The 288358-nt window shown below is 34.1% G+C and overlaps 14 protein-coding genes across 20 annotated transcripts; 6 read left to right on the plus strand and 8 right to left on the minus strand.

The window, feature by feature from the left end:
• Nucleotides 1–9379: 9379 nt before the first annotated feature.
• Nucleotides 9380–35047, minus strand: LOC129804863 (ribosomal protein S6 kinase alpha-5-like). The gene is made up of 6 exons (XM_055852530.1): nt 34105–35047; nt 22582–22650; nt 22315–22448; nt 22155–22239; nt 17309–17424; nt 9380–13412 (listed from the first exon to the last, which is right to left on the minus strand). Exons 1-6 carry the CDS (start codon nt 34745–34747, stop codon nt 10854–10856), a joined length of 3606 nt encoding a protein of 1201 aa, XP_055708505.1. The 5' UTR covers nt 34748–35047; the 3' UTR covers nt 9380–10853.
• A 5097-nt stretch (nt 35048–40144) lies between these two features.
• Nucleotides 40145–70145, minus strand: LOC129804862 (JNK-interacting protein 3). Of its 6 annotated transcripts, XR_008752027.1 has the most exons (11): nt 69589–70145; nt 69305–69417; nt 63681–64231; nt 59880–60226; nt 59610–59645; nt 55493–55510; nt 54540–55357; nt 50329–51736; nt 46823–47143; nt 46187–46376; nt 41289–41351 (listed from the first exon to the last, which is right to left on the minus strand). XR_008752027.1 is itself a non-coding variant. In XM_055852525.1 (10 exons), exons 1-10 carry the CDS (start codon nt 69599–69601, stop codon nt 41248–41250), a joined length of 3729 nt encoding a protein of 1242 aa, XP_055708500.1. In that variant the 5' UTR covers nt 69602–70145; the 3' UTR covers nt 40145–41247. The 6 variants fall into 6 exon arrangements, 4 of the variants coding, with proteins under 4 accessions (XP_055708500.1, XP_055708503.1, XP_055708501.1 ...); XM_055852525.1 differs by lacking the exon at nt 46187–46376 and having other exon boundaries at nt 40145–41351; XM_055852528.1 differs by lacking the exons at nt 46187–46376; nt 59610–59645 and having other exon boundaries at nt 40145–41351.
• A 267-nt stretch (nt 70146–70412) lies between these two features.
• LOC129804875 (signal recognition particle 9 kDa protein) lies at nt 70413–70889 on the minus strand. Its single transcript, XM_055852544.1, has 2 exons — nt 70680–70889; nt 70413–70601 (listed from the first exon to the last, which is right to left on the minus strand). Exons 1-2 carry the CDS (start codon nt 70818–70820, stop codon nt 70509–70511), a joined length of 234 nt encoding a protein of 77 aa, XP_055708519.1. The 5' UTR covers nt 70821–70889; the 3' UTR covers nt 70413–70508.
• A 6698-nt stretch (nt 70890–77587) lies between these two features.
• On the minus strand, nt 77588–117126 carry LOC129804870 (uncharacterized). Its single transcript, XM_055852538.1, has 5 exons — nt 116245–117126; nt 115946–116168; nt 115770–115866; nt 85345–85505; nt 77588–81443 (listed from the first exon to the last, which is right to left on the minus strand). Exons 1-5 carry the CDS (start codon nt 116679–116681, stop codon nt 80967–80969), a joined length of 1395 nt encoding a protein of 464 aa, XP_055708513.1. The 5' UTR covers nt 116682–117126; the 3' UTR covers nt 77588–80966.
• A 28423-nt stretch (nt 117127–145549) lies between these two features.
• LOC129804867 (UBX domain-containing protein 4) lies at nt 145550–147709 on the minus strand. The gene is made up of 4 exons (XM_055852535.1): nt 147461–147709; nt 147182–147316; nt 145999–147118; nt 145550–145936 (listed from the first exon to the last, which is right to left on the minus strand). The coding sequence occupies exons 1-4, from the start codon at nt 147540–147542 to the stop codon at nt 145753–145755; spliced, it is 1521 nt and encodes a 506-aa protein (XP_055708510.1). The 5' UTR covers nt 147543–147709; the 3' UTR covers nt 145550–145752.
• A 3649-nt stretch (nt 147710–151358) lies between these two features.
• LOC129804864 (erythroid differentiation-related factor 1) lies at nt 151359–158566 on the plus strand. The gene is made up of 3 exons (XM_055852531.1): nt 151359–151570; nt 151638–154101; nt 157182–158566. The coding sequence occupies exons 1-3, from the start codon at nt 151529–151531 to the stop codon at nt 158246–158248; spliced, it is 3573 nt and encodes a 1190-aa protein (XP_055708506.1). The 5' UTR covers nt 151359–151528; the 3' UTR covers nt 158249–158566.
• Nucleotides 158567–167332: 8766 nt separating this feature from the next.
• On the minus strand, nt 167333–168839 carry LOC129804872 (cingulin-like protein 1). Its single transcript, XM_055852540.1, has 4 exons — nt 168574–168839; nt 168210–168512; nt 167571–168142; nt 167333–167510 (listed from the first exon to the last, which is right to left on the minus strand). The coding sequence occupies exons 1-4, from the start codon at nt 168721–168723 to the stop codon at nt 167372–167374; spliced, it is 1164 nt and encodes a 387-aa protein (XP_055708515.1). The 5' UTR covers nt 168724–168839; the 3' UTR covers nt 167333–167371.
• A 3125-nt stretch (nt 168840–171964) lies between these two features.
• Nucleotides 171965–174731, plus strand: LOC129804869 (protein brambleberry-like). The gene is made up of 6 exons (XM_055852537.1): nt 171965–172155; nt 172210–172319; nt 172382–172804; nt 173018–173147; nt 173237–173313; nt 173380–174731. Exons 1-6 carry the CDS (start codon nt 172151–172153, stop codon nt 174096–174098), a joined length of 1464 nt encoding a protein of 487 aa, XP_055708512.1. The 5' UTR covers nt 171965–172150; the 3' UTR covers nt 174099–174731.
• Nucleotides 174732–178471: 3740 nt separating this feature from the next.
• On the plus strand, nt 178472–189852 carry LOC129804868 (uncharacterized). The gene is made up of 3 exons (XM_055852536.1): nt 178472–179310; nt 183501–184096; nt 189511–189852. The coding sequence occupies exons 1-3, from the start codon at nt 178667–178669 to the stop codon at nt 189765–189767; spliced, it is 1497 nt and encodes a 498-aa protein (XP_055708511.1). The 5' UTR covers nt 178472–178666; the 3' UTR covers nt 189768–189852.
• On the minus strand, nt 189817–190440 carry LOC129804874 (zinc finger matrin-type protein 5). Its single transcript, XM_055852543.1, has 2 exons — nt 190293–190440; nt 189817–190230 (listed from the first exon to the last, which is right to left on the minus strand). The coding sequence occupies exons 1-2, from the start codon at nt 190420–190422 to the stop codon at nt 189866–189868; spliced, it is 495 nt and encodes a 164-aa protein (XP_055708518.1). The 5' UTR covers nt 190423–190440; the 3' UTR covers nt 189817–189865.
• Nucleotides 190441–198802: 8362 nt separating this feature from the next.
• LOC129804871 (zinc finger protein 846-like) lies at nt 198803–200419 on the plus strand. The gene has a single exon (XM_055852539.1). It carries the CDS (start codon nt 198923–198925, stop codon nt 200201–200203), a length of 1281 nt encoding a protein of 426 aa, XP_055708514.1. The 5' UTR covers nt 198803–198922; the 3' UTR covers nt 200204–200419.
• A 4525-nt stretch (nt 200420–204944) lies between these two features.
• On the minus strand, nt 204945–211769 carry LOC129804865 (solute carrier family 12 member 9). 2 transcript variants are annotated; one of them, XR_008752029.1, is made up of 4 exons: nt 211584–211769; nt 211184–211484; nt 205308–208066; nt 204945–205242 (listed from the first exon to the last, which is right to left on the minus strand). XR_008752029.1 is itself a non-coding variant. In XM_055852532.1 (3 exons), exons 2-3 carry the CDS (start codon nt 211452–211454, stop codon nt 205476–205478), a joined length of 2862 nt encoding a protein of 953 aa, XP_055708507.1. In that variant the 5' UTR covers nt 211455–211484; nt 211584–211769; the 3' UTR covers nt 204945–205475. The 2 variants fall into 2 exon arrangements, 1 of the variants encoding a protein (XP_055708507.1); XM_055852532.1 differs by having other exon boundaries at nt 204945–208066.
• A 4-nt stretch (nt 211770–211773) lies between these two features.
• LOC129804866 (probable ATP-dependent RNA helicase DDX23) lies at nt 211774–218190 on the plus strand. The gene is made up of 2 exons (XM_055852533.1): nt 211774–212906; nt 216425–218190. Exons 1-2 carry the CDS (start codon nt 212032–212034, stop codon nt 218073–218075), a joined length of 2526 nt encoding a protein of 841 aa, XP_055708508.1. The 5' UTR covers nt 211774–212031; the 3' UTR covers nt 218076–218190.
• An 8903-nt stretch (nt 218191–227093) lies between these two features.
• Nucleotides 227094–228225, plus strand: LOC129804873 (transcription factor Atoh1). The gene has a single exon (XM_055852541.1). It carries the CDS (start codon nt 227540–227542, stop codon nt 228104–228106), a length of 567 nt encoding a protein of 188 aa, XP_055708516.1. The 5' UTR covers nt 227094–227539; the 3' UTR covers nt 228107–228225.
• Nucleotides 228226–288358: the final 60133 nt, after the last annotated feature.

Genomic DNA, 288358 nt, shown 5'->3' on the forward strand with positions numbered 1-288358 from the left:
AAAATTCAATAGAGTTATTCTTGGTGATATCACAGTGTTTATATAAAATAAAGAACTCTGCGACGCCATGTTATAAAGAGAATAGTTAAGTGAAAACTTTAAACAGAGTGTCGACCTAAATTTCGTGATTTTGTATCATTTCATGGGCGATTTTTAAGAAATTAGTATTTTTGTCTTGAATCTTTTTACTCGTCTAAAATGTTTAATCGGTAATGCTTGTTAAGCAGAGCATACCATTTTCTTTGTAACTTCTACAGTTCCTTGATAAATCAACAATAGTTTTGTTGAGACAATGGAGACTATGCAGATTTCTTATGCAGAAATTCTGCCGAGAATTTGTAGATTTTCGGAAGAATTTCTGCCGAAAATCTACAGAATTTCTCTAAATGTACTAGAATATACCGTTATAATTCAAAAAACCTCCGAGTAAAATCGGGAGGTAGAGCCGGTAGAGCATTGACGGGAAAGCATCGTCTAGTTTTCGAAATATTCGAAAATCGATTTTTTTGTTTATCGGGCCTTCGAATAAATCGGATGAAGTTGGGGTACTATAAGAGTTGTACGACTCCACGACAGTTTTCCAAAACACTAAAATTTTTCGAGATCTTATTAGAACCGGAAATATGGTCATTTGAAAATTAAATTTTTTACTTCTTATAGCTGGGGTCAAAGGGGTCGTGGGAAGCTTCAACATTCTTTTGATCGAAAGCTCTTAAGCCTAGCTATAATATACTAGAATTTGTGATCGATCGATGCCAGGGGCTAAATTATTGAGAAAACAAATTTGGCGGTAATTCAAAATGGTTGAAGCCATCTATCGACATTTAATCTTTGCCGAAAACCGCTTGTCTATATCTCCCCGTCAAATCATTGCTCTACCTGCCGATTTTACTCGGAGGTTTTTTTGAATTTTAACGGTATATTCTAGTACATTCAGAGAAAATCTGCAGATTCTCGGCAGAATTTCTCCCTAGAAAATATGCATAACCTCCATTACTTCACAAAAATATTGTTGATTTATGAAGAAACTGTAGAAGTTATAAAGAAAATTGTATGCTCTGCTTAACAAGCATTACCGAGTACACATTTTAGATAAGTAAAAAAACTGCGAGCAAAAACTAATTTCTTAAAAATCGCCAATCGAATGATACAAAAACACGAAATTTTGGTCGACACTCTGTTTAAAGTTTTCACTTCACTTTTCTCTACTTGTAACACGGCGTCGCAGAATTCTTTATTTTATATAAACACCGTGATATCACTAAGAATAACTCTATAGAATTTTGCAAACTTCAGTGAAAAATTTTTCCATCTCTTCTGACACATCTTGTCTGGAAAGTATGGAATGTAGAAAAAATCTACAGAATATCTACAGAAATTCGTTTAGAGATTCGTCAGAAAATCTGCCGAAATATTCTGACGAATTTTGTCCCAAGCCCAAATAAAATTCGTAAGAATATCTACAAAATTTATCTGCAGATATTCTGTAGAGGTGTAGATTTTCTCTACAGAAATCTTAAAGATATCTGCAGATATTATTTGACGGGTCTTTCCATTTTTTATCCAGAAGCGTTTGTACTCCGGGCGGGACGAACGTCTCGAACGAAAAAAAAACGGGACGGTCGTCCATGAAAATTGATTTTCGGCACATATGATTTTCGTCATATATGAGTGCCAAAACGTCCAAATCCAAAAATTTGGACCCGATCTAATAAAGTCGGATTATACTTCGGACCATAAAAACTGAGTGGTGCTAATTGAATTAATATTTGAAAGGCAGTCAGATGTAGTTCAAATTTAGTTGGAATTCATTGGAAGTTTGTAGAAGTCTATTGGAAATAAGGGAATTCTTGGAAAGGGCTATTTAAGATATAGAAAAAAGGCGTACGCCATTTTGTGTCCAAAATTTGATGGTGAAAGAAAGAAAGATTTTGTAAGTAGAAAAAGGATTTATTTTAATACTGCAATTAATAATATAGTAATTTGATATAGGGATACTAAAAAGAAGGACAAGGATAGTAAAAGGATAGGATTTGTGTAGGAGGAGCAGATTGCTTTAAAATGTGAGATTGCGTTAATTTAGTTTTTTCTTCCTTTAACACTGACGCCATTTTTTGCTAATTTTTATTCTAGCCGAAACAAAGATAAGAAACGCTGTGAAATTCTGTTGGGAAAATAAAATTTGTTTAGAAAAAATTACAACACTGAGATTGTAAAGAATCTCAGCTAAAATGGGGATCTCAGTGGCGCAATAGGCAAGACCATTGGTCTTAGGCGGGTGAGGTCTCTGACTCGAGTCTCACATTTATGAGTTCGAGTCCCGCCCCGTGCAAACAACTAGCCGAGATTGTAAAGAATCTCAGCTAAAAGCACTATCGATATTCCTAACAATATTGTCACTTGAATGTGCGATTTGTAAAATAGATTTTTTTTTCAGGATGTTTGCATTAATTTTGGCTCAATTACAAAAATTGCACAAAAAGTTCGGTTAAAGCCTTTTGATTTAGATTTAAGTGACATATATTAAGCATTAGTGGGCTTCAATGTATCAAGTGAAACAATATTTGGTATCTCCAGTTTGAAATTTTATCTGGAAAACTGATGACAATTAGGGTAAGTGTGCCAAATTTCGGCATAGTTGCATGCAAGCGCCAAAGTCTCAAGTTTGAAATGCAATATCTTTAATAGAAATTGATTTTTTTATTCCTTCTTTAAGGAGTGTTGCTTTGAACCTTGTAGACAGTTTATCGGCTTTATTTACTCCAAAATCATTCTTAATACATTTTAAAATGAATAAAAATGTAGACATAGCTTTGGTGCCCTATTTCGGCCACCTTCATTCTCATAGTTCTTTGACTTTCAGGAATTCTTCCAATATCTTTTTCACGTCATCTCGTTTGTCGAAGCTACATTTTTTGTTATTCTTTTACATTGTATAATCTCTAGAATATGTAAAAACTAAAAATTCATGGAAATTCCAGGAATAAAAAAGGTGGCCGAAATTGCAAGCTGGTCGGAATTTAGCACACACTTACCCTAGTATCCCAAAAATGGCTATATCTACTCTGGTCGGGCCACTTGTATCCAATGCGTCATACTTTTTTCACTATCCTCTCTAGAAAAAAATCAGGAATTTTAGAGCTTTGAAGTATACACTATTTCATACAGCCAATATCCTAATGCTACTTATGAAACATAAAAACATTAGACAAACCTTATATTTTTTCACAAATAATGCGCGAAAGAAAAGCTTCATTTACTGGCTGAATCTACCCCGATCTCCCTTATAGCATATTTTTCAAGTTTTTACTGCTCGAACTCAAAGAGAGAGCAGTTATATAATCGTCTTTTTTTTCAACTTGTCACTGTTCTGGAGCTTAAACGGTAAGAGATATCGACTTCCAGTCTTCGATGACCCCCAATAAAAAAAAAACAATATCTCTTGACGTTTCTTTCCATCCCCCCCCTCTATCCCCACAAAACCATGTTTTTTTTTGGTTTTTCTCAAAATTGCCCCAAGCTTTTTCAATGATTTTTGGATATGTTTTAGAGCTAGTCCAGGCGAACATTTCACCCAAACAGACCTATGACCGGAAAATTCGCTATTTTGAATTATTGAAGGTCTAAGGTCAACCACTTTGGAAGGCTCATTTTTCAACCGATTTAGTTGAATTTGGATTTTTTGGAAAGGTATTGAAATTCCGAATCCGGCTATATCGGTCTTCATCGGTTAAGTACCGATTTTTTGATTTTTAAATGCTTTTGTGATTCATGAATCAATTTGATCTCTAGTAGATCAGTAATACCAAAAGATCATGCAAAAAAACTAATTCACGGTGAGCTCTATCTTGTGAGTTCGAGCATTCCGCAAAGCTAGGACGCTTTGCCATCTCTTTTTTATTGATCTACTAAATTACCTCTAATATATGGACTTTAAATGATCGAAATTGCATAAACAAATTTCAAGTTTCAATTGATAGAAACGTGTATTTATTCATCTTTTCAAAAAACTCTACAAAAATATCTAAAAATGATCAAAAATGCAAAGTAGGATTTCGAGATTATCTTTGAGAAACTGTGTTTTTAAACATTTTTGTAAATATCTCAGAACGAAAATTTCCAAAAAGATCACCGCTCATTTTTGGTATCAGGGATGCTACAAATATCTGCCTTGTTAATATTAGATTGATCGGAGAAGTCGACAAAAGTGGCGATTACATTGTTGTGATTATGTCGACCGTTCAGAATAAGAAACGAACAATTGATTTGATGCTGAGATTTTACATGCAGAGTACAGAATTTTTGATATTTAAAATCTCTATAACTTAGAAAATAATTAACTTCAAAGTATAATACTGACAGGGAAGGTAGAGGGTATAAAGAAGTATCCAAAAAGCTAAAAAAATGATTTTTGTAAAAAATCGAGTTGCTCCACTTATATTCTGAGTGATCGATGTTAGAATCACACTAAACTAGTGTTGTGCCATGACATTTGGGACGTAGGAAACTTTTGCGTGGTCTGAATTAGCAGTAAAGAAACATTTTTTTTTTCTACTTCATCATCATAGTCACTAATCCCGATGTCTTCAATCCCGGGACAGGCTGTACAGTAAATGTCAAACAGTTTAAGCTGCCTTTTCAAGAGCGGTTTCTAGCGTAAAGATAAATGCACACCATGATGCAACCATCTTAATGATCTACAACGATACAAAAAACTTCTAGTTTTCTATTCATTTTATTAATTGCGATACAATTTAAGAGGTAATACCTTTATGAATGTGTAGAAATTAACATCATACATCCCTGCAGCTTTCAATCCATATTCTCTTTGAGTCATTCTCAAGACGAATAGGAAGAACTTCTGATCCTTCAAACCCAAATCATACCAATTGGTTAAATACAAAGTTATCGATAGTCTTTCCATTTTGATTTTGATGAACTCCCCAAAGAGACAAGGTATCAACAATTGAAAAAGAATAGCTAAAGTCGTCGTGTATCCAACGGGATTTCTTGGGTATAAACGAACAAAAGAGAAGATGGAAAAGCTCAGAAAAGCACTTGTTGTAAATTGAATAAGGCATGGAAGGGAGATGATGTTGTTAAATCGTTTGATATTATCCATAACCTCACAATATCTTATCGTGATGATTTTGAGTAAATCTGGATCTTCCTGAATCCGATCTCTGTTTGCCGAAATGTAATCGTAGAGAATGTCTGCAGCTGCCATAATTTCAAACCCGAAGAAAGCTACACTTATTTCTGAATAGAATACATATGCACAAGCAAATGGAGCATAAAGAATTTGTACGAATAGCATAATTTGTGTATAATAAGGAAAGTCACTCGGAATTAACGGAATTTCAACTATCACTCCAGATTTTCCGTTGATAGTGTTTGCAATTGAAAAGCTATACCCGGTTACATATACTAATGCTCTTCCTAACCTGAAAACAAAAATATGCTCAATTTTGAAAATCAAGAGAAAAATCATAAATAAACCTGAATCCTACTCACTTAAAGCAAGTTTCCCAAATATTACTAAATTTTGTTAGAGTTTTCTCTGCAATACAATTTATGTCCTTATTCTCGAAATTGCTGTGAAGTGATTGTGCTTTTTCCAGTAGTTCTAGCACATTCTTTCGATGGTACCGCAATAAAACAATTTTACAAAGGATTTGGATACATGTAATGCAAAACAGAACTGACACTGCTAGGTTCCCGGTAAATTGCCCATGAAATGTATTAACAATATGCAATGCTGAAGACAGAAAACATAACACGCTTGAGAAGAAGATAATTTTAATGAATATGCGTTGCCTAATTTGTTCAGATGTAACGTAAAAAGTCGCAATCGAGATTCCTAACTCAAGCTTAGGCTTGAGTTTGTTAAATATTTCCAAGTTTCGTGGCACAGGCATTTTTGATACACTGAAACTTTGTGAAGGATCTTCGAAAGACTGAAGAACGAAGTCCAATTGATGAAATATTCGTTCGTTGTTTCTCTGTAGGCGTCAACACAAAATGCTTTTACGGCTTTTACCCTTTAATTATCGGTCCGTGCAAAATGCATAACAAGAAACATGTGTCTTCATTTGATACATTGCAATATGAAGGTAACATCAAAGAATGTATTTTTTCAAAAAATATTGTGTCCAATTGCATAGTACGACTTTATACAAGAATGTAATAAAGAATTTATAAATAACGTCCGAGTAACGTTACGTACAGATGCACATCACATATTGCATCAGCTTAACCCATTCCTTACCATGGTATTATACATCATACGCAAATTGAGTGATTTTAGATGATTTATTCCAGGGCAATTTTTATCCGAATTGCTATCGGGAATGGATTTTTAATAACTATAGTTCTTCAATTACTTGGGAAAAATAGTCCGACAGAGAAGAAAATACATTTTGTTATTGTTTTTTTGCTTCGCGGAAGGTCATGCAAAATTTTTGCTCAAAATGGCGGACAGAAAATTCTACATCCCGTCGAATTTGTTAAAATTGTCCTTCATCCTCTTTTCTGATTTGAATTCTGATTGCAAATTTATGTTCTTCGATAGTTACTCTATCTAAATCAATAGAGTTTGTAATGAATTACTGTAAAGAATTTAAATTCAGTGACCGTTAAGGCGTGTGTTTGACAGCGGCTCCCCGCGCCCCCATAATAGATAAAAAAATTTCTATTTAAAAAATTCATCTATTAATCTGTAAGAAACTTATCCCAAAATATGAACATTCTATATCAAGTATTTCATCATTGCATCAAGTATTTCTGGTACATTGACTGAATGGGTTAAAGGAGCCCAAGGTCGCAAGGATATCCAATTAAGGAATGTATAGGGAGGGGTAAAGTGGGTAAAGTAGGGAAAAAGGTATCAGAAATCACCGGTTTTTCTTGGACTGTCATGTCACCCTCGCATTGTTACCCCAAAATAAAATGATTTTTTAAAAATTACTCGCTATTGCGAGAATGAATTGCGTTGATTCGCTTAATCTAGTACTAGTCTATCAACTGATCCATTGAGCCTTCGGGACTCGGAACCCAGAGTAAAGTCGATAACGCAGAAGCACATGAGAACAGTACAGTGTCATGTATACTAAAAAAAATATTTAGGAAAAAGATTTCTTCTCTTCATTTTTTATCGCCTGGAGTTTCTGGCCTTTCTGTGCGAAAGGACCAGCGTCCCTATAGCCAGGGGGGCCCATCAAGCCTAATAAAAAGTGAAGCAATTTTTCACTTTTCCTTGTAAAAATTTTGCAGACACTGCACCGCGACTTTAACAAATTTGTACGTAGTTCTTATAAGGAAAAATCTTTTGATCAGTAAAAAAATCATGTTGGTCAGTAAAAAATAAAATATTAGTCAGTAAAAAATCAAATTCGGTCAGTAAAAAATCAAATTTGGCCAGTAAAAAAATTAAATATGGTCAGTAACTTTAAAAAATCGGTAAAAAATTAAATTTGGTCGGTAAAAAGTCAAATTTGGTCAGTAAAAAATAAAATTTAGTCGTTGAAAAGTCAAATTTGATCAGTAAAAAATCAAATTTGGTTAGTAAAAAATAAAATCTGGTTAGTAAAAAATTAAATTTGGTCCGTAAAAAGTCAATTTTAGTCAGTAAAAAACAAAATTTAGTCGTTGAAAAGTCAAATTTGATCAGTAAAAAATCAAATTTGGTTAGTAAAAAAAAATCTGGTCAGCAAAAAATTAAATTTGGTCAGTAAAAAAATCAAATTTGGTCAGTTAAAAATAAAATTCGATCAGTAAAAAAGTAAACTTAGGTCGGTGAAAAATCAAATTTGGTCGGTAAAAAGTCAAAATTGATCAGTGAATTTTTTTAAATCAAAAAAATGTGAAATTTAATCAGTGGAAAATTATATAATCAGTAAATAATAAAATTTAGTCAATAAAAAACTAAAAGGAAATCAATACAGTAGAATCTCTCTCAATTGGGCATTTGTTGCAAAATGTCATCCGGTTTATCGATAGATTTGGGCATCAAAGCCTTTGTAAATTCCACAAAAAGTGCTCAATTATAAAGAATCACGATAAAATAGGAAGACCTACAGCGAATTTGAGCCAATTAGCTTCATAATTAAACGTGAAAATTGTCAACAAAATTTTTCGCCCGATTGAGTGAGAGTCTACTGTAAAAGTTAAAACTTTGTATATCCGGATAAAAAGGTATACTTCCTATTCTTCTCATGTATTGTTGGCCGTAGGCAGCACTACATGACGTGCAAACCTTGATTTTTTATTGACCAAATTTGACTTTTTACCAACCAAATTTGACTTTTCTCCGACCGAATTTGATTTTTTACTGATCAAATTTCATTTTATACTGACCAAATTTGATTTTTTACTGACCAAATTTAACTTTTTACCGACCAAATTTAATTTTTTACCGATTTTTTAGGGTACCTTCGAAAAAAATGCCGCTACATTTTCATTTTCCTGCAGAGGAAAATCCAAGGACTTCCAGGAATTTTGTGAGGCAGAATTATGAATCCAATAAGTAAGAGATTTTTTTTGATATAGTGATATAATTGATTCGGTGTGTGTAGCATTCAGTAAAAAATCTTAAATCTTGGACTCCTTTTTTAATACGAACCTTCAAAACCTTCCTCTATTAGTAAAATTGTCCGTTTATAAGTACCTTGAGAAATGAGCAGAGCAATTGACCGGTTAATTGCTTTTTGCTCTTGATTCGAGGTGTTTAAATTTGGTAAATTTTACTAATAAATCATTTTCTTTTTAAAGAATATTGTTTCAAAGAACGGAAAAAACATCAAATTGAGTGCAAAAATTGGTTTGGTGCTGCAATTTTTTGAATAGTTTTTCCATGTGTAAAAAAGCAATGAAGGTGTAAAAAAGCAATGACCATGTAGAAAAGTTCAGTCTGTTCGCTGTGTATGTCACTAATCCTATAGTCCTTAATCCGGGGACAGGTCGTACAGCAAAGGTGTGCAAGAAACCGTTGAAACCGAATTAACGTTAAATGAAACATGTACGTCAATGGTCAAAACGCTACTACAACAAACTTATTTTGACGTTAATTCGGTTTCAACGGTTTCTTGCACACCTCTGTCGTACAGTAACGCAATCCCCTTCAGGGTGGTCGACTTCATTTGCTTAGAAACCTCCCCTTAGTAAAAAAAAAAATATTCAAGATAAAAAGTTCCTCTCTGTTCGTTTTTTATCGCCTGGAGTTTCTGGCCTTTCTGACGAAAGAACCAGCGCCCCTATAGCTTTGTTCAATCGATCTTCTTCGATTTAGTTCCTTCCGGGATGATTTACTAAAATGTCAAATTACAAAGTCCAACGTCATGGGAAAGATACGCAGAATATGCAAAAACAAACCACAAAAAAATGCTGTCAAGTCATATTCTTTTTATTTTCTTTACTTCAATATTATAAATAAAACATAACGTATGAAACTAACAAAAACCCCAGAAAAAATGATAATCTTTTTATTTTGCATTTCCTGCATTTCTTATAAAAATATTTTCGGTGTATCTAAAATCTAATGAATTGTTTAATTTTTTTATTTAATTGGAGCAATTCCTAAAAACAATGTTACGTTTTTTTCGCAATTTCTGTAACATGTATTTTTTTTATCATTCTGAACTATGAATAACCTTTTTTTGTGTTTGTGGAAAATACGCATTTATTAGTTGAGAAAAAAATAAAATAAAGTAACACTTGTGGTAGATTTTTTTTCTCTTTCTTTCATTCTACGTGCATCGCATTTTGGTCCATATATATAATTCAATTCTGTTAACATTTGCCCTATTTCATTACTATTTCTCTTTCTTTTTAGTTTAAGTCGGCTAAAAAAGGGTGTTTTTTAATGGGAATTTGCAAGCTAGAAACTCAATATCAAATCTTGCTCCATCCAAATTTTTTTTTTCAACATAAAATAATATTTTTAGGGAAATAATTGATGAAATAAAAGTAAATTTTAGTTGAAATGTCGATTGTTAACTTAAACAAATAATAAAAAACCGACTAAAAGACACTTCTACGTAACTTCATTTGTTTGATTCTTCCAAGTTCTCTCGTTCTGGCTTCCTCTTGCCAGTTTTTTCTTTTTAATGATATTATAAATTAATATTTTAATATTGTTTATTAAAAGATTTCCTATATTTTGAGATTTTTTTTTCTTTTATCTAAAGTTTGTTTCTCACGGGGGGAAGGAGAACTTGTTTATCTCTTTTTTTTTATTAAAATTTTATTTAAGTGCACTTCTGTGTTAGAGCAAAAATTCCGTAGTTTTTTTTTAAATTTCTCATTTCTTCCTCACAAGTATTTGTGGCCTTAAATAATTAATTATTTTTTGTTTTTCTCATTCTCCTTAATACATTTTTTTTTATCAATTTTTATTTATTTTCTAAATATATATTTATAAACTGAATATATCTCTCATTTAACTTTTTTTTCAGGCTGAATTCTATGTACAATATGGGGTTAGGAAAGGATATAATTCACTTTTTTTAATAATTTATCCTCTATTGCCCTTTTCGTTCTTTGTCTTTCGTACAAAGTGCCATCATTATCAATCACTTCGCGCGTTTCTCTTAAAAAAAAAGAATTTTCTAACCTTACAAAAAAAAAACAACTATTTATACTTTAAAAAAAAGTTACAGTTTATTAATTTTGCTCCGAAAAAAAAAATAGTTTTTCAACTTTTTTTTTTAATTAATTTCAGATTTTTAAAGAAAAATAATAAAAACAATTTGAGAAAATAAGAGAAAGGGGAAATAAAGGTTCCGTACCTTTTAACGTGGGGATGATACGGACAACAATTCCGGAAGTCTTTACCTAGTCTCTTCTTGTCTCTTGGTCTAATTCAGCTGAATGTAGGAGAAGGCAATGTAATCTTTGAAGAGATCATCTCTTCCACAAATCTCTTCCCTCCTCATATGCCTTGTGGTCATCCTATGACCAACTCTGGCAGGTTTTGCCGCCATTGCTGGAGGTATAACCTCCAACAATTTTGGTATTTTCCCATTTGAATGGGTATCATCGGGAATTTCTGTTTTAATCTTTCGTTTTCGCCCCCTTAACTTTGGCTGGGATTTCCTACTATTGAGAATACTTGCGCAAATTTCACCATTTCTCATTGAGCTCTTGTACCCTTCCCTGATATCTTCAACTGAAAATCCAGCAAATACATCATCTAAATGGGATTCTTCTTCACCATTCTCTTTGAATCCATGATGCATATTTGCCAAATGATGCGATAAAATTCGCTTAGATTCCTTTACTGGACTCTCCTCAACCTTCTTACTGGTCTCTACCTTAGCATCAACTTTGACAATAACCTCCTGCTCTTCCTTCTTCTCTACAACTTCTTCCATTGTACTATGTTCTCTTACTTCTTCAGTCTCTTCCTTTGTCTCTGTGATCTCTACATTATTGCTCCCTACTTCAACTTCTGCCCCATTGGCATCACAATTCACCTCATTCACTGTGATCTCTTCCTTTGTAGCCTCCTCATTGTTATTGAGCGTTATTCCAGCACTATCACCAGCCGTACCACTGGGATAGCCGATTTGGAACTCACCTACAATCTCAATATCTGAGCTCTCTACACTCAATGAACGATTATTGAGATCTGACGTTACTACGCCACTCGAGCTCTTGCTCCTACCCAAATCACTCTCACTACTGTGACTTGAATTCTTATGCCGCCTCCTCTGGCTCAGTTTGGCATTTTCCACCTCAAACATCGTAAAGCCCTTGCTCTGCGCATGTTTGTAGGCATCAAATATCGCCTTAACTGTTAAATCTAGCGATGCTAGATCCTGAGCCAGAGTCAGTGGTGTCAATTGAGATTTACGTAGGGTTGTCCCCTGGAGCCATGAATGATTAACCAATTCATTCATCTCCATTCGCCTCTCTGAATCAACATTCAGCAGACGCGTCACCAAATCTCTCGCACCTGGACTGACACATCTCCACGCAGGAGTCTTTGTATCAAAATCCCCATGCCTTATCTTCTCCACCAATCCACAAATACTCTCCTCCGAATCACTTGGTGACCGGAATGGACTCTGACCACATAGCATTGTATACAGGATCACACCAAGTGACCACAAATCACATGCTTCCATGTGTGCCTTATCCCCAATGGCAGTTTTACTCAGCACCTCAGGAGCTGCATATTCCAATGTAAAAGCCGACGATGGTACACTTGTGTGTGCCGGATCTTGCCTAACAGCAAATCCAAAATCCACCACTTTAACCAAATTTGACTTTTTGCTGGCAAAAATCACATTTTCCGGCTTGAGATCTCGATGGGCAATATTTTTTGAATGCATAAATTGCACAGCTTTGACAATTTGTGTAAATATACCCGATGCTTCAATCTCAGTAAATCGCCTGGATTGCTGTATTCTCTTAAATAATTCACCACCATCGAGATACTCAAGGACAATATAGGTAAAAGCCTGATCTCGTATAACTTCAACAAATCTCACAATTTGCGGATGACCCTGACATGCAATTAAATTGTCAATTTCACTCTGTGCATCATGTGATGCCTTCAACACCTTCACCGCATACACATCACGCGTTGTACGCCTTATACACTTGAGACAGATACTAAATGATCCATCACCAATCACCTCACTAAAATCCATTTGGTATTTCTGGAAAAAAGGCAACTCACTCCTAGCCAACTTCATCAAATCCCTCACTTTGGGCTTCACACTTGACGGACTGTACAACACTTGCCCACTAAAGGCCTCCCTCAACCTCAACAAATGTGGTGACACAAATGAATAACCCCTGAACAATCTTTCATGATTCGGCGGTGCCGGACATGGAGACTCAGCAATTGGTAACCTCGTAAATTCTTCACTGAAATTGCTCGTATCTGTCTCATAGTCTTTCGGCGGTCTAAATGGTGCCGGTATCTCCTTCCTCACCAACTTCTCCCAGTCAATTCGTCGGAAAAACGGATGACTCTTAATATCCGTTGCATCCACCTTACTTCCACCCAATCGTTTCTTCGGATCCTTTATCAACAACTTCGATATAAAATCCCTCACTTCCACGCTCAATTTGTCAGGAAGTGGTGGTGGACCCTTTTGAATACGCAATGAAATATCATGTTGCGTATTCTTCTCACCCTCATGCGTGAATGGCGATGAACCCGTAAGCAATTCATACGCCAAAACACCGACTGACCACCAATCAGCAGCAAAATCATGCCCCATATTGCCCTGCTGCTTCACCACTTCCGGTGCCATGTACTCAATTGTGCCGCAAAAACTATAAGCACGACCATTCTTCTCCGCCGTCAACTCCTTCGACAGCCCAAAGTCCGTGATTACAATGTGCCCATCGGCATCCAGAAGAATATTTTCCAGCTTTATGTCACGATAGATGATCCCTAGCTGCAAGGGCAAAATAAATAATATAATCTGAATTAATATCGCAGTCATTCAACCAGCTACACAGTGTCACATGTAGCTAATCTGCTTATCGAGAGACGCGTGCGCTAGATGCTATCGCGTTATTCATCAAAAAGATTTTAGCAGCAGTTTAATGCAAAATGTAAACAAAAACACTGAGAAAAATTGCTTTTCCCTAAGTTCAAAGCACAGACTGTATTAATAAAATAGACAGAAAAACCATTTCTAAGAAAAAATTGACATTTTCTAATAAATTCTAATGCCCTCTACATTACTGGATTATAATACAAGGTGCATCAATTGAAGTGTAACTTTACAAAACACTTAATTTTCTATGTAACCAACTTTGACACGGATTTAATTGAATTTTGTCATCCCTGTTTTTTGAGTCATCTCCCATGCGGCTACCGCTGTCTTATTAGCGTCGGCACCAACCTCCGCGATCACAACAATGGAAAATCATTACCAATAGTATAAAAAAAGTATCTGACACTTTCGTATCTATCCTTAACAATCTATCATCTAAATTATCTCATTTTCTTGTAATATTTGATAAAGAGGATATATTGCTCTTTTCTTTCTAATTTTTCAGTTCTTATTTCTTAAAGAAAGTAAAAAAAAATCACAAAAATAATATATTTCTGTTTCTTTGCCACAGAAAACCATAAAATCAGGTAAGATTGAATGTCAAATGTTACTTTAAATTTATTTTCGCCCACTCAGAATTTTTTTGCACCAATTGTTCTCTGTAGAAGTGTAAACAATATTTTACCAAAGGATTTAGGTTCTCACTTGTAGAAAGGATAAGGGGGCGTCCAGATTTACTTTTAACCAGGCTTTATTTTGATACTTTCAAAGGATCTTTTAAGATAATCTTCGAAATTTGTCATCAAGTTAAGCTTAGATAATATCACTTATCTAATCAATATCATAATCGCAGAAAGTTACTTCGCATTGAATCTTCGGATTCACAGCTGAAGTTTGATTTCGCAACAATGTCCTGGATAAAAGATATATAAAACTCTATTTGCACAGTCATTGAAATTCGAAAAAGTCGAATTCAGTTTCGAATTTTTAAAACTCAACTTTCGTACAAGGTAGTGAAAATTTATTAATGGTACATAATCCTAACCGGCTTATGTAGGTGAGATTCTCAATGTGAGCTAACTCGAAATGTACGCAAATTCGATTTAGAGCTCAAGTTGGGGGACGCCATTCAGTTATATTAAATCAAATTCGTGAAATTATACAAATTTTGTATTTAAACCAAAATATCAAGGATTTGAATGGACTGGCATAAAAGTGATAATGGCTGAAATGTAGACCAGAATGTTCTCTATAATTTTGCCGTAGAACTAGATCACATTGATTACTCAGAAGTTGAGATAATCGACATTGTTTGTTTCTGAACTCGTTTTTTCGCCCAGAGAATATATCGCACATTGAATATTACAACAGCGGATCTTGGTTTTTGTCAATTTTGAGATATTGCTGTTTTCTGATAGGAAATTTATTAAATATTCATTATATTTAATAATCTCAACAACTTTGTTAGAAATATTTTTCATAATTTTGAGTATTTGTCAAGCTTGCAGAATAAAAATAGCATAAAAGTGGCGTATAATTATTTCCCTGAGTGTTTTTAGTGTTACAGTGGCGTTATCTGAGGAATCATACGTCACTATTCCACTGACCATGAATCCTACGCCACTGTATCACTAAACGGTAATTATTTTTTGACATTTCGAGGAATAAAGTGACAACATAACCTAGTTCGCTCGTGCAGTACAGTGGATTTGTTTTGTAGAGAGAAATTGCAAGATGGAAAAGGTTTACAATGGACCACTGCCTCTAAAAGACACAAAGAAACGTGATCTTATTTCTTTGTGTGAGAAATCTTATTCCAAAAACGCACTACACATTTTATCAAAATCTTGACTAAATTGTAAACATTCGAATCTTGACTTCTTTTTTTAATTAAAAAATGTCAATTGTATATAGAGTACAAAGAGATCTGAAGAATGAAATGGATTCATGGACAAATAAAATGAAATATAAACAAAATACACAACTTTTCATTATTTATTTTTAATTTCAATGGGTCTATGATTTTCAAAATTATTTTATGGTCGAGCAACAAAAGAAATATTGTTGAAATCCAATAAAAAATAATTCTATTAAAATTTAAATTAGGGTAAATTAAGCTAATTCAAAACCTGTTCCAAATGAAAATTTTTCGCTACTCCAAATGGAAACGTCATTGTTTTCATGATAAATAAAGTACAAAATTACTATATTTATATATTTTCTATACCACAGTTTCATTATTTAGTTAATTTTGCTCCAAATAAAGCGAAAATCCATTCATATTTACAAATTTTAATTGTTAGTTTCTCAGAAAAATTAAAAGTGTACCATTTCACAGTCGAATTTTTCATCGATCGACCATGTTTTCCAATGAAAAACAAAATAAATTGACAGTTGTTTATTCGTTTTGTTTAACATTTATGTCATATTTCTGGCTAATTTTAGTTAAATTAAGTGCTAATCTTTATTGCTAACGGTACGAGAAGTTTTCAAATGAAATAATTACCTATTTCGTGAACAAAAAGGGGTTTTCTGAAGTGTCTGCAAATGCTTCAATAGGAAACCCCGGAAATATGATTTTTTTGGAGAGATTTTCTTTTTGTTTTAGATGAGAAAGGAGAAAAGACCAGGAAGAAGAACAAATTCTGCACTCAAGAGCAACTCAACAAGGTTTCGGAAACCTTTCGTCGCGGTTTCAGTTACATTCTTTGTCTCCAATTAGAAACTCTCCCTTGTCTCCATTTGAATTAATATGTTTCCAATAGAAGCATTTTACACTCGCGTATTTTTCTTGTATTTCAGAAGTTTTCAAATTATATCTAAAGAATTTTCACTAAACAGTAACATTCTAGAAGAGTCAAGGAGCAAATTTATGTAATTCTCTTCAGAAAAAATATGAACTTAATGTGTTGAATCTTTTGTCAAAGTTAAAGCGTCTGGAAATGGTTTTGAATTAGGACATTTATCCTACTAAACAAGAGGCGTATCTTAAATATTTTTGGGTAATAAAAGTCCAACATTTCGAGTTCCACATATGTGCTCTATCCAGTGGAATCATATACAATCTTTAAAATTTGTAAATGAAAATAAGAAAATATTATGAAATTTAGTTTTTGAGGCCGTCTCCTGAAAACTGCTGAAATCTGGCATCCGCCATTGTAATATTCAATGTACGATATATTTTCCACATTCCTTTAATGAATCTGCCTTAATTTTTTTCAGGAAATATGTGACTTAACACTTATTATTAAAATTATATTTAAGTGCGCGAATCCTTAAAGCCTTCCCCTATTTACGAAAATTTCATTTATTCACCTTATTGACTGAAAATTCCTGAATTATAATTAACTACTGCTCACAATTACTTTTTCAAGCATTCTGATTTTTAAATAAAAAACTAAATAAAATTTAAAAATAATAATCATGCAATATGGACTTAATATTTTTTTTTCAGTGAAATTCCTCATCCCAAAAATTTCCGCAGTGCAGTGTCTCATTTTTTTGTTGGAAATTTACAAAATTGACAATTAATTTTCAAACAATAACCCCTGCATTTCTATTTATAGCACAATACTGTGGCAATATAATAATGAAAATATAAAACAGGAACGACCACATTTCTCAGCAAAAATAGGAAAAGCGCTTTTTTTTCTTTCTTTCTCAGAAACAAAATAAAACAATATGCTTAAAGATAATTGTCTATTTTTGGGTGCTTCTCTCGAACGACCAGCGACCATTCAGCAGAAAATAAATTAACAAAAAAAATAGTAATCAAAGAAAAAATACTATACCTTGTGAAGCTGTTCCAGGGCCACGACAATCTCAGCAATGTAGATCCGTACTTCATTTTCAGTAAAATTCTCTCGTGTGTACAGGTGTGTAAATAATTCACCCCCGCTGACATAATCTGTTTTGATGAGAAAAAGAAAAAAAGCCCAGTTTGATTATTATTATTTTCTTCACTATTTTTGTTGTTGTTGTTGTTTCTTTGAGAGTGAAAAGAAAATTTCCCATTGAATGAAAATAAATAATACACAGATATTGCGCTCAAATTATTTCTTTACTACTGCAAAGTGCGCTCTTCTTGTCTTTGAAAACTCAATACACTCTGCTGACGTGTACAAATCACAGGAAGACTTTATTTATGTGTCTCTACGACCAAGAAAAAAAAAATACAATATTCAACTGGAATGATCAGCATATTTTTCGTATCTTGTTTGCCATCGGAAATACACAAAGTGTAATATTTAGTCGTCTTCATAACTTCTCAAAATTCAACTTGAAAACAATTTTTATCGACATGGCAATTTTTCTCACTGTTTAATCTGAATTTAATAGACTGTTTTTTTCCTCATTTGATAGCAACTGATGATAAAAGTTCTTTATCAATGATTTAAAAAAAAAAATCTCAGATCTTCCCTTTTTATCTCTATAATAAAATAACTAAGATGCTCTCAATTATGCTTAATCAACAGTTTAAGAGAATTTTTAGTTGAATCACAAATCAAAGAGAATCAATTTGTAAAATTCACAACACTGAGCAGAAATTCTAGACTAAGCGGAGATTAAACTGATAACTTGATGCGGTTTTTACCAGTAAAATATCTTCTTCAGATTATCCTCTATGCATTGAACAAATTTGAAGAAGGTATTTAAGTGAACCTGAATGGAGTTCAAGAGATTTTGGAGTAGGGCTTACAAGATCTGGAAATTTAAATTTTCTACAAAAAAAGGGTGGCAAAGAGTCTTAGGGTTTGCAAAGTGCTCAAACTCGTGACTTAGATGCTACACCTTAGAAGTACTTTACATAACCGATTAAAAATCAATTCACAATTCACTCAAAAGATACCCTAAAAATAGTTTTAAGAGTAATAAAATTGATTTTCGGACGAAAATTACTTATCGGATCATAACCGGTTCATTACCGATTCAGAACCGATTTGAATCGATTTATCATTATCTGAGTGATTTATTAATCACTCAAAACATTGCCCAAAATATACATTAGGAGTAAAATGAATGAATTTCGAACAAAAATCAGTTATCGGTTTTGAAGCGGTTGATTACCGGTTCAGAACCAATACCAGGAAGGGAATTCTGTAACGCTCTGGCAATGCCATATGTCAAATTGGGTTCGAATCTTAGGAAAGCTTTTTCGAAAATGAGATTCTATAGCCGTGAAATTGACATTTCAGCTCACGTGGCATTGTCAGAGATTTCTGGCAATACAAATGACAATGAATTTTGTTAAACAAATAAACCAAGACGTATACTGTATCTTCATAAAATCATCAAGTAAAGGGATTTAATTAAAAAATCAGTGCGAATTGCATTTTCGAACTCATATGACATGAGAAAAAAGCTCGATTGGCATTGTCAGGTTTCGAACTCACGCATGACAATGCCACGAAAATTACAGAATTCCCCTACAGATTATCGGTTCTGTAGAAGCGGTTCAGGTTTATCAGAAATTTCCAGGTCTTTCTAACGAGCCCAAACGTGGTACTATTTAGTTGAGAATACGCTCTATAGAGACATTTTAAAAACCTTCGATCGGTATTTTCGTATAACGAAGAAATGTACGTATATGCAATCTCTAAAACATATCCAAAAATTAAAAAAAAAATCGATTCAAGTTTAGCCGATTGGCCGTTACCGTTCGGCCTTTAGAGCTGGCAACAGCCGGACGGACAGACTGACATAATAAAATAAGTTTTCGAACTAAAATTACTTAACGGGTCATAACCGGTTTGGAACCGATTCAGTTTCATAAAAAATCGCAAGACCTTTCCAACGAGCCCAGACATAATTAAATTCCGTTGAGAAATACTCTCTCGAGAGCTTGTTTAGCTTCTCATCTTGAAAAAACCGTTATTAGGAATGATTCAACGGTATTTTTGTGTAGGGAAGAAAAATCCACCTATACAACCTTCAAAACATATCCAAAATCATGGTTTTGGAGGGGAAGGGACAGGGGGCCTTCAAATCCCCATGTTTGCGCCATAATTCTCCCGCCTCCTGCTTCTTGCCTACTTTTCGGAAATTTAAGACAACCTGACAAATGCAGTCGAATACTGATTTCTCTGTGGGGTTCAGCAAAAAGTAAAATTACCAAAAAAAAAAATTAAAAATAAATAAATTTGGTCCCGGTCAAAATCCCAAATTCTTAAGCAAATAATTCTTTTCAAGAGTGGAAGAAACGTACAGGAAACCAATTACTACTATCCTTTATATATTATTAACATACTACCGTACTATAGATTATACTTAAAATAATATTGCACTTCAGGTTCCCTTCTAATTTTAGGAAATATTTTACAGTGTAAGGGAAGAGCACCAGCAATCGGCAGTGTTCCTCGGATCGTCAAGTTATTGTCATATTATTGCACCAATTAAAATGAACTTTTAAAAATTATTAGCTACTTTTTACCATTTAATTCTCACAAGAATACAGTGCATTAGTGGAAATTTAATTTATAGAACCAATTTTCCGTGAGACACCTGATTAAATTCGTGACGATTCGAGGTACAGAATACACAGTAGCAATTACATCTATTTTTTATTATTTTATGGTTAAATTTTAAAGTTCAAACGCACAGATATAGTTAAATGGATCACTAATATACCGATTAGCATACACAAAAATACCAAATAGTATTTTGAGGCTCATATTTTCAACTTAATATCGAGTATGTCTCTTAACATTCCGATCCGGGGTACTCTTCCCTTATCATGATTTTCAAGAAATAAACTTAAGCTCAAGAAAAATTTCAAAATTTTTGTAAAGACGCGGTTTTAAACCGGTTTCATCTCTAAAAACCGGTTTTAAAACCGGTTTTTCGAAACCGGTTAACCGTTGTTGGAATCCCTAATTGTAGCTACTCTCACGATTGCATTTGCGCTTTCTGGAGATAAGCAAAGGATTATTACCCTCTGCATAATTTCACTTCTTTCAGGATTTTGACTATTCGCGATTTTGGCTTTTTGGGATGTTGACCGGCAAAAATAATTTGCTAAAATTTGGAGTGGTTCATCTCTCCCCAAATAACTACACAGAGAAAAAAAGAGGGTGCGACTAACTTTTTTTCCTCATAACTATTTTTTAATGTTAATTTTACACCTTTTTAAGGGTAAAATTTAAATGAAAAATGGTTTATTTTAACCCCTAATACACCTAACAAGGGTAATATTTACACCAATTTCGGATCAATAATGCAGGGTAAAATTACCATTTACGGAATGTTATTTTATCTTTTTCGGATTTCTCTCAGTGTATATACGCAAGTATCGTTGGATCATTCCTAATCAATTTTTTAAGGTCAAAGTTAAAATGGCTCTAGGGAGTTTATTTTTCAGGCGATTTAGATAAATTTGGTGCCGCTGTAAAGGCCTTAGAATCCTTGACAAGTTTGAATCGATGTCAATTGGTTATGAACCGGTAAGATTAACCAATACCGAATAGAAATGGCTTTACGAAAAACTCAAAATCGTGAATACTATTTTGTCCCTGTGAACTTAACCTTTACTGGCTCCGGCATACCTTTTAGATCAGGAAGATTTCATGAAATCAAAATTCACTTCTCTTTCTTTGGTACACGTTTTGCATATGTCTATCTCACTCTTACGCACTCCAAATTCGATTGAGCTAAATTAAATTTGTTGTGATGTTTAAAAGAAGAAGAAGAGTGCGAAAGAATGATTCAAATCGGAATTCAAATGGGATTCGAATTTTGATTTGATGAAATTTTCCTGATTCAAAAATTGCACTGGAGCCACAAAGAATTTTGTTAATAACTTTTCCAAAACTGCAGCACTTAAATTGGATTACTAATGGCTCCCTAACGGCACACCTTTTAGTTCGATAAAATTTCATAAAATCAAAATTCGCGTTTCATTTTCTCTCAAAAGATTTGCATAAGTCTGTCCCAATCTTTCAGTCTCAAAATTGGACTCAACTAAATTTAAACTGGTGTGATGTTTTTTTTTTTAAGAAGAAGAGTGCGAAGGAGTAGGATCGACACATGCAAAGCTAAATTAAAGAAAGAAAGGGATGTGAATTTCAATTTCATGAATTTTTACCGATCTAAAAGGTAGGGGAAAGTTCCCATACTTTACACGGTCCCAAGCTTTAGAATGACTAAATTTTTCGTAGGTTTTTCAATAAATGTGACTCATCTCATTCATATTTTAAAATCTAGGGGAAAATGTCTTGTTTTTAAAATATATTGCGGAGCCGCATTTATTCAGAAACATAGGAAAAATTTAGTCATTATAAAGCTTGGGACCGTTCAAAGCATGGACACTTTCCCCTATGCCAGAGCCATAAAAAATAAATACCCTGAAATTTCCCACTTCTCCCCTATTCACTGATCAAAATAAATTTTGCGAGTACATTCAAGATAAAGTCTACCAGAAATTCTAGCAGTGGAAATTTTCCAAGAATATATTCTCAGTTTTCTTCGTGATTTCTTTTACTGATCCAGATTCATGTTAGTGTTTTTCAAATTCTTTAGAATGTTTACAATTCTGTTTTTCAAATGAAAATTCTAAGAAATTAGTAGAATGCTAAACAACTTTCCTTCTTTTTTTTTCACAAGAAATTAATATCAAAATAATGATAATATTATCTTACTTACCAATAATTAAATACAGTCGTGATTCTGTCTGGAAAGCATAGTGAAAGTCAATGAGGAAAGGGCTGTCTTTGATAGCTTCAAGGACCTAAAATATTTTAAAAAGAAAAGAAAAACAATTGCAGAAAATTTTCCATTAAAATTTTGCAAATTTTCTGCTAACCTGTCGTTCAGTTCTTGTATGCTCGGCAGTTTTCTTCTTCTGAATAAGATTTGACTTTTTCAACACCTTCATTGCATAAAGCTTATTGTGATCAACTCCTCCATTCTTTCTCACTAAATAAACTTTTCCATAAGCTATGTAATGATGGAGAGAAAATAAAATCGGCGGGAGAGAGAGAGAGAGAAAGAATTAAAATCAGCATTTCACTGAGAGAGATTCACGTGCCAGTGGAGGCTACATTAAAAAAAAAAAAAAACAAGTACTAACCTCCAGTCCCCAACACTTTGAGTGTATCAAAATGTGTTATGTCAACCTTGTCTTCTGGCTGAAGTACCACTGAAAAGATATCAAGTGAGAGAGAGAGAAAATGTGATAAAAATTGCATTGATAGTGTCTTTAGTGCAAAATCACAATTGCAACATTCTGTTTTTTTTCTTTCTTTCTTGTAAAGTTTATATGGTATATTTTCAATAATATCGACAACTTCCTCAAAATCGCATCTCTCTCTCGTCTCTGTTGCACACAACCTTAGTTATTTTCATAATAAATATCAATCATGTAATCATATTGGTTTAACTAACACCAACAAAATACCTTACACTTTTTATAGCCGAAAAGTGGGTTACCAGTCCACGAAGAAAATCATCGCTTATACACTTCTCGGGTGTATTATGTTATTTATTTTTTTTGCTTATTCTCTTACATACTTTCTCAAAAAAAAAGCACCAACGAAAAATACAGTAAAAGAATTTGGTAAACGGTGAAAATTTCTGATATAAAAGACTCTGCCATCGTCATACCGGAATAGACGAAATTTTTGAGATTGTTGAATGGAAAATTGGTGTCATTCTTTGCGCCATTATTCATCACTCAACTATGCAATACACTTCTTTTTTTTACTGATTGTTATATAGTTATTTGGCAAAAGAAAAATTAATGGGGACAACTTGTAGTTAAAGTAAAAAAAAAGCATCCTTCTAGGTCAGGGTTCTCTTACTCTCCCCCAAGTCACAAAAAAATTAATATTCATATTTCAATCAACAAATAACCTAACTTCAATTCTTTTACACAGAATTTCTTCTTCTAACCTTCATTTATTTTTAAAAAAATATCAAACATTATTCTAACGAAAACAAAACATTTTTGAGTAAATATTATTGAAGATATACACACCTTTTGTTGAGAAAATTGCATAGATCTATTAATAGCAAATTGATGACAAACAATTCTAAAAATTACTTTAAAATATTCACTTTGAAGAAATCTCTCCCACAATTTAACTTTTTCTCGGAATTTCCGTTTGAGGTATACAAATTCATTGTAACAATATAGGAAAACAAATTGTCATCTTTTATTGCCCCAGCTTAAAGAGCAATAACAGACATCAAAACCATCAAGCCAGTAATTTAAAGTTATGTAGTCGTCAGATTAGAGATTTAGCCGTAACTTGAATAATTTCATAGCAAACCAAGTTCTCAAAGAAATCTTAAAAATTGAAGATTTATGGGCTAGGGTAAAGTGAGGTAATTTGGAACCATTTACAATTTGGGACATTTGAGATTTTCTCACTGTTTCAGATGAGCAAAGAGAAAACAAAGACCGCGAAATAGAGGAAAAAGACGATTAAGAAGAAAAGGAACAGCTTTTCTTCCTTTTGAATCTCTAAAATAGTGAAAAAATATCAAATGTCCCAAATTGTAAATGGTTCCAAATTACCTCATTTTACCCTATTTCCATTGAGAAAATTTTCAGATTTTTGTAATGTGCCATTTCCATTGAGAATTTTTTTCAAAAAATTTGTTAGAAAATTTTCAACTCCATATGAAAAAAGGGTGCTTTTATGACAAAAAATTCAATTTGGTTTGAACTTTTTATTATAAGCTTAAAAATAAAAATTGTAAACAGTTTTCCAGACTGTTCCTATGGGGAACAGCGTTCTATTGAGATTTCTTCTGGTACTTGCATGCCAATGAGATGGTACAATTTCAAAAATTTCACAACTGTCGCCACCTACTTTAGACGGAAATTCATGAAATTTCTTGAAATATACCAAGTCTACCAATGAGCTGTCAGCTGAGCAAATTTCCACAACAAAAACTTATTTTCGTTTAACAGTGAAGGTGCTTTTAACTGAAATTCAAGTTAATTGTGGGTTCTTTGCAGTTGAAAAAAGTGCGTACAGTGAGAAAATGTGCCTGTATGGGGAAACGAACGGTATGCCCAGAATTCTGATTTATGGTAAAGGCGGGCAAAGTGTTAGAAATGCGTCAGAAAACAGTAACGTTGCTGTTTTAAGGTGGTAATGGTTTCAATTTAGCCCTCATTTATCTCCTTCCCTGTTTCAATTTGCGTACCAAAGGATTAAAGATATTCTTCATTTCATTAAGGTTTGGGTTGTTTTTATGTATTTTTATCCAGAAATTAAATCAAAACAAACAAATGTCAACGAGATGTTCGTAATCAAAACTGGGCTTTTTTGCGAGCTTTCATGTTATTTGAGAATTTGAGAAAATTTTCAGATTTTTGTAATTCTCAATTCAACTTAAGGAGACAGGCAGCTTAAGTCAGTCTCTTAATTTTCAAAAGGCTGACTTTTGAAATTTTTTAAATAAAAATTTCAGAAAAGGGACAGATAATCCTAACCGGCTTATGTAGGTGAGATTCTTAACGTGAGCTAACTCGGAGTGCATGCAAATTCGATTTGATGCTGAAGTAGGGAGACGCCATTCAGTTATCTTGAATCAAATTCGTGAAATTATACAAGTTTTGTATTTGAACCAAAATGCCAAGGATTTGGATGAACTGACAGAAAAGTGTTATATGGGTGAAATGTAGACCAGAATGTTCTCTATAATTTTGCCGTAGAACTTGAACTCATCGATTACTCAGAAGCCAAGATAAGCGAGGTTTTTTGTTTCTTAACTCGTTTTTTCATCCAGAGTGCCCCAAGTAGTCATTTGTTGAACTTCAACTAAATCAAAGAATTGTTGTATTTTGCGGGACTTTCCATTTAAACCCCTATTTTAAGTGTCTTGGTGGAGTAGAGGCAGACAAATTGGCATCTGAGTGATTTCAAAGCGTTATTATGGGAAAAATCAATTTTTTCACGCTTAAACGGCAAAATCGGAGTGATAGCGTAGTCTGAGCGGAAAATGATGTATGGACGAAATGTAGAGACAAATGTGCTCTACAATTATGTTGAAGTAATCATCAAAATCGGTTCAGCGACAGTCGAGATAATTGAGGTTATGTGATATTGAAATTGGTTTTTCGACTGTGGCGCCCCTGGTGTTGGTCCCACGAAGTTCAAACATTCTAGAAAGTTGTAGCATTTGGTGAGATCTTTCGTTTAAGCCCTCATTCATCAAAATCGGTCACATAGAACCGGAGATATGATTTTTTGAATTTTGTGAACTTTGACCCCTCATATCTCCGGTTCTATTGAAACCACAGCGCGCATACGCACCATTTTGGAAACGTCTTAGACTGGACTATAACATACTAAAATTTCATTAACTTGCACAATGCCGTTTTTGAGAAAAGTGACTTTGAATTTCGATGAATTTTGACGCTATCACAGCGCCACCTGTGGTGACTTTTTGAACTTCCATCTGAAAGTGCTCATCGAGACGAAACCAAAAAGGTAAAATTTAGGTCGCTATGTTAATTAGAACCGGAGATACAGGCCGGTCAATGTTCGAACTTTGACCCCTTATAGCTCGGGTCAGGGGTTATGGATCGACTTAAGGTTTTTTTTGTTTGATAGGTATAATCAACGGCTACAATATACTAAATTTTCAGCCCGATGCACAATGGAATTTTTGAGTTATTTAACTTTTAAGATTTAAAAATTTTCTTTTTAAAAAAAGCGCCCCTAGCGGTGGTTTTATGAACTTGCGATGTTAGAAGGGGAAGTGGCATTTCACGAGAGCTTTCCAAAAAGCCCTCACTTTTTAAATTCTGACGATTAGAACCGGAGTTATGGCCATTTTAAGAAATTTTTTTTGGACCCTTATAGCTCGGGTCAGGGGGGTCGGGGGACCTTAAGTTTGGTATTTATGGAAAGCTCTAAGGCCCAGCTATAACATACTAAAATTTGAGCCCGCTGAATGCCATAGGGGCGGAGCTATTGAGAAAACAAAAAAAGGGGGGTCTTCAAAATGGCGGAAGGAGGGGTGGGGGGTGGGGGGTCTATGCACCAAGTTGCAATTTTCACCCGATATATAACCTTTGCCGAAAACCGCAAGTCGATATCTTTTTTAGTTTAGGAGCTATTAAGCTCCAAAGAGCGGCCGGCCGGCCGGCCGGGAACGTAAATTAGCCACATATATATTCGTGATCAGGAAGTGCTGAAACACATTTTGGCCAAATTTGAGGTCGATCGGACGACATGAAATTTTGTTAGGATTATAGTAGGTGAGATTGTTAAGAATCTCACCTAATATAGTCTAAAGGGACAGATAATCCTAACCGGCTTATGTAGGTGAGATTCTTAACGTGAGCTAACTCGGAGTGCATGCAAATTCGATTTAGAGCTGAAGTTGGGAGACGCCATTCAGTTATCTTGAATCAAATTCGTGAAATTATGCAAATTTTGTATTTAAACCAAAATGTCAAGGATTTGGATGAACTGACAGAAAAGTGTTATATGGGTGAAATGTAGACCAGAATGTTCTCTATAATTTTGCCGTAGAACTTGAACTCATCGATTACTCAGAAGCCAAGATAAGCGAGGTTTTTTGTTTCTTAACTCGTTTTTTCATCCAGAGTGCCCCAAATGTTCATTTGTTGAACTTCAACTATATCAAAGAATTGTTGTATTTTGTGGGACTTTCCATTTAAAACCCTATTTTAAGTGTCTTGGTGGAGTAGAGGCAGTCAAATTGGCATCTGAGTGATTTCAAAGCGTTATTATGGGAAAAATCATTTTTTTCACACTTAAACGGCAAAATCGAAGTGATAGCGTAGTCTGAGCGGAAAATGATGTATGGACGAAATGTCGAGACAAATGTGTTCTACAATTGTGTCGAAGTAATCATCAAAATCGGTTCAGCGACAGTCGAGATAATTGAGGTTATGTGATATTGAAATTGGTTTTTCGACTGTGGCGCCCCTGGTGTTGGTCCCACGAAGTTCAAATGTTCTAGAAAGTTGTAGCATTTGGTAAGATCTTTCGTTTAAGCCCTCATTCATCAAAATCGGTCACATAGAACCGGAGATATGATTTTTTGAATTTCGTGAACTTTGACCCCTCATATCTCCGGTTCTATTGAAACCACAGCGCACATACGCACCATTTTGGAAACGTCCTAGACTGGACTACAACATACTAAAATTTCATTAACTTGCACAATGCCGTTTTTGAGAAAAGTGACTTTGAATTTCGATGAATTTTGACGCTATCACAGCGCCACCTATGGTGACTTTTTGAACTTCCATCTGAAAGTGCTCATCGATACGAAACCAAAAAGGTAAAATTTAGGTCGCTATGTTAGTTAGAACCGGAGATAGAGGCCGGTCAATGTTCGAACTTTGACCCCTTATAGCTCGGGTCAGGGGTTTTAGATCGACTTAAGGTTTTTTTTGTTTGATAGGTATAATCAACGGCTACAACATACTAAAATTTCAGCCCGATTGCATAAGGAATTTTTGAGTTATTTAACTTATAAGATTTAAAAATTTTCTTTTCAATAATAGCGCCCCTAGCGGTGGTTTTATGAACTTGCGATGTTAGAATGGGAAGTGGCATTTCACGAGAGCTTTCCAAAAAGCCCTCACTTTTTAAATTCTGACGATTAGAACCGGAGTTATGGCCATTTTAAGAAATTTTTTTTGGACCCTTATAGCTCGGGTCAGGGGGGTCGGGGGACCTTAAGTTTGGTATTTATGGAAAGCTCTAAGGCCCAGCTATAACATACTAAAATTTGAGCCCGCTCGATGCCATAGGGGCGGAGCTATTGAGAAAACAAAAAAAGGGGGTCTTCAAAATGGCGGAAGGAGGGGTGGGGGGTGGGGGGTCAATGCACCAAGTTGCAATTTTCATCCGATATATAACCTTTGCCGAAAACCGCAAGTCGATATCTTTTTTAGTTTAAGAGCTATTAAGCTCCAAAGAGCGGCCGGCCGGCCGGCCGGCCGGCCGGGAACGTAAAATAGCCACATATATATTCGTGATCAGGAAGTGGCGAAACACATTTTGGCCAAGTTTGAGGTCGATCGGACGACATGAAATTTTGTTAGGATTATAGTAGGTGAGATTGTTAAGAATCTCACCTAATATTGCAATTTTATATGCCTAAGATCTTAAACTAAATAAATTTTTTGTATTATGTTGAAAAAAATAGAGGAAATATTTTGTTTTTTTTTTATTTTTAGTCTTCTTGACCCGCATGTCTGAATGATTCCCGCAAAATTTTGTAAATTCAAGCCAATTTCAATTTTGCACTAGATTTGAGCCTTTTCAAGTATTTTGCAAAAAAAATATCTTGACATTTTTCAGCTGGAAATTTTCAAAATAAAAAAAAATCACGAGACAATCGGATTAAACTATCTTGTCCTATTTTTTATAATCATTTTATTCGTCTCAGAACCTGAGAAAGACTATGAATTCTTTAATGTGTTTATTAAAGTGTTTATTGCGTTTGATATGTTTTATATTCAGATATTAACATGTTTCCATGTTTGCCTTAACCATACCACACGTGATGATTGCTACATAAAACCTAATAGAATTGTAATTTCTTTCTTAACTCTTTAAGGATCAGTGTTCCACCGGTGAAAACTGATCTCTTTTTTTCTGCCGAACGTTTTTTAGCCTTAAAGGAATAAAGATACATAGGGGTTATGCAACTTTGCATACCACTAGGGACTGATTTGTGACATCTTTTTTTTCAAAAAACCACTAGGGTAAATGTCCTAATTCAAAATCATTTTCATATGCTTTAACTTTGACAGAAGATTCAACACATTATGTTCATTTTTTTTTTTGAAGAGAATTACATAAATTTGCTCATTGACTCTTCTAGAATGTTACTGTTCAGTGAAAATTCTTTAGATATAATTTGAAAACTTCTTAAATACAACAAAAATACGCGAGCGTAAAATGCTTTTATTGGAAACAAATTAATCCAAATGGAGACAAGGGAAAGTTTCAAATTGAAGACAAAACGCGTATGTGAAACCGCGACTTGAGTTGCTCCTGAGTGCAGGATTTGTTCTTAATCCTAGTCTTTTCTCCTTTCCCATTTAAACAATAAGAAAATTTCTCCAAAAAAATCATATTTCCAGGGTTTCCTATTGAAGCATTTGCAGACACTTCAGAAAAACCCTTTTTGTTCACGAAATAGGTAATTATTTCATTTGAAAACTTTACGTACCGTTAACAATAAAGATTAGTACTTAATTTAACTAAAATTAGCCAGAAATATGACATAAAAGTTAAACAAAACGAATAAAGAACAGTCACTTCGTTGTGTTTTTCATTGGAAAACATGGTCGATCGATGAAAAATTCGATGGTGAAAAGGTACACTTTTAATTTTTCTGAGAAATTAACAAATTAAAATTTGTGAATATGAATGGATTTTCGCTTTATTTGAAGCAAAATTAGCTAAATAATGAAACTGAGGTATAGAAAATATATAAATATAGTATTTTAGTACTATATTTTTTATGAAAACAGTGACGTTTCCATTTGGAGTAGAGAAATATTTTCATTTGGAGCAGTTTTGAATTAGCTTAATTTACCCTAAATGTGTTCAATTTTTTGATTCAGTAAATTTGAAATGCGTAACTTATGAACGGTTGACGATGGAAATAGCACGAGAAATTGGCTGTGAGCAAATCTCCTGCTGATATGCAAATTTTCTGTATACATAATGCCATTTCGCGTGGTTTTTCTTCGTCCCGAAAAACATGCATAATCCGGGACACACTGTACGTGATATAGGTGAGTAGTATAGGTTATATAGATGAGTAGACTCTCGCTCAATCGGCTCTTTTTCAATCGGGCGAAAAAATTTTGTTGACAATTTTCACGTTTGATTATAAAGCTAATTCGCTCAAATTCGTTGTAGTTCTTCCTATTTTATCGTGATTCTTTATAATTGAGCACTTTTTGTGGAATTTACAATGATTTTGATGCCCAAATCTATCGATAAACCGGATGACATTTTGCCCCAAATACCCAATTGAGAGAGAGTCTACTGTAAGTAGTAAGTTGGCGGCAGCCGCAACCAAGTTTACATAAGGACAAATAAATAGATATACCATCTTGGCAATAATTTCACTTTTAAATTAATTTGTAGTAACTCTTGAAAGCAAAATTACCTTAAAATTCTCCTCGACATTATGGTAGGGTCGAATGAACACCTCTTCGACAGGGAACCCCTATTGACACTTTTGTCAAAACGTTGAAATTTATTTGAACCTCTAGTCTGAAGACCGTATTAGCCCTTGAACTAATTTTGTTGTGACTCCGGCACATCTTTTAGATAAGGAACATATCATGAAATCAAAATCCCTTTTTTTAATACTTTTTCTTATACTTTTATTTTTTTATTTACTTTTTTGCTTAAGTTACTTCTTTTCTCATGCATGTCTCTCACACTCTTTCGCATTCTCCTTCTTCTTCCTTTAGACATCACATGAAATTCAATTTACACCAAAGTGTATTGAAGAATGGGATAGAAATATGCAAAAAGTTTGAAAAAGGGATATGAATTTTGATTTCATGAAATTTTTCTGATTTTAAGAAGAACCTAAGAGGTATTAAGATTTTTTCGTATTCAAACGTCACGTTGTTCATAAATCTTTTAAATTCAGTAAATTTCAATTTCAATTCAGTGAAATTCGTTTTGTCTGTAGATATCAATTTCAATCTGTCAAACTCCTGCGTCCAGAAATCCAATTATATCCAGACTAAATATAAATTTTTCATTTCTAAATTGTCGTTTAGTATATATTTTTCTAAGTATATATTTTTTAATTTGGTTTGGTTTCAGAGATGTCAAAGTACAAATCGTAGATTAGGGTTACCATATCTGCAGGCCTTTTTCAAATTTCGATTATATCACAAGAAAAATCAATTTAGATTTGGCACAAAAGAGACAAATATAGTTTTTGGCAACAGAGCAAAAATCACAATTAGGGCTAATTATGATAAGGAAGAACAGAAATATTTATCGCATTTTAATATTCTCTTCAATTCTGTTCTCGCGAGAAATAAAAAAAAAACAAAGGATACTGAGGTAGAATCATTTAGCAACTGAAATTTTTCTTTGCGCATTTTTTTTTGTGGAAAAATGCTTGAATCAGGCTGATAAATGTTTGAATGAATACAATGGAAACTGCCCGGCTAACGCAAGGTAAGCTGTTACTTAGCACAATGCTTGAAAGCATTGTCCATACTCTTAAAGAAAAACTTTGTCCAAGTGCATAAAATAAGTTCTTAATAAGTACTTATTAGGGATTTACTTGAGCAATTTTTTGACAGACAGTTGTGAGTGATATCTAGTGACAAAGAGTAAAAACTGGAATAGAGAATGCGATGGACACATTTTGACTATCGATATTTTTTTGGTGCCCCCTCGATTTTTGTTCCAGATGGATCTGAAACTGAAACGCTTCTTCTGAGAGATTTGAGGAGAACAACAGTTCCGTTCGATCCAGCTAACGAAAAGTATGGAGCCGGAAAAGAGATGGCAGTAACGTATACAAAGGCAAAAGTGTTTTTTTTTTTATTTGATAAATAAAAAAATGAGGTAAATGTGTGTATTATTAGCATAAGGTTAACTACTTAAAAAGTCATTTGACGAAAGTCCTTAATTATAAGTATACTTAGTTAGTGTTAAGGCTGTGTCATGTCAAAATACTTTCGCTATCCGCCGTAAAGTTCTCACTTTTATTTCATTTTCATATGTTTTTTTTTGGTTGAATGTTCTACAACTCCTTAAAATTAAGTAAGCTAAAAACTTATTAAATACTTAATAAGTATTTAATGTGTTAGCCGGGTGTTTACTCTTAGTGATTAGCCCATTGTCGTTTCTAAGGCAAACTTATAATATTTCACTGTATAATTCTAATTTGGCTAAATCTGCCCCAGTTTCCTCTATATTCAAACTTAATTAAATTCAGATGGCTTCACTTCCTTGCGAGAATTAGAAAAATTGTTAATGTACAAAAATCAATATTTGCGCTTTTAAGCGATCTCGTACTCTCCCAAAATGGGTTTCGGACCTAATGTCGGCTTCAGACTGGAGATTCAGCTCAGTTCCCGAAGGTCACAAAAATCTAAATAACAAACCATTTTATTGTTGTTTTAAAATCTAATTACAGTAGAGTCTCGCTATAGTCCATATTTGGTTTCAAATTTGACACTTGGGTCGCACTATAGTCCATGTAATTTTTTAAAATTATCAACGATTTTTAGTATTGAAATTGCTCGACGGCTTCCACTTTCTTTGCGATTGTGGTACTTGTCCTCGCTCTCTTCATTGTGGATCACAATTATCACAACTACTTAATAAAGTTTGCCAAAAATATTAAAATAATTATGCATGTCGCATACTAAAAAACATAACCTAACTTAAAATCAGTGTTTTGAAATCAACGGTCGATAAATTGTGGACTATAGAGCGATGGCCTATAGCGAGACTCTACTGTAGAACCTTTTGCCATTAATATCCAACCCTCAACAATAATTTTAAAAAATCGTGCCTGATAAGGAAGTAGAGCCTAAGCCTTCGGACTTCAGACCTAAGGCTTAGTCATATGGCTTAACTACTCTAATTTCTTGTCAATCACGATTTTTTGGAAAAATTTAACTTAGAATTAGATTAATAAAGATAAATGGCCTATAAAGTTCTAAAAAAGTAATATAATTGTTCGCTATTTACTATTTTGACACCTTCGGAAAGTGGGCTAAACCTCTAGTCTGAAGACTGCTTTAAGTCTGAATCCCGTATAAGGTCTATGGCTTTGACAAACTTGAGGATTAGTCGACTATTCCACTAAGCCGTCTCTTGACTTAAACCGTAAGTCTGTCTATGGCATTAGTGATGTAAGGGAAGCCTTTCAGGCTTCGCACACATCCTGGATTTGAACATTTCATATTTTTCCCATTTCCTTCAATGAATCTGACCTCATTTTTTCAAGAAATGTGTGACTCAATTAAAGGAATATGGGAAAAATATAGTGTTCGAAGCCTCAAAGCCTTCCTCTAATTAGCTAATGCCTTTAAAATAATAAACCTTCCTCAGTCCATTTTGCTTGGAATCTCTAAGCCAAGAAACATTGAAATTTGTCCAACCTCGGTCACTTGAGATTAAAACAATTCCATTATCGTGTCTTAGTGATTCACTGAAGGCTTTAGGTGACCATTTTGGCCAGCATTGCAAGATTTGCAGAGTTTAGAAGAAGTCACTCGCTAATTTGAGTTTATTTGTTCAAGGAAAAGCATGACATTTTTGAATTCGGTTTCAAGATATGGCTCAAAAGAATAATATTTTCCATTGGGAACATCCTAAAGTTATTGACCACAAAACCCAATGGAGATAAGGCGAGAGAAAGACCAAGAGAGAGAAAAAAGTCATTTACTTTTGAGGGCTTTTAAAGTCGTTGTCGAAGTAATTTGTACGATTTTGCAGAATCTCAAATGAATTAATGCAATTGTGGATGTTTTTTTTTCTTAAGGAGAGAGACAAATTCTCAACAGAGAGCACTTATCGGTGTGTGCAGAGAAAATATATATAAAAAAAAGGTATATAATAGAACGGAAAGTGTGTCAACTAACCATTGTTCCTGATTCTTGATGTCTGTTCCAGGTCAAAGTCACTCTTGCTGTAGCTTCCCACGCACACAACAGAATCACTTCGGTGATCATTGAGGGGCAAGGGTTTGGGTCTCCTGGCAGCTTCTGGATCAACTGGTGGACTACCCTGATCGCCATCCTCGTCATCTGTCTCAATCACCACAAAATCCCCATCGACACCATTTTCACTGTCGGAAAAGGTATTGGACAGCCTATGGGGTTCACGGTAGGCATGCCTGGAGGATGACGAGGTGATATCTGTGTCCCCATCTTGGGCATTCTTCAAGTAACTTGTCAAATTCCGGGGCATCTGTGGTGAGGATTTCTTCAAGATGCCAACCAATGGCGTATGCACGGGCTGTGTCACCATTTTCTTGCCCCTTCGACCTTTGCTGGCATTCTCATGGAAATGCTTCAGTTGCTGCTGAACTGGCGGAGACTGACTGCCCTGACTCCGTTGCATCTCCTTCCGAGCATCACTGAACTTGGACGCTACTCCATGGGCAGTTTTCTTTGGCCTCATAGCTACACCCGATTTTGTATAATCGACAAAATTGTTCTCTTCAAAAAACCCACTTTCGTGATATTTACTCTTGGACATGTCGCCCTTCTTGCTCCTTTTCATTATTCCCCCAAAAAAGAATTAAAAATTGTTCCTTTTTTTTCCACCACTCACAAATTCACTGACATTGAATGTCAGTCTCTCCCAACCACTCACAATTGCAACTGCAAATTTCTCACTTTTTCACCATTTCAGTCCATATTTTTCATCATTTTCCACTTTATGTGTGTCCTATCACCCTTTTCACTTCAATTGATTTGGTCAAAAAATGTTTTTAAGCACTCTTTCTGGGAAAATTGGAAAACACTGTGAACACTCCATTAAAAATTTCCACAAATGGCAGCCATTTTGAAGACAATTAGAAAGCGAGCATTCGCCGCAATGTCGCCGCCTACTTGACAGTCAACGGCTGCGTATATTTCTCGAAGGCCATTTTAAAATATTAGCCGTTATATCTTTATTTTTTCATAAATTGAAAAAAAATGTATTTGAAAAATAAAATAATTTTGGAAATATAATTTCTGTACCAAAAAAAAATCACATCTCAATCGGATGAAGAAATGAAACAAATCAGCATTAAAATGTAACACAGGAAAGAAAAAAAAACAAAACATACTTATTCCAACAATAATTCATGCAATGTTTAGCGAAAAAAATAAATTTGGTCATAAATAATGCAAAGTTTAATAATAAACAACTTTGTCTTATGATACTGCTACTTCAATGGAAAATTAATATGATTTTTAACACTTTTGTTCTCAAGTGCTTCTGTATTATCGACTCTTTCTTTATTTATATTGGTTCCTGTCACGACTGTTTGGTGGTTTTTAGAACATAGCGAGACCTGGGGAAAACAGTCGAGACAGACAATAGCCCCTATAAGGAAAGCCTCCCAAGGTTCTCAAGAGAAATTTCCCTAGTGATTCTTTAGGAAAATTTTACCATGTAATCCTGTAAATTTTCACCAGAAGATCTCGAACACTCCCCAGGTTGGGAATTTAAGCCAAATATCTTAAGAAGGATCTATCAGGATCTATCAAGGAGATCACAAGAAATTCTTTATGAATTTTCAACCTTGGAAAATTCTTTAGTCGTCTCGTTAGCGCGGTAAATTTTTCCCCAAATATCTCCAAAATTTGAGAGGCGAATAACTGAGAAAATTACCCTTCTGAGACGTGGAAATTTCCCAAGGAGATCACGGTAGTTAATTGGAATTTTCATAATTTATTAGAATTCCCAAAGAATTGCTGAAGAATTTTCCATTAATTGTGTCCTCTGACATTCCTTAGGATTTTCTGCAGAAATTTCGATATTCATCTCCTATAAATCCCCGAAGATTTCACCAATGATAATAATAATAATCCAAAGGTAATTTTCAGCTTCGGAAAAGTCGGTAACTACCTAGAGAAATTTCGATAATTTCTTTTGGAAATTTCCTCAGGTAAATTTCCTAAAGAATTGTCTGGGCCTTCTTACAGAACCTTCTATGTTGATGTCAAAAAATTTTTCTTAATACCATAGAAATTTAAGTGGAATCATAAATGGAATTTCTTAAGAAGGTCCCTAAACATTTGCATAGGCAATATTCCCTCCATTTTTCCGGATTTATAATAATAATAATAAATTTATTCAAGCTCTACATTTCCCCCCTTACCATGCGTCTGCCGCCGTCTTAGCGTTGTTGACCAGCCTCCGAAGCCAAACGACAGAAATGCTTCTTCATTGGCTGTGTAATCTTTGAAAAAAAAATACTTTTACAAAGTTGACATGGCAAGTTTACAATTTTATGGCAGAAACCTAGCGCAAAGGCACAGGGATGTAGAGTGCGATTTTATTATAGAGTAGCGCATAGCCAAAAGGCTGTTCGCGCTCTCTAAGTGGAGATGAAGCTCCAGAAAATTAAAAATTAAGTTAAAATTACTTAAATTAAATTAAATTAAATTGAAATTTAAAAAAAGGTTTAAAAAGGAAATTTTAAAAAGGTTAATTAAATTTTATATAAGAGTAGGACCATATATTCCCCGTTATAAACTGTAAACCGAATGGATCCGCACGGAAACCCGACAGACAGACCCCCAAACAAGCAACGGCAGGGGACTCCAAACCAAATGAGACACGATGCCCCCCGGCCATCCCCACCCCACATTCAAAAGACATCTTGGGGAAATCTTTGGGAAATTTCCCTACAGAGGAGGTATGTATAAAATTCACTAGCCTGTCTCCGGGAAATTTATTTCCACTTTACATAATTCAGTTGAGATGAATTTAATAAAGAACAGTTATATAGCGAAAAGAGGAAAAAAATTTTTTTAACGATTTTATGGAAAAATTCATGGGAATTAATTTTACACTTAAGAATATACTTCGGTCGAAATGTTTTCATTACAAAGAAAAACTAATATAAAATATCTAATAAAATACTCACATAAAAGTAGTAAAATGTTGTAGAGAAAAAGTTAGGAAGATTTATAGAAAATTTCCAACAGAGACATGGGTAATTCAATAGGTTTTCTTTGAGAAATCCATATGAAATAAATTTTTATTTAATGCTTCATTAGAGATGCTTTTTTGAAAGTTTATATGGAACATCGAAGAATTAAATCCTTGATACACTTAGGACTTAAACCGAGGGACGACTTAGTGGAAAATGATAGAATTGTGGTTTAACCATTATTTTGAAAATGATTGCGCTAAGCCATCTCTCGGCTTAATTCTCAGGTCTGTCAAAACTCAAACTGGGAAAATTAAATAAGAAAAAAGATAAAAGATAAAAAATACAAAAAAGACAGCTAAATATAAGAGAAATGCAAGAAAATAAAAAAAAGAAAAATAAAATAAGGAAAAAACAAACGAAAAACGATAATAAAAAATAGAATAAATATATCCTTGGAATTCCCAGAGAAGTCTAATGCCCTAGACACACTTACGACTTAAGCCGAGAGACGGTTTTGTGGAAAATGATAGAAATGCACTTTACTCATTATTTCTAATATAATTACGCTAAGCCGTCTCTCGGCTTATCCTCAGGTCTGTCAAGACTCTAAGGGGGTCCCGGTCAAAATCCCGAATTCTTAAAAGTGTCATAGCTATTCCCACGATTACACCTGCGCTACCTGCGCTTGCTGGAGGCAAAGGGAAATCTTCTGTGTCTTGGGAAATTATTCTATACATTTTCCTCCATATAATTTCATCCCTTTCACGATTTTGAACATTCGGGATTTTGGCTTTTTCGGGATTTTGGCGTTCGGGATTTTGGCTTTCGGGATTTTGGCTGCTACCGATATAAACTGCTTTTTTCAATCTCCGTATTTCCATTGTCTGTGATTTATTTATTTCTTTTCTTTTGTAATCGTATATATGACTGAATATCCTTCCATAATCCTTGTTCCCATGCCAAATTTCAGCTTTCTACCTTTCCTCAGAGAGGAGTTGTAGTTGAAAAAGTCCTCATTTTGTATGGGGACTGTTGGAAGGAATGAGGGAGGGAAACGTATCTATACATGGTCAAAAAGCCGTCCATTATCCTTGATCCTATCCCAAGTTTCTGATTTCTATTTTCACAAAGGAGTTATAGTGGAAAAAGTCATTATTTTGTACCGAGGCTACAAGAAGTAGTGAAGGAGGGAAGAGCCTATATACATCGTTAAAGAGCCTTTCATTATCCTTGATCGAATGTTAAGTTTCAGCTTTCTACTTCTTCTCAGATTAAAGTTATAATGAAAAAAGTCCACAATTTGTATGGGGGCTACTGGAAGGATGAGTGGGGGAAGGGGGTAGTATCCATGAATAAATAGCTTAGGTCATACACCGACTCCATACCGAATTTCTTGACAATCGGTTCAGCCGATCCTGAGTAATTTGATGTCAAAATAGTATTTTTTTTTTTAAGGATAATGGCGTTTTTAGAAGGACTCCCAGCGAATATCGTGAGTCTCTGCAGTTATTCTTCCTTTATCTCCCTTATTATTACTTAAAATACCTCTAGTCCCATCTGTGGACGCCACACAGAATAACTCCCATACATTTTAACCCATTGCCCTTTGCGAATTCACTTGGATTTTTCGTCAAGTGTAAATTTTTAATGAGTAATTTAGCTTGAAAGAAAAAAAACATGACTGGCACGATCCTTAGCGTTCTTAACCCTTTAAGGACGATTGGAACACCGGTGTCTCATAAAGAAAATTATTTTTCCTGACTACCTAAAATTATTTGTTCCTTATATTTGTACGTAATTGCAAAGTAGAAGGTTGAAGGAACCTAGGATATTTTTTGCAAGTCTCTAGCTATTTGCTATACAGTAAATTTTTAAGCTAAAATATGACGAATTCTTAAATTCACATCTTGAAAATTAATTTTAATTATGTTTTATACTTCCAATTTTTTTTAAGCAAAACCATTTTGGACAAAGAAACCACAATACTCAAACATAATATTTTCATTAAAGTGAAAATTATCATTTATTGTTATTGTGAGAGAAATTACTTAAATTTTTAGGCTATTTTTGTCCCCATCGCTCATAGAGGTAAAAAATACACCGAATTGGACTCTGTTGGATTATCTAAGGCTAGATGTAAGACTTTTTACTGATTTTGTCTATCGGTTTCATTTTTATTGCGTATTTTCGATCCGCGAAAACTGTCTCGTCGTTAAAGGGTTAATGAACTGATTGCTTTTTCTTTAAAATCTTCAAAATACTATTAAAATCGTATTTAGACTTACTCTTTTCGGAATTCCCCTTAGTAATGAGATTTTCGAGGTTAGATTGATTCAATTTGAGGGTATGTAAGCGGCGTCCATCCGTGTGCCCATCCTTTAGCCTCTTCGTGCGTCCTGTCCCCATGCGCTGCATCCAGGTCTCCATTTGGGCCTCTTATGGTTATCCTCGGACTACGGGTTTTGAGTATTGAGACAACTAGGCTTTCAAATAAATTCCATTAGACAGACCGGCTTCAATTTTAGTTACAGTAGACTCTCTCTCAATCGGGCGCAAAATGTTGTTGACAATTTTCACGTTTGATTTTAAAGTAAATTTGTTCAAATTCGCTGTAGTTCCTCTTCTTTTATCGTGATTCTTTATATTTGAGCGCTTTTTGTGGAATTTACAATGATTTTGATGCCCAAATCTCTCGATAATTTGGATGACATTTTGCCCCATATGCGCGATTGAGAGAGAGTCTACTGTAGTCATTTCAGTCCAGCATCACTTTTCCAAGTAATGCTCCTCTGGTGTAGTAAAGGCTGGGATAGTCGCATAATTAATGTAGGACCGTTTTCTCCGCGTGTATGAAATTTTTGAGGTTAAGCCAAATATAACCTCAAATTTCAAAATAACGTCTTTACCAAACAAAAGGGTTAAACAGATCCGTACTTAGGCTCTTGCACTTCTAAAATAAACAATAAATAACTTTTCCACGGATAAATCATCCTGCAATTTGTCAAAATTGCCATCAATAAATTGCATTGAAAACGAAATTAATTTATTTCCAAATATTTACAGATACATTTAAATTAAAAATAACATAATTGTTTTTATCACTGTACTTTTTTTGGGATTAAATATTTAAAGTAAAAAAAATTACACAACTTTTTAAGCTTTTCTCACACTAATTTGTCTTTAATTTATTTATTTTTTTGCTTATTGCATGAATTATCTTCTTAATGCATTCTTCTATAGTTCAAGTATTATCCATTCTTGCAAGAATATTTCCTTTTTTTCGTGTTATTTATTTTTGAAAAATTATTTAAACAGAAAATTTAAAAAATATCCTGAAATTTACTGGTAATCTTCTTGGTATAAAAACTAATATAGAACCACTTTTATTTATTAAAAATATAAACTATCACAGGTAATTTATTGATGGTAAGATGGCTCATAGCAACAGCCTTTAAATTTCTATTTAGTTTTATTTTTTTTTCCAAAATTTTATTAAAGAAAATTATTTATTGAAAAAATCTTCTCGCAAGACGGAAACCCAAAAGCTCTCGTTAAACTTTCTTCTCTATTTTTGTATTGAAAAGCTCGGAAAAATTATTTTTTCAATCATTACAAGTTGTGCTTTTGTGAAATTGTCTCAAAAAAAAATAAAATTCGGTATTGCACAATTTAAAAAAAAATTGAAAGGGCCATTTTAGCTATACAAATTGTCTCAGAAATATACAAACACATTAATTCTTATGCAATGAGCAAAAAATCTATTCGTTTATACTATTCATAATTTACTTTTTTTAATGGATGTTTCACTTTCTTTTTTTAATGCTAAATAGTAGTATTTTATATTCCAAAGTATGCATCTTATCGGCTAATCTCAAAAAGAAATTTTATAACTTTCAAATTCTCTCTCAATCTACTTGATAAAGCTTTGCTTGAACACTTTACAAATAGTTTGAAGATTAATATTCTTGTTCTTCTATCATAATTTAAGTGTTTTTTTTTCTAATCATTTTTTTGGGATTTATCTTTACAACGTCTCACTTTTTCCTTTCTTTTAAAATTGCCACAAGGCTAAAATTCAAATAAACTACACTCCTACCTTGTCTAAAAAAAAAACAAACAAACAATCATCTTAATTCTGTGTAACGTGCCACACAATTAGGTAACTTTTGTCACCGCGATTCTCAATGGTTTGGTTCGGCTCCAATATTATGCTGTTCTCCATGTCGCCATCACCTGTAATTCAAACCGAAAAAAGACCTTGTTGCACAATCATTTGCGAAATTCTCTTCTAAAGCAAGAATATGTGCAATGATATTATTGGAATATTTGTGGTATTTACATTAAAATTATTTATTCTTCATTTTTGTACTTCAGAATAAAAATTTAAACCAAATTAGTTTTGATTAAAGTGCAAAAAGAAATTAGATAAATTAATTTATTACAGCATTGATCTCAAAGGGTCCATGGAATAGGAATTGGAATGGGAAATTATTAAGATTAAAATACCACAATTTTTTTTTCAACAAAAAATATGGAAATTAACCTCTAAAATTAATAAAAGGCATGGAAATATTTTATAAAAGACGCACAGAATATCAACAGAAGCTTGAAGCATTAGCAACGTTCATCACAACATTTTAACTAAACAGAAAATGATTGAAAATAAATTATTATTTTTCTTAGCGAAATTTCTCGCCAAATGAGATCAGTTCAAAGTTTAAGAACTATCAAATTCCTTCTACAGGAAGTCCCGGGATTATGCACATTTTCGCGACTGAAAAAAACACGCGAAATACGAAGTTATCACACTATGAAGATGCACATAAAAAATCTTATGAAAAGTTGCTCATTAAGACTTCTAGAACGACTAGAATTTGGTCATTTAATCAGGAGGGGAATTCTGTAACGCTCTGGCAATGCCATATGACAAATTGGGTTCGAATCTTAGGAGACCTTTTTCGAAAATGCGATCTGTAGCCGTGACATTGCCATTTCAGCTCACGTGGCATTGTTAGAAGTCACATATTTGAGATTTAAACAAATCAATCAAGACGTACTGTGTTTTCATAAAATCATCAAGTAAAGGGATGTCATTAAAAATTCAATGAATTGCATTTTCGAACTCATATGACATGAGAAGAAAAGCTCGAATGGCATTGGGCTCAAACAGAAGTAGATTTTGATTCTCAAATAGTGTCTTAAATAAAAAGTAAATTGAACTCTATTTGCACAAAAAGTCGTTGATGTTCGACGAATTAAAATTCAATTTCGAATTTTCATACTAAATTTTCGAACAAGGTGGGGAAAATTTATCAAATATCACACTAAAAAGCTGGCAAAAGAGTTACTCAGTGATTATGGAGTGATTAAATAATAGGACTAGAACAGTAAGCGTCGTTGTTCTGTTTTTTCCTCACAACAATGTGAAGACCGTCACATTTTGACACTTGAGCACTTCGAAATTCGAACAGGATGTAACTTCCCCCACCTTGCGAAAGTATAAGAAGTAGGAATGTCTCTTTTTTGGATCTTCAAATAGATTTTTGAATTTTTCAAGATCTACTTCTGTACGGAAAGATTGTCAGGTTTCGAACTCACGCGTGACAATGCCACGAAAATTACAGAATTCCCCTACAGGACACATCTGCTAGAATTGCTTAATATCACGATCTCAAGCGTAATTTTAAAGCAGAAGTGAAAGTTCTTCCTTCTATGTTATATATGTGTCGTGTAAAAGGACCTCCCCAGGCCAAAAGGCAGAGGTGATTGCACGAGAGATTGGCTCCTAATACGACATTCTTATAGATATCACCAGAGTTACCCATATATTTACGGAGTTACCACACTATAAATTTTTACATTCAATCAAAAGTCTCGCGGAACTATTTAAAATTGAGTAAATTTCTTATAAAATGTGTCCTGTCTGTGAGAATTTTCAAGTAAATTCTAGAAATCTTATATTGCTCAATTGGCTCAATTGAATTTAAAATTAAATTGTGAAAATTCTAGTGTGATAGCACCGTTAGGTTGGGAAATTTTCATGCGATTGAAATTTCCATGCGATTGAAATTTCCATTCCTTTTTTTCTAAAACGTCTTGCATGTGAGATTCTTAACAATCTCACCTACTGTAATCCTACCAAAATGTCATGTTCTCCGATTTCATGGCTCAAACTTAGCTAAAATATGTTTCGCCACTTCCTGGTCACGAATATATGGGTGACTAAGTAACGTTCCCGGGTACTCAATATGTCAAGTGGTAGAGTACTCGCTCTATGATGCAAGTGTCCCGGGTTCGAATCCCCTTTAGGTCACCAGGAATTTTTCTGGCGTTAAGGGTGTTCAAATTGCATCAAGTGAGCTTCACTGCACTTGATTCAATTCCCTTCAATGAGGAAGGTCTTGTTCCTTCATGGAATGTTGTGCCAGCATTATTATTATTAACTAACGTCCCCGGCTGGTCGCTCTTTGAAGCTTAGTAGCCACCGAACTAAGAAAGATATTGATTTGCGCGGTTTGCGGTAAAGGTTATCGGATGAAAATTGCAACTTGATGCATTGACCACCCATCCCCCACCCCTCCTTCCGCCATTTTGAATACCCCCCTTTTTTGTTTCCTCAATAGCTCCGCCCCTAAGGCATCGATCGGGCTCAAATTTTAGTATTTTATAGCTGGGTCTTAGAGCTTTCGATCAGTACCAAACTTAAAGTCTCCTGCTGATCCCCCTGACCCGAGCTATAAAGGTCTAAAAAAATTTCTAAAAATGGCCATAACTTGTCAAGGAAGCTTCTAAAACCAGCGCTAGGGACGTTATTATTAAACAGAAAAATATCAATTTTCTAAGTCAAATAACTCAAAAACTGTATTGTGCATTAGGCTCAAATTTTAGTATGTTGTAGCTGCATATTATACCTATCAAACAAAAAAATACTTAAGCCGATCCATAACCCCTGCTGACCCGAGCTATAAGGGGTCAAAGTTCGAAAATTGACCGGCCTATATCTCCGGTTATAATTAACATTTTGAGATAAATTTTGGGTTTTTGGTTTCGTGTCAATGAGCGCTTTCAGATGAAAGTCCAAAAATTTACCACAGATGGCGCTGCGATAGCATCAAAGTTTAAACTCATTTTTATCAAAAATGCCATCGCGCATTTTGATCAAATTTTAAAGTGTTGTAACGTAGGCTATGAAGTTTCCAAAAAGTGGTATAGGTTCGCTGTGGTTACAATAGAACCGTAGATATCAGGGGCCAATTGTTTACGGAATTCAAAACCTCATATCTCCGATTCTATTTTACCGATTTTGACGAGTGAGTGTGCAAATTAAAGATCTCTCAAAGCGCTACAACTTTACAAAACATTTGAACTTCGTAGAACCAACGCTAGGAACGCCACAGTCGAAAAACCAATTTTCATAACACAGTCGCTCAATCAATTTTGACGATTACTTCGGCGTGAATATAGAGGACATTTATATCTGTATTTCGTCCAAATATCATTTTTTGCTCAAATTATGCCGTCTGTCCGATTTTGTCGTTTTAGTGTAGAAAATGTTTTTTTTTTCACAATAACGCTGCATTTAATGCTACACCTCAAAAGAACTTTCGCATCATTTCTCAGTCCATTTCAACAGATTCAATAGAATAGAATAAAATAGTTTTGAAGTAACAAAATTGTTTTCGGTTCAATACCGTTTGATAACGGATTGGAATCGGTTCAGGTTAAAGATTATGTGAACGGTCACTGAGTCGTCTTTTGAGAGGGTCCCTCGAAGATCAATAGTCTCTATCTCTAACCGTGTGGCCGCTAGAACTGGCAACAACCGACCGGACGGACAAACAGTATGATGTAAAAAAAACCGGAAACATAAGATTTCCAAAATTGTATCAAAATTTAAGTTGCGAGTTTGAGGATTTTGCAAAGGATTCTGTTATGTAGGCTTCAGACCTAAGGCTTAGCCATATGGCTTAACTGCTCTCATTTTTTTATCAATCAATTTTGAGAACTTCGGGAACTGGGCTAAACCTCCAGTCTGAAGATTGCTTTACATCCGGACGTTATGTTTTCAAGGTCAAAGGTTAAAAAAGCTCTAGAGAGTATATTTCTCAACTGAATGGACTGTGTTTGGGTTCGTTGGAAAGGTCTTGAAATTCTTCACAAACCTTAACCGATTCCAAACGGTTATGAACCGGTAAAGAACCGATTCATAATAATAAGTAATTTTTATCCGAAAATCAATTGTATTACCCCTAAGCTATTTTAGAAAGATCTTTTGATGATTCAAATGGTTCAGTAAAATGGTTGTGAACCAGTAGATGAATTCGAGCACTTTGAAAAATCTTGGACACTTTGCCACTACTTTTTAAAATTGTTTTAAAGGTTTTTGGGAATTGGAGAAAGAGGAACATCTTATTTTAGATTAAAAATAAACAGAAGTAAATCAAATTCAAGCACAGAAGACAAATGCAGATAATCTGAAGTAATTTTACAGTGCCAAATGAGAGAAATTTCTGTGAATCCTTTCACGGAATCACTATAAATTTATTTTTTTTAAAGCAATTTCGTGCTGATATTAGTGCTTTTTGTGAGGATGTAATTTTTGTCTATCAGTCTTCATGACAAAAGGCTTAAATTGAATAAAATCATGAAGACTGATATCGAACTAATTTAATCCCGAGCTCCCAATACTTTTCATATTTTTTTACAGCTTAATATTTGGAATTTTTTCCAATAAAGAGGAATCAATATTTTTGCAAGTTCTTCTTCAGCATTATTATTATTGAAAAAAAAGATGTTTCAAAGTTGAACTTTGAGCCGTGCTATAAACTTTCAATTGTTTCGTCTATAAATAGAAATGAGAGACAAAGTTGAAGAAGAACAAACAAAAGTCTCCAAACTACTTTAGCAAATAAATAAATATTAGTTTCGACCATCAAAAAAAGCATGCAATATAGCTGAATATATTCAGTTTTATATATTTTTTTTAAACAAATCAATCTCAAAATAGTGTTTCCAATTCCAAAAAAATACAGAAAACAAAATAGAAATTGTAATAAAAATATTATTACCTATTTTATTACTGATTATTTTTGCTTTAAAACTGCAAAAACTTTGTATTTTTTTATTATTAAAGAAGGTGATTTTTTTTTTGGTTTTGATGCCAAAAAACACGAATCGCAAAATATTACGTAGGTGTAAATTTCACTTTCCAAACGAACAAATGTGCAGCTATGTCGCACGCATCATCTGCATGCTCTTCTGTACCACAAAAATACAAAATAAAATTAATAACTAAAAGAAGATGCAAAAAAAGAAATTATATAGAGAAGAAAAATTATTATTTTTTTAATTTTTTTTTAAAAAATAAAGCTAATCTAGCGTTATATCAAATACTAAAAAGAATACACGCATAAATTGTGTGACATGGAAGAAGATATTTTGTATAAAAAACAAGTTAATAAATAAAATTAGTAATATTAAAATGATCTACATTTTGTGATATTTGCAAGTTAATTATTGATGAATTCTATTAGAAAGTTCCTCTTCTAAATTTCTTCCATATCACTTTAGAGGTTTTTTTTTTCAAAATTTACTATTTTTTAATAAAAAAAAATTAAGAACACATTCAATTCAGTGAAAAAAGGAGAAACAAAAATCAACAGCAAAAGATGGAAAAAAAATCTAAAAGAAAGTTGTAGACTTACCTAAACGAAAGTCAATGTATCCCTCTCCGCCAGATAGGACCAGCATATCGGGAGATTTATCAAAGTGAATAGGATTTTCAGCCGGTGTCGGCATTGGCACTGATACGAAAAATTTCACAGAATCCCTGTGTCCGTGAAAAGACAACTGAGCATTTGCCATGAAACATCGTGGAATGAAATTCGTTTTGCTCAATGAACTCGCACTACTCCCTGCACTGCTGCTGATTGACGATCCTCCTGTACTTGAGTTGACTTTTTGTGATCCAACTGTACCATTTGTTTCTGTCAATGGCACTGATATAATCACTCCATTTCCAGTTCCTGCAAATTGAAACATTCACCCTTCTCAACTTCTCAATATTCATTCTTGAGAAAATAAAATTGAAAATAACAAGTTTTATAGTTTTGAAGTTGTCCTATAAAATTTTCCTCTAAAATTCCTTCCAGTAAATAACGTTTAAAGGTTTAGAAATCTAATAAACTTTACAATTGTATTCCCTCATTAAATTATTGAACATTGAAAACTTAAAAAAAACCTGTCAAATTTTATAGGAAAGTTTTATGGCACACTACCAAGAAGAAAATTCCAAAAGTAATAATTCAAGTCGTTGCACCAAATTTAATTAAAACCAAGTCAGAAATGCGAAAAACTACTCCTTTCAATTTTTTAAATGTTCGTTAAGATACAAGAAGTTTTGGATTATAGCAACGCATTTTATAGGACAGTTTTTGAAAACAAATGCCTAAAATTATCCTTTATTGAAGGCTTCTTAAGCTCGCGAAATCGTAATTCTTTCTTTTTTATATTATTCAAACTGTTCATTATGATACAAAAAACTTTGGATTATAGCAAAACATTTTATAGGACTTTTTTCTAAACAAATTGCTATAATTATTCTTTATTGAAGACTTCAGAAGCTTGCAAAACGCTAGTTCTTGTTTTTTTGTTTTTGTTTTTTAATTTCCATTATGATACAAAAAGCTTTTGATTATAGCAACACATTTTATAGGACATATTCGTTTTGAAAACAAATTGCTATATTTGTTCTCTATTGAAAGTTTCGTAAGCTTACGAAACTGTAATTCTTTTTTTCTATTTATCCCTGTTAATTATGCAAAACGTTTTATTATAGCAACGCATTTTAAAGGACATTTTTTGAAAAAAATTGCTATAATTATTCTTTTATGGCTCCTAAGCTTCAGAAACGCTAATTCATTTTTTTCTATTTTTATCTGTTCATTATGACGCAAGAAGCTTTTGATTATAGCAACGTATTTTATAGGACATTTTTTGAAAACAAATTGCCATAATTATTCTTTTATGGTTTCCTAAGCTTGCGGAATGCTATTTTTCTATTTTTTTTACCTTTTCATTAAAATGCAAGAAGCTTTTGATTAAATATAGTAACGCATTTATAGGAAAGTTTTTTCTGAAAGCTATAATTTTTGATTGAAAGACTTCCGAAAGCTTGCGGAACACTAATCCTTTTTTCAATTTTTTTTACGTGATCGTTGTGATGCTAGAAGCATTTAATTATAGCAACGCATTTTATAGGACATATTCGTTTTGAAAACAAATTGCTATAATTGTTCTTTATTGAATGTTTCCTAACCTTCGAAACTATTTTTTTCTATTTATCCCTGTTATTATGCAAAACGTTTTGATTATAGCAATGCGTTTTATAGGACATTTTTTGAAAACAAATTTGCTTTAATTATTCTTTTATGGTTTCCTAAGCTTGCGAAACACTAATTTATTTTTTCTATTTTATCTGTTCATTATGACACAAGAATCATTTGATTATAACAACGCATTTTATAGGACATTCGTTTTGAAAACAAGTTGCTATAATTATCCTTTATTGAAGACTTCCTAAGCTTACGAAAAAGCATGTAAGAGAATAAAAAAGAATCAATAGAAAAATTATTCCAAATGTTTTCCATAGTTTTCCAATAAATGCGTTACTGCTTCAAGAGCATGAAATAGAATAACTTTAAAAACATTAATTCACAATAAGGCATTAGGAAGGCTTTCCTATATATTTTTTCTTTTGTGCTATAAAAATCGTGTGATAAAAAAAAATCAATAGTTTGCATATGAGAAAATACTGTTTATATTTCTCTCGATTTTTTTTGCCATTAAAATTAATTCATTAATAGAAGAAAATGAATATATTTTTTTAATTGTTTTGTAAAATTATCCGACAACATATTCCTATAAAATTGGTTCGCTGTATCAATAGTTTAAATTTTTTTATAACTTAGTATAATATAGTAAACTAATCGAAAGTGAAACTTTAAAGAAAAAATAAAACGTGCTATAAAATAACAAAATTATTTTGATATAATTGTCATTATTTCCCAATATGATGATAATTTCTTTTACATTTCACATGTTGTAAAAAAAAATCTGGTACTTTTTCGCTATAAAAGAGATCAATTTAATGCCATAAAAGCTTTTTTTTACATAATTAAACGAAATTTTCCAAGATTTAGTAACGTAATTTTAACAATTTAAATGAAATTGAACTCTTACGTAAAGAAATGATGGGCGAAATTAAATTGAATTAAAATTTACCTATAAAAATTGAAAAACAAAAATGTTTTTCATTAGAGCAAAATTACTTTCCAAACAAGAATTTAATGATTGAGTAACTATTTTATGGCATAAAAATCTGGACATCATATTTCATAGCGTTAACTTAATGTAAATTTTTCTCAGTAACAAAAAAAAAGAAAAAAAATTCTTACAAATTAAGAATAATTGCAATAAAATGTTATTTTTAATTTTATAGCATAAAAAATTTTAGAAAAAAATACCATAACCAAGGTAGCAGAAATTTTTATACCCCATCAAGTGTTGAAATATTTTTTGTAGCAGTAATTATAACAATGAAAAATTGGGAAAAAGAATATTTTTATAGGACAAACGAAATTTATAGGAAAAAAGTATTTTGAAATACTTAATAAGAATGACTAGAAATTTAGAGATAATTGGATTATTCAATTATATTCATGATATTTTTCCTCAATTATGCTTAGCTGCGGCTGTCGATCGATTTCATTAGCAAAATATCATTATTTTTATAGCACAAAAAATATGATAGAAAATAATACATAATGAAAAAATGTCTAAACAAGTTTTATAGCACAACAAATGTTGAAATATTTTTTATAGCAACAAATATTCCATTGAAAAATTTTGAATACGATTTTTATAGGACGAACGAATTTTATAGGAAATTTCTGGATCATTTATTATAGCACAAAAAAATTTAGAAAATAATGCATCATGAAAAAATGTCGAAGTAACTTTTACAGCAAAACAAATGTTGAAATATTTTTTATAGCAACAAATATTCCATTGAAAAATTTTGAATACGATTTTTATAGGACGAACGATTTTTATAGGAAATCTGAGGAACATTATAGCACAAACACCGAAATATTTTTATAGTAAAATAAAAAAGTTTTATAGCAAAATCAGACAGATTTTTGAAACTTACCGATCCACAATCGGTTGCAGGACACATGAAGGGCGGTGATGCGAACAAAGGAGAATCCTAATTTTCCAGTTCCCAGCATTTTCGAGACATACGGCTCAATGTCCACATCATCGAGATGCTCGTAAGTGTGAGCATGGTAGAGCCTCAGAGTCGAATCTAGCCGAATTGATACCCAGACTCCAAGTCCAGTTGCAGCCATTTGTCTCACCTGGCTCTCCTTTCGCGGATGAGCCTCCAGGATGTGCACAATGCTGAGCGTAATGGGATCGACAATGTAGATTTTATTTCGATGGGCAGCCCAGATTTTGTCCCCAATCACGGCAAGACATCGTACAGACTGCTTCGGGCAGCCGAGTGTGACAAGATGGTAACTCCTGAGATCCCATTGACCATCGAGAGCACGCCTAAAAATGGCAATTTTCCCATTGGCCAGAGCTGCAACGACTCTGCATTCGACATGCACAATGGCCAGGACAGCATCTGGCAGACAGATTTTGTGCAGACAATCCCGCCACCTGGCAACGGAACTGTGAACATAGAGCATGCCATTTTGAGCACCTAGCCACATTGTAGGGCCCACGGAGGACATAGGTGGCTCCTCGAGGGGATTCGGCGAACCGAGAATGGGATTGACGGGTTTGGGAAAGGTGAGATCATCGAGATTATTATTGATCACTGTAACCTTGGAGCCACATTTCTCAAAGTGCATCGGCGAAATTGGTGGAACATCAATTTTCTCTACAACTGCATTGCATCCATCCAAATTTGGTGCAGCATCTTCAGCATTAACTTCCTGAGCCACTTCTGTTGTATTATTATTCTCACTGTACCCATCTCTAGTTGTACTCTTCTCCTGAACATTCTCCTCTGGAACACGCACAAATTCCACCCGACCCAAATCATCCGGACCCTCTCCCGGTTTCTCCAACGTCTCACCAGCCTTTGTCACCTCACTATTCTCCAGCATGGCATAATCCTTCTCCAGGGCTCCCATCACAGTGCATATACACAGCAAATGTGTCTGACAGACAGGAAATGAATCTAGCACCACGCTAGCATCATTAGCATCAATCACCGTCACTGTACTGGCCGTATGGGTACTTGTACAGATCCAAACGTATGAACTTAGTGCCAAATTCGGATCACTCGTCTCCATTGCCAGAGTTATTTGCTTATCCAGTGACTCCAAGTCTCCACCAATTCCACTTCCATTCCCATTGCCACTTCCCTTGTCCGCAGACGAGGTAATTTCTGTGATTTTTGGTGTGCTCTTCTGCGAATAGAAGATACTGGCACCAATGAGACAACCACCATCACGATTGAAACCACCCTGAAGATTAACGCCACTTGCACAGAAGACTTTCATATGAGGATTCGCCTCGGCAATTGGCTGACAGTATATGGGAACCTGTCCGGAATTGATCACATAATAATGATTTTCTTAATTATTTATTATTTGTTTCATTGGGCATTGAATTCATTTTTGGAATTTTTTCCACTTAAAGAGGCGGCTCGAAACAGAATCGAACCAAGGGCATCTGCATCACAAACCCAGTGCTTTTTACTAAAAGTGAGAGAGACAAAGAGACAGAGAAAAGAGAGAGAGAGAAGACGCAGAGACAGGGGGAAATAGAGAAAGAGACAGAAGCAGGTGGAAAAAGAGAGAGACAGAGAGAGAGAAAGAGAGAGAAAGAAAGAAAGAGAGAGAGAAAGAAAGAGAGAGAAAGAAAGAGAGAGAAAGAAAGAGAGAGAAAGAGAGAAAGAGAGAGAAAGAGAGAGAGAGAGAGAGAGAGAGAGAAAAGGAGAGAGAGAGAGAGAGAAGGAGAGAAAGAGAGAGAGAGAGAAAGAGTAAGAGAGAGTAAGAGAGAGAGAGACACACAGAGACAGGGGAAATAGAGAGTCAGAAGCAGGTGGAAATAGAGAGAGACAGACAAAGACAGGGCAAGAGAGAGAGAGACAGAAAGAGAGAGAGAGAGAGAGGCATGGGCAAATAGAGAGAGAAAGGGACAGAGAAAGAGAGAGACAGGGACACAGAGACAGGGGAAATAGAGAAAGAGACAGAAGCAGGTGAAAATAGAGAGAGACATACATAGATAGGGAAAGAGAGAGAGTTAGAGGCAGGAAGGGAGAGAAAGAGATATCGAAAAAAGAGAGAGAGAAAGACACAGAGGCAAGGGCAAATAGCGAGAAAGAGAGACAGACAGGGAGAAATAGAGAAAGACAGAAGCAGGTGGAAATAGAGACAGACAGAGACAGGGCAAGAGAGAGACAGAGACAGGGAGAGAGAGAAAGAGACAAAGACACAGAGGCAAGCGCAAATAGCGAGACAGAAAAAGAGAGAGACAGAGACAGGGGTAATAGAGAAAGCGATAAAAGCTGGTGCAAATAAAGTGAGACAGACAGAGACAGGTAAAGAGAGAGAGAGATAGAGGCAGGAAGAGAGAGAAAAAGATATCGAAAAGAGAGAAAGACACAGAGGCAAGTGAAAACAGCGAGAGACAGAGAAAGAGAGAGACAGAGAGACAGGGGGAAATAGAGAAAGACAGAAGCAGGTGGAAATAGAGAGGGCAAGAGAGAGAGAGAGAGAGAGACAGGGAGAGATAGAAAGAGAGAAAGACACAGAGGCAAGGGCAAATAGCGAGAGACAGAGAAAGAGAGATACAGAGACACAGAGACAGGGGGAAATAGAGAGACAGAAGTAGGTGGAAATAGAGAGACAGGGAAAGAGAGACAGAGACAGGGAGAGAGAAAGAGAGATCGAAAAAATAGAGAGAAAGACACAGAGGCAACGGCAAATAGTAAGAAAATACAAGGGGGAAATAAAGAGAGAGAGCGACAGAGCGAGAGAGAGAGATACAGAGACAGGGAGACAAACAGAGACTGAGAGGGAAAAAAAAACCAAACGATAAGAGATATTAATGTGCAGTTTCCGTTGACCCCTCTTGCAGATAATTTTAAACACTTTTTGATTCTCCGAAAACCAACCTCTAGTCCAAATTTGTTTTTTTTTGGGGGTAATCCAAGTGAACGTCCATAGATGTTTCTGATCGAAAAATTCGTAATTTTCAATTTTTCAAAACCAACTTTGAAGCGCATTTATTAAGCAAATGGGGTAATGTTTGGGGTAGTTGGAAAGGTCTTGGAATTTCACATAAATAAAACTGAACAGGTTCCAATCGGTTTTGAATCGGTAATGAACCGGTTCATAACCGATAAAAAAAATTTTATTTGAAAATCAATCCTATTACTTTTAAAACAATTTTGGGGGATCTTTTGAGAGATTTATGAATCGGTTCAAATCGGTTGAGAACCGGTAAACGGTTGCGAAAGTACTTTTGCGGTATAGCATCTAAGTCACGAGTTCGAGCATTTCGCAAAGCCTGGGACGCCTTGCCACCCCTTTTATTAAACTTTCGCGCAGAAACTTACGTTTAATTACGTACGATCCTGGAAAAAGTCCCATTTATTATTGATTTTTCACTTTTTTGATATATGAGGAACATAACCTCAATTCCTTTCGAAATTACAAAGGAAATAAGGGAGAAAACTGCTTGAGACTGATCAAAAAATTCTTTCTACTGTATTTTGTTTCTAAATTGCCAAATATACCAGAAACAGCGGGATTTCCCTTTCTAAAATTTGCTTTTGATATTTTTGAGGTTATGTCAAACATAACCTAATTCTAATATTTCAATATAATGGAACCTAAGCTCAAGGGAAGAATCCGATTTTGTTTAGAAGACCTTTATTTGGTTGAATTTGGTAAAGGACTGACTTTGTGATGCTGATGTTCTCTGGATGCGATTCATACAAGAATCTGCAGGGGCAAAATGTAATATTCCAAAAGGCAAATTTACAATCCCAAAAGAAGTTTTTAGATATCCTGAAACAAAAAAACCTGGGGAAAACTCCACGGAACATGGAAAAATTGTCCAAAAAACTGCCAAATCTTTCCAAATACGGGAAAGTGCCCATGCTTCGTACGATCCTAAGCTTCGTAATTACCAAATTTTTCCTAAGGAAAAGTGACCAGTTTTTAAAATATATTGCGGAGTCACATTTACTGAGAAACATAGGAAAAATGTTGTCATTACGAAGCTTGGAAGGGATAGTACGAAGCTTCAGAGGGATAGTACGAAGCTTCAGAGGGATATAGTACGAAGCTTGGGCACTTTACACTGCAATAGAAGAAAAAAACTAAATTCACTTACCGGTACTTTGAAGTTGCTATTTGTGCAAGAATTGGTAATTGCTGGTTGCTTCATAGATTTCCCTGGACTAGCTTTGGAGCCGGGTAAACTCCATCCATAGGCATGAAGTCTCCCATCTTCCTTCTGGACATGAGCCCGAACCTGGCGGTACTGTTCGTTCTTGCGCATTTGGGCTCGTTCATTGCTCGGAACGTCCGACGTGAAAGTAAGCGCTCGTGACGTTCCATGACCAGTTGCTCCCGGTGGCAGTGCCAGGCGTCCCTCATTGGTAACCGCCGGCGCCACATGATGATCAGCCGCATTGTACCTCAAATGTAAACCCGGTTGTTCGGGCTGCGGACGTTCTGACGAGCTGAAGAGATTACTAAAAAATTTCCAAAACTTATGCTTTGATTTTTTATCCAGTGACTCCACCGTTCGACTAGCTCTGATCATTTCTGTCCAACGAACAGCTTCCTGCAACTCCATAAATCGCTCCTTGTACTGATTCCGTTCCATCAGCACCCTGGCCATTTCCACACGTGTAAATCTCTTTCTCTGTGCCATACTTATTTCACCCTCATCCTCCTGCTCGGACGAATTCTGCTGCTTCAGTTGCTCTTTGGTCTTCTTCAGTTCCTCCTCCAACTCCGAAATTCGCATTGTAAGCTTCTGTCGTGTTATGAAAGCCGATCGTAGATCTTCACGCATTATCTCATTCTCACCCGTCAACTCATCAACTTTCACAATTAAATCATCCTTCACGATATTCAGAGCATTCTTCGTGGCCAGGAGTTCATTGTTCTCCAAAATGAGATTTTCCACTTCCTTGCCCATTCCTATACCATTTACACACAAAAAAAACCACTTTGTAAAGACCATTCTTTCCAAACAAAAATCTTGATAACTAAATTTTACGTTAATTGCATTTTTATTTTAATTATGAATGATGCAGAAAATTTTAGTATACTCACCGAAGAAGTTATCATTAACTGAGTCGTTAGTTTTTTTTTTTGGTCAGCAAAATATCAAAGATTGGATGCAAAATGGCATAAAAAGAAAAAGATTTTTTTCATCAAAATACTTGTTAGTTTTTTCTCACATAAAATGAATAAAATAAAGCAGACACAAAAAATGCAGTTAGAACAATTTATATAATTTTATATGGAATCATAATTGCCAATCAATCCTGAACTTCAAGAATATTCTCTACGGGAAGGTTTTGAAGCTTCGAACGACGACGGAATCTTCTTAGGGGAAAATACTCTCCCTTCGAACGTTCATGCCTTCGAATAACGTGAATTTTCTTTTATTTTTCCTAAGAGACTTACACATTTCTATTAACTATTAGTCAGCTTGTCATCAATTATTGATAATTATGTGACAATCATGTGGAAATCTCTTAGGAAACGTAACAGAAATTCACATTATACGAAGGCATGAACGTTCGAAGGGAGAGTGCTTTCCCCTACTAGGGGGAAGTGCCCATGCTTCGAACGATCTCAAGCTTCGTAATGACTAAATTTCTTCTATGTTCCTAAAAAAATGTGAATGCAATATATTTTAAAAACTGGGCACTTCTCTCTAGTTTTTAAAATACGTGTGCGATGAGTCACATATATTGAGAAACATAGGAAAAAATTAGTCATTATGAAGCTTGGAATCGTGCAAACCATGGGCACTTTCCCCTATTTAAAAAATGTCAAATATAATCAAGGATAGAATCCAATCGGGTGCTTCATGCCAGATATACGTTAGATCTCAATTAATATATCTTTTCTGTCTGCAGGTAAAGCATTTCAAAACATAAAGCTGGTCCTTCGAGCCGGATGTGTTCTCTAAAAGACTTACGTCTCTTAATAAATTTGACTTATCTGAAGCTTCAAAGCCTTCTGTTACCCATGGATTTGTCAAACGGATAAACTAATTAATTTATAAAAGAATGCGAAAACAGACTTTTCCGGGACAATAAATTTTTATAATGTATTTCAAGAGTCTTTAACTAATCTTGTTTCTTAATAAAAAAAATCATTGAAAATAATGAAATCAAACATCAATTATTTCATCAAATTAGATGTCAAATAACTTTTTGACAATTATGTTTGACAATTACTGTCAAAATTGTCAAAATTACAAACAATTGTTGTTTTGATGTTTTATAAAATATCCCTACAAACTTTAATAGAGAAGAAAACTTGTTAAAAGGTGAGACCAAGGCTACATTGGACTAATTATCCTTCCTTTTTGTTGCATAACCCTGTAATTTAACAGCTGTACATCTTAGTTTAAGATGTAAGGTTATGTTTAACCTAACCTTATAAAAAAGTTAGATTCAATGAATTATTCAGAGTGTGAATAAATTTCCGCGATTCTTGTCATATTCACGAGAAACAGATTGGGCATTTTGCTCTAGTATTGTTTTTCGAAGATTCAATGGAAAAGTCAATATGACGCCTTCATTGCTTTCGAATCCATCACTCACTGAGAACAGCGCCATCTAGTGTAAGTAAATGTCAAGAGGCAAGAAATATTTTCAGGTCTTCAAAAGTAATGTAGTTCACATTATTCAGATGTATTTTATACTAAACTTCAATTTCACTGATGCCTTGACTCATTTTAAATATATTTCAAAAGTTTTCACAAGAGTTTTATGAGTAAAAATTTCCTTTGTTTTGATTTTTCCTGGCATCAGCTGATTTCGATGGTGGTCGATGAAATTTCGAACTTTATTCGAACACTGAATTTAAAGAGAATGTTAACGGACTATCTGATATGGAACTGTCAAGAAAAGAACAATTGACCGGGCAATTGCTTTTTGCTTTTTATTAAAGGTATTTATATTTGGCCAATTTTAGTAAAATATCATTTTCATCTTAAAGAATATTGTCTCAAAGAACGTAAAAAGCATTAAATTTTTCCACGCGTAGAAAAGCAATGAAGGCGTAAAACAGCAATGACCATGTAGAAAAGCCCAGTCAGTTCGCTGTGATTCTGTCCATTATGGGGCAATGCATGATTTAAATTGATTAATTAAATTAAATTAAATTAATTGATTCAATAGCTCCTAGATGCACGATTTTCTCCTAGTCCTACCAAATATTAAGCCTTCCTAATGTCGTTAAGGTCGTTAATAATCAAAGATTCATACTCAATTTCGAATTTTCGAACTAAACTAAACTGTTAAAAGAATTACTCAGAGGATCATGTGCGTCATTGCATTATTTTTCATCACAGCAAAGGTAAGGGCTCCGTTTCAGTAATAACTTTCGGAAGAGACAAAGCCACTCCAAAGCGAAGTCCAACAGATTCGAAAATCTACCGAAAGCCTAAATGTACAAGTCGAATTTCGAATTTCGATATTCTTGACACTTCAATCGTCAACAATGTCAGCAACAGTGTGTAAACGTTTGCTGCAATGAATTTTTGTGTAGTGCAATGGAATTTTAGGACGACAGAACGTTTGTATTGCAATTTAATTAAAATAAATGTTCTTTTCTTGAACTTACTCAATTTTGTGAAACTCGCCGGTTTAAACGTTCGAACTTCCAACAGATTTTTAGGTAAGTTCTCACTGATAAACCTTCGAATCGGTAGAGAAAAAACTGCAACCGGGAAGAGCTATTAAATCGAGAAGGTTATTACTGAACAAGAGGATTGATACTTGAAATTCAAACAGGAATTACTTCGGCCACCATGCTGAAGATATGAGAAGTAAAAGATGGCAAAGCGTTCCAGCTTTACTGAGTGCTCGAACTCACGAGAAAGAGCTCTCCATGTATAATGTTTTCGCATATTTTTGGGTGCATACCGGCTTACAACCGATTAAATTGAATTATAAATTTCAAAAACCATTTCGAAATAAATAATTACTTAAGAAAAGCAGATTATAGAATATTTTAGCATAAGTAACAAAGTAAATTCAAAATAGGTAAATCATTTATGGGTACTATATCCACTTAAGACCGATAGTGACCGATGTTGTCGGGTTAGAAATTTAAAGATCTTTCAAAATATCCAAATTTAAGCAAATCGGTTGAACAATATGCCCACCAAAGCGGTTAAACTTTGATCTTCGAAAATTCGATATCGAAATGGTTTTCGAACATAGGTGTCCAAGGACGAAATATGCACCTTGACTAACTGTTTTTCCCGCCGAGTTTTTTCGGCATTTCTCAAAAACGCATCCTGCGATTTTTTTTTCATTTTAGGATATGTTTTAGAGATTGTCCAGGCGGGCATTTCGTCCATGGAAATACCATTGAATCATTCCTAATTACGTTTTTTCAAGGTCAAAGGTTAAAAAAGCTCTAGAGAGCGTATTTCTCAGCCGAATGGATCGTGTTTGGGTTCGTTGGAAAGGTCTTGGAATTTCTAATGAGACTGAACCAGTCCCAATCGGTTCTGAACCGGTAATAAATCAGTTATGAACCGATAAGTAATTTTTGCCGGAAAATCAATTCTATTACTCCTAAGCTACTAAAGGAAATGTTTTTGGTGACTTATAAAACAGTTTAAATTGGCTGTAAACCATTAAACGGTAACATGGACGTAGTTTCGATATTATTAATCGTATCGGGATATTCATATTACAATGTAATCATCGTTATTCATAATTGTTGCGTAATTTCTGCGTAGAGGCAGTGTATTTTTATTACGATTTATCATATGTGAAAATGTCTTTTCCTGAAATTCAGTTGTGTTGCACCGGGCGGGATTCGAACTCACGTGAGAATCGAGTAAGAAATCTCATCATATTCAACACTTTCTGATAATTTTTTTACTAATTGAATGAAACCAATGAAACTGAATCTGTTAAGTCCAATGTAAACCTTATCTCCCTGAAACCCTCAAAATCCTTATAATAAAATAATTTCTCCATGATTTCACCAAATTTACATGAAATTAGTTGCGATAAAATGAAATTTAATTTGTTATTTAAAATGCAAACATTTTTTTTCAATCAACAAACCGCAAAATGTCGAGCATCTATGAGAACATTCCTCATGAAAATGTGTCTTTTTTCCAAAAAAAATTATATTATTTTTAATGCCAAATAAAATGCAAATGATGTAAAATTAAAAATAAACTCACCTGACGATGCATAATCGCCAGGATGTACCCAACTTCCTGCATTTGTTTAATTTGATGCGAATTTGATTAGAGAGGGAGAAAAAAGAAAAAAAACGCACATAAAATACATTAAATCGTTCACATGATTATGATGAATGGCAATCTATCTTGGAGCAAAAATTGTCAATCAAAAAAATTGTAAACCAATAAAAGAGAAACTTTTTATGCAAAACACACAAAAGCTAGTTTTTCTTTCATTTCTTTCATCAAGGTTAAAAAGCCAAAACTTACCTGTAACTTCATTCTCTTCACTTTCTTCATTGTCTTGGAAGGAGAGCTCTTGGTAGAGAGTATTGCCCGATCGTTGTTCCTTCTTTGTCATTGAACGACCCATTGATGAAGAAGGTGCCGGATGGACAGGACTCGGTTCACTTTGAGGTGATGTTGCTTGATTCATCTGCTGCAGCGAATCTGTTTCAGCTGCCTTTTCCAATGTCTGAATATTATCCAGTTCATTTTGGAAGGACAATGGACCAGAATCTGATCCTGAACTTCCATTTGGACTGCAAATTGTTTCTGTATCGAGCATCGTTGAGTTCTCCAAGGAGGCGAAACCATAAGAAACTGGCCCAGAAGATCTAGACCCAGTAAACAAAATACTTTATTTTCACAATTTAAAAGCTATAAAAAATTTCTGCTTTAAGATAGTAAATTTATCAAAAAATTCCTATTGCACTTTAGCATTATCAATTTTCGGATGAAATAGAATATTTTTTGATGCTTATTATAATTGTCAGGAAAGTAAAACTCTTTGAATAAGTCTCGGAATATGAGAGGAGTATGAATTAAGTCCCCTTAGCCAAATTATTAAAGTTATAATTTAGTTAAGAAAGTTTTTTTTGTAGAATTTGAGGTTATGTACGATATAACCTCAAAGAAACTTTCTCACAATGTAAAATGCGATTAATTTCAATAATATCAAAATTTACAATATGTTTATCTTACAATATTAAAATATCAATAATACGCTCCAAAATTAATCAATAAAAAAAACAAGAATATTTGAAGTTTTTGAGGTTACATATTCATTTAAATTTAAAAGAAGATCACTTAGTAATTTTGTTATTATTTATAATAACTGGGTTTCTTTCAAAATCCCAAAAGCCAAAATCCCCGAGATCTCGGTGTAGAAATCTCAAAACTAAGATCCTGTAACCCAAAATATCAAAAGCCAAAATTCCTAACAGCCGAAATATCGTAAGGCAAAATCCCGACAGCTAAAATCCCGAATAGCCAAAATCTCGAAAGCCAAATTCCCAAAAATCGAAAATTTCGCAAAGCCAAAATCTCTAAAAGCCAAAATCTCGAAAAGGCAAAATCTAGAGAGCTAAAATTCAGAAAGCTAAAAGCCAGAAAACTAAAATCCTGTAAAGCCAAAATCCCGAAAGCCAAATTCCAAAAAATCGAAAATTTCGCAAAGCCAAAATCCCGAAAAGCCCAAATCCCGAAAGCGAACATTCCGAAAGCTAAAAATTCGAAAAACCAAAATTTCGAAAGCCAAATTCCCGAAAATCCAAAATCCAGAAAAGCCAAAATTTCGGAAAGCCAATATCCCGAAAAGCCGAAATCCCGAAAGTAAAAATCCCGAAAGCGAAAGTCCCAAAAATCCAAAATCCAGAAAAGCCAAAATTTCTGAAAGCCCAAATCCCGAAAGCTAAAAACCCGAAAAGTCAAAATTTCGAAATTCAAATTCCCGAAAATCCAAAATCCAGAAAAGCCAAAATTTCGGAAAGCCAAATCCCGAAAAGCCCAAATCCCAAAAGCGGAAATCCCGAAAACTAAAATCCCGGGAGCTAAAAATCCGAAAAACCAAAGTCCCGAAAACCCGAAATCTCGAAAAGCAAAAATCTCAAAAAGCTAAAATCCCGAAAATCCAAAATCAAGGAAAGCCCAAATCCCGAAAGCAAAGTTCCGAAAGCTAAAATCCCGAGAGCTAAAAATCCGAAAAGCCAAAGTCCCGAAAACCCGAAATCTCACAAAGAAAAATCTCGAAAAGTCAAAACCCCGAAAGCCAAAATACCGAAAGCTAAAATCCTGAAAACTAAAAATCCGAAAATCCAAAGTCCCGAAACCCCAAAATCCCGAAAAGCAAGAATCTCAAAAGGTTAAAATCCCGAAAATCCAAAACCTAGAAAAGCTAAAATCTCAGAAAGCCAAAGTCTCGAAAACCCGAAATCCCAAAAACCCAAAGTCCATAAAAACCCGATATCCTAAAAAGCCTAAATCTAAAAAATGCCGAATTCCCGTAAAGCTACGTTTTTCATTTACAAAAATCCAATTTCACAAAACATAACCTCAAATATTCTGATCCTGGTTGGTTAAAGAAGTTATAATGATCTCAATGCTAAAAAAATCAAAAATGATTTTTTTTTGATAATTCGTTTTTTTTTAGGAACAAATAAAGCAATTTGGTTTACTTTTTTTTAGGGATTTCTAAAGTCTCTTCGGAAAGATAAACCGCATAACCTCAAAAATGTATAGAGAGTTCACAATTTTCAAATTTCTAAGAGGAATTGAAATAAAAATCACAAAGAAGCGCTCAAGTTTCTATTTAAATTGTCAAAAGAAAATTTTAAAACAATCAGAATCTTCATTTTTTTTTTAAAAATATTGTATAGTTTTTGAGGTTAGAAAACAAATCACTTTTAATCTGCAATTTGTAATAGTCAAAAGTGGGTTAAATAATTCAAAAGTTACAGAATCTCTTTTTTCTGTGTGTTTAAAATTAACCCAAATGATCAAATTTTCCTTAAAAAGGGTTAATTAAAAAATGTTTTCCACATGAAATGTAATCGCAATCCAGAATTTTTAAGGTTAGAATCGACATGACTTAAAGTTTGCCTAAATTATTGACTAGATCATTATTTAGACGTGGTTAAATTCCTGTTTAAAAATGCCTTTAAAAGCAGGTTACAACATTTTACTTAAAATATGTCTAGATTTTATAAGCTCAGACCTAACATAGGGTAAAGTGGTACAAGTTGGACAGTAGTGGTGCAAGTTGGACAATGGTACAATTTGGACAGGGCTTTTTGTCTTGATAAATTTAGTGGTTCATTTTTATTTGTATATTTTTAATGCTTTAGTTTTATAATTTGGTTCCTTGTGCTTAAAAGAAATTTTGTACTGTATTTATCAAGAAAAAAGCCATGTCTAACTTGTACCAGCGAATTGTCTAACTTGTAACACTAATTCCAAATTATATAACTTTACCCTAACCTAACCTATTTTTCTTTTTAAATTAATTAGCTAAATATTTTTTTTAATCAATTGTCTAAATATTTTTTGTCTTGGTTTTTTTACTGTTCAAAAATTCTTTGAAAAAACACATTAGAAGCTTCTACCGCATAAAATATAATCTTAAATTTTTGAGGTTAGCCACAACATAACCTATTTTTTTTTCATTTTAATTGTCTAATTTCTAAAATAATTTTTACCTTGGTCGAAGTCTTTTTAAAAAAAATCCTTTAACAAGGCAGATTAGAAGCTTATTGCCTCACAAAAATATGAGGATTTTTTGAGGTTATGTCCAATATAACCTAAAATTTTATCTCATTAATGTTCCTTGAATGCTTTTAAATCTTCAAATTTACGCATTTCTAGTTAGCCCACGTAAAAAAATCCCAGATTACCATAAGCTAAAACAAGTTTATCATTGATTTTTTTTTGCTTTGTATGCCTTGCTAATGAACTAGATGAGCGACATGCTGTCTCCCATTTTGATATCATTTGGACAAGAGCAACAAGGTTGTTTTATTTTTCACACTTCATTCAAGCGCTAAACACAAATAAAACGAGTATTTTTCAAGATCTTACAATAATTTTTCTGAGCTATTTGTAAATTTTTGTCGCAATCACAAGAAACAACATAAAAAGTAAATATTATTTCCTCTGTACGCGTTTTTTTTCTTGCCTCGACATTCAAGTAAATTATCGTTTTTTTTTCTTTAATTGCACTTTGCCATTTGAAAATGTTTTAATTATTATTTTGACGAATAAAAGTGACGAAAATAATTAATTATTATTACTTACCTACTCATGGGATGAAGTCTTGCTCTATTGACATCGAGTCTATCAGAAGTGGAGCTCATTTGGGAATGAGTGGAGCCCATGAGGAGCTTCGTGCGCTCCATGTAGTCCACGTGAGTTTTGAACAATTCCGTGTAGCGTTCATGGAGTTTGCTGTATTCACGTTTCAGCTCAGACTCACGTTCCTCCAGCCTCGAAGCATGCTCCAGACTATTCTTATGCTTCAGCTCTAGCATCCTCACAATGCTCTCCAGAGACTCAAGACGCGATGCTAGATCTTTATTCTCTGCTTCAGCAAGATCTTCAGTCTCCAGAAGCTTCTGTTCTGCCTGCTTTCGAGCACTCTTTTCACGCTCATATTGCGTCACCAGTTGCTCATTGTCCTCCCGCAGGAGTTCAAGCTCAACATCTTGTTCTTGATTCGACTGATATGCCGCATCCAGACACTCAAGAACATTCACCAGAAGTGGCATCAGCGTCTTAACCACATCTTCATCGTAGCGCTGAATCATGCGCTCGAACTCCTGGTAAATGCTCCCAGCGAGCGACTGAACCTACACGATGGACAAAAAGGCATTTCAGACAATCCATCGTGTCGATTCCCAACCCAAAATCTTTATCTCTTATGCGAATCACGGCCACTGATAAGAATTTTGCTCTACTGACATTTCGGAAATGAATTAATCACAATGTTATTCAAGGTATTTGACTAAATCATCAGGCTTAAAAACTTATCTTATCTTAATAAATAAGTCAAAATTCCTGATTGAATTCATTAAATAATTTTTGAGTGATTATTTTTCGTTGAATTTCTAACTAAAGGGATATTTGAAACCTTAAAAATTCTTATACAAAAAAAACATGAGTAATTGACAACCCTTCTTCGTAAGATGATATCCCTCCCTTTTATTCATCAACGGGGTATTTTCTTAGAACTGTTTTGCAATATTTATGGAGAAAGAAACCGACAGAGTAGAAGTTAACACAAGCATTCTCCAGCTTTCGAAAAAAATAAAAGTTGTTCTCTTTAAAGGGATATACACACTAAAAAATTTATGTCCATATTTGACAATATTGAAAAACAAATTTGACAGTTTTCTATATTAAATTTTTTCATTTAACGGTTAAAATTTAATAATTTAATTTATTTAAAAGTGTTCTTTAATTTATTTTCACTTCCCACAATTATCATAAAGTAAAAGAAAAGATTTGGAAAACTAGTAACATAGGTGGTCCGTATTGAGGAACATTGTCAGGACCGAAATAAGCCCGCAAACCCCCTCCAGTGACGCAAAAAATTGCATACGTGCAGGAGATACTTTCAGACAAATTTACAGAAACATCGTGATGTATGCAGAACATTTTTATTGGTAATCTTTTAACCTATATTCGAAATCCACTATTGCACTTCATTGTCACTCAATCGATATCAATTCAAATACCAACAGGGGGTTTAACCGTTGGGGAGGTTGGGGATATGCTAGTGCGAACAATTTTTGGATATGTTATAGAAATTACCTAGTAGAGCATTTCATCCTTATACAAAAATACCATTGAATTATTCCTAATAACGGTTTTTCAAGGTCAAAGTTTAAAAGGCTCTAGAGTAGAGAGTTTGTTTCTCGACCAAATGGTATTATATCTGGTCTAGTTGGAAAAGTCTTGAAATTTCCGATAACACTGCATCAGTTCTAATTGGTTTTGAACCGTGAATGAACAAATTATGAATCGTTAACTAATGTTTATCCGAAAAGCAATTCTATTACTCTAAAAACTATGTTGTGGGATCTCTTGAGTGATTTATGCGATTTATGTAACGATTTAAATCGATTGAGAAACGATAAACGGTAAATGATGGGTAAGTACTTTTGAAGGTCTTTTTAATTCATTTTCTACAGTAAATGTTTATTTTAGGTAAGTCAATTGAATATTCAAAAGGGTTGACAAAGGGACGTGAATTTTGACTTCTTGAAATTTTCCTGATCTAAAAGGTGTGCTCAAGTCAAAAAGAACCAATGTCATAAAGATCCAGACGGACATTTCGTTCTTATACGAAAATACTGTTGAGCATTTTCTAAAAACTGTTTTTCAAGGTCAAAGGTTTAAAGGGCTCCATAGAGAACGTACTTCTCAAATCATAAAACTATTTAGTGAGATTTTAAATCGGTTAAAAATTTTAAATTAAAATTTAAATCGGTTAAAGCTGGCAACAACGGTAAATGATGCGATAAACCATCTATGTAAGTCATGAGTTCCAGCCCTTCGTAAAGCCTGGGACGCTTCCCCACTACTTTTTTTAGTATCATCTATATTTGTGGAGCTCAGAGGCAAAATGACACATATCCTATGGTTAAAGCATAGGATATGTGTCATTTTGCCTCTGAGCTCCACATTTCATTTCTTTTTGTTTTGTTTTTTTAGAGATAAAGCTAAGCCCATTTTGTAGGTATTGATATATGATTTAAAAATTACGAAAACCCGAGCCAAAAAGAACTTCCAGTCATTGAGAAATTAGCAATATCCTTCTGAAAATTCACAATAAGTATGATATTTTATTTCTTGAAAACGACTTAACCGATCTTAATGAATTTTTTGCTCAAAGTCGACGTATGACTTCAGCTTTAAATAAATATTTTCAAATTCTACCTCTGACTGCCGTCTGGTAGCTCCTTATACAAACTTATTGTGTTTTAAAGACATCGAACAAGTGCAATAAAATGAAAACTTTTCGTATGATGGGAAACCATTGGAAGTCTAGTGTCTTTTGAACATACCAAAAAACCTATAACACCATCACGTCAAGTTTCTGAGATATCTTAAAGTGAGGATTCTTAAGAAATGGGTAGAATTATTTTATGAAAAATGCCTTTTTTCTCAATAAAGGCCTCTACACATAAGGAATAGTTTTTTATCAAAAATTGAATTTGTGAAAGAATAACGTTTCCATCTACAAAATTTCATGCAATTTGAAAACTGCAATTTTCGTCAAAAAATGCTTCCAATGTGTAGAGAACGTAGAGACCATAACTGTGTATCGTAAGCTGTTGGTGATAAAGAACGATTTCTAAAGGAGAACTTTAAGAACATTTTGAGAAAAAAACAGGGGTGCGATTAACTTTTTTCCGTCATAACTTGAACACTTTTTGGGTGTAAAAATATATCAACATTTTTTAATGTTAATTTTACACCTTTTTAAGGGTAAAATTAACATGAAAAAGGGTAACTTTAACCCCTAATACATCTAAAAATCATAATATTTACACCAATTTCGGATCAATACTGCAGGGTAAAATAAACATTTTCGGAATGTTATTTTAACTTTTTCGGATTTCTCTCAGTGTAGACACAAAAACTTACGAGTTAAGCCGAGAGACGACTTAATGTAATTATATTCAAAATAATGATTTGACAAAATTCCCATCAGTTTCCCCTTAACTAAGCCGTTACTCGGCTTAAACCGAAAGTCGATTAATCAAAAACTGATGGTTATGTAGTCCGATCATTATTTTGATTATAATTACGTTAATACATCTCTCGGCATAAGTCGTATGTGTGTCTAGGGCATAAGACAAATGGTTTTTGTAAAAAAAAAATGAGTTTAATAAAACTCAATCCATTTCTTAAGGTTTCATGTTCTATGCTCTTCCTAAATATTTTTGGGATCCCGAAACAAAAGTTTTGACCTTTACCAATGCCTATTCGATGGTATAAGGTCTCATTCGTGGTAAAAGGTGAGACCGTTTTACCCACTGTCTTTATGCCCTAGACACACTTACGACTTAAGCCGAGAGACGACTAAGCTCGCTCATAGCCAAGTCAGTTCCTGACACACTACAAACGAGGCTTAACATTCACTGCGACTCACAGTGCATTTTAGTAGAAATATTTGCATAAAAAACCCACGAAAGTTATTTTTTGTGGATACCAGTGAATGCTAAGCCTCATTTGTAGTGTGTTAGGAACTGACTTGGCTATGAACTAGCTTAGTCGTTTCTAGACTTTAGTCGTAAGTATGTCTAGGGCATAAGTCGATAGATAAACCTTAGAGGAATATGTCAAAAAAATCAGAAATCAATTCACATTTATTTCCGAAGAAACAGAGATGAAAGCGAAGGAGCGTAGAGCAGATTTGTATGTATGTACTCCTGAGAACATCCAAAATTTTGAAGCACGTTTTCCCAACTTCTCATTTTCACAATTTCATCGAATTCTCGGGAAATACAGAAAATAATAATTGGCCGAATGAAATGAACAAGGCTTATTCTGTTCTGAATTAAATTCTCTTCTATTTGAACCTAAAAAAAATCAAGGGGTAATACATTTCGGGCAACTCGGGCCAATGTGGCCAACGAACCCACGGGGAACCCGGGGAACTCATATATTCTGCAGGGAACTCTAGGAGAACCGGGAGAGCCTTTACTTGGAGACCGGGGAATCCATACATTTTTCAGAGATACTCATAGGGAATCCGGGAAACTCATACATTTCCAGGGGACTCATAGAGAACACATATATTTTTCTGGGAAACCGGGGTACTCACGGGAAACCCGTGGAACTCACAATGAGCTCGGAGAATTCACCGGTTATCCATATATTTTTTCGGAGAACCAGGAACTGGAGCTACTCTAATTGCTTATGAATAACGCTTTGAAAAAAATCGTTTAATTTAAAAAAATATTTTTAAAGCAGTCAACATTTTTTTTATACCAAAAATAGGTGTGATTAGAAGGAATCACACCTAAAATCTTTTTTTTTTAAGCCAAAAAATTTAAAATTTCAAGATTAGTCGCTTTCTTCTCTTAAAAAAAATAAGGGCTGGAATGATAACTTTTCGACACTATCGAATCGATAGTATCGATAAATCTATATTTGTTAGATTAAGTGAATGTGAACTTTTTACGCATTATTGAGCCATTCATTGAGATATTCTTAAAAGAATCTGACTGTTGATAAACTCTATATTATTTACAGAAAGTTCTGCTATCGTTTAAATTTTTCAGAATCCATATTCGATAGTACGGAAAATAAGTTATCATGTCACCCCAGATCATTCTTGCCTTCTTAATCCAGGTCCCCCCCTCAAATCCTTTACATTTACAGTCGGAGAAATTTCATCAAAAATTGCTTTTTTGAACAAAATCGGCTGCACGTTAAAGTCAAACTTCTGTCAAAAATTTAATATTTTGACAAAAATTGCTTTTTTTTAAAGAAAATTGGATTTACAGCACTGTCTGCAGGCGGAAACGTTAAATTTCTAACAAAAAAAAAAATGACAAACATTGCTCCCATGTGTAGAGGCCTCTAAGCCAAATAAAAATTCAACCAAAAATTTCGCTCAAAAATTGCTGTCTGGCAAAGTTTTGGGCGGTGTGGAAGGTGCCTGATTGGAAGTTGTTGAACAACAATTTGAATACAGAAACAACAACTTGTACCGAAGTTGTTGAGTCTGCCTGAGCGTGACGGATGAAAAGTGAAACGAACAAGAGGAAGCAAGTCCCCAAATTCCAGCACCAGCCATGTCTCCCCAAATGGGGCTCTGTCTTTGCGCTGGGTGGGGATTTGACTCAAATGCCACTCGGCAGGCCGTGATTTGCATCAGCTGGACAAACAAAAGCTGGCACTCTTACCTTCTCTGACATCACCATTGTGTTATCTTCGTGGGTTCCGTACACTGTTTCTGCTCCTGTCTGATTGAGGCTGCTGTGTCCTTCATGATCCATCGCTCCTCCGTCTGCACAATCTGCTTGCCCACCAGTCACGAGAAAGAGAGTTTATCAGGAATAAAAGGCGGAAAAGCACGCAATTTTCTTTTTAGTCTCGGATGGCGTTAAGCTAATTTATTTATTTTTTTTTTTTGTGTTATTTTGCACAAGAGCAGGGTTAAGCATCCAAAATTTATCGTATTACGCACATTTTGACCACATCTATCTGCACTTTCTGTGCCCTAATTCGTTGCTTTTGAGGGGACTAGAATGGGGATTTTCCGGAGAGGATTTGCACACAATTTCTTTGCACTTTTTCACTTTTAACAAACTATATACATATAAATGGGGAGTCTCCGTGCGATTGTCAGTCTGATTTCTGCACAATGGTCACTTTGGGGAAGTCGCACAGAATATCCATCGTAACTGGGGTGTTCTGGGAGGGCAGGATATCACATATCACGATAAAATGGTATCAGGAAAGGAGAGAAAATAAATTAAATTAATCCAATAAGAGTCAGCCAGACAGAATGCTGCGATATATCCCCCTTTTTTTCATTTGCACTTTTCACACACTTCCCACATGCGCACCCCCTCAATTTCTGTGTTACACTGAAGTAGACACCTTCGTCTTCCCTTTTTGCACAAAAACCATCCACTTTTTGATCTGCAATTGGTTGATTTTTGCAAATAAATATGAGAACTTTTTTCCTACTTGATTTTTTTTCACTGAGGATGACACAGAATTGGTCACATCGTCAGCTGTTCTAACTGCAGGTGGCGCTATTTGCAATACAGCACAACCGAGCAAAGGCTGCGTATACCAAAACAAGAAATGTCAGCAAAAAATGCAGGAAATAAAAATAAATCCTTTTTTATTGAAAATATAAACAATTCCAACTAAACAAGCTGGCTGATTTTCCTCGGAAAACAATCCATACATATCAAGTTACCATAGAACTCCTAAATCTTTAACAAATGTTCGAAATGTAAAATTCCAGGACTTCCAAGACAAAAAATTATCCTATTCAAATCTTTTAGAACAAATTTATTATAATAAACTTAAATCACCATCTGGAGAATGCAGTTCAGCAGGAAACAAGTGAGTAATTGTACAAAACAATTTCCTTCATTCATTTGATGCCATGTGGCCCATGATGTTCCCAGTGAATTTCTCTATTTTCCTCAAATCCGGCATAACTTCCGTTTTGTACTGAACACACTGCAATAGTACAACAATTTCCAAAAAGATAAAATCAGTAAATATTACTAAATCCTCTGTATATTGAGGAAAATCTACCTTTATGTCGTCGGTCAATTTTAGCAGCAATTGTCCCTTGTGATGGATGTATTTCATAGAAAATCGACTTCGGAGGGGATTCCTCATGTACATATTCTCAGCAGCTATCTCAAAATCATCCCAATTTTTCACATAAACCATTTTATTAGCAAAAAACTAGAAACTACGTGGATAAATTTAGAAGAAAACACTGCGTATATTTTGACAGTTCTCAGGGAGAGAGTGAAAGTATGCGGCGAAAATGGTCTCCCCGCGCGGCGATTTCACCTGGCGGCGAAAGTTTTGAATTTGAAATGTTAACGGAAAATTTAATTGAAAAATTCTCAAGGGGCAAATCATTGCAGAAAAACGAAACATTCGATCAAGAAGTTTTTAGAAACGAGAGACCAAATTCTCGAACGTAAGCAGTCACAACTAGTTACTGATTACTGCCTATTTCGTTTGTCGATTGCCTGATTAATTGGAAATTTAGCGATGGGCAAAACCAATTATCTCGTACAACAATCCATTTTGTTTAATCCGAGACACTTTCCCTTCTCTTAACTCTCTCGTCTCCTTTGGGACACTGGGTACCCATGGAAACAACAATTGTTTTAGACTATTTAGAATCGATAAAATTCCGATTCTTCTGGATGATTACAAACTATAAGAATTCCAAATCTAGGATATTTAGGGGAAATGCTTCTAATTTTGTCCAGTTTCTTATTTTGGACACTTTGAGGATAACATTGGACACTAAAAATAAATTGATTAAAATGATGGATTTTTATTCCAATATTTGATGAATAATGAATTCTATCTAAATATTTGTTCTTTTTGGAAGATTTTAACACTAAATACGTTAAAATTTGAATATGATTTGAGTTGAAATTGCTTTGTTGAAAATTCAGTGTGAGCAATTGCTTACGAGAAATATGACAGAACTTCGTGGCTTACTTCAGTCTTATTTAGTTTTGGTGAAGTACTAACAAAGTTTGTTCGCTGTTTTTGAGTGATATTATTGAATATTCATTGAATATTGTGTTGATTCACGTTAATGATGATTTGTACATTTGACCTGAAGTGAGATTTGCCTTGTGAATTATATTTTTCGTGTGAAAAATGGGAAATTTTTTAAGACATTCACCAGTGAGGTGATGATTCTTATTTTGGACAGGTGTTTTTCTCACGAAATTTCGTGAAGTTTTAGCTTTTGTGATGGCTAGGTTGGACAAATGCCTGGAGAAATGAAGGAGCATCATCTCTACGAAAGAGATGCAGTGAGAAATGTCTTGAAAGGCTCCCGGAAAGGTCAGGGAATGAGCGAATCCGCACGTACTTGGAGTACCGAAGTCAACTCACTTTAATGAATGATATGGAAAGTTTCTGGGCTTCTTGTGACATTCCACGTTTCCCTTACATGACCAGGAGGAGGACTTGGTAAGATTGGTTCATAAAATGAAGAACAATGGGCATCTTGTTGAGGCGGATTATCTGTCCAAATTTACAGACAAGTTGTAAAAATTAATAACCAAGTTGTCCAAAATAAGAGTCAAATTCACCTCTACATATCGATTCATTTTTAAACGTATTAAAACTAATTTTAGTAAAAATGAGATGATAAATAGCTTGCCAAGTTTCTAAACAATCCTTCTGAAAAGAGAGTAACAAGAAAAGTCAATTAGTATTGAAAATATGGCACTTCAAACTTAGGATATCGATGCTTATATGCAGACTGTCCAAAATTATAAGCACTTCCCCTATTGCAGGATCCCAATTAACTCCTGAGCTAAGATTTTTTTTGGTCAAAAATCGTGAATTTTCGATTTTCTGCTTACTTTCAGATATTGTGACTTTTTGATATTTCTAGACCAGAATAAGGAAAAACCTCTCGGGGTCAATAAGTATGATAACTAACAATTACAGATTGTTTAAATTCGAAAAACATTTTTTTCTTAAATTTTCAAAAAAACTTGTTCAAACTTTATGGGTAATCTCGTCCACAAAAATCTAGAGGTCAAATGTAAGGTTATCCCGCCAATGCCCGCCATTTGCTTTTTGACACCAATTTTGTAAGAAAATTCCAAGTGGAAGCGACATTTTTGCCAATATGGCCGATAATTTTGACATTTGGCAGCGCGGAAGATTGCTTTCGGGGAAGTTTTTCCTGTTTTTCCTGATTTTAATGAATTGTGATTGTGGATGAAGTGTTTTTTTTGGCTCTTGAGAAAGCTTAATGTGTCTGCAATGACATCCTGTTGAGATGTGTTTTAAAGTGTTATTGTGTGAAATATTTTGAGGAATCTGTTGGCAAGCAGGAATTTGGTGTCTTCTTGACCACTTCCTGGACAACCCACAAGATACTGGTCAATAATTCTTCTTGTTTTAGTGACCAACATTGTAAAGGAGTCATTTGACACGCAAAAATTAATCACAAAATTGATATTATTGACTTTTGGAAAATTAAAATTTGTCTCCTTTTCGTTCTTTTGGGGACGAGAGTACTCATGAGTTTTCCAATTTTCCAGAGGTGAAAAAAATTCTTTCTCTACAAAAGTATCTTATTTGACCACTAAGACTTACAATACAGTGAGTTTTGCTGAAATTCGTTCGCTGGATATGTTGTGGTCCGGAAAGAGTTAACCCTCTAACAGTGTTTTCTTTAATATGCAAAAAAAAGTAGTAAAATACTTTTATCTAGAGCAATTAATTGTCCAATAAACTCAAAAAAAAACCGTCCGTTCTTCATTATCACTTTTCGTTTGGGCGGCAGGTGAGAAAAGGTAAAGACCGCCTGGAGACGATAATTTCTGTTTAAGGCATCAAAAGACTGAAATAGTTTTTATGAAAAAATGAACAAATTAGCAAAATAAACACATTTTGAACGTTTTTTTTAATAGACGAATGTTCTATAATTATCTAAAAAATGATATTTTTTATGAAAAAAGCGTTTAGAATTTTTAAAATTAGACGTTAATGAAGCTGAAAGTGCGTCAATGAGACTGATTTTTAATGAATAGGTCATGGGTCAGGTATGAAAACGTCTCTTTCTGGCCTTTCTGGCCTTATTTCACGATCTGGGGCATTAAAGGTCGAAATTAGGGAATTTATCATCACTATTGAAGTCTGCTTTTTTAATCAATTTCGGTAAATTCGCATAAATTGAGAGTTTTACTAATTCTGGGTAGTCTTCGTGTCATTTCAATTGTTTTTCATGATTAATATGTTGCAAAACAATAACATATTTTACCAGAACAACCAAAACACCAGTCTGACCAGGTAAGCGTGGATTATACCCTCAAATGTAGTAGTAAGGTATGAAATATAGGGGTTTACTAGAAATTTTCACTTTAAGAATATAATTCATGAGAGCTACACCGAAGTCCTGCTATAAAGATTCAGTTGAATTATTTTATTTCTATTCATCAGTGGGGTTTAGTTTAACTAAAACTTACTATTAAGATGAATGATTATGAATATGATTCTTATGATCATGTTCTAGAGTGACTTTTCTAATGAGAGTCACTTTAAGTTTTGATACGAATGCTTTTCATGAAAACCGTTCGTCTGCCTTACATTTACGTGACAAAAAAGTAGCTATACAATGTTAAACGTCTATAAGAGTGAGTTTAACGTATGGCTTACAGGATGGTCCTTTTTAAGACTTATCTAGAGCATTTTTTGCATTCTGGGATGCTTTACATGAATGCATTTCTTAAGGTTTACATGTATTTATTACTATAGTTTTACAGAATTTGCTTACAAATGCTTTACATGTGTATTTATGTAAGGCATCTTTAAAAGCCATAAAAATGTATCAATAGCTTTCCTATGCCTTACAAGTACGTAGGTGACAAAAGTGTGGTTATACCGTGTTAAACCTCCATAAGCGATAGTGATTAGTGAGGCTTACATGTACTAACATGTAAAACTTATGTAAGGCATCTTTTCGCTGCTGGGATACAACTTTACAATAAAATTTTTATTTGAAAATTTGGTCCCTTTGTTTCTTTATTGGCGGTCTTGGCGGTTAACGACTAAAGGGCTATTAACTTGAAAAGTACAAGGTTCTGAAATCACACGATGAATTACATTTTCAGTCGATCGTCTTGAAATAATACTCACTTTTACATCCTTGACAAAATACACCACAAAATGCTCTTTTTCTTATGCTTTACGAGTGAGCATATCAAAATAAATAGACCATTTTATCTACCATGATACCGTTTCATGTCACCCCTTGGGAAAGGCCATTGATGCTGGGCACGGTCTCAAGTGGTCCATTTCCAAGAGTTTATCGACACATCATTTTTATGATTGTTGGAAAACATCAAATCAATCTATTTTGCTCACCGATAGGGACAAAAAATCAACATTATTAATATTATATTGAAAAGTTATTCTCTTTTATTAAAAAAAAGTATTCTTTTTAACGTGTTTTATAAATTTTGTTTTACAAAAGAGGAGTTCAATACGAGGAGTTGCTTTTTATTCAAAGAATTATGGTGATTTTGATCGTTTTGATATATTTGATTTTCAATGGCTTATTGAAGGTTATGTTCAACATAACATCACAGTTCGGAAGAAGATTTTAGCTAAATCAAAAGAAATAATTCCTATTATCACATATTCTAGACCAGATGGATATTAAAAAATTCGTCACAACTGCCATAAAAAAAATGCTCGAAGTTTTACAAAATTTAAATAATATAGGGTGTGTAGCAAATTCCGGCCAGCTTGCAATTCCGGCCACATATTTGTTCCTGAAATTTCCATGAATTTTTAGTTTTTGCAACAAATAACATGACAAATTCTGATTATTTTCTAATTTTGATTTTCTGTTTTTGCCACAAATAAGTACATGTACTTTAAATTATTGAGAAATTGCCCGTTAAAGTTGACTTTATAATTTCCTTTTTGTGATTGATGATGATTCATTACTTAACCTTAAATGCTGTGTAGAATAATACTTTTTCCAAGTAAGAGAAACACATCTATAATTACATCTAATTTTCCTTTCAGTGGAATTGATTTCCATTTTTTTAGCAAATAGGTAATTCTGAGATTATTCTAACCTAAAAATCAATATTACAACACTGAGAAAAAAGAGGGTGCGATTAAATTTTTTTTCCTCAGAACTTTAACACTTTTTAGGTGTAAAAATATATCAACATTTTTTAATTTTAATTTTGCACCCTTTTTAAGGGTAAAATTTACATGAAAAAAGGTAGCTTTAACCCCTAATACACCTAAAAAGGGTAATATTTACACCGATTTCGGATCAATACTGCAGGGTAAAATTAACATTTCCGGAAAGTTATTTTAACTTTTTAGGATTTCTCTCAGTGAAGAAATATCCAGAAAATTCCGATACTGATTTATTTTCCCTAAACTCAAAGGTTATAGAATAAGCTTTTTATCAAGTAAGAAAAATACTCCTATAAATTATTTTACTGCTTCTAATCTAATTTTCCTTTTAAAGGGACTGCTTCTTTTTCTTTTTTAACAAAGAGATGTAATTGGGATTATTCTAAAAACAAGACTTAAGATAAATCCGAAAAGTTTCAATATAGCACTCTAATAATCACTAATTCGAAAAGATTTTAGGGCTAAATTTGTATTTAAGTAATAGGTTATTTTAAAAAGTAAGGTTATGTCAAAATTTAGGACTTATTTTGAAACATTCATTTTATTTAGTGATTTATCATTAATTTTAACGTTTGAATAACAAATAAAAGCAATTTTGTTTTTAAAATATTTCTCATATTTCAAATATAACAAATTCTAACCTCAAATACATTGCCTAAAATACTTGCGTTTTAAAATGTGCATAAAAGATTATTGTAAAATTTTAGAAAGTAAGGGAGAGTGTTGTTAGGTCTCTAGATATTTTAATGATTTAATTATTGTTGGAATATAAAATCCTTGTTAGGTATAGGTTTAGGTTAGGTCAAATGAAAATTAAGTGAGGTTATTTATTTCATTTTCTAAGGTTTTTATATCAACCTTGGAAAGAAAAGAAGATTAAAAAAAAATAGATAATAAATTCCATCTTCAGGATCTTATTATACGTTAGGACTTGATAAATTTTAGAGGTTAGAATTTCATTAATTTAAAAGTCAAAAGTATCCTTAACTATATTCATATCAAATTTAATTGCATCCCAATGGAAAGCTTAGACTTTTCGCCGTTTAAAATATGTCTTTTGTTTTTAGGTTAAGTTTCTCATAACCTCACATCCTAAAATAACCTTTTAGCCAAATAAGAAAACAAAGTGCAATAAATAAAAATGATTTTAATATCAAAATACTTACAACACATTTGATATTTCATCTTTCAACTTTTATGTTTGTTCACATGATACGATATAATGTTACAAGGGTGTCTCAAGGGGTGAGCTTTTGGGGAGGTAGAACATAAGTAACGTAGGAGAGAAATAAATCTCAAAAAGCGAAGGGAAGGAAATTCAATGTAATATATAGCACGTTGTGTGTAAATCAAGACAATTCTTCAGTTTCTGTTCCTCTTACTAATACATCTTGTGCTGCGTATAGGGCACAGATTCGTTCCTCATAAAATCTTCCCATTTCCCTGGATCATGCATTTATTCATGATTTTACCAACTGTTTTATAAATGGCGTCGCTGGGAGATGATGGTGAGAGCACAAGTTGAAAATGGCAGAAATTTGTAGTCCATCACAAGTTGTTTCGGGATTGGAAAATTAATTCAAATGAGATGAAATGGGAGAATTAAATGATACTGAACTGTATAAGCTTTCGTATTCACCATGAAATTACCATTATTGCCTTCCTCCTTCCGGCTGTTGTGATAGTGAAGTTTATGCGAAATAGGGAAAAAACACAAATCTCCTGGATTTATGCAAGAAATGCGGTTCTTTCAATTTTATTTTTCTCACTCTTTGGGATGGTTTTCTTTTTTTTCTCAATCTCTGTTTAAATACATTTTTAGGAACATTGTAGTAATTTATTTCACTTTGAAACAAAATTTTTCTATTTCTTTATTTTAATAATTTAATTGAATTTCACACATTTCTTTTAAATTATTATTTACATCGTTTTCTTTAAATAAATACAGCTATTTACCTTTGTTTTCTTTAATTTAATTCTCTTTCTGCAAGATAGGACTTATGATAGATATTTACAGATTTATTAAAAACTAGAGCAAATTAGAAAAATACCCTTCTGCAGTTTATTTTCGTAATTTCGAAAATTTTATAATTTTGGCAATTCTTATGGGCTGCGCACAAACAATTTTGTTTTTCAAAGATTTTTCGGATACAGTTTTTGTGAGTTATGCCCAGCGCACAATAACTTTTGTTTGTAAACATGTTTTCAAAATTTCCTATGAGAATGAGCGAGATGACTAGATCGAGATCTCACTCACTCATATTGAAATGTCAAAAACATGTTTACATATGTTTAGCGAGGCATTGTAAACATGTTTGATAGCTTATAAAGAATCATCGTCTAAATCTTGTTTCTAAAAGTCATGACTATCATACGGATTTTCGAAAATAATACTGGACAAAATCAAATATTTTCATTGCATTATGCCCAACGCACAATAACTTTTGTTTTGTAAGCGTGTTTTTCACATTACAATGAGAGTGAATGAGATCCAGAGGAAAAATTCTGTAACAGAATGACAACGAAATATGGCAAATTTTCGTGGTAAAATTCAAGAGCAGGACAATATTAAAGCCCAGTGAGCATTAAATAGCCAATACAAAGAGTTCTATGTAGCTTTTGGGAACTTACAGTAGACTCTCGCTAATTTGGCTCTTTTAAGATCGGGCTACTTTTAAATTCGGGCAGCGGTTACTTTTGAAAAAAGTTTGTTGTCATTTTTCAAGTTTGATTATGATTATCAAATGAAGCAAATATGCTCAAATTTGGCATGGTTTGTCTTAGTTTGATGTGATTTTTATTGTTAAGGGATTTTCAAGCAATTTACGATATAAATGAGTGTGTAAACTCAATGTGTGTATGCAGATGAATAAAAAATCGTTGCATTTCAAAAAGTTTGTCGCCCGAATTTCTGTCTAATTCGGCTGACATTTCGGTCCCATATGCACGAATTTGAGAGAGTCTACTGTATGACATTGTCATACTATTACAGAATTCCCTTACAGGTCATTCAACAAGTCCACAGGATGACGAGTATATGCCGTTAGTAGTATCAAAAAATCTTAAATGGATCTTGCATATCTCGAATCACCCATATCTTTAAATGACATGTGTCAAAATATGACAGCAATCGAAGCAGGGGATTGTCAAATCACAGCTAATAGAAGTAACCAACCTAAAAGTTTTTTTGCTCTGAATTTCGTTTTTTCATTGGCCACTATTATTTACGTAAGGAAACGATAACCCAAACAAAATCCAAGCTAGATACACAGCTCTCTCCAATATCCGGCACTGCGATATCCGGTTGACAGCTGACAAACACTGACAGCTGACAGGCATGAATTATTATTTCACTTTATCAAAGCCTTTGATACTTAATTGTGGTACAAAATAAAAACGCATCACAAAGGAAATTCTGTTTTTTTTTTCGACTGAAAATAAATTCAGACAGCTCAAAATAGAAAAATCATTGACCAGATTAAAAAAAAAACTCAAATGTCATTTTGTCCCCACGTCAACCGGATATCAGAGAGAGCTGTGTAAGTATTATCTGGAGTCTTCAAAGTTTGTTTTTGAACTTTCGGTGTGGCAGCATAAATAAAAATGGCGCTGAATAATCCGGATCAATGACATTGTGTTGAACGACCCCAAAAGGGAATTAAGGGAGTTATTTAAGCTCACAAAGAGATCGTATGACCGTTTCTTCCTAATCCTATATGATATTTTGGGTATGTAAGAGCTCGTCGCGTGATAATTGCCGCGTTTGCCCGCTTTAGACCAAAATTTGATTTAAATTGATCTTTCAGCCGCCATATTTGCGATTTTATTCAAATGACGACCCACCCGGCAAATTCTGCAGAATTCTGCAGAAATTCGTCAGATTTGAATTACTAACTGCCGAAAAATCAGCAGAATTTCTGCAGAATTTTGTTCTAAGGTGGATCCGATCGTTGTATGAAAATTCTGCAGAATTTTCTGCAGAATTTCTATAGAAAATTTTAAAATTATCGGCAGAATTTCTTTAGAGTATTTAGATGATTTCTACATTTCTTTTACCCTTTCTAATGTTTCTAAACATTATTTTAACTACATAAAAATATGTATTTCAATTTATTTAAAATTCAATTTTTATTCAACAATTTTACGTGAATACTCTCTTTTTTTTACAATATTATTATAATGTTATAATACAATATTATTAAATCAGCCATAATAGAAAATACGAAGGGGAAGGAAATAGTTAGAAAACACGAAAGAAATTCACGATGCTCACGAAGTCGCACGACTATCCCGAAGCCACACGAAGTATCCGATTGAATGACAAAAAACGTTAAAATTTCAAAAGTGCAGAATTGCAGATCGAATTTGCTGGGGAACTACTAAGCGCCTTTGAAAGAGTGTCCTTTTTGGAAATGATAAAAAAGTTGGATAATTGTTGAAAAGCTATATTGACTTTTATCGGCATTTTCTTAATAAATAAAATCGAACATGGCCAAAAACATTTTTCTCGCTTAATTACCGACCAACAAAGTAATCAAAATAAAGGTTAAAACTAGATATACCGATCTGTCCGGTAATCGGGTGATTGGGACCGAAAATGACAGATAAAACCAATGCGAGAAGACGGATTTTTTGACTTTCTCATGTGTTTGACAGCTGTCACCTGAATACCAGAGAGCTTTAATAATAATAATTCTGGCACAGCATTCCATGAAGGAACAAGGCCTTCCCGCAAGGGGATTTATAGACATGCTTTATTATTTTTTCTTGTACGGGATGAAGTTGTCAGGCCCATGCCCGTGGAATAAAGAGTGCAGTGAAGCCCACTGGATGCAATCCGAACACCTTTAACGCCAGAAAAATTCCTGATGACCTACCTAAAGGGGATTCGAACATGGGACACTTGCATTATAGAGCGAGTGCTCTATCACTTGACCCATTGAGTGCCCAATCAGAGGTTTATGTACTAAAAACAGCTTGAAAAACTAATTAATTGTGCGCAACCCATTAGTCTTCTTACAATGTCGAAATTAACCATTTTTAGGAAGCATATTGCTTTGACCAATTCAATGAATTTAGAGATAGAGTCCAGCAAATGAATGTAGAGCATAGAAGGGTATTTAAAGTACATGTGAGTGCGTTTCTTTTACCTTTTCAATTTTACACAACATACGGCCTAAACATGTCCCCATTGGACATGACGCCGTCGGTAAAGACAACCCCTCTTCGGTTCAGTATTGCACTTGCTGGAACACTCTCTTCGACCAAGTTGCTGAAATTATTTAGATTTGATGTCATCAAATTGTTAACAATTCGATGTTGTTCATTGTTGTTGTTGCTGGTGCTGTTGATTATGTGACTGGACTTCATCACACCAAAATTTCGATTTATTGCATTTTCTGGTAGAGCCGTTAGTTGCTTCTCATTGTTGATTTTTTCTCCACTCTGGACAGCAATACCTGGCGCAGTTGGTGTCTTGGGCATTGATGATGAGGAGCTAGATGAGGACTTATCTGAGTCTGATATATTCGATGATCCATTATTTGAATGCAACGAATGATCTTTGGATTTGGCCTCTTGTTGGGCTTTCTTGGAGCGCTTCCATTTCATTCGTCTGTTTTGGAACCATATTTTAACCTGTATTTTACGATAGAGAAAAGAGGGGATCAAGTGAGAAAAATATAAATTTAAACTGATGACATATTCCTCAACAGGGAGGAGATAAATCACATTTTAACCACAAAATTCACATACAGAAGGATATGTCGTGACGTAGTTTAGGATATGCGAATTTGCAGGATGAGGAAAAACTTCTTGGCAAAGATATTAAAGTCATTTGTTTGGATTTACAAAGAACAAATAATTTTTTTCTGCTTGGAAAATGTTTATGTTAAGTATAGTCATATTGCATAAAGTGGAATGAATAGTAGTATACAAGCATGTGGCAAGTTAATTTTTTTATATGGAGCTATTTGAAGCCAATTTCCTAAATTGATCTCGGACTCAGCTCACAGTGCTCCGAGGAAAAAATGTATTTAAACAAAAATTTAGTATATTTATTCCTCCATACGGAAAGGTGTCTTATAATACGGAAAAACTTTTCACATTTGAGATATTTAGCGTAACGGTCGCGAGTGCAAAAAAATTCCCATATAAATTTAAATCGAAATATGAGAAAGTGGTTTCAAATTTCAGGCAATTTGCCAGGGGCGTGGTAATATACATTTTGAAGTGAAATATATTTAGCCCAGTAGGATAAAAAGGCAATGATATTGAGCCTTAATGAATTTGAGCAAGAGGTTATTCGAAAATTTGAGGTTATGTTAAACCTAACCTAGAAATAAGATCTCAAAACAGAAGAAATATACAATTTGTGCCAATAATGTAGTTATTTGATGTGTTTCGAGATGTTTTCAGGATTCTGGACATAATTAACTTATTATTATTTAATAAAGAACTTTGTTTGCAATGTGAAGTTATGTTAATTTATAACCTAAAAAATAAATCATATTTCAATCGAAATTGGAACAAAATTAGCAATCAGATCCCTTGTATTAAAATATGACATCTAAAGAATTTTTGAGGTTAGTATTTATTAAATTTGTGAAGTCTATTGGTTAACAGTTTTCCAAAAAGCGACTGAAAACGAAATGTAAGCAAATCTTATAAAGAAAAATTTTAGAAATGTTTTAATTATTTGTTTTAAAGATTTAAATACAATTTTCACAAACTCTTGAAAAGCGTTTTACAAAATTCGTATAATTTTATTTCGAAAACGGCTCCTACGATTTCTTTTATTTTCAGAGATATCTTGAAAGTGGGCCAGGCGTACATTTCATCCATACATAACCTATTACCGAAAAAAATTCGACATCGAATTTTCGAAGTCAAAGTTTATCAGAAGGAATCATTTTTCAAGAGATTTGCTTAAATTTAGGTTTTTTGGAAAGGTCTTGAAATTTCCAATCCACATGAATCTGTCCTAGTCGTTAGTGGATCCAGTTTATTACCGGGGTAGACGGGGTAGAAGTCAAACGGTAAGAGATATTGACTCCCATTCTTCGGTGGACCCCCTCCCCCCTAAGTTAATATTATCTCGAGATGTTCTTTCTCCTCTTTTTTTTTTAATATTGGAAGTTGATAAAAATCATATAAGGGGAAGTGGGGCACCTTTGAAAGTGAGGTACCTTTGAAATTGGGATTTTTCACTTATTTTTAAATAAAATTTAGCCTTATCGTGATATAATTTAGGTTGACAAACAGATTGAGAAGCTAAATCACATTATTATATGGCTCAGTTCTAAGCAGTAAAAAAAGATTACAAGGACCATCGTTGGTTTGCTTTTTTACCACGATTATTCTTGTAAAGTTACTCAAATGGTAAACTGTGTAACCAACTGCGAATGATTACACAGTTGTGTACATTTTCTTACATATTTCGTATAAAATTACACAATTTTCAGGCAAAATGTGTACAAATTACACAGTTTTCAGACAAAATGTGTACAAATTACACAAATGTGTATCAGTACACACGATTACATATTGCTCCTTGGAAATTGCAAGGGGTCAACTCATTTTTTTGCGATATTGAGATTCTAATGCACTTAGAAAGACAATTTAATAAATTTTCACATGATATAAGTCATTAAATTTCGTTATTAGAAAAGTTTTTCAAAATTTTAATCTTTTTGATTATTTGCATAATTTTGTATGAAGTAAAGGTGCACAAAAAATATTCATCGTTCAATTTTTTGTGAAACAGGGGATTAACTCAACCAAGTTGATCCCTTGTCATTCTAATTTCAGCAAAATTTGCACATCATTTAGAACGACAAGGAGCTAACTCATTAAAAAACATATTTTGAAAGGTAAAAATATAAAAGTTTCGATGTTTATATTAGTGCTCATACAAATAGAAAACAAATAAATTGTTTTTGTTCAGTCATTTTCCGTCCGCCATTTTGAGCAAAAATTTTGCATGACCTTCCGCAAAGAAAGAAAACAATAACAAAATGTATTATAATCTCTGTCGAATTATTTTTCCCAAATAATTGAAGAACTAAAGTTACTAAAAATCCATTCCCACCAGCAATTCGGATAAAAATCGCACAGGATTACTCAATTTGCGTATGATATATGATACCATGGTAAGGAATGCGTTAAATTGAGATACTTATTTACAAAAGTTGAATCTTTCATACTGTCTCCTGAAAAAATGGCCGATAATTAGTTGGCCCCTTGTAATTTCCAAGGAGCGATATTTATGTAAAATTTACAATGAAAATGATGCTAAAGAACCTGAAAATTTTTTACTGTGTACTTAAACATAGGAGAAAAATCCCAATTTTAAAGGTGCTCCACTTTCAAAGGTGCCCCACTTCCAAAGGTGCCCTACTTACCCCTATATTACAAATAAACTCTGTCTTACAAAATATTACTTGATTTTTGAGGTTAGGCTTAACATAACCTAAAAAGTGTGCTATACTTCAGCTTTTTGTATTGAGGTAGGGTAAGATGGAGTAATTTGGAATCATGTCTAATTCGGAACGGTGAGATATCCTAACACTTTTAGATGGGAAAAAAATGCGAAGTAGTACTCTCGAATATAGTCTTGTACTTCTTCGTGGTTTTCTTTTTCTCTTTGACCATCTGAAACACCCACCCGGCAAATTCTGCAGAATTCTGCGGAAATTCGTCAGATTTGAATTCGTAACTGCCGAAAATTTTGCAGAATTTTGTTCTGAGGATCCGACCGTGTTATAAATTTTCGGCACTATCCTCAAGATGTCATTCTGCCAAAATTGACTTGGAATATTTACTATGAAATTATTTATCAACTTATTGAAATTTATAAACACGATTTTCATTGTGTATTTTATATAAATAAATCTCGTGAGAGTGTGTTGCCTAAAGAGAATGGTGAAATAGGACTATGAAGTATAATCCCGACCGAAAATTCTGCATTTTTTGATAAATTGTATCAAAAATTTCTTAAGAACAATTTTTTTTCACGATGTGATATTCGGCTGAGGGGTATGAAATTGTTTAATATTTACGAAAAACCTATTCTTTTTTTTTTCAAGAAGTATATTTTCCTCATTTTTTGCAATAAAATGTAGAGATTTGAAATAACCGTCTCTGAGGTAGCCATTAGGTAACGGGAATGAGACTCGAGACAAATTTGGATAACTTTGGTTAATCGCCGGTACGATCGCTAATGCGGTTAGCGATTGAAGAAGAAAAATTGCGGAATTGCAGAACTAAGTTTTGCTGGGCAGTGAAAAAATCTCAACATTCCAAAATCATTCCAAATTACCCCATCATACAATAAATTTCTCAAACTGAAATTATTTAAAATCGTTTCATCTTCGTTTGCTCTTCGTTTCGTCATCGCCTCAATCTGTCACCATTCAATGCCAAATTTTACGGGTTTTACGTCAAATTCAAATTAACTGTTAAGCAACCATTACTCAAAATCTTGTACATGAATCAAATAAAATCTTTTCTGCATGCTTCTTTTTCACACTTTACTCGCCTGTGTCTCCGACAGAAGTAAACTGCTAGCCACCTCAAATCTCTTAGGTCTGGAAAGATATTTACTCTGTTTAAATTGCTTCTCCAATTCGAGGAGTTGCTGTGATGTGAAGGCTGTCCGTGGTCTTCGGGTTTTGCCCAAAATTGTCTGTGCTGAACAACCTAGAAAATAGCCCAAAAAAATGGCAAAATGCTCAATTGATTGAAATTGTCTTGAATTTTCGGTTAAATTAAGATGGGGGAGCACGCTTTTCCACAGCCAATATTTGCACAAAATATTATCCAGCTAATGTTGATTGCTGTAGCTGGGGTGTATTTTGGGGAGGATAAAATGTTCTCGTATAATGTTTTGCAGAGAAAATGGACCAAAACTCGCCTACCTCCCTCCCAAAGACTCCCAAATTTACTTGATTATAGAATTGGCCTCGTTTTAATTGTCACTGGAGCCTTTTTCAGTGGCATGGAATCAATTGCATAGAGAGACTGCCGACGAGGACAAATCCCATTGTGATGGTAATGGTTAGAAGGGTATCGAGGGGGAGAGCAAAGGATCTAAATGGAATTAGAAGTATGGTTTGTCAAGGATCAACACACTCCGACACTCAGTTGGTGTTCTTATTGGAGTATTTTAAGCCCAGGGATGGAAGTACACAGGATGAGGGTGAACTCGGGCATTCAGTGCTTAAATGGTCAATTGTGAAAATTACTTATGGTGAATTATTGCGTGTTGACACATATGTTGCAAATATATATAGTGAAAAATTTTTGTCACCCCTAAAATTACCAGCAATTGGCAGTATTTTGATTGAAATGCCGCATTCAGTCATGTGCAAGCTAAAACTAACTTTAATTTATTTATAGGGCCTGACGTGAAGTGAACTGGAAGGGTTTTAATAGGGTTTAAACTAGGGCTGTTACCTCCTAAATAACTCAAACTGACCTCCGGTTCTCTTCAAAGTATTTTCAACACATTTTGTGTCATCATTTAGATTTTATATGAGCTTCATTTTTCCGTGGGAGCAATAACAAATAACACATTGGCAGCGGAGAAAGAATATTTTTTGAAGTGTATTAGGTATTTCAACCCTGCGTGATCAAGTATATTTTTCTAAACCTCATCCATCGATACAGCAAGTAAACCTACGAGCAAACTCTTCAATGGTATTTGCTCAAGAAATGAGCTGAAAATTGAAGTGGTTTAGAAACTCATTATCATACAACTATGCATTCAGATGGGAAATTATTTCGTACATTAACATTTTGCTTAGATTATGAGACTTAATGGTTAGTGAACCCAATTAAGAGTTTAGTCATATGATATTTTTATTATTTATAAATATTTTGCATGGTTTTGGAAGAAAAAAAAACGCATGGACCAATCTGAAAGAATGATTTTTTCAATATGACTCACATTGGCATAAATTAAAAAAAAAATAATTTAAAGAGAGAGATTTGTTATAAAAACAATTTCAATTTACAGAAAGAGTTATATCTTATTTCTTCGTTTGATAACCTGCATGGTCGTTACTAGAAGTAGAGGCCAAACGGTTAGAGATAGCGACATCAGGTATTGGGAAACCCTCTTGACTTTTATTTCTTTTTGGTCCCTTCTCAGTTATTTTTCAAAACTAAGTTCACTGAGAGAAATCCGAAATCGGTGTAAATATTATGCTTTATAGCAGAGGCGTGCAAGAACCCTTGAAACCGAATAAACGTCAAATGAAACATGTACGTCAATGGTCAAAACCCTACTATAACAAACTTATTTTGACGTTAATTCGGTTTCAACGGTTTTTTGCACACCTCTGCTTTATAGGTATATTATGGGTTGAAGTTACCATTTTTCACGTTAATTTTACCCTTAAAAAAGTTGTAAAATTAACATTAAAAATGTTGATATATTTTTACACCTAAAAAGTGTTAAAGTTATGAGGAAAAAAAGTTAATTGCACCCCCGTTTTTTTATCAGTGTTTTTTTTAGGAAAATTTCTCGAAAATAGATTTTGTATTTTTTTATTTATAAGTCTGGCACATTGGTTATTCTTAAATTGTAATATTTTTTAAGGTCAAAGATTAGTTAGGGGTGGCAGTGTTGAGAGCCAACGCGCTAGCATGATAGCTGTCAAAGTTAAAATTTCAATCTGATTTTTTTATTGATCTTCATTATGTTTTTAATGGTCAATAAAAACATAAAAAAGAGCAAGAAACATTATAGATATAGACTGTAATTCTAATCTTGAGACCCCTAAGCTCCCCGAAATTCGGCTGATTAAAAAGAAAAAAACAGACAAAAACTTATGCGAGAAGGGATTTTTTTTTTACTTATTCGACAGCAGTCATGCAAATACCGCAGAGCTCTATGTGACTTCTTTTCGATAATATCGACTACCAATTCTGAAAAATTAAAACGATAGCGGCAAATTTCGTCGCTTGGATCAGTAATTGTCGTAAGTTTTTCGTCACCTAAATCAGACATTATTGTATAGTCTGTGTAGTTTCGTATTGTTAAAGAATTGCTGATAAAGCTAACGAGGAAGTTGCGAAAATTGCTGATCCAAGTATCGATATTGTAACTAATATATCTAGATATTAATTTAAAAGTCCTATACTTTTAAGAATGTCCCAAAAACTGGTCCAACAAGTCGCAATGAGTCTACATTCACTTAAACTAATAGATATAGATGTCGATATTATCGATTCGATAGTATCTAAAGCTATCACTCCATTCCGGTTTTGAAAAATGCATTTTTCAATCGATTTGAACAAGTACGGATTCTTTTGTAAGAACAGGTCTGAACATATTACATTTAAATACACATTTAAATAAAATGTGTATTTTATTTAAATACAAAAATTAATTATTCTACACAATTTTGGACAAATATTGAGTTGAAACAATAAACTTAAAAAAAGGCTTGTAAACGAAATTTATAGAAATCCTTAACCCCGTACACGTGAGTACAATTCTTCTTCCATTTTATATTGCTAAGATATTTTCTTTATCGATTATCAAAACAATTTAACGAGAAACTAATTTTTTAAATAATTTTATTAATGATTTAATCTTTTTTTAAGACGGAATATCATTTTTAATAGAATAGACACATTAATTTTTACCCAACTTATTACCAGATTAACAGATCTAATGGTTTGAATGAAAAAAATATCGTATGAACTTCTCCACCGGTTTGTCTAATGGTGCCTACACACTAGAATTAATTTTCGTCAAAAATTGCCTTTTTAAAAAAATTCTGACGTTTCTGTCTGCAAGATCAGGGGAAATTTTCTTTAAAGAGGCATTTTTTTAAAGAAATTTGAAGATATCGGGGAATATTTTATTGCTCGAATTCAAATACAGAGCATGTACAATTCGCTTTCTTTTCAAATCGACACTATTCTGTAGCTTAAAAATGGTTATAACCTTAAATACTTAATATCATATATTTTTTGGCTTTTACCAAAATCGGCCAAAGATTTTCAATGATTTTCGGATATGTTTTGGAAGTATCGGTTAACATTTTTGTCCAGACATACCAATGACCGAAAAATTCGTCATTTTGAATTATATTGAAGCTCAAAGATCAATCACTTGGGAGGGCTAATTTTTTAACCGATTTGGTTAAATTTAGATCTTTTGTAAAGGTCTTGACATTTTCTACCCGTTCGCATCAATCTCAATTAGTAATATTTTAGTTAGATACCAGTAATTGATTTATATTTTTGGAAATTATTTTTCGACCTTATTTTAATTTCTATATATTCAAAAAAAAATGAATTCCTGAGGGGTAGTTAATGTAACATGGAGTGATTACACGTAGTTGATAGTATTGGTTTACAATTTAATAGAATTTGTAATATTGCATTATTAAAAGAAGAATTTATTTATAAATTTTTAGGGCACGCAATGGATTAAGTGGGTTAAGTGCGGTAGAATGTTTCTCTCTATTTGCAAGTGTCCCAGGTTTGAGTTTCATTTGGGTCATTACAAATTTTCTGACAAATAAGGATATGCGAATCGAAACCAGTTATCTTCTTACTTTTCATTTAACAAAAGGCTTGGGATTTTGCCCTTTACAGATTTACGGCTTAATCCGAGAAACGACTTATGCTAGTGGCAAACTGATGGAAATGTAGTTGTTCATTATTTTAATTATAATGAGGCTAAGCCGTCTCTCGACTTAAGGCGTAAGTCTATCCAGTATATTAATTATATCTCTTACCTAGAGCTATCTTCGACTAGAGGTTTGACCTGGTTTCCGAATGTCTCAAAATCCTAAATAGCAATCAATTTTATTGGTTTCTCGTAATTCAATAGATCGTTTGCCCTTAATAATTCAATCTTAAGTAATTTTTTCCAAAGAAAACTTAACTGATAAGAAATTATAATGTTCTGCATCTGCATAGACCTACGGTTTAACACTAAACCTACCGCCCGATTTTGATCGTTCTTTCTAGAGCGCTCGGTCAAATGACTTACCGCTGTAGGGTAAGATACTCAACAAAATTTTCTCGGAAACGAGGAAAAAATGAAAATTTAAACACTGAAAAATATATTATAACGCATATTTTAAGAAATTTATAGAGTTTGATAGTAACATTGTACCGTTTAAATATGTGTTAATTTTGAAAAGTTTTTAAACCGGTCAATTTCACAGGGTCTTGGTAGGTTTATTGTTAGGTCGAGAAACGTCTTAATGTTTTATAATCAAAACAATGATTAAACTACATTCCTGTCAGTTTAACACTAAGCCGTCTATCGGCTTAAGCAATAAGTCTGTCAAATTTCTAATACCTTGCACAGACTTACGACTTAAGTCGCTTAGTGCGAAAGCGATGGAGATTTTGTTTGATCGTTATTTTGATTATAATTGCAAGCCATCTCTCGGCTTAAGCCGTAAGTATATCCAATACATAAAGCGAAACAGTAAAGCCATATGGCTTAGCTTTTCGTCTGAATCCCCTATAAGCAAAATTTTAATTTCCTCTCTCTATGAGATATAGTGCAGCATTGTTATCAGTTTGTTTTTAAAATATTTTTAATATACTATTTTCTAAAATGCAAAAAAGGAAAAAATCTAAATTCCCATGAAATCTTAAATGTTAATACCATTAGGGTAAGTGTGCCAAATTTCGGCCAGCTTGCAATTTCGGCCACCTTTTTTGTTCCTCGAATTTCCATGAATTTTTAGATTTTACGTACTCTAGAGATTATACAATGCAAAAGAATAACAAAAAATGTAGATTCGACAAACGAGATGACGTGAAAAATATATTGGAAGAATTCCCGATGGGCAAAGAACTATGAGAATGAAGGTGGCCGAAATAGGGCACCAAAGCTATGTCTATATTTTTATTCATTTTAAAATGTATTAAGAATGATTTTAGAGTAAATAAAGATAGTAAACTCTTTACAAGGCTCCAAGCAACACTCTTTCAGAAGAAAGAATAAAAAAAATCAATTTGAATTTAAAATATTACATTTAAAACTTAAGACTTTGACTCTTGCATGCAACTATGCCGAAATTTGGCACACTTACCCTATACAGCTTTTGAAAAACAACAGTTTTTCTTTGAGATGTCATCTTAAAGGGTCCTATATCCGACGTGTAAAAGTCAATTTAACTCAAGTGTGTTAATAGGCTCATTATATTCAAATTGTCCCTTCTTTTTCAATATATCTTTGTGCATCAAAATATTTCTCACGTAATTTATAGATGTCTTTTTTGTGTAAAAATATTCTTAAATCCTTCACAATGACTTAATCCTTAGTCAATTGTACAGAGTCACGTTTGAATATTTATCCATCATAATGTGAACTCTATAGAACTTTTGAGATGATTTCATTTTACCTTTTGTACGTACATCCATTCAATATTGTCTGAGTCTTTTATGACAAACTATGTATTTGTGTCTCTAATTAATGTGTATCGTTGTTTAATTTCAATCAACTGTTGATGTTTTTTTCAGTTGGATAATTCTGTGATTAGCAATAAAAGAATAATTTATGTGTGTAGTTCTATAAATTAAAGTAGTTTTTGCACTAAAATCTGGAAATGTAGAGTGTAAAGGTCGACATTGAATTGGACAGATGGTGATGTTTATGCGGCAACATTCATCATAAAATACCCTGAAAGAATCTCCCCATGGCACAATGTATTATTTGTATTTTCTAAATCCATTTAGCTGAGAGAGCGAAAAAAGGAGGGTGTTGACGCTTTATGACCAATTAGCGTGAAATTTTCACTTGCCAAGATGAGATGAATTATAGAGAAAATTTAGGGTGTAGGCAGATAGATTTAGCTAAGGCCAAGAATTAGAACATGAGACAATTTATGGATCGATTTGGATGATTTGGACTCGGCAAGATTTTTTTTTCTGGTTTTCAGGATTTGTACAACCACCGTAAAGATTTTTTTTGAAAACCTTGAAAATATTACAAAAAGCCATTTGGAGCCTTTCACCCTTGATACGTCCAGAGGACACCGATTTACCGGCAAGTGAGTTCGTTGATGCGTAATTTTTGATGATCAACGCACGCAGGATCAAGGGGTGGAAAGCCAAACATCAAGGGGTGACAAAGCCATAGCCATGAGGCATCCTATTGAATTATAACAAGTGTGAAATTTTTTGTGGTTCCTCAACCCTTAGTGTTCACTTGTGCCCGAGAAATTTTTGCGTTAATTCAGATAGAAATAATAAATTTATATCCCTCATAGTGCTGCAGAAACAGCAACACTCAGCATTTGAAAAGAGAAAATATAAAAGAATGAGGATGGGAGATTATTTGTCAGGGTGTTTGGGAGATATTTATATAACAAATTACAATCAATTTATTCATTAGGCCCTAATAAAACGACCCCTTTTGTATTATATTGTCCTTTTCCCTTATTTAGAACTTCCCATTGTAATTTTCCTGTGTTTGATTTGAATTTAGCAGGTTTTACCATTCTGGTTTGTGGGTGTATTTGCCAGGGTACGGGAATACTATTTGATTTTTTTTAAATGGGGAAAAAATTTCTTTGTCATACTGTCAACTTTGTGCGAAAAATCAGTCAAATTGGGAATAAATGCAACTAGAGATTAGGAAATGTAATTAAAATAACATAAGTAAATTTGTTGATACAACAAATATTCTGCTGTCGATACAAACTTTAAGGGCAAAGAAAAGGTTATGTTGCAGTATAGCCTATTTTTTTAAAAATTTCCTTAGCCTATAAACCTTAGAAAAGTCATGCACTTAAAACTCGATTAGGAGTGAAGGAAATGACAGAAGAAATTGCGTGCGTATAAAGAGGATTTTTTTTCGAATTTTTCGAGAGTTTGACAGCTGTCAGATATCGTCGACTCAGATATCGTAAAGTTTACTGCATTGAATATTCGTAACCTAATATATAACTTCGAAAGCAAGTTTCATTACAAATTTTAATAATTTATCAAATTTTATAATAAGATTTTTAACTCTCTAAGTACGAGAAAAGACTTATTTAAACAATTATTGAAATTTTACGTAAATTACATAGATTTACAGAACGTTTTTTTCATTACAGATGTTTATATTGACAAAACTACCCGGGGGTAGGATTAACGAGTGAACTCTTAGTGACAGATCGGCTAATTGGCGCCGATCACACTTCATAACCAGCTGATCGGCACCCAAAGTGAAAGGTGAGTGATACACCTCTCTACTCCCTTGAAAACTCAAGTAGTAACCAAACTTTCTACTCTTTTAAAATTAAAGAGAAAATTCAGATCGTTTGAAGGTACACTGTGTGCGAACCATGCCTACATTCCCTTACCGTTCTCAAATGCTTGTATATATTAGATTTATCTTTGTGTTGGTTCCTGTCACGACTATTTGGCGGTTTGAGAACACGGCGAGGAAAGGGAAAAAGAGTCAGCACGGGAACCAAACCAAAGAAAAGTCGATAATGCAGTAGATCTGAAAAAAAACATGTTAGTTTTTTATTGAAATAGCAGCATTAACTCCTTATCTTCCAGACCTTACTTTTAAGAAGCTCCCATAGAAAATACACCCCTTATAAAATATAGGGGAAAGAGGTCTGCCTTTGAATGCGGTAGCCTTTGAATCCTTCAATGTTTCTCTTATTTCTCAAAACAAAAATTCAATTCTGTGAACTATAGTCAATACTATTAATTGTTTTCTATTAACTTCGATTAACAAAATGGAATTTTAGTTTTAGGAATAGGAAAAAATTGAAGCATTCAAAGGCAGGTCACTTTTCCCTACGCAAGTGCCACAGTTTTGCGCTCGTAATCGCGGGCATTGGAACTATAATACAATTATGTTGCCGACATGCCAACCATGTTGCTCATGTCTCACTGACAAGATGCAAGATTCCGAGATATATTATGGTTTTTAAATGTATGCAAAGGGTTTTAGTGACTTCAATTTTTGATTTTTAGTAATTTTACTAATAATAAGAATGCAATGCTGCGTTATGTGTAGAAAATAGTGCAGTGCAGTGATAACAAATAGACAAATTGCAAGCTCAAAATTCGTGTTTTACTGATATTTTTTCTTAGCTTTTTCCTGTTCTCAAGTGCTTCTGCATTATCAACTTTTCTTTGTTTTGGTTCCTGTCACAACTATTTGTCGGTTTTACAATACGGCGAGGATTAAAGAAAACAGTCAAGACAGGAACCAACACAGAAAAGTCGATATGCAGATGCATTTAAGAACAGTGTAAAGTGCTAAAAAACATGTTCATTTTAGCTGAGATTCTTTACAATCTCACCTTGTGTGATCACAGGTGAAATCCGACTTCGTCAGATCAGACCTAAATTGTGGATTTACATGATTTGACACTTACAGATCACGAATATCAAATGTGCTAAAAATCGATTTTCGTGGATGTCTGTCCCGTCCGGAGTACAAACGCTTCTGGAGAGAGAACGGAGAGAGATATCAACAAGCGGTTTTCGACAAAAGTTAAATGTCGATAGGTGGCTAGAAGTTGATGATGTCAGGCTCACCCCTGCAACCTCCTCCCTTTCGCCATTATGGAACACTCCCAAATTTTGTTTTCTCAATAACTCAGCCCCTATGGCATCGATCGATCAAATTTTAGTATGTTATAGCTGGATCTAAGACCTTTAGAAGGGGCAAAAATTCAATTTTCAAATGACCATATCTCCGGTTCTAATTATCATAATTTGAAAAATTTTTGGTGTTTTGGAAAGATCTCATGGAGTACTACAACACTTATAATGCACCAATTACACCCGATTTAGGGCAGAATCACATTGGCAGTAAAATGCTCACCGTATTTCGTTAACTTACGCATTTTCATTGCAATTCTTACGCAAATTCTCGTTTACCGTATTACCTTATCTCATACTCGGTGGCACTAGGTGAAAATAATATAAGAAAATTGAAGAAATAAAACTAAAATGCGGCGATAAACGGTGAGCAAAAAAACTGTAAGAGAAATTAATCGTACATTTTTTTTGCTCACCGTTTATCGCATTTTAATTTATTTCTTCAATTTTCTTATATTATTTTCATCTAGTGTCACCGAGTATGAGATAAGGTAATACGGTAACGGAAAATTTGTGTAAGAGTTGCAATGAAAATGCGTAAATTAACGAAATACGGTGAGACTACGGCGAGAATTTTATTGACAATGTGATTCTGCCCTTAATCGAAGGTCCGATTAATAGAAAAATTGATTTTCGAAATTTTGATTTCGAATATTTCGAAAAATAAACGATTCCTTTTCTTTAAATTTTAGTATGTTGTCGCTGAGATCGAGACCTTTCCAACATTGGGTCGCACTCCTCCCTCGATGTTCTCTGATCCGAGCTATAATCAAAAATGTCGTGACCTGACTGCATTTTCAGTGTTTATGAAGCGATTTAGATGATATTTTAGTATATGTTGTATCTAAAATCGAGATCTTTCTAATACAGGCTTCAGACCTAAGGCTTAGCCATCTGGCTTAACTTCTTTAATTCCTTATCAGCATGATTTTTTTAGGGAATTGAGAATTAAATATTAAGGGCAAAAGATCCATTAGATTTTGAAAAATCAATAAAATTGCTTGTTATTTAGATTTTTGAGACCTTCGGGAACTGGGCTAAGCCTCCAGTCTGAAGCCGGCTTAACGATCGGTCCCGTTCGTTTCTACACCAACCCACTGTACCCCGACCCTTACTATATACAAATGGACCGGACTTTATCTCTAATGTCCTCTGATATCTAAAATCTAACAAAATAAATTGTTAGTATTTACAACTACCCCATCTGTACTACTGCCCCAGTTTCCCCTAATCTAACAAAAAATCTCTTTACTTTCTTTCTGTTAATTTTTGTCAAGAATACTTATTACTTATTATTTATTATTTATTTATTCCACTTGAGCTACTATACATGAAAAATGTTTTGCTTGTTTACAAAAGTAAAACGTGAGTAAGTTGTGGTTTTCAGCGTCCACCGCTGTCTTAGCATTAATGCCCAACTTCTGGAGAAAAACGATGGAAAAGCTCCATCGCAGGTTGTTTATGCCAAACAAAATTACTTACTTACAATTCTTACGCGAAGGATTTATAGAGAAATTTTATAAATTTTATTTGACTTCGTAAACATGCCAAATTGACATAATTTTAAATAATTTTCAACGCCACTTTTTGTTTAAGCAAATATTTTAAAAGGAACTAGGAAAATTGAAGGTATTTTAATGAATCCCTGGGCAGCTTATGTAAGATCTTCCGAAGACTTCCAGTCGCTATCTCTAACCGTTTGTTCTCTAGCTCCCTAGAGGCCAGACAGACTTCATGTAATTTTTCAGAAATCATTCGATTAGTAAAGATATGGCCAAATATGTCCCGGAGGATGGAGTAGAAAGAGGAAATTTTGTGGGGTAAAAAAACTCAACGGATTATATCTGTACATATTGCTTTTTCTGTGGAGTTCGTGCGATAAAAAGCGAAGCTTTTGCTGGTATTGTTCATGCATGTGAACTCGTTACTCGTAATGTTTTCAAGTTTTCGAAATAGGGGATGATTCGAGCAGAAGGGGACGATAGTTGATAGTTAGTGAGAGACTAATTTAATCAACGGGAAGCAAGCAACCCCTAATTCAGTCAATTAGCACCACTTAGAAAGGTCTTTCGCTCCGTCTCCCTTCATCCCTTGCTCTTTTCACTTAGGAATTATCTTTGCGTTTAGAAATGGAGCATTTTCACCCTACAATTCTTGTGCACAATTGCGATAGAGATGGAAAATGTTAGTTCACCATCGTATTCCCTTGTGGATAAAATTGCATGGGCGTTTCCAACATAATCGAGGCTATTTTTATTCTTTTTGTGCTAACATTAACATCAGCAAAAAATATGAAAGCAACCAGGAATGATGATTCTAAAATCCACAATAAACTGAAATTTTTCTAAATTATTACAATCATTTGTGGTTGAGCAGAAAAGAAATGGAAACAAATTATCAAAATGTAAAAGGATTGGAAGATTTGCAAGGAGGGGTAGAATTGAAAATATCTCGAAGGAAAACCACTAAATTTATATGCTTTTTGGCACACATTATAAGTGAGTGGAAAAGTTCCTCCGTAATCTGTAATAGGGGCAATTTGTAAGCATTTGCTAAACCATTGTAGAGCATAAATCACATAAGTAACATAGCTCCATGAGTGAATATAGCAAAGATGCTTGGGTCGACGAGGGTTCTGGATTATATATATCCCGGGCATGGGATGTTTGTGTGGGTGTGTTGAGAGAAAAAGTCAACCATTTTGGGGGAGGCGATACTGTGGAGGAAAACGAGAACATTGCCTCAATTTGATTGCTTTTTACGGTATCAATCTGACACACCCTTAAAATATTTAATTTAGAGAAAATCGCAAAAATCAGACCTAATGGCTTATATCTTTTCAGGGGTAATGTGGAGTATCTTTGAATATGAAGAGTTCCATTTGAATAAATTTAGTTGGGTGGTATCGATCACTTTCCGAAAGAGAACCTTTTTTGGGAACATTTGAGAATTGTTGCTTCCAGTACTATACACTGAGAAAAAATAAGGCATGTAAAGCAATCTTAAGGCTGACTCATAAAAATTGCTACCGTCCGTCGGTACACAAATTACTGGCATAGTTCACCTCGTTCACCTAGTTATATAGGATATTTGTCTTAAAATTTTAAATGAAAAGAATTAAATATGCGTTTTGACAAGTTTTGCCCCAGTCTTCCCTAGTTGCGAACACCACTCGCGGGAGAAAACAGTGCCCTCCATGGACGAACCAGTTGTCAATGTCAAAAAAAAAATAAATCACGGGTGAGCAAGAATCGTTTGAAACCAAATAAACGTCAAAATAAGTGTGTCCAGGTAGCGTTTGACCATTCTTGTTCAATTTTTCATTTGACGTTTGCTCGGTTTCAAACGATTCCTGATGCTCATCTCTGTAATAGAGCATTGATATGCATACCACATAAAATGATTTGGGAAAAACTCTTTTAAACGCTAGAAATGCAATAGAATTTTCCTTTCGATATAATTACTTACGTCACGTCTGACCAGATAAACATAAATTAGAGCCTTATTAACCCCTATCTTTCATACCAAACTTTTAAAAAGTTCCCATAGAAAATAACCCATTAGAAAGTATACGATACGTGTAGACGTATATGCTGCGTTCGTATCGGTGAGCATTGGAACTACGAAAATTATGTTGCCAGCCAGCCATTTTATTCAGCTGCCACTGATAATATGAAGTATTTTTCAAGGGATTTTATTTATTTTTAAAATTCATACAAAGATTCTCAGTGATTTTAGTAATAAGTTTCAAAGTTACGTTTAGGAAAAAGTGTAATAATAATAACAAACAAATTACGACCCTAAAATACGTGTTTTTGTATCTTTTTCGTGGATATTTTTAGAACACATTTTTTACACAATCGTTTTACTTTTCTTATGTGTTAAATCGTTAATATTTACAGAAAATACTGAAAATATTTGTTCGTAAATGTTCGTAAACACACAAAAAAAATTCGTAAAGTTCTATCACTAATTGATAAAGGCTCATCAATTGATTATGCTATGAACAAATTTTGTCAAAAAAAATTAGAAACTTTTACGAACTTTTTGTAGGTAGGGGAAAGTGCGCTACTTTCGGACGACTTAACGGATAATTCAATTTTTTCTCTATATTCCTTATGGATTTCACCCATAGCTCTTTTCTGAAAATTTGAGTCATTGGACTAGCTATTAAAATATAATATTATGATAGGTAAAATTTTTTTATAACATATTGAAAACAATTATTTGTGCGAAGCATAAATCGTCCGAAGATAACGCACTTTCCCCTATACGATTTAAGAAACATTTTGTAAGTCCTCAGTAATAATTCTCAAACATTTACGAAAAATTTTACGAAATATTTAGTGCTGTGTACTTCACTGATCAAAACTTATCTTCTTAACTTGTGAAATTTTTTATTTGCTTTTTTGCTTTTTTATTGAGCAAATTTGAAATTTTATTGACCCTTTTTAACTGAAATACTAACCATTCTGCTTAAGCCCAAACTTCTTCAAAGAATTCTGCATGTTATTAATTTTGGGTGATTTTGGAATTATTTTACTTTATAACTAGGAAAAAAATGAGTCTGAATTGTTTTACTTTCTCCCACTTAAATATTAACATAGTATCTGCAATCTATTTGCTTGTACTAAAATCACAAAAGTCTGAAATTTCGTGTACGTTTTTAAGAGCTGATTCTAAACTGTTAGTAAATTTGTTTTATAGAGAAAGAAACATTTTTTTATATTTTTTGATTATTTTCTCATTATTCATCATGAAATACCTTAATTTAGTTGTCAGTTAATATGTCAAAAAACATTACATTATCTATTTAGTAAATGTAGTACACGTTGGGATATGAAATGGGAAAATAGACGAGATTTTCCGATGAGAAGAGCTTAATATTCGGAATTTACTGCTGTAAAAAAAATCAGAATATCCCATGTTAAATTAAAGATTTGATCCATAATTGATTTAGAACAGGCGTGTACTAAAAATGGTTACATGTAGTCTCAGCATATTTTTACTATAAATTTTTTTCAGTGGCGTCATTATTTTAGGCTTTTTTTGGGTTTCTTGCTTAAGGGGAAGCGGGGCAGCTTTGAATTGGGTCACCTTTAAAATAATTTTTTTCTCTAATTTTTTAATTGAACTTAGTCTTATAGGAACCAAATCATATCAGGGTCCAGTTTCATTTAAAAATAGGATGAAAACAATCATTCAAAGGTGTCTCAATTCAAAGGTGCCCTGCTTCCCCCTAATAATTTTAGTTCATGTACTAAATATATTTTTATTCACTAAAATATTCCACTATTTAATAATAACTGTAGGATTTGTATTTATACATTTCAGCGTCCCATTGCAGTCTATGTTTTCCAAAAAATAAAACTAACAATTAGTATTTCAAAAGCAGCAATAATAAATTTGATTAAGCAATTCCATTTATGATTAGAAATGGCATAATTGATAAGTAGTCATTTATTTCGTATATTGCTGGTTTGGTTTGGGAAGAATAATTGATTCTAACTGAACTTGTAGTGGGGTTATCTATCGGCAAAGAGTACACATTGAATAAAATCCATTTAGTAGATTTATCTTCTTAAATGACTGCCATATGTCAAATTGACTGTATAATGAAATTATATTATTTTCTGTATTGAGTGGTAATCGTGATAAATGGTATTAAGTCATGTTTTTGGCTCAATGAGTTAAATGAGAAAGGTGGCAAAATTGATAAAATAGTATTGTTATATGGCAGACAAATGAGAAATTCCATAAGTATTTAATTAATTTTGAGTTATCAGTGATATAATCAAGTAAATTAGTAAATACGTGCACATCTAATAACTCAACAAACATCGAAATTGCTCTATTTGGTAATTAGAATAAATGAGTGGGTGGCTTTTTGGGGCGTGATGAGAAGATTGAATGGTGGAGATTGTTTAGTGAATAGCTCAGGCGACAGGTGGAAATTTAACATGAGAGTGATAATTAGTGAATAAATGAAGAGGTAGTCTCTCTCTAAAATGTCCAGCACGATAAAATGTCCCGTGGCATCATTAGGGCAATCATCAATAGTAAATTTAGTGATGCATTTCACCCTCAAACAGAATATCACACGCTCCAATACCTTACAGAACTCATTCACGTGTTACTCTGTGCAAATTTAATCAGCAAACATATTAATCACAGGATATAAAAAAAATGTACCCTTCGTTTAACCAATGCAATAGTGCCAAACTAATGGAATTGCACATAAAGCTGATGCTTGACTTTGTGTCAAAAAATTTAGGATTAAAGAGAGCTAATAACTAAAACGATTACACCTTGTTTGCTGTTTTCAAAAGAATTAATTAAATCAAACAAAAAACACTAGAAACGTTTATTTTGCAAAAACAAATATAATGAGAATTTAAGGGTCCTTTAAACGGGGACATTTTGATGCGAAATCTCCTTTTCGAAATAAAAATCTCCATGTGTCATTTAATTCGAAAACTCTTTGTGGATATAGGGTAAAATTAGGTAATTTGGAACCATTTACAATTTGGGACATTTGAGTTTTTCTCACTGTTTTAGATATTCAAAAGGAAAAATCTGTTCCTTTTCTTCTTAATCGTATTTTTCTTCTATTTTGCGGTTTGTTCATATGCAACAGTGAGAAAATCTCAAGTGTCCCAAATTGTAAATAGTTCCAAATTACCTAATTTTTCCCTACGCTGGATTTTTCTTAACTATCTTCTTTTTAGAGTCAATATTTTTGTTAAAAGAAATATTCTCGAAAATGTCTAAATGTTTGAAGCCAGAGTATGTACGAAACGTGAAAGCCTTTCCAATCTTTCCCTAATTGCTTAGTACGGAAGATCAAGCAGCATGAAGTGTAGTGCAATGTTGCAGGCATTCATGATTTTCAGAACAGAAGAGGAACTTCCTAGACAGGATTTCACGAGAGCGCAATATTCCTGCGAAAGGAATTCATATTCCAATAAAATATATTAAAAAGAATTCAAGCACCATTGGACTGGAGTTCGAAAAGTTTCGAAATAACATAAGATGTTTGCCAGATGCTTTAATGAGGTTAAAAAAATTGAAGATCGATTTCGAAAGCCATAGAATAGGCTTTTTACTTCTTGAGTTATCCGCATGGTGGTCGAAGTACTCCCTGTTCGAACTTCGAAGTGTCTCTATTGACAAAATGTTGCTATTACTGTGTCAAAATATTACTGTTTATCCAAGACACTATTGGAAAATCAAACTCCAGCTGTGAATACGAAGAGACTGTCTATTTTAGTCAGGACATACTTGGTGAAGTTGTAACAGAGAATGGAGAAAATTTATCTTAGGTACGAACCATTAGCGGAGATTTCTCAAGACTAAACGACATGTAGCGTTCTTAGTCCCAATGTATTTCGCAATAGTCATGTTTAAATAAGCTTTAAACTTTTAACTAAACTAAACAATAGCGTTAAAAGTGAGATTACGTGCATTCACAGTCGGAGTTTAATTCTCTAAAAGTATCTTTGCTAAAAGTATCTTCACTGAGAAAAAACGGGAGTGCGATTAACTTCTTTTCCTCATAATTTTGACACTCTTTAAGTGTAAAAATATATTAAAATTTTTTAATGTTAATTTTACACCGTTTTAAGGGTAAAAATAACATGAAAAAGGGTAACTTTAACCCCTAATACACCTAAAAATTATAATATTTACACCGATTTCGGATCAATACTGCAGAGTAAAATTAAATTTCCCGAATGTTATTTTAACTTTTTCGGATTTCTCTCAGTGTTTGCTAAAAGTTAAATGGGATTCATTTGTACGATTTTTACCAAATATCGTTTGTGTCCGAAGAACTAAAATGCAAGCTTGGGAAAACTTATGAAAAACCACATAAAACAACTGTAAAACGAGTTATTCGGTGGAGGAAAATTACTAATTAGAACAGAAATATTGAGACTCGTTGTTTTGATTATTATTCACGCAACGTGAAAGTTGACACACGGATTTGCTAAAATTCGAAACCTTTCGAAATTCGAAAAGGCAATATTCGAGCCATCATGCGGATAAAACGAGAAGTAAAAATGTGTTTTCTTTGTCTTGTGAAATTGATCTTCGAATGTCTTGTTCTTCGAGTAAACTCTGGATGCCGCACTTGGATTAAGTGCCGAAGTAACATATAGGAGGGAATCTTTCCATTAACAACTGGAGTTTGATTTTAAAGGTTGTTGATTCTCGAAGAAAAACTGAATTTTAAAATTTTTAACTAAATATTTACACAAACTTGGGAAAATTTGTGAAATATCCGATGTATCACATTGAGAAGCTGTTAAACGAATTAATCAGTGATTTTGAGCGGAATTATAATGAAACAAAAATATTATGTAGGGGAAAGTACTCTCCCTTCGAACGTTCATGCCTTCGAATAATGTGAATTTTCTTTCATTTTTCCTAGAGACTTATGCACTTATCAATAACTGATGATAAGCTAACTAATATTTAATAAAAATGCGTAAATCTATTAGGAAAAATAAAAGAAAATTCACATTACACACGGCTCTTCGTTATCCGGCTCACTTGGGGACAAAATGACATTTAGGTTTTTTGAATGATCAACGGTTTTTATATTTTGTGCTGTGTGAATTTATTTTCTATCTGACAAAGAACAAGAGAATTTTCTTCATAATGAGCTTATGTTTCATTCTTTTTATCACAATTATGTATTAAAAACTTCGATACAATGATAATAATACTTTAATTCCCACTGGAGAAATTTTATGTTTAGTAAAAAATAATTTGAATACATCAACCGCCAGTGTTTGGCAGCTGTCACCCGGATAACGAAGTGCCGGATAATGAAGAGCCGTGTGTATTCGAAGGCATGAACGTTCGAAGGGAGAGTATTTTTCCCTATTGTTTTTCCTCACAATACTCAAGATACTCCCAAATTCGAACAAGAAGTATCTCAGACACCACGCGGACGAAACGAGAAGTAAAAATGTTTTATTTAACATTTTTTGCAATATACAAAATTTTCAGATAATGAATTAATAGAAAAGTTCCATATACATATTTTTTAAGTAGCCAGTACTTGAGGGAAACCAGGGAAACTTGCTGTATTTAATCAGCTTATAGTTTGTGAACTTGTTTGTGAATGTATAGTAAATGAGCTTTTAAAATGTCTTTCCTCTTTTCAAAACTGTCTCACCCTCCCCTATGTATATTTCGAATGACACAACGTAATAAAATAATTTATTCATATTTATGTTGTTATTTATAAAAATATTTTACTCCTTTTTAAATCTCTAAATAGTTCAAGATACAAAGAAAAAGATTTTTACACTTAAAACTCGTATTTTATTATACAAATTAAATGAAAGAAATGAAATTATTCCTAACAAGTCACATTCATTTGTAAATTCTTCTAGCAAACAATAATTTGCCACAAATAAAATTTTTAAGATGTAATTTTGGTAGAGCATCCATTTTAATCAGCCACAAAATGTTCAATAAATATCGTATTATGACGACGGTAAATGGAATCAGCCCCAAAAACGTTAACGAGACTTCTGAAAACAATGTAGAAAATGATGATCAAACGACATGCTTTATGTTTACATTGATTGCGTCCTCCCCACAGTAATTTTTCCTCCTAGATCATTTAGAGGGAATTCTCTCTTTTCCACTTATATACAATTTTATTTCCCTCTCGTTTTTGGGTGAATTCTATTCTCCCGGAAAATGGGACGTCTCCACTCCGCCTACACAAATGGCGTCTAAACGCACCATTAACTGATGAACTTTTCCATCATCCCTCGGAGATATTTTCCCGCTTTCGCAATACTCATCAAAAACAATTTTTATCATTTATACTTTCATATATATAGTTGATGATACAGAAGTCACAAATTTGCTCCTTGTCTTGTGATTTTGCTATATAGAATTTTATTGCATTGTCTATTGGAGTTTTCCTTTTCTCCTTCACATACAATTCACTGGGTGACGAGTCTCCTAATGGAATTAGCTAATTGCCATTCCCAGAGGATACACTACTAGACATTATACAATATGTGCTTATGCTCTCAGTCAGACATAACTCTTGAGAGAGTCAGGAATGATTTCGATTTCTCTAGAGGAAGTATTACCCAATATTTTTCCTCTCCTCACATTGATCCCATTTGAATAAATTTATTTGTCCAGGATTTCAAACACGCATATTTACTTTTTATACACACCACTATGTGTATACATTTACATACATAATTTTTGTGTATAAAACACACTGAGAGAAATTAATTTTTGGCCTTGAAAAATAACTATTTTTGTAATATTTTCGAAAAATTAATAAGGTTTATTGGTAAATAAAATTTTTGGGTATATTTTTCACCGGATTTTCAATTATTAAAATATTAATAAACTTCAAAGAATATTCCAAGTTCGTATAATTGTCTCAAGAGGCGCTTTATTCGGGAAATTTTAAAAAATAACAGCAGCTGAGTAGTTTTTTTTAAGTATTCAGAATTAAAAGAATGCTTTTTTTTATTTTAAGTATTTCTTTAAAATAAAATGTTTGCAAACTTGACTTGAAACTTGGAACTTGAATTTTCATAGAAACATCAAAATTCTGTTAAAAATGCAATTTTTGACGAAAATTGTTCTGAATGTGTAGAGGCCTTAACCCAGCGAGCATCAAATGCTAATCGATTTTAATTCAGCTGAAAACATATTTATTGTCAGCTAAATTCTGCTAACTTTAAAACGACACTCGCAAAACACTGCCATTTCCATATAATTTGGTTAGCACTATTTGTTCAAGAACTGCTGTCCGCTCAGCGTATTTTTGCTGCTCGATTCAGCAAAAATATGCTGAAAACGCTGATTTTTTCAGCTAATGTGCTCACTTGGAACTTACGTTATTATTATACGAGAATGCTCATTCTTTCGAAACTTCTTCGAAAAAATAGGGGAGACTGGGGCAAAATTTGTTAAAACGAAAATTTCAATATTCACTATTTTCTAAAATAAAAGAGACCGAGGCATGAAATTTTTATTATAGATAGCCTTCATGAATCTTCTTAAACTTACAAAGTTTCAAGGGATTCGAGGAAGGATTATGTAAAATAAAAATAAAAAAAATGAAATTTTGAGCCCTATTTTTGGAATATTTTGGCTTACGGAAAATATCAATACTGATTAGCTCATTTTAAGCACATTTCTCGTTAAGATAGAGAAAAATTATCTTCGACAAAGTTGTAGAGGAATAAATTTCCTATAAAAATATGTCTATTTAATATTTTTAAAGTTTGCGAGAGTAATGACCAACGCACAATAACTTTTGTTTGTAAACATGTGTTCATAATTTCTCATGAGAATGAGCGAGACGACTAGATCTATGTTTCATTCACTCTCACTGAAATGTCAAAAACATGTTTACTAAACAAAAGTTGTTGTGCGCTAGACATAAAACGTCACAAATTATCCGAAGACTGACAAAATTTGCCCCAGCAATTTTGAGAATCTCCACAAAATCGACTTTTAGAAAATGATTCGAAAATCACATTTCTTTCGAGATAGAGGAAAATAGTCTTCTGCAATGTTGTAGAGCAGTAAATTTCTTGTAAGAATATGCTCATTATCATAAAATGTTTATGTTTTCTCAAAGCTCGTGAAAGAATTAAATATACGTTTTGACAAGTTTTGCCCCAGTCACCTCTAATCCAACATTATTGGTAATTAACGTATGACCATAGTGTCACATATAAGATTAATACTAATAACAGTAAGAAAAAACGGAAAGAGACGTGTATAGCATGCAAAATTTCAAATTGAAGATCACGTGTGTAAGAAAGAGTACACTGTAGTGGAGTAATACAATGAGTAAGATATTACTGTTCGTATTCATTGTCTTCTGAATCGTATTAATTTCTTTCTGAATCGTATTACAGAGAATTCGAACAATTTTCCATGCAACTTAATGTTTAAAAAATTCAATGATCGGCTAGGAAAACTGAAGAAAAGATATTTTTACTTCTCTCCTCGTCCGCAGGGTGGATGTAATATTTCCTGTTCCAATTTCGAAAAGTTTCGAGCATCAAAATGTAACTGCTTTCGCTATGTTGTGCAGAAAATCAAAACTGCATGGTTCACTTCACTATAATTCTCCTGATAGGTACTCACTGAGTAATAATTTTAATAGATTTTTAGTGTGATTATTACATTTGTCCCCACCTTGTGCGAAAATTAAGTTGGGAAATTCGAAACTTGAGCTTTAGTATTTCGAACAAATAGTATTTTTAGTATTTTTTTGTGCAAATAGGGTTCATATTACGTTTTATCCAAGACCGAGTCCAAAACACAATTGGAGAATAAAACTCCAGCTGTGAATGGGAATAATCACTATTTTCGATATTGTACATGAACACATGCTGAATAGGCGAAAGAGCTCATGCTTGATACCATTGGAAGCTTCGTAATGACTAAATTTTCTGTTTTACAATATATATGTGACTCATCGCAACCATATTTTAAAAACTATGGGAAAGTAGCCAGTTTTTAAAATATATTTAGAAGTCACGTTTATTGAGAAACATAGAAAAAATTTAGTCATTACGAAGCTTCCAATGGTATCAAGCATGGGCAATTTCCCCTAATTTTAGCAATTTTAGGGTTAAGTAAAGGATTTCTTTGAAGAAATGTCTTTTACTGATCTGAATTTTTGGGACAACATAACCTTAAATATCTCTACTCAATATAGGCGGAAGTGGGGCACCTTTGAATTGGAGTACTTTTGAAATTGGAATTTTTCACCTACTTTCAAATAGAACTGAGCTTTACCTTCATGTAAGTTAGCTTACCAGTCGGTTTCACAAGCTGAATTATATCGTGGTAAGGTTTAATTCAATTTATAAAAAGAGGAAACAGTCCAATTTCAAAAGTGCCCTAATTCAAAAGTGTCCTACTTCCCCCTATAGGAGGAAGTGGAGCACCTTTGAAAGTGGGGCACCTTTAAAATTGGAATTTTTCACCTATTTTTAAATAAAATTGAACCTTATCGTGATATAATTTATCTGCACAAACAGATTGAGAAGCTAAATAACATTATGATATGGCTCAGTTCCACTTAAACATAGTTGAAAAATTCCAATATCAAAGGTGCCCCACTTTCAAAGTTACCCCACTTTTCCCTAGCCCAATGTCCCCATAAAACTTTATGTGAAAAATTTATAAAAAGGACCAATTTTTGAAGTATTCTGACTGAATTTATCCCCTTACCCCTGCCTGTCTAAATTTTAGAAATTCCAAGAGCATCAAATAAATTTGAATATCGCTTCAACAAATTTTCAGAAAAAGATATATTGAATTGGTAATCAACATTTTGCTTCCTGAACTTTGGTGTTTGTTTACCAATGATTTTTTGACGAAGGTTTTTTTCCCCTTTTTACATGTTCGGAAAACAGATTCACCGATATGATTGAATGATACACTTTAGTGATAGACTGGCAATTTTACAAAAGTTGACACATGGAGAACGATATCGGAATTTTAAATAAGTATACATATAAATTTTTGTGGCAGAAAAATAAACTTTTTGAGAAAAGAAACATTTTGAAGGTATTATAATCAACAAAAAGAGATGATAACTAAGAAGAAGGGAACTAAAATCTTGACACTTGTTTCAAAATTTTGGCATGAATATTTTGTTTAGAAAATCAATTGTTTTTTTTTCTCTAAAACAAAAGAAGACAGCATACAAATAAATTAAATTTTTAGACAATTCAATACTTAAGAAAGCATCTTTGGAATCAAGAAATTTTGTTTCTGAATCTAAAATTTTATTCCTGATCCCATTTTTTAAAATTCTTTATTCAATTATTTTTTTAGCATCCCAAAAACATTAATTATTTAATGATTATAAATATAACCTGGTACTGCTAAAAAATTATTTATCTATCCGGTTACTTGTTTAAGTTGAAACTAAGAGATTTTCGGGATTACGTATATAATGTACTTTCCGTCGGAATTTAGTCGAAACATTTCAAACCAAAATTAATCCACTCTAATTAATACTTGATATACAAAAATATAAAAATACCTATTGAATTATGCAAAAATAGATAGCAAAAAAACACCCAAAATACTTCTATATTTATAGTCTATAGGTATTTGACTATATCTCATTCCCAATTGATTGAGCCCTGATGATTTGATCTACGTTGATTGCCATCATCACATAGTCGTCATTCTGTCATACCATGAAAATTTGATTTCATTCTTGATGAATATTTATATGGATCCAGAACAAATTTGTCCCCAAAATTGGAGCGCTATTTGTTTATGTATCATGAACGTACATTTGCGAATTCCGCGTTCAATTGATTATTATGCAAATTCTCAAACAATTCAATGACTTTTCGATTTTACCGAGGGGTAGTGGTATAGAACAAAATGAAATTACTAAAGCAAAGAAATCACGTTTCGTAGGCAAATTAGTATGATTTTTGGAGAAAATGTTGCTTATGTAACTTCTAAAATATATAGCGTATATAGCAAATAATTCTTTAGTAAAATAGTAGAAATGAAATACAGTGAGAAGGACAAAAATGTACTTTAACAAAATAACACATTTATAACTGCTAAAACAAATAAAGTGGACATTTTTGGACCAGTGCAAGTTACTTGCTCTTTTATGGATATTTATGTAGAACTTAATCTTATTTAATTGTTAGCTTCTTTATTTTTGTACTTCGTTAAGGAATATCTGAGATAGACGTAGTTCAACAGGGGGAAGTAGGGCACTTTTGAATTGGTGTATTTTTCAGTGGAACTGAGTCTTATTACAATGTGATTCATGTAAAAGTAAGGTAGGGGAAAGTCGTCTGCCTTTAAACGAAAAATGGAGTTCCAAATTTAAGATTTTTTTCTGAAGAATCCACAAAATGGATTTTATTTTCTACTACACCAAAAAATTCTCTTGTTCATTCGGCGTATATGATTACCTCATTTAGCACTCGCAAGTCCTCAGTTTTTCCTTCTGAGGAAATTAAAAAAGTGATGTCGATTTGTATGAAGGCAGCTGGCATAGTCTGCCTTCAAACGCGATGCAGCTGCCTTTAAATGTTTTTTTTTCACTGAGAATATTGAATCAATAAAACTAAATGGGCTATAAATGATTAGATTGAAGCCTAACGCACTCACTAAAATCATCACTGCAGTCAAAAGACATTAAACAATAACTTTTCTTTACATTTTTCTGAAGCACTGTTTTGCACATGAAAATTTGGAAGAAAAAGCCATTGAAGTTGAAAATTGTCAACTGGAAACATCCCGGCCGGAGCAAGATAGCAGGTTATAAGTATTTGTATGACGTTCGTCAGAGAAAAGTAGGAGTTCGATTTCACATGTTTTGATGTATGGAAAGATAGGATTTAAAGGCACACGACATTAGCATTTAAAGGCTGCTGCAGGGTGATATTTGCAAATTTTTGCCACCCACAAAAATTGTGTCATCTGAACCAAAATGTATTAACAGAAATATTAAGCCTGATTAACCTTCTATGTGTCACAATGGAAGATTTATTTGTAAAATGATTTTTACTATGAAAAATCACATGATTTGTGGAACATCAAAATTACAGTTTAGAGCTCATTTTCATTTTTTTTTATCTAGCATCTAGGAAATAGGAGCTAGGCTCTCCATTTTTTGATGATTTGTGAGGATGATGGATAGCTACCTAATAGTTAATAGAATATAATTTATGCTTTTGAGAACAACGAAAAAATCGCAACATTTGAAGGCTGCTGCATTTAAAGGCAGACGACTTTCCCCTACAGTTTCATTTAAAACCAGGACAAGAAGCTCAATTTCAAACCTGCCCAAATTCAAAGGTACTCCACTTTCATCTATTTGGAAATATTTAAAAAAAAAAACCTAAGAAATTTATAATTTAAAAGTTTTTTTTACAAAAATCTAAGTTGTAAAGTAGGGTGAAAGAAACACCTATTGACACTTTAAGAAGCTATGAAGATATTAAATTTGAACATCACTTTTTATAAGAAAAGCTAGATTACAGAAAAAACCATCATATTACTTGCATTTTACCAGATACATTAAATAAATTCCATCATTTTGACAAAAGTGTCAATAGGCGGGTTCCCTGTCGAAGAGATGCTCCTTCGACCTTACTTCTATATCAGTAAAACAACTATTTTAATGAATTGATCCCTCTTGAAATATAATTTATGTGAATCAACTTGGTAATCGAAAATCTTTAACTGCTGTATTGTAAAATTTAATTTCAAACATTCTTGAGATAATTTCAAAGAATGTCGTAAGCAAAAGTAAATTAAATGCGATAATAATGGGATGATTAACAATTTTAACTTTGCGAAGTGTTCGAACTCGCAAGGACGAAATTAACACCATGATTTCATCATATTTTCTAGAAAATATCTTTTAGATTTTAATTAATTTAAAACAGTTTTGAAATCACCAAGAGTCCTGATCGAAATTGCAAGAAACTGCACCAATGCAATGGCCCTTTGGGATTAACACTGTTATTCAGTTAATGAACTATTTATTTACACGTTACACCTCGGAGCTAGTTCATTTTGTATACGAGATTCAAAGACCTTTCAAATAAATCCTAACTTATTCCAAAAGGTTTAGAAATACGCTCTCCAGAGCGTTATTTCTTTTAAAACTTGAAAATCGTTAGAAGAAAAAGTGCAATGCCATTAATGTACACATGCTACACGGAACATTAACAATTCTTAAAACTGATGCAAAATATACAAATGTAATACGAATAAGGTTAATAAGAAAACTATTAGCAATATAATACATGTACTTACTATAATAATAATAATAAGTTCTTTAGTTCTTTTAAGGTAAAGTACCCCTGTAGTCGGCCGGTTTCTCAACTCGGCCAGTGGGACTATTTATTCAATTTACTTAGATTTGTTATAAATATGGTCTTACCGATTTAACATTATAAGGTCTATTATATTATATATGACGTAAATCAGTGAAAATTTCATAGAAATTGACTATAAAACGTTAAAAAATTGGTTAAATAATTCAACTGGCCGAGTTGAGGAACCGGCCGACTCGAGGGTACTTTACCATATTTCATTAAATTTAAGTTCCGTAAACATGTTTAGCGCTTCTATAGCTACAATTTTACAGAGTTGTTTAGTATTTAATAGTTTTATTTAATTAAAAGTTTACTTAGGGTTTTAGTTAATAAAAAATAAGTTTAAAAAATTGACGGTTAAGCTAACTGTACCATATTTCGGCCAGTTTGCAATTTCGGACACTTCTTTTATTCTTCAAATTTCCATGAATTTTTAGTTTTTGTATACTCTTGAAGAGATTATACAATACAAAAAATGTCGCTTCGACGAACGAGATGACGTGAAAATGACATTGGTAGAATTCCGGATGGGCAGGGAAATATAAAAATCAAGGTGTCCGAAATATTACCCTAAGATATGACTAACTATGTTTATATTTATTTTAAAATGTATTAAGAATGATCTTTAGAGAAAAAAAGACAATAAACGATCTACAAGGTTCCAAGCAACACTCCTTAAAAAGAAGTAACAAAAAAATCTATTTGTATCAAAAATATTATACATTTTAATCATACGACTTTGGCGCTTGCATGCAACTATGCCGCGGTACAGTTACCTTATCCCTTAATTTTGCATTGTATTTCATTCGATTTAAATTTTTTGGACAATTTTGAGGAAATTAACGCTAAATTGTAAAAAGTTTATGATAAAACTAAGTTTTTTTTTCTTAAATCGTGTTTCCTCTTGATGTCCTTCTGGATCTAAATTAAATTATATCACGGTTAGGTCCAGTTTTGTTTGAAAATTAGTGAAAAAACTCTATTTTAACCTTTTAAGGACGATTGGGTCACCCGTGACCCATAGAGAAAATTTATTTTTTTCTGACTACCCAATGTTATTTCTTTCTAATGTTTATACGTAATCGTAAAGTAAAAGGTTATAGGAATCTAGGATATTTTTTGCAAAACTTCAACTATTTGCTATATAGTAAATATTTAAGATCAAAAGTGACGAATTTTCAAATGACCGCACTGATAAATTATTTTTATTATTTTTTTTATATTTCATTTCATATATATTTTATATAAAAAATATACCGAATCAGACTCTGTTGGATCATCCAAGGCTAGATGTAAGACATTTAATTAATTTTGTTTATTAGTTTCCTTTTTATTAATGATTTTCGATTAGAAAAAAGTCTCTTGTCCTTAAATGGTTAAAGGTGCATCGTTTCAAAATTACACAAATTGAAAGATACCCCACTTCTTCCAACATATTTTTTTAATAAACAAAGTATACTTATTTTTTATCTATATTATCAACATCACAATCTTATTATTTGAATTTTTGCACTCCAGATAAATCAAAAATCCATTGATATTGATAAAGTTCAAGTAGGCTTAGAATTAAGCTATTATACTCTTCTTATCGATTTTTATGTCTTTCAATTGCATTTAAATTTGTACCCTGAACTATATTTTAACAACTTTATATTAATTTCTAGTGCACAGAGGATTGATATTTATTTTTAACTGAGATTTTTGATCAGTAGAAATCTAACTTATTCAGTATACTGAATGAAGCTAGTTTTGACAATAGGAAGTTGTTTTATTTACTGTTTAACTACCTCAGACCGGCCCGTTTTTGTAAGGGTTTTGGTTTTTTTATACGCGAATGAAATACTAAAATGTTGGCATATTTTGAAATCCAATGAGTTTTTTTTAAATTTACATTGGAAGCCACAGTAAGAAAGGATCATAATTAGAGCATAATTGCTTTAACAAAAACTTCAAAACCGTAAACAATACAGTAGAACACCGCAATAGGCCATCGCTCTATAGTCCACAATTTATCGACTGTTGATTTCAAAACACTGATTTTAAATTAGGTTATGTTTTTTAGCACGCGACATGCAATGTTGTCATAATTATTTTAATATTTTTGGCAAACTTTATTGAGTAGTTGTGGTAATTGTGATCCACAATGAAGAGAGCAAGGACAAATACCACAATCGCAAAGAAAGTGGAAGCTGTCGAGCAATTTCAATACTAAAAGTCGTTGATAATTTTGAAAAATGACATGGACTATAGTGCGACCCAAGTGTCAAATCTGGAACCAAATATGGCCTATAGCGAGGCTCTACTGTATGTCAACCGCTTTTAAAATTCAACTGACGGATTATTTAATGTCACCCGCACGAAGCATAATAAGTGAGAGTCTACCAAATATAAAAGTGACACAGCTTTACTAGAGATACAGTATTAAGTCATTATAACGTCATGTTGACGACATATTCGAAAAATGACTAATATTTTACTAGTTTGATAAGTTGTGAAAATGGGTTTAGTGTCAAAAGATTGATGTCACGGTGACCCTTTATGACGTAGTTTATATAGCCAACAAAATTAATAATGAAAGTTAGTATAGAATATTGTGATGCTAAACTATTCAGAGAAATATTATCACTTCAATTATGTTTATTTCTTTTTTTGCTCACTTTTTGACAAGTCCATTAACCAAGGATGCTCAAATGTTCAGAAAAATTATTAAATTTCCTTTAAAAAAAATAAGCAAAAACTTGTATCTAAAATCGATTTATTTGTACGTTAAGATAACGATTGACACATTTCTAATTATTTTCGTAAACTAAAATTTACGTCCGTAAGGACTAACTTTTGCTACTTGGGCATTTTTCTGATTAAAGCTATTTTTAGGGACAAAATTTATTTTTTACTGACCAAGAATATACATATTATCATATTTTTCACTTTAAATGGTTGTAAAATAATTTTATAAATAGATTTATTTTTTCAGTAATATTTAAAAGAAACATTAGAAAGAGCACATAATTTCAGTAGCAAAGGTTTAAAGTTTGAAATTAGTAGGGGAGACTGGGGCAAAAAGTCATAAATTGAAAATTTTAAAATTCAATATCTTCAAAGATAAATAAAATAGCGGCTTAAATTTTTTTCCGTAGATAGCCTCCATAAGTCTTCTTCAATGTCGTAAGTTTGTTAGAACTTGAACAAGGAATTTAGAAAATAAAAAAAGAAATTGAAATTTTTAGCCCTATTTTTGAAATATTTTCCGTGCAAAAGATATCAATCATTAGCTACTTATTTTAAATTTGATGCACTGGTGAATATTTCCCAAATTATCTGGATATTCTTTGAATACGGATCCGCTATCTTTTTTAGAATTTTGCAAAGATTCTGTTCTCCAGAAATCCTTTTATCAAAAACGACCACTTGGGGTAAAAAGTTAACAAAAGCTATGGAGCAAAAAGTAACAAAAACCGAAACAATTTCTGATTTCCACGTTGAAACGTCAATGCTATGTGTCGCCTCTTGTTGTTTGCACTGGTCAAACGATTTGCAGTCTTTTGTGTGTGTTTTTTTTTGTAAAATAGCTTAAAATGCGCATTTCTCGCTCAGATAGAGAAAACGGTGTTTTACAAAGTTGTAGAAGAATAAATTTCCTATGAAAATATGTAATCTCGGTATTTTACTTAAATTCACGGAATCCCCTAATAAAGCGAATCAAAATGTGAGAGTATCTTATGCCTGATACTATTTGCCCCAGCATTTTTGAGAATGATCACAAAATTATCTTTTAGAAAACGGCTCGATAAATATATTTCCTTACAAAATAGAAGAAAATGACTTTCACAAAGTTTGTAGAGCGGTAAATTTCCTATAAAACTGTGCTAATTAGAAATTTTGGAGGTACTCGGGTAGCTTGAAAAAAAATAAAATACCCGTATTGTGACTTTTTGCCCCAGTCTCCCCTATACCTCAAATAATCATGACGATACTTGGACGAGATAACTATTTTTCGAAAGTTTGATTCATTAGCATTCAGAATCTGATACATTTAAACCACTCAGATTAAACACTAAACCATGGTCATCCAGAACTATTTTATGTCGGAGAAGACAGTTTATTTAAGAATTTTATAAGCTGTTCCTTTTGTAAAAAAGATCGCCATAGGGCTTTTGGAGCAATTTTCGTCAAAAATTGCATTTTTGACAGAATTTTGACGTTTTAACACAGAAAATTGCTTCCAATGTGTAGTGTAGAGTCCTTTACACAATCTCTCAAATAGAAAATCAAATTTAAATCTGAGAATCGGTAATGTGAACGAAATTTAAAGTATTTTTTTTTTTGAAAATCTCAACACTTTTTTTTATAAATTTCGCTCTTATCAAGCCATATCGATCTGTAACAATGGCAATGTCCAAGGTCTTTAATGCAAATATTCACTGTGGAAATCTATCGATTGGTTGTTATCATAAATTTTCTAAACATTTCACATTACCTGTGAGATCTGGAAATCGAGGATGTAGCATTCCGGCCCTTGCTAAGTATTCAATAGGTATATGTTGTGTCATAAAAGCATGATTTCCCATTGGCATCTGATTCGAATATTGGGAGAGAGAGAGAGACTTCTAGTCAAGTGTTTGAAAGGCTAATTGGACAAGAGGTCATACTTACAGGAAGTGGTTTCATTTCAACTGGCCTCTGAAAAGCCGATCCGCCGGGTATGAGGTGATAGGGATAGTTGTTGTAGAGTGGTGAGAAGTCTTGCGGACGCAATTGGGGTGGCATGGGTTTTTTAAATGGATCATGCAGGTGCATCTGATGCATTTGGAGGGCCTGTTCCTCACAACCTGGACTGATGGATGGACTAGATCGCTGAGATGATGGTGATTCAGATCTTTAAGAGTGAATTAGGTTTCGAATTAGGGGGGATGGATTAGGGTATATCCAGGAGATTTCGAGAATATCCATACCGTGGGTATTTTTCTTCAGGACTCGGCGTAAATTCGCGACGGTCTTCACTGAAGACGTCGTCGTTGGGAAAACGCCCTCCTGAATCCGGAGAGTCAATATCAATTTGTCTTTTGGCATCACTGTCGGTGGTGTGCCCCTTGGCCAAGAGGGCGTCAATATTGAAGGATTTCCTGATACTCGGCACAGTGTTCTTGGTGAATTGATTTGTTGTGGCGTGAATGAAATTAGCTTGGTAGCTCCCATTCAAATGGTATCCATTTCCGGCGGGTGGCGGTGAGAGGCTATTGTCCGCCTGCGACGGGGAATTTGGCGAGGATTTCCTATCGGTACAGATACCATCTGGGGAATCCGGAGGTGTTGCTGAGTGATTGTTCATGTCATTGGGCGGGAAATGGCCTAACTCGTTGGGATGCGATAGAGATACTGAATTAGACATTTATAGATCACTACCACTTTGCACTGCTAAATCCATAAGATAGTCACTAAAAAGGATCACCCAGGAGGAAAATTGGTTTTTTATTAAACCAAAACGTTTCAGAGGTCTTATAATCGACTTATAAAGGACTTATGACGATAAGTTTCTGTTTAAATATGCAAAGAAGTCCTTGATCCTCTCATTAGTATGCCTCTTTACATATAAAGGTCATACTGCCCTACAAGAAGGCTTTAAGAATACATGGTTCTATAATGCCTTACAAGAAGTTATGGAGAGAAATATGTTTCTTTAACACTTTCTCAATCACTGGTAATATTACTGATTCTAAAAATCACTTTTCCTAAATTAAAACAACACTTATAAGACGGAAAATCGTTTTTTTTTTAAACTCAAACGCGTGATTTGCCGATCAACCGTCATTCACGGTAACCCAATCGTTACTAAACTTTACACAATCGCGTGTCGTTGAGGCAGCTCGACAGATACTGCTCACATTTCCCGGAGTATATAGGAGGAGAGAAGAAGCAGCATAGTGCTCGTCTAATGGGAATCCAGTGGTGGTTAGAAAGAGCCGAATGATATGTACATTGTTGCTTCTGTGCAGTTGTGATTTGTGTCCAATGGGCGAGGAGTGGCTTGAAATTGAAAAGTTTCCCATTATATGGAAGGCGGAGTCACTTAAATCTGTCCTTCTTATCATCCTTTTGCACACCATTTGAGCAATTTTCCCCTTATATATACATTTTCTGCACACTCTGGCTTGGTTAGGAGACAAGGAGCTACTGGTGATGTTGGAAATATGAAGGATAATTGTCTCTTGCTGTAGCAACAATGGGTACCTTTGGTGAGTGAATGTGTTAAGCGGATGTTGATTTGATCAATTTGTATCTCTAATAATTTTATGATTCATTTGAGAAGTGTACAAGAGGAGGAAAACTTATTATTCTCACTACACTGAACTCTATATACGCCCAGTGTCAATTCTACCATCATTAATACTTTTGCCCGAACTTGTGCATTGCACTATTCTTCCTTCGTCCTCTCCAAAGGGCTATTAGCTAGTATACAAATGGGAAAAGCTTCTAGCTTAATTATATCAAAAATGTTTCATTTATTGCCTTTTGAAAAGTTTTCTCCGAAAATTTCCTATTGCGCTTGTGCCATAAATAAACATAATATCATGACTTTAATATAAATTAGAACGAAATTAATTTGCTCAGAACCACTCCCATATTTTTGGCTCTAGAAGTACTTGTAATTAAAAAATAAAATAATTTTTGAAATTTGAGACTTGCCAAATAATTGGAAATCAGATTTTAAGAGTGGAACATTATCATTATTTTGTCGATAATAGGTAGAGATAATATTTAGCACAGGCATGTACTAAATTCAAAATATTTGAAATTTTAGAGTGAATATGTTATAAATCAAAGTTTAATAAACTAAAAAACAAAAATTCAAATTTTTTTATTGATTTTGACAGTGATGGCGAATTGAAGTTATGATGTACTAAAAAGTTGTGGAATTTTAAGAAAATTTTCGTTATTGCCAAATGCCAAGTGAATTTTTTGTTATTTGAATAATCAATATTGAGCACTAAAATTTCATTAAATTTGGAAACGAAAACTTTAAGATATTCGATAACGAACTTCCGATAAGCGATTTTTCATTTTTAGCACCTCTAAAAGTGGTTCTAATAGTAAGAGAGTACCTTTGAATCGGGACACCTTTGAAATAAGGATTCTTCGTCTAATTTTTAAATGGAAATGAGCATTATAATAATATAATTTATCTTCACAATTAGTTTATAGTGCGTAATTATGTCATGGTAATGTTCAGTTCCATTAAATAATATGAAAAAAAAACTTTATTTCAAAATTAACCCAATGCGAAGGTATCCCACTTCCCGCCTGTTCCATCAATTTTGTAAAATATCACGAAACCTTTCGTTATCATATTCAAGTACGAATTTCCTACAATTAGAACAGAAGTTATAGGGGAAAGCGCACTATCTTCGCATGACTCAAGCTTCGGCCAACTCAATTTTTGTTTTATGTTCGTAATGGGTTTGACCCATTGCTGTTTTTTGGAAATTTGTGGTATTGGACTAGCTATTAAAATTTAATATTATAATGGGTGGAATTCATTAAACAACATTTTGAAAAAGAGATGGCAAAGATGGTTTACTGTTGATTTAATCTTGTTTATAGACAATGAGAAAGCCATTAAGAAATTATTAAAAAAACAAAAAATCGGTTGAAAAATGGGCCCTCCAAAGTGGTTGACCTTTGACCTTCAATAATTCAAAATGTCGAATTTTCCGGTTATAGGTATGATGGGCTAAATGTTCACCTGGACTACCTCTAAAACATATCCGAAAATGATTGAAAAAACTTTGGCCAATTTTGAGAAAAATGGGAAAAAATGGTTTTTAGGGGAGGAGAGGGAAAAAACGTCTAGAGATATTGTTTTTTTTTATTGAGGGTCATTGAAGACCGGAAGTCGATATCTCTTACCATTTAACCTCTAGCTCAAGAACAAATTTAAGGTCAAATAAAAAAATTTCCGAAACGATTATTCAAAATCGGTACTTAACCGGTTCGTTATCGATGAAGACCGATACAGCCGGGTTCAGAATTCCAATACCTTTCCAAAAAATCCAAATTTAACCTAATCGGTTGAAAAATGGGCCCTCCAAAGTGGTTGACCTTTGACCTTCAATAATTCAAATGGCGAATTTTCCGTTAATAAGTATGTTAGTGCTAAATGTTTGCTTGGACTACCTCTAAAAGGAGGTGGGGAAGAGAAAAAAACATCGAGAGATATTGTTTTTTTACTGGGGGTCTTCGAATACTGGAAATCGATATCTCTTAGCATTTAAGCTCCAAAACAGTGACAAGTTGAAAAAAAAAGACAATTATAGAGGGAGGTGGGGCTACTTTGAGCTGTTGGGGCTAGATTGTTATACGACTTTTTCGCCTATTTCTAAATGAAGCTGGTCCTTACAATTATTTTATTTAGATATAGGGTAGAGTCAGTACTTTTCGCCACCATTAAACTTTAGGGGCCTCGTAAGGTGTGATATTTTTGTCAGACTAAAATGAATTTTTGTATAAAGATACTTTGAAGCAATATCTATCTATAAATCTAGGATACGTCTCGACAATTTTAGAGAATCTCATTGAAAACTATGCATATTCCCCAATTATGCTTGTTTCAGTACTTTTCGCCACCTGTTTTAAAACGAATTTCAATTAATTGAGAGACGTAATAACGTATTGGGATATTAGAACAGAACATATATGAGTGTTAAAATGCTACTTATTCTTAAATGCCTTAAATTATTTGTTTTATATTAGGTGGCGAAAAGTGCTTACATGGCGAAAAGGGCTGAATCTACCCTACAATTATTTTGTCTATCCAAATTACAGTATGTTAAAACCTAGTTTTCTTTAGAAATATGCGAAAAATCGTATAACAATGTAGCCCCACAGCTCAAAGTAGCCCTATCTCATATGAGTCAGATGTTGGAATTTCGGTCTAAAAACTTTCTTGTTCTTCTTTATGTTTTATTGGCCGACGTTTCGATCCTTGGTTGGGACCTTCTTCAGGGCCTACATACAATTTTAAACATGAATCTGACAGTTCAGGAAACTCATTTTAAATAGATTTTTTTACAACTTACATCAAAAGCCCTATCTCCCCCTATAACTGCTCTCTCTTTGAGTTCGAGCAGTAAAAATGAGTTTTTCAAAGCTTCAGTCGTCTAAAGGTAACGCGCTTTCGCCTAGTCCGTTTTGAAATTTATTTTTTGAAATTATTTTTGGAAAACAGAAAAGTTATTGAGATAATCTTAAAATTAGGGAGAATATATTTAAGAAATTAAAAAAAAAATAAAACAAAAAGAATTACCTGAACCATCATCATTTTATTCGATGTAATAATTTATTTTTAATTTTGTTTTTTGAAATTTATTGAATATGTTTTGTCTCATCTCAAATAGATAAACGGATATTTCAGTGTGGCTTTGTACTTTTAAATTCAAAGTAATTTGTTAACCCAGGATTCAGGACAACGCATTATTTTGAACATTTTCTTTGCTTTCCACTAATGTCTTGGATGATTTTTAAAATTAGTACGAATATTTTCGGGAATGCACTGATAACGGAAAGCTGCTTTTCCGCATAAGGGCGCTGTTTTCTCCCACGAGAGGCGCTGATAACTGTTTTCAATTATTCTCATGCATTAGTCACAGAGATCAAATTTCGCAAGTTTGTTTTTGGAAAAACATTTCAATCAAGTATTTTACAAACTAATGGTATTTTAAATTTCAGGCGGATATTTTGCATTTAGGGGAAAGCTATCAGCCTTCGCACAGTGTCTGGATTCGAACGCTTCATATTTTTCCCATATTCCTTTAATGAATTTGATCTGAAATATTCGAAGGCAGAATTTAAATATAAATTTAAATATTCAGTAAATTCTCTTGCTTATTTTACCAAATGAAATTCAGCGTCTACTATCGAATTGACTGGGATCAAGGTGAATAGTTTTGCCAATATCAATTAGATAAATAAATTTCGTAACTAATCAATAATTACACTTTAGTTTTCCATTAAAGAAGTCAAGTAATGGCAAATATGGGATGTATTGAAATATTAATAAAAATTATTTTCCCACTCCTAATGCACTATCTTGAGGAGTTTTCGTAATTAAATTGTGGAAAAGTCAATAGTACGCAACATTTAATATTTGTTATTGAAATATTTGTGCAATATATTAGTTAATATGTGGTCAATTAAAGAGGGATTAATGATGAAAAAGAGAAGTAGCGATAGTGTTAAGTTGAAAACTGTGTCTCTCATAATGGTTGTTAATTAAATTTCCGTCTATGATTTGCCAATAAGGTATTGCTCATAGACAATAAATATTATTTATATGTTTTTCCATATATCAATAGGTCAATTTAAAAAAAGTATATCTGTTTGATTTGATTACTGTATAATTGAATTTTATTTATTTTTCTTTCCATGGGTTTTTTTTTGAGTGAAAAACGATTGACAGTATGAAGATTTTTTTGAGGTGATAATGAGAAAAAAATTTTAAGAGACATCGAGAAAAACAGTCGATAAGAAAAAAGTGTAACACGACGAATTCCAGCAATCAATTCCTCAATCTCACGAGTAATATTAACAACAAGTAGCGTTATTAGCTACTGATTAGAAAGAAATTAAATTATACCGTCAAATGTCAACGTGCGAAGGCACTTGAAGACACCGTATTGCTATCGTTTGGGCTTATCAGTCATATCTTTTCTCTCTTCCACCTATTTTCCTTCAAGTATATCTATATAGTACTTCTTTTTACTTGATTGAAGGTGTTTGGAGAATTTTTTTTGCTATATGGATCACTTGTCTGTGATTAATTGGTAATTTTTTTTGATAGGTCACAGGGTAATTCTTCTCAAAGTTAGAGCCTTTATCGGCAATATATTGTCAATCTATTTGAGCTCTTGATACCCCGATACTACAGATACAATTTATTAAAAAGAAAATGCCACTAATAAACTCAATCAATTTTTGGCATATTGCATGGCAAGGGTTTAATTGTGTAATTAATAACAGGGAAAAAAGAGAACAGCCTACATATAAGTATGTTGTATGGGTATACTCGTGACTCTGCCGATGTAGACATACTGATAGAGTCAATCACACAGTATGATGAATTAAAATTGATTGTTTATGACCAATCAAATGTCAATTACAAAATTCAATTGATATCTCTAGCAAGTTTCAGCTACCTAAATATTCGCGCTACGCTGTTCACAATATTTCTTTGATTGCTGACGCCAAGTTTGGACTTTGGTGAAATGTGATGCACTTGTGAAAATTTCCTACTGTTGCGAATAAACATTTCTGTGAGTGATAACAGAGATTTGTGAAAAGTCTTGTACAACAACGTGATAACTGATTGCTGTAGTAGTTATTATAGCCTTCAACGTGATTGGATTAGTTATGTAATGTAGATAAGTTGCAATTATAGATTGTTCTTATATTTAAGAAAAACAACCTCTTAATCTGATGCAATAATTGCAGATAGAAAGAATAACCTTCTGTTTTATATTTTAATTTTAATCCACTAAACATTAAACCTTTTAGCCCTTGTGGCGTGCAATTAATGATTCCAACAACGGTTAACCGGTTTCGAAAAACCGGTTAACCGGTTTTGAAAAACCGGTTAACCGACCTATTTTGGGGACGGTTTGAAAACCGTCTCAATATAAAAATTTTAATATTTCTCTTAAGCTTATGAAAATCAAGATACACTATAAAATATTTCCTTGACTTTAGATATAAAGTCAAGAAAATATAATAATATATGAAGGATAGTAGTAATGAGTTTCCTGTACGTTTCTTCCAATATTGAAAAGAATTATTTGCTTAAAGGTTATCGGGAATTATTTCAGGACTTCTTCACTTGAAACAATTTCATCTTAAATCTTAGTTAAATATTTAAAAGACTAAAAAATTAATTGTATACTGAGAAAATATTTGTAAACGATTTAGTATAATCTTGTAAAATATTGTTTTATGTGGAAAAGTAACAAGATGTTCATACCTCTCCCTGTCTTCATAAAGATTTTTACTAAATCTTGCTATCTTTTAACTGCATAATCTTATTAGATCCAAATTCATCAAGATTGTTACACAAAATTCTTGTAAAATTTTTATCAAAATCTGGTATTTATTAGTTCCTCAACCAAAGAAAAAAAAATCATCAGAGGTTTCCTTTTATTTTATTTCTTGTTTTTTTTTTCAAAATGCCTATGGAATTTTTCTATGAAATTATTTGTGATTTTTGTGTAAATTATAATCATGATTTTCATAATATATAATAACAAAAATTATGCATCGGTATTTTTTCTAAAGGGAATAATCTAAAAAATTGACTTTATTTACAAACCATTCCCGATCGAAAAATCTGGATTTTTTTGTTGAAAACACAATGATTTTGACAATATTTTAACAAGATTTTACAAAACTTTATAGCGAATATAGGTAGCAAAAAATCTTGGTTACTATCCTTCCAATATTCTTTTGTTTTTTTTTTTAAATATTTTTGCGAATATAATTTTTCTTCCACGATTCAAATTTTCTGAACTTAAGTTTAACAAGATTTATCTAGTCATAGGATTTTAAAAATAAAGAGGAAAACTCTTTCGGTTTGTTCGTTAAAACATTCTCTATAAAATTCTTTGTTTTTCATTTTCGAAGATCTAGAATAAAATTTTTAAGTATTTCCTTATTAAAGATTGTCAAAAATGACAACGTTTTTAAACAATTTATTCTAAGAAAAAAAAAATTGTATGAAAAAATAGTTAGTTTTATGGAAATCTACATTGCATCAGATTTTCCACGGTACAATATTATTGGAAAAAGTCCTAGTAGTTTTCCTGCACTCTGAAATTTATTGAAGTAATTTAAATACAAAATGAGGCAATAAAATAAATAAGTTCTAAACTAATTGAAAAAATATTAAATATTAAAAAGTAATATTGTTAAATATTACTTCAAAGTTCAAGTCATGAAAAACTCCTCAAAAACCGGTTTTAAACCGGTTATCCGGTTTGAGACCCTTCCAAAACCGGTTAACCGTCTATCCTAAAAACCCGGTTATTTGGAATCACTTTTAAAAAGCAAATATTATAGCTTTTCTTTTTATCTTAAGGAATTTAAATCAAAAGTAGCTTCAGTTTTTCTCGATTGAAATTTCCATAAAATCATATAATCGTCTTTCATGATCTCAAGTTTTTTGCAAAGACGAGAACACTTCCACGAAAAAAAATCTTCAAAACTTGTAAAATATTTTCGAAATTGACTTTTCTTGGGTGGAAATTCTAATAAAGACGAAAAATGTTCTTTTTTATGTCTTTAAAATTAAAAATTTAATTTAAATTCAATTTTCAGCGGATTTCGTAAGTTGAAAAATTGCTAAACCCACAAAGACTTTTCTTTAAAGAAAATGTCGAGAATTTTATCAAAATTAGAATAGAAAATGTCCTTTACGATTCCAAAAATTTCTTGGAAGATAACATTGTAGCTTCCTTTGAGAAAAAACGATCAAAAATGTCCCCAAAATTCTTTTAAACACCCATTTTAATAATCTTAAAAAATAGGGTTTTGCACAAATTAGGGTGATATTTCGAATTTCGAACAGCGCGTACTTTCGGACAAATGAATTTGAAAGTTCGGACAACCTTTGATCGTCAAGTAAATATTTTATAAATCAGCAGCTTTAGAGTCAGGGGCCCATCAAGTGTAATAAAAAGTGAAGCTATTTTTCACTTTTACTTGTAAAATTTTTGCAGATATTGCACCGCGACTTAAACAAATTTGCTCGTAGTTCTTGTATTACTTCGGCGAGCATAATGAAATATGTATTTTTGGATAGCTTTTAATGCACGATTTCGGAATATATTAAACTGATAAGTCAATTCTCTTTAGGAAAAAACTTGACAATAGTCTTCAGTGCCTCTATGCAAAACGTATGGAAAAATAAAATGTCGAGAGGCCCCTGTTTAGAGTACTTTAAATAGAGTTGTCCGAACTCTAATTTGGTTTGTCCGAAATTCTAGTTTTTTGTCGTGTAAGATATAGATATAGAGTAACGAACGAAGTTAAACGGGGCAATATTTCGAATAGCTTACAACATTGGCCACTTTAAGGAAATCATCGGTTTTCCTTTTAAACAACTTTCCCTTTCTAGAATACATTAACACAAAATTCTTTCAATGGTCTTTACACACGCAGAGAAATTTATGTCCATATTGAACCAAATTTTGTAGGAATAACCGTCAAATATGGACATAACTTTCTATAGTATATAAAGGCCATAAAGTACACAAAATATTATCTTTCAATGTTTCTTTTTTTTAATAATATGAAATAGGGGAAAGTACTCTCCCTTCGAACGTTCATGCCTTCGACTAATGTGGATTTTCTTTTATTTAGAACAAAATTACTTAAGCTCAAATATTTTTTTAAGTTCGCTCCTTCTCGTAAATTCCATGATAAAATATGTAGCACAATGATAAAGAAATGGCACAGAAAGTTAATTGTTTGTTATTTATTCAAAACACTCAAGAAATCTTCTGTTTTTTTTTAAGTAAAAGGAAAGGTTATACCATTGAACTTGCCCTGAGTACTGATGTTTTTCTATTAGAAAAATAATAATAAGTATATATAGAAAAATATTCTGATTAAAATAAGAAATAAAAGGCATCATTCATGTGTATACCGTGTACATAAAATTTCACTTAATGTCAATTATTGAATAGTAAATACTCCAGAATTGGCTATTAACCAAATTAAACAACAATCACGGCTTTATGTCAAAGAAATACCGCCAGTTAATTTGTTTAAAGAGCTCGAAAAAGGAAACCGCAAAAGCATCGTACGGGAGTATTTCCCATGTATATTTTGTCAACTTCCATTGCTTTTGTGCTATATACCATTTCTTAAGTCATTTTGCTTACCATTCCGAAACAATATAGATGAAATAGTGGAACTATGGCACCCTTAAATGCAGAAGTTTTACCACAAATGTAATTATTGATACTTACCGAAAAAATTTTCCATTCTTTTTTTTTGTCATTTCGTCAATTTCAACAAATATTGACCCTGATACGACAAAGAGAAAATAAAACGAAATGGACTTTTATGAATGACGGTCGCGTAAAGTAGGTTTTTAGTAGCACTATGGAAGCTTGTGAATTATAGTTTTCGCTACTTAAAGGCAAACATTAATTGTCGTCGTCGGTGAAATTACTATGAAGAATGAATCACTTTGTTGTGAATGAATGCTTATTTGCAAAAGCTGTGATACCGTATAATGAAGATTATGGGAAAATTTATAGAAAAGTGTTATTTGGAAATGTGTTTTCCATCTATTCTTGTTCGTGGTGTTTATTTATAAAGCGCATGAACTACTTAAAAATATCTTAATATTCACCTGTTGAAAAATCTTTAAGCCAAACCAACTTAATGTTGTTTCAATCTTTATGGCAAACAAATAAACTCAGCAAATGAGTAAATAATTTGAGTTTTGTTAAAAAGTTGCACTGAGAAAAAAGGATCTGGGAACCTGAGTTAGAAAGAAGTTTTAATAAAATAGTCGAATTGACATCAACTTAGCTTAAAACAACTCCTATGAATGTAAGATCTACACTTAGATTTACACACGTATACCTACATATAACGTGTTAAATCTACCCTTATTTAAAAAAAAAAAAAAACAAATAAAAATTAAAATTATGCACTTATTCAATGTTTTAAGACACCTTTTCGAAGCGGATGCTTAATTTTTTGCAAGAATGTGTGACTTCTTTTTGACAAAAAGGACATCAACTGTATCACGTTGTAGTGTCAAAAACTAGTAGATCAAAGAAAATCTTTCAACTTTATGAGAAAATATCATCACTATTTTTCATTTCAGTAGCACTGAGAAAATCTGATATTACCAATAAAGTTTAATAAGTAGTGTACAAGAACGTGTAGGTGTAACACGACATTTCTATCAACTAACACCTGAGAAAAAAAACGGGCGTGCGGTTAACTTTTTTCCTCATAACTTTAACACTTTTTCGGTGTAAAAATATATCAACATTTTTTAATGTTAATTTTACATCTTTTTAGGTGTAAAATTAACATGAAAACGGGTAACTTTAACCCCTAATACACCTAGAAAGCATAATATTTACACCGATTAGCGGATCTACTACACACGGTTCACTCGCTGTCCATATTTATTCACTCCCTGACAATCTCTCCGCCAGATCTCCAGCCTAATGTCTATATACTTAATATGTTCAACACTATTAAGGATTATTTGAGCTCTCGCAGTGTTTTGGAAAACACATAAGAAGGTATCAAACCTACACTTGAAGGTTTACATTCAATTCTTGACATGCGAACATCTTCAGAATTCATATTGCATTGTACAACAATTGTGCAACGCTCTACAAGACTCTATAACAAACAACAGGGAGATTTTATCTCAAGAACGAACCACTAGGCGAGATTTTCTAAGACTCACTAATGTAAAGCAAGGATAGATGCGTTTCAAAATACCCACATTTAAGTAGGTTTTAATAGTAAATTTGACGTTTGAATGATGTTTCGAAATCCGAAGTTATTGTGAAGAACAAATCTTAATAAATGATGGTCAAATGAAAAATGAAAAGGAGAAATACATTTTTTTAGTACATGACTGCTCCCATGTGTTTCTGCATAATCAACTTTTCTTTGTATCGGTTCCTATCACAACTGTTTAGCGGTTTTGAAACACAACGAAAACTGGGGAAAACAGTCGTGACAGGAACAGAAAACAATAAAAAGATAAATCGAGTATGTAGAAGCACATGAGAGCAGCCATGTACTAAAAATAATGTTTTTCCACTTGCCATTTTTCAGTGGAATAGCACCATAATGCATATATTACACTTGAATATTCTCCACTGTGGAAAATAAGATGAAATTCTCTAACTCTACTGATATACTTCCTATATGTACATCCATTTAAACTTTTCTCACAGACGCCAACCTGTACTAAAACTGTTCTAAAAAAAAATCTGACTATTGCAACAAAGTTTGCCTTCATCGCCTTTGTTTAATAACGCAATTTTAATTAATCGTCAACAATACGTAGAATTTTCCCTGTCCACTTCACAATAATCGCAATATAAAATGATTAATTAATAATCTCTTCATCAACCTTTTTTCCTTCTACTTGTAGATTTATTAAACCTCAATGACTTTTACAGTCACATTTGATAAAGAACATTCATTACACTTGAGTGATATTGATCGTGCAATTATGTCGTCATGTTGAGCTGTATTGACTTTCTCATTGGAAAATTTTTATGTTTGTAAAGGTGTTTAATAAATAAAACGAAGAAGAGAAAAAAAAGAAGCAGATTATATGCTTGACATACCAATATTGAAATCAAATTGATTTTTAAAGCGAACCAAATGACTGATATTTAAATGTTTGCTCAAAAATCGTTTGGAACTCGTTGTTTATGATGTTCTTGGGTAAATATTGTAAACCATTTCCTACCTTCTACTCTGAAAAATATTATGTAGATAGGTATAAAAAATATACCTATACTCAATTGAGGAAAACAGGGAATGTCATTTTTCTTATTCTACCATAAAATATCTCAGTTGTTGGATTTTTTTTCTCCTTTGCCAAACATACATAAATATTAAATTAAAACGGTAGAATTGTAAGTGATGGAAGGTATAGGAGAAGGTACATATTCAGTTTACATTTGAAGATTTTTCTGTGTACAGAGAACACAATTTAGGGTGACTTATCAATGTGTTTATTTCATTTCACTTTATACTAAATGTGTTTCTGATTATTCAATTGAAGAGTAAAGCCTTACAGCAACTTGTAACTGATTGAAGTTACAGTAGAGTCTCGCTATAGGCCATCGCTCTATAGTCCACAATTTATCGACCGTTGATTTCAAGACACTGATTTTAAGTTAGGTTATGTTTTTTAGTATGCGACATGCATAATTATTTTAATATTTTTGGCAAACTTTATTAAGTAGTTGTGATAATTGTGATCCACAATGAAGAGAGCAAGGACAAGTACCACAATCGCAAAGAAAGTGGAAGCCGTCGAGCAATTTTAATACTAAAAATCGTTGATAATTTTAAAAAATTACATGGACTATAGTGCGACCCAAGTGTCAAATTTGAAACCAAATATGGACTATAGCGAGACTCTACTGTACTCTGAATATCTTGCCTTGTCTTTAAGAGAAAGTAAAATTCAAAATTACATTGAAAAAGAAAATTATATGGCTCATATTCTTTTTCTTAAACTTTTAGTACATTTCTGTACTAAACATTTTTTTTTTCATAAAGTAATGTAACCATGTTTGTGGCATATTCTCAATTAATATTTTAAATTAAAAACTATAATTACATACATCTTTTTATCACATTTGTGTACTAAATGAAATACTGATTGAAAAATACGTACTCTTTTTTCCAAAACCGTGGGAAAATAATTTGCAAAAGATTTAACAAAAAGTGTTTTGGAATGAACATGTGAGATTGGTAAGAATCTTACATAATAATAGGAGCTGTGATAATATTTAGCACATGCACGTGCTAAACCAAAGCGTGGTAAAATATCCGATTTATTCAAGATGAGAACATATAAATAATTATTTATAAAATTCTAAGATATACAAGAAAAATGTCGGAGCCAGAAATAAGATACTTTTAGTACAATCATGTACTAAATCATATTGTTACGGAAATAGTCGGCCCTCTTGTTACAAAATCATAAGATAATTAATAGAATTAAAATATTTATAAAATATTTTGAGTTTAATAAAATAATTTTATGGCAAAGATTACATTTAGATCATACGAATACATAGTTAGTTGTATTGATCATTATTATAAATATTATGTAAATTTTCATCAAAATATGATGAAAGAGACGAAGTTTGTACCGTTCTTTTGCATCAAATGCAGAAACGATAACCCTGACAATAACGGTGGATGCAACTGTGAGTGTCATTTTGTACTAAAAAAAAACGTGATAAAAATTATTGCAATTTTTGGGTGAAAGTGTTGCACAGCTGTTGAAGAAAAAATCTATAATTATTCGCAAATGTCGCAAATATTCTGAACAAACTTCTGACACAAATTCACAATTAATTTCTTAGTGTAGAAGATTTCCGTCAGACAACGGTAAAGTAACAATTGTGTCTTTACACTCCTTGCCATTTGGCAATCCTACGTATTACAATCTCAAAGTTGTATCCCTGACCTGCTTCGGAGTGAGTGATATAATACCTCAGCGCCACATGTAATGAAGTCAGTTTGTCATTGAATAATACCTGTCGAGACTAAGCCCTCTACACATTCGGAGCAATTTTCGTCAAATATTTTTCTTTTGTAGAAAATTGCCTGCACTGCTGTAGATGTAAACGTCAAAATTCTGTCAAAAATACCATTTTTGACGAAAATTGCTCCCAATTGTAGAGACCTTAAGAGTCAGTAGTCCAGAATATAGTCAGAAATTACATTCAGTACATCAATGTACTAAACCAATTTCTGACTGAAATAAATAACCTTATTTTGTGTGACTTTTTTAAATGCTGAAATAGTAATGTATTGCTTGTACTAAATCTCAGTCATGTTCAGAAAAATGTCAACTCATTATTTTAGTACAGACCAACTTAAATTCAGTAGTCTAGAAAGCCTACAATAGCAGATAATTTTGGCTAGTGAAAAGAAATTATTATTGTTTTGGGACACCGGTACCGGGCTTAGAGGGTTAAAGGAAAAGAGGATTTGAAAAATTATTGAAAGGATTAGCTCATGAATGTACTACAGTCAGGGGCATGACGTTTCCTATGTTTTCCATCGTTTTTAGCGTGCCGAAAACACTTTGGAGTTTATTGTTTTCTGTCATTTTGGAATGAATTAGCAAAAAATACAAATGCAAGATAAAAGCCAATTTAATATGGAATGGGCAACCGAAAACCCCAAATTGGCAACCTACGTAGTTTCTGAGATATCTCGTGAAATGTGTACGAAAACAGGAAAAAATTTATACTAAAACAGGTCGCATTTTTCAGAGCTAATACCATCCCCCTGACTAAAGTATTAAAGTTGCGTATCACTAGTTCTGATTGTCGTCTAAATTCTTGGGATTACGTACCAAGCAAACACTCACAATGTACTAAAATTTAGCTTATTTTAGTACATAACCAAGTAGCAAAATAATCGTAAGTTAACGTTATTCGCACGTTAGAGATTAGGCAGAAACACATTACACTAACGAAAATTTTATCACAAAGAAAATAGTAGGTGAGATTGTTAAGAATCTCACCTAATAACGTTAGTACAGTTTCAACAAATTTACGTTTCTTTTACCTGAAGAAGTTTCGTATAAAAAAAATTCCTTCGAAGAACTAACGTTACTTTTACTTGAGACAAATTTCGTCATTTATTAGGAGCACAATTTCCGAAAACCAAATATATCAATATAATAATATAATATCACTATAAGATTTACGTTAGTAAAGTTACGTCATTTTAATAACGTTAGAATTACGTTTTACTTACGGTAAAATTCCCTATTTAGTAATCAAATGCCACTTGGGATACATGACTGATTTTTTATAAAATACAAAAGTAACATAGGCAAGAAGTAATATTTAGTAGTAGATTTAGTACATCAGTGTACTAAACCAATTTCTAACTTAAATAAGTAACTTTATTTTGTGAAACCTTTCTAAATACCAGGAAATGCTGAGAGAGAATTGTAATATTTGTACTAAATCTCACTCATATTCGGAAAATTGTCGACTTAGCATTTTAGTACAGACGAACAGATTCATTTAAATCGTTGAAGTTGTAGGAATAATTTATATTTTGATGGTTTTTGAGAAATTTAACTAAATATTATTGTACTCAGCATGGAAATTCCCACCTGAATGGGCTAACTATCGATTAGGGAGGAGAATGATAAGGTATGTGAGTGTCACCAGGAGTGAATTGAAGAAGTTCATGATAGGGCTTTACACTAATAACCACATCGCTTTTCTCACACTGACTATTGAATAATTGTTATCTGACATTTATGATGATAAATTGGTGCACCCCTTCCAAAGCAAGGCGTCTTGTAATGTATAGGTCATTGCGTTATCTATCTCCTAGTGTGATTGTAGCTTAACGCACGTGAATATGTTTTTTTTACCAACAAAATGTTGTATTTCTTTCGAAGCCAATATGAGGCAGGAGTGATTAATTTTAGACCTCAACAATTCGTCAATAATACGCAATAATATCACTTAATTTGAGAACATGATTGATGTGACATAGACCACCTTTCCAACCCAATATTCCAGATTGAATGATATAACTTTTTCTTAGGGTAAGGAAATTTCCAATTTGGCAAAGACAAAATATTCTTTTCTGAGTTTTTATATGCATTTTATTTAAATTTAGCTGAAAATTTTAAATGTTAAATTCTCAGAAAGTAGAAGAATGGTGTATAATGCTGTCTCATAAATTACAGAGTGAAAAAAACATTTAAGAACTTATAATAGCAAGAAGTCTCTGCATTGTAATTTAGTACCACTTCTTCTTTGTTAATTTTCACAGTGCCATTACCTTAAAAACACCGCAAAAGACATGGGAAGGGAAAATTAATGAAATGTGTCATCGCTTTTCTTGAAAACATTTATTTCATTTTCTCAAGTTGTGCCAATTGGTTCAAAAAGGCGGAAAAGTCATGAAGTTAAGGGGCTATGAAAATTGTTGATAGTCCCATGAGAATGAGGAAAATTAGGAACATGTTTTGAAGGTAAATTCCCAAGGGTTCAATTACTACCATTTTCCACAGCCATGTGTTAATTAAAAGAACCCAAAAATGGTGCAGAAGTACGAGAAAATGAGGTGAAAAATCCTTCAATTTGATTTCAGAAGGGTTGTAGTAAAAAAGATTTAATTAATCTATGATTTTTCTTTTGTGAAAATAGCACTTGGATTATTTTTTAAAAAGTATATTGCAGCAATTTCCCGCCAAAAATTAGACTTTGTTTGCAAGCAAATTGCTTGAATTATAATCTGGGAAAAGTTTGAAGGCAAATGAAAGCAGAAATGTTTAATAATAATTCTGTGAGGGGACAAAGAAAATTCACAGAGTTTTCACTTCTCTAGGGAGATATTATGTGGGTGGAGTTTAATCTAAACTAATTACATTCGAGACAGAGAGGGATGCCCCAACAATTTTCAAATGTTGATAAATCCAAGAGACGTTATATGAATTCTCTTATTAAATTGAAATCTCCACTATTTTGCACCCTAATTCGTGCCTGATATCACACCATCCAGCAAAATGTCCAATGAGTCAGTTTTAATCCCGAGCTAATTCAGTCATTTTCATTTTATGACTTCCCATTAACACCCTCAACTTCTTCACAAAATGGAAATGGGAATTGAACTAAAGTGCAAATAAGCAAAATTCTCATTGGACAAGATTTTAAAGAACCATCCCAGATTGAAATAAAATGTTGGAAAATCGATTTTTTCCATTACAAAAGAGTAAATGTATTTTTATGGTGCGATTTTTGCCAAAGAGAAGCTTAAAATGTTAACAAAAATTCCACCTAATTTGCATAATACACTTGTTGGAATAGTCCAACAAAATTTTACTCAGATATTTACTGTTTTCCCTCTTTTTTCTATTTTTACATTCTAAAAAACATGCAATTTATTATGCAATCTCGCTCTAATTACGAGCATAACAAGAAATCATGAAATTAACAAAATGCATTTTGTTAATTAGTTCTAAAAGAAAGACACTCGACCATATCCTGTAAAGTAACTAGATTTTCTCGTGATAAGATGGGGTAATTTGTAACAATTTCCAATTTGGAATATTTTGGATTTCCTCACTGTTTCAGATGTGCAAAGAAACAATGAAGACCACGAAATAAAAGGAAAAATTAAAAGAAAGAGAGCAGCTTATCTTAACATAGCAATGGATTATCTCAAAATCCAAATTAGGAAAGGTTCCAAATTACCCCATTTTACCCTGTATGAAATTTAACCCAATATGAACCTATTCTCAAGAATAATGAAGATTCAGACCCTGAACACTTGCAACATGCAGCAAGCGCTATACCGCTTAAAGAGTTACGTCGGTTACGTAGGTCAGGAACACCTAAAAACGACATATTTGCTTCATTCACAGCTCGAGTTTAAAAAAAATTCTAATGGCTCTGGCACACCTTTTTCATTTAAGTGAAATTCAATCGATTGAAATTTTACCCCTTACTCTTTCAAACTGAGATCAGCTATAGCTGTCCCTTTCTGTCAAATGAAAATAGAAATTGAAAATGAAATTGAAATTCCAATTTTCATTTGACAGAAAGAGACAAAAATATCTTATTTCCGTTTAAAAGAGTAACTGGAAAAAAATCAATCGATTGAATTTCAGTCAATTGAAAAGGTGTGCCAGCACCGCCAGCAACATAAGATTCGAAAATCGATTTCGAAAGCCAAAGAAACGACATTTTACTTCTCGTTATGTCTAATTCCAATTACTCTCCCCGTTACTCGAATTCATATTCCAATAAAAGTATACTTTCAAGCACCGTGGGACTGAAGTTCGAAACCTTCCGAAAGAAAATAGAAAATTTGCCAATTAACATCTTAAAGTTTAAAAAATTCAAAGACCGGTTTCGAAAGCCAATAAAGACGTCTACTTCTCGTTTTGTTTTGTTTTTTCAATAACTGCCCGTCAAATCATTGCTCTACCTGCCGATTTTACTCGGAGGTCTTTTGAATTGTAACGGTATATTCCAGTACATTCAGAGAAAATCTGTAAATTTTCGGCAGAATTTCTGCCTAGAAAATCTGTAGATTTTCGGCAGAATTTCTGCCTAGAAAATCTGTAGATTTTCGGCAGAATTTCTGCCTAGAAAATCTGTAGATTTTCGGCAGAAATTCTGCCGAAAATCTGCAGATTCTCGGCAGAATTTCTGCATTGGAAATCTGCATAGTCTCAATTGCCTCAACAAAAATATTGTTGATTTATCAAGAATCTGTAGATGTTACAAAGAAAATGGTATGTTCTGCTTAACAAGCATTACCGATTAAACATTTTAGATAAATTAAAAAAATGCGAGCAAAAATACTAATTTCTTAAAAATCGCCAATCGAATGATATAAAAACACGAAATTTAGGTCGACACTCTACTTAAAGTTTTCATTTCACTATTCTCTACTTATAACACGACGTCGCAGATTTCTTTATTTTATATAAACACTGTGATACCACCGATACCACCAAGAATAACTCTATTGAATTTTTCAAACTTCAGTGAAAAATATTCCATCTTTTCAGACACAGCTGTCTGGAAAGTCTGGAATGTAGAAAAAAATCTACAGAAAATCGGCAAAATATCTACAGAAATTCGTCAGAGTATGCACCAAGGATTCATCAGAAAATCTGCAAAAATTTCTGATGAATTTTGTCCCAAGCCCAAATAAAATTCGTAGGAATATCTACAGATTTCTCGGCAGATTTTCGGCAGAGGTGTAGATATTTTCTGCAGAAATCTTAAAGATATCTGACGAAATTTTTTGACGGGTGAGGTCCTCGGGCTCAAATTTTAGTGTATTACAGCTGGGCCTAAGAGCTTTCGATTGAAAAAAAATTAAGCTCCCAACCCCTCTGACCCGAGTTAGAAGTGGTCCAAAATTTAATTTTCAAATGACCATATTTCCGGTTCTAATAAGAACTCGAAATATTTTACTGTTTTGGAAAGCTCTCGTGGAATACTACAACCCTGACACTTTACTTTCATCCGATAATCAAAAGTCCATTTAGTCGAAAAATCGATTTTCGAAAATTCAATGTTGAATATTTCGAAAACTAGATAATGGTTTTTCTTTAAATTTTAGTATGTTATATCTGAGATCGAGATCCTTCTAACGATGGATTCCATTCGTCACTACTCAAACCCACTGTATCCCGACCCTTACTCTAGCCAAATGGACTGGACTCTTTCTCTAATGTTTATTAACCAATTTCAGTTATCTTTTTTTGTTGGCCTTTCCCACTCAGGCTATTTAAAATAGAAAATGACAAGTGACAAGCCCAGATAAGCTTATGGTAATTGAGATTCTTTACAGGTGACATCGAAATGCATGCAACTTGGGGTGCTTGCAACTCGTAATACGTAAAAATTCGATTGTGAGTTGAATCTTGGGGATAAAAAATCGCGTCGAATCAATTTTATTCATTTCGATCGACAAGAACAAATGCAGGTGACCTCGAAATGAAGAATCTCAACGACCATAAGCTTATCTTGGCTTTTATATTTTTTTATTAAATTATTTATTTAAATTCTTAAGTTTTTTTTGGATCCATATAAAATATAAAATTATAAATAACAATAATTCAAAGTTCAAAATTTAAATTATTTGTGAAATATTAGAGAATGAAGTTTAATAGGATGTTTCTAAACTAAATCATTTTGTCAGTCAAAGACTACAGAAATCGTTTTTCTATTTTCAAATTTAGTCTTTTTCTAAAAGAGTCGAAATTTTCTGAATATTAATTTTCAACTACATTTATTTAGCTTTAATATTTAACAAAAATAGAATGCGAAATTACTATAAAACATATTCTAAAAATTTGGCAATATTAACCAGGACGCATTTGAAACTCGTAGAAATATCTTATTCTTACTCCTGGATTACAAGGTTATTCTAAACAAAAGACAGACAATTGCAGAATAAAGGATTGTAAAAAATGTTTTTTTCTACATTTTATTTTAAATAATATTAAGAAAGTAGAAATCGAATCTATGGCAAATTGATATGTGCCCTTGGGTCCCGGTCAAAATCCTGAAAGCCAAAATCCCGAAAGCCAAAATCCCGAATTCTTAAAAGTGTCATATCTACTCCCATGATTGCATCCGCGCTTGCTGGAGGCAATGGGAAATCTCCTGTGTTTTGGGAAATTATTCTAAACATTTTCCTCCATATAATTTCATCCCTTTCAGGATTTTGAACGTTCGGGATTTTGGCTTTCGGGATTTTGGCTTTCAAGATTTTAGATGCCACCGGTGTCCTTATAGCTGTGACATCTTTTAGATCAGAAAAATTCATAAAGTAAAAATTCACATTCATTTCAATTCAATTCAATATATTTCTCCTCAATTAATGCTTGATTGCAGTTGCCGCCGACTTACCATGAACGATCTCATCAGGTAAATGGCAGAAACCCTGAATCACAAATCGTATGCCAAAATATATTTCTTTCTTAAAAGTTTTGCATACATCTATCTAATTCTTTCACAGTCTTCTTCTTCTTCTTCTTTTGAAAATCACTCCAAATTGAATTTAATACAGTCCAATTTTGAGACCGAAAAAGTGGCAAAGACTTGCACAAACGCTTTGAGAAAGAAAGAGATGCGAATTTTGATTACATGAAATAGTACCGATCTAAAAGGTATGCCAGAGATATTATGGCTCCTGTGCAAAACTTTTAGGTCAGGAAAATTTCTTGAAATCAAAATTCACATCCTTTTCTCCTTTAAATGTTTTGCATTATGTCAGTCTCACTCTTTTCCCCTCGAAATTAGATTGAACTAACTTAGAATTGTCGTGATGTTTAAAAGAAGAAGAAGAAGAATGCGAAAGAGTCGAATAGATTTGTGCAAAACATTTGAGAAAGGAAAGGATGTGAATTTTGATTTCATGAAATATTCTTGATTTAACTAAAAGGTGGGAAGAAGTCTTTATGGCTCTGACACACCTTTTAGATTAGGAAAATTTCATAAAATCAAAATTCACATTCCTTTCTTCTTAAAAAATTTTCATATGTTTATCCTACTCTGTCGTACTCTTCTTCTTCTTTTGAACATCACACCAAATTAATTTTTGTTCAGTCGAATTTTGAGACTGAAAGAGTAGGACAGACTTATGCAAATCTTTTGAGAAAGAAAGTGACGTGAATTTTGATTTCATGAAATTATACCGAGGTTAAAGGTGTGTCAGAGGCTTTAGTAACCAATTTCAATTTTGAGTACGAAAAAGTTTTAAGTATTTTGCAACTAAAACTAAATTGTCCCCCATAAAATCGAGTTAGTTCCAAAATCATCCTGCTTTCTCCCTAATTTTTTATGCGAATTAAAAATGTGCTCAATCGGTGAAAAGGGGTTCAATTTGCTAATGGGCGACAATATGAATAGTAATTTCGCCAGATATACACCCAATAAATGTGATAAAAAAGAGTTGAAAAAAAATGGTGTGAGGTATGAACTTTCACTGCATGCAAATAAAGCGTATCAATAGCGCCAGAACCGTATTAAGAGCGATTATATACCCAGCCATAAATCATACATTAATTGATATTATAAAAGCTATTGCTCTGAGCGTAATTCGGAAAATATCTACCTAATTGAAATCAAATATTCTTGCCCATATGCCATATGGCTCCATAATTTTGTAGGCTTTTGGTGCATATAATGTGATATAGAATAATTTAGTTTTTTTGTCAGAATTTATTTTAGAAAAGGATACCTAGCTGATAATATTGCTAAATGTTCTTCTTGTGGGGGGGGGTTCTATTAATTCTCCTGGCGCTTTTGGCATAAAGCAAATGACGCTAACCATTATTGAATTGCAATTAGTTTTAGTTAATTGACACGGTTAAATTGTATTGAATTTGAAATTGCTGATCAAATACAAGAGAATTAAGTAACCGGTTGAGCTAAATAGTTGAAGATATTGATTTGTGGCTTTAAATGCTTCCCCAAATGTTGACATAAATAATTGAACGTAGCTCACTTCCTAAAATAATTTCAGCAAATCTTTTTCCTAACTAAAATTCAACTCTAAGCTCTCGCAGATGTCTTCCATCTTCCATTGATTTCCGATATCATCTACAATTTACTGAATTATTCCCCATTGATAATGAGGAAATTGAGTGATATTCTAGCAAGTTTCATGTCGTTCTATTTGAGAACTAAAATCAATTTGATTGAACAGGAGAGAAAGAGGTGGATGTGTGACAATTATCTGAATAACAATTCTGTTTATTTAACAATTTTCGACAGATGTTCACATTATCGGCGTGCAATAATGTTTGCAATTTGAATTGCTGCTCGGGCGATTAGTGTCAATCAGGATGTCGCATATATTTCACATATTACATTTTATGCACTTGTACTTTCATAAATGGATATTTTATCGGGGAGGAATAGCTCCCTAATCAGAAATTTTCAATGAAAATCTCTACATATTTTAATAACTTTATCTAGATTAATTTCATGACAATCTAGCAAAATTATTCGAAAGAATGTTTTTTTTTTAATTTTAACTCATAATCGAAAAATTTAAGCGATGACTAGTGATATACTTAAGTCTAGATTGACTTGTTTCCATAAAAACGTTATTTAAACGTCACTGAGCTCTAACCATTTTTTTACTTCAATGTTACGTTATTTTTACCCAAAATAATTGTACTAACACGTTCCAAAAAGATAACCGTTTAATTTTCTCTACGTTTGATATTGAATAAAGGAAAAAATGGATAGCAAAGCATACAGCAATCAACCCATACTTTGCGAAATGCTCGAAATCGTGACTAAGGTGCTAAACTTGAAAAATATACTTTCGAATAATTTGATGATCGGTTCATAACCGATCCATAATCGATCAGAATCGGATTAGAATTGTCAGAAATTCCAAGACCTTTCCGAGACTCCGAACATGACCCCATTTAGTTGAGAAATGTGCCTTCTAGGACCTTTTTAACCTTTGACCTTGAAAACCATTATTAGGAATCATTCAACGGCATTTTCATATATGGACATTATTACCCAGGCTAACCTCTAAAAAATACTCCCTCCGTCCCAAAAAAAGTCGTACGTTTGAGAAAAATTCTTGTCCCAAAAAAAATCGTACGTTTGGAAGAATATCGCTAGGAAGAGACGGTGTAAAGTAGAAATGCTGTGTATTGGAAATATCTTATGTATATACTATCCTCCATCTTCAGTGGTAATATGGAGGTCCACCTACGATTGTAAGATAGGAAAACAATGTCTTAAAAACATCTTTCTTTTGAATATTTTTAGTAAAGATTTAAGTACCAAAAGGTTGGAGATAGAAGCTTGGCACCTTCGGCGGCGCCCCCGTAAGTCGACCTTAGGATCATTACCCTACCCCTCACTTACCCTCCAAAAACCATATTGTTTTTTTTTGGGATTGCTCAAAAACACATAGTGCGATTTTTTTCTGTGGAAGAGGAGGGGCGGGGGGAAACTGGGAACATATTGAAAATCCAAAAGTTGATCTACGGGGGGTGGGGGTCGTCCAAAGACATCAAATCTTTATCTCCAACCATTCAGCACCCATATCACAGAACGTAGAAAAAAAGAGTAAGATTGATTTTATTGCCCTTTTTGTAAATTTAGACCCATTGTTATGGCATAACGAAAAGAACTATAAATCCCTTCTTTGGTACACTAAATTTTTAAATGAAATTCTAGTCAAAAATGTTAATTGCAGTAGAATTTTCAAAAGTTACATATCGACCGGAGCTCTTCGAAAAAAAGTGAAAAAAATAAATCTTCAAGACACCAGTTCCTTATCTTACCTCAATATTACTACTGAAGATGGAGAATAGTTCATACGTAAGATATTTACTATTAACAAAAACATTCCGTAAAACAATTCCTTAATCCCTAATTTTTCCCAAAAACGTACGACTTTTTTTGGGACGGAGGGAGTAAATGAAAGAATGAAAGAAATCATAGAACGCATTTTCGACAAAGGTGAAAGGAAAGTGACAAGAGAAGGAATAAAATGTATCTAACTGGTCCCAGGATCAACTTATGTGAGGGTCCTCCTAAGCTCCCAAGTCGATATCTCAAACCATATGACATTTAGGTGTGGTAATGGCCGAATGGACAGACGGACGTACGGATAGACGGATGAACAGCGTAACGTCATTTCTCAGAAGTTGTTTAAAACGCGAAAATATGTTGAGAAAAGTTGTGGAGGTTATTCCCACTTCGTAAGTCTGACGTGCAGGTGACCAAATAATTACTAACCATACGATAAAACTAAACCTATATAAATTCATTTTCTTTGGAATTAATCTACGTATATTAAGTTATATCAGAAAATTGTAAATCTTGCTTTATGGCTCCGGTACATCTTTTAGATCAGGAAAATTTCATAAAATCAAAATTCACATCCCTTTCTTTCTTAAAAATTTTTGTCTATGACTATCGTTTATCCTACTCTTTCTCACTCTTCTTATTCTTCTTTTGAATATCACACTAAACTAAATTTAGTTCACTCCAATTTTGTGTCTGAAAGACTAACCCACTCTTTCGGATACAAACCTACATATGAAAAAGAAAGGGACGCAAATTTTTATTTCATGAAATTTGACCGATCTGAAAGGTGTGCCGGAGCCATTAAAAAGTAATGCAGTCGAGTAAAAAAGGGAAAAGACCAGTTTTTCTTAAAATTAAAATAATAAAATCGGACAGGTTACATAATCTAAGCAAAGAAAAAAAAAGATTTTTATTAACGGAATGGAGACATAAGTTAACCTCTAAAATTTACATGTCAAAATAATCATTATAGTAGACTCTCGCAAATTCGGCTCTTTTAAGATCGGGCTACTTTTTTAATTTGGGCAGCGGTTACATTTGAAAAAAGTTTGTTGTCATTTTTCAAGTTTGATTATGATTATCAAATGAATCAAATATGCTCAAATTTGGCATGGTTTGTCTTAGTTTTGATGTGATTTTGCATTATTGAGGGATTTTCATGCAATTTACGTTATATATGAGTGTATAAACTCAATATCTATATGCACATGAATAAAAAACCGTTGCATTTCAAAAAGTTTGTCGCTCGAATTTCTGTCTAATTCGGCTGACATTTCGGTTCCATATGCCCGAATTTGAGAGAGTCTACTGTAGTACCTAATGCAACGTGCAACGTTTCTTTTTCCACCTTCAAATCCCCGGGAACCACTTTTCTCAACAAATCTTCGCGTTTGAGACGATTTCAGAGAAATGCCGTCGCGCTGTTTGGCTGTCTCATCCGTCCGGATGTCGCCAGCTCTAGAGACAAAACAGTTAGAGATAGCGATTTTGGTCCTAGGAGGGACCCCCCATAAGTCGACCCAAGGATCCTTAACATGCCCTTCATTTTCTCACCACTCCACCGCTTCCCCTCTAAATCATGTTTTTTGGATTGCTCGAAAACGCGTCGTCCGATTTTTTTCATTAAATCATCGTTAAATCATTCCAAATAACGGTTTTTCAAGGTTAAAGATTAAAAAGGCTCTAAGGGCTCTAAAGAGCGTATCATATTTAGGCTCGTTGGAAAGGTCTTGGTATTCCCTATATAACTGAACCGGTTCCAATCGGCTCTGAACCGGTTCATAACCAGTAAGTAATTTTTATCGGTATTTTTGGTATTTGTTGAACATCGCAAAATTGACATACACTCAGCTGCATCCCATTGACAGCTCCATCGATTTTGACAGTTGTCAAACCAACAAATTCAAAGACCCTTATTTTCATCCTTAATTAAGCAGAATAATGGAAAATTGAGCGTAGGGGAGACTGGGGCAAAAAGTCACAAAACGGATATTTTATTTTTTTACAAGCTATCCTATCGCCCCAAAAATTTCTAATTAGTGCAGTTTTATAGGAAATTTACCGCTCTACAACTTTGTGAAAGTAATTTTGCTCTATTTTGTAGGGAAATACGTTTATCGAGCCAATTTCTAAAAGGTAATTTTGTGACTATTCTCAAAAATGCTGGGGCAAATAGTACCAGACATGGGGTATTATCATATTTTGATTCGTTTTATTACGAGCTTTCGTAAATTTGAAAAAAATACATAGAGGACATATTTTCATAGAAAATTTATTCATCTACATCTTTGTAAAACACCGTTTTCTCTGCGAGAAAAGTAAGAAAACGAGAAAAGCGCCTTTCAAGCTATTTAAAAAAAAAAACACACACACACAAAAGACTGCAAATCGTTTGACCAATGCAAACAACAAGCAGCGAAACATGGTAATGACGCTTCTTTTCGCCGTGAGACATCAGAAATTGCTTCGCTTTTTTGTTAATTTTTGCTCTATACCTTTTGTTACTTTTTACCCCAAGTGGCCATTTTTAATAAAAGGATTTCTGGAGAAAAGAACTTTTGTGAAATTCTAAAATAGATAGCGGATTCGTATTCAAAAAATCCAAATTATTTAGAAAATATTCACCAGTGCATCAATTTTGGAAAATAAGTAGGTAACCATTGTTATCTTCTGCAAAGAGAATATTTCAAAAATAGGGCTAAAAATTTCGATATTTTTTACTTTCTAAATTCCTTGTTCGAATTCTAAGAAACTTACGACATTGAGGAAGGTCTATTGAGGCTATCTATAGAAAAAAATTTGAGCCGCTATCTTTTTTACATTAGAAGATATTGAATTTTGAATTTTTCGATTGGTTACTTTTTGCCCCAGTTTCCCCTATTCTCTTTCGGGTCAAAGACAAACGAATTGTTTCTAAAAAGGTTTCATTAACAAATAAATAAATAAAAAGTCTGCAACCGAAAACACGGAGAAACATAAAATGCCAATTTGAATTTTCAAATACTTTTATAATAAGATATTGTTCTGTAAAATTTTTAAATTTACGCTGTCTTAGTGTCGATTGTAACCTCCGGAATGAATTGAAATTTAAGTTTTATGTATATAAAACGTCAGACTGCTTCTTTGAAATTTAAGCAATAATCCGCATAAAACATCAAATTTTTAATAATGTTTTTCTTTAATTTTTTATTCTTATTTATTTACTTATTATCATTTGATTAGTATTAGTAAAGATATTGTGAATTATTTAAAAATATACCTATAAAATAAAAATTACTATTATTTATTTATTTATTTACATTTTTTTATTTTTTATTCATTATTTATTTATTATTTCATTATTTATTTTAAAGAAGTTTCTCAACTTATTAAAAAATGTCTACGGGATTTTTCAATTCCCGTAGATTTTTGATATTACCTTTCGAAATTTTTTAATATATTTTAAAGCTTAACAGATAAAAAGAATATTTTTTTTAATTATTACCTGACAAAATGCAAATATTAATTTAAGGATAATAACGAATAAAAATATAAAAAATTAAATTAATAAATAAAATATTGATTTAATGATTAAGTTTATTATTTGTTATCAAATAATAACGATCAATCAGAGTGTTATGACCAGCGCACAATAAGTTTTGTTTGTAAATATGTTTTTAAAATTTCCCATGAGAATGAGTGAGATGACTAGATCAAGATCTCACTCACTCTCATTGAAATTTCAAAAACATGTTTACTAAACAAAAGTTATTGTGCGTTGGGCATTATGCCCAGCGCACAATAACTTTTGTTTGTAAACATGTTTTCATAATTTCCTATGAGAGAGAGTGAGATGACTAGATCTACATTTCATTCACTCTCACTGAAATGTCAAAAACATGTTTACAAAACGAAAGTTATTGTGCGTTGGTCATTAATTTTAAAATCACGAAAATTGTAAACAATTTTGATATTACCAAGATTTAATTTATAGCAAACTCAGCATCTTTTATCATTCCTGAAAGAATTTTCTATCAATGAACTATTTTCGGTGTACTTAGATCTTCAATTTGGCGGTTTAATGATTTAAAAATAATCGGTCATTCATACAATTGTCGGGAATAAAAGTGTTCGGAGCGCCAGGAACTTTCGGAACGAAAAATGGTAATTCCTCAATAATTACCAAAAAAAAATGGTCATAGCCGAGACACGAAGTGTAAAAAAATGATTATCGCTCAGTTGTCACTGTCTCGGCTATTTACACTTACCCCAGCTCTGTGGGCGCTAGAATAATGGAAAATTGAGCGTACTATTTATATTTTGATTATTTAAGCACTGAAATGCAAAAATCATCTTAAAAACTTCATAGATATACTTACTTTTTTCCAATCACTTCTGAAGGTCACGTTTAGGTCACACAGAAATTTAAATAATTTCACAGTAAGCCGAGACACAAACCGCAAAACCCAGTTTTCTGCATTTCTTTAATTTTTTTATAAATGTACACAGAAAATGCTATCATTAGGCTTTACTAAAAGGATCTATGCTCACTGTTACTTATTTTTAGTGCTCTTTGGTGTTTTTTGGTATGTGTCTCGGCTAAATGTGTTTGAGTCTTCGATAAAATGGATACAAAACAATCCAATTGGGACATTTAATAATTTTTAATTGGTGTATATAGAATAATTAACATTTACAAAGTATGAAAAGATGCTATCGATAGGGGAATTACCAAGGGATTACAAATATATTTAATAAAATTCCGCCCATTTCACAAAGAAAATCACCGCGTTGAGAAGGTCCTTGACTGAAAGATAATCAAGAAAGGAAAAAAAAATTGGTAAAGTCTTACATTTGCTGCGTCGAATTTCCATTCCATGTATTATTCTCATCGTCAGAGTCCTTTCTGTCGTGCAATCTGTGAATGTTGGAGGAGCCCATTCTCCTGTATGCAGCTTCGGCAGCCTTCGACGTGGACGGTTGCTGATTGCGATTGGCTTCTCCGGGGAATTGGAGGTTTCTCCTTTTGGCCCTGAAGGGAAGTTTAGGGTGGATTGAGTGATTTGCCGAAGGAGGATTTGGGCGTTTACTTACGCATCGTGATCGGAGACTTGCTCCTCGGCAGCTCGTTTCTGTTGACCCTGATCCGGTCGACGAAAAGCCCAGTTCTTGACGTATGACAGCACCGACATGACTGGAGTCAGAAAGCTCCAGATGAGCGAGGTGAAGAAGTGAATGTAGGTGCTTCCTGTGGCTGTGGAGGCAACCTGGGATGACCTGATGCTGCCACTGCTGGCGCCACGGCCTCTGGGAATCACCAGGAGGACAGCATTTGGTGTCAGATGGAGTTCAGAGAGAGTCTGTGCATTGTGCTCAGCACTGAACTCCCTCCGTGGGAATGTCGTGGCCAGAGCAAAGTCCGAAATGCCCGATCCGGAAAGGATTTCATTCTGGACGTAGGTCCGCACGGTTGAAAATTGATCGGAGCTGGCGAAGACGTGTATCTCAGTTCCGCCAGAGGGAGTCTTGAATTGAATCCGGGAGGTGTCGCTGTTGTCAGCTGAGGCATAATTGTGCTCCTCCATGGGCGCCGGCGGAGGACTCCTGGATGGTGCTGGTGCAAATCTCTGAGCCCTCTCGAGTTTATCCTGTTCAATTTGCTGCAGAATCTTCCTTTTGGCCTCATCAGCTTCCTTCTTCTCCTTCTCACGGTCCTCCTTGAGCTGCTTCAGTTCCTGCTCCTTCTGCCACCTCTTCAGCGATGCCACATCTTGCCCTTGGCGTCTCCTCTGAAGTTCCTTCTCTCTCTCCGCCCGAGCCTCTTCAGCTTCTCTCTCTTTGCGCTTCTTCTCAATCAACTCCTTGGCTCTGGCCAGCTTCTCTTCAGCGGCTTTCTGTTCAGCTTCCGAAGGACTAGGAGTCTCCACTCGTCGACAAACTCCTCCCTCGCATTCAATATTCGACGCTTCAGCACTTTGCTCTCCGCTCGGCTCGGTTTTAAGGACTTTTTCGCCTTCTGAACTTCCCGCAGAACCCCCAGAACTGACTTTTGCTTCCGGAACTTGTGTTTTCTGTTCAGCACCTGAAACACTGTTCATCACACCAAGAATTGTCTGTTCCAACTCTCCTTCTGTTCTCGTAAAACTAGTGACAACATCAATAGGAACCCCGTTCTGACCAATGAAGAATATCGAAGGAAGAGGCACAAGTTGATCTGCAAAAAAATGCTCAATTAACAAATCAAATCCCGCAGAAACCACCCCAAAAGCCCTCGTACAGATCTGTGCGAACTGCATGTACGCCTCAGAGCCACTGTCAATCCGGATGGCCACGAAATTCTCACTCTCCAGATGCTTCCGGATGAGATCACTGTCAACAAGGCTGCCCAATTTCACCGACAAATCATCAGTTCCTGGCAAATTTTGTCAAACAATTAACAAACTATGGATTCCGTGTGAGAAAATCAATCGATAGAGATGTTAAATAAGGCAAGAGGATAGTCAATATCCTGAGGAATAATACTTGGGAGTAATTACGTGGTCTGGTGCAATCGTACCTGCAACGAACACCACAAAAACAGCATTTTTTCTCTTTGAGAGAGCAACTGCCTCGGCTATGTTTCCTTGGAACCAGTTCATTGTTAAATAGGATTTCACAGTAATTCACAGAAAATGGGATTTATTTCCAGGAAATGCAAGAATTTCGTCAGAAAAGTGATGAGGCAAAAATATCGTGGAAAATTCAATTGTCAGACGGAAAACAGTGGCGTAGTTGTCAAGAAAACAGCCGACTGATGGAACTTTCATTGGAACTTCCATGGGAGAAATGTCGGATTATTCTTATTATTCATTTCATTACCCAGCTGACCAAGGGTGATAAGGTAATACTATGCCTTATTTATATTCTTTTATTTCACTTTTATATTTTGCGATCAAACCGATTAAACCAATCAGACATCACACGTTACTAGAGGCTCTTTCATACAATCAGAGAGGGTTAGAAAAATAAAGATAGGCTAAAAGATAGAAAAAATCTTTATACTTTATTTGCGAATGTATTTTTTTTTTCAAAACTCACACATTTAGAAAGGGAAAAGGTAGAATTTTAAAAAGAAGTAACACGCCAGAAAACTGAGAAAGTTCCCGTCTCTACTGGGAATCGAACCTTAAATCACTTTAATTTAAATTGTCACAATTATTCATCTACAGTCAGCTCCTCGATATTGAGACTTTTCAGTATCCGGCTGACACTTTATTAAACACTACTAGTAGACTCTCGCTAATTCGGCTCTTTTAAGATCGGGCTACTTTTTAATTCGGGCAGCGGTTACATTTGAAAAAAGTTTGTTGTCATTTTTCAAGTTTGATTATAATTATCAAATGAATCAAATATGCTTAAATTTGGCATGGTTTGTCTTATGGCCTCTACACACTAGAAAAAATTATGTCCATATTGAAGAAAATTCCCTACGCTTGTGTAGGAAAAACTGTGAAATATGGACATATTTTTCTCTAGTGTGTAGAGGCCATTAGTTTTGATGTGATTTTGCATTATTGAGGGATTTTCATGCAATTTACGTTATATATGAGTGTGTAAACTCAATATCTATATGCACATGAATAAAAAATCGTTGCAGTTCAAAAAGTTTGTCGCCCGAATTTCTGTCTAATTCGGCTAACATTTCGGTCCCATATGCCCGAATTTGAGAGAGTCTACTGTAACACGCCAGAAAGCTGAAAAAGTTCCTGCCTTTACTGGGAATCGAACCCAAAATCATTTTAATTTAAATTGTCACAATTATTTCAACTGCAGATCTGCTCTTCGATATTAATCCATCTTCCATCCCCGGCCGGAACAAATGTTATACAATATTAGATAAATATTATATACGAATAGGGAGAGTAGGCCTACTATAGTCGGGATAGTAGGGCGATCTCAAGCCTACCCTCCATATGATATAAAACACTATGTCGTTTCACTAGCGGAAGAGACTTATTGGCAGCATTAGTATTGGTGTGACTGCCGTGTACGTGTGAATCACAAATATCAATTTTTTCACCTGATGAGGCAATTTTCTTACAGGAAACGTAATTCTTAAGCTTCATTGACTACTTTTATGCCTCTTTTCGTATAAATCTATATATTTTCCTCCTTGCGTTCCATGGACGTTTGCTGAACTCAGTTTAGGACCGTGTAATAAGAAATGTCCGCGAGTTTCCATGGGCTTTTCGTCAATCAGCCATTTATAGAATCGGAAAAATCTTCGTTATTTCCAAGAAAATTCTCCGCGGAATTTTCCATGCAACGACCTTAAAGACTTCCGTAGTTTAATATTACGCATATTACGGAATTCCACGACTTTTCTAGTGGATTTCTTTTTGCATTTTTCTGATTTTTCTTCAAAATAATTCCGAAACTTGATTAAAATGGCGTGGAATTTTCATAAAAAATTTCTACAAAAAAAAACATCCACAAATATATGAAACTTTGTGGCCGATCGGCTACAGGGTATATAACTTAATCGCTTCGCTACACTAAATAAGTCTTTTATGGCCTCTACACACTAGTAGAAATTTCTTTAAAAATGATTTTTTAAAGAAAATTTCCCCTATCTGGCAGAAACTTTAGAATTTTTTAAAAAAGGCAATTTTTGACTAAAATTGCTTCTAGTATGTAGACACCTAGACACAAAATTTTTATCACAAAACACTCCTGAGACTGCAACAAATATCTGAACCACAAAATATTATTTTACAAAAAAAATGTTTGTGTGTTTTTCAAGCAAAAACTTCTCTAATATCACTAAATTCCTGTCAGCACTGTCTTTTTTCCCAACTCGCTAATTAGCTGCCTCATCGAATCAAAAATTTGTAATGATCTCATACAAAGGTGAAAGTGTGAATTATTGTATAAAGATAAGAGTCTTAAGAAAATAAACTTCTCAAATTTGAACGACGAGTTGAGTACAAAATGTAAAATTTTAGTTATGTGAAGAAAGTTTTGCGTGGAGTTTGAATTTTTACCATTTTTCTCAGGTGTTTCCTTATTATTATCCTATTATATTAACTTCCGCAACAAATACCATTTATATCACCATAGATTACATTGATATATTCTTTAAAGTTATTTATCTTAATTTAGGGAAATGCATTTCATATGAATTCCGTTTACGTTTTTGAAAATATTGTTCAAATTTGAGGAACTCTACTGATTTTTTACGTACTACCATTGCCGCTCTGAATCTGGATAGGGAAGTGAGCGTGTTTATGGTCTATCAAATGGTCTGTATTGTTGAAGAACTAGTGGAAAATGACCGTAAACTTGAATTTTTCAAAGACAATACCTTAAGTGCATTGATAGAAGTTACGTTAGAAAGTGTTCGGTCGGAAGGTTTTGTAACTGATATTGAACAATTATGTCCAGTATGTGGAGTTCTCAGTGAAAATATTTTTAAGATGGCCTTAAGACCGATGGCGAATTTGCTTTTAAACAATTACACAAAAAATGTGAACTCATGCTTGGACGATAAAAAACTCTGACAAAGGCAGACAGTCTACCATAAAATTATGTTAACATACTTTTTTTTTTTAATTTAAACATATTCCAACGACGAACGCATTGTGCTGCTGCACTGAACACCTCAGAGCGGCAATGTTCGTATGAACGTATGTGTGTTAGTGCGACTTTGGCATCAGCAGGCTGTCATACACGCTCACTTCCCTATCCATATTCAGAGCGGGAATGGTGCTACCATGTATACAAGATTATTTTAATTCTCCTTACTCCAACATAACCTCAAATTTTACATTTTGAACTCAACCGTCGTTCAAATTTGATAAGCTCAAATTTGAAAAACTCGACTGTAATTTCCAAGAAAATTTCGAATATTCGAAGAAATAATTTATTTATTTCAAAAGTAAATTACACTGCTCTTACAGTAATACAAAAATTATGCATTTGAAAATCTACGTCTACATTAGTCAATGAAATACTACAGTAGAGTCTTCTAAATTCGAACGCTCGGGGGGTATTTTTAACATTTCTCATCTACCGAATTCAAACGATTTTTTCAAAACTAACAAAATATATGTGAGATAAACTTGTACTTTGAATCAAATTCCCATACTTTCTTACAATTCTTAGGGGTAACATACTTCTTTTTAATTTTATACGATCATAATGTATGTAAACATTCAAGAAGAAGTACATAAATATTATTTTCATTTATCCCAGAATACGAATTTTTCAACATAACCACACAATTGGCATTTTGAATAAAAACGTCGTTCGAATTTGAGAGACTCTGCCCTAAGCACATAATATTATTATGATTCTTTATTTTTTATGCATTACAAGAATCCTTCACTAAAAGGCTTTCTGTATACAGTTCAGTATGCCCTTTCAAAAAGCACGTCACGTAATTATAGTATGAGTTGTTCTGCTGGATTCTTTCTAGAAAAAACCTTTATAGGGTTGCATCAGGAGAAAAAGGAAGGTTTGTTGTTCTTTAAAAAGTCCCAAAAACCAGCTTAATTCTTGCTGAAAACTCTTGAAAATATTGTGAAATGGACAAGTAATACCTGTAGATGTATTTTTCTCGGTGAAAAGTGAAGAAAATTGTGAAATGAGTGGACAAATGGGAAAAAATGAGGAGGAGGATGAAGAGGTTAGTTTGAACATTGGAAGCTTCTGGATTTTTAGGATTCAACTGTGTTTTCCTGGTTATTTTGCAGTCCTCCGACAGCGTGGTGAAATCTCAGGCTGTTGTCAAGTATTCCAATGTCCAAGCACCGGCAAATTTCTCGCAGCTGCAGTGCAATACGGATCTCAATATGCCACCGTCAAATTGGTTGAGGAACTCGATCAATTTCTACGGGATGCAGCAGGCAGCTCTGCATCGGAGTGGTTTTTCTAGTTTTCGCATGGCTCATACGTTTCCGGACTGTGTGGGTGGGGTGGATGTTGTGTGTGATGCTGAGATAATTAAGCGTTTGCTGATGCTACCGTATTCCCGGAATAGTTCACTGAGTTTGATGGTGCACAGGATTGGGAATACGCTGTTGATTGATGAATTTGATATTCACAAGTATTTGCTGAGGCAGTCACCGGTGGAGTGGGATTGGCTGAAGAGATTTATCTATGATAAGATTATTAATAGTTTGACGGATGAGGAGAGGATGTTTCTGATGGCGAACAGGAGCAGGAATGTGCTGCAGGAGAGACGGTTGATCAGTAAGTTTCTGTATCATAGTTTGCCGAGAGAGAAGCATTTGCAGGAGCCGCAGGAGGTGCAGCCGAAGGTGGCACCTTCGTTGCAGATGCTTCAGGGTCCTGTGTTGCCGGAACCGGAAGTGGAGCACAGTTTGCCGGATCCTAGCTTCACGCACACTTTTAACAGGAGCATTGTGTGGACTTTTGAGGACATTCGTATGCTCATTGGCACGGATATGCCAATTTTTGGCGGTGGAACGAGGCCTTGTATCAGTTTAAGGCTGAGAGATATGAGTAAGCCCATCAATGTCCTCACGGGAATTGACTACTGGCTGGACAATTTGATGTGCAATGTCCCCGAGGTGGTAATGTGTTACCATTTGGATGGGATTGTGCAGAAGTACGAGTTGATCAAGACGGAGGATTTGCCTTTTCTGGAAAATTCACAATTTTCACCGAAAATCATCCGGAATGTGGCTCAGAATATTCTGGCATTCCTCAAGGCAAATGCCACAAAAGCTGGGCATACTTATTGGCTGTTCAAGAGGCCCAAGGATGACGTGGTGAAGCTCTATGATCTTACAACTCTCTGCACGGAGGGAGAATGTGAAACGAAGGAAGCCAAAGGAAATCCGGATAGATCTGAGAAGGATGCCAAGGGGAATGCAATTCCCAATCCTTTCACCATTCCCGTGGCTATGTTGCTGTACAGTGTGGCCAGGAATATGAAGAGTTCCGTGGAGAAGATGACAAATAAACAAGCTGGAGCGATAAAAATGCTCCTGGACAATTGCATTAAGCTCCTGCCCAAGGAAAAATACCCCCAAATTGTTGTTTCCTCTCATTACATGCTCTCAGACCTGAATATCCCGTCAGGAGTTGATCCTGGAAGTGCTTCCTTTGCCACTGGCTCCGATGAAAGTGAATACGATGATGAATCTCTCTATGATGACGATGAGTCTGACGGAGAGGATTTCCCAAATCCCAGGAGCAGTAGCGATCTCATGGATCACGGTGAGAGTATTGCAGTGAAGAATATCCAGGAAACGACGGCAGCTCACAATTTCAAGAAGAAAAACTGGAAACATAATTCCCATCCGCCAGCCCTAAGTGCAGATGTCGAGAAGCGATGCCTGGAAGCTCTGGAAAACATCGTGTCTGGCCTCAAGTGCCTCAAATACTTCCGGGAAAGTGCAGCACAGACCAGTGAGCAGGAGAAAAAGCAGAAGATCCGGAAGGAAGCTGACAATCTCAATATGGCTAAACCCTATCAGCCAATTCCTCTGCCCTATGAAACCCTAACTCCTCAGCCAAAATTTGTCAACCCCAATGACATCATCCCGCTCGGATGGAAGGCTTCTGACCATCAAGAAAACTCCCAAACTTCCTCTTACAAAAAAACCACCAAAAAATCCAACAAAGCTCCCAACGATTCCAACCCTAACCTCACAATTACAGAAAAAGTCAAAGAAGGCAAAGAAGTCAAATGCTGGAGTCTCCACCTAAAACTCCTGCTCCTGGAAAAAGCCTCCCTGACCTACTCAATCCTCGCAGAACATGCATTCGCCTCTGGTTTCCATGCCAATGCCTTCAGGTACACCAATCTCGCCTTTCGCTGCCAAACTGCCGTATCCCAATACTGGCCAAATGCCGGCAAAATCCTAAGTGGACTTTTAGCTCGTGCTGGAGATTGCTACCTGCAATTTGTAAAGAAATTCACCCAACTCGATTCCATCCTCAAGACAATAGCAGGAACTTCAAACGCAGACAGAATCATCCTGGAATTTATAGAATCCGACGAAGAGGATGACATAAAAATTGAACTCCCAAATCCAACAGGGACGATCGAAAATCTCATGATGTTCAGTCTCCTGGCCTACGAAAGGGCCCTCAAAGCGGACTCTGGGAAGCTCAAACACAATTTAATTCGTCGCATTGGGAATATTTCCAATGAATTGGGATCTTTCTACATGCAAGAAGCACTTGGTAAGTCTGATTTTTTTTCAACAAATAATTACAATTTCCAATGTATCTTGCCTCCCTACCGGATGATTTCCATAAGATTTTAGCACATGAAAGGCCTTAAAATTCTCTGCAACTTTGCAAAATGTTCCTTGACACTAAACCCGAAAATTTCCAAATTATTTCAATTTTTCATAACTGGTGAAATTTATGAAAGATATGAAATTTTGGTTGAAGTAAAATCTGGATGAAATTATATATTTCTTTGGAAAGTAAAGGACACTGGGCTGGGATCCCAAGGGTCCTAAAGTTGAGTACCTCGGGTTACTAAGCCTTCCTTCAGTTTTCAAGTGTCTGCAGAACCTGCAGAGGATTCTCCGGGCTTCCAAGCGTTCTGCTCGCCCTAAGTTTCTTGTGGGTCCTCAAGAGTTCTCCAGGTATTCCAGTATTCTCCAGGGTCCCTAGCCTTCCTTGACTTTTCAAGCGTTCTGGGTTCTTTAGTGTTCTCCGGGATTCCTATCGTTCCTTGAATATCGAAGCGTTTCCCGGGTTTCCTATCCTTTCTTTAGTTTTCAAGCATTCACGGAGGGTTCTCCGGCTTCCAAGTGTTTTGCAGTCCCCGTGTGTTCTTCCGGACTCCAAATGTTCTCAGTATTTCCAAGCGTTCCCTGGAACGAAGCGTTCCTCATGCTCCCTGGCCTTTGATGAGTTTTCAAGCGTTGATGGAAGATTCTTCGTTCTCAGTATGCCAAAGTGTTTCCTAGATAACGTAGCGTTCCTCAGGTTTCCTGGCTTTTCTTGAGTTTTTAAGCATTCACGGAGAATTCTCCGAGCTTTTAAGTGTTCTGCGGACTCCAAGTATTCTCCGGGATTCCAAATGTTCTCAGAATTACCAAGCGCTCCCTTATTCGAAGAAGCGGAGGGTTCTTCGAGCTTCCAAGTGTTTTGCGGACCCCAAGTGTTATTCGGGATTCCAAGCGTCCTCTGAATTCTCAAGTGTTCTCTGGATACTAAAGCGTTTCCCCGAGTTCCCTGGTCTTTCTTAGTTTTCAAAAGCTCACGAAGGAATTTTCGAGCTTGCAAGTGTTCTGCGGACCGGACTCCAAGTTTAAGCCGGGATTCCAAATGTTCCCTGGATATTGAAGCATTTCCCGAATTTACTAGACTGACTTTTCAATCCTTTGTTCCTTGGATAACGAAGCGTTCCTCGGGCTCCCTGGCCTTTCAAGAGTTTTCAAGCATTTGCGGAGGATTCTCCAGGCTTCCAAGTGTTTTGAGGACCCCAAGTGTTATCCGTGATTCCAAGTATTCTCAGTATTCCCAAGCGTTACCTGGATAACGAAGCGTTTCCCCTGGTTTCCTGGTCTTTCTTAGTTTTCAAAAGTTCGCGAAGGGTTTTTCGAGCTTGCAAGTGTTCCGCGGAGCGGACTCCAAGTTTAAGCCGGGATTCCAAGTGTTCCCTGGATAACGAAGCGTTTCCCCTGGTTTCCTGGTCTTTCTTAGTTTTCAAGAGTTCACGAAAGATTCTTCTGGTTTTCAAGTTTTCTGCGGAGCGGACTCCAAGTTTAATCCGTGATTCCAAGTGTTCCCTGGACCTCGAAGCGTTTCCCCTGGTTTCTTGGTCTTTCTTAGTTTTCAAGAGTTCACGGAGGATTCTTCGGGCTTGCAAGTGTTCCGCGGAGCGGACTCCAAGTTTAATTCATGATTGAAAGTGTTCCCTGGATATCGGAGCGTTTCCCAAGTTTACTGACATTAACAGAGAATTCTCTGGGCTTCCAAGTGTTCTATGGTTCTCATGTGTTCTCCGGGTTTTTAAATATTCTCAGTACTCACAAGCGTTCCCTGGATAACGAAGCGTTCCTCGGGTTCCCTGTCCTTTCTTGGTTTTTTAAGCGTTTGTGGAGAATTCTCCAGGGCCCCATGTGTTGTCCGGGATTACAAGCGTTCTGCGTATTCCCTAGCGTTCTCTGGATACCGAAACGTTGTCCGGGTTTTCTTGATTTTTCTTAGTTTTCAAGAATTCACGGAAGGTTCTCGGACTTACAAATGTTCTGCGGAGTGGACTCCAAGATTTATCCCGGATTCCAAGTATTCCTTGGATATCATAGTATTTCCCAGGTTCCTTGGTCTTTCCTAGTTTTGAAGAGCTCACAGAGGGTTCACGGACTTGCAAGTGTTTTGCGGTCTCCATGTGTTCTCCGGGATTCCAAGCCGTTTTCACCCGTTCTTAGAGGATTCTCCCGGCTTTCAACTATTCTACGAATTTCCAAGCTTTTCCCGGGTCTTCAAGCGGTCTCCAACGTCCCAAATGTTCTCAAACGTCCTAAGCGTTCCCCGGCGGGTTTCCTAACCTTTCTTGAGTTTTCAAACGTTTTTGGATGATTCTTTAGGCTTCCAAGTATACTGTGGGCTCCCAAAATTTTCTCTGCGTTCTCTGGGTCTCTAAGTAGTCTTTAGGCTTCCCAGTGTTCTCTGGAATCCCAAACGTTCTTCATATTTTCAAGCACTGCCTACATATCGAAGAGTTCCCCGGGTTCTCTAGCTTTTCTTGCATTTTCAAGAAACCCAACATACAATTTTTTTACGGACTTACAAGTGTTTTGCAGTCTCCGAAGCGTTCTTCAGATTCCGAAGCATTCCCGGGATTCTCTGAAGGATTTCTCATGTTTTACAAACGGTTCACAAACGTTCTCTGATTTTTAAACGTTCTTACGGTTTTCAAATATTTGAAAACGATTTCTGGTCTTCACAAGTTTTTCTTGCGTGTTCCCTGTAAGAGAATCTACCCTGTCCTGTGAATTCTTTGCGATTGACCTGAATTCCTGAGGTTTCTAAAGTCCCCTTGTTTCTCAATTTCCAAAATCTGACTACAGGTTCCCCAGCCGTACTAATACGAGTACCTCGCAATGGTTTATCTTTCATAGGAACTGTTGTTTTTTTGTTAATTTTAACTAGGCTTTTTAAATTTCTTTATCGACAAATTTTGCTCTAACTTTGGAGTAATTTTGCAAACAAGTTAAGTTTTATTTCTTTCAAAAATTTCATGACAAAAATATGAAATGTTGAGCGTTTTTAGCTTCAAAAATGATATTTTCAATTTCCAGTGATTTTTAATAGAATGAAACAGGGAGAACTGCACGAAAGTGAAACTCCAGAGAATTTGCAGGAATCTTACCTGCAACTAATGGCTAGGGCTCACACTTACCTGTCCAGGAGCATAGGAAAGTTCGAAGAGGTGGATGATTGTGTAAATTTAGCTCTAATTTATTGCAACATGGGCAGATACAATCGTCAAATGGCTGATATGTTGAGCCTACCACTTCAGAGTGATGCGAAAAAGATTGAAGTTGTCTACCAGAAATATTACAATGAAGCCTTTTCCTGCTACAATCGGGCTCTGGGGATGCTGAAGGAACGTAAATCCAATCCACAGATTTGGGATATTTTGTACTGGGAACTTTCAACGGCCACTTTTATCCTAGCACAGCAAATGCAGGATTCTTGGGATGAGAAGTGTGAGCGATATCAGGAGATTATGGATCTTCTGCATCGATCTCTGAAGCTGTGTCAGACGCATAGTGACGTGGACAGGACGAAGGGCTATGCCTATCGTACTGGACAGATAAATACGCGCTTTGGGATGGTTTGTGGGAATATGGTGAGGTATCAAAGTGCTGAGTGTGATGAGAAGAAGAGGAAGAATATGGTGCAACTTTGTCGTTTCTACTACGACAAAGCTGTATCAATATTCCGGGAGGGTGATCACTTGAGTGAATGCATTGAAGTCCTCACGGATTTGCTTGAATTTACAAATAGTCAAATTGATTTTGGTGGGAGGGTAAAAATTCTGCACTTTACGATGAATGTGATGAAGCAAATTAAAGAAATCCTTGAGATTTATTCCGGACCCGAGGAGAATCTCAAATCTTTGGAAATTCAGTGTCAAAATGTCTTCAAAAATCTCGTTAAAGTAACAATTTCTGCCCCAAATCGCAGTGGACGGGAAAAGGAGGGCAGTGTTGAGCTTCTGAATGTCCTGAAGAAGATGTACAGTGCCTCTCTCAAGAGCCCAAAAGACAAGGAAAAAACTATAAAAGACAAACTCCTTGAGAATATTGCAACAATAGCCGATATTTATTCAGAATTAAATTTTTCCAGTAGAAACAGTTAGTAGCAAAAGGACTACAGTGAGATGTGGCTCCGTTTCCAGTTCAGGTTCCCGCATTAAATTCACCTAAATAAGCCTGTAGGGATAGCCATAGTATCCTGAAATGGAAAAGAAAAAGGATTATAAGTTTGATATTTTGAATTTGCAAATGTTCATTGAAGTCCAATTAGCCGAAGTCGAAGGATTCATGCGAAAATTGAGGAATAATCATGGAAATAATTGTGGAACAGAAATGAAATGTGCTGTGAATAATATTTATTGCTGTGTTGAAAAAAATAAATAGGTTGTTCAATAAAACAGTTCTAAAGCAATGAAACAAAAGTTTGTTTGAAATTTTCAAAACCTAAAGCACATTTGAACCCTAAATCATTTTCCTATACAGAAAAAATATTTTGTAAAATTGTTCGTAAAATGTTTGTGAACGAATTGTTACGAAATGTTCGCAAAGCAACTCACAAAAAAGTTCGTAAAAGTTTGTACTTTTTCACAAACATTCTTCGTAACATAAACACAAGAATTTATTCATAATCCCGTGTGGAAAATTGCAATGAAATGTTTTCCGTTAAGAAATTCAAAATTTTTCGGATGAGTCCGGATGAGTCGCCGTGATCAGCGACAATATCCAAGACAACAACCTTTTTTCGGGTGAGTCGCTGAGATCAGCGACAGAAATTTTTCGGGTGTCGCTGAGATTAACAGAAAAATGATTTTTCATGAAAATTAAAACGAAAACGCACTTGAATTATAAAGAAATTAATTGAATAGTGATATTTTTATTAAAATGAATTAATTTAAATGTAATTTCGTGTGGAAAAATGCACTTAAATATTTTTTTCAGTGGAAATTAATTTTTTCGGGTGTGTCGCTGAGATCAGCGACAGAAATTTTTCGGGTGTCGCTGAGATTAACGAAAAAGTGATTTTTTTATGAAATAAAAACTCCAACGCAATTGAATTGTAAAGATATTAATTAGGTAGTGATATTTTTAATCAAAGGAATTAATTTAAATGTAATATTGTACAGGTAGAGTCTTCTAAATTCGAACGCTCGGGAGGTTTTTTTGACATTTCTCATCTCCCAAATTCGAACGATATTTTCAAAACTAACGTAGTTTATGTGAGATTAAATTGTACTTTGAATCAAATTCGCGTACTTTCTCACAAGCCTTAGTAGTAACATACTTCCTTTTCATTTTATACGATCATAACGTGTGTAAATATTCAGGAAATAGCACAAAAATATGATTTTCAATCAATCACAATACGAATTTTTTTTAACATAACCCCACAATTGACATTTTGAATTCAGACGTCCGCCGTTCGAATTTGAGAGATTCAGATTTGAGAGACTCTACTGTATAGAAGATCGCATTAGAATTTTTTTTCACTTGAAATAAAGTTTTTCGGGCGCGTCGCTGTGATCAGCGACAGATAGCCAAGACAGCAACCTTTTTATTTTTGGGTGAGTCGCTGGGATCAGCGATAGAATTTTTCGGGTGTCGCGACACCCGAAATGTCGCTGGGATCAGCGATAAACTAATAAATTCAAAAAATAAACATGAAAACGCACTTGTATTAAATAGGGAAATTATGTTTTTAATTATAAGAATTAATTCTAACTTAATTTTGTGTATACAAATTTATTGGAGTATTCTTTCAGTTGAAATATATTTTTCGAGTGAGACGCTGAGATCAACGCCCGAAATTTTTCGCGCGTCGCTTTGATCACAGATAAAGAGATTGCTAAACAAATGAAATAAAAAAGAAAGTGAATCAAAGGAAAATTAACAAGGAAATAATAAAAAATACACTTATCGTTTAATTTAGTTTCTTTGTGATTGGGATTCTTTTACATGAAAAAAATAACGGAAAGGCCTATTAATTAACCAAGACACCCACCATTCTTTGGGTCATGCGCCTTTTTTGGTTAGCCAAGACACAAACCTTTCTTTCGGGTGGATTTCGGCTAACTTCAGCTACGTACTTATTTTGACGTTTATTCCGTTTCAACGGTTTCTTCACTCCCCTGCTTTACTATCTAATTTTGCAGACTAGACTAGAGGATCAGCCTGAGTCTATTTAAGACTTTATAGCAGGGCAGAGCATTCTCATACATTTTCCGTACAAATATGTGGTATATTTTTTCTTAAGTGGTTTTTTAGTTTTGGTATAAAACCAAATGCAATCATTTTAAAACTTTTACCAAATGAAAGAGTATCTAATCATCTAATGTTATGTTATTATCACAATCACATTTATAATGATTGCACGAGGATAATAGTTCTTAAAACCTTTATGAAAAAGACGTAAAATTCACATTTTTTTTAAATTCTTCTGAAAAATTTTCTATCTGTAGCACCAGTAAAATTTTAAATACAATAGAAATTAATTATCTGTGTTATGTGGCTACCATTTCGTGTTATATTTATTTTTATGGGATCTAAAGCTTAAAAATTATAAAGAATTTAAGAAAAATATACCATTTGTGATTTAAAATGCTCCATCCGTTAGTAAATTATTCTAGACTTTATAGAGAGGAGGAAAGGGAGTTACCGAGCAGGGAAATATGAAGAACAAAAGCAGTGAGTGAAATTGCAAACTGTCCGAAATTTGGTACAGTTACCCTAGTACCCAGTTACATTTATTTAGATTGATTAGACCTTCCTGAGTATCAAATCTAAATTTTGATGCCAGGAAATTAGTAAGAGGATGGCCAAATTTGAAATAATGTCAGCTGATATTTGAAGAGATCATTTTTAAGGATTATCCCCCAATAAAACACTTTGAATGCAAATAACAAGAGTTTTCTCCACAAAGAATTGAGTTAATGAATTAAAAAAAAATATCTTATTGAAAAATCAATCAAATCCTTTATTAGGACCATTAGGACCTATATGGGAAAAGGTCCACGAGGAACTGTTTGAGAAAAATCGGTTCTTTAATCCTTAAAGACAGAGATACAAAAACGTCCTCATATGGGTCTGAAATCTGAAACTAGCTTTTCTTGGAGGAAATTCCCTGTTTATGCTTAGTAACAATATCCCAAAATAAATATTCGTTCAGAGCAATATAGCTTTAGACATAGCTTGAAAAATCGACATACATTTTATTCCAATCCGATTTTGATGATTATAGGGGAAAGTGACCATGCTTCGTACGATCCCAAACTTGATAATGCCTTAATTTTTCCTATGTTTCACAATAAATGTGATTCATCGCATCCATATTTAAAAAAAAATTGGGAAACATAGGAAAAATTTAGTCATTACGAAGCTTGGGATCGTACGAAGCATGAGCACTTTAGCCTATAATACTTGCTTCACTTAGGTTTCTATATTATTTAAACTGTCTTTTACGTCTTTTATTTTTTTGTTTCTTTGATATTTAACACTTTTATCACTCTTATTAAATAAAAAAAAGCATATTATTAAATATATTTACCATAGCCTGGGTATGCGTATCTGTAGGGGGCGTAATATCTAGGGTAGACGTAGGGGGCAGTGTAGGCAGAGTAGGCTGGGTATGTTAGGGGTGCTGCAATGGCAATTTGTGGATTAGGTTCAGGTGCTGGTGCTGCACAAGCAAAGCCCAAAAGGACCCCGAAGATCACGAGAAGAATCTTGCAATTAAAAACATTTTTTTTTAAATTAAATTCACTAAACTTTTCTCAAAATAATTTTACTGCACTCACAGTGAATTTCTGCATTTTTTTTTAATTTTAAATTAATGCACTGAAACTAGAAAGCGAACCAGGATCTTCAACAAAGTAGTGAAGCGCACAAACTGAAGCTTCTTGAAGAGTTACAGGCTAGTTTTTATACCATTCCTGACGCATGCAGATGACTGAAGAAATGGATGGGATTGATATGGAATTGGATGGAATCAGTAGTTGAGTATTAATCATGGTAGAACGTGATCATTTTATTCATTATATTGGCGTTTGAGGAGGAAATATTTTAATTATGTCTCAACTATTGATTTACAATTTTACAATCACATTCACCTTGACCTGCAATGCACAATAAAAGGTAAAATGTGTGACGTTACAATGCGGAGCACGTTGTCTTATGCTCAAATATCTTCAGTAGGAGGAGGTAGGAGAATACTTAATGACGAGACTTGTGCAGTCATTATATTGTCATCGAGATTTTTCACGGTGATCGAAAGTAAAAGGAGAGATATGAAAAATTCATGATTTGACTTTCAGATCTGTCTCATTACTTTGGCGGAACTTGTACAAATCTTTATTCCATTGCAGCTGATTGCAGCAAACATAATTTACTCAGCTTCCCGGTTCTATTTGATCCATGACGTAGGCTTAAGTGTAGGGCAAATTGGGGCAGTTTCATGATCTTGATAAATCATTATTCTTGAGAATTATCTATTGATACACCTAGAAGAAGCTTAGGTAGATTTCAGTGTTTTTCTTGTTGACATTAAAAAAAATGTTTAATCAACATTTTAGGAGAAGGTTTTCCGACTTCGCACGCACGCAGTCTGGCTCAAATGTTCAGGAGAAAAATGATCTCTTTTTCATATCTGATTTTTCATTGGAAAATACAGGGAATTCCGCTTTCAAAGAAATTTTCGGGATCGAAAAAAGCCCGCGAATTCACTCCAGTGACACAGAAAATTTGCATGCCAACAGGAGAGGCCTTTGGAATGAGTTACGGAAACGCCGTGATGTATGCAAAACATTTTCGGTGCCTATTTTCAGCCTATTTAACTGCGCCAATGATAGTTACATAAGAAATGTTTTATAAATTTACCACGTTAAAAATATTTGCATACATTTAGGGGCATTTCAAAATTTATTTTAAAAGTCGTCATTTAAATCAGCATTTATCGTAACTTCATTTTTGCGATTTTGAGATATATACATATTTGGAATCAGCGTAATTTTGTTTATTAAACGCACTTGAGAAAAAAAAACTTTTATAAGCCTAATAAAAAATTATTTTAAACAAAAATTATCGTAAGTGCCCTTTATTAATAAAAATTTATTAGAATTGTCGTAACTTCCATTTTTGGGGAAGTTACAACAAATTTTCATACAAAATTTTCTCTAATCAGCATTTTCCGTAACTTCTTTTGCTCTTTTGCGTGGCTTGCAATTTGCAGCAAAAATGTAATATTTCTCAACAAAACGTTTACAAACTCTTTCAAATATCCAAAGACAGTGCGAATAATGCAAGATTAAACCATTTTAATTCAATATTTGTGAGAAAAAAGTGAGAAAAAATCCCTGCCCATCTGTCATTAATTCGAAACAAAACAAGTGACACGGCGCGCAAAATTTATTCAATAAAACTTATGAAATAAAAGCTTTTAGGGACAGTGATAACAGTATTATTGACTAATTTAGTCAAATAAAGGCGCTTATTATAACTAGAATAATTCAAATTGATATAATGCATTTTAGAAAATTGTCGTAACTTCCAGAAACTCCATACATTTGAAGTTACGGTTTTATAAACGATGGAAGTTATGATAAAATATTATTATGTTTCTTCTAACATATATCTCAATATTTCAGCTTTTAAATCATTTTATAAAGATTTTCTTGAGTTAACTTACAGTTTATTAGTGCTACTTTTATTATTTTGACTCAAAAGTATCGCATTCGGGGCTCATTTTTAAAGAAAATAATGCTGAACTGAAAATTTCGTCTCCTGAAAAGTTGTCAAAAGGGAGTTACGACAAATGCTGATTTAACTGACGAAGTAAGCTCCCAATTTATTAATATAAAATTCTTTCAATACGTTTTTGACTTAAGCCGAAACTCCCGGTAGCAGCATTATTCACGCTTATTAATAAAAAAAAAAACAATCGCATATTTCACTATATTCGTTATAACTCGAAAATTATTTAAATAAATATCAAAATATTCAATTAAAAAATCCATTTTCTGTTGTATAAAAATTGCAAAAAAATAAACACAATGAAAAGTTTCAATTGAATATAATTCATATTCATTTAGCAAAAGAATAATTGCATGAATTGCCCCACTCTCCCTTAGTTTTGCTTTGTGCAAAAAGCGGCATGATAAATTAAAGGCGTGGGAAACAAGAAATACCAATGCAGATTTCCAAGAGGGGACACTAGAAGACAGAGCCATGATGGCACGTGGGGTTTCCAGGGGGTCCCCTATCCTATTAATTGTGCCGGATGCTGCTTGTCTTTGGTGATCTTAAGTCAACAGGTGTTTATTAACCAGTCTTTGTCCGTGTTTGGTATTTGAATAAACGATTTCTTGATCATATTTTGCATTTAAAAATTGCAATAAAAAATAAAATCGGATTTTTAATGAAACTAAAAAAGATAAAGCATGTTTCAATAAACGAAAAGTATAGACACTTCCCCCTCTAACCCTGATATCATGCAACGTATTAACATTTTAAAGATAAAAAATAAAATTAGGGTATTATTATTTAACTTAGAAGTGAGAGCCTTATCTTAAAAATTAAGAATCAATGGTTAATCCCCTGGGAACCCTTATATTTTTTCGGAAATTTGGAAAATCTATCCAGTTATTTTTGGAAACCTGGGGAACTCATGCACTTTTCAGGGACATCACGGGGAACCCGTTTTCAGGGAATGCGGGCAACCCATATATGCATTTTTTTAAGGAATTCATATAATTTTTAAGGAACCCAGGCATTTTTTAGGAACTCCGGGGAGTTCTTTTTTTTTTCAAGGAACCCGAGGAAGTCATGTAATTTTCAGGGAACCAGCATAATGTTTTGAGGAAACCTGGAGACCTTTTTTCAAGGAGCTTCGGAAACTCTTTTCCATCCCGGGGAACTTATAATTTTTCAGGGACCCCGACGGATGCATTTTTCAAGAATCCCGGGGAACCCGGAAGAGAACGCATTTTTTATTTAAGAAACCTGGGGAACTTATAATTTTTCAGGGACCCAGATGAACGCATTTTTTTTAAAGGAATCCGAGGAACTCATAATTTTGTTGGAACCCCGGGGAACTTGTTATTTTTCAGGGAACCCAGAAAACGCATTTTTTTGTTTAAGAAACTCCGACAGACGCATTTTTTCAGGCTAACTGATAATTTTTCGGAGATCCCGGGGAACTTATATTTTTTTAGGGAACCCAGAAAACGAGCTTTTTATTCAAGAAACCCGGGGAACTTATAATTTTTCAGGGACCCCGACGGATGCATTTTTTAAGGAACCTGGGGTGGGGAACTCATAATTTTTCGAGGAACCCGGAGAATGCACTTTTTTGTCAAGGAACCCAGGGAACTCATAATTTTGTAGGAAACCCGGGGACCTTATAATTTTCAGGGACCCCGATGAATACATTTTTTGTCAAGGGACCCAAGGAATTCATAATTTTTCGGAGATCCCTGAGAACTTATAATTTTTCAGGGACCCCGACCGACGCATTTTTTTAGGGGAACTCATTATTTTTCGGAGATCCCAGGGAACTTATAATTTTTTTAGGGAACCCAGAAAGCGCATGTTTTATTCAAGAAACCCAGGGAACTTATAACTTATAATTTTTCAGGGACCCCGACGGACGTTTCTTTTAAGGAATCCGGGGAATTTAGAATTTTTCGAGGAACCTGGGGAATGCATTTTTTGTCAAAGAACCCTGGGAACTCATAATTTTGTAGGAACCCCGGGGAACTTGTTATTTTTCAGGGAACCCAGAGAACGCAATTTTTATTCAAGAAACCCGGGGAACTTATAATTTTTCGGGGATCCCAGGGAACTTATAATTTTTTAGGAAATCCAGAAACGTATTTTTTAATCAAGAAACCCGAGGAGGGAACTTATAATTTTTCCGGGACCCCGACGGACGCATTTTTTTAAGGAACCCGGAGACCTCATAATTTTTCGAGGATCCCGGAGAATACATTTTTTGTCAAGAAATCTAGGGAACTCATAATTTTGTAGGAAACCCGGGGAACTCATAATTTTTCGGGGAACTTATAATTTTTCAGGGACCCCGACGGATGCATTTTTTTAAAGGAACCCGGGGAACTTATAATTTGTCAAAGTACCCCCACATATGCATTTTTTTTCAGGGGAACTCATAATTTTTCGGAAATCCTGAGGAACTTATAATTTTTCAAGGACCCCGACGGACGCATTTCTTTTTCAGGGGAACTCATAATTTTTCGGGTAACTTGGGGAACTTATAATTTTTCAAGGACTCCGACGGATGCATTTTTTTAAAGGAACCCGGGGAACTTATAATTTTTCAGGGACCCCGACCGACGCATTTTTTTAGGGGAACTCATTATTTTTCGAGGATCCCAGGGAAATTATAATTTTTTAGGGAACCCAGAAAACGCACCTTTTATTCAAGAAGCCCGGGGAACCTATAATTTTTCGAGGAACCCGGAGAATGCATTTTTGTCAAGGAACCCAGGGAACTCATAATTTTGTAGGAAACCAGGGGAATCCTTTTTTGTCAAGGAACCCAGGGAACTCAAACTTTTTCGAGGAACCTGGGGAATACATTTTTTTAAGGAACACGGAGAACTCATAATTTTCCAACGTAACCCCGGAACTTGTATTTTTTCATAGAACCCGGGTGGCTCATAATTTTTTTGGCTTCCCAGAAAACTCATCTTTTTCCAAGAAACCCCGGGATGTCATAATTTTTTTCAGGGAATCCATATTATTCGGAGAAATAAGAATTCGAGGCAATCTGAGTGCTTATCAGGTAGAACATACACGGTGGAAACTTTCGGCCACTGACCGAAATATTGGAATAAATTTACTTTGAAACAAATATTTTCGGAAGCCGAAATTTTTTACCGTGTAGATTTTATGGCCTGTCTCTAAACGTTGTAAGAAATTTATGGCTTAATTTAGGAATTTGCATCAAGCTTCGGTAAATTGAAGATTATTTAATTCATCATGCTGGAAGAAAATGAAGTACTTAAGCGGTAAATAACAAGGATCGATATCGCACAGGACAGAATTTACAAATCTGTAAGGTAGAGGCGCCACGTGGTGGCGAAAGTGGTAATCATTCAACAATAGAACTATTTTTTTTGTCTAATGTCCGTAAGTAAACTCAAACTATAGCACAATTTTTTTAGAAAAAAAATTAGTAATTCAAATTCACAGTAAAAAATATTTATTTCATAAAATTATTAATTTATCAGATTAAATACTTCACTCTGCAGCGCTTCGGCTTGAAAAGTTTCATTTTGCAATTGATCCAATTCGTCCTCCAAGCGCTCCATCAATTTCTCCTTTTCTTCAATTTCTGCCTTCAGAAGGGTCAATGTTCTGCAAAATAAAAATTTGTTGGAAAAATATTTCGGGAGAATTCTTTGAATTAGCTCTCACCTTTGATGATTCCCAATTTCTTTCACATATTCCCCGGAGAGTTTCTCAATTTTCTCCTTCACTGCGACGATTTTGTCCTTGAATGCTTTTTCACTGGTTTTCTTGACTTGCAAATCTGCCTTTAGGTGAATGAGTTTATCTTCCAATTTCTGGATTTCCTGGTCATTCTTGGTAGTGCCATTGAATTTGGGATTGATTGTAGCTTCGCGGTTTTTTATGTCGCGCAGCAGGTTTTCGTAGGAAGATATCTGGCTGCGTATTTGTTCATTCTCCTTGTGAATTGTCTCATTGTTGATCTTTGCTGTGGCAACTACGGCACCCAATTCCTCCTTGTCCTTCTGCACGGATGCAATCTCTGCCTCCAGGCTCTCAATCTGCGATGCAGAAATGAGACCATCGCTCATTCGCTTGATCTCCATGTCCGTGGTGAGGCATTCCTTCTCCAATTGCTTAGATTTTTCCTGCCATTTGAGCCAATCCTGATCAATCTGGCTCAACTTTGCCTTCTCACTGATTATCTCAGAATCCAGCTGATTGATGCCGGATTTGAGTTTGTGCTCTTCCTGCAATTGCTGCAAAGGAATTCCTAAATGAAAAAACTGACCTTAGAAACATCCCTGACTGCCCCTGATCCCTTACATTCTCATGCTTTATCTTCATTTCCTCAATATGAGTCTCCAAATTAACTTTGCGCATCCTCAGGGATTCTAACAGTTTTACAGAAACCTCACACTTCTTCACCACTTCCTCCTTTACCATGTCATAGTACAGGACGTAGTTGAGGAGATTCTGGAGGAGATGTAGTGTCTTTTTCTTTGATGGCTCAATGAGATCCAGATAGAAGAAGGAATAACTCTTATCTGACATTTTGTACAGTTCATTGACAGAGTTGCATAACTTCAGCTTACTCCTCCGTTGAATCTCCTCATCTGGGCTGTCCAGCTGAAACAGAGAAACCTTCATTATCCCTCGGCAAATTGCAGGATATCTACAAAAATCTCACATTTTCCAGGACTAAATGTTGGTTGATTTTAAAAAAAATATTTTTGATGCAACTGACGAGAAATGATTCTCTAGGATTCAGTAATTCCGCTTCAGTGATCTTCTCAGGCATCACTTTGTTCCACTGTTCAAGAACATCCTGCAAAGCCATGCCTTTTATCCACAAATTTTCACTAAAAATTCTTTAAGAAATTAACAAACAAAAAACAGCTGTTCCCGGTATTTTTGACACAAAATCGCGTCTCTTGGATAAGAATACGAATTTATCCAAGAAACCCAATAACAAATGTGTGTTTCATGCGAAGAAGAAAAAATTATTATCATACGGAAAAAGACCCAATAAAAACAGATTCGGAAAGAAAAAACCCTAAGACATTCTAGAAAAATTCGGCAGTAAGGTATATAAAAAAAGTTTAATATATACAGTAGACTCTTCGATATCCGGCTGACTGGGGGACAAAATGACATTTAGGTTTTTTGAATGATCAACGGTTTTTATATTTTGTGCAGTGTGAATTTATTTTCTGTCTGACAAAGAAAAAGAGAATTTTCTTCATGGTGTGCTTATGTTTCATTTTTTATCACAATTATGTATTAAAAACTTCGATACAATGTTAATAATACTTTAATTCACTCTGGACAAACTTCATGTTTTAGTGAAAATAATTTTGAATATATCAACCGCCAGTGTTTGGCAGCTGTCACCCGGATATCGAAGTGCTGGATATCGAAGAGTCTACTGTATAAGGGAAACACACCCCGGGTCGGAATGTTAAGAGACATGCCCGATATTTAATTGAAAATATAAGCCTCAAAATACTAATTTGGTTTTTTTTGTGTATATTAATCGGACTATTAGTGATACATTTAATTATATCTGTGCATGTAAATTTTACATTTTTATAATAACTTAATAACAAATAGGTGTAATTACAACTATGTACCCTGTACCTCGGATCGTCACGAATTTAATCATGTGTCTCACAGAAAATTGATTTTATAAATTAAATCTGAGCTAGTGTAGTGCATTCTTGTGAGAGTTAAATGGTTAAATGCACCCAATAATTTTTAAAATTCATTTGAATTGGTGTAACAATATTGTAATAACCTGACGATCCGAGGAACACTGCAGATCACTGGTGCTCTTCCCTTACAAGAGATTAATAATTAAAAAAAATGTAAAAATGGAAAATAATTGTCCATTATGAGCGAATCATCGCACTACGAAATCTAACATATGATATTACGTTGAGTTGCTTTATTTGTTTGTAGCTTGTACAGGTCGGATGTGAAATCCTGAGACTGGCCCTGACAATAAACTGTAGAATTTTAAATTATAGTCAATAATGAGCCCAAACAAGATTCTCCAATAGTGTCTTGGATGAAAGGTAAATGGAACTCTATTTGAACAAAAAGTCGTTGATATTCGAGAATTCAAATTCAATTTCAAATTTTTATACTAAGTTATCGAACAAGATGGGGAAAATTTATCAAATATCATACTAGAAGAAGGCTAGCAAAAAGTTTACTCAGTGCTTATGGAGTGATTAAATGATGGGACAAGAACAGTCAGTGTCTTTGTTCTGTTTTTTTCCTCACAACAATGTGAAGACAGTGACATTTTGACACTTAAGCACTTCGAAATTCGAACAGGATGTAATTTCCGTCACCTTGTGAAAGTATTTTGGATCTTCAAATAGATTTTCGAATTTTTCAAGATCTACTTCTGTACGTAAAGGTTATGGTTTGTGAAGATCCAAGTGTGATTACACATGAAATTGCTCATACCACAGGCATATGCATTTCAACTAAGCAGGTGCGATACATTCTGCATAAAGAATAACATATGAAAAAGCTTCTTGGAAAAGTAATGCCACACACATTGACAATGCAACAAAAGTCCTGCTTGTAAGCAAATTTGACAGCATCATTGAGAACGTTTTAAGAAGAAAAACAATTGACTTTATGCGTCAATATTTTAGTATAGACAAAACATGGAGCTACAGTAGACTCTCGCAAATTCGGCTCTTTTAAGATCGGGCTACTTTTTATTTCGGGCAGCGGTTACATTTGAAAAAAGTTTGTTGTCATTTTTCAAGTTTGATTATGATTATCAAATAAATCAAATATGCTCAAATTTAGCATGGTTTGTCTTAGTTTTGATGTGATTTTGCATTATTGAGGGATTTTCATGCAATTTACGATATATATGAGTGTGTAAACTCAATATCTATAAAGCACATGTCGCCCGAATTTCTGTCTAATTCGGCTGACATTTCGGTCCTATATGCCCGAATTTGAGAGAGTCTACTGTATCATCACGAGCTGAAACAAGAACAATTGCAATGGACTGAAGAAGGATGTTCGGCTGCAAAGCAAGAAACATATGGAAAATCTGCAAAAAGATTTTGGCATCAGTTTTTTGGGATGCTGAAGGAATTTTGTTCATTGACTGCCTTAAAAAGGGTAAAACAATTAATTCGGAATATTATGCATTGCAAAGTGCAAAAATTCTTTAGTGCTCTGGTAAAATAACGAGAATTAATTTTCGTATTTTTTCTAATAATGTGTTTAATGTTCTAATAATAATAATTTTTCTAATATTTCTGAATTCTGATTCACATATCTTTGAAATTTTTTTTAAAAGAAGACTTTTTTGAATTCGAAGAACTAGACTTTCTTTCACATAAACTTAAAAATGCAGTGCCCGCTTCGTAATCCGGATGATTGGGAGACAATATGACAGATGTCCGCTTCGTAATCCGGATGAATTTTTTGAATTTGTTCAACGTCTCGAAAATATAATAAAAGTTTTTTTTTAACAATTGCAATAGAAATTTTAAAGAAGTTTAAAAAGACAATTAGAGAATTCTATGCTATTATACTTCATTTATTAAACTAAAACATCACAGGATAATTTATTTTCATTGCTGAATACTGTGCATACATAACCTCAAAATGATTTTAAATGTAACCGTCGATAACTCGTCCGGATTACGGCGATCCGGCTTAGAGAGCGGGCACTGTACTTGGAATTCAACCATCAATCAATTGTTTTGAGGAATTGTACAGTAGACTCTCACTCAATCGGCTCTTTCTCAATCGGGCGACAAATTTTGTTGACAATTTTCACGTTTAATTATGAAGCTAATTCGCTCAAATTCGCTATAGTTCTTCCTATTTTATCGTGATTCTTTATAATTGAGCGCTTTTTGTGGAATTTAGAAAGGCTTTGACGCTCAATTCTATCGCTAAACCGGATGACATTTTGCCCCATATTCCCGATTGAGAGAGAATCTACTGTATTGTAAAACATGGAATTTTAACAGAGTTTTCTCTGTATTCTCTATGAAGTTGTGGATATTATCTGTCGAATTCTTCACGAAATCTTCAGACATTATTTCAAGGGCTTACAGCTAATTGTTATATCTGTGAAACTGTGAACTGTGTTCAGTTTTTTTTTGATTTTCTTGATTTTTAATATTTTAATAATAAAAAGAGTAATAAAGATTTCAACGAGAGATAGTGAATTATCATAAAAGCAATAATATTCTAGTGATAAAATTTTGTAATTGGAAATGAGGTGAGTTGTAGTTTTGATGAATTTGCATTGCAAAATAGCACTTTTTCCCTTTAGGATTGCCTACGGCGTTTTAAGTCTCCTCACTGTCCTGGAAGTTTCAGAAAGCTCAGGATTATTTGGTCAAATTAGTGATTTTATCTGGCCAACATTTTCAAGAGAGAGTGGTAATTTGAATGTGAGGTTAGGTAGGTTTTCAGAACCTTTGATGGAGTTTTTTTTTTGGTAGAGACAATCCGGGAGACATCATCAGCTGGAGATGTGCCAAAAATACTCTATGAACTCACACCGCAAGAGACAATCTTCCTCGAGGAGGTAATGGCATTGTCCGGAACGAAATCGCCGGCGAATCTGGATCGATGCCAACAGAGAGTTGTGCTGAAATTGCGTAAACACTGTAGGGAGATGAATGAAGAAGAACTGGGAATGCTGGCTATAATGCTACTCAATTGCCAGAGACAGGCAGAGGGGCGCAATGTGCTAGAATGCTCAGACACAATGTCTCTCAAAGACTGTGTTTCTTCTATTGATTCAGAAGCTTACAGTTCATATCAGTTGATGACCAATAGAGCTAAGGCTGTTTGCATTGTTGTGGGTCAACAACAGTATCGTGTTTGGGCAGAAAATGCTGTAAACAAACTTACGGATTATGGTAAGGATCAGGATTTTTTTGTTTTTTCTTTAAATTTTGTTTTTTCAGGAGGACCAGGAACTTGATAATATCAAAAGGGATGAAATCTGCAGGGTCATACATCGAAAACGGGTCCACGCCTGTCTAAAGACAGACTATTATAGTGAAACCACAAAAGGCTCAACACAACAGCTATTATTTATTTGATCATAAAAACAGTTACTTATTCTGCAGCTAACGAGCAACTCCTGGCATCGGATCGTCTTACCGAAGGCCAAAGACATCTTCAGGAACTGGTCGATAGTACAAATAGCAAAATAGTTGACAAGGAGAGAGAAATTCTGACTCTAATCGACTTTATTCGGTGAGTATTTTTTTTTTCATTTTTGGGGAATAATATGGGGATTTGTTAAAAGGACAAGGATCTCTAAAAATTGCAGTGAAATTCCACAGTGCAAAATCCATGGCTGGTGTTAGAGAAGTTTCACGTGAAAATTCACAATGGATGGAATTACACAAGCAAAAAATCGGTAAGTACGTTAAAACAAAGAAAACTATAAAATTTTCAAAACTAAAAGGATTGTACCATTCCACAGAGAGTACACTGAGAGAATTCAGCAAGTTTTCAACTGAAATCTCAGATACAAATACTCTCCTCAAGGCAGATCTTGAGCTATTGCACGGAAACTCTCTGAAGATTGCTCAAGAAATTAGCATGGCTAATGAGGAGCTTCTTCAGCAAATAGATAAAATTTCCAAACAGTACAAATTAACGCTTAATCAATTGGGTGACATTCAGAAGACAGTTGAGCTTCTTCTGAAGACAATCAATACATGGCAGGAAAATCTGAATCGCAATAGCGAATGGATTGGTCAGATTCTAGGAGGAATCAATGTCTACAGAGGTTTTCTCTATGTGGGATTCCTATTCCTAGGCATGATTGTCTTATCCTTCATCCAAGTGGATACTTGGAGCAGGATTCTATTTGTCACAGTCACAATTGCAAATGGCTTGAGCGATTTGTACTTGGATATAGCTCTGACTATCCCAATTCTCTCGAGTACTTTACTGTGTCTCTTGGGTGGAATGTATTTGTTTGGCTTGATCAACTGGAAAGAGTTGTTCAGTGCAAATCCTGAAGGGAATGAGCCCCAGAGAGAAAGACGTAGTGTGACTCCTCATCGGAGGAATGCTCAGGAATCTTTTTTCACATGCACAGCCTTTACACCTCAAGGGGATAGATGCCAAAATCCCAGTTCTGAGAATGGTATCTTTTGCCCAGAACACTCAATGAGGAGGAAATACGGACGCTAAAAGCGAAATTGAGAGTAATATTAGCTCTCTAAATCGGTTAATGGAATTATTTATTGTTAAATGCGACGTTGCAATTACAAGGTGAAAAGAGATTTCTTGGGCATCGGTAAGAGAGGTAACAGGTGATGCTGGGTGATGCATTTAATGGTAAAGAGATGAATAATACAATGTGCAAAAATAGTGTTTTAAAAGCTAAATGCAAACTGGAGTTAAGTTTGAAAAATTTATAAGTTAGAGCGTTAGTTACATTTTGTGCATCATATTTGAATTGAATTAAAGTTTGGAAAACAAGAGTGATAATTTTCCTTTAAACAAGATCAACATATAATGTTTATCATGTTAGAATATGTAAGTGAAGGTGAAATAATCAATTTTTTATTTAAAAAAAATATCTATTCGTAATCCGTTTGAATTTAATTCAACTGAGAAAGAAAATATTAAAATCTTATTAAAATTCAACACCGTTTAAACCTGCTATAGGCCCGCTAGAGGTATATTTATGTACTTTGATCACGAAAAGCGTTAAAAAGAAATGAATGTGGATCATTGGCGTGTAGACAAAATATAACTACCTCTCATAATGAAATATAAAAAAAATTGTTTTCAATAAAAATATAAATTTTAAGTTTCAAATTCTTTTTTATATCAAAAGCAACTAAAAATACATTTGATCACCAGGGATCTATAAGAATTCCACGGCGCAAATCGCATGTCTATGTTTTTGTATGTAGCATAGGCAGCATAGGTCGTTGCCGTAAAGTCCGAATTATCAGAAGTACATATAAAGGTGGTCAGACTGGTTTCCCAGTCTGACCACCTTCATGTGTACATCGTCCAGTGAAGTAAAAGTGATAGTGAAAAAATTCCCTGACACCCTTTTCCCACCAATTTTCATACCTGAGGAAGGAGCCATCCAGCTCCGAAACGTTGGCTAGAAAATAAAGGAGGAGAAGAACCAGGTCGAAATTTCCGTATTTTCTCCATTATCATTCTGTAAATACCCGCTGAAAGAATGCCCAGAAAATTACTAATGGAATGACCTTACTATCAGGAATGGACACATTTTAGTGGTACAATTTCTACAGTAGACTCTCAAATTCGGGCATTTGGGACCGAAATGTCACCCGAATTAGAGAGAAATTCGGGCATCACATTGTTTGAAATGCAACGATCTTTTGTTTACCTGCGTATTCATATTAAGTTTACATACTCATATTAACTGTAAATTTCATGAAAACCCCTTAATAACGCAAAAACACATCAGAACTAAGACAAACCATGGCAAATTTGAGCATATTTGCTTCATTTGATAATCATAATCTAACTTGAAAAATGTCAATAAACTTTTTTCAAATTTAACTGCTGCCCGAATTAAAAAGTGGCTCGATGTTAAAGGAGTTGAATTAGCGAGAGTCTACTGTACCTTTACATAAAAACATGTAGCATTCAAATATCGTGTCGAATTACCGATTTTGAGTTTCTTAATAATCTCTTCAATTGTAATCCATGAATTTTCTTGCTTCAGGATACTCAAAACAACGTCATTAATGTTAGAGGCCGTTTAAAATGAGGTTAGTCACGGCATTTTGAAAATTTTGTGTAAAGTTCATCGCTTACACTTTTCTAAAATTTGCCTAGCATATTACATGCTGTAAATATCCTTTTTCGTTCACCATTTTAAAAGGCTTCCGCAAGGGGCAAATTAATTTATTTGAACGGAACTTAAACATGAAACAAAGCATATACATACACAACTTACCCTACATGCTTCTTTAAAAAAAAATCCGCGCTAGATTAAAATAAATCGAGATACATTACAGATTTTCTGCTTTCGATAAATTTTCCTGAAAAGATTAAATGGGCATTTTTCACATATGCAACAAAACCAATCGGCATTTCATTTGTATGGAAATATATTTTTTCAAGATAAACTGCAAAAATGGGAAGTACGGTATTTGTAGAAAAATAAATATAACGATTTTTTTTTAACATAAACCCACAATGCCCATAATTGACATTTTAAAATCCAAACGTCTTCGTTCGAATTTTAGAGATTCAGATTTAAGAGACCTATTGTATTCTTGTTTGAACCTGACGATATAAAAAATGTGGCATGGGTGGCATATTTTACGCCAATTTGGTATTTTGAACTGATTTTTTGTTTTTTTGCCATTTTCTATACATACATTTTTCTATACATTTTCTATATATTCAATCAATGTACCAAAAATTCTTGAAATAGATTGTTCATATTTTGGAATTAGTTTCATACAGATTAATAGATGATTTTTTTTGAAAAGAAAAAAAATTATCTATCATGAGGACGCGGAGAACCCTTGTCAAACACACGTCTTAACGGTCACTGAATTTAAATTCTGTACATTAATTAACTACAAACTCTTTTGATTTAGATAGAGTAACTATCTAAGAACACGAATTTGCAATCAGAATTCAAATCAGGAAAGAGGATGGAGGTCAATTTTAAGAAATTCGACGGGATGTTGTATTTTCCGTTCGCCATTTTGAGCAAAAAAAATGCATGATTTTCTGCGAAGCGAAAAAAGAACAACAAAATATATTTCCATCGCTGTCGGACTATTTTCTCGAAGTAATTTGAAGACCAAAGTAACGAAAATTCCATTCCCGACAAAAATTCGGAATAAGAATAATTATTAATAGAAAAATTATTAATTTTTTTTTGTACGGGAAGGAAGCTTATTAACCCATTCTTTACCATGGTATTATACATCATACACAAGTTGAGTGATTTTAGATGATTTATTCCTGGGCAATTTTTATACGAATTGCTGTCGGGAATGGATTTTTAGTAACTTTAGTTCTTAAATTACTTGGGAAAAATAGTCCGACAGAGATGAAAATACATTTTGTTATTGTTTTTTTGCTTCGCGGAAGGTCATGCAAAATTTTTGCTCAAAATGGCGGACGGAAAATACGACATCCCGTCGAATTTGTTAAAATTGACCTCTTTCTTTTTTCCTGATTTGAATTCTGATTGCCAATTTGTTTTCTTGAATAGTTACTCTATCTAAAGCAATAGGGTTTGTAATTAATTAATGTACAGAATTTAAAATCAGTGACCGTTAACTCTTTCCGGACCACAACATATCCAGCGAACGATTTTCAGTAAAACTCACTTTATTGTAACTCTTAGTGGTCAAATATGATACTTTTGTAGAGAAAGAATTTTCTCCGCCTCTGGGAAATTGGAAAACTCATGGGAACTCTCGTCCCCTACAGAACGCAAAAGATAGAAACTTGGACAAACTTCAATTTTCCAAAAGCCAATAATATCAATTTTGTGAATTATTTTTGCATGTCAAATGACTCCTTTACAATGTTGATCACTAAAACAAGAAGAATTATTGACCAGTATCTTGTGGGATGTCCAGGAAGTGCTAAAAAAAGACACCCAGCTCCTGCTTGTAAACAGATTCCTCATAATATTTTACACATAACACTTTAAAACACATTTCTTTCATCACGATGTTATTGCAGACACATTAAGCTTTCTCAAGAGCCAAAAAAACACTTCCTGGACAATCAGAATTCACCAAAATCTGGAAGAATAGGAAAAACTTCCCCGAAAGCAATCTTTTTCGCTGCCAAATGTCAAAATTATCGGCCATATTGACAAAAATTTCGCTCCCGCTTGAATTTTCTTACAAGGTTGGTGTCAAAAAGCAAATGGCGGGCACTGGCGGGATAACCTTACATTTGACCTCAAGATTTTTGGGGACGAGAATTCCCATCAACTTTGAACAAGTTTTTTGAAAATTTATGAAAAAATTGTTTTTCGAATTTACGTAATCTGTAATTGTTAGTTATCATACTTATTGGCCCCGAGAGGTTTTTCCTTATTCGGGTCTAGAAATATGAAAAAAAGTCACAATATGTGCAAGGAAGCAGAAAATCGAAAATTCACGATTTTTGACCAAGAATATCTTAGTTCAGGAGTTAATTGGGATGCTGCAAAAAATATCCTAGATTTGGACATCCTTATAGTTTGTAATCATCCAGAAGAATCGGAATTTTATCGATTCTAAATAGTCTAAAAAAATTATTTTTTCCATGGGTACCCAGAGTCCCAAAGGAGACGAAAGAGTTAAAACTAAAACGTGAGTTTGATAAGGACACCCCGCGCCCCCATAATTATCTCAAGTTTCTGTCCAGTTCAGTGGACTGTCGTGTTATTACTAGAATTTAGAATTCGAGCTGGAGCTTTAAACTTGAAATTGAAGTACAGTTTATAGTTTGGGTTTTAAACTAAAAAAAATATGGAATGGAATGTCCAAGGAATTATCGTTGGATAATTCCTGACGTCGCCACACCAGACAAAGACTTTATTGGGCCTTGGATAAAAATTATCTGTGTCTTGTTTAGTGATAGTCCGGGGAAGTCCCGATTGTGATGTGTTTTTTTCTGATAAAAAGATAAGGAAAAAACCTCACCAGACCCACTAAAAACGCAGCTTCTTATCAGAATCTTTTTGTTTTGATAAGGTGCAACGTGGTGGTTTCATTGGAATTTTTCCAATTATTTGTTTCGAAATGGCAAAATCCCCGGGGGACAATAACAAGTTCGTGTCATCAGGGAGCCTGGTGATGGTCACAATTCCCGGAGCAGTACCTTCCTCAGCTCTCCGGATGGCATACAAAGAACTCTTCGCGGTGGTGTTTAAAATTCCCAGTGAGAGTGTCAAAACGCGTGTTCTTCACGCTGTTGTGAATGCCCTGAACGGGGATTCCCCCATGAGGTCATGCAAGTGTTCGGTTAAAGTCGAGAAATCCGACCGCAGTACACAGACAGCCACTGGAGAGACAGAATCACAGGAGAAGAGCTCAGACAATCAGAAATCGCAAATTCATCCAGTTGGAGCTGTAGTGAAATTGGGCAGGAAGAGAAAGGTGCTTGCACCTCAGGCCACCACCGGAACGGATTTGGGTGACAGTCTTCCGGAAAGATTGAAATCTCGACGATCAAGTGAGGTGAAGGTGAAGTCACCCAAAGCAACACTTGAGCCCGTTCAGGAGCTATCGAGGAAGATTGAGGCGGATATTGATAATTACAATTACAGTGACATCGAAGGGATGATCAGTGAATTAGAAAATGTGAAGACGACATCTGATAGAGATGTGAAGATCATGATGCTCAGGGATTGGGTTGAATGTTACAAATATACGGACGGATATCTGTGAGTACCTTGAATTTATTGCCTCTAATTGCGACTTTAATCTCGTTACAATGCTTCCATTTTGTTTCAAATTTTTGCTTTTGATCGCCTTGAAAATGAAAAAAAAACATCTAAAAACGAAGAAATCTTATAAAAAATTGTTTGAAAAAATTTTCGGTAGCTATTTAATTTAATGAAAAATTAAATTTAAAATTTAATGTTGTTAAAGGCTTCAGAAAGACATCGTGGAAGTAATAGGTTTTCAAGGATGCGCCCACAGTGCCCGTAATTACTGTAAATTCAACAAAATTTAGTAATTAGAATAGTAATTTTTATATTTAAAATATTAGGAATCTAGATCGCAGATTTAAAAAATAAAAAAAAAAAACGAAGGGAAATCAAGAGGTTAATTTGCAAAATCAAAAGACATTTTAACCCATTTTTCTGCGTTCTTAATGGATTTGACCTATGGCTCTTTTCATGAAATTTAAACTTAAAGCATTGGACTAGCTATCAAGTTATAACATTACAACGGGTCAAATTCATTAAATACCTGTTGAAAAAAAATTAGTAGTTCGAAACTTGAATCGTCTCTAGAGGGTCTGAAGGTAGGTGAAATTGGGGCACCTTTGAAATTAGTATTTTTCACCTATTTTTAAATAAAATTGAGCCTTATCATGATTTAATTTAGCTCCTGAATCTGTTTGTGCAACTAAATTACATCACGATGAGGCTCAATTTTATTTAAAAGGAGGTGAAAAATCCAAATTTCAAAAGTGCCTCACTTTCAAAGGTACTAGGGTAAGTGTGCCAAATTCCGGCCAGTTTGCAATTTCGGCCACCTTTTTTGTTCCTCGAATTTTCATGAACTTATAGATTTTACGTACTTTAGAGATTATACATGCAAAAGAATAAGAAAAACTGTAGCTTCGACAAACGAGATGACGTGAAAAAGATATTGGAAGAATTTCCGAAGGGCAAGGAACTATGAGAATGAAGGTGGCCGAAATAGGGCACCAAAGCTAAGTCTATATTTTTATTCATTTTAAAATGTATTTAGAATGATTTTAGAGTAAATAAAGACGGTAAACTCTTTACAAGGTTCCAAGCAACAGTCTTACAAAAGAAAAAAAAAATCAATTTGTATTTAAAATATTACATTTCAAACTTGAGACTTTGATGCTTGCATGCAAATATGCCGAAATTTGGCACACTTACCCTACATCCCAAAAAACTGCATTTTTTTCGTTTTTGACCTCACCGTATAACAAGGCAGACTATAATTCTTTGAAATCTAGGAGTATCACAAAAAATTTCGATTTCGAGTTTATGAAATTTCCTTGTTAGATTTGCAGCCGCTTGAAGCTCATTTTTCTAATTAGACACTTTTCTAATTAGAACTAATTTATAAATTCTTCGTGGGGTAAAAAGTGACAATCTTCCCATTCACAGCTGTAGAGTTTGACTTTCCAATAGGGTCATGTCAGAAAAAGTCGTTGATATGTTCGAAAAATTCAAACTTGATTTCGAATTTTCAAGAATTTTTAAATAAGTGTGAAAAGTTTAAAAAATTAGAAGCTGGTTATAGTAGCGTCCAGTAGCAGAATTCTGTAATTTTCGTGGCATTGTTACGCGTGAGTTCGAAACCTGACAATGCCATTCGAACTTTTTTTTGTCATATCATATGAGTTCAAAAATGCTATTCATTCACTGAGAAAAAAAAGAGGGTGCAATTAACATTTTTTCCTCGTAACTCTAACACTTTTTATGTGTAAAAATATATCAACATTTTTTAATGTTAATTTTACTTTTTTTTTGAGTGTAAAATTAACATGAAAAAGGGTAACTAACCCGTAATACACCTAAAAGTCATAATATTTACACCGATTTCGGATCAATAATGCAGGGTAAAATTAACATTTCCGGAATGTTATTTTAATTTTTTCGGATTTCTCTCAGTGTTGAATTTTTAATGAAATCCCTTTATTTGATGATTTTATGAAAATACAGTCTCTCTTGGTTGATTTGTTTAACAAAATTAATTGTCATTTGAATTGCCAGAAATCTCAAATATGTGACTTCTGACAATGTCACGTGAGCTGAAATGGCAATGTCAGGGCTACAGAATCGCATTTTCGAAAAAACTCTCCTAAGATTCGAATCCAATTTGTCATATGCCATTGCCAGAGCATTATAGAACTCCCCTCCAGGTCAAAATTCAAAACTCCAAAATCCCCATAATTTCGAATTCTTAAAAGTGTTTAGAGAGAACCAGCATGTTTGAAACGCCTTTTATGTTTTGCCTCTAGGCAATATTTTCAAAAATCAGAAAATTATCTTGAAATTTTGTATAGCGCTTAGAATGCTCACTAGTAAAGACTTTATTAAAATAACTTGATTAGTGTTTTTGTGACATTTATTTAAATAATCAAAGAATAATCCACCGCGTCTCAAACATGCAAGCTCTCCACTATAGCTACTCCCATGATTACACCCGTGCTCGCTGGGGGCAAAGTGAAATTTTCTGTGTTTTGGGGAAATTATTCTACGCATTATCCTCAATATAATATCATCCTTTTCAGAATTTAACAAATTAAGAATTTTTGGTATTCGGGATTTTGGATTTTCTGGATTTTTGCTTTTCGAAATAATATGGATATTCAGGATTTTGACCCATTCGGCATATTCGCTTTTGGTGATTTCTGCTTTTCGGAATTTTGGCTTTCCAGGATTTTGGCTTTTCGGGATTTTGGCTATTTAGGAATTAGGCTTTTGCGATTTTAATTCATTCGGGATTTCAACTTTTCGGGATTTTGGCTCTTCAAGAATTAGGCTTTTGCGATTTTAATTCATTTGGGATTTCAACTTTTCGGGATTTTGGATCTTCAAGATTTTGGCGTTTCTGAATTTTGGCTTTTCGGGATTTCATAACTCGGGATATCGGCCTTTCAGGTTTTTGACTTTTCGGGATTTGGCTAATCAGGAATTTGGTTTTTGGGATTTTGACTCATTCGGGATTTTACCTTTTCGAGATTTCGATTTTTCAGGATTTTGACATTTTGGGATTTTAAACCCATTTTTATCATTTACAAGTAGAGCTTGAAAACATTCGAATTTCGAAGTGTTCAAGTATCAAAATGTAATTGATTTGTAATTTGTAATGCAGAAAAACGAGAAAAACACAAAGCAATGATGTTTACTGCTTCTGTCCCATTATTTAATCTCTTTTTATAATCACTGATTAATTCTATTGCGAAAACTATAAGTATGATGCTTCATAAATTTTCCATCTTGTGCGGAAATTTAGTAAGAAAATTCGAAAATGAGTTAGAATTTTTCGAAAATCAACGGTTTTTTGTGCAAATGGAATTCTATTTGCCTTTTATCCAACACACTATCGGAGATTTGTACTCATTCGGGATTTCGATATATTTCGGATTTAGACTTATTGCAAATTTTTGAAAGATTTCACATTGAATGTTTGATAAAGAAGAAAAATAGACCAACAAGATGTGTGGTTTAATTGGAAAAAGTGTAGTAATAAAACTATTGCTAATCTGTATTCCAAACTAAAATTGACATTTTTAAATTCTTTATATTTAAAATAAGCTTAAAATTAAAATATTAATTTATAAATGAATAAAAAAGAGGCCTCGCAAATCAAAAAAATAAGCCACGCCTCTTAAGAATTACAGTTGAAAAATATAATTGAAAAATAAAAATAAAATAATCTTGCAATTAGGAAAATTTTATACGTATTGGAATAATTTTATTCGTGAAAATCATAGGGGAAGGAAATTGTTTCTGGGCTGAACTGACTAAATTATCTCTTAGATGCCACGCCCACTTTTGAAAACTGTCTTTAAGTCTCCATTGAAAGCCTTATTTTCAATTACAGTGGCTGAATATTTGTACTGAAAATTATCTTTCAGATAAAGGAAGAATATTTTCATTTACATGCAAATTGGGTTGGAGGCGTGGCTTGTTTTATTAGTGGGTAAACTTTAGCTCAGCCGACTGTGATAGTTGAACTGTAATAGTGAAGAGGATTTCTTGTTGCGATGGATAATATAAGCATAATTCGTCTTAAAACCTCGGAAATATCTACGTTAGCATACAATGTTGATGATTACTTCGAAAGGGGGCGTGGCCTATTTTTGTAAAATGGTTTTTTTTTTGGTAAAGAGTAGTTGTGTCACATTCCTTTCTAGGCCAATCCATTATGCTGTTAAGGCTTCAGATAAGATATACTTGAAGCGTCAGTGCATAACCTTAAAATTTCGTGGTTTTGGAGTGGATCTGAAGGCTGACGATGGCTCAACTGCCCTCCATCTTGCTCTTAAATTCAACGCGAACATTCAAATTGTTGAAATGCTCCTCCAATACGGAGCTGATGTGTCTGAAATTGACAATGATGGGAATAATTCTGTTCTCTTAGCTGCAAGATATTCACAAGATATCAATGTTTTTGCATTGCTACTCCGGAAAACCTCATTCAGTGAACTACAACGGGAAAATTTCCATAGCCACGGAATTTTTAGAATTGTCGTAGATTCGGGACGATTTGACTTTCTCAATGAGCTAATTGCGTACATTGACGAATGTCTGAAATTACCATCATTGATACCAGAAAATTTGAAGAATGAGAAGGATATTGCAAAGAAATATCGTGAGAGGGTGGATGAATTAACTGACGTGGACATGGTTAAGCAAATAAAGATTAACGAGAAGAAGGCAAAGATGATAAATCAAAGAGATAAAACAGCCGGGAAAACACCGCTATTCTGCGCTGTGGAGAAGAAAAAAGGTATTGTAATATTTTATTTATTTATTTATTCTCTTTTTTTAATAATCAAAATCATGACTAACTTTATAAATTTAGAAATACACTGTTCTATTAAAATTAGGGGAGGGTAGGGCAAATTTAAGCAAGCAAGTACCTAAGAAGCAACTTTTTCTTAATATAGTCTTGTAGAATTCCTTAAGTAAGGCACTATAGAACCAAAAAATCTTTTTATTTGCTTAAAACGCTCTTGGTTCCAAAACTGAGATTACTAAAAGTAAAGTGGCACACTCTTAAGGATCTTAAAAGCTTCTATAGGAATTTCAACAGAAAATTCCCACTTTAAGCCTTTTAAAAGTGCACTAAAAAACTTTTCTAATACTTGGTTCTATAAGGTAGCTATTTTGCTTCTTGGGTAACGAGTAAATTTACTTATTTTTAATTAAAATATTCAAGAATTACAATTTTTTATGTTGTAGGTTTAATAATTTACTGAAAATACTTCTCATTTTGATTTAAATTTAATTTGACTCCCGAAATTTAGGCAAAACCATTTTTACTGTTTTCTGGTATTTCCTTAGCAGTTGCTCTGGTTCTATTGAACTGATTTAATTCTTCTAAAGAAAGAATTAAAGGCCTTAAAGTGACCGATAATTGTCTAGAACTAGAGAAGTTTGTAAAACCAACACCAGGGGCGTTGAAGTCTCAAATATGTCAAAAACACGAAAACATTGCATTTTTTTTAGAGACTTTGAGCAAAGATATTTCTGTGTTCCACATTCTTTTGTTTTTGATACAATTTTTTTATTAACAAATAAAAGTTGTGAAAAAATATTGAACTGGCTGAAATGGCCCCAGGCTCCCCTTTTGTTATTTTTTGCTCTACCCTCTATAAACACGCTTTTTTAAATTAGCGGTATAATTCCCTACGACACAATATTATGTTCTCAATTTCAAATGTTTACACTACAGTCAAATAAATATTTATAAAATGTTGAATGGACTCGTGCTTCGGGAATGTACCGGAAATTATTAAGCAGTCTCATAAAACTTGTCACCAAGACTTTATTCGCTTTCTTATGAAATAGTGACACATTTTAAAATTATTTTTCAACTTTAAGTAATTACTATAATTGGTAGTACTTCATGGAAAATTGATAAGATTGTTGATATTGGATTTAGTAATTATCAGATCATATTTCTTTTTACAATACAAATCATTTTTTGTGAACTTCAAGAGCTTTTTCAAAATTTATTTCGAGTTTAAATTTTTCGCAATTGCCTCATAAATTATGTTAGATTTCAGTTACAGTGGGACCTCGATAGAGCAACTAATTATTCCAGGCCTGTTGACTCCATTGGATTCGGTGTCTTTATCGGAGTCCAAAAAAAAATATCGCCAAAATCGTTCTTTTTTTTATGATTACAGGAAAACACGTCATACGGGATCATAGGGCTTAATCAAAAAATCTAAAGGCGAGACAGAAAAGGCAAGAGAAGTTTTAAACGGTCAAAACGCTTAAAATCACAAAAAGGAAATTATTTTTTCGAAAATTGATTACACGGTCAATATACGAATTTTATTATAATATTGTTTTTCTTGTGTTAAAAACATTAAATTGATACACCAAAACACTGATTTTAATTTCGAAAAAGTCATACAATATTATTAGTTCAATTTCTTTATAGTGTATGAACAAACCTAGATTTTCTCTATTCATATAATTTGCTACTCAGTTCGATATTTTGCAGATTTACAGGGGTGGAAAAGTGTCACTGGATTTGCGAAATGCTCGAACTCGTGACTTAGATGCTATACCTCAAAACCCTCAAAATTACTTTCGCACCATTTACCGTTTACCGGTTCTCAACCGATTTAAATCGATTCAAAAATCACTCAAAAAATCTACCAAAATAGTTTTAAGAGCAATAAAATTGATTTTCGGATAAAAATGGCTTATCGGTTCATAACCGGTTCATAAACCGATTTGAACCGAATTTCATAAATCACTGAAATATCACCAAAAATAGCTTAAAATAGTAATATAGGGTCGGAGGAACGTCTGTTCGACAGGGAACCCCTATTGACACTTTTGTCAAAATGTTGAAAATTATTTAATGTATCTAGTAAAATGTAACTAATATAACGTTTTTTCTGTAATATACCTTTTACTATAAACAGAGATGTTCAAATTACGTATCCCAAACGGTACAGAGTAGGGTGTCAATAGGTGCTGACACGAGTTCTTAAAGTGTCAATAGACGTTCCTTTCACCCTAATTGAATTTCGGATAAAAATTACTTACCGGTTCATTACCGATTCAAAACCAATTGGAATCGGTTCAGGCTTGTCAAGAATTTCAAGACCCTTTTCAACGAATTCTAACACGACTCCATTCGGTTGAGAAATACGTTGTTTCAATTGGTGGAAAAACCACCAATTAAATCTATCCAGTTTCTTCGATTTCTCAGGTTTCGTAAAACCTTTTTCAGGCTTTTCGGATTTTGTGATACCTTTTTCAACTTCTGCTAGGCGTTTTTGGAGTTTATGTGGTTAGTGAAACGGTTTTTGAGTTTAACGGGTTTTATGAAGCATTCTCGAGTTTCGGCGAAGTATTTTCTAGATTTATCAGGTTTGCTGGATATTTTCTAAATTTCTATTTGAAGAGTTTCTCAGTTAGGTTTCTTGAAGCCTTTCTTGGGGTTTTCGGGTCTCACGACACCTTTTTCGGGTTTATCGGGTTTTGCCAAGGGGTAACTCATATTGAGTAACCCTCGTCAATTGTCCGAGAAACGCTTCGCGAAACCCGAGAAACTCAAAAATTGCATCGCGAAACCCGAGAAACCCAAAAATTGCATCGCGAAACCCGAGAAACCCAATTTCTGTATCGCGAAACCCGAGAAACCAGAAATCCTTGTCAGAAAAAATGGGAATGAGTTACCCGTTGGGTTTTGCGGAGCGTTTCTTGGGATTAGGAATACGTTTCATAGAATTACATGGTTTTATGGAACGTTTTCTGGGTTTCTCAGGTTCCACAAAACCTTCCTTGGGCTTCACGGATTTTGCGAAACATTTTTCAAGCGTATCTGGGTTTATGGAGCACTTTCTAATTCTGGTTCCACGAAGTGTTCCTCGGTTTTTTCAGGTTTTATAAAGAGCTTCGGTTTTCGGAATTCTAGCGTTTTTTTTTATTTCAGTTTCCTAAACTGTTTCTTAGGCGTTTTCGGGTTTCGAATTTCGGATTTTATCGTGATTCTTTGCAATTGAGCGCCTTTTGTGGAACTTACAATGACTTTTACGTCCAAATCTTTCGTTGATTTGAATGACATTTTGCCCCATATGCCTGATTGAGAGAGAGCCTACTGTATTTCGGTTTTTGTGATGATTTTTTTAGTTTTCCTGAGTTTTGCAAAGCGTGGCTTGAGTTTTCCGGGTTTCACGAGTTGTTGCGTAGATTTCTCGGGATTTCAAAGTGTTTTTTTTTTATTGTTTCGTTTCTCGAAAAATTGCTAAGAGCTTCCCGTTTTCAAGGTTAAAAATTAAACAGTATCCAGAGCGGTAAATCAGATAATTTAATTTTATTACCAATTTTTAAGAAATTGGATTAGTTATGTTATCGAGTATTTCGAAGAGTTAGAGAATACTTTGTTATCATTTTATTTACGTAATTTTTGTATTAAGCTTCTTGTTTACTCGGTAGGAATTCTGCAAGTGAAGTGATCGCTTCACTTGTATTTTGAATTGATTTATTTGTGAGACTGCTACAAACAAATTAAAAAAAATATTGATTTTTAACGCATTTTAGAGCTATTCTAGGATTCTTTTCGGTTAAATAATAATATTAATCTCATTTTTGCCAAGGTATTGAATCACTTTCCTAGTGAATCGATCACTTCACTTACAGAATCTCTATCCTGGGAGTGAATTCTAAGATTTGGTTTGGTGATATTCTCACCAGTGAGAAAATTAGAATGGGGATATCACAGCAGATTTTTCACAGCTGCTAGAATTGCGATTCCCAGATTGTGAGTGAAAAGTGACTGACAGCATTCATGGAGAGCTTTTGCTAGAATGCCAAAACTAAAGTTCTCCAGAGGGTGTCAACTTTTTTATGCTGTTTGCGAGCCATTTTGTTCCACCTCTACGTACTTTTGAGGATGATTTTACAACTCTGAGTGTTTCTTTGAAACTTTAGTTTTGGCATTCTAGCAAAAGCTCTCCATAAATGTTGTCAGTCACTTTTCACTCACAATCTGGGAATCGCAATTCTAGCAGTTGTGAAAAATCTGCCGTGATATTTTCATTCTGATTTTCTCACTGGTGAGAATATCACCAAATCTTAGAATTCACCCCCTGGTCTTAATTCAATACAACCTTGTTATTCTATTTCAATGAAAAATGAACATGTTTTTTTTTAACACCTAACTGTTCTAAAGTGCTTCTGCATTATCGACTTTTCTTTATGTTTGTTCCTGTCTCGACTATTTTCCTCAGTCCTCGCTGTGTTCTAAAACCACCCAATAGTCGTGACAGGAGCCAATACAGAGAAAAGTCGTTTTTATGTTGAAGCACTGAGAAGAGTAAGTGCTAAAAATCACGTACTAAAAATAATCAAAAAGCTTAATCTTTCTCCTATGCATTTTTTTAGTACATGACTGTTCTCACGTTCTCACGGGCTTTTGTATAATCGACTTTTCTTCACTGAGAGAAATCCGAAAAAGTTAAAATAACATTCCGAAAATGTTTATTTTATCCTGCAGTATTGATCCGGAATCGATGTAAATATTATGATTTTTAGGTGTATTAGGGGTTAAAGTTACCCTTCTTCATGTAAATTTTACCCTTAAAAAGGTGTAAGTTTACCCTTAAAAAAGTTAATAGCACCCCCGTTTTTTCCCAGTGTTTGACTTGGCTCCTGTCGCGATTTTTGATCATTTTCTGACATAACGAGGACGAGAAAACAGTTGTGACAGAAATCAGCACAAGGAAGAGTCGATAATGCAGAAGCACTTAAGAACAGTAAAGTGCTAAAAAAGATTATTCATTAGAATAACACCATTATTATTTTCTCATGATCATCATTATGTCTTTCAGTTTTTGCGTAACTTTCTAAACCTAAATCTTCCCTGTTACTTTATAAAAATAAATTAGCAAAAGAATTTAAATTTCATAAACAGGTGTTTTTGCGTAGCAATTCATTATATAAATCACTATTTTCGTAATCAGACGAATGATTTATTGGCTGCCCCAAAAATAAGATAAGACTAAACACCTTCCTCTTGATAAGCCCTCAATTGCTGATTGCTGGTGGAAAGAGGACGCCAAATGGTCTGCAAATAATTTTGTAGAAATGAAGAGAATGAAGAATTTTTCAATATTTATTTTATTTTCAAATATTTAACATCTAAATAGAGTTATTGACCTTATTTCCTTTCAGATAATATCGTTCTAGCCCTTTTGGCCAATTTAGCTGATCCCAGAAGGAAAACCTTTGCCGGATTTGATGCTTACATGGTAGCCAATGAGGTGGTGAAGAGTAAAAAGATATCTTCAGCACTTATCAGTGCATTAAATGCTTTTGAAATTATTGATGCAATGGATGAGGGAATTTTATCAAATGGAAGTAAAACAAGCAGAAAATTGGAAGATGCCGACGAGGAACCAGTGACAGCGAGAAAGAAAAGAAAGGTCTGATCAAAATACTCCCAAAAAATATTCGGTGGAGGATAGAGAGCCGGGAATAACTGGGTAAGATTAAATAAATTATATTTGTTTTATTTCTCAATGTTTTATCAACCCCATTCCTCAAATTTCTCTGACAATAAACTCGGCTCAAGTGGCTGAAGAGACGGCGGTAGATCCAATCCTTCAACCAAATCAAAAGGATATGTCCAGAAGGGTTTATTAGTCGTGCACAAATCTCGGAGAATCCTCTCTCGCGTCTTATTCAGGAATTTCTCAATTCCTTTCATATCAACGACTTCCGATCGAGGCTTCTTGGAAGCTTCCATCTCAGCTATTTTATGCTTCATTTCTGCCAATTGTCCAGGAGTGTAATGGCTGAATCTGCATTGCGTCCCGAATTTACATTCCAATCCCTCGAAGATTCGTTTGCAAGTCTTCTTCCGGGATTCTTCCAGGAAAATTTCTTTAAGATCTGAAAGGGAATCTTTAAAATTTGTAAAGCTCCTAAAGGACAAAAGGTTTTAAAGGTCCTACCTTTGAATTTGGCGTAGTGTTCACTCACAGCTTTCTGATGCTGAAGTCCTTTCAGGTGATTCTTCCTGATGCCCAGGATGTCTTTGAATGACTTCTGACAGTATTCACAATAGTAATTCTTTTTACCCATGATTTTTATGGGTTTATAAGCAAACTGTTTAAATTAACGTAACACAGAATCTTTAACTAATTTATTATATGTAAAATAATAATTGCAAAAAATTGGATAAAAATCTGGGATGTTTATTTTTGTTTTGATTGAGCGATCCCTATAAAGAAATTTTCTTCATTTTGGGAATGCCATGCAAGTGGCTTTCTCCTACGAGCTTTCTAAGACAAATCTGATATTTCTCCACATATAGAATTTAACCCATTCAGTCAATGTACTAGAAATACTTGAGATTAAATGTTCATACTTTGAGATTAGTTTTTTACATATTAATAGATGAATTTTTTGAAAAGAAATTTTTTTTTTATCTATTATGGGGGCGCGGGCAGCCACCCTCAAACACGCGCCTTAACGGGCACTGAATTTAAATTCTGTACATTAATTCATTACAAACTCTATTGATTTAGATAGAGTAATTATCCAAGAAAACAAATTGGCAACCAGAATTCAAATCAGGAAAGAGGAAAGAGGCCAATCTTAATAAATTCGACGGGGTGTCGAATTTTCCATCCGCCATTTTGAGCAAAATTTTTGCATGACTTTCCGTGAAGCGAGAAAAGAACAACAAAATGTATTCCCATCTCTGTCGGGCTATTCTTTCCAAGTTATTGAAGAATTAAAGTAACTAAAAATCCATTCCCTACAGAAATTCGAATAGCAATTGCCGTGGAATAAATCATCTAAAATCACTCAATTTGGGTTCCTCAAGTCGACCGGTGGAAATTTAATTTATTTACATTTACAATAATATTTAGCGAATGGTTTAACAGGTTTAACATCATAGAGTCAATTACTTCATATTTAATTCAAATCAGTGAAAATATCATAGAAATTGACCACAAAATACTGAAAAAACCATAGAAAGACGGAGCGTTAAAGAAAAGTATGGCATACTCTTTGATATTCTTAACTTTTTTCTTATTTTTTCTATATGAAATCCCAACATTAGCGGAGCTATCCCAAAAATTAAAACTTATTGAGAGGAACCGCTCCTATGCTTTTCTCGATCGTCCCAGAAATGTGCGATTTAATGAGATAGGGAGTTTTCAGGAATCATCCACAAATAATTCAGAGTCCCTGGCCAGGACTTCTGATCAAAGGGGGCGAAGTGGGGGGAACAATTCCTCATCCTGGGGCAATTCCAGGCAATCTGGAAGGGGTGGGGGGAGAAATTCCTCTTCACGTGATAATGGGCGGAATGGGGGGCGAAACACCAATTCTTCCTCAATTCAGAGACAGGGTGGGGGGAGTAACTCATCCAATGGTGCTGAGGGTACTTCTCAATCTTCTAATTCCAATCCTAATTCCAATCTCAATTCCAATTCCAACCCCAATTCACAATCCAGAAAAAATTCTTGTATACATTGTAAGAGCAATTCCCATAATGTTAGAAGTTGCCCAACAAGACCCAAATACCTTTGTTTCAAGTGTGGTAAGATCGGCACTATTTATGGACTTTGTCCAGTTTGTAACCCTCAACAGGGGGAACCCAATGCGACCCAGTAGTAGACAGAGAGTCTGAGGTCGCGGAATCTCCAAAAAACCTCTCTATGGATGATTCCAATGACCAAGACCTCATTTCTTTTGTTGATACCATTAATGTAAATTCAAATACAGTGGGAGATTTAATACAATTTGAGTCAGACAATGAGTCCTTAATTTCTGATGATTCTGTCCCTCCCTCAGAGGTAGAATCCTTTATTATATATCCTAACGGGGAAAATCGTCCCTATATTAAAGTTAAAATTTTTGACATTGAGGAGGCTATGGCTTTATTGGACAGTGGAGCGTCTCAGAGTATATTAGGATGTGGTTGCATGAACTTAGTAAAAATTCTAAAATTAGTCCCAAGAACTTCGAATATCGTTGTGCGTGTAGCCGATGGTTCAACTTATTTATCCACCAAAGTAGTCGATTTAATGATAACTTTCAATGGTAGAACAGAATTGATTCCCACCCTATTAGTCCCTGAAATTTCCATACCCTTTACTTTGGGGATGGATTTTTGGCATGCCTTTGGCATACAACCAGTTTTGTTGAATGCACTTTCAACAGTCCCTGATTCCCAGGATAATCAAATTCTGCTCTCCCAGTCAGAACGACTGGAGTTAGAAAAATCCATCAAAAACTTTTTAATCACTACTGAGGACTTTTTCGGTTGCACGGATATTTTAAAGCACACGATAGATACTGGTGACAACCCTCCCGTAAGGAAACCATCTTATCCTGTCCCATATCATCTTCTTCCCGCAGTGGATATTGAAATTCAGAGACTGGTTAGGATGGGGGTACTTCGGGAAGTTTCTTTTTCTCCATGGAACTCACCTCCTAATATTCAAATGAAGAAATCGGGCAAAATTAGAATTTGCATTGATGCTCGAGGTTTAAATAAAGTAACAATAAGAGATGCTTATGCTATTCCAAATCTTGAAAGCATTATTAATCGTATAGAGGGCTCCAAATATCTATCATCCATTGATCTGAGTGACGCATTCTTGCAAATTCCGCTCGATGAAGAATCTCAGATCAAAACTAGTTTCGCTATCCCAGGACGAAAGATGTATTGCTACAGAAGAATGCCTTTTGGCTTAGTAAATAGTCCTATGACGATGGCGAGACTAATGGATATAGTTATTGGACGCGACTTAGAGCCCAATGTCTTTTGTTTTCTGGACGATATCATTGTTCTCACTCAAGATTTTGAATCCCATTTGAAAATTTTAAATGAGGTCGCTGGTCGTTTGAAAAAAGCCAATCTTTCCATCAACCTGGAGAAGTCTAAATTCTGTATGTCAGAGTTAGACTATCTGGGGTACACTTTAAGCACTCAGGGTCTAAGTACAAACGATGGTAAAGTCCAAGCCATCTGCAATATTCCTGTCCCTAAAACACCCAAGGCATTACGTCAGTTTCTCGGTATGGCAGGATGGTTCAGGCGTTTCATCCCAAATTTTGCGAGTATTTCGGCTCCTTTAACCGACCTTTTAAAAGGTAATCCTTTAAGGATTGAATGGTCTCCGGAGGCCGACCGTGGCTTTTCGGAATTGAAGCAGCTCCTTGTATCTGCCCCTATTTTAAAACTTCCCGACTATTCTCAACCCTTCATAGTGCGTGCTGACGCTAGTGATGTTGGGGCGGGGGGAGTCCTTGTTCAGGGAGTAGGTAATGAGGAAGGAGTTATTTGCTATATTTCGCGAAAGTTCACGGCGGCTGAGCAGAAGTACTCTACTACGGAAAAAGAAGCCTTGGCTTGTCTATTTTGTCTTCGAAGGTTTTCGCAGTTCTTGCTTCATACCAAGTTCACTTTGGAGACAGATCATTCTGCACTCCAGTGGATCTTATCCCAGAAGCAAGCCCGTGGTCGTATAGGAAGATGGTTGTTGGAATTTCAGCAATTTGACTTTGACATAGTCCACCGTCCCGGTAAAAGTAACGTGATAGCTGATTTCCTTTCACGGAACGTTAATACCATTTCGACCCGGGAAGATAAATGGTATGCGTCCCTATATGACCAAGTCTCGAAATCCCCGAGCAGCCTTCCGGAGTATAAATTAGAAGACGGCCGGCTTTACAAGTATATCCGCTATAAAACTCCTTTAGGAACTTATAGTTTTAGGTGGAGATGCTGTGTCCCTAAGGGTGAACGTCAGGCCATTTTGCAGAAATACCATGATGATCCCACTTCGGCACATTTCGGGTTCTTTAAAACTTTCCGCAGAATTACGGAATATTTTTATTGGCCTTGCCTTCGCACAGACGTGCGCAATTATATCCGTAAATGCGAAACTTGTAAGAAATCTAAGGCCCCGAATTATGATTTAACACCTCCGATGGGTAATCATGTAGTTGCATCGCGTCCCTGGGAACATCTATCAGCCGATTTTATCGGACCTTTAGTACCTAGTACTATGGGCCATCGCTTTATCTTGGTCTTGATCGACAAGCTGACCAAGTATGTCCTTTTATATCCTCTTAGAAATTCTACTGCAAACTCTGTTATCAAAATTTTGTCTCAAAATGTCTTCCCACAGTTCGGAGTCCCTCGTGTCCTTCTGACCGATAATGGTAGTAGTTTCAAATCCGCTCAACTTCAGTCCTTTTTGAGAAATCTCGGTGTTGCCCAATGGTTTACCTCAGGGTATACCCCACAAGCCAATCCTACTGAGAGAGCAAATAGGACTATTGTTACTGCTATCAGGTCGTATATAGGGTCTAAACACACAAATTGGCCAAAATATTTAGCCGAAATAGGGATGGCTATGCGATCCTCGGTACACGACACTACACAATTTTCTCCGTATTATTTAAATTTTGGGCAAAATATGATTTCACATGGGGATGAGTATACGCATTCCGATGCTAATACGATTCCATCGATCGAAGAGAGGATAAAGGAGTTAAAATTGGCCAGACAGAAGGCCATGGATAGGTCGAAGAAATGCCATGAGTCGTCTAAAAAGCGATACGATTTACGTAAGAAGCCGGGTAGATTTTCCGTGGGTGACGTGGTCTACAGGCGATCCTTTGTGTTGTCTGATGCCAATAAAAAGATTCAGGCGAAATTTTGTCCATGGGTGAAGAGCAAGGTGTTGTCCGTTCACGGACAAACTTACGAGTTGGAAGACCTGAACACTCATCGCAAGGCAGTATTCCACCGTAAGGACATCAAGCCAGGTTAAGGGATTTTTGCCAGCAGGACGGATTATTTTTTTGGCAACAATATCGGCATCGTCACTGGAACTTTCTTTTGTATCTAATGTAACTTGATTTTTGTACGGGTGTATGAGCGGGTAACGTAGAGAGACCATATTATTAATTTTATTTAATTTCTATTTCTTGTGAACGGAGAAATTCATAAGTAGGCCATCGTTCATTATGGATAGACCTAAATTAAAATTATGGTCGTTCGCCTTTAGGTGTTCATTTTGATCGAGATGATTGATACAGATATAGCCCAGCCTTATGCTGAAGCGAACTATGTTCGGCTATTTCAATCATCAAACTGTTATCCCCTTTTAAGACACATTGCTAGCAGTGTCCCTTGGGAATTTAAAGTGAGTAGCACTTCTTGCTGTTACTAGTATTTTGATTCGGTATTTCGTCAAGACGACAAAACCAATCAATTTTTATTGGCCAACACTTTAATTATTTTTCTCCTTCGTCAGTTTTGACGTCACATATAATTTCGGACACCTTAATTCGATTATCTATTTTATTTTACTTTTTTTTCGATTGGGATGCACTGAATTTGGTCGCGATTTGTTTCCCATTTCTCTGCAGTTAGAGGCAGCCACATTTTTCTGATCGGGATGTAGTTTCTCGAGTAAAATTTTATCATGTTCAATATTCGAGGCAATAGGGCAGTGTCGGTGGAAAAAGGGGTTTTCTCTTTGCCCTTCAGGATTTCTCTTTCCCCAACATTGTAATTCGGCTGAGACTCTCCTTCCCGCTTCTACATTTTTACGCGGAATGCTCTTCAGCGGAATAGCTGAAATCCTGATCGGATTATAATGGTGCTGAGGCGGGAGATTTGGGGGGATAAAATCGTGACCATTCGTGTAGAGTAATTCCCTATTAGATCATGTATATTAATGATCCGCCTTGGTGATCGAAATGGGGTGGTCCTTAGTAATAATATCTTATTCTTTTGAAAGTATTTACACACACTTTAAACTTATAGTTAAGTTATTTCGCTGGCGCTAATAATTAGGTCGGCCTATCGATGCGAAATCCTTAACATTTTTGACTTATAACTATTAATTCTAAATTTTACTTTTTTCTCTCGAAATTGTTACTCTCTAATACTACTCATTTTGTTTTGCTCTACTACTTATTAATTGTTATTGTTATTAATGAGATTTGTTATATTTTGTTTTTTTTTTTGAGATTGTGGCTTATTGCCCCCTGGGGGGTTCGAAATCTTTTTTTTTTCTCTTTTTTTTTGGTGACCCCGGGGTGTGTGTTGCGAGCGCAACATATTTAAATTTAAAACTGTGGAGTGTGTTGCCCTGCTGAGGCGACGAGGGCGCTAGCGACGAGGAGAGGAGGTAGAAAAATCAGTAGCAGCTGATAAGAAAAAGAGCGCCAATCGGTCTCTTTCACCACTGACCGCCGAGGAGGCAACATCAATCACCTCGCCCATCTCCACCAGCCCAATCCCCAGCAGCAACACCATCATCACCACCAAGCATTGAAGCCACTGAAGCCACCGGGAGCCCCCAAGAACACCAAGCCCAGTGCTGAGCTTTCCGGAGTAACCTCTGCCACATCCACCTCTCCCAAATTCCCATCTCAACCTCCGTGGGAGTGTTCTCACCGGAGAACACAGGGGAGTGTGGGACATAGTCCTTGCCCCGAACGTGGGACCTGAAGGAAGGAAGGAACGGAGGGAATAGAAGAGAGGAATAAAAGATTTTTCCCAACAATTGTTTCAATTATTACCCTTACAGATTATTTGAGAATTCAAATTTTGAGTCTAATCGCAATTTGAGGATTTTATCTTTATTACTGTGCAGAAATTTTTGGTTCCATGACTAAGTTAAAGATTAATTTTACGTAAGGTAGGGTAACTGTCCTAATTCAAAACCATTTCCAGACGCTTTAACTTTGACAGAAGATTCAACACATTAAGTTAATATTTTTTTCTGAAGAGAATTACATAAATTTGCTCCTTGACTCTTCTAGAATGTTACTATTTAGTGCAAATTCTTTAAATTGAGTTTGAAAACTACTTTAATACAAGAAAAATACACAAGTGCAAAATGCTTCTATTGGAAACAATTTAATCCAAATGGAGACAAGGGAAATTTTCCAATTGGAGACAAACACTAAGTGATTAAGAAAATAGTTTATTTAATCATTTTTTTAGATGACATTTTTAGTATCCTCATTCTCGCCTTTTTGCTCTTTTACTTTTTGATCATCTTTTGAACCGTTTAAGAACTTTGCATTGTCAATACCGTTACGATCAAATGGTAACAAGCCGCATCCTCTAAATCCACTTTTTGCTATATTTTCCAGATTTAAGAGTGGCAATGCATTTGATAATACCCTTGCAAGATTTCTTGGTTTCAATCTGTCTCCATCATTTTCCATTCTCCACTGAGCTAAAGCTCAGTGGAGAATGGACCACCTTTTCGCCTTTGGGAGAAAGCATAACACCAGTTTCGTCTAGATTAAAGATGCGATCAGGAGGTAATTCCAGAAGATCTTTCGATTCTAAATATTCACGGGTTTTCTCAAACCAGTCAGTGATGTTCTCAGAGGTAACACAGGCTCTTTGGGTAGTATATGATTCTGGTTTACGACGGCTTAATTCTGGATGTCTCTTCAAAAACTTCCTGAACCAAGCATATCCTGGCCTTCCATCTACAAACTCATTGGTGATCTCGAACTTCTTACACATGAGTTGCACGGTGTCGAGGACTTGGTCCTTAGTTATAGGATGCCATTTGTCAGCGCATTCCAAAATCCATTCAACAAGCTCGTCTTCCATGACCTTTGGTAAAGTGGGGCGCCTTCCCACACTGCATTCCTCCGGATATCCTCTAGTAAGCTTATTATAAAGTGTTGATTTCGGAACGTGAAACAAAACTGACGCCTCTGTTAGTGATTTTCCACGACGAAAGGCTTCCAAAGCTTTGTTGAGTTGCTCTTGAGTGTAGGTTTTGTTCTTCTTCCTGGTCTTATTTTCCTTTCCCATCTGAAAAAATAAGGAGATCGCTCCAATAAACCCATATTTTCGGTGTTTCCCATTGAAGCACTTGCGCACATTTCACAAATGCACTTTTTCTTCAGAAAATATGTAATTATTTTAATTGAGCACTTCACTTACGGTTAACAATAAAATTTAAGACTTAATTTCACTAAAATTTGCCAGATATAGTGCATAAACGTCAAAAAATTAATAAACAACAATCAGCTTACTTGCCTTTTTTATTAGAAAAAATGGTCGATCGATGAATTTTTTCGACGGTGAAAAGTTACACTGTCAATTGAGATGAGACTTTTAAATGTTAAAACTTATTAATATGAATGGATTTTCGCTTTATTTGAACCATAAGGAACTAAATATTAAAAATGTACTACAGAACATGTATGAATAAAACTATAAGTTGAGTATTTATTGTGGAAAAAATATGTTTCCATTTGGAGTAGCGAAAAATTTCCAATTGGACCAGATTTTGAATTAGCTTAATTTACCCTAATTAGAAAATTCTGGAGCTTTTTGGTAGCTTGATAAAAAAAATCCGTTTTGTGACGTTTTGCCCCAAGTTCAGTCTCCCCTATGGCCCTCTATGTTATGCTGTTCCATGGAAGTTTCCATGGACAAATCCGTAGAAATAGTCAGACGATTTGTTTATAGGGGTGATACAATTGCAAATAAAAATTTGACGGATGCTTGTTTTTGTGAAAGATTAAGCCGGATAAAGTGGAAAAAGTGTAGTCAGAGCTGTAAAAAATGTCTCTAACTGAAGCTGAACTAGCCCTGAAGAGGGCTGTGGAGGAAGATGCAATGCAGTACACGCAATTGTGCCGGATTTGTCTGATTACGGCGGAGCGGAACTTCAAGAACATGTCGCGGGCTCTTCATGACAGAATTCCGTATTTCGACATCTATTTTGAGATTGTGGGCAAGAAACTGGTGCCCTTTGGCAAGTTCTCACCCAGGATATGTGCTCTGTGTGAGATTGAAATGCTGGAAGCCTACAAATTCCGCAAGAAATGTCTCCTGGCCGATGAGAAAGTGAACAAGATTATTGAGCAGTCGAAGCCTCCGGAAGAGCAACCGGTAAAGATTGAGAGATGGGAGACTGCTGTGGTACTGGAGCCTGCGACCAGTGATAAGAAACCACCAGAGAGTACGGATGAGAAGCCGAAGAAGAAGAACAAGAAGTTCCGTTGCAAAGTATGTCGTGTTATTTTTGCTGAATTTGACATTTTCCGGGTGCACAAGTGCATGTCGTGCGAGCCCAAGATCATCAAGGATATGAGGGCATTTGCGCCAAAGAAGGAACCGGCTGAGAAGAAGGAACCAGATATCTCCATGGAGGCCAAGAAGAAGCGCAACAGGAACAAGCAGGAATACACTTGTGAATTGTGCAACAAGGTCTGTACGAATCGCCAGGGATTCCTCCTGCACATGGACAGGCACAATGATACGGCACGCTACGATTGTGATCAGTGTGGTGAGAAATTCCGTCACTGGCGATCCCGCAGGACACACATCTATCGGGTTCATCTCAAAAAGCCCTTCTGCGTCTGTCCACACTGCGGCAAATCCTTCTACGAGGTGCACTACATGAAGACGCACATCCGGGAGAACCATTCAGACTTCACGGGGTATCAGTGTGAGAAGTGTGGGAAGAATTTCCAGTCAAAAGGAGCATTCAATGATCATCTGCAGAATCACGAAGATACAGAGATTCAGTGCAAAATTTGCGGGAAACAGCTCAAGACAAAGAAAACCTATCTCAGGCATCTGGAGACCCATACGGGAGTTCGGAATTATGTCTGTCCAATCCCAGAATGCGGCAAACGCTACACCTGCAACTTCACCATGAAGAAACACGTGAAGAAGGCTCATCCGGATCAGGTGCACTTGCTGCCACCGGATGGAACAATTGTCAATCAGCGGTACTTGAGGAAGTCTGGCATGGAGCATGATGATCACGAAGAGCCAGGGCAGTCACAGAGCGTCGAACAAATTGAAGTAGAAATGGAGGAGTGCAGCGATGATTAAAGTAAGATTAGAATAATAATTTTAGAATTTACCTATTAATACTTAGAATAAAACCCAAATAAACCATAAAACCCTTTTCCTGGATAAATATTAGAAGAATAAAATACACGGGATAACCCTCAAGAAACCTATTGTAACTTGTCATTAATCATATTTCCATTTAAATTTTAAATAAAATTGAAATAAAATAAAATAAATAAGGTACTATTCTCCAAATATGAAAGTCTATTTTGTCTTTTAGAAATATAAATTGACCCCTTGAAAGAATCCAAGTTTGCTGCGGTTCTTTAGGGCTGAAACACATTGACGGTCAAAACCAAAAAACCTTTAGCCGAGACACACACCAAGATTAAAAACGGTTATAAGCAAGAATGATTCTACAGGGAGTTCTGTTTGCAAAGAAATTCTCAGGACCAAAAAAAAGCCCGCGAATTCACTCCAGTGACACAAAGAAATTGCTTACACTCAGTCCCGGGATTATGCACATTTTCGGGACCGGAAAAAACGCGCCAAATGGCTTTATGCATAGAGAAAATTTGCATATCCTCAGGCGATTTCTTTTGAATTAACTCTTTCACGTCATTAGGGTCATATATGACCCGGGGAAAAACAATTTTTTTTAACTATTTTCATTAATTGAAATCTATCGATTTGTGCACGACATCATAATAGAAGGATGTAAGATTCTTGGCTAATTTTCTCAAGACTCCAGATATTCAGGGAAAGATAATATTTGAGATCAAAAATCACTAATTTCGAACTTTGTAAAATGACTTTTCTTTTTCAACATTTTTTATATTAATTTATTTTTTTCAGCAAAAGTTCTTTAGAAACACAAAATAGAATATCCAAAGATTGTATATTGCATATTTTGATATAATAAACTACTCTCAATTTTCCAGAAAAGCGTGTAGAATTTTCCGGGTCATATATGACCCTATTGTCGGCAAGGGTAACAGTGTTTTCGTCCCAAATCTATAGCGAAATGTAGTTGGGACATTGTTTTTCTTTGTGAAATGTAGGTGGGACATCTTGCTCCTGGACATTTCATCTTATATCTGATGAATTATAACATATTTTGCAATATTTTAGAGTATTCTGCGAGTGTTTCATATTGTGCAATTGTATTGTGTGTGAATAAATATGTGGATAAGTTTATTTTTGCCAAATACCACTCAAAATATTGTGACAGTGACTGTTCAAGGGATTTTCAGGAAGATTCCTTGAACACCAGGAGTACAGTGTCCATCAAAGCAATACAGTTTGCCATGGTTTTGGCCAAATTAACAACTTTAAGCAAAGAAACTCTTAGAAAGCCCGTGATATAGATTTTGAAAATGGTAAATACACTTCCTTTGAGGACAATAGGGTCATATATGACCCGGGGTTTTTCCGAGTTTTCACGCAATGGAAATTTTTTTTCCTCTCTGAACTATTATATTTGATCATAAAGCATCACTTGCTGAATAAAAGTGTGACGCGAAAGAGATAAAAGAAATTCATCAATAAACACTACTTCTTGGCTAGAGTTCTTCAATAAATGATTAGAATATTTAAAAAAAATTACCTTATTAAAAGAAATTAAAGTTTTATTCTGAAAAAGTAGCAAAAATGTTTTCAAATATTCCGCGTCGCAACATAGTATACATTCAGGTGTATTTAAAAAATGATTTCATAAATTGTCTCCCAAAAGTAGGCAAACTTGCGTAATTGCATTGCATAATTTCGTCAGATTCATAATAATGCCGGGACTGAGTGTATCCACAGGGGAGAGGTCTTTGGAATAAGGGCAGAATCACATTGATAGTAAAATGCTCACCGTCACCGTCAAAGTCCTCACCGTATTTCGTTGATTTACGCATTTTCATTGCAATTCTTACGCAATTTTTCCATTACGATATTACCTGGTCTCATACTCGGTGGCACTAAGTGAAAATAGTATAAGAAAATTGAATAAATAAAGCGAAAATGAGATAAACGATAAGCAAAAAAAAAACTAGGATTTTTTTGCTACAGTTTTTCGTATAGTTTTTTTGCTCACCGTTTCTCGCATTTTCGTTTTATATCTTCAATTTTCTTATATTATTTTCACCTAGTGCCACCGAGTATGAGATAATGTAACACGGTAATTGAAAATTTGAGTAAAAATTACAATAAAAATGCGTAAATTAACGAAATACGGTGAGGCTTTGACGGTGACGGTGAGCATTTTACTGTCAATGTGATTCTGCCCTAAGTTACGCAATTTTTCGACCTATTTTCACCGCCAACGGTTAACTCTTTCGTCTCTTTTGGGACTCTGAGTACCCAAAGAAGCATATGAATATTCTATGAAAAACAATGTTTTTTAATTATTCAGAATTGATAAAAATTCTATTCTTGTGGATGATTACAAACTATAAGGATTTCTAAATGTGAAATATTTTTTGTAGGACCTCAATTAATTCCTGAGCTTAGATATTTTTGATTAAAAAATGGTGATATCGGCTTGCAGCATATGTTGCGGTCCGGAAAGAGTTAATAAGAAAAGAAATGTATTTCAAATTTACTGCGTGAGAAATATTTGCATACATTTAGAGGGGTTTCAAAAATTATTTTATAAATGAGCTCCCAGTAGTAGGCAATCAATATCAGATTCTTTGAATCCGTTTTCACTTAAGCGGGAACTCCCTGTAATTGTAAGACAGTGGGTCTTTTTCACTTTCGGCTTAAGGGCAGAATCACATTGACAGTAAAATGCTCATCGTATTTCGTTAATTTTCGCATTTTCATTACAATTTTTACGCAAATTTTTCATTACCGTATTACCTTACCTCATATTCGGTGGCACTAGGTAAAAATAATATAAGAAAATTGAAGAAATAAAACGAAAATGCGATAAACGGTGAGCAAAAAAAACTACGATTAATTTTTCTTTCAGTTTTTTTTTTTGCTTTCGTTTTATTTCTTCAATTTTCTTGTCTTATTTTCACCTAGTGCCACAGACTTTAAACGACTTTAGGATACGGTTAATGTGTGGAAGCCCAAATCATAATAAGAACCAAGTAGTGTAGAGCTTGAAATTGAACAAACCAACGGCATCGATCAGTTTTACAGGTCTCGAAAGTCCAATTTTTTTAATTAAAGAAATGCTGAACAAAGATTCTTATATTTACATCGAAAATTAATTTAAGTTCCAAGTAAATATAAAATGTAGAGATTTTGTAGTTTTCAATTTCTTTTCCTAAAACAGAAAACGCAAAATTTAATTGAGAAATATTAAGCAAGAAGCAAGAAAAACTGTTTAGGGAGGTTGGGGCAGTTTTACTCAGTCAAATTTTTCTCATTTATTTTTATTTTGTAAAAAGCAACTTTAAGATTGCTTTGCCTTGTTTGTTGCTAAAATAAATTAATTTTCGTCATCTAAGGAATTTCAGCCTTCGCACATATTCTGGCTTCGAACATGTAATATTTTTTCCATGTTCTTTTAGTGAATCTGTAGGGGAATTCTGTAACAGTATGACAATGTCATATGACAAATTTAAAAAGTTATGTGGTAAGTTCAGAAAAATTAATCGAAAATCGGATTAATATCAATTACTAAGAGCTTCATGGAGCTCTTTGCCATGATCATTCCATGTTCAATGGGCCTTAATATTGTCCTGCACCCGAATTTACTACTAAAATTTGTCATATGACATTGTCATATCGTTACAGAATTCCCCTACTGACCTTTTTTTCAGGAAATGTGTCAAATATGTCAGATTCAGTAAAGGGACATGAAAAAATATGAAGTGTTCGAAGCCAGAGTATGTGCGAAGCCAGTAAGCTTTTTCCTTATTTTTTTAAGTACTGCATGCTTGAAACTACCCCACCTTCGCCTAAACTTAGACTATTTAAGGGCGTGTTTTTCTTTAAATATCAATCAGAAAATTCCAGGCCTCCAGAATCCTTATCAGGAAGAGTATCAGGACTCAGGACCCTATTTATTTTCTTAACAAAATATTTTTAAATGGTCGAATTACAGTAGAACCCCGCTATAGGCCATCGCTCTATAGTCCACAATTTATCGACCGTTTATTTCAAAACACTGATTTTAAGTTAGGTTATGTTTTTTAGTACGCAACATACAATGTTGTCATAATTATTTTAATATTTTTGGCAAACTTTATTGAGTAGTTGTGATAATTGTGATCCATAATGAAGAGAGCGAGGACCAAGTACCACAATCGCAAAGAAAGTGGAAGCCGTCGAGCTATTTCAATACTAAAAGTCGTTGATAATTTTAAAAAATGACATGGATTATAGTGCGACCCAAGTGTCAAATCTGGAACCAAATATGGCCTACAGCGGGGCTCTACTGTAGTATACTATCAAAATTGTTACAGCTTAATCATTTACTATTTGAAAACTAGAATAAAAGTCCATGAAGAAAACTAGAGGAATGTAGGCATGGTTCGCACAGAGGTGAACCTTCAGACGATGCGAATTTTCTCTTTGTTTGCAAAGAGCTGACCTACTATTTCTCATCTCGTTTCATGAAGTTAATAATGAGCTATCTTATGGCTAAGAAATAACAAACTAGCTCTTTGCAAACAAAGAGAAAGTTTGCGTTGTTTGAAGGTTCACTCTGTGCGAACCATGCCAACATTCCCCTATCCCAGCCTAGGCTATAAACCTACCATAATGAAATAGAATATCCAAGAATCTATCAAAGAAGATTAGTAAATATAAGGACTATCAATTAAAAAAAAAACGATAATTTGCATTTTGCTAAGATAGTTTATTGGAGAATTATTGCTAACAAAAATAAATGGTAAATAATGTCATTTTAAAATAATTGTAAAAATATAATGTAAATCCTTGATGTATTATTGTAAATGAAAGAAATTTTGAAATTGTGAAATAAATTATTGAAAAAAGAAATTAATACACAAACTGCGGGAAAAATCATTTATATAATGCCTAAATGTGCAAATCACAGTCATGTGTTTTGAAGAATGTTACAGCGAGGACTATTAGAAAATTATTGTAGTTGTTGCAGTTGTCTTTCTTGTGCACTGAAAAAAAAAAACTCATAAATCTATTTGTCTCAAAAAATACTCTCTGAATTTCGAGTTATTACAAGTTTATGGGTAAAACACCTATAAAAATATAACACGTTTTTCTTCTCTTTTGTCTAAATTCTTCATCAATTGTCTACGTTGCAAGAACTAGAACATACAACGGTATGACATTCATCAGGAATTAGCTAACGTGTTCATTTTGAGGTTAGGGTCTGGCCGCTTTTTCTTTATAGGGTTGTTGAGTTGACAGCATGAATTCCGTGCACAAGAATCGTTGGTGGAAGATCTGCAGTCAGTTCAGTTAGGAGATCAAGGTAGGCTAGGGATTTGGCATTACCATGCTGGGCTGAATTTGGCGGAGCCGCTAGATAGATAAAAGCCACAGCAGTTTGATCAGATCTCTCCCTGATCAATTGATTGACCCTCTGCATGTACATCCTTGATCGATTGAGATGTTCCTCTGAGATTCCTGTATCAGCATCTTCGTTTTTGTTGCGTGTAAACTGTTTAAGGATGGCGCTATGTCGGGTGAAATCGTCATTTCTCGACCATTCGGGTATTTGGTGAATAGTTGCTGTGATCCGGAATAGTTTCAGTTGCTGCCCCAGACGATATTCCGCCGAAAGATCCTGCGGCATTTGTGGCGTCATTGTGAAATTTTCCGCGTTGTTTGTTGACGGTTGTTGAGTTTCACACAGGAAGACACGCAGATGCATCCTCTTCCATACAGGCAACATGTTCAGGATACAAGAGAGCTGAAGCATAAACTGCGAGACAACATCGAAAGGATCCTCATTGGTCGGATCAAAGACATTAACGGTCCACACATCGATGTATTTGATGTGATTGCTCCTGGCTATCAATCCCTTATCCAAACGATGAAAATGCCTACATAGGCAGATATTCTTTCTCATACGCAATACATCATCCACCAAGGAGACATATTCCTTCGCTGACAGCTTCTTCGGTAAACCCGGTTTTCGCGTTGGAAAAATTTGTTCCGCCTCCTCAGAAGTGGGATCATTGCGGAACGCCATAGTGTGATATGAAGAATTTTCCGACTCGAAGAAATCATAGAGATTCTCTTCATCATAGAATCCCATAACAATTGTATTTGGCTTCATGGCACCCATCCCAGAGATCCTGATAAGATGGTGAACTCCTTCGCGTACCGTCTTGGCTAGCGTTACCTCAGCAAAGGCCTTCACTTTGAGATGATCAATGAGGGACAACCAGTATTTGTATTCATCAATGGTGGGATCATCATTGTCCTCATAGTCACCCAATTTAACATGCCCCAAGACATACAGGCCTCCCTTCTTCAGATCATTAACAAACTCAATCAACGGACAACAGGATCTAGGACTAGACACCAAAAGTAGCATCTGTGGTCGCCAAAACTTCACATGATCCTTCCTCGAATCCAACATCAGTAGATACTTTCGAACTTGATGGAACATGAGAGCCTGAGAAATTGATCCCCATTGAGCTCCTTGAGATGCCGGTGAGAACAAATGCAGCCCAATCACCAGCACCAGGCACAAGATAATACTCGAAGATGAGTAAATAGGATTGATAACGAACATCATAATAAGTGTTCCTACCAATCCAAAGAAGCAAGTATGCCAGGAGTAGTACTTAAAACTAGGCCGGAAGTTTGGAGCTCCAGTGAGTTCAATGCCCAAACACGCTAAATTCGTCGCCAGATATGACAGCATAAAGAGTACCGAGTTGATCTGAGCAATGGTATTGAGAGATCCAATAAGCAAGATCACCTGAACCAGTAACCAACTCGTAATAACAGCTACAACGGGATTTCCCTTCCACGTTCCACGTACAATGAAGTTCAAACCACTTCCGTAAACCTGATCCTTAGCCAGGGCTTCGAGAACCCTACTAGATCCAATAAGATTGCTCAGAGCTGCTGAAAATGTAGCCGTAGTAATACCAATTGCAATAAATGGCTTCCAAAGATTGATCGGCATGAGAAAGAGGAAGTTGTTCTGCAGCAGAAATTGTGTACTAGTGGCCGCCATTAAAATGGCCAATAAGATGTAGCAGACAAATGTAAAAGCCACTGCAGACAGCGTTCCTCTGGGAATACTCTGTGATGGATTCTTAAGTTCTCCTGACATATTTGCTCCTGCCATTATTCCAGTAACTCCCGAAAACAGAACACCGAAGACAATAGCAAAGTTCACCTGACTCCCACCCGATGTGTAATCCTTTCCATAATTGCTGTACAAGTTTTCATGAAAAGTAATCCGAGAGAGTCCAGAATAAAAGCCATAGGCTGGATTTGTGGCATTCTGAACCAATTGATTCTCTTGCGGAATGGAAACATGCATTGGTCCTTGAGCCAGGAAACTGATATAAGTGGATAGCAGGCACACAGAAACAATTCCCAGAATCATCACGGAAGTCTTAGCAAACATTGTCGCTCCAATTAGGCACACCACCAGCATTACAGCATTAATCATGGAACAATAGAAAAATCTCCACCATCTACTGTCCGGCAGAGTGAAACCACCATCTTCCACCAAATAACCCGATGGTCCAAAATTCTCAATCAACCCTTCAGCACAGCCTGTAACCGCCAAACCGCATCCTACAACATTGGCTAGGAAGAAAAGTGTTCCAATTGATCCACCAAAATCAGCTCCCAATGTGCGACTTATCATGAAATAAACGCCCCCACCATCTACAGCACCATTTGTTGAAATTGCACACACAGATGACACAGTGAAGAGGAGAATGGTGTAGGCGATGACAAACTGAAGCAGGGTAACGAAAAGTCCAGCATTTCCCACGATGAAACCTAAATGAATTGGGCTATCAGTAAAATGTTCTCTAGAAAACTAATAATATTGCAACTTAAATTAGAATTTTGGAGCGGCACCGGTTCCCCCTAGTTTACGGAAAACTGTACATATTGGAGCTACCACTGACACAAACTTATATGTGCTATTTTAAAATTTGCGGTCAGTTAAAAGGACGCTGTAATCAAAATCAATCACGCAGCTCGCTGGAGCAAGACAGAGACGACACCGTCAATTCCAGGTATCTTATACTTTGAGAAAGTTCTAATTGTCCACTCCACACTCCCACATGCGACAATTTAGGCTACTCTTCCACGATCGCTACTCCTCCCAAAAAGAGTGACGGAGGAAACATTTCCGAACCTCATCAATCGAGAAGTTCGGAAATACGTTTAAAACAGTAAGCTTGTGACCTTCGCAGCAGAGCCCGTCTCAGAAGGATTGTTGGAGAAAGCTTTCCTAAAACAGGCCGCTTCTTTCACAACCAAGGTTTCAGAACAGAAATTCTTCCAGTTATCCCTTTTCCATTTTCTAAATTTTATATTCCCCTTTACGTGCAGCCGCTATTCTGGTCATGGTTAATAAACTCCCTGGATTTCCAGCACTAAGATATCGATACGATCACGGTGGTGGTCAGAATGAATGTTTATTGACTTCCTCTCTTCGCTCTGACGTTTACAATCAATCCCAAAAATACCCTACTCCACCTACATCCTACTAGCTCCACCAAACCTAGTACTCTGGTATTCCATTTTGTTTGAACTAGACCAGTAAAATCAACGAGCAAACCTTTTCATATACCGTGAGCAAAGTCGATTTTAGCCTGTTGACTGACTCTTCCTCTTCAATGCCATCAGCATCCCCAGTAATGTTAGTACTGTACTCACAAAAGGACCGATTGAAGTTTGACCAGTTAGCTTAACGATGATTGCGATACGATCTCAGACCAGTAGTTTCAACCGGTATGCCGAAAGATATTTTCCTATGATCAGACATAGTAAAGAAATACGACACTTCCCAACCACCGACTAATTCTGCTGCGTATGTCTTCTTGCAAACGCCACGTCAATTACCTCCTTCTTGAGCCAACGCGAAAGTACGTTTATCACCGACTGACATTCGAAATAAAATCTAGGGAGTGTTTGCAACGTTTGCAATGTATAACAAGCCTCCCTAGCTTTTGAGATTATGCTTATTATTGCTCAAATTTCTAACCATTTCCTTTCCCACAAAGGAGAATAGATAGGCAATTCCCGACCTATCATCCCAAGGGATCTCAGTGGCGCAATGGGCAAGGCCGTTGGGTCTTAGCTGGATGAGACCTCTGACTTGATTCTCAAAGTTGTGAGTTCAAGTCCCGCTCGGTGCAAACAACTGAATGTCTCGAAGAGAAACATTTTCTTTGTAGTAAAACGTAATAAATTGCACCGCCTCTGTCCAAACACTCTGAGAGCATGGAAGTAGCATCCACACTATGGGGAAGGCGCTCCTGGGCGGTCTACATAATGGACTTAGAAGATTTTTCCATCACGGAATACAACAGCAGCAATATAACATAATTACATTGAAATACAGTATTCCGATACGATTAATACAAGTGGACGGTATTTACCGGACACGCTTCGATCAATGATCGAACCGAGGGTCTCTGTGTCACAAAGTCAACACTTTACTTACACATTGAGTTAACTTGAGACCGCTATGGGTTTTCCGATTTTTGGATATTTTGGGACCGAAAGTGACAGATTTCTCCAACGATTCTGATTGACGATTTCTCTGTACATAAATACAATTAACATTGAACTAAAGTTCGTAAAATTCTCACGATTTTTCCAACTGTTAACCCCCCCCCGCCATTGGTATTGAAATTGCATACATAGATGTTCCCACTCCAGTATGGCACTGGTTCTGCCTAGGAGTGCTCCTAGTTTTAGAAAGAGATCTACTCCTCGGAGAGGAGTATCGCAGAGAGGTTAGCCGATGACCACTTAACAAATCTTCACGTTTCAGACGATTTCTGAGAAATGTCGTCACGCTGTTTGTCCGTCTGTCTGTCCGGCTGTCATCAGTTCTTGAGGCCAAACGGTTAGAGATAAGAGACTTGCGACCTTCGGGGGACCCATCTCCGATAAGTCGACCCAAGGATCGTTAACATGCCCCTCATTTTCCCCCCACTCCTCCCCTAGCCCTCCAAAACTATGTTTTTTGGGATTGCTCGAAAACGCCTCGTGCGATTTTTTTAATTTTTGGATATGTTTTAGAGATTATCCAGGTGATCATTTCGTTTATATACGAAAATACCGTTGAATCATTCCTAATGAAGGTTTTTCAAGGTCAAAAGTTAAAAAGACACTAGAGCAGAGGTGAGCAAGAATCCGTTGAAAGCGAATTAACGTCAAAATAAGTTTGTTATAGTAGCGTTTTGACCATTGACGTACATGTTTCTTTTGACGTTAATTCGGTTTCAACGGTTTCTTGCACACCTCTGCACTAGAGAGTGCATTTATCAAGCAAATGGGGTCATGTTTGGGGTAGTTGGAAAGGTCTTGGAATTTCCTACAAAACTGGACCGGTTCCAATCGGTTTTGAATGGGTAATGAACCGGTTCATAACCGATAAAAAAAATTTATCTGAAAATCAATCTTATTATACTTTCAAAACTATTTTGGGGAATCTTCTGAGAGATTTATGCATCAGTTTAAATCGGTTGAGAACGGGTAAAGAGTAAATGATGCGAAAGTACTTTTGCGGTATAGCATCTAAGTCACGAGTTCGAGCATTTCGCAAAGTCTGGGACGCTTTGTTTAATTCCAATTCTTATTCGCTGAAAATGTTTGCCGGAAGAAAGATGCAAAGGATTTGCAAACGTATTGCATAAAAGTCAGTAAAATTGCTTTATCATGAAAATTGAAGGGGGCGTGGCCTATTTTTTGAAGGGTGTGGCTTTCGTGAACATACAGAGATAAGCTTTTCTTATACATTTCGACAACATTTTTCAATTTTTCCAGCCTTTCAGATAAGATTTTTAAATTTATTTAATATTAAAAGGGATTGCATTGATGACGCGTAATTTAATTGGCTAAAATGTGGAAGGAAATGCAAGAAATTGCACTTACCGACTCGAATGAAGATGAGAGCACTGAACATTGAGAGAGCTACGGGACTGAAGACACCAGCAAAAGTACCCAGGGTACGTCCCTGTGATCTTTCTGGGTCACTGATCCCAAATTCAACATATCCATCGGCTCCAGCTGCATCTCCATCGCCCCTTGTTGAGAAGATTCCCCCAAAATTGCGCCACAGACGCCGATTCCCAGCAATTGGGACCGTTTCTGTGTCACCTGGATCCGTATTTGTGCTCATATTGTTGATAGTTGGTGACAACATACTCTATTTGCAATATCTGCACGGAATAAACTGGAAAAAAGTGCAAAAATCTTCTCTGAATTCCACCCACAATGTGAATGACGCATTCCATTTCCTCCCCCAAACAAAAATCATTTGTCAGCAATTTACCTGAATTTTTGGCTAAAATTCCAACACTTTTGGGATTAACTGTGGAACTGTGTGACTTGTAAGGTGAAAAATTAACTATTTGAGCATAAATAGGACCATTTTATTGTGAAAATTGAGGAAAAATTCCTGAACACAAAAGACGAAACACTCGGACACAATCAGCTGATTTTTATCCAAGATGAACTGTCAGTGGCGGGAGTTTTTATCCAAAGTGGCTGGGAATCAAAACAAACAATTTGTTCCTGTTTTTTTTGGGGTATTTGCAGTGGAAATTACCAAGTGAATAAGATAATTTGTGCAACAAAATTGTGTCTGAACTCTGAAGATTGTAAAGTGAGAGAAAAACAATTGATAGGATTGCTATCTTTCGTGGGAAGAGTTTTAGCAACAAAGTAACCTCAAAGTTGTAAACGTTTTCCGGAATTGAGAAGAAAAACCTCCCAGGAAAATGGTGAGTGACAAAAAACGGCGGTCCAGGTCAAGGGAGAGGAGTGATGTGAAGGAGAAGGATCGGGAGAGGACCAGGGATCGTGAAAGGAGGCGTTCCCGGTCGAGGGAAAGAGAAAGGGGAGAAAGGGCACGATCTCGCTCCAGGGACAGGGAACGTGTGCGTTCCAGGTCAAGGGAGAGAGATCGAGCAAAGCCCGAGCAGAAATTTGATCGAAAGGAGCGTGAGAGGTCTCCAAAAGAACGCTCCAAGGAGGTCAAACCTACACCTTCCGGCAGCAAGACCGAAGAAAAGGTCAAAGCTGAAGTTAAAGCAGAAGAGAAGCTCAAGGAAGATCCAGATGAGGATGTTTCCCAGAAGAAAGTGGAACCTCTGTCTCTGGAGGAGTTGCTGGAAAAGAAGAAAGCCGAAGAGGCTGCCAGAAGTCGACCTGTGTTCATATCCAAAGAACAAAGAGCAGCAGAAGCCCTAAAGAGACGTCAGGAGCAAGTGGCAGCTCAGCGAGCTGCTCTGGCCAATGTACCACGATTTGGGGACGTCCCAGTGGCTAATCTGCTGGCCAAGGAACGCGAAGTCGAGCGCAATGAGAGGATGATTGAGAGAAATGAGCGAAACGAGAGGGAGAGGATTGAGAGGAACGAGCGGTTAGAAAGGATTGAGAGGAGCGAGAGGAATGACAGAAACGACAGAAATGACAGGACTGATCGGGATCGGCGCCTGGAGAAAGCATCTGATCGTGATCGGGAGGATCGCAAGAAGGCAGCATCCACGGAGGACATGGCGCCCAAGGACAAAGAGAAGGAGCTTGAGGCCATCCGGGAGAGATATTTGGGCATAATCAAGAAGAAACGTCGTGTCCGGAGGCTCAATGACAGGTTAGTAAAATATTTTTTTTTATTTCAGTACCTTTTGCCCTTCCAGTGAGATTCTTAAAAATTCCACAACTATTGCGTTTCTTACAAAATTTTATGTCTTCCGATCGGCCTTAAACTTTGCCAAAGTGTTTCTTAGAATTCCATCACGAATATAGAGATATAGTGAGCTAATAGACAGAATATTTTCTAATAAAAAACTTGAGAATTAAAATTTGTTGAATTGGAAACGATTTATTAAGAAATTGGAAAAAAAAAACTTCCCAAAAATATTTTATTTATTTGCTTCCCAAAAATTGTGCTTAAGTTGTGTCTACCGCGGACTTAGCATTAGGGGCTTCTCCAGATAAACGGTAAAAACCCCGGTTCATATATAAAAAAAAAGTCGTTAGCATTTTACTTTTTTGATATTCTTTTGCTTTTTTGAAGGAATCACAAAATCATTAAATAGAAATTTACGAAAATTTATTTTTACCAAATTTACTAAAATACTACACTCAAGTCCCGGCATCATTGGGAGTCGATTTGTGAAAGCATTTTAATACGTCTCAAGGCAAGGGGGTGACATTAGCTCTGAAAAATGCGACCAGTTTTAGTGTAAATTTTTCCCATTTTCGTACAAATTTCACGAGATATCTCCGAAACTATGTAGGTTGCCAATTTGGGGTTTTCGGTTGCCTATTCTGTATTAAACTAGCTTTTTTGTAGTATTTGCCAATTTATTCTACAATGACAGAAAACAGCTAGTAAACTCAAAAGTTTTTCGGCACACTGGAAACATATAGGAAGCATAGGAAACGTCATGCCCTTATCTTAATAAAACTTTAATTTAAATGGCCTTACGGCCCAAGTACAATAAATAAATAAATCAATCAATCAATAAAAACTTTAATTTCATTTATTAAGGTATATTTTTTTGAATATTCTATCAATTTATTGAAGAATTCTGGCCAAAAAGTATTGTTTGCTAATGCATTTCTTTTAAACAGTTGATTTTTTTGTTTTGACTACTTTTACTCCACGCGAAATTCCTTCTACGATTGACTTATTCAAAAGAAATCTCCTTCGGGTATGTAAATTTTCTCAATATATAATGCCATTTCGTGCGTTTTTTCATTTCATTTAACGTCCTCGAAAGACAATCTTATGATCTTATCATTTTCATCCAGCAACGGTTGCAGATCGGCACATTATTTTTGGTCCTTCTGTCCTCTGCATCAAAATCACCATTTTTTAAACATTCATCTCATTTTCGCAGTTAGTTCTGTATTTCACATTTTCGCTGTGAGTTCTCTTTAATCAAATTACGTACTTTACATAATTTTCTCTAATGTCAAAGAGTTGAAGTAGCATTCCCCGCAAATGCATTTTTTCTTGGTCCTAACTTGATAGAATTTTTCTTTGGGATTATTAAGAAGTCACTAATCTCTTAAGTGCAGTAAACTCTCGCTTAATCGGCTCTTTTCTTTCGGGCGAAAATTTTTTTTGCCAATTGTCACGTTTAATTTTTAAGCAAATTTCCTCAAATTTGCTGTAGTTCCTCTCGTTTAATCGTGATTCTTTTTAATTGAGCGCTTTTTGTGAAATTTACAATGACTTCGACGTCCAAATCTATCGAAAATTTGGATGACATTTTGCCCCAAAAGCCCAATTGAGAGAGAGTCTACTGTAAACGAGAACTTGGTTGAGCGTCTGATATGTTAGAGGTAGGCCTAAGAGCGTTCTATTAAAAGAAAGCTTGATCCCCTGCGACTTCTTTGATGTGAGCTATAAAAGCATAAAAAAGGAACCTTAAAATTGGTTCTATCTCCGGTTCTAATTCTCAGAATTTACTTCTGGGTGGTGATTTGGAAAGGGTTTGTTAATTGCTACAATTCTTTCAAATTTACCAATTTTGTACGACCAGCACTAGGAACGGTAAAATAAAATAAAATTGATTTCCAAAACTTCGATGTAAATATTTTGGAGCTTCCAAGTTCAATTTCGGTAACATTTTATTATATTGCAGCTGAGGCCGAGATTTTAAGAACTATAGCTTGACCGAATAATACTTTAAGTGTGTGTGCCTTCGGCACACCTTTTAGGAAAATTTCATAACGTCAAAATTCACAACCCCCTTCTTTCTTAAAGGCTTTGCCCATTTGTATTCTACTCTTTCGCGCTATTCTTCTTTTGAACATCACTTTTATTTAATTTTTTTTACATCAATTTTATATCGAAAAAGTGAAATAGACTTATGCAAATCTCTTGATAAAGAAAGAGAATTGAATTTTTACTTTATGAAAATTTTTTGATCTAAAGGAAGTGTCGGATCTAATATTAACCGATTTCAGTGAAAAAGTGTGCTATATCTGAGGTTGAGGCCTTTCAAAAAGATAGGTCGCACCAACCCCGATCCAACACACTGTACTCCGACTCTTATGCCGAAAATAGACACAGGCTGATCCTGGACAATACTTAATTCGAAAAAATTGGCCGTAAAGGATCAGTCCAAACTATTATACACTGAGGATTTAGGATTAAGGATTAGCGTTTTCAGCGTAAATTTCTATTAAATGTGCGTACTTTGATTGCTGAAAGACTTCTTAAGTGCAATATCAATGGATTTTTCGTACAGAAGGAGCACTCTGACCTTCTTATTACTCCAATATTAATGCATTTTAAGATTTTGCGACATTGCGTACCATTATTACTCTCTATGCCCGTCAAATTATTGTTCTACCTACCGATTTTGCTCGGAGGTTTTTTGAATTGTGACGGTATATTCCAGATTCCAGTATATTCAGAGAAAATCTGTAGATTTTCGGCAGCATTTCTGCCTAGAAAATCTGCATAACGTTCATTACTTCACAAAAATATTGTTGATTTATGAAGAAACTGTAGAAGTTATAAAGAAAATGGTATGCTCTGTTTAACAAGCATTACCGATTAAACATTTTAGATAACTAAAAAAATGCGAGCGAAAATACTAATTTCTTTAAAATCGCCCATGGAATAATACAAAAACACGAAATTTAGGTCGACACTTTGCTTAAAGTTTTTACTTCACTATTCTCTACTTATAACACGGCGTTGCAAAATTCTTTATTGTATATAAACACTGTGATATCACCAAGAATAACTCTATTGAATTTTGCAAACTTCAGTGAAAAATATTCCATCTTTTCCGACACAGCTGCCTGGAAAGTCTGGAATGTAGAAAAATCTACAGAAAATCGGCAAAATATCTACAGAAATTCGTCTGAGTATGCACAAGGATTCGTCAGAAAATCTACAGAATTCTCGGCAGATTTTCGGCAGAGGTGTAGATATTTTCTGCAGAAATCTTAAAGATATCTGACGAAATTATTTGACGGGCACTGACTTTATCGCCATCTATTGTCTGGATTAATATCTTAAGCAAATACATTCTGAGTTGGCTCATTTTAAGAATCTCACCTATCATAAGCTACTTTAGGTTTTTCTTAAGAATTTAAATCGCCTTCAGGAGTGTTTTTTTTTTTTTTTGGTTTTAATAATAGGAAATTCGTCTTTGATTGGGACGCTTCTGAGGACACTTCTGTGGATTACAATGCCCTGTACAAGGAGAGGCATCATGTGCAGTTCTTTGGCCGAGGCAACATTGCGGGCATTGACATAAAAGAGCAGAAGCGCAAGCAGAGTAAATTCTATGGGGATTTGCTGGAGAAGAGGCGCACGGAGGCGGAGAAGGAGCAGGAGAAGGTGAGATTGAAGAAGATGAAGCGCAAAGAGGACAAGCAGAAATGGGATGATCGACATTGGTCAGAGAAGGAGCATGATGAGATGACAGAGAGAGATTGGAGAATCTTCCGGGAGGATTACAATATCACGATAAAGGGTGGCAAAATACCCAATCCGTTTAGGAATTGGAAGGAAAGTGGCTTTCCCAAGGAGATTCTGGATATTGTGGAGAAGGTGGGATATAAGGAACCGACACCAATTCAGCGTCAGGCTATTCCGATTGGGCTGCAGAATCGGGATATTATTGGAGTGGCTGAGACGGGTTCGGGGAAGACATTGGCATTTTTGATTCCGTTGCTGTCGTGGATACAGAGTTTGCCGAAGATTGAGCGTCTGGAGGATGCAGATCAGGGGCCGTATGCAATTATTTTGGCTCCGACGAGAGAACTTGCCCAGCAAATTGAGGAGGAAACTGTGAAGTTTGGGACGCCACTGGGAATCCGTACGGTGGTTGTTGTGGGTGGTCTGTCCAGGGAGGAGCAGGGATTCCGTCTTCGGCTGGGCTGTGAGATTGTTATTGCCACGCCGGGAAGGTTGATTGATGTGTTGGAGAATCGGTATCTTGTGCTGAATCAGTGTACGTATATTGTGTTGGATGAGGCTGATCGGATGATTGATATGGGTTTCGAGCCGGATGTCCAGAAGATTCTGGAATTTATGCCAGTGACAAATCTCAAGCCGGACTCTGAGGAGGCTGAGGATGCACAGAAACTCATGGCCAACTTCTACAGTAAGAAGAAATATCGGCAAACGGTAATGTTTACAGCTACGATGCCTCCGGCAGTGGAACGTCTGGCCAGGTCGTATCTCAGGCGTCCGGCTACGGTGTACATTGGGTCCATTGGTAAGCCGACCGAGAGGACAGAACAGATTGTGTACATGATGGGAGAGAATGACAAGAGGAAGAAGTTGATGGAGATTCTGTCGAGAGGAATTGAGCCGCCAGTGATTATTTTTGTGAATCAGAAGAAGGGAGCAGATGTCCTGGCCAAGGGTCTGGAGAAGTTGGGGTACAATACGTGTACACTGCACGGTGGCAAGGGTCAGGAGCAGCGTGAGTATGCACTGGCTTCGCTCAAAAACGGCAGCAAGGACATTTTGGTGGCAACGGATGTTGCTGGACGTGGTATTGATATCAAGGATGTCTCCCTGGTTATCAATTATGACATGGCCAAGTCCATTGAGGACTATACGCATCGTATTGGACGAACTGGACGTGCAGGAAAGAATGGTGTGGCCATTTCGTTCCTCACAAAAGATGACAGTTCACTGTTTTATGATCTCAAACAGTGCATCATGTCCAGTCCCGTGTCGGCTTGTCCGCCCGAATTGATGAATCATCCCGAGGCGCAGCACAAGCCAGGTACCGTTGTGACAAAGAAGCGTCGGGAGGAGAAGATCTTTGCCTAATTGCACTTGAGTGTTTGGATATCTCAATAGAATATCTTGTAAATCTCCCATTGAGAGACCTCCTCTATGTTTTTCTTTTGGGCTAAGAGAGTGAATAAAGAGTCTTTTGTGGGAATGGTGTTGTTTTTCTTCACACTTTAACAGAGCGTGTAAAAAGCGATCGCGAGGATCAATTGTGGGTAACAACGGATAATTTAAGGGAACCCCATGAGTGTCTCCTGAGGTGGTCGGCTAGCTTTGCGGGAATTGGCTAGAAAGAATGTCTTCAATGGTATCCCGTCATCACTCTGTTCGGAGCTGTTGTTCCCAAAATATCTTCATTTACTGCTAATTTGATTTTCATTATTCCCGTATTCACCATGATACCCTTCTCGCTATTGGAAATTTCATTATAAGAAATTTTTGGAGAATAGAATCAGCTTTGGAGAAATATTTACTTCAATGAGAGATATTCTTTGAGTCTCTTTACCGACTCGTTCAGGAAGATCTGTAAGTTCTATTGATATGCTTGATATTTCAATAAATTGCTTTAATTTATTAAAAAAAAAATAATAATTTTACCATTTAGATAGAAGAAATATTTCGTAAAATTGTTCGTAAATGTTTGTAAATCGTATAATCTCACTAAAAAGTTCGTAAAAGTTTGTACTTTTTCACAAACATTGATTATAATCATTGTAACTGATTGTCTGGCAATTGTGAACATTTTTCTGTGTGATTTTACGTACATTATCAACAAATGACTAGGGTAAGTGTGCCAAATTTCGGCCAGCTTGCAATTTCGGCCACATTTTTTGTTCCTCGAATTTCCATGAACTTTTAGATTTTACGTACTCCAAAGATTATACAATGCAAAAGAATAACAAAAAATGTAGCTTCGACAAACGAGATGACGTGCAAAAGATATTGGAAGAATTCCCGAAGGGCAAGGAACTATGAGAATGAAGGTGGCTGAAATAGTGCACCAAAACTATGTCTATACTTTTATTCATTTTAAAATGCATTAAAAATGATTTTAGAGTAAATAAAGACGGTAAACTTTTTACAAGGTTCCAAGCAACACTCTTTAAGAAGAAAGAATTAAAAAAATCAGTTTTAATTTAAAATATTACATTTCAAACTTGAGACTTTGACGCTTGCATGCAACTATGCTGAAATTTGGCACACTTACCCTATGTTACAAACGATGTTTGTTAAAAAGTACAAACTTTTACGATTTTTTCAGTGAAATCCCGGCGGGACCAAAATACACAGTTCACATGACATACAATGTATTTACGACTTATTCGTGGAGGAAAAATACATAGTTACACATGTATTATGTATTTGATGAGGACTTGTCATTCAAAAATACAAGTTCACTCACATACACAGTATAAACTACGTATTTCTGTACTGAGAGTACATAGTTGTACGAAAACTCCGTATAAACTACGTACTTGTAACTGCAAAATAACTGTCGACACATACATACAGACGCACACGACCAAATGGCGACCAAACAAACTTGTCACATGCACCTGCCGTTTTTATTTCCAAATATTGACGAAATTATAGAAGTCACAAGGATTTTAATATATTTTATTCAACCAGAGATAACGAGTGAACAAATTAGATAATCACAAAGTATCATGTTAAAAAAATATTTTCCAAAAACACTCACAGAATGGAATAAAAACACGCGTATTTTAGGTTTGCAACTTCTTTAATATTATCACTTCACTGTTTTCTACAGATAACACAGCGTCGCATAATTATTATATTATTATAATCACTGAAATTACTAATAATTGTAACACATAATTTGTAAACAGAATATTCCAATGGAAAATACAGTAGAGTCTCTCAAATCTGAATCTCTCAAATTCGAACGCCGTTTGGATTCAACATGCCAATTGTGAGGTTATGTTAGAAAGTTCGTATTCTTGGTGAATCAAAATAATATTTATGTGCTTCTTCCTGAATGTTTACATACATTATAATCGTATAAGATGAAAAGGAAGTATGTTACCACTAAGATTTGCGAGAAAGTACGGGAATTTGATTCAAAGTACAATTTAATCTCACACAAAATTCGTTAAAATCGTTCGAATTTGGGAGGTGAGAAATGTCAAAAATACCCCCCGAGCGTTCGAATTTAGGAGACTCTACTGTATTTCCCGTTGTCAAAACAGCTGACAACACGCCTGCCAACAGCATTTTCTGTCATACGGGGTTTTTATTATATTTACGATGTATATTTACTCTGTAAGAGATAATACTTCACACGGACACACTCACACCAAAGCACACTTCGGGTCTCATTTGGTGCAAATAGTACTGAGTAAAATGTATGGGCGTACATGATGATACTGAGTATTCGTACAACGTATATACACAGTTTATACGTAGTTTGGTCCCGCCGGGATATACAATTTACAGTAGGAATTTATGAACAATTTTACAAAATATTTTTTCTCTGTGTATGGTTCATTTATACAATGCTTACAAAATGCACCTCACTATACTGAAAATCTCCCTAGTGGTTCGTTTCTTAGATAAAATCACTTTGTCATCAGTTATAATCCTCCCAAGTGTGTCTCAGCTAAAATAGAAATTAATAGAAAACTTATTTTATTTTGAAACGTTTTGAAGTATAGTAAGAAAGAGCATAGAAATTGATATCTAGACTGAGCTATGGTCTTATTTTTTGGGAAGGAGCCCATGAAACTCATTTAAGGCTGCTTATCACGGCCCAAAAATATGTAATAAGGGCTATGTCGTTTTCTGGATGGAGAGAGCACACTGCATCTCTGTTTGCTCAATGGGAAATATTGCCCCTACCCCACTTATATGTGCTGAGAGTCGCTGGCCTTTATTTCAAGGATACTATAAGTATAAGTAACCCTCTCCTTTTTAGACAGAACTGCCGCTCAACGCGGAGAGGTGAAATACTTGAAGTGCCTAAGCCCTCAACCGCAGCCTTTACAAGATCACTAGTCTATATTGCTCCATTAGTGATCAATAATCTCCGTGACTACGTTTCCGAATTCACATGGACTACCATTAAGAATTTTCTATCTTCTGCATCCGGAGATCTTGTCAGGGGCCTTCTCATATCGAGATATCAGTAATACATATTTTAACTTCCTCTGTTTTTTTGTGCATTGGTAACTTTTCTTCAATGGGAACAGCCTGAAAGGCTCAACATGTGAAGTAGACCTCTTTTTGAATTTTATATTCCTAAAGATTGAATAAATGAATTGAATTTAATTGAATATTAAATGTTTTAGCAGTTTAAATAGAACCCTTCATTTAAATTAAATAAAAAGAAAACTGACAGGCTACCGGGTGTCCCGAAGTTATGAATTTAATCGATTGAATTGGTAGATAGTTCCTAATTTAGTGATAAAAAACGATAGTAGGGTTGGAGGAACGTCTGTTTGACAGGGAACCCCTATTGACACTTTTGTCAAAATGTTGAAAATTATATAATGTATCCAGTAAAATATAAGTAATATAACGTTTTTTCTGTAATATACCTATTACTATAAACAGAGATGTCCAAATATCATATCCCAAATCGTACAGAGTAGGGTGTCAATAGGGTGCTGACACAAGTTCTTGTCAATAGACGTTCTTTTCACCCTACTTGGTTCACTGAAATATGTAAGATCTCATAAGTGTTATTGCTTAATTTAGCTTAATTTTAATTCAACAAATTAACATATTAAAATTTCTTTTCAATTTTCTTGCAACCAAACAAGTCTTGAACCAAATTGCTTCTATTACCCGCAATTTATATTATTTGTGGTCAAAAAATAGAATAAATACAATGGCCGTTAACATCATTCAAAAATCGCATTAGCGATCGTAACGGCAAATAACCAAGCTATCAAAATTTGTCTCGAGTAAGCGAAGTCTCACACCCGTTCCTAATGGCTGCTTCAGAGACGGTGATTTCAAGTCTATACGTTTTATTGGAAAAATTGACGAAAATATACTTAATGAAATGAAAAGAATAAATTTTTTCATAAATAATAAATAATTTCACACCCCTCAGCTGAAAATCACATCGTAAATTTTTTTTGTTCTCATTAAAATTCTTGCACAATTTATCAAAAAATGAAGAATTTTCGGTCGGGAGTATGTTTAAATTGAATTTATTGTGATGTTCAAATAAAGAAAAAGAGTGCGAAAGAATGAGGCAGACATAAGAAAAGCGTATGAGAAAGAAAGGGACTCGAATTTCGACTTCATAAAATTTTCCTGATCTAAAAGATGTGCCGGAGGCATAAGAAATGTATTGCAAATGTACGGCGTGAAAAACAATTGCATACATTCAGTGGCAATTGAAAAATAATTTTATAAAAGAGTTTCCCAATAATAGTCAATTAATATCAAATTCTTTTAAACCGTTTTCACTTAAACCGGAACTCCCTGTATAAGAAAAATTAAAAATAAAACTGATAAAGAAGAAGGCATAGAATTTCTTTCGAAAATAATTCGGAATCGAATTACTGCGCAGTGGATAAATGTAGCTTCTGATTAGAAAGAGAAAATCTCGAATTATGGCGCATAACAGCGATATGTTTTTATTCGAAATATCCATTTAGAGAAATAAAGTCCCCACTAATCTCAGACTGGTTAAATCTTGCTTATCTTTCGGCAAACGAAATCTCCCTTTTCGAAAGCCCAGTGTGATTATTTTCGAAAATTTTGAATATTCAATCAACAATTCTTTTTAAATAAATTTTTATGAAATGTCTTTTTTTACAATTAGTACAACCACCTAAATACTTTATTTTGATTTATAAAAAGCAGGTTTAATGGAAAATATAAATTTACCAAGTCTACTAAAGATTTAATATTTGTCTTTTTATTTCAGGCAGATTTTCGAGCATTTAATGCCCACTTAATTGAGTGTATTTATGTTCGAAATACCATTTCGAATAAAAAAGTTTCATTCAGTTTCACTTCGATCGAATTGTCCATACCTTTCAGCACAAGGAATATCCCTTGAAAATTATTATATCCCAAATATTTCTAAAAATCTGAAATTTTCAGAATAATGTCTTTTGTTTAATGAGATTGCTGCTAATAGACTTTGCCATCTCGTTAGTTTTAACTAAAATTATTTTATTTAATTTAATCGCAATTTTAATCATTTGTTCTTTTATTTTATTTATTAATAAAACAATAAAACATAACGCTGTAACGAAAAAATCATCGCATGTAGTTTATGTAGCACGTTAAAAATCCCATGGGAAAGATTAATTTAATGAAAAAGAAAAATCGATCAAATCCCAAAAAGATTTCGGCTTCTCTTAAGAAATCCTCAAAGTTCCTTTGTGTTGGGGGTGGAGACATTTAAGCGACTGTCTGAAAACCTGTAATTTTTGCTAAATGTTTCTCACCTTCAAGAAGCAAGCATCATTTAATTCCAAATTGGCATCAGGAAAACGTGTGAAAATTGTAATGATAACGAGAAATCTTCCTGTCTTGTAATTTTTAATCAGATACGCACGATATAAGAAGTGGGCAATTTAGGGGTATGAAAAACTCTTCATCATAGGAATGAGCCCTTGTCAGGATCCCATTTGTGATTGATTGCACTCATTGATTTAGCATCGAGATGTCTGGGATTCCTCTTCAGCGTGCGCAGAAATTTGTAGGAGGAAAAAAAAATGATGGGGATGGTTTGAGACAAAGGGCAAGACTTGAGGGTGAAGATGCCCTGTGATCTCGATTATTTTGCCATCACTCACTTTTTGCCAGCTCCCGTGTCTTCGTCCAATCGTGCCTGCTAGCGGGTGTGAAGATCTCTGGAATGGAGGAGTGAGTTGCGGCGTCGACAAAAGGCTACATAAGTTGGTGATCTCAAAAGAATTTATGTTCCTTTTGGTTTTTTGCCACGATTTTCATTGTGAATTTACATAAGTATCTACTCATTTATGTAATTTATACACATTTCACCTAGAATTTGTGTAATTTTACACAAAAGTGCGTAAATCATGAAAACCAAAATTCGGAATGTCAAATGCTCGAAAAGTCAAAATCCCAAACGCCAAAATCGCGATTAGCCAATTATTTCCCTATGTTATGCACGTGTTCCAAGGATGTCCCCTATGTCCCTTTGTCCCAAGGAGAGAAACTAATAATGTTCCATTACAGAAAAATCCCCTTTTATACCAGCAAGAGAAGTTAATAACTTCCCAAAATATGTAAATTTCACATTGCTTTAGCAAGTAAACTACAAATTTTCAAAAATACGGAAAATTTCCCTTTGTCCCAAAAAGTAAAACTAATAATTTCCTAAAATATGGCTTTTCGGGAACTTGACCCATTCAAGGTTTTGGCTTTTTCACTTTACGAGATTTTGTCATTTGAAATTTCGGCTTTGAGGATTTTGACTTTCTGGATTTTTGTATTCTTGGGATTGAGAATTTTTGGGATTTTTGGCTTTCAGGATTCTGTCATTCAAGATTTTGGCTTTCGAGATTTTTCACTTTACGGGATTTTGTCCTTTGAGATTTCGGTTTTGAGGATTTTGTCTTTCTGGATTTTTGTCTTTTTGGGATTGAGAATTTTTGGGATTTTTGACTTTTTGGGATTTTGGTTTTCTTGTTTTTTGACTTTTTGGGATTTCGGCTTTGAGGTTTTCGGACTTTCAACTATTTTAATTTTTTGGATTTTTGGCTTTCAGGATTTTGTCGTTCAAGTCAATTTCGGGACTTTTCACTTTTCGAGATTTTGTCATTTGAGATTTCGGCTTTGAAGATTTTGACTTTCGGGATTTTTGTCTTTTTGAGATTGAGAATTTTTTGGATTTTGGCTTTCAGGATTTTGTCATTCGAAGGTTTTGGCTTTCAGGATTTTGGCTTTCGGGATTTTTCACTTTACGGGATTTTGTCGTTTGAGATTTCGGCTTTGCAGATATTTACTTTCGGGATTTTTGACTTTTTGGGATTTCGGCTTTGAGGTTTTTGACTTTCAACTATTTTAATTTTTTAGAATTTTGACTTTCGGGATTTTGTCTTTTTGGGACTGAGAATTTTTGGGATTTTTGGCTTTCAGGATTCTGTCGTTCAAGATTTTGGCTTTCGAGATTTTTCACTTTACGGGATTTTGTCCTTTAAGATTTCGGCTTTGCGGATTTTGACTTTCTGGATTTTTGTCTTTTTGGGATTGAGAATTTTTGGAATTTTTGACTTTTCGGGATTTTGGCTTTCTTATTTTTTGACTTTTTGGGATTTCGGCTTTGAGGTTTTTGGACTTTCAACAATTTTAATTTTTTGGAATTTTGGCTTTCGAGATTTTTGTCTTTTTGAGATTGAGAATTTTTTGGATTTGTGGCTTCCAGGATTTTGTCGTTCAAGATTTTGGCTTTCGGGATTTTTCACTTTTCGAGATTTTGTCATTTGAGATTTCGGCTTTGAGGATTTTGATTTTCGGGTTTTTTGTCTTTTTGGGATTGAGATTTTTTTTGGATTTTTGGCTTTCAGGATTTTGTCGTTCAAAGATTTTGGCTTTCGGAATTTTTGACTTTTTGGGATTGATACTTTTTAGGATTTTTGACTTTTCGGGATTTTGGCTTTCGAGATTTTTGTCTTTTTGGGATTGAAAATTTTTTGGATTTTTGGCTTTCAAGATTTTGTCGTTCAAGATTTTGGCTTTCAGGGTTTTGGCTTTCGGGATTTTTCACTTTACGGGATTTTATCGTTTGAGATTTCAGCTTTGCAGATATTGACTTTCGGGATTTTTGACTTTATGGAATTTTTGACTTTTCGGGATTTTGGCTTTCTTGTTTTTTGACTTCTTGGGATTTTGTTGTTTGAGATTTAGGCTTTCTGGTTTTTTGATTTTTTGGGATTTTGGCTTTCTGGTTTTTTGACTTTTCGGGATTTGTGACTTTTTGGGATTTTGGCGTTCGGGGGGAAGTTGACTATCGCGATTTTGACTGGGACCCGAAATATTAACTTGCGTTATTGTAAAAAATACTTTAATTATGTAATTTCCTTTTTCCGTATGGGAAAAAACGGGATAAAAACACAGGGAAGTGTAAATTAGGACACGAATAGACTCAGGCTGATCTTCGGGAATATTTAGCCTCTAAAATGTCCAAAAAGCATTTATTCCAAACTGTTATACTCTGAGGAATTAGGATCATCGATTAGAGGTCCAAATCTTACAGGCTAAATATTTTCCAGTATCAGCTTAGATCTGTTTGGGTCCTTAGGCAAGATTCTAACAATTCCTGAGGTTTTCCTGAATTTTCAATTTTTTCTTGAGCTTTCCGAGCTTACAACTCCCAGTTTCAAAAGGATTCTGTGTTACCGAGAGGTTCTTATTCCCATTGATTTTCTAAGGTTCTTCAAGATTTTTCAGATTTCCCTACGGTTATGGAGATTGCCCCGTGTTATAGGGGCTTCCACGACTTCCTGAATATTTCTTGAATATTCAAGAAAGTATTACCCGAAAATGTATCGGATTTCCAAATTTCTGATGATTCTCTCAAGGTTTCCAAGAGGTTCTCTTCTCTGATCCAAGGGGAAACAATCCAATATGACGCTTAAAATTACACAAGATAAAATTACACATTTTTAGTTTACACTTTTTTCTGAACTCTTTAAATTAAGAGAATAATCGTGGTAAAACAAACAAACAAATGATTTTATAATCCTTGTTATTGTGTAGAATTTATCCTATTTCTGGAAATAATTCTGAGTAGGGGAAAGTACTCTCCCTTTGAACGTTCATGCCTTCGAATAATTTGAATTTCTTTTACTTTTCCCAAGACATGATTATCGTATATTTATCAATAATTGATAATAAGCTAAATAATATTTAATAGAAATGTGGAAATCAAATGTGAAAATTCACATTATTCGTAGGCATGAACGTTCGAAGGGACAGTACTTTCCCCTATTGCTCTTGAAATTTTATTGATTTTCATCAAATATAATGACTATGAGGACAAGAAGTGAAAAACTTAGTTAAAGAAGTGCAATTGTGTGTAATTGTGTGTAAAGTGTAATTCTCAGCCTTAATGGCCACATTTAGCCGCCAAAACTGGAGCTGACCTACAGTTCAGTTTCATTGGCAGAAGTAGAGGGAGACATTGAGTGAAATATGAGCGGTAGCAGGTATATCACTAACATGAGATGCCCCAAGATCGCATGCGGCGCCTCTTGGACCTTCAGTATTGGCGAGAGAGTTGGGTGAAAGAAGAAGGTGCGAAAGGTAAGAAAGGAAACACAGGCGGAGACTAATCTTCTCTTTCTGCCTCATGATCAATGTACCTGAGTGGATGATGGAATCTGCAAGAAGATGAGAATCTCTTGTGGATTCTCATCAGTCGAAGATCAGCCTTCTTCGGGGTTTGACGTGATTTGGCTTTTGGTGGTGTGACTTTATACGTGCGCTTCTGTGTGGCAATTAGTGATCTTAAGACATATATCAAAAGACTGAAAGAGTGATCCACAATGGCTTATCTCACGTATCAGAAGGAACAATTCTCCAGGATTGACGATATCTCACCCTATCACACAAATTACGCCAATGAGATGGACTTTAGCGATCGTTTTGATTTCTGCAATCAATTTATCACCAGCGATAATTCATCAGTTTGCTCACAAAGTCCCAATGGGAGTCTAGATGGACTCCATAGGAATTTCAGTGATATGAGTATGACGGTTTATCAGAAATCCTCTGAGCAGCAGATCGAATACCAGCCACAGGAAATTGAGACATATCAGAGGAATTGTACAGCTCTCCAGCCTTTGATACCCAGTGAGAGAGATTGCAAGACACTCCGCGAGATCACATACAGTCGTCCAGGAGGTTCAGGAGGGGTTGATGTCTTCAAAAGAAGACGTCTGGCCGCAAATGCCAGGGAGCGACGTCGTATGAACAATCTCAATGATGCCTTCGACAGACTTCGAGAAGTAATTCCGTCTCTGGGCAGCGACAGGAAACTCTCCAAATTCGAGACTCTTCAGCTGGCACAAGCCTACATCTCCGTCCTGGTGGAGTTACTCAGTAGGGAGTGATCAATGGTTTTAGCGTTAATCTTGAATTTAGTGCGCACAAAAAGATTTCTATGGAAGGACTCCAAATTCAGTTAAAATTTTCAAAAAGTGACTTAATTTCAAATTATGCAAACTAAATTGAGCGGCTTAGGATTTGGATAGTGAATATAGTAAAATAATCCATTTTTATTTAAAAGTTTTTATCGTCAGTAAAAAGAGAAATTTTGAAAAGGAAATCGTTTAAAACTAGCTTCAGAAAAAATGTTTCATGTAGGGTGAAATGAGGTAATTTGGAACTATTTCTAATTTAGGACATTTCAGGCTTTCTCACTGTTTCAGATGAGCAAAGACAAAACAAAGACCGCGAAATAGAAGAACAAGACGATTAAGAAAAACTGGAACAGCCTTTCTTTTTTTTGAATCTCTAAAATAGTGAAAAAATCTCAAATGTCCCAAATTCTAAATGGTTCCAAATCACCTAATTTTACCCTATTTGTCGAAACTAGGCAAAGGGAAAAACAATTTGGGAAAATAACGTGGAAAGAAAACTTCAAAACAGGGGCCCATCAAGCTTAATTAAAAGTGAAGCTATTTTTCACTTTTCCTTGTAAAAATTTTGCAGCTATTGCACCGCGACTTAAACAAACTTGCTCGTAGTTCTTGTATTACTTCGGCGAGCATTATGAAATATGTATTTTTAAATAGCTTTCAGTGCACGATTTCGAAATATATCACACTGATAAGTCAATTCTCTTTAGGAAAGAACTTGCCAATAGTCTTCAGTGCCTCTATGCAAAACGTATGGAAAAATAAAATGTCGAGAGGCCCCTGCTTTAAAAACTATTCACCAGAAATAATTCTATTTAACCTTTTGGAAAAAATAGTTTTTTGGTGATTCTTTCTTGGTTCTTAATTCGCGAGTGAAGATATTGCAGACAGTGTTTTTCAATTGATAAAATATCTTATTAACTAAAAGATCTTTTTATTTCTTGTTCAACATGAAGAACATTCGAAATTAAACTTTAGAATATTCGTATCCGGTATCAGTTTGTTTTGAACAAGATTTGCAATTTGAATCAATCTTCTTAGTAGCAGTTTACCGTGACGATATGTGGTTTAATTAGGAATCATCTCCGAATTAGTTTGATTAGAAGAAGATTTGTAATTTATCTTTAAAATTGTTTCGGTTTCGTGTCAATCTTTTTTGAAGGTCTATGACTTAAGAATCAAAGAAGAAGACATAACTCTGGAATTTTCTTCACATCGGTTTTCTTTGAAGAAGAATCCGCAATTCAATTAAGAACTTTCTTTTTATCAGTTTTCTTAGAAGAGGATCTGTTGCTTTACTAAAGAAACCTCTTTTTATCAATCTTCTTTGAAGATCTGTAACTCAAAAAAGTTTTTTAATCTGTCTTCTTTGAAGAAGATCTATAACTCAACTGAAGAATCTCCTTCTCGTAACAATCTTGTTTGAAAAGATCTGTAACTCGTTTAAGGAATCTTCATCGTATCAGTTTGCTATTAAGAAGATCTGCAACACAGCTTAAGAAACTTTTTCGTAGTCGTATTCTTTAAAGAAGTTTTGTAACTCAACTAAAGAATCTTCTTCGTATCAGTATTCTTTAAAGAAGATCTGTAACTCGGCTAAGGAATCTTCTTCTTAACAATCTTATTTGAAGAAGATCTGAAAGTCAAATAAGAATCTTTTCATCAGTCGTCTTTGTGAAGGATCTGTTAATCAACTGATGAATCTTTGTATCAGTCTTCTTTGAAGAAGATCTGTAACTCGGCTGAGGAATCTTCTTCGTAACAATCTTGTTTGAAAAAGATCTCTAAATCAAATAAGAATCTTTTCATCAGTCGTCTTTGTGAAGGATCTGTTAATCAACTGATGAATCTTCGTATCAGTCTTCTTTGAAGAAGATCTGTAACTCGGCTAAGGAATCTTCCTCGTAACAATCTTGCTTGAAGAAGATCTGTAAGTCAAATAAGAATCTTTTCATCAGTCGTCTTTGTGAAGGATCTGTTAATCAACTGATGAATCTTTGTATCAGTCTTCTTTGAAGAAGATCTGTAACTCGGCTAAGGAATCTTCCTCGTAACAATCTTGCTTGAAGAAGATCTCTAAATCAAATAAGAATCTTTTCATCAGTCGTCTTTGTGAAGGATTTGTTAATCAACTGAAGAATCTTTGTATCAGTCTTCTTTGAAGAAGATCTGTAACTCGGCTGAGGAATCTTCTTCGTAACAATCTTGTTTGAAGAAGATCTGTAAGTCAAATAAGAATTGTTTCATCAGTCGTCTTTGTGAAGGATCTGTTAATCACTGATTAATCTTCGTATCAGTCTTCTTTGAATAAGATCTGTAGTTCTGTAGTACAACTTAAAAATCTTCTACATTGCAATCTGTTCAGAAGATTTGTTACTTGATTTAAAAAGTATTTTTGTAACGGTCTTTTATTATGAAAATCTATTACTTAGAAATCTTCGTATCAGTGTTCTTTGAAGAAGATCTGTAACTCACCTAAGGAATCTTCTTCATAACAGTATCATTTGAAGAAGATCTGTTACTTAAGAATCTTCTTCGTTTCAGTTCTTATTTGAAGAAGATTTGTAGTTTAACTTAGAAACCATGTTCTTAACCGTCTTTGAAACAGATTTGTATTCTAAATTAAGAATTTTCTTAGCACCGGTCGTTTATTTAGAAGATCTGTAACTAGTAAAGAAAATTTGCAAGATAACTTAAGAGTCGTCTTCATACTAGTCTGATCTGAAGATAATTTCCGATTATATCTTAGAATGTCCTTCATACAAATTTTCTTTCAAGAAGATCTGTAACTTTAAGATCTGTAATGCAAATTAAGAACCTTTGTAGCAGTCTTCTTTGAAGAAGGTCTGCTACTTTGGAATCTTCTACGTTTCCGTTTTACTTTGAAGAAGATTTGCGACTTTACTTGGGTATGTTTTTAAAAACGATATGTTTTGAAGAAAATTAACAATTTTAAAAATCGTTTTCATAATCAGTCTTTAGGAAAATTTGGATCTTAACTGAGGAATTTTGTTTATATCAGTTTGTTAATGAAGATTTGTGGTTTACTAAATTTTTAATAAAATTATTAATAAAATCAAAATTTTAAAATATTTAAGGATTGCGATTGAATTGTTTCGAAAAAGAATTGCTTAGCTGCATAGGAAGATTTATAACTTAATTTATTTGTAGGGAAAACTGGGGCACCACCAAACACGGGGTGGAACCGAACACTGCGATTTTTTAATCAGATATTCGACTTTTAAGGACAAGACCTATAGGAATTTATAGGCACTATAGAAGAAGACTACTGAAGAAATGGTTGAGATAGTCCAAGTATAAGAAATAAAAATTAGTGTTTGGTGCTACCCCGTGTTTGGTGGTGCCCCAGTTTCCCCTATAGCATATTTCTCTAAATAATTTTAACAAATCCGTTCCTTGAACCTTATTTCAAGTTACTATTCTATTACTACATGTTATTTAAATTCCAAGGAGTCCTTTCAAAGATTTCTAAGCGCTAAAAGAAACTGATTAGATTAATTTTCTGCAAATGTTACTGAATTTTTGTGCAATGTTATGATAGTTGAAGAGTGTGTATTATTGTTTACTGAATTTATAGATTTGTCAGAATTATAAAAAAAGAAAATTTAACAATAAATGGAATTTAAGTAATTTGGTGTGTCCAGAAAAAAAACTCATTGAGTGATTCAGAGATGTTCTAATAGTTCGCTGTATTTGAGAGTTCAAAACTGTGCTTCCGTTAGAAGATTTCGGTAAATTATTCACCAAATAATTATGAAAGAGAGTAATTGTTAAATTTGATTACCAATAAATCACTCTTTTTCCCTTTTTCACTTCATCGTGCTCTTGAGAATATTAGAATTTCGTCATTTTCTTGCGGATTTTTTCGGGGAAATTCTTCAGCACTTCATCATTCTCTGTGTAATGAAAATTACTATTGTGCTCGAAGACACAATAATTGAATTGATCAATTGATTCAGAAATCAGTGATTTAAAGTGTTGTGTTTGTAGTGATCGAAGTTGTGGCACTTTGAGAATATTTTATTTGATTGCTATAAAAGAGAATACACGTGCTTGAATTAAGTTTGAATATTCGCTTCACGCATGATTTGTTTTTATACAATTTTGGTTTTATTAACTTTTATTAGCTATTGATTTATGTGAAAATTGGAGGAAAGAGTGCTTTGAAAAAACTCTTCTAAGGCACGGTGAGTTTTGGAAAATGTCCTCTTGTGGTTTGGTCCTGAGATAGAATGTCCTTGCTATTTGTAATAATCCCCTTTAGGGTCTCAGATAAATTTGGAAAATAGATTTCAGATCACTGTACTTGCGTAAATCATTTTCTAACTTTCATTTTCACAAGAAAATCATTTTCTCTATCATTCCAATAAACCAGAAAACCTACTTCCAATTAAATAAATATCAATTTAATAGGAATAATAACCCTTATTCTAACTTGTTCTTTCCCTCTGTTATTAATTCCTCTTAATTCTTTCTTTTTCCCCATTGCTTTTGCCCTCTTTGAGACAACTTGGCGGAACGATTGACTTTGGATTTAGAACACAAGTTCAATATAATTTCAGAAGAATGATTCTCGGCTGATCACTCACACAAATATTTAATTCTCGCCACTAATTTTGTATGTGATTGAGAAAAAGAGGTGCAACCTACGGCAATGCAGAAAAAAACTAGTGGAGCATCAATTGCGGCAATTCTGATGATAAGAACACAGGAATTCATCATAATATGATGTTCTGATTGATTCTGGCGGCACTTTTGTTCTCAAATTCCACAACATTCTCCACGATTGCGGAAAAAATGCTCAGTTTTTCTCTCACCAAATAAGCTGTAATTTCTCTGTAAATAACAAATTTACAAGATTTTTATATAATCTTTAGATTTTTGCACACATAAATTGCCTAAAACAGCCTCTAACATTATAAACTTAAAATGTAGAAGACTCCATAGAGAATTAGGGGGTCATTAACCGTCTGATTTGCAAAAGAAATCGTGCTGCAAATCGCCTATATATGAAGATAATCCAATGTGCTTTACTATTTTTTGCAACTTATGCCACGAGCCATGATCAATATGCAAATATTCGACGGAAAATGCACATTGTGGTGGATCTGCGGGAGTAAAATTATTCCAAAAATTCTTAGTTTGAATGCAAATTGCATAAAATTTATCAAATTTGATGTATCACTTTTTTTCACGTGATTTCTGCACGAATTATGATTAGTTCTTTGCCCTAGAAGCATATCATCTTTCAGTAAAAAAATATATTTAAATTTCAATGAGAATGTTGGGAAAATATTTCACCCTAATTCAGTTTTTATGCTTGGTATGAGAGTCAATCTAATGATGAATTTCATTATTTTTAAACTTTTCTGGACAGGGATACTTTGTGTGATTGTCACAAGGAGCGCTGAAGTCGCAATTTTGAAACGAAACGGCCAAAATGAATCTTTCAAGAAAAAACCTTCATGTAGGCTCTCTCTACCTTCTGTATGTAAAAACCTTCTGTATGGCTCTCATAAGAATCGTTAAATCAGAAGATCAAAACGATTTCGTAAAGTTCTGTATACATCCGTCGATCCTTATTCTGTTATTGAAAAGACCGATAAATCGGTACAATTATTGCAGAGATCTACGGATCAGCATAATTGTAAAGATCGATCCGTAGATCAGCAAAGCGGAATGATCTTAGTACAGATCGACAGATTGACAGAAGCGTACGATCTAGAGGTCGTTATAGAAATCGTTACTATTTGCCGATCTTCACAATGATCGTGAGTATCTTAAAATCTACGTATTGTGTACTAAGATTATGTCGTTTTCTCTACGGATCATTACAAAAATCGTGCTGAACCATCGATTTGCAATTATCATGTCAATTTATCGACTTTTACAAATATCATACCAAATCGTAGATCCCTGCAAATATTGTACGGATTTATCGATCTCTTCAAGATCGTATCGATTTAACGACACGATCTTTGCAAAGATTTACGGGTCACCATTCACCATGATGTTTCTAAAGATCGATAAATCGACACGATAATTGCAAAACAGCAGTTCAGTACGATTATTCTTAAATCTTTATAGATCCATCATCAGAAAAACGGCATGATCTTTAGTACAGATCGATAAATTGGCAGTCGGTAGATTGGTTTTTATAAAAATCGGACAAAATTTGTCCATCTTAATATTGGTCGTGTGCACTTGCCAATCTATGGATCTGTGATAAGATCGTACCGTTTTGTAACCTACGGGTCTTTACAAAAGTCTTACTGAAGTGTCGATTTCTAATTATCGATATCCAATTATTCAATTTATCGATCTCTTCAAAGATAAATCGATACGATATTTGCAGAGATTAGCAGATCAGCATGGTACAAGATCTTTAAATCGGCACAATAATTGCAAGTCGACGCACTTCAGCACGATTATTCGTAGATTTTTATCCGTAAATCCATAGATCAGCAAAACCGCGTGATCTAGGTACAATTCAATGGCAGATACATACATGTAGTCGGTAGGTATCTATGAAAATCTTCACAATGATTGTGCGTGTTTGCAAATCTACTGATCTGTACTAAGATCCTGAAATATTGCCGATCAATGGATTTTTACAAAAGTAGTCCTGTACTGCAGATTTGCAACCATTATTCCGATTTATCTATTTCTTCTAAGATAAATCAATACGATATTTGCAAATGTTAGCAGATCAGCATGATACAAGATGGTTAAATCGGCAAGATATTTGCAATTCGACAGTTCAGTACGATTATACGTAAATCTTTCTCCGTAGATACGTTAATCAGCAAAACGACATTATCCTTAATACAGATTGATAGATTGACAGATATATACGATCTACAGGTCTTTATGGAAAACGGACAAATTTTGTCGATCTTAATAATGATCGTGTGTACTTGCGGTACGTGCCAATCTACGGATATAATAATGTGGCACCGTTTTTTAATCTACGTGTCCTTACAAAAATCGTGCTGGATCAATTTTTACAAATATCATTTCAATCCGTAGAACTTTGAAAAGATTGTACTGATTTATCGAACTCTTCAAAGGCAAAGTGATACTATCTTTGCAGAGATCTACGGTTCGGCATGATATTTGTAAAGATAGATAAATCGGCACGATAATTGCAAATTGACAATTCAGCACGATTACTGGTAAATCTCTTTCCATAGTTTCGTAGATCAGAAAAACGGCATGATCCTTAGCACAGTTCCATAAATTGGTAGATACGTACGATTAATAGGTCTTTATAAAAATCGTTACTATTTGTCGGTTTTTACAATGATCGTGCGTGTCTGCTAATCTACGGATCTGTACTAAGATTATGCCGTTTTTTCGATCAACAGATCTTTACAAAAATCGTGCTGAACTGTCGATTTACAATTATCGTGCCGATTTTTACGAATATCATTGCAATCCGTAGATTTCTGCAGATATTGTACCGATGATTCAACGATCTATTCAAAGATAAATCGATGTGAACTTTACAGAGATCGATAGATAGATACACTCTTCACACAGCCTTTGTAAAGATTGGCAAATTGGTTCGATCATTGTAATGAAATGTAAAACAGCAAATTGACATGATATTAGTAAAGATTCGTTGATCGTAAATCTATATGATCTTTGAAAAGATCGACGAATTAATACAATCTTTGTTGAAATTTTCGTTTTAGCACAACCTTTCTAAAGATCGGAAGTTCCAGCAGATCCCCATGATTTTTGTAAAGAAACGTAGATCGACAAATCGGCATGATTTTAATAAAGATTCTTAGATCAATAGATCATCGTAATTTAACAAAGATCGAGGAACTCTTGCAGTGTTTGCAGAGTTACAATGTTTGGCAGATTCGCACAATTTTATCTAACCCTACGGTTTTATCTACAGTTACCTACCCCCTGAGATTTGATAATTTTATTTCCTGTACTTTACAGTTCTTTATGTTCTCCTTTTAACAAGGCAATTTTTGCGGATCTTTTTGCGAAAAATTACTATTTAAATTTCATTGTTAAGAAAAGGAAGAGTGTGAAAAAATTAGAGTACGGGAATGAATGAAGAACGTCTAAATTGATTCATACATTTCAGACAATTGAAATGATTGGTGGTGGTATTTTGGTGCGGCTTCTTGCCTTATGAGAAACTTTTCGTAGATTGAGAGAAGGTATTTTGGTGTTTTTGTGCATAAAAGAAAAGGTACCGCAAGACAGGTATAGCTGCACTTCCTGGAGAAGTGAAACAATCTTCATTGTCCCTTATTGGAAGATTTTTCTGATGCTTTTCTTAAAAAGATTTTCGTGGATGTTCAATTAAATTTGGTTCCTAAGTAGCATCTAAATTATTTATTATGTGAAAAATGAGACTGTTACGGGGAAGCATGATTTTGGGAGGTTTCTCATAAATGTTTCTTGGAAAAATAAATAATAATAATATTAATTTGTTTTATTCAATTCTACATAATCCCATGCATACTATGCGTCTGCCGTCGTCTCAGCGTTGGTGACCATCCTGCGAAACCAAACGGCGGAAATGGTTCTTCTTAGGCTGCTAGTCTTTTTAAGAACTTTAAAATGCTAAAAAAAACAGGGAAAATGCGTTGTTTTTTAGCCTTCGTGATCCACGTAACCCCTTAAGCGCAATATCCTCTACAAAAATTCAATATTCGTAAATAAACGATATTATAACGCCCACAGATAATATGCTTTAATTTGGTTTTGGACAGATTTATTTCGACATTTTTTTTTAATAGAACCTTTTGATCCTCTTCTCATAATTGTGGGAAAATAATTGCTTTATGAATCATTCTATGTTAAGTTCATGTTCACTTGTTTCTTCTAAATATCATTAAACGAAAAATTCCAATTTAAATAGCTTTCTATTTCCTCGGATATAAAATTGACTGTAATTGTAGGGTATATAGTAATTTTCACTCGTTCATTTCAAAATCTAGAGCTATGTGCGTTAATAGTGATGTTTCTAATAAATGGTGGGATTTTGTTGAGTATTTTGACAAATATTATTTGCCACAGTTTTTACATTTGTACATTTCCTAATGGTCGGTGCCTTTCATATTGAACCAAGAACGTATTATTTGAACTAACATGAAGATGATAAATTACGAATTAATTGGTTGATTTGAGAGTATTCTGAAGCACACTTTGTGATCATTTGACTCTCAAGTACCACAAGACGAAACGAGGGAGTAGAGAAAAATACAAAATAATGAATTAACTGTTAAAGACATTCTTATAATATTCACTGAATTCTATTAAGCTGCTAGGAAATTACTCGTTTTTTTCTATGCCCATAATACTTCTTTTTCTTAATATTGTGCAATTTTTTTCACGTAGGTTTATGCTCTGCCTTGAATTCTGCTAGGGCCTTAGTAATGACAATTTGATTTGTTCTTATGTTATTCTTAATTCTAGCATCAACAAAGTTTTTAATAACTTTTAAATCTGAACTGATATACAGATGAGAGCATTACAAATTCTTCAGAGGGCCCTTGGTGTGGAAACACGAAAAGGCAAAAATATAATAAATGTTTGAGAATGAATGGAGAAGCTCCAAATTGATTCATACAAATCAGACAATTGAAATGATTGGCAGTGGTGCGGCTTCTTGTGTTATGAGGAACTTAAGCAAAATAGAGTTTTTTTTGTAGGCTGTGGGAAAAGAAAAGGTACCGCAAGACAGGTAGCTGTAGTTCCCTTACGAAAGGAAAATTAATGCTATTGTCCTCTTTCTGAAGGATTTTAAAAAATCTTCGCGGTTTTGGCTGGTTAACTATCTCTTCCATCTCTTCTCTCTTCTTTTATTTTTAAATTTTCATTGGATGTAATTTAAATTCTTGTAAAATCGTGCCAAGGAAGTGGAGTAGGGGAAGGTAACTGTTGATCGGACACATTCAAAAATTGAATGAAAAATTATAAAAACTATTCAGAAACACTGTAGGGGAGATCCGGGTAGAATTAGCCACCAAATGAAATTTTTCATTGCGTTTGTACAAAAAACGTTTGTATGAGGCTGACAAATATTTCAATGAATAGGAAGGGAAATATATACAGTGGCGGCCAAAATAATAGAATCTCTTTGCAAAGCTTATATTTTTTTAACTTTTGTATTTTTTCCCAATTTTTTATAGGCATTGAATAAATGAGCAGTAAAAAGTTAAAATTGATCAGTAACAAAGAAATTTCAAACAATGTTATTGTCGTCCAAATTTTGGCAAAGGGAAAATAAAGGGCTTTTCACTCTATATGGAACAATCTTAAATATTAAATATATAAATTAGGCCCATTTTTGTAAAGATTTAAGTCCTTTACTGACCATAATTAAATATTTTACTGCTCATTTTTAATTTTTTACTGACCATTTAGAATTTTTTACTGATCGTTTGTTTTTTGCCTTTTTTATATAATTCTGAAGTAGAATTCTCAAATTATTAGAATAGTTGAATAAGGGTTGTTTTGGCCGCTAGAGGTCTCTATTTTACACAGAATACGTCAATAGTGAAATTCATTTCGGCCAAAAAAATTGGAAAACTGTCTTTTATGGTTTCTAAATATGGCTTTATTTAAACTTATTCGATTTATAGACCACATTCTTTAATTTAAATGATAGTGGTTCTATCGTGTTGCTCAAATCAAATTTCACTATTGATCCATTCTGTGAAACGTAGAGACCTCTAGCGGCCAAAACAATATTTATTTGACGTAAGGTAATTATTTGAACATTTCTATATCAAAATTATTTCAATGAATTGGAATAAACAAAAATGCTAAAGGCAAAATAGTGGTCTTTGCGGAGTTGATTCTATTATTTTGACCGCCACTGTATGTATTCAGAATAAAAAGTGGTTTTCTCAATATTCCTTCGCAGGCAAACTGTAAGATACCACTATCTAATACTATGCGGAGCTAATTCTACCCCGGTCTCCCCTACATTTTCAACTTCAATTTATTAAAAGTTTTCTTTTAAATGCAGGTCCATTTTTCAGCCGATTGGGGAAAGATTGGATTCCTTCAGAAAGTTCTAGAATCCTTGACCAGTTTGAAAATGTAGCAAGCTTTGCGAAACTCATGAACATGTTACTTTTCTTCTTGAATTGCACTATAACAAATTAAAAAAAAATTGAGGATATAGGATCTTGGTTAAGATTTTAAATAATTTGGAAAAATTTGAACACTGTCGTCCTCATATCTAATATCCTTTGTTACCCTTATTTCTGATTTGATGACTAGAGTAAGATTTATAAAGTCGGACACTTAAGAAAAAGTTCAACTTCAAGTGCATTTTAAATTAAAACTGAATATATCGCTCCTTGGAAATAATAAGGGGCTAACTTACTTTATTTGCAAATTTGAGATTGAATTACTTTTACAAGAGAATTTAGGTAAACTGCTTGTAATTTCGGACAGTAATTTTTGAGACTTTGAGGACAAAGTTGGACACTACAAATAAATTGTGACATTGTTCAATTTTGAATATGATTTCAAATAAAATCGTTCTGGTGAAACTTCTGTGTGAGCATAGTTGCTTATGAGAAGTATGACAGAAGTTTTCGTTTATTTCGGTCTTATTTGGATCTGGTGAAGGACTAATTTTTCTTCGATATTTTTAAGTGATATTGTCGATATTGTGATTCATTGAATATTTTATTAATTTACGTTAACAGTGATTTATCCATTGGACCACGAGTGAAATACACCTTGTGAAATACGCTTTTCGTGTGAAAAATGGAGAGCTTTGTCACAGATTTACCATTGAGGTGATACTTGTTATTTTGGACTTGTATTTTGTCGGTTTTGTCTCGTCGGTGTAGAACAAAAAGTCTTGAAAGAGTTCCGGAAAGACAAGAAATGGATGAATTCCGGACTGCCAGGCTCCTTAGGACATCCTACAGTTTTACAAACAGAAAGAAGATTTGGTAAGCTAGACTCTTGAAATAGACAATAAATTACACTCTATTGAGGCGAATATGCTGTCCACAATTACAAGGAAGGTGCCCAAAAAGGTGTCAAAGTCATGTCTACATTTTTATTCATTTTTAAACGTATTAAGATTAATTATAGAAAAAAGCATATACGATACACCGTTTGTCGAGGTTCTGAATAATATTTCTTGAAAGGGAACTGTACTGGTCGAAATTCTAAATTTTACCCTAAAGGCAATGGCCATAATTCTAATTGCTGATCACATTCGAATGACTTTTTATATTTTATAAGATCAACACAAAAAGAAACTTTTCAACCAAATGTGTCTGAATATACCCGTCAAGTCCCTAAAACACTTCTGAGAAAAATACTTTTTTGCGATAATTTTTTCAAGATTACTTCACTCAAAGGGATTTTTGTATTGCCTTGTTTTAGTATCTTAGGGACGACATTACTTTTCTGATCTCAATTATTTATAGCACTTATGTCTTGGAGGAAATTCTTGAGGCTTTCCTTTGTGCAGTTTTAATTTATCATATTGCGTTTTAGAATTTTTTTCTCAATCGAATGACATTGGCAAAGTAACATTGCACATTCTGTATAAAAGAAACTACATTAAATTCCTTACTATTATTTGTTACTATCAGTTTGACCTTGTTATAATTATTTTTGTCCAAGACAGTTAACTCCTGGTTATACGATGATTATCCATAAAAATAGGGATTTGTATGAAAATACAGTGGAACTCGTCAATAAAGTAGGAGCTCTGGCCGGTGTTGATTTTCTTTTGAGAAATATTAAAAAACCAATAACTTTCTGGGGATATACTACGTGGATTTTGATTGGTTTAACCAATATATGCAACCTTTATTCTATGTTTTATTTCCGCGATAATTGGTTAGATTTAGCCTTCATATTAACAACTGGTGGCTTAGTATCTGCTTTGACGGTTAAAGTTTACGTGATTTTCAAGTCGCCTTACTATGCCCATGATATAATAGCTGAAGTCTTTAAGATTATCGATAGAATAGGTGATGAACGTGAAAAGTGTGAGGAAATGCAGAAAGGACTCAAACGATTTGATTTGATATTTAGAATGATTAAGACATCATACATTGTTTCCCCTGTAGCCATGTTTATATTTACGATTGTTATTTCGATTTACGAAAAGAAAAAGACTTTACTTGTGGGATACATTGTACCATTTCTTAACCATGAGGAATCCCCAGGATATGAGATTAACTTTATCTGCAATTTATTTGAGGCCTCTGCTAGTGTTATTGTCTTTATAGCATTCGATGCCTTCTACTTTGGGCATTTGTTCATAGCCTGCAGCCACAATTTGGTTATGATCCATCATGTCCGTGATTTTAATAAATTTGTAAATGAAGATGGGGAAATTGTAGATGAAAAAGGAGTTAAGAAGTGCCTTATTGCTCTTATCGTTGAACAACAGAGTCATTTGAAAATAATGAGAACTTTCGCCAATTTCTTCAACACTCACAATCTCTACCAGATCTTATCAAACTCGTCAGGGATTATTCTCACTATTGTCATTCTAGTGAAAGTCTTATGGATCCCGGGATTAGTTTTTCTTCCTTTGGTTGTTGGTGTTATCTTTTCCTACTCAGCAATTGGAACCTACTATCTTGTCTGTGCAGAAGCTTTTCAGAATGAGATTTACAACTGCAAATGGTACTCTCTACCACCTCGGATTCAAAAGGCTCTGGCTCAAGTCCTGCACATGAGTCAGAATCCTATCCAACTCTCCGTTGGAGGTTTTACGCCACTGGACTTGCGTACTTTTATGAAAGTAAGTGCTTCAAGAAATGATTGATTTTCTTTTCTTAAAACATTTTTTATCTCAAAGTGCATGAAAACATCGTACACCATCACAATGATGTTGCTGAATGCAGAGTGAGAGTGTTTTACAATTCTGGAAGATCCTTAGAAGCAGTTTTAGGGTTATAGATATAGCTCAAATAAGAATTCTTAATTTAAACCTGCAGTACACCTCATAGCTTTAAATTTTATCCATAACTATTTAGTTTGTAGGCTGTCTTAAACTGTTACATAATAAGAAAATTAACGTAGATGTGAGTATTACTTAAACCTCCGAGGCGACTGCCTCCATGCGGTTCGTAGGCTTTTCCTTAATTCTAAAACTTACACATGGACATATGGTAGATCATATCAGTGAAGATCATCCTTAAGTGCCAGAATTAAAGAAAAGCTTACTAACAATTTTACTTACTTCGCGATTTTTCAATTTTAGGATTTAATGTTACAGAATATTCTCAAGGAATATTCCTTGTAAAATTCAAAATAGGGGGAACCTTTGCAGTTTTGTACGTACAGCAGTTGCAGCTTCATACTAGTCGATTTTGCCCTATTTCACTCAATAAATCTAATCCATGGTCATATATTATAATACCTTGTACCTTGCATTTCCTGAAAAATTTGGGAACCTAGGCCATTTTTGTGGGATTACGAACGTAAGAGATGTTTTTTTTGACTTAGTGGTATAGGAGGGACTGGGGCAAAACTTGTCAAACGCATATTTAATTCTTTCACGAGCTCTGAGAAAACTTAAACGTTTTATAATGAGCATATTCTTATAGGAAATTTACTGTTCTATAACATTCTATAACATTGGGATCCAGAAGGACCGTTAATACCTCTGGGGAATTGAATACATAGAAGAGCCTTCCCGACTAGGTCTTCGGTTGCATAAAAACAAAAATGAAAGCTACCTTCCATAAGGTTACTTTCGGCGTACTATAAAAAAAAAACATAAAAAAGAAGATGGCCTTCCATAAAGGTACACTTCGGGCACACATTGCAGAAGGCTATTTTTCTCTATCTCGAAAGAACTCTGATTTTCGAATAATTTTCTAAAAGTCGATTTTGTGGAGATTCTCAAAATTGCTGGGGCAAATTTTGTCAGTCTTCGGATAATTAAAGACGTTTTACTCTCGCAAACGTTAAAAATATCAAATGGACATATTTTTATAGGAAATTCATTCCTCTACAACTTTGTCGAAGATAATTTGTCTCTATCTTAACGAGAAATGTGCTTAAATTGAGCTAATCAGTATTAATATTTTCTATAAGCCAAATATTCCAAAAATAGGGCTCAAAATTTCATTATTTTTTAGTTTACATAATCCTTCCTCGAATTCCTTGAAACTTTGTAAGTTTAATAAGGTTCATGAAGGCTATCTATAATAAAAATTTCAAGTCTCAGTCTATTTTATTTTAGAAAATAGTGAATATTGAAATTTTCGTTTTGACAAATTTTGCCCCAGTCTCCCCTAATTGATTTCGTTTGTGAAGCACTCTATATAAATAATCTTGAAACTTGGACATCATTTTTCATACGAAGCTGCAAAAGTTCCCACTAACTACGTCAAAGCATGGATTTTCTTAGATTTAAATAGCGTTGGCTTAACCGAAATTAAATTAGGATAGGAAACGAAAGAAACTCTTTAATGAGATGCAGCTTCTAGGATATTTTTCTTGATTGTAAGAATAACTTACAGCCATTTGTCGGCTTAGTTTGATCGACTTTGTTCTATCGGCAAAGCTTTTGAATAGGAACATAACCCTTTAAGGACGAGTAAAACAAAAACCATTTTCTAACTAGTTAGGCGACATTGTAACTTTCTATAACCAAAAAATTAGTTTTTGGGACACTCTGGTGTCCCACTCGTCTTTAAAGGGATAAAGTAAAGCGTTTTAATAAAAAAAAACATGATAAAAATTTTTGGTGAATTATTTTAGAGAATTAAACTTGTTAAACTAATTTATTTTGCACTTAATTGACTAGCGAAATAAAGGAGATTTAATTTACATGTTCTTAAGAGTTTTAGTATTTCATGTGAGCTTTCGTTTACGCCTATACTCATCAAAAGAGACCAGAGATATAGTGTTTTGAATTTTGTTAAAAAAAAACCTCCTGTTATATTTCACAACATTAAATCTCCGCTTCTTTTTTGGAATTTCATAGCTTAGCCTAGACTACAAAACCCTAAAATTTGATTAACGTCTTTTTGGCAAGGGTTGGGTCCGATTGGAGGACATGACATTTTGTGACGATTTAATAAGTGAAACTGTTAAGAATCTCACATAATTGATAACTAATGTGAAGAAAACAAAATGTTTAGAATGCATGATCCTAACTCTTAATCATATTCGAATTATTACTGTTAATATTTATAAGATCAAAACAAAACAAGAAGATTTTTTTCAACATAATATACCTATTCAAATATCTCCGTCTGTTTTCTAAAACATTTCTGAAAAAATGCTTTTTTGCAATAAAGGCCAAGGGGCAAAACGGTCCAACCTTTCGCCATGAATGAGACCTGTATCATAGAATAGGTATTGGCAAAGGTAACAACTTTTGTTCCGGGACCAACCTCAAAACCCTCAAAACTATATAGGAAAAGCACTAGAGCATAAAACATATGTATAAGAATTGTATTGATTTTTTTGAAAACCTCCTTTTTTTACAATAACGGTTAATCGTATATTGATCGTTTCTAAGAATAATTTGTAAAGAAGGACTTAAAGAAAATTTTCTTGGAACAAACCATATGTTTATCTCTTCATTTTCCCTGCAATTTTCCAGATCTTCCATATAAATCTTCTACCATCCTTCAAATTCATAAAAAAGGGATTACATTAGAGTCTCGCTATAGTCCATATTTGGTTTCAAATTTGACACTTGGGTCGCACTATAGACCATGTCATTTTTTAAAATTATCAACGACTTTTAGTATTGAAATTGCTCGACGGCTTCCACTTTCTTTGCGATTGTGGTACTTGTCCTCGCTCTCTTCATTATGGATCACAATTTTCATAACTACTCAATAAAGTTTGCCAAAAGTATTAAAATAATTATGACAACATTTCATGTCGCGTACTAAAAAACATAACCTAACTTAAAATCAGTGTTTTGAAATCAACGGTAGATAAATTGTGGACTATAGAGCGATGGCCTATAGCGAGACTCTACTGTATATCTAGGGAAATGTCTGTTATGCAGTATAATATTCTTCTTGAAAAAACAGTTAAAACCTCTAAAGATCGCTGGGTCCTAAAAGATACCGGTATTTAAATAGTTTGAGTAATTAATGCAGAGAAAAAATGTTTCAAATAATTTATACTAAGAACCTTTTGTTCAAATTCTTTAGTAACGGTACCTCTTACAACCCTATGAACTTCAGCAATACTAGCTCCTTTTTTTAGAGAGAGAACATTTCTCTAAAGACGATAAAAGGATGCAATCGAGGCAAAACTTTTAACGGAATTAAAGAATATTCGAGAATATTTAAGGAAAATCTTGATACAAGAAAAATGGAGAGATAGGGATACGGTTTCTTTTAAAAAAATGTCCCTCAAGTTCAGTTCTCTTTTCGAAAACGTTCTTTGGTTCCAACAACTTACGATAGGGGAGACCGGGGCAGAATTAGCCAGCAAATGAAATTTTTCATTGAGAATAATTTGCACAAAAAATTTTTGTACCAGGCTGAAAAATATTTCAATGAATAGGAATAGGGATGTGTTTGCTTCGAATAAGTAGTGGTTTACTCAATATTCATTTTAAGGCAGGCTATAATATCCCACTGTCTTATACCATGCGTGGCTAATTCTACTTGGTCGCCCCTATGCCGTTATTTAAAAAAGCAAGTTTCATAAAAATATTTCAATCCACTTCTTAAGAACTCTTACTTCAAGATATCTGAAAAAGTTCACGTGATGGACTATAAGTTTCTTCAGGTGATATGTTCAGGATACACCAAGGACTCCGAAAATACCTGTGATTTGCCATTAAATGAAATAAGTTTTCGTTTTGTTGCCCTGTAATGTGCGATGGCTTTAAAACATGGCTAGTTTGTATGGGAGCTACCAGATCGAACAGTCAGAGGGAAAACCTAAAAATATTTATTTGAAGCTTAAGTCATAATATCAACTTTGAGCCGAATTTCGTTAATATCGGTCAAGCCGTTTTCGAGTAATAAATTGTCAAAGTTGTGAATTTTTAGAAGGATATCGTTAATTTTCCAAGAATTGATAGTTCTTTTTGGCTTGGGTCTCGGTAGTTTTTAAGCCTTACACCAATACCTGCAAAATGGGCCTAGTCCCATTTCTGGCGAAGGGTTGGACTAGCTCTCATACCTTTCTGCCAATTGTCCTTTTTCAAAATAACTTCATGCGAAGGATTTTTTTTTAAATTTCCTTTTTTAGTGTCATAGGGATGATATTATCTTTTCAATATGATTTATTTATAGCACTCATGTCTTGGACGTAATTTTTTCTTGACGCCACATTTCCTTTGTGCAGTTTAAATTTATCATATTGCGTTTTAAAATTTTTTTCTCAATCCAATGATATTGGTAAAGTCGCATTGTACATTCTCTATAAAAGCAATGACATCAAGTTTCTTATAAACAGTTTGTTCTTATTATTTCTTGTTTTGTCCCAGACAATAAATTCCTGGTTATACGATGATTATCCATAAAAATAGGGATTTGTACGAAAATACAGTGGAACTCGTCAATAAAGTAGGAGCTCTGGCCGGTGTTGATTTTCTTTTGAGAAATATTAAAAAACCAATAACTTTCTGGGGATATACTACGTGGATTTTGATTGGTTTTACTACTGTATGCAACCTTTATTCTATGTTTTATTTTCGAGATAATTGGTTACACTTAGCCTTCATATTAACAACTTTCGGTTTACTTTCTGCTTTTGCGATTAAAGCTTACGTGGTCTTCAAGTCTCCTTTCTATGCCCATGATATAATAGCTGAAGTCTTTAAGATTATCGATAGAATAGGTGATGAACGTGAAAAGTGTGAGGAAATGCAGAAAGGACTCAAACGATTTGATTTGATATTTAGAATGATTAAGACATCATACATCGTTGTATCTGCAGTAATGTTCGTATTTACGTTTGTTATTTCGATCTACGAAAAGAAAAAGACTCTACTTGTGGGATATATAGTACCATTTCTTAACTACGAGAAATTCCCAGGATACGAAATTAACATAATCTGTAATATGCTTCAGGCCTATGCTAGTGTTATTGTCTTTATAGCATTCGATGCCTTCTACTTTGGACATTTGTTCATAGCCTGCAGCCACAATTTGGTTATGATCCATTGTGTCCGTGATTTTAATAAATTTGTAAATGAAGATGGAGAAATTGTAGATGAGAAGGGAGTTAAGAAGTGCCTTATTGCTCTTATCGTTGAACAACAGAGTCATTTGAAAATAATGAGAACTTTCGCCAATTTCTTCAACACTCACAATCTCTACCAGATCTTATCAAACTCGTCAGGGATTATTCTCACTATTGTCATTCTAGTGAAAGTCTTATGGATCCCGGGATTAGTTTTTCTTCCTTTGGTTGTTGGTGTTATCTTTTCCTACTCAGCAATTGGAACCTACTATCTTGTCTGTGCAGAAGCTTTCCAGAATGAGATTTACAACTGCAAATGGTACTCTCTACCACCTCGGATTCAAAAGGCTCTGGCTCAAGTCCTGCACATGAGTCAGAATCCTATTCAACTCTCCGTTGGAGGTTTTACGCCACTGGACTTGCGTACTTTTATGAAAGTGAGTGCTTCAAGAAATGATTGAATTTCTTTTTTTAATACATTTTTTTTATCTCAAAGTGCATGAAAACATCGTACACCATTACAATGATGTTGCTGAATGCAGAGTGAGAGTGTCTTACAATACTGGAAGGTTCTTGGAAGCAGTTATCAAAATATTGTTAAGGGTAGAACTTTTAAACTTAGGAGGTCATTTTATATCTTTATAACTTAAACTGCCTTGAAGTGTTTCGTGATAAGAACATACGCAATTAGATATTTATAGAAAAAGAAAGCTCCTAGGGTAAGAGCATTCGCTCTATAATGCAAGTGTCTTGGGTTCGTATCCCCTTTAGGTCACCAGGATTTTTTCTGGCGTTATAGGTGTTCGATTTGCATCCAGTGTGCTTCACTGTAATTGATTCCACGGGGCATGGGACTGACAATCATATCCCTGTATATGGAAAAATAATAATGGACAATGGATATTCCAAAGTTCTCTTAAGGGAAGGCCTAATTCCCTGGACACACTTACGACTAATGTCCAGAGACGACTAAGCTCGTTCATAGCCAAGTCAGTTCCTGACACACTACGAACGAGGATTAGCATTAACTGGTATCCACAAAACATAACTTTCCTGGGTTTTTATGCAGATATTTCTACTGAAATGCACTAATACTCCTCTGAAAATGAAACTATTTGTAATATCATGTCTCAGTACACGTGCAATAATTATTGTTAACTACAATTATTTTTGAGGTGGAAGCTAACTCGCGACTTAAGCCAATTTTAGCTATTCTAGTGAATAATTCTTGTTGTTATACGTGAATTGTGAAGTAAATTTAAAAGTAGTTTCATTATCAAAGGACTACTAGTGTATTTCACTAGAAATATCTGCATAAAAACCCACGAAAGTTATGTTTTGTGAGTGCCAGAAAATGTTAAGCCTCGTTTGTAGTGTGTCAGAAACTGACTTGGCTATGAACGAGCTTAGTCGTCTCTGGACATTAGTCGTAAGTGTGTCCAGGACATAAGACTCTCTATGGAATGTTGTACCATTGTTATTATTATTAACTAGTTGAGCTATTTTTAGAAAGCTTAACGTATTAAGTTACAGAATCTCATACGTATTACATGAGACTTTTAGTAAAATTGTTAGAAAAATTAGACATGGCCATAAGTTTAAAATTTTGTAATATTTTTTCACACTAATGGTCACCAGTGTTATTCTGATAAAATATAAACTTAATAACGTTTTTAATGTTGTTGAAATGTCAAGGTATGTAAATGTAATTTTTTTGATAAATGTCAGACTTTTAAACTAATTTTGTGTAGTAGATGTTTAACTAATTACAATAACTGAGAATTTGGAAAATCGCAAGAATATGCTACTCAGACGAATGGACACTATTGGAATCCTACTGTATTTATAACTTTCTTTATGTTTTAAATTTTTAATTGAACTTTTGCATGTAATAATACAACATTTCCTCAATTTTCTATGCCAAAATTATTGGTAAGACTATTTGTATTTGTAAGTCAAAAAAGTCAAATAAATCTGAATGTATAAGATTGTTTAAAATTTTTTAAATAGCAGGAAATAGGGGAGAATGGGGCAAAAATTACAAAACGGATATTTTATTTTTTTACAAGCTACCCGTGCATCTCCGAAATTTCTAATTAGCACAGTTTTATAGGAAATTTACCGCTCTACAACTCTGTGAAAGTAATTTTCTTCTATTTTGTAAGGAAATATATTTATCGAGCCGTTTTCTAAAAGGTAATTTTGTGATCATTCTTAAAAATGCTGGGCAAATAATATAAGGCATAAGATACTACCATATTTTGATTCGCTTTATTACGGTATTCCGTAAATTTAAGTAAAATACCGACATTACATATTTTAATAGGAGATTTATTCTTCTACACCTTTGTAAAACACCGTTTTCTCTATCTGAGCGAGAAAAGCGCATTTTAAGCTATTTTACAAAAAAAAAAACATACAAAAGACTGCAAATCGTTTGACCAATGCAAACAACAAGCGGCGACACATAGCATTGACGTTTCTTTTCACCGTGGGACATCAGAAATTGTTTCGGTTTTTGTTACTTTTTGCTCCATAGCTTTTGTTACTTTTTACCCCAAGTGGTCGTTTTTAATAAAAAGATTTCTGGAGAAAAGAATCTTTGTAAAATTCTAAAATAGATAGCGGATTCGTATTCAAAGAATATCCAGATAATTTGGGAAATAACCACTAGTGCATCAAATTTAATATAAGTAGCTAATAATTGATATCTTCTGCACGGAAAATATTTCAAAAATACAGTAGAGTCTCGCTATAGGCCATCGCTCTATAGCCCACAATTTATCGACCGTTGATTTCAAAACACTGATTTTATGTTAGGTTATGTTTTTTAGTACGCAACAAGCATAATTATTTTAATATTTTTGGCAAACTTTATTAAGTAGTTGTGATAATTGTGATCCATAATGAAGAGAGCAAGGACAAGTACCACAATCGCAAAGAAAGTAGAAGCCGTCGAGGAATTTCAATACTAAAAGTCGTTGATAATTTTAAAAAATGACATGGTCTATAGTGCGACCCAAGTGTCAAATCTGGAACCAAATATGGACTATAACGAGACTCTACTGTAGGGCTAAAAATTTCGATATTTTTAATTTTCAAAATTCCTTGTTCAAATTCTAACAAACTTACGACATTGAAGAAGACCTATGGAGGCTATCTATGGAAAAAAATTTAAGCCACTATCTTATTTATCTTGGAAGATATTGAATTTTAAAATTTTCGATTTGTGACTTTTTGACCCAGTCTCCCCTACTAAATTTTTACTTTAATCAAATAGAATACATAGTAACCTTGCAATATGCTTGTTATATACTTGTATCTATGTTTATAAAATTAAATTTTGAAGAAACCGTAGTATGAAAATGAACTATACTCGCTATACTGCTTAGCTTAAAAGTAGAGATAACTCTTACCCCCGAAGAAGAACAAGAAATCATGATAATTTTAAGCACTTAGTTAAAGTGATACTTTTGCTTGCAAAATCAGCATTTCTGTTGCAGAAGTCCCATGTAAGAAGACTTGGTTAAATTCAATAAATAGAGACATATGAATAAATGAGATAAATTACTTAAGCACGAGTTTAATAATTTTTCTTAAGTTGTGCGCCTCGATGGTGAAAACCGGTCGAAAAATCTCATTTTGCAAAGAGTGGTAATTTGTTGACGTTGATCAGAAGCCTCTAACTCTCACGTGCAACCATAGAGAAAAAGAGGAGAGATGTGATAAATTTAATTCGTAGTTAAAGTACTTTTCACAAGATGAATAAATGACTTCAATAATCACCTTTTGGTGCAATCGTAGAAAAGGAGATTTTGCACAAAATATATTTTCCAAAAATATTAATTTCAACTAGGAATACCTGTATAAGATGGAGAATTATCAGCATTTGCTGCATTTTATGTGATTTAGGATGCCACTTTATTACATCTTCTGTGGTTCGAATAACAGTGGAATTGCGGGAGAATTGAGTCTAAGAATGAAAATTGTGCAGAACCAAGAGAATTAATAACAAAAAGAGGTGATCTTTCGAGATCACCATTCTGCGTTGTGACCTTCAGGAATCATTGAAGTTGCTAAAGCATGGTAATTCTTTTGGAGATTTTCTCTATTGAGAATTTCTTCTTTCCACTCTCTCATTATGATTTCATCGATCATAATCACGTCACACATATTAAATCTCATTTTTTTGTTTATTATCCATTCTGATATTAAATGAGTGTGAAGAATGTTCTATTGCCTGTTACAAATTCTCAATATTTCACACGATAAATTCGAGCACGGATATGATTCATGAAAATAGATTGAGGAATTAATTGATGGAAGACAAATATTTTGGAATATTCCTGCATTCTTGTCTATATGCACTTGAATACTTTTGTATTTTAATATTGCTCGAGCTCGAATTCATAGAGACAACAATGCATATTATTTACACAATCAGTAGATATTTAATTACTTCTGCTCTCTGGGTATTGATCACTTTTTGGTAAAAGACAAACCTTTCAACCAAAGTTGTTGAATTTGCAGACAAAACTTGTTGAGTTTTTAAACAAAAGTTGTGTAAAAATTGTTGAATTTCCATTTAAGACATATACTTCAGTCGAGATGCTTTTCATTTGGAAAAGTCATATAGAACATCAAATATTTATACGCATAATAAGTATATCGTGAAGATCCGAGCATCAGATGTAATTATCTCGCATTAGGGAGGATCCTGAGTACAGGAAAAAACATTACAAATGTCTAAAAAGTAAAAAAAAACTAAAATAAACGAAATGAAATGAAAATTCAACAATTTTTAAATTCAACAACTCCAAATTCAACAACTTGAAATTCGACAACTTTAAATTAAACAATTTTAAATTAAACATTTTTTCCAAATTCAACACTATAATAGTGGTGCGAAAGATTACACACTATAATAGTGTTATTTTTTTTACTGTGTAAGATCATTTATCTATATCTATCTTCACTTTTTCATCCTTATAAAACTTATCGATAGGTTTTTCGAATATGCCTAAAAGCGGCTGCAATGATCTTTTCGATTTTCGATTCTATTTTCGAAATTAAACAAATGTCAGCGCTTTGTGGCGAATAGATAAAATAACATGACACAGTTCACCATTAATGAAGGTCTTTATAAATATCCTGAATTAAACAGTTTGTATTAAAAACATTAAAGCTACTTTTCACTAAGCAATTAATTAGAGACTTTGAACTAATCATTATTTAAATTATTTTTACTGCTGTAAAATATATATTGTTTTTTAATTGTATATTTCTTTTTCAAAAAAATATAAAAACACTTTTGTCTCCTTGCGTACTGTTGCTTCCAGCTCTGTTACTTAGTCTGGGCTCATGGTGCTATTCAAATGAAAACTGAACATGTTTTTTTAACATTTTACTGTTCTCAAGTGCTTCTGCATTACCATCTTTTCTTTATTTTGGTTTCTGCCTCGACTGTTTGGTGGTTTTAGAACACGGAGAGCACACTGGAGGAAAATAATCGAGACAGAAACCATTAAAAAGAAAAGTCGATAATACAGAAGACTTTGAGAACAGTCATGAGTTAAAAAAATGTTCATTTTTCATTGGAACAGCACCATCATGCCTTTTATCTTTTGAATAAGGAAAATACTTTGTTTTTGTCCTTCTGATATATATTAGGACAACGGAGACAACTTGAGCTCTTGGATTATGAGGCTGGTGGAATTAGGAAAATAATTTATATGAATTTGAGAATTTCATGGCTAATGGCACTCATGAAACATATGCCAAAAGGGAATTTCGGATTTGACAAAATTTAGGTCACTTTCAAACAAAATAACATTGCCGCATTAGAGTGGAATCACCACTTCTCGCCAGTCAGTGCCCCACTTTTCGCCACTTATATTGAAATCGCAATTTTTTCACTATTTATGAAATAAATTAGCTGTAAAATTATTTGTATCTCTACTGCTGCTACTTATAGAGTCGAAAAACAGTAATTTTTTGTTTTGAATTTAAGTGTTCGAGCATTTTTTTAAGCAATATTTTAAGCAAGTGCATCGAATCCAATATTTCTTACCAAATATAACAAGTGCCATCAAATTTTCATCGAACCAAATTAACGTTTTTGGATAAATAATTTTGTCTATTTAACATTTTATTACATTCGACGAATACGTAAAATTTGTATTTAGTTAGTTAATGTTTCATTTTATATTATTTTTATGTAAAAATGAGCCATGGCGGAAAGTGGTAATATTCTGAAATTGATTTACCACATGTCGCGATTGCTTTTCAATAGGCGACGCTAACTCCACTTCATAGATTCTCAGTTGTCAAATCTGCTTTGTTTACTTTCTGCACTAGTCTAATAATTGAATTTCTTGAACAAACGTGAAGAGAAATAACTTAAAGTGAGCAATAATGAGGAAAAAAGAATGCTGAATGTATTATTTTCTTAAGATTGCCTAAAACAATCAAGTTTGGACCTTTCCAAGTGCGTGGCGAGAATTGGTTACAAAACTGGCGAAAAGTGGTGAAAAGTGGCGACGAAATGACTATTTTTGCATAGTTATAAAAAAACAGTTCTTTAAGTATTCCAGCGTTAAATTAGAGGACTCTGTTTTGATGAATCTAGAGCCAATACAGTAACTTTGTGTCAAATTTGAGTAATCTTATAATAAGGGGTCAAAAGTGGTTGCTCCACCCTACAAACTTTTTGGTCTAAAAGGCTTTGAGATCAATTTACCAAATCAAAATTGAACAGGAGAAACACATTCAATAACCTTTTGGGGTTATTATGTTCTGACATGTCAGATGTAATTCATCTATGCCTATCCCATGGTTGACATGCGTTCGTCTTATTCTTTATTATAATTTCCACTCTTTGTTCCCAGATGTCACCACTTTCGCCCAAAAGTAGCCTAATTAAGGCCTTAATAAGTACTTATTAAGGACTATTCTTGTGCAATTGGACAAAAGTCTTATTTAGCAACATGGATTATGCCTTTATTTATCGAACTATGCTAGAAATACCTTACCCTGTTATATAGGCGATTGTATAAACTTTGAACTCATTATAAAGGTTTTTAAAGGTTGTTCAGGTATACATTTCGTATATAGTACGCCAATGATTTCTATCTATTTCAAGGATTTTTCAAGATAAAACGTTTAAAATGGAGTGAATTGATAATTTCTTGACTAAATGGGGAAAGTCAGGATTTATTAAAAAGGTCTTTGAATTCCGAACAAAATATACAACAGAGAATTAATTGTTTGAACCTAAGTTCTATAAATAATTCTGGATAATGTTACTTTATTTACTCAATTCAAACGGGTAAACTCATTGAAAAACCCTCAATCTCCCTTGATTGTTCGACAGGGAACCCCTATTGACACTTTTGTCAAAATGTTGAAAATTATTTAATGTATCTAGTAAAATATAAGTAATATAACGTTTTTTCTGTAATTTATGTACCTTTTACTATAAACAGATATGTTCAAATTTCGTATCCCAAATGGTACAGAGTAGGGTATCAATAGGTGCTGACACGAGTTCTTAAAGTGTCAATAGACGTTCCTTTCACCCTACAATTTTTCGCACACAGTTGATTCTAAATCAACTAAATCAAATTAAATTTTCTTTCAAGGATAGTTTGGAACTTATGAGCATTCCGCGAAGTGTTTTTCACTTTGTCAGCCCTTTCCTTCATAGCCCAACCTATCAAATGCTTTCTTCAACATCCTCCAAAATTAATAGGAATACTTTATTCACTTCCCCGGGAAACAGTATCTGATGAATAGGAATGATTAAGATGTATGATCGATAAATGAAATAATTACCAAATTTGATGCTTTGTGATTTTTAATAGTTTTGAACACACACGCAGAGATCTTGGACAAAAAGCACCTGCGATAAGGTGAAAAAATCAGACGAAATTTCTTTGCTGAATCACCAATAAATTGTAAATTCATGCATGAAATATTAAAGCGATGGGAACAATAACTGAATACCACAAAGTATTGTTCATACAGTTGATGTTTTGTCTTATAATTTGGTAAATTGTACCATACAATTCTGGAGCATTTTGCCCAAAAGGAAGAACTTTCTCAAAATTTACCTTCACATCCTCTTCTTCCATTGAAAAAATCTTTTTCTTCAAGCCTTGTGAATCTTTTTTTTAGCATTTCCTTTCACACGAAAAAAACTGCCTTTCGCTTCCTAAACCACGACACAAAAAATGTTTTACAGCTATAGACATTTAATTTAATTTTATAGGTTCAGCGGTATTATTAAATATCCATTTTATCATTATCTACGTGGCAGGATCTGCAGTTATTTGGGGATATAATGGTGTTTTAGTGAAAATACAAATTGAAAGGAAATTACTCATAAGTTAATGCTCTATTGAGTTGATCGTGGAGGTCCTGTTTAGGCGATTTCTCAAGAATTTATTTAGAAAAAAAATCTAAAGTAGATACGAGATTATGTGGCAAGTTTAAATTTTATGTATGCACAGGTAGGTAATAAAATTTTGAAAAAGAAAATTTGGTATGCTAAAAACTCTTATTTTCTGGCAAATAATTATTGAATGATGTTTGTTTAAAAGCTTTTTTACCACTAAAAATTAGCATATATAAAGTTAATGTCTGATGTCTTTGTTTCACACAATCGTTAAATTTGATGAAAATTTTCAGGAAATAAAGGAATCATAAAATAGAGCAAAACAACGTATTAGTGGTGATTTTTTGATATTGCAATCAAGTTTTAGGAGATGCTTCACAATTTATGATCTATAGAAGTTGCACTAGGGTGGAGTAAGTACTTTTGGCCACTTTAAGGTTTCATGTTCTTGCAATTTTTATAATTTTTATTTAAATAAAATGAAATTTTGTGCAAAGATACCTTAAAGACGTTTCTTCCTAATAATCCAAGAAAATTCCCAAAATTTTTTGGATATGTTTAGTGAAAAATGCATTTTATGCAACTATGCATGTTTCAGTACTTTTGACCACTTTGTAAGCACTTTTGGTCACTTGTTTCCAATAGAATTTTAATAAAATAACAGAAGAAATAGCTCTCGAAAACTTTCACAAATAGACAGCACAAGTCCAATTCTCATTTAACACCAATTTTATGTGATTATTAGAGTATTTTAAACGAATTTTTGAAAATTTTCTATTTGATGTAAAAATCAGCCAAAAAATGTATGGAAAAATAAATGGCCAAAAGTACTTACACAGCCGAAAAAAGTAAGCTCTTTTAGCCACATCCGATTTTCATTTAATTTGTTAGAAAATCTTATTAAAGATGATATCACAATAAAATTTAGTTAATTAAGAAATGGACTTTCATTGAATATAACATCAAATATTTTCATCAAAAATATGAAATAGTGCAAAACAATTTATCTTACATTAACAAGTTTCTTAAGAATCCCATGTTTTTTTAGTGATTGTTTACCTTGTCGAGAATTTCTTTCAATAATTCAGAATTAATCAAGTCGATACAAAATCAAATATGGTTTTCTGATTCGTTAGATTAGAGGTCACGAAATAAGACCCATTTTCCTGTTCTAAATAAACTCATAATTGTCTTACAATGTGATTTTACTTTAGGTGGCCAAAAGTGCTTACATGGCCAAAAGGGCTGACTCTACCCTAAAATGCATTACAGTGCATTAATAACAATTTGTGCGAAGGAATTCATTTTATATTGGGACTATCAGACGGGAGGGTGGGGGAGGGGTGGTATGCATAAATAAAGTCTTCATTAAGCCTTCTTCCCATGTCGAATTTCAGCATTCTATATCTTCTCAGACAGGAGTTATAAGGCAAAATATTCCAATTTTGTATGGGGACTATGGGAATATGCGGTAGGGTGAGGGGGTGGTATGCATGGATAAAAAGTTTAAGTCATACACTGACCCTATACCGAATTTCATTAAGATCCCTTTAGCCGTTATTGCGCAATTTGTTGTCAAAACAGTGGCGATTTCGGGACCGGATTTAACTATTTTCCTTAACCAATTTACTAATTCACTAACCATGAGTGTTTTATCCAAGACAAGAGTAAAACCTTTTTTTCAAAGGTGTCCCATGTCTCTCTGTGCATTTCTTTTTAAGGCATGGCAAAAGCTTAATTATTTTTTACTGATCGAATTCGACAGAGAGAGCAGTACAGGGATCTGTTGGTTTATCCACTTCGGGATTATGCACACACAATTGCACATTCTTTGCCTAATATTGGGATCGGGCGTAGGGGGAGGTAGGGCTATTTTGTGCTGTGGGGATACATTTTTATATGATTTTTTCGCATATTTCTATTGGAAAATGGGTTTAAACATGATGTAATTTGGATAGACAAAATAATTGTGGATCTAAATTAAATGCTTATAAGGACTAGCTTCACCTAATTCGAATTGATTATGAAGCGGAAATGAACCGATTATGAACCGATAAGTAATTTTTGTCTGAAAATCAATTTTATTATTCCTCTGCTTTTTTGGGGATAGAGTAATTTATGAGTCGGTTCAAATTGGTTATGGACTGATATGGTAAATGATACGAGAGTACTTTTGGGACTTATACAGGCTTCAGACCTAAGTCTTAGCCATATGGCTTAACTCTTATAATTTCTTATCAGTCAAGATATTTTGGAAAATTTAACTTAGGATTGAATTGTATAGGACAAATGATTCTGAGAATGCAATAAAATTGGTTACTATTTTAGGATTCTGAGACTTTCAGGAACTGGGCTAAACCTCTTGCCTGAAGACCGCTTTAGCATCTACGTCATGAGGTCGAGCACTTTTTAAAGCATGGGATGTCTTTCCACCCTTCTTTTTTTAGCACTTTGCTATTCTCTAGTGCTTCTGCATTATCGATTTTTTGTGTTGGTTGCTGTCTCGACTGTTTTCCCAGTCTTCGCTGTATTCTAAAACCTCCAAACAGTTCTAACAGGAACCAACACAAATCATGGATTACGTAGGAGCACTTGAGAACAGTAAAATGCCAAAAAATCTTCATTTTGCATTGGAATAGCATAGCACCATGATACTGTTCCGTTTTTTGAACTGATTCTATCCCATTTTGTTATTGCTTTATAATTTATTTCTGTATTTTTTTTCGTGTCCTTCGGATTATAATATATCAGAAAATTAGACAAGAAATTTCCTTTTGTTAATTTTAACAATAAAAATTTTCAATGAGACCTTTGCCATCAATATAACCACCTTAATGATGTTTTTTTTTTAGTAATGAAGGAACGTAAAAATAAAAGCATTCCCTCAATAAACACCTATAAATAATCATTATCATAATTATTAATATTTTTCTTTATTGAAGAACACGTGCTGTTCTATTTTTTTGCGTTATCGTTTTATAGCTATTAAATGAAATGAGAGTGAAAAATAAACATTTTAATGAAAGGCTGTTATGAGGTGAAACATTAAGAATAAAAAACAGATTTTGAGATGATTTCCTTTCTTGGTAAATTGATACAATTGAAACTGAAAATCGCTATTAATGAAAATTACAGGTCTTCATACCTCAATGCCAAAGAAATAATAAGAGAGAATGGAAGAAAATAAAATTGTTTTCTGGAGCTTCTTTTGAAGATAAAAAAAATTGGTTATTCTATTTATCTATTGAGAGAAAAAAATAAAGAATTTATTTTATTTAAAGTATAGAAATCATTTAAGACTTATTAAAATCTTTGTACATTCCATATAGTCTCAATTCTGTCTCTGATGGACTTCGCATTTAGTTGAGTTGAAAAATATGATATTTATATTCAGAATTGCGTTATTAATTAATAAATTCTGTTTGATGATGATGAGAGCGACTGCATTCCATATTCCTCATTCGTAAGTCGTGATTTTGCAATATCTTCCCTTCTTCGTCCAGGTAAGTTTGAAAATTTGTGCTGAAAGAGGCATCTTAGGTGCGCTCTGATGAGACAAATATGTAATTATAAATTCATTTTTAATAAATATTTCTCTTCAAATCCTCTTTAATTTTTATCATATTTATGCAGAAATGCGAATTATTTTACCAAAATATCGGCGCCAATGTTTTTAGATTTAATTCTTTCAGTATAGATTTATTGACTCAATATTTTGTCTTTTATTCTTTTTATTGTTCTTTATAGTTCTTTAAAGGGACACAAATATTTTCACTAATAAATCATTCCTTGTTATAGTTGATAAAATGGAATATTGATAGTCTCAAAGATTTTCTTCGGAGTATCTAAATTCCAAAGGATCGACTTAAAGCGAATTTTTAAATCTATTTCTTGCTCTGAAATGAATACGATTACTGAAGTGTTCTAAGAATTAGATAAGAAAAGTAATTCTTGAAGCAATGTTTTAAGTCTGATCATTGTGATCTTACCAAATTTATTTTTATTATTTTCTTCTTGATTACAAAATGATCCCATTTGGGGGCTTTTTCGTCCAGATGATTGGGTATTTGGTGAAGAAATCAGAAATTTTAAGGGTCACGCATAGTCATTAAGATTGTGATCGGAGGATCTTTGAGGATTTTTCTAAGACTCTTACACATCCTTTTTGTGCTTCTTTTGGCTCCTGTGAAAACATTAATATTTATTGTGTCATAAATTAGTGATTTTATGTTGCTAGTTTCAGGTCCTTTTAGCACCTAATCACAATGAATTTTGCCACGTGGCATTCAGGAATAAGATATGAATACAGGAAATACTTATTGATAAAATTCCAATAATTCACCAAAGATCGCTAAAAGATCATTTAATTGCTGCAGAAAGAATTATTTGATTTTTTTTGCTTTGTTATAGTTTTAGAGAGCATCCCATTCAATAGATAAAGAAACGAGTCATCGTAATTAGATAATGATCATGTTTTTAGTCATGCTAGCACAAAAAAATGTACTAAATTCTAAAAGGGTCATCAGTGTACCGTGAATGACGCGTGCTTCAAACGCTTCAGTTACTCGCCCTCACATTTTTTTACCCTAATGATCAAAAAATGCCCTCTCCGGGTTGTCATGATCCCTTCGAGGGTCTTTTTTAAGCCCATAAGGATCGGTTTTGATGATGCACAAATAAATATAAATAACAAAAGCACATACAACACTGGAATACAGGTAATAAATTGGGACGAATGTGAGGGTGAATTGTAAAGTTTGCGACATTTGGCATTTTAGCTTCTGGATCATTTTCATATTTCGACACAGGATCCTCTTACAGAGGAAATTTCGATACTCATGAAGGGGTTTATACCCACGATATTGTGCGTAACAAAACATTTGTGGCTAATATATTTTGATAAACATTTGCTTTGTTATGACCAGCGCACAATAACATTTGTTTGTAAACATGTTTTCAAAATTTCCTGTGAGAGTGAGCGAGATGACTATATCTAGATCTCACTCACTCTCATTGAAATGTCAAAAATATGTTTACAAACAAAAATTATTGTACCCTGGGCATTATGCAAAGCGTACAATAACTTTTGTTTATAAACTTGTTTTCAAATTTTCCAATAAGATAGAGCGAGATGGCTAGATCTTGATCTCACTCATTCTCATTGAAATGTAAAAAAAAAGTTTACTAAACAAAAGTTAGTGTGCGTTGGGCATAACAAAGGCAATTTTACTTTGTTATGAGTAAAAATTTTACTTTGGTCAAGTGTAAAAGCAAAATTGAAGAGTATAAACATTTTGATTTTATGAAATCATTCTGATCAAAAAGGTGTACCGGTTGCACAGAAAGTCTAATTTAATCCGTAGCGTAAACAATGGCTCCGGAACACCTTTTAGACCAGGAAAATTTCGTTAAATTAAAATTCACATCTTTTCTCTCTTAAACGTTTTGCATATTTCTGTCTTGTGTTTTACAGAAGAAGGATGTGAAAGAGTTGGAAAGATACAAACAATTTAAGAAGGAAACAGCTGTGAATTTCGATTTAATGAAATTTTCTTGATTTAAAAGCTGTGCCAGCGCTGTAAGAATAGATTTTGATCGGTAAGGCTTTCGGCTCACCTTTTAGATCAGTAAAACTTCATGAAAACGAAATTCACATCCCTGTGTCGTTTATCCCATTTTTTCGTACTCAAAATTGGGCTGAACTAAATTGAATTTATTTAGATGTTCAAAAAATTAATAAAAATGCGAAGAAAAACGAGCTGTGACAAAACGTTTAAGAAAGAAAGGGATGGGAATTTCGTTTTCATGAAATTTTACTGATCTAAAAATTTTATCGATCTTTCAGATCGATAAAATTTCATGAAATTAAAATTCGTGTCCCTTTCTTTCTCAAAAATTTTCATATGTCTATCTCATTCTTTCGCACTTCAAATCCGTTTGAGATAAATTGAATTTGTTGTGATGTAAAGAAGAAGAAAAGTGCGAAAGAATGACACAGACATATGCAAAACGTGTGAGAAAGAAAGGGATTTGAATTGCGACTTCATGAAATGTTCCTGATCTAAAAGGTGTGGCGGTGACATTATAGTTCCAGCACGCCTTTTAGATCGGTAAAATTTCATGTGATCGAAATTCACATACCTTTTTTTTCTCAAAAGTTCTAGATATATCTATCCTACTCTTGCGCACTCTATTTCTTTTGAACATCACACCAAAATAAAATTAGTTCAGCCCAATTTTGAGACCGAGAGAGTGGGATAGATTTATGCAAATCTTTTGACAAAGAAAGAGAAGTTAATTTTTACTTTATGAAGCTTTCCTGATCTAAAAGGTGTGCCAGCGCCATTAAAATCAATTTTAATTGGCTGAACTTTATTTTTTTTTCTGAATAACTTTGATCTATTTTACCTATCTAATTTAAATTTCTACTATTCCGGCATACCTTTTAGATCAAAATGATTTTTTGAAATCAAAATGGGTTTTACTGTTCAAATTTGAATTTGAAATTGATCAAATTTAAATTTTTACTGATAATTTTCATCAAGCCCTATTGAAATTTCATGAAATCGAAATTAACATTTTTTCTGTCACAGTTTTGCATATGTCTATCTCATACTTTCGCACTCAATATTCTATTGAACTAAATTTAATTTGATGTGATATTCAAAAGAAGAAGGAGAGTACTAAAAATTGGGATAGCCTTGTACATATCGTTTGAAAAAGAAAGGGACGTGAATTTCGATCTCATGAAATTTTCTTGACAAGTTTCTTGATCTAAAAGGTGAGGCAGAGCCATTTGGTTGCGATATACCTTTTCAATTTAGGGAAATTCAATCGATTTCAAATTTTACCTTTTACTTTTTCAAACTAAAAATTAGATATATTAGGTGAGATTCTTAACAATCTCACCTACTATAATCCTAACAAAATTTCATGTCCTCCGATCGCGCTCAAACTTGGCCAAAATGTGTTTCGCCACTTCCTGATCACGAATATATGGGGGGCTAAGTTACGTTCCCGGCCGGCCGGCCGGCCGCTCTTTGGAGCTTAATAGCTTCTAAACTAAAAAAGATATCGACTTGCGGTTTTCGGCAAAGGTTATATATCGTATGAAAATTGCAACTTGGTGCATTGACCCCCCACCCCACACCCCTCCTTCCGCCATTTTGAAGACCCCCCTTTTTTTGTTTTCTCAATAGCTCCGCCCCTATGGCATCGATCGGGCTCAAATTTTAGTATGTTATAGCTGGGCCTTAGAGCTTTCCATCAATACCAAACTTAAGGTCCCCCGACCCCCCTGACCCGAGCTATAAGGGTCCAAAAAAATTTCTTAAAATGGCCATAACTCCGGTTCTAATTGTCAGAATTTAAAAAATGAGGGCTTTTTGGAAAGCTCTCGTGAAATGCCACTTCTCCTTCTAACATCGCAAGTTCATAAAACCACCGCTAGGGGCGCTATTATTAAAAAGAAAATTTTTAAATCTTAAAAGTTAAATAACTCAAAAATTCCTTATGCAATCGGGCTGAAATTTTAGTATGTTGTAGCCGTTGATTATACCTATCAAACAAAAAAAACCTTAAGTCGATCCATAACCCCTGACCCGAGCTATAAGGGGTCAAAGTTCGAACATTGACCGGCCTCTATCTCCGGTTCTAATTAACATATCGACATACATTTTACCTTTTTGGTTTCGTCTCGATGAGAACTTTCAGATGGAAGTTCAAAAAGTTACCACAGGTGGAGCTGCGATAGCGTCAAAATTCATCGAAATTCAAAATCATTTTTCTCAAAAACGGCATTGTGCAAGTTAATCAAATTTTAGTATATTGTAGTCCAGTCTAGGACGTTTCCAAAATGGTGCGTATGCGCGCTGTGGTTTCAATAGAACCGAAGATATGAGGGGTCAAAGTTCACGAAATTCAAAAAATCATATCTCCGGTTCTATGTTACCGATTTTGATGAATGAGGGCTTAAACGAAAGATCTCACCAAATGCTACAACTTTCTAGAATATTTGAACTTCGTGGGACCAACACCAGGGGCGCCACAGTCGAAAAACCAATTTCAATATCACATAACCTCAATTATCTCGACTGTCGCTGAACCGATTTTGATGATTACTTCGACGTAATTGTAGAGGACATTTGTTTCTACATTTCGTCCATACATCATTTTCCGCTCAGACTACGCTATCACTCCGATTTTGCCGTTTAAGTGTGAAAAAATTGATTTTTCCCATAATAACGCTTTGAAATCACTCAGATGCCAATTTGACTGCCTCTACTCCACCAAGACACCTAAAATAGGGTTTTAAATGGAAAGTCCCACAAAATAAAACAATTCTTTGATATAGTTGAAGTTCAACAAATGACTACTTGGGGCACTCTGGATGAAAAAACGAGTTAAGAAACAAAAAACCTCGCTTATCTTGGCTTCTGAGTAATCGATGAGATCATGTTCTATGGGAAAATTATAGAGAACATTCTGGTCTACATTTCACCCATATAACACTTTTCTGTCAGTTCATCCAAATCCTTGATATTTTGGTTTAAATGCAAAATTTGTACAATTTCACGAATTTGATTCAAGATAACTGAATGGCGTCTCCCAACTTCAGCTCCAAATCGAATTTGCATGCACTCCGAGTTAGCTCACGTTAAGAATCTCACCTACATAAGCCGGTTAGGATTATCTGTCCCTTTTCCTTTATCTGCCAAAATAAAAATAAAAAAAATGCACTGAATTTCACTAAATTGAAAAGGTGTTCCAACGCTATAATGCAGTATTTTGATAAGAAATATCATTAAAAATTCAAAGTTTGTCAGTTATAAAACCAAATTAGAACAGTATAAGCAGTTTTATTTTATAAAACTATTCTAACCTAAAAAATGTTCCGGAGATATAGAAAATCAAATTTGTTCGGAGTAGATCAAATTTAATCAGTAATGCCTTCGATAAACCTTTTAGCCCAATATAATTTCATGAAATCAAAATTCAGGTTCCTTTTCTTTTTTCTTTTTTAATAATAATATTAAATTTATTTCTCTTTCATCTGCGGCTGCCGCCGACTTCACATTCGTTCTCAAAGATTTGTATAAGTCTGTCTCTCTCTTTCGGTCTCAAAATTGGACTTAACTAAATTTAATTTGGTGTGATGTTTAAAAGAAGAAGAAGAGTACGAAAGAGTAGGATAGAGATATGCAAAGCTTTAAAGAAAGAAAGGTATGTGAATTTTGACTTTATGAAATTTTCCTGATCTAAAAGGTGTGCCGGAGCCATAATACATTCGGCATATCTTTTAGACCAGTAAAATTGCATAAAAACGAAATTCATCTTCATGTCTTGAATGACAATTTGAATTTTCATTAGATGGAAAGAGACAAATATATTTGATGTCAGTGTGAAATTTTACGAGGAAAAATTACAATCGCTTTTATATCACTAAATTGAAAAGATATGCCAGCGTCATTATTTAATTTTATTTTTAAATAATTTTTAGAACTCGGAAAGTCAAGAAAATCGTGTTCAATACTAAAAGAAGAGGGCTTAAGAATAATTCTGGTCAACTAAACCCTTTAAAACTTAATGGGAAAGGTTATGGAATACTAATTTCTAAACACGACTGGATAGGGCAGTTAATGCAGTATGGTGCTATTCCAATTAAAGATAAAAAGGGAAAATCTTTCTCATGATGGTTTTTTAGTACATGGCTGTTCTCATGTGCTTCTTCGCCATCGACGTGTCTTTTTGGTTGGTTCTTGTCACAACTGTTTGGTGGTTTTAGAAGACGACGAGGACTGGGCAAAATAGTAGCAGTCATGTCCTAAAAAACTATTCAGGAGAAAGACTTTCCCTTTCCCTTTTCATTTTTCATTGGATTTAATAGATTTTCTTGAATGTTATAGCTCTATAGTTCAATACCACGATTTTTTAGCGTCAGAAAAATCGCAATATTAAAAAATTAAATTAATTAAAAAAATTGAATTTAAAGAAATTAAAACAAAATTAAAGGTTTTTTTTAAGTATTTTCAGTAGGGGAAAGTGCCCAGGCTTGATACCATTGGAAGCTTCGTAATGACTAAATTTTCTATGTTTCACAATATATATGTGACTCATCGCAACCATATTTTAAAAGTTATGAGAAAGTGGCCAGTTTTTAAGATATATTGCGGAGTCATGTTTATTGAAAAACATAGGAAAAATTTAGTCATTACACAGCTTTCAATAGTATCAAGCATGGGCACTTTCCCCTATTTTTCAGTGTTTTAGTACTTTGGGTATTCGTTTACGTATGAAAGAAATAGAACAATCAAATTGCGACTCAATTTTATTGAGACATTTAGTACAGGAATGTACTAAAAATTTAATTAAAAGCGTAGAAATGTTTTTCCTACTTATGTTGACCATGGTCATTTGTCAATTTTAAAATTCTCTTTGGTAAAATACTTTAACAGATATATCGATCGGCATAATTCCATCCATTTGCTGCGAAGTTATACACAAGTAGAAATAATTATCTCTTCGTCTTCTAAATTATTCCTTTGGTTTAAGGAAAATTGCTCAAGTTCAATTTCCTTTTGTGAATTGCTAATTTCTTTACGTAATCACTTTCTGTTCGTATAATTTCTAAGGAATCAAGTTAAATATCGATGAGCTCACATTCTAAGCAGTTTTGCATTTATATAGCGAAATTTTATGAGATTTTTTTAGTCTTATATCCTCAGCAAATCTTTTCGAATCTAAATTAAGTTTGAAGATAGCAATGATGCCTAAAGGAATTAAAGATTTGTATCAAGATATAGTGAAAGATATAAATGAATTTGGGAGTTGGGCAGGAGTTGATTTTCTCTTGAGGGACGTTACAAAACCGTTAAGTCGTTTAGGATCTTTTATGTTTTTTGCTATAATTCTTGGAATTATTAGTAATATTTATTCAATGTATTATTTTAGAGACAATTGGTTGGATATAGCATTTGCTTTGGCAACTTTTGGTTTAATTGTTGCACTATTACCAAAAATTTACGCTGTCTATACAATAAATCATTTTGCTCATGAAATAATAAGTGAGATTAACGACATTATCAGTAGGTTGGTGCACTGTCAGGAAAAGTGTCAGGAGATGAAAATATGTTTAAAAGGATTTCAATTCATTTACAAAATGATCAAAAGAGTATATATAGGTACAGGAATACTAATGTTCATGTATACATTTGTTGTAGTGTTTTACAAAAATGAAAGGATTTTGTTTGTTGGATATATTTTACCTTTTCTGAACTCTAAGGAATATCCAGGTTTTGAAATTAACTTATTTTGTCATATGTTTGAAGCCTATTTTTGTATTGTTATTTATACAACAACCGATACCTTCTATTTTGGACATTATTTCATAGCTTGCAGACACAATTTTGTTATGGCCCATTATGTGCGCGATTTCAATAAACTTGTAAACGAAAATGATGAAATTACAGATTACAAAAAGGTGGATAAATGCCTTGTAGATTTACTTAATGAACATCAGAGTCACTTGAAATTAATGAGTAATCTTACGGACTTCACTATAAAACAGAATCTATGCCAGATTATTGGGAGTATGTGCTCAATAATTATGAACATCTTTGTACTGGTGAAAATTCTCTGGATATCAGGATTAGCTATTCTTCTTACAGTGATTGCAACTTTATTTCTATACGGAGCGATGGGATCGTATTATCTTATCTGTGCAGAAGCTTTCCAAAATGAGATTTACAACTGCAAATGGTACTCTCTACCACCTCGGACTCAAAAGGCTTTGGCTTATGTCCTACAAATGAGTCAGAAACCCATCCAACCATCCGTTGGAGGCTTTGTAGCACTGGATTTACGCGTTTTTATGAAAGTGAGTATACAAACACTGAGAGAAATCCGAAAAATTAAAATAACATTCCGGAAATGTCAATTTTACCCTGCAGTATTGATCCAAAATCGGTGTAAATATTGCCTTTTTAGGTGTATTGGGGGTTAAAGTTACCCTTTTTCATGTTAATTTTACACTCCAAAAAGTGTAAAATTAACATTAAAAAATGTTGATATGTTTTTACACCTATAAAAAGTGTTAAAGTTACGAGGAAAAAAAGTTAATCGCACCCTCTTTTTTTTTCTCAGTGAAGGCACTGAGAACGTTTAGAATAGGTGAGGGTGAGGCAGTTTCAGGTACCCAGTGAACAGCAAGTGCTAACCGATTTCAATTCAGCTGAAAATATTTGTAATTTCAGCTGATTTCTGCTAACCCTAAACGAAAATTCGCAAGACAGTAGGGGAGACTAAGGCAAAATGTCACAAATCGAAAATTTCAAAATTTAATATCTTCTAAGATAAATAAGATAGCGGCTTAATTTTTTTTTAATAGATAACTTCCATAGACCTTCTTCCATGTTGTATGTTTCTTAAAATTCGAACAAGGAATTTAGGAAATAAAAAATATCAAAATTTTTAGCCCTATTTTTGAAATATTTTCCTTGAAGAATATATCAATTATTACTTACTTATTATTCAAAATTTATGCACTGATGATTATTTCCTAAATGATTTGGATTGTTTGAATACGAGACCGCTATCTGTTTTAGAATTTTACAAAGTTTCTTATCTCAAGAAATCTTTTTATTAAGAACGACCACTTGGGGTAAAAAGTAACAAAAGATATGGAGCAAAAAGTAAGAAAAATCGAAACAATTTTTAATGTCTCATGGCAAAAAGAAACCTCAATGTCATGTGTCGCCGCTTGTTGTTTGCATTGGTCAAACGATTTGCAGTCGTTTGTGTGTTTTTTTCTAAAATAGCATGAAAAGCGTTTTTATTTTTATCGTACAGAGAAAACGTGTTTTACAAAGCTGTAGAGGAATAAAAATTTCCTATGAAAATATGTTATCTAGGTTTTTTTTTTTAATTTACGGAATCCCGTAATAAAGCAAATCAAAATGTGATAATATCCCATCCCAGCGAGCACAGTTAGCAGAATAAAATACGATTTTCAGCATTTTTTTTGCTGAATCGGTCTGCTGGCCAATCAGCAGCTCTCGAACAAAAAGTGCTAAGCAAATATATGAAAATGGCACTGTTTAGCGCTCGCAGCGGATGATGGCAGAACTAAACACTGCCGGTAGATGGCGCCAGGAAGCATTTAGCAGCAAATTTTCTCTTTCATTTTTTTTCTTTTTCTCTCAAAATGTCAAAATGGACTTGGAATTTCCTCTGAAATTATTTATCAACTTGGGGGATATTATAATCATGATTTTTATTACTTATATTATTATAGGAATTATGCTGCGGTATGCTGCCTATAGAGAATGGTCAGACTATTAAACATACTCCCGACCAAAAATGTTGCATTTTTTAGTGAATTGCGTCATTATTTTCCCGAAAAAAAAAAATTATTTTTTTCTGAGGAAATATTCAGTCGGGGGTTATAAAATTATTCATTATTTATGAAAAATATGTTTTTTCTTTTGCAAAAAGCATATTTCCTCAATTTTCGCAATTAAATATTGGCATCTTTCCTGGAACAGCCATCGATGTGTTATGCTCACAGTCGGTCACAACTATTGTAATTGATCTTGAAACAGGATTTTTCTACTTTTTTAACTTTTTTATAGTAAATAAAGTTGCAGATGCATTTAAAAAATCTTTTTAAAAGTTGTGACTCCCCCACTTAACTCTTTCGCCTCTTTTGGGACTCTGAGTACTCAAAGCAGCATATGAATACTCTGTGGAAAACAATGTTTTTTTTTTAATTATTCAAAACTGATAAAAATCCGATTCTTGTGAATGATTACAAACTATAAGGATGTCTAAATGTAAAATATTTTTTGTATGACCTCAATTAATTTCTGAGAAAAGATATTTTTGATTTAAAAAAAAAAGTGAAATTGGCTTACAGCATATGCTGCGGTCCGGAAAGACTTAATGAGTTCAATGATGTCTTTAAAAATACTACAAAAAAAATTCTATGGATACTACAAAATAAAATATAATTGTTTTATCACAATTTAAGTTGAAAAATTTACATAAAAGCGTTTCTGTTTGCTGCGGCGAATGCGGAAAATATATATTTTTTTATGTTATGAAATGTTTTATATTTTACAAGTGAAATAAATGTATGATCCGTGCACGATGCATATGCATAATGTATATGCTGCATTTTTCTATTTATAAATTTTCGATTATAAATTTTCTAAAGCGCATTTTTACGCAAAAAAACTACTTTTATTATTGTGGTAAAATAACAAACCAAGAATTATCGTTTTTTATACTGTACGTATTCTTTTTTAAATGAAAAAATTATTCAATTTGATGATTCAGATTTTAAATTAAAATGATATGCATTTATATTTTTTAGAAGAGAGTTTTTAAATACCTTTAAAGTCAGGAAAATATGCTAATTCGTTGGAAATCATTTCAAATAATTTTGAGTAGACTGTGTATACCATTAAATAAAAATGATAGAGGCTCTAAATTCTATATGTCCTTGATCTTCTTGGTATTTCCATGAGGTTCCGAAGTTTTTTCAATATTTCTCGAATTTAGAATTCATTAAATATCAAAATATCTTGAGAATTCCCAAGAATTTCTTGGGTTATTAATTTTCTAAAATCACAGCGGACAAGAATTCTTGGCAATGCAATTTTAATTTAGGTGTAGTATTTTTTTATAAATGAATTCACAATATTTTTTGATAAAATTAGACAAAAAAATTAAATTTATTGGTCGGAAAAGGTTTAAGAATACATATTATTCAAAATATATTATAAATATGATTTTTTAAAATTTTTGTGAATTTTAAATTTTTTGCTTTATTTTTTAATGTCAAATGTGGTTATTGTAAGAATCATAAAATTGTAATAATGGAAAGGGTTAACCTTAGCTTCTACTCAACTCAGCAAAGACAAAAACCAAGTGCATTAAAGTCTCTCACTCGATTGGGGAAAAAGAATAACTTTGACTAATTGCCACTGCGATCGCTAGTGTAACTTCGAGGTCAGCAGAGCTCAGCTGAAAAAATATATGTTTTCAGCTGATTTGAAAAAGCTTAGCATTTGGTGCTCGCTGGGGTATTCATCAGATTTAACCGTTTCCGGAGTGAAATTCTCGTAGAATCAAGCTAAAAAATGGTTTTTAGTGTCAATAAAACATCTCTCAGAAAAGTTCCAAAAAAGTCATATTAAAATGTTTTATTCCTTATAAAAATGGTTTAATCAAGTAGATTAGAGTTCCCTTTAAACAATGATGTGCAACTTTTAGTGTCCGGTGCAAAATTTACGGTGAAAATGGGGTGTTCAATGATGGCGTGAATCGTGTGCGAAAATAGAAACTTGATTCATCTATCGGACAAATCGCCTTTAAATTTTCATTTTCCTCTGGAGGAAAATCTAAGGATTTCCTGGGATTTTGTGTGGAGGGATTATGAACCTTATAAGTAAGACATTTTTTGGCATAGTTGAAGAATTCATACGGTTTGCATGATAGTCAGAAAAAATCACTGAACTTGAGCATCATTTTTGTGTGCGAAAGTTCAAAGCCTCCCCCTACTTTGGGTATTCGTTTACGTATGAAAAAAATAGAACAATCAAATTGCGACTCAATTTTATTGAGACATTTAGTACAGGAATGTACTAAAAATTTAATTTAAAGCGGAAAAATGTTTTTCCTACTTATGTTGACCATGGTCATTTGTCAATTTTAAAATTCTCTTTGGTAAAATACTTTAACAGATATATCGATCGGCATAATTCCATCCATTTGCTGCGTAGTTATACACAAGTAGAAATAATTATCTCTTCGTCTTCTAAATTATTCCTTTGGTTTAAGGAAAATTGCTCAAGTTCAATTTCCTTTTGTGAATTGCTAATTTCTTTACGTAATCACTTTCTGTTCGTATAATTTCTAAGGAATCAAGTTAAATATCGATGAGCTCACATTCTAAGCAGTTTTGCATTTATATAGTGAAATTTTATGAGATTTTTTTAGTCTTATATCCTCAGCAAATCTTTTCGAATCTAAATTAAGTTTGAAGATAGCAATGATGCCTAAAGGAATTAAAGATTTGTACCAAGATACAGTGAAAGATATAAATGAATTTGGGAGTTGGGCAGGAGTTGATTTTCTCTTGAGGGACGTTACAAAACCGTTAAGTCGTTTAGGATTTTTTTTGTTTTTTGCTGTAATTCTTGGAATTATTAGTAATATTTATTCAATGTATTATTTTAGAGACAATTGGTTGGATATAGCATTTGCTTTGGCAACTTTTGGTATAATTTTTGCACTATTACCAAAAATTTACGCTATCTATACAATAAATCATTTTGCTCATGAAATAATAAGTGAGATTAACGACATTATCAGTAGGTTGGTGCACTGTCAGGAAAAGTGTCAGGAGATGAAAATATGTTTAAAAGGATTTCAATTCATTTACAAAGTGATCAAAATAGTAAATTTAGGTACAGCAATACTAATGTTCGTGTATACATTTGCTGTAGTGTTTTACAAAAAGGAAAGGATTTTGTTTGTTGGATATATTTTACCTTTTCTGAACTCTAAGGAATATCCAGGTTTTGAAATTAACTTATTTTGTCATACGTTTGAAGCCTATTTTTGTACTGTTATTTATACAACAGCCGATACCTTCTATTTTGGACATTATTTCATAGCTTGCAGACACAATTTTGTTATGGCCCATTATGTGCGCGATATCAATAAACTTGTAAACGAAAATGATGAAATTACAGATTACAGAAAGGTGGATAAATGCCTTGTAGATTTACTTAATGAACATCAGAGTCACTTGAAATTAATGAGTAATCTTACGGACTTCACTATAAAACAGAATCTATGCCAGATTATTGGGAGTATGTGCTCAATAATTATGAACATCTTTGTACTGGTGAAAATTCTCTGGATATCAGGATTAGCTATTCTTCTTGCAGTGATTGCAATTTTATTTCTATACGGAGCAATGGGATCGTATTATCTTATCTGTGTAGAAGCTTTCCAAAATGAGATTTACAACTGCAAATGGTACTCTCTACCACCTCGGACTCAAAAGGCTTTGGCTTATGTCCTACAAATGAGTCAGAAACCCATCCAACCATCCGTTGGAGGTTTTACGCCACTGGATTTACGCGTTTTTATGAAAGTGAGTATACAAGGGCACTGAAAACGTTTAGAATAGGTGAGGGTGAGGCAGTTTCAGGTACCCAGCGAACACCAAGTGCTAATCGATTTCAATTCAGTAGAAAATATTTGTATTTTAAGCTAATTTCTGCTAACCCTAATCGAAAATTCGCTAGATAGTACCATTTTTATATATTTAGTTGCCACTTTTTCTTCGGGGACTGCTGACCGATCAGCAGGCTAGGAGGAATTAAAAAAAATGCTTTTAAAAAAATCCTGTATCATTATTATGCAAAGAAACGCTAATTTTCTTAAGGTCATTTTTGATAAAGCGTGTGCACGACAAGATTGTACCAAATTATTTGGTACGAAATTATTATTATTCTTAATCGTATCAGGATATTTTTGTTACAATGTAATCATATTATGTTATAGTGTTGTAGATCCCGTGTTGGAAGAATCTGCGAAGCCCATTGTAGACCGCCCAGGAGCGCCTTCCCGTAATGTGAATGCTTCTTCCATGCTCCCGGAGTGTTGGGCGAAGGCGGTGCATTTTATTACGCTATTGCTACATGTGAAAATTGTCTAAATAAGACATTCAGATCTTTACACCGGGCGGGACTTGAACTCACAACTTTGAGTCGAGCCGGGGAATCTTTCCGCACAAGAGCTGACGATCTTGCCTATTGCGCCACTGATTCCCCCCAGATACGAAATAATAATAGAAAAGAGAAGGAAACTGATCCTGTACATGTATCTAAAAAATCCTAGAATCAATTACGCGGACCTTGGAAACTCACAAATATCTCACCCCAGACTGTCCGGAGGGTGATTCTTCGATTCCTTGACAGTAAAACCATTGCACAGAAACCCGAATGTGTAAAAAATCGGGGTATTGGAGATCGAGATTTGGAGAAAACGGTGATCATAGAGTCAACAGGCCGGGAAATAATTAGTTGACTCTATCGAAGTCCCACTGTATACAGTGCCGAACAAAATTGTACCAATGTTTCAAAATTCTCTATAAAGGATTTAATATCTCAAGATCTAATTTATATTTTGACTGAAACTTTTTTTCTTAGATAGTTTTATTATAAAGCTACAAATTGTGCCTTATTAGAAAATTTTTAGGACAAGGACTAATATTTTTGTATAGCCTTTTAAAAAAAAGGAAGCATTGGTACAATTTTGTCACTTGTACCCAAACGCTACTTTTTGTACTAAGATTTTATTTTATGAACTATTTACGTAAAAAGTAATTTAATATAATCACTTCTGGCTGTTTTTAATACATTTTCCATGAACACTTCCGGATTTTTTTTTACTAACAACCTAAGTAATGGTATATTTGAGTAAAATACGCTCTTATATGAAAAAGTGTTTCAATAACGGAATTTTGTCCAACAAAATAGCTGCAAAATATGACGTAGGCCATATCACAGAGATCAGACTACGTATTTAGGCGTGATCCACAGTGGTAGGACTATCAAATCCGAACTCCAATCACAGTTTATTACCATTTATTATAGTATTTGGGCGAAAAAATCGCGTTTGGCGAAGTCTAAACTGTTAGCTATCCTTTCAAACTAATCAAAATCGATATCCTAAGCAACATCAGCTTCAGGGTATGATAACTAAGCCTGAATAGCCTATATACCCTGTGTAAGCAAAATAAAAGCAGCGAAATTACTTATAAAGATTTTACAAACTTATGTAGTATCATAAAATTTAATACCAAAATCGGACAATAGGGCTGTAAGACCATGGAAATATTCAATATAATGCAAAATACGTAAAATAACCACCTGGGATCGAAAAGATATTGAAAAATCTTAAGAAATGTCGGTTTAATTGACGAAGTAAAAGTATTTGAAATCTGTTTTAGTTTCTTTTACACTTCGTTCTCTTTTTCTGCTTTACCAGTCATTCAGCCAAGTATTTTAAGATTCAGTTATCATGCCCTGAAGCTGATGTTGCTTAGGATATAGATTTTGATTAGTTTGAAAGGCTAGCCAACAGTTTAGAGCTCGCCGAACGCGATTTTTTCGCCTAAATACTATAATAAATGGTAATAAACTGTGATTGGAGTCCGGATCACGCCTAAATACGTAGTCTGATCTCTGTGATATGGCCTACGTCATGTTTTGTAGCCATTTTGTTGGATAAAAATCCTTTATTGATACACTTTTTCATTAAGAGCGTATTTTAGTCAAATATACCATTACTTAAGTTGTAAGTGAAAAAATTCCGGAAGTGTTCATGAAAAATGCATTAATAACAGTCGGAAGTCATTATATTAAATTACTTTTTACGTAAATAGTTCATAATATAAAATCTTAGAACAAAAAGTAACGTTTGGGTACAAGTGACAAAATTGTACTAATGCATCCTTTTTTTAAAAGGTTCCACAAAAATATTAGACCTTCTCTTAAAAAATTCTAATAAGGCACAATTTGTAGCTTTATAATAAAACTATCTAAGAAAAAAGTTTCATTCGAAATATAAATTAGATCTTGAGATATTAAATTCTTTATAGAGAATTTTGAATCATTGGTACAATTTTGTCCGGCACTGTATCTAAAAAATCTACAATGAATTATAGTTTCAAAAAATATATTTTTTTTAATATTATGTAGACTTCATTTTTAAAGCATTATTCTTGGGAACAATCTTATCGTGGACACGCTTTATGTAGACGCCATTAAGGGGGAAGTCTGAATAACAAGGTCAAACCTACGTTTCTTTAGCAATGTTTATCATAATTTGATAAAATATGAGTAATGAATAAAATTATAAACACTGTTGTGTCTGCAATATCGGACTAGAAGTTTCTCAAAATTCCTTCTCCGTAAATTTTTCAAGAACTTATCTACAGCACTTTCTTCATATAGATGCCGCTCCTTTGGCTTTTTGATATTGTACAACCTTTAAAAAATTAAAAAAGTAAAAATTTATAGAATTTTGAGAAACAAATAGAGTGTCCGATATTGTAAGCTGTCCAAAATTTAACACATTTCCTCTGTTGGTTTGAAATTTCATTTGTAATGGAAAAATTTCGTACAATTTTGTGTAACTAGGGAATGCAAAAAACTGAAAGATTTAATTTCAAATTTTCATAAAAATATTTTTTATGTAATAGCTGTATTATATAATATTTCTTTTTCTTTTTTTATTTATTTGAAGTGTATGAAGACATCCTATACAATCACAATGATGCTGCTGAACCGAGAATAAATAGATTGCAGAAACATCTCAAGTTTAAAGCTTTCGATTTAGCTTTCTATTTCTTAATTTTGGATTTTTGAACTTTAAATAAATTAATAATAAATTATTTTGCACTAAATCTTTCTTTTTTCTAAACTTAGCATTATACTTGAACCCTTATTCTCTTTAATTCCCAGATTTTTCCAAAAGAAATACTTTGCCTGTTAAACATCCAGTTCTGTGATACATCTTGCATATAAAATGACTCGATACTGTTGTAATACTCATTCTTGTGCTGAAAACGTGATTGAGCAGTATAAAATTTGATAATTGTGACTCATCTTATTCAACTATTGCAGTTTCAAAAATTCCAAAATGCACCTCATAACGGTTTGATGATGCTCCAAAAAAAAAAAGAAATAAAAAGAAGCACCTTTGAAAAGGACAGAAAAATTTGTGGAATGATTTGAGTTATTTGAATGAACAACGGATGTATATAAAAATGTATTTAATGTCTCTCTAAGAGATTCATCCCGAAATGAATGGATTGATTTCATGAATAAAAGAAAAGGGAGATTCATTTCAGGAGAGAAATGCATTCGTATTAAGATGGGTTATGCTCTGTGGTGCGTTATGCAATTATTTCAGTTCTCATGAGAGGTCGATTTTGGGGGATATCTGTGCTCATTGAAAAAGTGATATCTCTATTAAAAGTCTTGTCAGATAGGCATGAAAGATGGAGAAGAACAAATTAAAATTCGCTGTGAGAGTAGCAAATTCTTTTGCAATCGATAGAGTTGGTCCGTGAAGAATGTCACTGATTATTTCGAAGAGATAGAATTTTGGACTCTTCTTGTTGTTTATTTTTGCCAGAGAAACGTGTCAAAATTTCAAGGCAGGGCATATGAACGGCATGAACCAAATGGAAGTTGTAGGGATAACCATTCCTTATCAATAGTTCATCAAATTACTTGAAAAGTTACCTTGTAAGGGGCAATATTCTCTGGAATTATTAGTATTCTGCCAATAATTCTTCTTGCATAATTCCATAAGATAATGATTATTCCGTTGCAAGACAAAAGAACTTTTTTTTTAGAATAGGGAAGGGCGAGGCGGTTCATGAAGGGGTAGTCCCGATTTTTACTTTTTTCTTTCCCTTGAAAAAATTGTAATAAAACCTTCATGTTTCTTCTTCAAAATAAATGGACGCAACAGAATGGCAGTTCTTTTGGTAAAAATTGTCAGTGAAAAATTCAAATTTGGACAGTGTAAAAAGCAATTTCGGCCAGTAAAAATTAGCAAAAAAAGATTTCGATCAGTAACAGAGTTTTTTGGTAAGCAAAATATTAAAGTTGGTCAGTATAGAGTTTAAACTTATTAATTGAAAATGAAAAAAATGAAATAAAAATTAAAATTTAAAATTGAAATAAAAATTCAGTAAAAATTGAAATTCAATCAGCAACAAAATAGATTTTGTTCAGTTAAAGTGCTTTTGGTAAGCAAAATATTAGAATTGTTCTGTATATGATTTAAATTAATTAGTTATTAATAAAAAAAATGATCAGTAGAAATTCAATTGAGTCAGTGAAAAATCGATTTTGCTCAGTAAAAAATCAAATTTAATCAATAGAAATAGATTTTGGTCAGAAAAAAGCTTTTCATAAGCCAAAGAGTAAAGTTTGTTGCTAAATTGAAATTAATTCATTATGGCTCCGGCACACCTTTTAGATCAGGAAAATTTCATGAAGTCAAAATTCGACTCCATTTCTTTCTCAGACGCTTTGCATATGTCTATCTGCATATCTCGTACTCTTCTTCTTCTTTTAAACATCACACCAAATTCAATTTAGCTCAATCGAACTTGAAAAGCAAAAGAATGAGATAGACATTGCAAAATGTGTGAGAAAGAAAGGGATGCGAATTTCGACTTCACGAAATTTTCCTGATCTAAAAGGTGTGCCGGAGCCATTATTAATTGAAAATGATCAGTCGAAATTCAATTGAGTCATTAAAAAGTGATTTTGGTCAGGAATCAAATTTTAATCAACAAAAATAGATTTCGGGAAGTAGGGGAAACTGGGGCACTACCAAACACGGGGTACCACCAAACACTGCGATTTTTTAATCAGATATTCGAGTTCAGAGGACAAGACTTACAGAAGTTTATAGGCATTATAGGGATGCTTGTCCACTGAAGAAATGGTCGAGATAGTCCAAGTAGTTTTAAAATAAAAATTAGTGTTTGGTGCTACCCCGTGTTTGGTGGTGCCCCAGTTTCCCCTAGAAGAGCTTTTGGTAATTAAAATATTAAAGTTAGTCAGTATAGAATTTATTCTAATTAGTTACTTAAAAATGATCAGTAGAAATTCAATTGAACAGGGATTTTGGTCAGTAAAGATTCAAATTTGTTCAATAAAAAATAGATTTCGGTCAGAAAAAAGGTTTTCATTAGCAAAAGAGTAAAGTTTGTCGTTAAAAAAAATCAAATTATAGTTCATTATTAATTGAAAATGATCAGTCGAAATTCAATTCAATCAAGTTGAAACTTGAACACAATTTGATCAACAAAAAAAAAGATTTCGGTCAGTAAAAGAGGTTTTGGTAAGCAAAATATTTAAGTTGGTCAGGAAAATTTCATGAAATTAAAATTTAAGCACCTTTCCTTTTCTGTCATTTTGGATATGTGTACCCCATTCTTTCGCATTCTTCTTTTCCCTTTAAGCATCACACCGAATTGAATTTAGTTCAATATGATTTTGATTTCGATTGAGCGGGATAAACATACGCAAAACGTTTGGGAAAGAAAGGGATATGAATTTTGTTTTTATGAAATTTTCCTGATTGGAAAGGTAAACTTTAGCCCTTACTGATCAAAAACTATTTCTTGCACTGATCAAATTTGAATTTTTGCTAAAGATATTTTTTTATAAAAATATGAGTAGTAATTATTGAGTCAAATTACATTTTTAGTGCCCATACCAATATTGTAATTGACCATGCTTGTCTTTTATTGATCGTTCTTACCAAAATACACTGACCAAAAATGGTTTTACTATAAAAAATTAATAATTTTCCCTACTTTCTAATTATTATTAATAATTACTTAATTATTTTCTTCATTTGCTGAACCATTAATGTGAATTAGTGTTGCAAAATTTTAATAAATTCTTTTATCGATTCGGTTTAAGATTTTAAAAATAAAGCAGAGATAATCTTAAATATAAATAAACTTAAATCATGACCATGTCACATATAAGATTAATATTAAGATTAATACTTTCTGAACTGCGAGAATGCCAAAAAAGGATAGCAAGTGTTTTATCATGCCTCTCTTTCGCGCTTCGCTCGAAAACTGACCGAATCACAGTTGGCATGCATGGAAAATTGCTCGAATTGCCTCTAATACGATTCAGAAATCAATTAACACGAACAGTAATATCTTACTCATCGTATTACTCCACTAGAGTGTACTCTTTCTAACACACGTGATATTCCATTTCAATTTTGAATACTATATACCTCTCTCTCCGGCTTTTCTTAATATTAATATTAATCTTATATGTGACACCGCGGTCAAACTTTTTGGCGGTTTATTGTGTACACAATACAAATCATAAATCTATTTTATTTAAATACATAACATGGTAATATATACCTAACTTTTAATTAAAATAGTTTAAAACTTTTTGAATGGCATATTATATGAATTACCCTATCTTCCTCTATTCTTTTCGGTAATTCGTCTGCATTGTTTAGGGAAATTTGCACTTTCAGGAGGCACTAGAATTCTGATCCCTCACACTAAAAGTATTTTCCATTGCTGACCATTTTATCACCCACGATCTAATCGCTGCGACTTCCTTATAAATATACATAAGTTGGGGAAGGGAGCAGCACATTGACATGAGTTGAAGAGGGAAGAGTTTCCCTCTGAATTAAATTGGAGTTAATTATCTTGAGTGTACCAGTGTGACGTGCACCTAAGAAAAAGTCCGGCACGCGTCTCTCAAAACACTCAAAAGTAACACTGAAGAACGGTTTTGGTCTTCAACTGTGTTACTTACTTTTACCTTCGTTTGATGAAGTGTTTCTTACAATCGCTACATTTCTTGTCATTTCGTTTGATGCATGTAGGGTAAAGTGGTACAAGTTGGACAGGGCTTCATTTTTATTTGTATATTTTTAATGCTTAATTTTTATAATTTGGTTCCTTGTGCTTAAAAACAAATTTTGTACTGTATTTGTGAAGAAAAAAGCCATGTCCAACTTGTATCGGCGAATTGTCCAACTTGTAACACTATGTCCAACTTATATTTATCACTTCACCCTAGTGAAGTACTTAATTGAAGATGTTTTATTTTATAAAATAGATACTCCCTCCATAGATATTTACAAATATCTTAGGTATGTTCAGGGATAATATGGGGATTCTACCACGAAGGTAAGTTGAGGAATCTCTATATTTTGAAGTTGTCCATTTTCCGCGATTTTTTCAAAGAACTCCGGTAGATAGGGGAGACTGGGGCAAAACTTGTCAAAACGCATATTTAATTCTATCACGAGCTCTGAGAAAACTTAAACGTTTTATAATGAGCATATTCTTATAGGAAATTTTGCTGCTCTACAACATTGCAGAAGACTTTTTCCTCTATTTCGAAAGAAATGTGATTTTCGAATCATTTTCTAAAAGCCGATTTTGCGGATATTCTCAAAATTGCTGGAGCAAATTTTGTCAGTCTTGGGATAATTTGTGACGTTTTACACTTGCAAACGTTAAAAATATCAAATAGACATATTTTAATAGGAAATTTATTCCTCTAAAACTTTGTCGAAGATAATTTTTCTCTATCTTAACGAGAAATGTGCTTAAATTGAGCTAATCAGTATTGATATTTTCTGTAAGCCAAATATTTGAAAAATAGGGCTCAAAATTTCATTATTTTTTATTTTACATAATTTCTTCCTCGAACCCCTTGAAACTCTGTGAGTTTAAGAAGGTTCATGAAGGCTATCTATAATAAAAATTTCAAGCCTCAGTCTCTTTGATTTTAGAAAATAGTGAATATTGAAATTTTCGTTTTGACAAATTTTGCCCTAGTCTCCCCTATAGTCAATTATTAAAAAATGGACTGTGATTAACATTACAAACTAGGATTTGTTCTAAATTTTTAGTATGCACAAGTAGAACTCAACAGTTATTACCGATATGACATTTTTTATTGCTAAAATTTTGAAGAATAAGCAACGAAAAGAACATCCTTTTTTACGTGTTAGAATATCTGGGTGGCTAAATGGTTAGAGATAGGGACTTGGGACTTTCGGCGGACCCCCCCATAAGTTGACCCTGGGACCATTAATATGTCCCTCATTTCCCCCCCCCCTCCCACCCCTCCCTTTCTCCTCCAAAACCATGTTTTTTGGGATTGCTCGAAAACATGTCGTGTGATTTTTTTTTAAATCAATTTCTGGTATGTTAGATTACCCAGGCGGACATTCTACCAACGAAAATACCGTTGAATAATTCCTAATAACACTTTTTCAAGGTCAAAAATTAAAAAGGGTCTAAGAGTTCTAGAGAGCGCATTTATCAACCGAATGGTATCATGTTTTGAGCTCGTTGAAAAGGTCTTCGAACTCTTGACTAGCCTGAATCGACTCCAATCTGGTTCATAACCGATAACTAATATTTATTCAAAATCCTGAGCAAAAATGGGGTCATATTTGGGCTCGTTGGAAAGGTCTTGGAATTTCTGAGAATACTGAACCGGTTCCAATTGGTTTTGAACCGGTTTATAACCGAAAACTAATTTTTATCAGAAAATCAATTGTATTACTCATAAGATATTATATTTTGCACGATCTTATGTGTGATTTAAATCGGTTGTGAGGCAGTAAATTTTAAGTATGACTCAATGAAACAATTAATTTAATTTCCTTTAATCAATGTTTCACTAAAAGTCGTACTGAAAAAAATGAGATTCAACTAACATCATTAATGATTCTATAATGTCCCTTACGTTCCTCATAGAATCATTAAATTCAAATTGTTTTCATCAAAGATTGTAGATTATTTCACCAAAGTTACAGCAGATGACCACTGAAGACCTTCGTGAATGAAAAATTCTAGACGAAATGGCAATTAAAACTTAAATGCATCTCTTTGAATAGGGGTGAGGGTCTCATCGTAACTCTCTTTCTCTCGAAGTTGAATTAATTAAAAATTGAGTGCGAATTACAAAGTGTCTCTGCACGTGAAAGTGCAGCAGAAGAATGGAAGGGAGAAAGGGACAGTTTTTGTTACCCTCCTGACTCTCAAATTCCCCGATCACGATCACGATCACTTGGGGTGCCTTCAGGTGACTTCCAAAGTCCGGCAGTCAGTTTGGTTTGTGCCCTCAGATCAGCCACATGGCATCAATTCGCGTGTGAAGACAATTTGTGTTGGAATTCATTGGAGGGAAAGTATGGAAGTCTCATCGATGTTTCACTATCCAGGCAATGCCTCTGTGTCAGACACTTACAATTCCGGAGATGACTCTCTGTCCTTCTACACAACATCTTGGACAACTTCATCGTGTTCTGATACTCTTTGCCTCTCCTTGGAGCATCAAGCACCTCTGATGGTGGATTTTTGCATGGATCCCTCAAATCTGCAGACACATTCCCAAATTAATCCACCGCCGAGAGTCAAGAGAAGACGTCGAGTGGTCACAGCGGAATCTTATCGCCAAAGGAACTGCCCAGGAGCCACAAAAGCCACTCCATTGAGTCCCTCAGTCCTGCGAAAGAGGCGCCTTGCCGCAAATGCGAGGGAAAGACGAAGGATGAATGGACTCAATGAAGCTTTCGACAGATTGCGAGAGGTAGTTCCTTCCCTGGATGCTGAGCACCGATTGTCCAAATTTGAGACTCTCCAAATGGCCCAGACTTACATCGCAGCCCTCAGGGATCTTCTTGAGAGAGGAGTGGATGAAACAACTTATAGTCTTCTCCATGCCGGCAGCTGAAGAGCCTAAAATTGGGGCTCATCCAACCAAACTAGTCCAGAAATTTTCACCAAGGAAATCCCTCAACGGATTATCCAAAAGAAAAACCCAAAGTCTAAACAGTATAATTTTAAATGAGACAAATATACAAATTTACGTATTCAATTAAAAAAAAGACTTTTATTCCAAGTTGTATAACAGGAGGAGTTAATCTTTGGACTCAATATTCAAGAAACCTGAAGAATATTTATAAATTTGAACAAGTTATCCAGCGATGCAATTGATTGAACTGAAAAGCTAAATCTTTGAAAATAGAAAAGTGGTCTATAAATGGATAAGTTGTTGATTTAGTTCAAGTTGTTGATTGTTCGTAAATGTTTGTGAATTCCTATTGAGGACTTACGGAATGCTCGTAAATCGTATAAAACACAAAAAAGTTGGTAAAAGTTTGTACTTCTTTCACAAACATTGTTCGTAACATAATCAATTGATAAATTGTTTTTGTTCTTGTCCAAAAATTTGTTTGTGAATGTTCGTAAACACACAGGAGGGCGACATTAGCTCTGAAAAATGCAACCAGTTTTAGTGTAATTTTTTCCCTCTTTTCGTACACATTTCACGAGATAGGGTAGGGTCAGTACTTTTTCGCCAGTAAGCACTTTTTCGCCACCTACAAATAAAATCACTTTTTCAGGGAATTATGAGCTCATGGAACTACGAAATGACTATTACTTCGTAACCTCTAGTCCAACGGATCAGAAAACCATAACTGGTGCTCCACCGACTAGATTATTTGCAAGTTAATTGAAGAAATTGTCGACAAGGTGAACAGTCACCAAAAAAATATGGAGTTCTTAATAAACTTGTCAACGCTCAGACAAATTGTCTTGCAATATTTTATGTTTTTGCAGTACAGTATTTGATAATATTTCACTGAAAGTCACTTTGTTATTAACTAAGTTTCGCTCTAATATCATTATTTAAAAATGTTTTCCAAAAAATAAAGAAATACGGATGTGGTGAAATAGGGCTTACTTTTTTCGGTTGTGTAAGTACTTTTCGCCACTCATTTTTCCAAGCATTTTACAAGTGGCGCACCTCGCGGAATTTAGTTGAAACAGACGTAATTGTCAATTGATTTTTGTCGCAAACAAAAAAATGTGCAAAAAATCATTCGAAATACTATAATAATTGTCTAATATAGGTGTTAAATAAGAAAAGTACTGTGCAATGTACTTTTGCGGGTTTTCGAAAGTAGCTGTTTCTTAAAAATCAATTAAAAACAAGTGGCGAAAAAGTGCTTACACAGTGGCGGAAAAGTGTTTACAAAGTGGCGAAAAGTACTGAAACATGCATTGTTGCAGGAAATGTATTTTTTCAACTAGATGCCCAAAAATTCCCGGAAAGTCTCCTGGTTCATTAGACAGATAATGCTTCAAAGCACTTGTACAGAAAATTTCTTTTTATTTCAACAAAAATTGTAAGAATTACAAGGGTACAAAACCTTAAGGTGGCGAAAAGGGCTTACTCTACCCTATCTCCAAAACTACGTAGATTGCCAATTTAGGGTTTTCGGTTGCCTCTTGGTTATTAAATTGGCTTTTATTTTTTATTAGTATTTTTTGCTAATGCATTCTAAATTACAGAAAACAGCTAATAAACTCAAAAATTTTTTCGGCTCGCTAGAAATATATGGGAAACATAGGAAATGTCATACCCCTGTAAACACACATAAAAATATTCGTAATACTTTGTGATTTGTTCGTAATTTTTTTTTTAATAAATTTAAAAATGAATAATACTTCAAACATTGCATTGTGTAAATGTAAAGTATTGGACACCAGTTTCTCGACATATATGTCTTGATATATATCTTGATATATATAGCAAGATATATCAAGATATATCTTGCTATTATGGAACTCTTTCAAAGATTTTTTCACAACATCTAAATGTCTATAAAAAAATAGAAAGAAATATATTTATGAAATTTTGTAAAAAAAAGAGATGGCAAGGCGTCCCAGCTTCGCAGAATGCTCGAACTTACGAGACAGAGCTCACTGTGAATTAGCTTTTTGTATAATCTTTTGGAATCACTGACCTACTAGAGATTAAATTGATTCATAAATCAATCACAAAAGCATTTGAAAATCAAAAAATCGGCACTTAACCGATTCATTACCGATGAAAACCGATGCAGCCGGATTCTAATTTGCAATACTTTTCTAAAAAATCAAATTTTAAGCAAAAAGAAAAATGAGCCTTCCAAAGTAGTTGACCTTTAACCTTCAATAATTCAAAATGGCGAATTTTCCGGTCATAGGTATGTTTGGGCGAAATGTTTACCTGGGCTAGCTCTAAAACATATCCGAAAATCATTGAAAAAACTTTGGCCAATTTTTTACAAAATTGGAAAAATATTGTTTTTCGGGAATGTTAATAATATGGGATGTAAAATAATTCAAAAATCGGTACTTAACCGGTTCATTACCGATTATGACCGATGCAGTCGGGTTCAAAATTTCAATATCTTTCCAAAAAATCCAAATTTAACCAAATCGGTTGAAAAACGGATCCTCCAAAGTGACTGACCTTTGATCTTCAATAATTCAAAATGGCGAATTTTCCGGTCATAGATATGTTTGGACGAAATGTTCGCCAGGACTAGCTATAAGACATATCCAAAAATCATTGAAAAAGCTTGGGCCAATTTTTTGCAAAATTGGAAAAACCTTATTTTTGACCTATTTTTGAGGGATAGGGAACGTATGAAAGGGGAGGGGGGAAATAAAGAGGTTGGGCACGAGATAATGTCATTTGAGGAAAGGTCACCGAAGACCGGAAGTCGATATCTCTTACCGTTTAAGCTCCAGAACAGTGCAAAGTTGAAAAAAAAGTCGATTATATAACTGCTCTCTCTTTGAGTTCGAGCAGTAAAATACAGAAAGTGTCCAATATTGCAAGCTGTCCAAAATTTAGTGCAGTTTAAGACCTATAAATAAGTATCTCAAAAACAATTAAATCTCAGAGTTTAAAATTAAAATTTCAATGCTTTATGGGCAGATAAGGCTAGATCAGTTTATTGCAGGTGAGATTCTTAGCGTGTGCAAACTCGGATTGCATGCAAATTCGATTTGGAAATGAAGTCAGTTGGGAAATACTATAACAGTAACAGTCCACAATTTATCGACTGTTGATTTCAAAACACTGATTTTTAGTTAGTTTATATTTTTTAATACGCGACATGCAATGTTGTCATAATTATTTTAATATTTTTGGCAAACTTTATTGAGTAGTTGTAATCCATAATGAAGAGAGCGAGGACAAGTACCACAATCGCAAAGAAAGTAGAAGCCGTCGAGCAATTTCAATACTAAAAGTCGTTGATAATTTTAAAAAATGACATGGACTATAATGCGACCCAAGGAACCCAAGTGTCAAATCTGGAACCAAATAGAGGAATGTAGGCAGACTTCGCACATTTTTTCGTGCTTCATATTCAGGATTTTTTTCTGATTAAACTGTAAAATGGGCATTGAATTGCACTACACCAGAAAGGTCTCTGATCTTTTAGGTTTCTATGCATGCCTAGTTCACTATCACAGAATTGTTGGTTTTTCCTGGACAGGAAAATGAAAAAAAAATATGACGATTGTACGATTCTTGCCCCCGGGGGCAGCGTTCACACGATGGGGGTTTGGGTTCGTCATTGTTTTTTTTTTCTCGAAATAAATTTTATCTACAATTAAAAATTATTTTCCGATTGTTATACTGTAGGGGAAACTGGGGCACCACCAAACAGGGGTACCACCAAACACTGCGATTTTTTAAGTAAGTATAAGATTTCAGAGAATGAGACTTACATGAAATCATAGATACTATAGGGATGCTTGTCCAGAGAAAGAATGATCCACATAGTTCAAGTAGTTTAGAAATAAGAATCTTTTTTCGCAAAATTGTGAGATTTTGATAATTTTAGTCATTTATATATCTACATGGAAAATAAAACTGAAATAAGTTACATCAAATTTCACTACACCAGTACTTTCCTACATGTTTTGGGATAATATTTATGTCTACTAAAGAAATTAATGTTCACATTTTTTTAAAAGAATATAAAATCCATCACAAAACAGAGTTTGGGGCACCAACAAACAGGCAAATTTCTCCCAATTGCAGATGTCGCGAGCGTAGCTTGAATGGCAAAATTTTTCCTCTTATCTTTCTTACTCTTCATCTCCCTCTTTGTTCGATTTCTGAAATTTATATCCATTCATGGGATTTTCATTCAAGACTCAGAAGAAATATAGTTTAAATAACCCAATTTTGCATTAAATGATTCTTAATGATTCTTAAATGATTTTAATCAAGGATTGACGAATGATTTCTCGATTTGATCACAAATAATCAGAAGAGCGCGCAAAATTTGAACTTTAGGTATAGTGTTTGCCACGATTTTAGTGGCGCTGCTTTCCAGTCAGAAGTCGAATGTTGTCAAAATGATGAAAAATCCATTGAAAAATCTGTTTTTAGGGGTCTCGGTAGCTCAATGGGCAAAGTGTTGGCTTTGTGACGCAGAGGCCCTCGGTTCGATCCTTGATCGAAGCGCGTCCGGTGAATAATTGGAAAACAGTTTTTCACCGTCCTTAAAAAAAGCTACAACTGAACGCAAAAATATCAAAAAAGGAAGTATGATAAAAAAGATAAGGGAGCAAAAAAAAAAAAAAGGATTTGTGATGGAGCAAAAAGAAAAATGATATGGGAGAGATGAAAGGAACAAACATATGGGAAAAAAGAAAACAGATTGGAACTCGTATGTATATAAGAGTGAGCGAAATGGCTATATGGACCTGTTGAGTCTGACAGCCAAAACGTAAAACAAGAGAGAGAGAGAGAAAAATCTGTTTGGTGTGCAGTGCTTTAGTTTCTTGCTATTTTGGTCACTAATTCTAAATTTTGCAGTGCTTTTTTGAGAATTATTTACATTTTCAATACCTTCTATATAATTAAGAGTTGTGGTGAATGCCCAAAATAACTTCAATGGGTGAGAAAATGAGGTGTTTTTTGGTGCCCCAGAAAGTGTTTATTGGTACCCCGGGTGGTTGGAAAAAGGCGAGAAATGCATGGTGATACAATTTTCCTTTTTACGGAAAATTGAAGTGCTTCACATCATCCTTGTATAGATTAATATGCAACCTATACCTAAGACTATAACATGGGGTAAGCAACATTTTTCTAAAATTCACAGTTTTCTTAGGAAATTCAGTCAAAATCGCATCTTTCAAAAGTGTTTGGTGGTACCCCAGTTTCCCCTACCCCCATGAACCCGCGGAA

This window comes from Phlebotomus papatasi, chromosome 2, assembly GCF_024763615.1.
Source record: "Phlebotomus papatasi isolate M1 chromosome 2, Ppap_2.1, whole genome shotgun sequence".
Lineage (NCBI taxonomy): Eukaryota > Metazoa > Arthropoda > Insecta > Diptera > Psychodidae > Phlebotomus > Phlebotomus papatasi.

What these genes read in the sequence shown, in the direction of transcription:
- LOC129804873 (XM_055852541.1), top strand. Translation starts at nt 227,540, where the DNA reads ATGGCTTATCTCACGTATCAGAAGGAACAATTCTCCAGGATTGACGAT.
- LOC129804870 (XM_055852538.1), bottom strand. Translation starts at nt 116,681, where the DNA reads ATGTCTAATTCAGTATCTCTATCGCATCCCAACGAGTTAGGCCATTTC. An exon ending in TCGATTTCCAGATCTCACAG is followed by an intron (nt 85,506 to 115,769) that starts GTAATGTGAAAT and finishes GCTATTTTCTAG; the next exon opens with GTTGTTCAGCACAGACAATT. An exon ending in TACTTCTGTCGGAGACACAG is followed by an intron (nt 81,444 to 85,344) that starts GCGAGTAAAGTG and finishes CGTAAAATACAG; the next exon opens with GTTAAAATATGGTTCCAAAA.
- LOC129804875 (XM_055852544.1), bottom strand. Translation starts at nt 70,820, where the DNA reads ATGGTTTATGTGAAAAATTGGGATGATTTTGAGATAGCTGCTGAGAAT. An exon ending in AATTGACCGACGACATAAAG is followed by an intron (nt 70,602 to 70,679) that starts GTAGATTTTCCT and finishes GTACTATTGCAG; the next exon opens with TGTGTTCAGTACAAAACGGA.
- LOC129804869 (XM_055852537.1), top strand. An exon ending in AAACAAACTTACGGATTATG is followed by an intron (nt 172,805 to 173,017) that starts GTAAGGATCAGG and finishes CTTATTCTGCAG; the next exon opens with CTAACGAGCAACTCCTGGCA. An exon ending in ATTACACAAGCAAAAAATCG is followed by an intron (nt 173,314 to 173,379) that starts GTAAGTACGTTA and finishes ACCATTCCACAG; the next exon opens with AGAGTACACTGAGAGAATTC.
- LOC129804862 (XM_055852525.1), bottom strand. An exon ending in AGACTTCATCCCATGAGTAG is followed by an intron (nt 60,227 to 63,680) that starts GTAAGTAATAAT and finishes TACTGGGTCTAG; the next exon opens with ATCTTCTGGGCCAGTTTCTT. An exon ending in TGAAGAGAATGAAGTTACAG is followed by an intron (nt 59,646 to 59,879) that starts GTAAGTTTTGGC and finishes AAACAAATGCAG; the next exon opens with GAAGTTGGGTACATCCTGGC.
- LOC129804865 (XM_055852532.1), bottom strand. Translation starts at nt 211,454, where the DNA reads ATGTTGTCACCAACTATCAACAATATGAGCACAAATACGGATCCAGGT. An exon ending in TCTCATCTTCATTCGAGTCG is followed by an intron (nt 208,067 to 211,183) that starts GTAAGTGCAATT and finishes CAATTCATTTAG; the next exon opens with GTTTCATCGTGGGAAATGCT.
- LOC129804872 (XM_055852540.1), bottom strand. Translation starts at nt 168,723, where the DNA reads ATGGCTTTGCAGGATGTTCTTGAACAGTGGAACAAAGTGATGCCTGAG. An exon ending in AACATTTAGTCCTGGAAAAT is followed by an intron (nt 168,513 to 168,573) that starts GTGAGATTTTTG and finishes TCTCTGTTTCAG; the next exon opens with CTGGACAGCCCAGATGAGGA. An exon ending in GAAATTGGGAATCATCAAAG is followed by an intron (nt 167,511 to 167,570) that starts GTGAGAGCTAAT and finishes TTTATTTTGCAG; the next exon opens with AACATTGACCCTTCTGAAGG.
- LOC129804864 (XM_055852531.1), top strand. Translation starts at nt 151,529, where the DNA reads ATGAGTGGACAAATGGGAAAAAATGAGGAGGAGGATGAAGAG. An exon ending in ATGAGGAGGAGGATGAAGAG is followed by an intron (nt 151,571 to 151,637) that starts GTTAGTTTGAAC and finishes GTTATTTTGCAG; the next exon opens with TCCTCCGACAGCGTGGTGAA. An exon ending in CTACATGCAAGAAGCACTTG is followed by an intron (nt 154,102 to 157,181) that starts GTAAGTCTGATT and finishes TTCAATTTCCAG; the next exon opens with TGATTTTTAATAGAATGAAA.
- LOC129804868 (XM_055852536.1), top strand. Translation starts at nt 178,667, where the DNA reads ATGGCAAAATCCCCGGGGGACAATAACAAGTTCGTGTCATCAGGGAGC. An exon ending in AAATATACGGACGGATATCT is followed by an intron (nt 179,311 to 183,500) that starts GTGAGTACCTTG and finishes ATTCCTTTCTAG; the next exon opens with GCCAATCCATTATGCTGTTA. An exon ending in CGCTGTGGAGAAGAAAAAAG is followed by an intron (nt 184,097 to 189,510) that starts GTATTGTAATAT and finishes ATTTCCTTTCAG; the next exon opens with ATAATATCGTTCTAGCCCTT.
- LOC129804874 (XM_055852543.1), bottom strand. Translation starts at nt 190,422, where the DNA reads ATGGGTAAAAAGAATTACTATTGTGAATACTGTCAGAAGTCATTCAAA. An exon ending in ACACTACGCCAAATTCAAAG is followed by an intron (nt 190,231 to 190,292) that starts GTAGGACCTTTA and finishes ATTCCCTTTCAG; the next exon opens with ATCTTAAAGAAATTTTCCTG.
- LOC129804867 (XM_055852535.1), bottom strand. Translation starts at nt 147,542, where the DNA reads ATGAACTGGTTCCAAGGAAACATAGCCGAGGCAGTTGCTCTCTCAAAG. An exon ending in TTTTGTGGTGTTCGTTGCAG is followed by an intron (nt 147,317 to 147,460) that starts GTACGATTGCAC and finishes AAAATTTGCCAG; the next exon opens with GAACTGATGATTTGTCGGTG. An exon ending in CATGCAGTTCGCACAGATCT is followed by an intron (nt 147,119 to 147,181) that starts GTACGAGGGCTT and finishes ATTTTTTTGCAG; the next exon opens with ATCAACTTGTGCCTCTTCCT.
- LOC129804866 (XM_055852533.1), top strand. Translation starts at nt 212,032, where the DNA reads ATGGTGAGTGACAAAAAACGGCGGTCCAGGTCAAGGGAGAGGAGTGAT. An exon ending in GTCCGGAGGCTCAATGACAG is followed by an intron (nt 212,907 to 216,424) that starts GTTAGTAAAATA and finishes TTTTAATAATAG; the next exon opens with GAAATTCGTCTTTGATTGGG.
- LOC129804863 (XM_055852530.1), bottom strand. Translation starts at nt 34,747, where the DNA reads ATGAAAAGGAGCAAGAAGGGCGACATGTCCAAGAGTAAATATCACGAA. An exon ending in CAAAGTGTTGGGGACTGGAG is followed by an intron (nt 22,449 to 22,581) that starts GTTAGTACTTGT and finishes ATCATTACATAG; the next exon opens with CTTATGGAAAAGTTTATTTA. An exon ending in ATACAAGAACTGAACGACAG is followed by an intron (nt 22,240 to 22,314) that starts GTTAGCAGAAAA and finishes AAAATATTTTAG; the next exon opens with GTCCTTGAAGCTATCAAAGA.
- LOC129804871 (XM_055852539.1), top strand. Translation starts at nt 198,923, where the DNA reads ATGTCTCTAACTGAAGCTGAACTAGCCCTGAAGAGGGCTGTGGAGGAA.